Source organism: Astyanax mexicanus, chromosome 14, assembly GCF_023375975.1.
Source record: "Astyanax mexicanus isolate ESR-SI-001 chromosome 14, AstMex3_surface, whole genome shotgun sequence".
Taxonomy (NCBI): domain Eukaryota; kingdom Metazoa; phylum Chordata; class Actinopteri; order Characiformes; family Acestrorhamphidae; genus Astyanax; species Astyanax mexicanus.
The window spans coordinates 41,965,820-42,219,025 of NC_064421.1; the positions used below are offsets into that span (position 1 = coordinate 41,965,820).

The 253,206-nt window shown below is 37.8% G+C and overlaps 6 protein-coding genes across 12 annotated transcripts; 5 read left to right on the plus strand and 1 right to left on the minus strand.

The window, feature by feature from the left end:
- The first annotated feature begins 2,068 nt into the window (after positions 1 to 2,068).
- tdh2 (L-threonine dehydrogenase 2) lies at positions 2,069 to 16,511 on the plus strand. Its single transcript, XM_007257581.4, has 9 exons — positions 2,069 to 2,326; positions 2,673 to 2,832; positions 6,141 to 6,183; positions 6,840 to 6,910; positions 8,083 to 8,232; positions 9,548 to 9,720; positions 10,937 to 11,027; positions 13,140 to 13,409; positions 13,640 to 16,511. Exons 2-9 carry the CDS (start codon positions 2,682 to 2,684, stop codon positions 13,783 to 13,785), a joined length of 1,095 nt encoding a protein of 364 aa, XP_007257643.3. The 5' UTR covers positions 2,069 to 2,326; positions 2,673 to 2,681; the 3' UTR covers positions 13,786 to 16,511.
- Positions 16,512 to 18,765: 2,254 nt separating this feature from the next.
- Positions 18,766 to 31,192, plus strand: srrm1 (serine/arginine repetitive matrix 1). 6 transcript variants are annotated; one of them, XM_007257582.4, is made up of 17 exons: positions 18,766 to 18,865; positions 20,844 to 20,933; positions 21,048 to 21,170; positions 23,190 to 23,360; positions 23,983 to 24,077; positions 24,162 to 24,350; positions 24,509 to 24,700; positions 24,851 to 24,967; positions 25,260 to 25,435; positions 25,683 to 25,763; positions 26,678 to 26,764; positions 26,912 to 27,056; positions 27,309 to 27,395; positions 27,858 to 28,298; positions 28,995 to 29,217; positions 29,349 to 29,525; positions 30,371 to 31,192. In XM_007257582.4, exons 1-17 carry the CDS (start codon positions 18,845 to 18,847, stop codon positions 30,476 to 30,478), a joined length of 2,523 nt encoding a protein of 840 aa, XP_007257644.3. In that variant the 5' UTR covers positions 18,766 to 18,844; the 3' UTR covers positions 30,479 to 31,192. The 6 variants fall into 6 exon arrangements, with proteins under 6 accessions (XP_007257644.3, XP_007257645.3, XP_022528378.2 ...); XM_007257583.4 differs by having other exon boundaries at positions 30,378 to 31,192; XM_022672657.2 differs by lacking the exon at positions 26,678 to 26,764.
- Positions 31,193 to 36,438: 5,246 nt separating this feature from the next.
- clic4 (chloride intracellular channel 4) lies at positions 36,439 to 73,981 on the plus strand. The gene is made up of 6 exons (XM_022672655.2): positions 36,439 to 36,902; positions 58,663 to 58,772; positions 64,516 to 64,641; positions 64,743 to 64,849; positions 68,882 to 69,066; positions 69,976 to 73,981. The coding sequence occupies exons 1-6, from the start codon at positions 36,837 to 36,839 to the stop codon at positions 70,138 to 70,140; spliced, it is 759 nt and encodes a 252-aa protein (XP_022528376.1). The 5' UTR covers positions 36,439 to 36,836; the 3' UTR covers positions 70,141 to 73,981.
- A 2,135-nt stretch (positions 73,982 to 76,116) lies between these two features.
- On the plus strand, positions 76,117 to 186,135 carry crybg1a (crystallin beta-gamma domain containing 1a). Of its 2 annotated transcripts, XM_022672652.2 has the most exons (22): positions 76,117 to 76,476; positions 120,115 to 120,259; positions 140,948 to 142,155; positions 145,332 to 150,768; positions 151,573 to 151,611; positions 152,509 to 152,627; positions 153,446 to 153,620; positions 157,272 to 157,411; positions 160,747 to 160,873; positions 162,020 to 162,055; positions 166,448 to 166,647; positions 167,563 to 167,689; positions 167,791 to 167,936; positions 173,011 to 173,137; positions 173,249 to 173,278; positions 174,407 to 174,519; positions 175,887 to 176,019; positions 177,099 to 177,238; positions 178,271 to 178,394; positions 181,437 to 181,595; positions 182,298 to 182,460; positions 185,230 to 186,135. In XM_022672652.2, exons 1-22 carry the CDS (start codon positions 76,217 to 76,219, stop codon positions 185,316 to 185,318), a joined length of 9,237 nt encoding a protein of 3,078 aa, XP_022528373.2. In that variant the 5' UTR covers positions 76,117 to 76,216; the 3' UTR covers positions 185,319 to 186,135. The 2 variants fall into 2 exon arrangements, with proteins under 2 accessions (XP_022528373.2, XP_022528374.2); XM_022672653.2 differs by lacking the exons at positions 76,117 to 76,476; positions 120,115 to 120,259 and adding an exon at positions 137,893 to 138,268.
- rtn4ip1 (reticulon 4 interacting protein 1) lies at positions 176,962 to 209,350 on the minus strand. Its single transcript, XM_007257587.4, has 10 exons — positions 208,738 to 209,350; positions 206,906 to 207,057; positions 204,111 to 204,179; positions 202,599 to 202,723; positions 199,706 to 199,754; positions 199,362 to 199,498; positions 197,856 to 198,039; positions 191,163 to 191,255; positions 187,583 to 187,731; positions 176,962 to 177,218 (listed from the first exon to the last, which is right to left on the minus strand). Exons 1-9 carry the CDS (start codon positions 209,012 to 209,014, stop codon positions 187,609 to 187,611), a joined length of 1,209 nt encoding a protein of 402 aa, XP_007257649.2. The 5' UTR covers positions 209,015 to 209,350; the 3' UTR covers positions 176,962 to 177,218; positions 187,583 to 187,608.
- A 97-nt stretch (positions 209,351 to 209,447) lies between these two features.
- qrsl1 (glutaminyl-tRNA amidotransferase subunit QRSL1) lies at positions 209,448 to 231,351 on the plus strand. Its single transcript, XM_007257588.4, has 11 exons — positions 209,448 to 209,573; positions 211,979 to 212,138; positions 213,785 to 213,883; positions 213,971 to 214,067; positions 215,235 to 215,399; positions 217,245 to 217,420; positions 219,018 to 219,130; positions 220,048 to 220,240; positions 222,721 to 222,838; positions 224,414 to 224,619; positions 228,681 to 231,351. Exons 1-11 carry the CDS (start codon positions 209,550 to 209,552, stop codon positions 228,893 to 228,895), a joined length of 1,566 nt encoding a protein of 521 aa, XP_007257650.2. The 5' UTR covers positions 209,448 to 209,549; the 3' UTR covers positions 228,896 to 231,351.
- The last annotated feature ends 21,855 nt before the right edge of the window (positions 231,352 to 253,206 follow it).

A 253,206-nucleotide genomic window follows, 5' to 3' on the forward strand; every position in this document is an offset into this window, starting at 1 on the left:
AGGTTTCTATGCTGTTATTATGGTTTATCAAATACATATGGAATTATTTAGTAAACGATAAAAGTGTTGAACAAACTAGAATATGTTTTATGTTTTAGATTCTTAAAAGTAGCACCTCTTGCATAGATGACAGCTTTATATGCTTGCAATATAATATAATATGCTTGCTGTTCAAATTGCCTGTCTCTACTACGCTAGTAGTGATGGTGAATTACCCAGCTAAGGTTAGCAACCTTACTGAAGCTCAGTGAATATCTGTTTAGCAGAAAAATGGAAGCTCGTCTGTTTCCATGGCTGCAGCACAATGTTTGTGTGCTGTTGTCTATACCTGGCAACCCAGGGTGTGTAAACGGGACTGAGGGTTTTGCAGTGGGCAGATTCGTAGGACACAACCCAGAAAGGTTTTTATGACATACTACACATACTATACAATCCTGTCTGTTCAGAGTGAGGTTGCATTGCTGCATAATAAACACAGTTTGGATTCCAGCACCACACATATGAAAGTCAGCAAACTACTGACTAAATTATTAGCAAACATACTGAATATATACTTGTTATTTAAACGCATAAAAAAAAATGTTATTTAAAAGCAAAAAACAAAAAAGCGGCACTGTGGATATAACATAAAAGAAATACTAAATCAAAGAAAACTGTATAGAATGTATTAAATAAACTTCACAGTGGCGGATAACATTCCTGTATATGTGTAATAATGTGTCCATTATTATGGAAACCCCTTCCCTCCTTCCACAATAAAAAAATAAATCCACCACATATTTTACTTTTTATTAGGTAAACTGCTATCTCATTATTTTGAGATAGTAAGTCATTTTTGTGAGATAGTAAGTCATTATTTTGAAATAGTAAGTCGTTATTTTCAGATAGTAATTCTTTTGAGATAGTAAGTCATTATTTCGAGATAGTAGGTCATTATGAGATGCTATCTCATTATTTTGAGATAATAAGGCATTTTTTATATAGTAAGTCATTATTATTTTGAGATAGTAAGTAACTATTTTGGGATATTAAATCTTAATGAGATACTTAATGAGACATCTTATTATTTTGAGAAAATAAGTATTTTTTTTAGATAGCAGGTTGTTATTATGAGATACTATCTCATTATTTAAGATAGTACGTCATTATTATTTTGAGAAAGTAAGTCCTTATTTTGAGATAATAAGTTAATATGAGATACTATCTCATTATTTTGAGATAGTAAGTAATTATTTTGAGATAGTAAGTTATTATTTCGAGATAGTAAGTTGTTATTTTGAGATAGTTAGTCATTATTTTGAGATAGTAAGTCATTATTTTGAGGTAGTAGGTGATTATAAGATGCTATCTCATTATTTTGAGATAATAAGTCATTTTTCATATATACATACATACATTATTACTTGTTATTTTGAGAAAGTAAATTAATGCGATACTATCTCGTTATTTTGAGATAGTAAGTCATTATTTTCAGATAGTAAGTCGTTATTTTTAGATGGTAAGTCATTATGAGATAATATCTCATTATTTTAAGATATTACATAATTATTTTAAGATCGTAAATCGTTATTTTGCAAACGTAAGCTAATATGAGATACTATTTTATTATTTTAAGATATTAAGTCGTTATTTTGAAATAGTAAGTTATTGTGATATACTTTCTCATTATTTTGAGATAGTAAGTTATTGTGATATACTTTCTCATTTTTTGAGATAGTAAGTCCTTCTTTTGAAATAGTAAGTCATTATAATATCTCATTATCTTGTTGTTTTTTAGGTGGCGGGAATGGGCTTTCATACATTATAGCTTATATCGGGTATTGATTATAAATGTGTGGCTATTTACGAGAGATTAAACCACCTAAACTGTAAAAAAGCCCACATCAGCTAAATGACTCCCCCCCCACCCCCCCTATGCACACACACACACACACACAAACTCTCTCTCTCACGCACAATAAACCCCGCGCGAGCAGCTTGTCAGCAAGTTTGCTGTGCTGTGGCGCGCTGCACGCCGGTCAGTGTAGTGCAGAGCTGGATTTGCAGCTCTGTCACGCATAGGGGTCGAAAAACTACAGTTCCCTGCAGCACCCTCGCCAGCCACTTGTTTACCCAATGGTCGTTCGGTGCGCCTGTTTGCTGACCAATCGGAGGGTAATCTCTTAATTCTAACGGTTAAATTCCACGAAAATCCTCTCCTTTATCAGCGCTGTTTACTTTAACACTTCTTACAGACGGAGATGTTTTGATTTCCAAACGCACGTGGTTCTGCAGGCTGGATTTGAGAGGATTGTTTCCAAAGTTTTTTTCCCCCAAAAAGCAACAGGTGAGATGTTCTAGCTACTGTTTTCAGCCTCCTGAACTGTGTGATCCATCAAGCCCTGCTGAAACAACACAGCACGGGCAGCTGGAGCTGGTTAAGTTGGTTACATTGGTTTTAGTTTAAGTTTACTGGGTTACCTGGTCTACCAGTATGACCAACATAACCAAAATCAACCAAATGCAACATTTAAACCATGAACAGTATAGTGTATATATGTTTTTACCTGAATAACCAGCTTTTTTACAAAAACTAGTTTATAGACCATCTACAACCAGCCAGTAAATTCAGGTCTTGGACTGTGTTTTTCAGCAGATATCCTGATTCAAGACGTTTTTTTCTGTGCTCACAGGTGGTGGACATGACTGTGTGTGGTGGTGCCTTGGCTATCCTGAGATCTCTGTGCCTCTCCAGCTGCTCCAGAGTGGCCGGCTGGACCCCTCGCCGGATCGGCCTCAGAAACATCAGCAGCAACCACGAGTGCTTGGACTGTCCTCGAGTCCTCATCACAGGTACACATGTGTGTCAACAAACTTTACATTTACACAAGTGTACCAGTATCATCATATCCCCACCACACACACACACACACACACTTTTTCAGCATTTTTTCCCACCGCTCCATAAGAGACAATCCTATTTACCTGGGAGACAATAGGCCGTGGATCAATAAGCGTTGAGCTGTGTAAAGCTGCCTGGACTGTATTATAGTCTGTATTGTAGTTACACAATGCTGCACAATAGCAGCGAGCGGTACCCAGAAGGACCTGCCAAAAAAAACGAGCCTCCCCATTTACAGCATAACACCACATACCCACAGAGTCATTTCAGTACACTCACTCTAGTGTACATGTGGAACCAGTGTTATGTAAGATATATAACTGTTTTTTAAAGTGAACAAACCTATCTATCTATCTATCTATCTATCTATCTATCTATCTATCTATCTATCTATCTATCTATCTATCTATCTATCTATCTATCTATCTATCTATCTATCATGTTGGCTGGCAGGTCTATCTATCTATCTATCTATCTATCTATCTATCATGTTGGCTGGCAGGTCTTTCTATCTATCTATCTATCTATCTATCTATCTATCTATCTATCTATCTATCTATCTATCTATCTATCATGTTGGCTAGCAGGTTTATCTATCTATCTATCTATAATTTTGGTTAGCAGGTCTATCTATCTATCTATCTATCTATCTATATATCTATTTATCTATAATTTTGGTTAGCAGGTCTATCTATCTATCTATCTATCTATCTATCTATCTATCTATCTATCTATCTATCTGTCTATCTATCTATCATGTTGGCTAGCAGGTTTATCTATCTATCTATCTATCTATCTATCTATCTATCTATATATCTATTTATCTATAATTTTGGTTAGCAGGTCTATCTATCTATCTATCTATCTATCTATCTATCTGTCTATCTATCTATCATGTTGGCTAGCAGGTTTATATATCTATCTATCTATCTATCTATCTATCTATCTATCTGTCTCTCTGTCTGTCTAGCTATCTATTTTGGCTGGCAGGTCTATCTATCTATCTATCTATCTATCTATCTATCTATCTATCTATCTATCATGTTGGCTGGCAGGTCTATCTATCTATCTATCTATCTATCTATCTATCTATCTATCTATCTATCTATCTATCTATCTATCTATCTATCTAGCTAGCTGGCTGGCTGCTATATATGATTATCTATCTATCTGTTTATCTATCTATCAGTCAACCAATATGTCTTTGTGTCTATCTATCCATCATCATTACATTATGATTTACATTGGCATCACAACAAGTGCATTTCTAAAAACAGTTAGTAAAAACAGCAAAACTCAATGAAATACCTGCAAAAGCACGTACCTCAGTCTGAATTCTTTATTTTTGCCTCAGTAAATATTTATGTCAATCAGCTTGTCAGTGCCATCAGAATGTCTAGCCTGTGTGTCATTGCCTATAAACCAGGCAGTCAAAAATACTTAGTCATGTTGTCAGTGCAACTGTAAAGGAGTTCATGGTTTAGCAGGCTGGTGGAGGATTTGTGATATTTACCTGGAATAAAGAGAGGCTGAAGTAAAGTTTAACTGATGTCAGTTTACTGGAACTCAGGTGGAGTACAGGTATGAATGGGACCTTCCAGGTGATGTGTGGTCTATAAGAAAAGGGAACTGTGCCACTAAGATATACAGGCTTAAGTAATAACATAATTAATAAACATATTGATATTACAGTTTTTCTCAGTTGATTTGGTACATTTCTCACTTAATGATTTACATTGGCATCACAACAAGTGCATTTCTCAAAACAGCAAAACTCAATGAAATACCTGCAAAAGCACATACCTCACTCAGAATTCTTTGTTTTTACCTCAGTAAATATTTATGTCATTTACAGTTTTTCTCGGTTGCTTTGATGCATTTCTCAAATCAGAATTAACATTTGCACCACACTGTGAGCATTTCTCAAAACAGTTTGTACAAACAGCACCACATAATGGATGAGCAGCAAATGCTTGTACTGGACTCTAAATCCTTTATCCATTCCCCAAAGGTAGATATTTATATCATTGAATGTGTCAGAGTCATCAGAACAAACAGTTCTTTAGTCATTGATTATGAAGTCAGTCAAAATGATTAGTCATGTGATCATCTTTCAGTTTACTCTATAAGGACGTTTTGATGTCTAAGTGAGAACTATTTAAAATTCTGCACTTTTTCTTGTGAATCATAAATGAGTTTCAGCAGTACAAAATTACACATTACTGTTTATGAGAACCTGACTACAAGAAATTGGACAGAATTCACTTATGATTTTACTGTTTATACAGTAATTTATTGACAGATCATGTCGTGACAGACAAGACTGCTCAGTACATTGTGTTTCATCAGGTTAAAGCTCAGCTTCATCCAGGTGTTTAGTTTCGCTTTATTCCGGTTTCATTATGTTACATTTCAGAATTCACAACATGACTTTTGTGAATTTCCTTCATTATTATTCTGAACACGATACAGTTATGAATACATATCAGATGTTTATTTCTAAAATCACAGCAATGTTCAGATCACAGATCACTTACTGTAATGTATATCATTATACAACGATCAATCATAACATGCTTGTTTCTACATCCATTATAAATTTTTCAACTCCACTGATCATAGGAGCACTTTAGTTACTAATCAATTCAGGAGATATTTACAAAAAAGTTTCTAATAGAAATTTATAAAATCTGCATTACAGGCTCTGATAACTAGTTGAACTAATTCGAATGCAAGAATGAAGTGCAGTGCAGTGAATTGATGGTGAGCTGTTCTAGTGGGTAAGCCAGTTCAGCAGAATAATGTATAATATATTGTGATCTGCATGACAGAAGCAACTGATAATTTGGGAGACAGCAGACAATAGTACAAAATAATTTACTGTTTGTATAAAATAAATGAGAAATTGCTTCTGTGATGAGCACAAATGACTAGATGATGTGTAGACTGAACCCCTGGTTTTGAGAAATTAAATTCTGATGTGAAAAATGCTCTAAAGCAACCGAGAAAAACTGTAAATCAGATTGGTGGTGGTGGGTAACTTCTGTATCCTCAGCTTTACTACAGTGCTGTAAGTTTATTGTTAACACTTTGTTAACCAGAGGATTTTCTCATTTTAGTGAGCTATGGTTTATTAAAGGTTGAACATATGACGGTTTATTCAGCGTTGAAATGCCAGCTGGGTAATGTCTCAATTTAAGATATCTGGTAAATATGTTGTTTTTTTTATTTTGTATATTCTCTTTTTTTCTGTTTGAAGGTGGGCTGGGGCAGCTTGGTGTGGGACTGGCACAGATGCTGAGGTGTGTGATTACTACTAATTACTATATACTAAATACAATACTTAGTATACAGAGTGAAATACTAAAAAGCAGTAAAATCACAACGAATCACTATTTTCAGATACAGGTATACAAATAACTTTATAATTTGGATTTATTTTTTAAATGGGGCATCTTTCAGTCTAAAATGGTATTAGGAAATGGCTGTTCAGGGGAACTGTGGAGGTGATATAGAAAACTGTTCACATATTGTCAAATACAAAAATACCCACGCCTGCCAAGAACATGCATGAAAGTTTAGCTAGGTCAAGAGATTGGTGCACTATTTTACTGTGCATCATTGCTTGCATAAACAGAAGCACTTTGGGATTCTGTATCTGTTTCTCTGCATAGTTTATTATTATCATCCTTTCACCCTGTTTGTCAATGTTCACAAGAGAGACTATCAAAGAGCAGCTAACATGATAAATTTATGTTTAAAAAAGTATAGTGTTAAAGTTTTGTTTTTATTGTTATTATTGCTGCCAGCACTAGTGCAAACACACTTTTACAGCACTGTAGGCCTGTGTTATAAATTGTTACAGAATGTGAAGTGTGAATAGCTCTTATATGACTCTGTAAAATGCTTTAAAAAATGCAACTAAACTTTTCTATTTCTATTCCTTGGTAACCTTAAGAGAGCAGTATGGGAAAGAAAACGTGATCCTGTCTGACATCAAGAGACCACCTACAGAAGTTTTCAACATGGGTATGTCAGTCCCGGGGGGGGATTTGGATAGGGCCCTATGATTTTTCTGAAGTGGGAACATGGCAGGATTAAAATAACTGAGACATTAAAAGTCAATTTCAGATATTAAAACAAAAATGTGAATGTGAATCTTAATGGGGAAAAAAATTAAGACTGAGAGATGAGAGAAAATGAGAGAACATTTCATAGGGTCCTGTTCAGGGGATTTTTTTTGTCTGTGATTACTGTGTACCGATCAATGACTTTTTTATTTTTACTCAGAATATAAATATAATTTGCATAAAGGTAGATAGGCCTGTCGTGATAATTGTAGCATTATTGACTAATTGTACCAGTGCTGGTTTTTAATTTGCATTTAACTTGGATTTTTGTTCACATGCATTTTAATGCATCTAAAACGCAGCTTCCACAAACGCACAATAGAATGAAAAATGGAAAAGAAATATAAGTATACTGCCAAATTAATAATTAAAAGTTAATTGGGCTTTAAAATTGTGTAACTGTATTTTTATTATGATTATTATTATTATTATTATTATTATTATTATTATTATTATTATTATTATTATACTATATTATTCAACATTTTCAACAGTGGAATTTAATACTGTCAGAATGACAAATATTATTTACCACATTAATTTCAGAAAATAAATTGTCCAAAGAATTAGTTTTCTATTTTCTATTTACCACTGCTGATTTGTTGAATTTCTCTATAAGCAGCATGTAATTAATATTGTCTATATAATTAATATTAAATTCACGTTATAACTAATATTCAAATGTCTCCATAATTACTTATTACCCTATTTTTCTACACATAGGGAGTCCATTGACATGAATAAGTAAAACAGAGGTTTTATTTTACTTCTGTTGTAATATTTTTCAATTTTCAAATTTCAAAATATTTGTAATTATTAAAAGTAAAATGCTCTTTAAAAGGCAGTAATTTAATTATTATGCTATTATAATTATATCAGTGTCATAAAATGATCTTAAAATGACAATAATATCATTTATCGCAGTTATTTTAAGGATGAAATATTGTCCAAACAAAATTAGTGTAATGGTCAAGACAGGCCTATCTATAACACTATTTCTAAATTCATTTTAACACTGAATCAGACTACTGATACGCAGAAATTATATTAATGTATCAATGAGCTAAACAGGTCCCTTTGTGTACGCCGACGTGCTGGACTATAAAAACCTGAGGGAGCTGGTGGTGAATAACCGGATCACATGGTTGGTGCATTACAGCGCCCTGCTGAGTGCAGTGGGAGAGGCCAACGTCACGCTCGCCAGAACCATCAACATCACAGGTGGGTTAACACTGCTAAAAAGCTTCAGAACAAAAGGCCCAGTTTGAGCCTTGACAACATTAAAGGAAAGGTTTGCTAAAACAAATAATAAAATAAGCCGGACCCCAAAGTTTAGTCAGATTTATGAAAGAAATGGAGCTAAAAGACTAATGTACAGTGCTGTGAAAAAGGTTTTACTTCTTTACAGAATTCTTTTATTTTTGCTTTTTCATCACAGTTACCTTTTATGAGATTATTGAACACATTTTAATATCAGACAAAGATAACCTGAGTAAATATAAAAAGCTATTTTTAAATGATAATTTTATTTGCAAAGGGAAAAAAGCAATCCAAACCAACCTGGCTCTATGTGAAAAAAAGTAATTGGCCCATAAATTCACTGTGATTAAATATTATAATTTCTCTAGCCACAATAAGGCCTTATTACTGCCAGACCTGGAGAACATTAAACAAGACAATGATCTCGAAAAGCAAAACAGTATGCCCTGATCTGATCTGAAGTCATTTATCAGTTTGGAAAGGCTTACAACGTAATTTCTAAGGCTTTAGGACTCCAGCAGAGCACAGTAAGAGCTATTATTCACAAATGGAGAAAACATGAATCACTGGTGAACCTTTCGAGGAGTGACCGATCTACCGAAATTCCTCCAAAAGGGCATGAACAACTCATCCAGGAGGTCACAAAGAAGCTTGCAGGTTCCTCACTTGCCTCAGTTAAGGTCAGTGTTTAAGGCGAAAAACCACTGCTGACCAAATAGAACATAAATATTCTGTGTACTGAAAAGACATCATACCGAGTCAGACATGGTAATATGATACTCTGGGGCTGCTTCACTGCTTTAGTACCTGGGAAACTTGCTGTAATTAAAAGAAGCATGAATTCTATTTTCTACAAGAAAATCAAAAATACAGAGAAGGTCCAGATATAATTTTGTGACCTTAAGCTCAGGCGTACTTGGGTTCTGCAACAGGACAATGACACAAAGCAAGTTCAACTCTAAAATTGCAACAAAAAAAAAGACTGGGTCAAAATTCCTCAACAGATGTAGGAAGGACTCATTGCTTTTTATTGTAAATGCTTGATTGCAGTTGTTGTTGCCAAGTGTGGCACAAACAAGTTATTAGGTGTGGCAAACACTTTTTCACATAGGGCCGGGTTGTTTTGGATAGCATTTTTCACTTATAAAATTAGTGTTTGTGTTTTGTATTTACTCAGGCTATCTTTGTCTGATATAAAAAAGTAAAAAAAAAAAAAGAAAGAACACGCCACCAATGCTAAAATCATCCAATGCTTTCTTCTGCTCTCTCTTTTTAGGTCTGCATAATGTTTTAGATCTGGCTATGGAGAACTGTTTGCGTCTCTTTGTGCCCAGCACTATTGGGGCATTTGGCCCCTCCTCCCCCAGAGACCCAGCCCCCGATCTCTGCATCCAGAGGCCTCGGACAATCTATGGCGTCTCTAAAGTCCACGGAGAGCTGATGGGCGAGGTCAGGATTTTTACTGTGTCATTCAAAAGTTCACTGGAATCAATAATTTAAAGAAGACTAAACTAGGTCTGTCATTTGTCATTAGTGGTGTTATCGTGTGACATTAAAGCCATGATTAATTTTACATGGGCTATTTCTGCAGCTAAAAGTCTGTGTGTGAGTTAAACAGATTTGGAATGAATGGCATGCTTGAGGTTTTGACAAGCAAGGACCATTGCATGACCCCTTTTAATTCATTCCTTGGTTAATCTATTCAATAATTAATTGCTTTTTTATCCATTTATCCTTTCTGAAGAAAGATTAATTAGTTAAAATAAGAATTTGCCGTAAAGTGACATATATATAAGATTGTAGCTAGATTTTTGACAGAAGTGGCAGAAATAAAACGGATTTTAAAAGAAGTGTTCCAAAACTGATATGTCACTGAATTGTCTCATTTATGAGGTTGTTAACGAGGCAAAATGTGAATTTTGCTACATTCTAAGCTATCACTGCTACATGCTAATACTTAAAGCAAGTTATTGTAATAAGTTACTGTATAGCTGTGTTAATGATTAAGCATGATTGCATTGCCTCAGAGGGTGTTAGTCTGCCTGCTATTAGCATTTATTTAGTAAAAGTAATTTTTGACTCATTAATGACCTTGTAGTTCAGAGGATTTTGATGGCATAGTTTGGTGGCAAAGTAATGTTTACTGAAAATTTGAGTTGCAAGTTAATTTAGTTGACCTTTATTTGTCGTATTAATTGCTTTGCACAATAATTCCTCTTTGAATGTTATTGTCAGTCAATTAAATAAATTGGTTTTAAATCTTTTGATGTATTTATATGTATTTAATTTAAGTGAATATAGGTTTAAAATACTCAAATGAAAATTGGATGGAGAATGAAAATTTTACAAAGTGAATACCAGGAGTTTCCATTGAGGTCTGTTTAAAAAGATCTCTATATATCAGTTCAGTGCAGCTTCACAGCTTTTTAATGCTATTTGTAGCATTAGTCGGTATATTGCATTATTACAGTATTATATCTTCTTATTGTTTCTAAAAACATGATTTTATACCTCAGAATGGACAGCAAATGTATGGCATCCCTTCATTTCTAAACATATTTCTTTTCCAGCATAGCCAAAGTTTTACTTACATTATACACATATTGATTTGTTAGCATATTATCATTGTGACAATGATGTAGTAATATTGAACTGTTGCTGTCAGTATCTCCACCATAAATATGGCCTGGATTTCCGCTGTCTGCGCTACCCTGGAGTTATTTCAGCCACCACAAAACCTGGAGGAGGCACCACAGGTAACTGCAAATGTTGGCTTACGTACAAGCTCATTTAATTCCATTACTTACATCATTTAGCCACCATTTTTGTTCCCTCAGTTATTGGTAGCCTTTCCTCTCAAACCAAATACAGCTTCTCAGACAGGTCATGATTAGTGTCTGAAGTTCACAATAGGGGTGGGCGATATGGCTCTAAAATAATATTGCGATATTTCAGGGTATTTTTGCAATAACAATATACTTGGCGATATAGGAAAACAGAAAAATAAATAATTCATTTCAGGAATATAGTATAAGAGTATAACAGCATAATCATAATGTGGCAAAATAAATAAGCAGTGATGGTATAGTTACTTTGAAAAAGTAATCCGATTTCTGATTACTGATTACTCCTTTAAAAAGTAACTTAGTTACCTTATGGATTACTTGATTCTAAAAGTAACTAAGTTACTTTACAATTTACTTTATTAGTTACTTTAAGCAGCTGCAGACACCCCCTCCCGCCGCCTTAACATAAACATTATAACCAGTTTTGCCAATACTCCCTTTATTGGAAAATGCATTTTTAACAGCAACAATGTATCTCTATTAAGTTGAACTATTTCCTAAAAATATATATTTTTTAATAAAAATAAAAAAATTAACTTAACATTTCAAAATTATAAAATAAAATATGGTCTTTCTTGATTTTACTAAACATAAATACTTGTTTTTATAAAAAATATATAAAATAAAGAAAGTCTTTCTTGACCTGACATATTTAACACTGTAAAACTGAACATTGAACTTGTTCTCTGCAGGGCAGCAAGGAGTGGTTTTATAAAACAGAACCGTGTATATGGTCTAGACCAGGGATCACATATTTGCAGACTGCGGTCCGGGTCCGGACCCAGACGTTGTCCAATACGGACCCATACCGGACCCAACTACTGAGAAGGATTTAATTCTGACAGTGTTCATTTAAAGCACCGGAACTTTTCTTGTCTTTACGCTATGTGCGTTCTGCGCCACAGTGAACTTCCAATCACGTGTGGTGTAAAATCTTCAAACGCTCTCCTCTGCCAATCAAATTTGTGGCAGACCGCTGCCCTGGCTAGTGAATTGGGATGCGGCCGCAAAAAAACGCCTTTAAAAAGAGATAGGGAGCCCGAGAACGAAAACGGGCGGAAACTAAAGACACGCCGAGTGCGAGAGAGAGAGAGACAGGGGAGAAAGCGAGACGCGTGTTACTAAGTAACGCGTTACTGACATCACTGTAAATAATATAGCATGAAATAATATAATGCAGCAAAAAATTAAGAAGAATATTTAGTGCATGCATATAAACTGCAAACAAGCAAACAAGTACACAATAAATACACTCAAAGCTTCAAAGTAAATAATAGACTAATTTTAAGACAGAACATCTCTATTATCACACAATATATTGTATACGATATAATATTGCCCACCCCTAGTTCACAATATAGTTTAGTGCTGGAGGTAGCCCCTTTACTGGTCTGAATATTAGTACATTTTCTGCCTAAATTTTGAAAATAAATGTTACTGAAAAACTGTAATATACGTAAAATACGTATCTAAAATTAGAAAGTGAACAGGTAGCTTCTCTGAGTGTCCTGTAGGAGTCTTTTCCAAAACCCTCGAAGTCTCTATAATGTAAATACCTTATTTTACTGCAGAGAAAAGGGTTTATGTGTCATCTACACTGGTAGCCTTTATACAGGCCAAGGCCTTGTATTCATATCTAACAAGTAATAGAAGCTAATAATAATATAACTAAATAATAAAAATAATAATAACTAAAGGCCTAAATGATCTTACTTCGGACTGAAAAGTAATCTACCTTCTGAACTTAGCAGTAGAAAACAATTTTGTGTTTACGTTGATAAATAAGCCTATAAAAAACATTAATATGTCACTATGCTCTGTAAAACGAGTGAATTACGGGAGAAGGTCAGGTCAAAATTTGGTGACGTAATTAATCTATATTAAAAACATTAACCTTTTGAAGTTTCCAGATTAATAACACACATTACCTTGTTAAGTAAATGTGTAAATATGAGCTTCTAAGAAAGGTTGAAAGGCAGCATAAGTGTTCATTGCTCTCTCACATACTTTTCCTCTTCTCAGACTACGCCGTTCAGATCTTCCACGATGCTGTCAGCACCGGCCACCACGAGTGCTACCTGCGTGCGCAAACGCGCTTACCCATGATGCACATCTCTGATTGCCATCGAGCCACCTTAGAGTTCATGCAGGCTCCCGAGTGCCAGCTCTCTCTGCGCACCTACAACATCGCAGCCATAAGCTTCACGCCTGAGGAGCTGACCGAGGAGATCCGCAAATACGTACCTCACCTGAAGGTCACCTACAAACCGGACCCTGTTCGCCAGAACATCGGTATGAAAGAAAAGCAAAACAAGTGAAAAAGAATGAACTTTTGGATCTTTTAGTTGCTTTATTAGTAACCAAAGTTTATTAATATTCTCAAAGATATGCCAGAAGTGTCATTTTTTTTAATTATAAAAAGACAAATATGATCCAAAGGCACCCATCTCTGTAAATATAATGGGCAATCCAATTTCAACAACATAATTTTGAATGTTTTCTATTTTTATGTGTTTGTGTAGCGGACAGCTGGCCAATGCGATTTGATGACTCCAATGCTCGTCGAGATTGGGGCTGGAAGCCAGCATACAGTCTCCCAGAACTAGTCAAGGATATGTTGGACCGCATCCGGAACAAAAGGACCAACGCAGGCCTGCCTGTTAGCTAGCATTCCAGCTGTACTGACTAAAAGCATTGGTCACCTTGCCCCTTAAAGCCCCCCCACCCACCCACCATGCTCCCAGTAAAGGGGAACTGTGTCTCTTAACCAGGAAATTTCCTATTACTACAGTATTCCAGCCAAGGAGAGTCTTCCACATAAACTACGCTTCTCAGCACTGACAAGCACTACCTGTGGATTACGGACGCTCACAGTTTTGCTCTCTATCTCTGTCTCTCTTTCTCTCTGACACACACATTCATCAGCAGCCTTAGTCTTTTTGCAGGGATTATTTTTCCATTAGTGTTTAACAAGTTGTACTTATAGGAGAAAAGGTAGCAAATCTTTGTTAACACTAACTTTTCTTTTTGCATCGTAATGTTGTTACGACCTCCAGATATCTTCGTGCTTCTACGTCTCTCTCTCATAAAAGTTGTAGCTCATTGCAGTATCCAGCCAATTTGGCTCATTAGCAGCCAGGTTAAGCTAAACTTTTTGCCAATGTTAATGAGTATAGCTAATTAGCAGCCAGGTTAAGATAACCTAATTTGCTGTGTTAATGAACATAGCTCATTAGCAATCAGGTTAAGATAGCTTAACTGGCTGTGTTAATGAGTATAGCTCATTAGCAACCAGGTTAAGCTAGCCTAACTGGCTCTGTTATTGAAAAAAAAAATACCTTATTGGCCGCTAGGTTACGCTAACCTAATTAGCTTTGTTATAAGAAACAAGGGAAATTAACCAAATTTGCTTTGTTAATGCAAATAGCTTATTAGCAGCCAGGTTAAGCTAACCTAATGAGATGGTTCTGTTAATAAATACAGCTCATTGGCATCCAGGAGAACTGACTGTGTTAATGAATATAGCTCATTAGCAGCAAAGTTATGCTAAGCTAACTTGCTCTGGTAATAAATATAGCTCATTGCCAGCCAACTAAACTACCAGAATTGGCTGTGTTAAAGAATACAACTTATTAGCAGCAACGTTATGCTAAGCTTACTTGCTCTGTTAATAAATATAGCTCATTAGCAGCCTAAGAAATGAACCTAACTGGTTCTGTTAATGAATATAGGTCATTAGCAGTCAGGAAAATTAACCTAACTGGTAGTGGCAGTGAATATAGCTTATTAGTAGTGAAGTTATGCTATGCTAACTTTCTATGGTAATAAATTTAGCTCATTAGCATCCAGGTGAACTAACCAAACTTGCTAGCTTAAAGAATATAGCTCATTAGTAGTCAGGTTAAGCTAAACTAATTGGCTCTGTTAATGCTAGTAGCTCATTAGCAGCCAGGGTAAGCTGGCTAAACAAAACATTTATGCAAATGAATATAGCCTGATTGTTTCTTCTAATGAATATATTGTTTATTATCAGCCAGGTTACTGAATATGGTTATTAGCATTTAGTTTGCGTTAAACATTTTACTAGCATCCGTTCATATCTAGTTATCCCCAGTGAAATAAACATTACTATGTATTTAATTATGTCAGTTAAATAAAACTAATAATGCTGTTATACTAGAAATCCTGGGACAAAAAAAAACTTTTTTTTTCTTTTTCCCATCAAATTGTACTTTCAACCTACTAATATTTCTGTTATTCTACATACTATATTTTACTGTCCTAAAATTATCATTTATCATTTTCTTACTCTGCTTTTGTTCAATAGTATTGTAATGAAACTTGGTTGTCTTGGTTTGACTGCTCTGGGACAGATTTTACTCTCAATTCCCTGTAACCTCAGGGAACCATCATCGGCTATCAGGCTTGATGGTTACATAGTCTTAAGGGTGTTGACCAGAGTGCAGTGTTTGGGATTGGCTCTGGGTGCTTCTCTTAAACACAGTTGTTCCTTATGATGGTCTTGTCTGGTTAGGGGCCTTATTTATTTTTTATGGCACTTAGAAGTTTAGCATTTAGTTTGGTGGTGTGGATTTTCTATAACTAGATATTTATTTTTTATTTAACAAATAACATATGAATTCAGACTGCTCTTATGCTCAAAGTAATGATAATATAAACAGGCACCATCTGGTTCAATATTATTGGTCTTGTCCGTAATGTACTCAATCATATCATTCTGAATTACCACTAAATGCTGCCTTGTATTTCCCTGTTTCTCCATTCACAAAACCTAGCCTTTCATGCTGAAGTTCCAATTACGTTCTTCTGTCCCGTCATCCATATAGCTGTTTAACGTCATTGGGATAATACAAGTACTTCTTTTCAATCTTACTCAAGCTCATTCTCGCTCTCCCTCTCTCTTTCTTTGCCTTACTCTTGCAAATAAGTGAGTATGATGTATAGGTCAAAGACCATTTGTTTTCCAGCCAATTCATGCCAATATGACACTGCAAAAACTGGACAACAGCTCTTACACAGGCCTGGGCCCATGGATAAACACTGCAGTTGGGGCCAGTTCAATTTCAGAAAAGTCAATTCAGCAGGTGAACCAAATTCAGGGGACGAACACAATTCACAACGAATCTGCTCAGTATTACAATTTAGCGTTTGAGACAGAGCATCTCCTGAACTATACACAGAAACTCTCTCCTTCTCCATCTATGGGGTGTGATTTTGGGGGGCCCAACTGATATTGTGTAGAGATAAGCCTTTACAATATGTTAACATTTCATATTGAAGGCACATTAGCTTATTGTTTTCATGCCGAAATTGGGGGAATAAATTGCAGTGTAAATTTATATCAGAAAAAAAAATAAAACAAAATTCTCCCAATGGAAAGGTTCTTTTTTTATTTCTTCAAAGACTGTTTTGATTTCTGACATTTTAAAAGGTAAAAGAGCAAAAAAACAGCATGATGATAGAAATCATGCTAGACGTTTAACAAATGGAATCTTGTGGATCTACGATACTCTAGGATAATGCTTGTAGTGATAATCTGGGACATTCTTCTGATTTTCCTGAGGAAACCCTCCCAAATATTTATTTATCTATCTATATATTGGTAGGAATTGCCTTAAAACACTAGTAAAGATTGTTAATTGAGTTGAATCTCCAAAGTCTTTAGCAAACAGTCATTTTTTTCAGATATGTTTTTAAGTAACACACGTCTTTTAATAGTTAAATTAATTAACTATTTCTTTCTTTCTTCCCTTCTAGGGTAAATGGAATGAAGCATATGCATATATTGTTTATTTTTGAGTTTAAGCAGCTTTAACACTTTTATCTATATTTTATACATCATTTAAAAATAACTAGTTTAAAACACTTTACACACAGGGGTTTAGGATAATGGTTTATATCAAGAGTGTGACTTCAAGTCAAAATAAAATGTGCCTTATTAATATTTATGTCAATGTTAATAGCTTGTCAAATTTGGTCTACCTTCACTGAACTAATCTCCATGATTTAGGGCTCGTCTTCAATCGGTAAGTCATGAGATTTTGACTGTAGGATACAGTACGATACTGTACGATACAGTACCTGTCAAAAGTTTGGACACCTTAAATGCAGCGTTTTTTAATTGTTTTAAAACTTTTTGCATTGTACATTAATACTAAAGCCATCTAAACTATTAAAAAACATAGGGAATTGTTTAGTAATAAAAAGTCTTAGACAAACCAGAATGTTTTATAGTTTAGATTCTGCAAAGTAGTACCTCTTGCTTAGATGACAGTTTTGCTCATCTTGGCTGGATTTTCTCACTCAGCTTTATGAGGAAGAGTCACCTGGAATTGCTTTCAGTTAACAGCTGTGCTGATCTTGCCTCTTAATGTGTTTTAGAGCATTTCAAGAACTTTAAAAGTATCCTGAAGTGCCGTCACAAAGACCATCAAAACCATTATGATGATCATCAGAACCGCCCCAGGAAAGGAAGAGCAGGAGTTTCCTCTGTTGCACAGGATAAGATCATCAGAGTTACCATCCTCAGAAACCCAAAGTTAACAGCTCCCCAGATAAGAGCATCTAAATGTTTCAGAGTTTTTTGGTTTATTTAACACTTTTAAGTTTCATCATAATCTGGATGACTTCAGTATTTATTTACAATGTAGGAAAAAAATTAAAACATTAAAAAGGAAAAGATGTGTCCCATGTTTTAAACGGTACTGTAAATTATATACTTTTGAACTATTGCTCATTTTAGAGGAGCCAAAACAACTGTCATTTGTTTTGTTTTTTTGTGTGTTTTCTAAAAAAAAAAAAAACATGTAATATAAAATTATTTATTGGGGATTGTGTTCGAAAGGTGTTGATACCCAGGCCTGGAAGATATACCATGCAACATTTTATATCGTTAGCCTGGAAACTGTGTTTTTCCCACATTTGCTTCTCATAAAGTGCTTTGGAATAATAGTGTTATTACAATTGGAATAAAATCATTGTTTTTCCCTAAACGGTATAATCAAGATAACGTTTTTGTTTTATTTAGCAAGGATGGGAATATCCTTTTTTATTATTTTTAATTGGAAATAATCTATTTCTTATTTCATTTAAAGAATGTAAAATTGTTATTAAAACTATTCCCACTGGTTTAAATCATTTAATGAATACTGAATTAAATTGTATAACATTACCTTTTTTACCTCAAAGACATAATTTGTTATATTAAATAAAATAAAAAATCTCCTGAAACTGGAACTGTATTATATTCATGAAGAACATTTTTTTTGAAGAATACACCCAAATTCACATTTTTTTAACTGAAATTCAATGTATCATGTAAAGCTTTAGAATTGTTAATGACACAAAAAAACACTAAATTTCTAAAAAGCTATGATGGGATTTTTGACATGTAAGTGTATTGGGGGAAATGGAACGTTTGGGTTTTTTATGTTTATGTTCTCATTGATATTATATATATACATTACATTTTGTATTGTATTGTATGTATTATACCGTTTGTATATGTGTGCACAGCATATTGCAAAGTGCAATGAAAAAATATCCTTAATAGTGCGCACTACTTAGTGTGTAAGTGCGCAGGGATCCAGAGCGCCAATCGGGACGGGGCCGGGCTTCTTCTGGTAAATGAGCTCAGCAGCGCGGTGGGTTGTGGGGGACGGCAGCGCGTTTTCCACAGACGGTTTTTGTCGCACCTCTCGGTGGAAATGGACGCGGGATTTTTCCGCGTAAGTTCCCGTTCAAGCTGGATTTACTGCGTTTTGGCGGGACGTTAGGAAATAGGGGGTTACTGTGGATGTATGTAGTTAATAACCTGGCGTTTATTCGCCTTATTTTACTGCAGTATTGGAGCCCTGTACCGCGGCGCTAGCAGTGATTAGCCGGTATGCTAGCTAGCTTAGGTAGCTTAGCTAAGCTAACTTAGCCAAGCTAACTTAGCCTAGCCTGGAGAGCGAGCGTAGTGCGGAATGGCAAGAGAGCGGCTAGGGGATATGTTATTAGTTGAATAGGTTAATTTCGGTATAACAGACTTCTGTAAATGTCTTTAGGTCGCTTGTCTTGATGGTATATATCTACAGCCACGCTTTTAATCTGGTTACATATCTTATTAAAGTGTAGAATAGTCGTAACTCTTAAGCGGCGGTCTGCGCGCGGCCGGGCTGTGTTCCCATTAAACCTGTCGGTTAGCATGCAAGCTAACGTTCCTCTTAGCTTCCACTCGCAGAGCAGAAAACTGCGCTGTTTCTGCTTTTAATACCAGGATTTAACACAGTTTACTGATAATTCTCTTTATCTGTAGATTAAAGAAAACACGTAAGGAGTCAGGGCGCTGTTAAATTAGTCTGGGAATACCGCTGAATAGGTCAGGTAAGATTAGGGTAGCTAGCATTAGCTGTCTCGTGCTTCCATCAGATCGTGTGGAGGAAATGCTGTGGTTAATTAGCTTGTCAGCTAACTTTAACTAACTATAGCTAACTTTATGTAGTAAGAGTCTATAACATAGTTAGTGTTAACTAGTTGACTATGCCATTTAAATTCAGTATATTTAGGGATGTACAGATAAGGGAATTATTTGCTGATATCAAATAACGTTATATATGAAAAGTTGTGTATCTGCCAATATACAGTTTACAACTATATAAAAAGGGTCCATTATTTAATAGTATTTGCTACAGAACGTTTTAACTAATTATTTACTGAAATTTGTTAAGACATTGTTAACCATTACAACATAATTTAACTAACGTCTCAATTTATTACCATTTGTTCATAACATTATGATGCATAATTTAACACTAATTGTATACCTTACATTTTAGATTTTAAGCAATTGTGTCCGAACAATAGAATTAAAGATTTCTTATGAGAATTTTACTTATTTACATTTTTGGTTTCCAAATTTATTTAGGTACAGTTAACTAGTTCTTACATAGACTGGTCAAAACGTTAACCCCTCTTTTTTAACTTAACAGGTTAAATAAAACAAATATATTAAAAGTAATAAATATGAGCATAAATCAATGTGTTTTAAAATGTATTTATTTTTTTATTAAATTAAGGAAATAATTTATTATATTGATAGAATGCAATGTTAAATAAAGGGAATGCTGCTTTTATTAATTTTGTTTCAAATAAGGAAATAATTAATTTAAAGAAACAGATTGTTAAGCTTCAAGTTATGTCTTTGAGGCAATGCTTTATTCAGTTGCTGGATTTAAATATTACATTGATTAAACAATTATATTAAAAGAATGATCTATTCAGTTAAGAGGAATTTTTGTTCAATCGTGGAAACGGAATGACTGACACATGACCACTGCAGGGTTAAATAAAATTGTTATTGGTTCTCTTACACACTCCACAGAATTGTTATGTGCATGCTACTTATGTTAATAGTGTTCTTCTAATGCTCATAATGATTTATCAATTTGCAAGATAACTTGGATGATTTTTGGGGTAAATAGAAGAAAATAAGTTAGTCAACAGGTTAGGCTTCCTACCACACCACAATGTAAATAATTTATAACTTTAGTATCACAAGTAGGAATGTGTAAGGAAGATTTGAAGGCGCTTTAAGAATCCAGGGTTTTGGCTTATCTTAAATCCATGCTTTACACCAACAAGGTTGTTGATGTCAGTTTTTCCTGGGACCTTGAAATTAATCTGCATAACTTTCCAATTCATACACTTAACTCTTTTATGCAGGGAACGAGTGCGGAGCAAGATAATCGCTTCAGCAACAAACACAAGAAGTTGCTGAAGCAGCTGAAGTTTGCAGAATGTCTGGAGAAAAAGGTTTGACAATGTTTTTATTTTGTTTTACAGCATGAACATATGTTCTTGTTTGTCTGTTAGTTTTCAATGTTTTGTTTTTTTGACGTATTTTCTTTCAATTTTTTTGTCTTTAAGGTGGATATGACAAAGGTAAACCTGGAGGTCATCAAGCCCTGGATCACCCAGCGAGTGACGGAGATCCTTGGCTTTGAGGACGATGTCGTCATCGAGTTCATTTTTAACCAGCTGGAGGAGAAGGTAGCCTTCATTGATTCTGTTCCTCTGCTCTTTTTGTGGTTACATGCAGGCAGGATTTGCAGTAGTTGTTCTTTTTACATCATCTGGATGGCAGAGGGGTTGGAGAAAAGGGCATTGCAACAGACATGTGCTTTAGAGTCTAACTTGAACCCATTATTGTAGCAGCACAGTGTCACCTGTCTGGTAGAAATGGGTAAAGAATCATATGGACTTGCTGAAGATGCTGAACTTGCTTTGTGGGGTTTTGACGTCTTTTCTAATGATGATGTGATTTATGATTTAAAAGGCCTGAACCAATATGGATGTAATACCTTGCAACAGAAGTATAGCACCAACACCTAATTAGATCTCACCTGAGCCCAAAGTCTCACTGAACCCAACTCTCCCTTGATGATGAACTTTGTTTTTGGAGGTGAGTTATGATCAGGGATTGTACGTATAGAATCGTGTCAAATTTAATTAGTAGTTTGCTTTTTTCCAGAATTGAAATTGATAATTTCAGTTTAAAATGCTTTTGTGTTTGGGCACTAACTGTGCAGAACCAGATATCCCATGATTTTTTTTAATGTTAATTAGCAAAAAAAGTTGAAGTAAATAGTTAACAATATTTTGTACTTTATATGCAAAAACAGTGTTTTTATATGCTTTATTTGCAAGAACAGGTAAAACTGCTCATTTTTTAGAAATGCATATTTTTTCCTGCATTTAAATGGTTTGTTATAAGTAGTTCTAAGATAACTAGAAACTGGACGTGTTTAACTTTTAGCTGTCTGTCTTGGTAAATTAACTAACTATAAAGTTGGTTTTGAATCTTTGGTGGCTGTGGTGAGGACTCACAAAAGGTATTGCCTCGTCTCAATCAGCCGAATTCAGTGTGAAAAGCTAAATAAAGATAAACAGTAATGTGTAAAAGTTTGGGCACTCTTTACGTGGGCAGTAGGTGTTAGTATACAATGGAATAAATACCAAGGATCTCCCTTGTGCAAGTATTATTGACACAGATCATCAAAAAACTTTAAATTAAATACACACACTGGGGCACTGAGAAATCTGGTATTAAGAATTCTTCAAAATGGGGAAGTCCCTGTTACGTATGTACTCTAAAAACACTTGCTGCTGAGATAAATAGGTGCCTAATGCTTCTGCACAATATTGTACATAATTCTGATTTTCAGTAGAGGAGACTTTATTCCTGAAAGTTATTATACATATTAAAGGCCAGCAGTACTGTATGATTCATATGTAGTAGACCAGTTTGTCGTTATTTATCCTTCTGCTCTTGATTTTAGCTTGATTGAAAAACTAAAACCAATTTTACATGCCTTGTGTACTCATTATTGCTTGTTCGTCTCTTGCAATTTAGATAAATGATATAACATTATACTCAAGGTGGTTGAGTCACAAGCAGTAGGGAGGCGGAAGCAAGCCAAAGGAGCGTCCCTCTCTGTGCAGGAGTGGCGGGTGCTCCAATCCCCCTCCCCGAGCCCGCAGAGCCTGCAGGATGCGCACACTGAAGACACCGGGACTGTACTTGCTCTGTGGGGTTTTGACACACTCTGTATTGTGAATTTATTGTTGTGTCACAACAGTAGGGTAGAAGGGAGTAGAGGGAGAGAGAAGTTATCATAGAGGTGGGGCTGAGTCTTGCAGTGACAAACTTCTGGTCTGATTTATTGTATTTGCTCAAAAAAAAGAGGGTGGTTTCAAGACCAGAAGTAAGTAATGCATGCATATGAGAAAACATTTTAGTCTTAAATTTCTTGGTGGTTCTAAAAGAGTTTTATTCAAAAAACTCACACCATCAGTCAAAATTGAACTGAATCTGAATATTTAAAAAAAAATCAGCAGTGTTTATTTTTTACTTGTACTAAAATAAGTGATTCCTGATGGTTTTTAGGATAGGATAAATTTTGAGATTGGCCATCAGAGCCCACCCTTTTGTACCTTGTTTTTCATCAGTGTTAATCTAGTTTTGTTTTTCTTTTTTCTTTCTCTTCGTCCTTGGTGTGTATGTTGCAGAATCCGGACAGTAAGATGATGCAAATCAACTTAACGGGCTTTCTTAATGGAAAGAATGCTCGCGAGTTCATGAAGGACCTGTGGCCTCTGCTGCTTAGTGCCCAGGAGAACATTGCCGGCATCCCATCTGCCTTCCTGGAGCAGAAGAAGGAGGAGATCAAGCAAAGACAGGTGTGGGGAAAGTAGGGCTGAATCATCTGGCCAAAAGTTATATAGGGATATACTTGATTGATACAGTACTTTCAGTATGAACAGTTAAAAAAAAGCCACTTGTTGTTTACATGTGTTCACACACTGAAAGATAGCTAGCTGATATGGTATGTTATTAGAATATAACAATACCTAAAGATTTTTTTTAAATGCAATAGAATCGGCAGTGGCAGACTTAAAAAAAAAAAAAAGGCTATTTAACTACTGCTTCATGCATGACGAGATTTTTTATTAAGTGTTTGTTGCACCTCATCCAATCTAACGCCTCTTTTTACACTGTACGGAAATGTACAAATGAGTCATTTTTATAGCAATTATTATTCCCTTAATTTGCTTATTATAACATATTGTTAATACGATAAAGATAAGTACTAATTACACTTTCTGGCTGTAGAGGGGGCCTGTAAGCAAGTAATATCAATGTTTGCATACTGCTGCTTTAAAAGCTGCATTTGTAGTTGTCTACATACAGATTTTAGTATTTTATTTTATTTTTTCACATTAGAAGTTTTTTTTATAATCTAACTGATAAATGCCATCTTTTCAATTATTTGAATTTTTAATTTGTGTTTTCTTGTGACAGATTGAACAGGAGAAGCTGGCCTCATTAAAGAAGATGGATGAAGACAGGAGAGAGAAGGAGAGCAAAGAGAGGGCTCAGTCTAGGAGCCCAAAGCGGTGAGTTTGAGATGACCTGCTTAGATGATTCCACAGCCTTAGTGTTAATTTTCCCTTTCTAATTGGTTGACCTTTGGATTCCAGGAGGAAGTCTCGCTCCCCAGCGAAGAGGGAAAGAAAACGCAGTCACTCGCGATCCCCTCGCCGCAAACCCAGTCCTGCTGCCTCACCACCTTCAAGCCCACCACATGTCAAAGATGAACCTCAACCAGAACCTGATCAGTCTGAGAGCTCCAAAGCAGAACCACTGATTCAGGAGGCTTCCTCTACCAGGTAATTTTCATAGTTCAACGTCCAGGACATATTGGATCATCCATGATCAGCTGAAATATAACTATATAATGTGATTATTGGCTGATTATTGGTTGGAGCTCATTAAAACATAAAACTTTAAATACAGTTCTTAGCATATTTCTAATTTCCTTCTGCAGTGATCTTGTAGGGGAAATGAAACCAGATTCCGTGTCAGTGAACGTTAAAGACGTGTCTCCAGAAAAACCCACAAAGACAGAGGAAAAGCCTAAAGCACGAGACCGGGAGAAGGATGGGAGACGTGATCGGCCACGCCATCGTTCCCGATCTCGCTCACCTCGATCCCGACGACGCCACAGGTCCCGCTCCAGGTATGTTAACAAAGTATCAATACGGTGATATTGTGTTTCTCTTTGCCATATGGTATTGCCATATCAACACCCACATTGTTATTTTTGCAACTATACGAGTCCAGGATTATGAGCAGTGTAAATCTTGTTCTTAACGTTTTTCCTGTTCAGGTCCTACTCCCCTCGACGCAAACCAAGCCCACGGAGGCGCATGTCTCCAAGACGCAGGAGCCCTCCCAGAAGACCCCCTCCTCCCAGACACAGACGTAGTCGCTCACCTGTTCGCAGGTATGTGCATGGCTCATAATAGGATTTTCACTGATTTGGTTATTAATAAAGCAGATCTGAGCTCATTGCATGTCAGTTGGAACCATGATCTAAATGATCTTTGTTCTTCTGATGAATACTTCTGAAATATAATCCTTGAGAGAACCAGCCTTTGTATCTTGGTCTTATGGACATCAGTTACTTATTGAATTTGCTGACAGTGTGCCCTGACTCTTGAACCATGATGGGGTTTGTTTGCCCTAAAAACTGTGAGCCTCTTTGTAAGACTGACTGTACCTGTTCTGTTCTCCAGGCGTCGCTCTCGATCCCGGTCTTCTACAGGCAGCTCCTCCTCACGATCACCTCATAAGAGACCGGTAAAGCAAAGGTCACTCACACCACCCAGAAAACAGCCGAGACATGCAGAGCCATCGTCCAGCCCATCCAGGAGACGGCGCAGCCCTGCTGGCCCTGACGCCAGCCCCTCAGGTAGCTTCAGCTTGAGCAGTCTACCAGATTTCTTAGTGGAGTTACTATGGACATTTACAAGCTTGTAAAATGCCAGTGCATTCATCTCCTATATGGAATACGTAAATTGTTTTATTTTTGTTATTGCATACGTAATCGTGTGAGTGATATTGAGATTAATAGCTGTATCAGTTAATTTGTGTATTAAGAGAGCATACTAGAAAAATGTTTTTCACTTTTGTGATCATTGATTGTTATACATTTTCAGGTTCGAAGCGGCGAGCTGGTGGACGAAATGAGTCGCCATCTCCTGCTCCTAAACCCCGACGATCAGACATATCAGAATCAGGTGAGTGTGCACAGCAACACACTTTGTCGTAGTTAAAATATGTTTGCTTGTTCAGATTGATGCACAAGGCAATATACGTATACAATGTAGTAGTAGTAGTAATAATAATAATACTTTATCTATATAGGACCTTTCCTACGTCAGGTTCATAATGGACGATTTCCCCAGATTGATTTTGTGGGACGTTTTGTAGATTTAGGAGGCTAGCAGAAAAAGAAGAGCTCGTAAAGGGACATGCATTACTTAGCCTCAGTCAATTTAAGATGATCTTTTTAAATAAATCAAAAAAATACATGGAGCCATTGCAGTGTAGGTAGAACTGGAATGATGTGCTCTCTCTTTCCGGTTGTGGTTAATGTGGACAAGTATTGAAACACAAACCAAAACCATTGAATACAGGTATTTCGTTTAGTCCCATTGCCACAGTTGTATACATACATTCACCAAGCCATGCAGGCTAAGCTTTTACAAATATTAGTGGAAAAATAGCCAAAGAGCCAAAAAGCTCACTGCACTTTAGTCTTGTATTGTGTTTGTCTGTATTTCATGTATATCACTGAAATTGGAATGGCCTTCAAATGACTAAGGGTTATTGCGATAGTTTGTAGGACATATCAAAATGGTCTTACTCCTAGATATTCAACCATCACATCACAAATGGAACTGTTTAGGAACCTCAGCAACTCAGCCAGTGTCTGACCATGTACAGTTACAGAGCCAGGGGTCAAAGTGCTGAGGAGTGAGCAGTGTTTTTTTATATGAACTTATAAACCTGTATGTTCTGGCACTAAGAGTGTGGTGGCACTGTGGCTGTTAATTATGTTTCTGTATACACATAAGAGGGGCGAGTGTGTGTGAAATTCCTTTGCTGTTTCTTGGGCACTAAAAAAGACCCCTCACTGCTTTGCTTTCAGAGGAGGATAAGGTGGGGAAGGGGGCTGCGGCCGATTCTGTCCAGCAGCGACGACAGTATCGCAGGCAGAATCAGCAGTCGTCTTCAGGTTGTCACTGCTTTCCTCCAACCTCACCTTCTTTCATACTCTCTCCACTTGTGTGTCTGCCTGTTCTTTATTTATCCCGTGCTGTTTATTTTTGGGTATCTTTATATGATAAACAGATGGAAACTTTCTGGTTTTGTCTGTCTTCAGAAACCGGATCATCCTCGTCATCCTCAGAAGATGAGGGAGCCAAGAGGCAGGGTAGAGGCCCAGCAGCCAGGAACGGTGAGATCAGGAGGAGGCGGACTCACTCACCTGCGTCACCTAGGAGGCGGCACAGGGATCCCTCCCCAAGGTATTGCATGTGATCAGTTATCTCACCTATTCTCAAAATGATTCTCTGCTCTAAACTTGCCATATGATTAGTCTGTGTATGTATTCTGATGTTACTTCTACCTTCAACTGCTAAGTGAACGTTTTTGAGGAGAGACTGTCTTGCTTTAAGATAAATATGTAAACCTTTTGTGTTATTGGTTAAAGACAAGTCTTAGTGTTTAGTCCGCTTAATGAGGCTTAAATTATATTTGTCTTACTCTTTTTAAAACAGAAAAAGAAGATCTCAGTCACCGCGGCGCCATCGCTCTCCTTCTCCTGCCAGGCGGCGCAGATCTCCAACTCCTCCACCCAGACGCAGGTATGTTCTCCTGTGTTTATTAGTTAAGCGGCTTAGAGCATTTCGCCTCAGCAGAAGCTAGCACATCAAGTTACGGCTAAATACATCTTGGGCCCGTTTATTTATTTCCATTTACAGCAGGAATCACGCTTTTAATCCCAGAACACTTATATTTAAAAGGCAATTTAAATGCTTAGTTTATTGTTGTTTTGCTGTTTTCCTCTGGTTTTAAGTGCTTGACTGACTGGAAAGCTCTGACTCAGCTCTTGGTCGGTCCGGACATCTGTCATGAGACAGCACGCGGGTGGGGGCGGGGCTGATGCTGTCACGGGTCCTGCACTGTGTAATATCGTGATGTATTTAGCAGAAAACAAAAACAATGTCAAAATATTCTAATAACGTGCAGTCCTCGTCTGTATCGTTAACATGTTATTTGTTCCAACATGACAGTTAAAGACCTTGTCGTCTTTTCTTTTTTTTTAGGTCCCCCTCTCCACTTCCACCTCGCCGACGCTCCCAATCCCAAAGGCGCTACTCGCCTCCAATTCAGCGACGCTACAGCCCCTCTCCTCTCCCGCCCCAGAAGAGACGGCCCTCCGCTTCGCCCCCTACCAAACGGCGGGTTTCTCGCTCGCCTAAGCGTATCCGTGGTGGTGGTGGTAGTCCAGTGAAGAGACGCAGCCCGCCGTCCTCTGCCTCCCCTCCTCCTCGCCATAGGAGGAGCCCTCTGCTGCCCCCTGCAGCTCGGCAGGGAAGAGACTCTCGCTCTTCTCCGCCTCCAGGTCACACAGCTCGGGGTTCAATGAGCCCACAGGCCAGGTACCCACCCTCTAGCTCTTCACCACCGAGGCGACAGCAGTCTCCCACTCGTAACAGACCCATCCGCAGGGTGTCCCGCACGCCGGAGCCACGCAAGACACAGAGGTGCGCAGCAGTCACTGGATGATTTAATCAATACTCATATAAACGTATTAATAAGACTTGTTACAATCACACGCACTTTATCTACATCCTAGACTTTGAATTATTTACAATGTTAATCTTATTCTAAATGGAATATAGTTTAGAAAGCACCAAAATGACTTAGAATAAACTTGTTCTACTCTAGAGGTTGCTTAAAAGTCTGCTAGTCAACTAGTCACAAGTAGTAAAAACTAGCATGTATAGCAGTCAGATGAAAGAGAAAGTAGCTTCTGTGTGCAAATCAAATTTTGATAGTCTGGACATAGTTCAGGAGGAGATTACTCCATTTCATCTGCACAGTATTTTAAATCACATTGAAGAGAATCCAAATCAAGTCTCTGGTGCTAACCACTAACACCTGAACAAGATATAAAGTAAACCCTTGTGCAAAAGCTGTATTGCGGGTGTATTACAAATGCATATATTCCTCTTCTAGAGCGTAGTTTAAGCAGTAAAATGTGGACTTTTAATTTAGCTGTTAGTCCTGTGTAGCATCGATTGTGAGACAAAAAGAAAAACACTTGACATAGCATCCTATTGAATTTTAAGATCTAGAATAGGTGTAAATCAGTGTTAATGTGTTACCATTATATGCACACTTCTATTGAATTTCTTATTTTGGTAATTTTATTTTAAACATTTTTCTTCTCTCTGCAGAACGTCTCAGAGCCCGCGGCCAGTGAGGAGACCTGCATCTCGCTCACACTCTCCCTCTCCACCACCTTTCCCAGCTGCCTCAGCAGCTGCTTCTGGGGCCCAGAAACGGCCTGCTCCTGCCTCAGCTTCCGCCTCTCCCTCTCCCACACGCTCTGCGAGCGGCTCCCCACCTCCTCCAGCAAAGAAGGCCAGCAGTGCGTCTCCAAGCGCCTCCCCCAACAAGGTATGCTGTACCTGAGATACTGTCAGATTTCTGATTGTTCTGTTTATTGCTGTTAAAATGATATACATGTTATGTTTGGTTAAACAAGTGGATTAAATGCATTCTATGCTTACACTTCCAAATGCATTCAGACCTCGGATGCAGATGGAGGAAAGAAAAAGAAGAAGAAGAAGGAGAAGAAACACAAGAAAGAGAAAAAACACAAAAAGCACAAGAAGCATAAGAAGGAGAAGGGTGGAGCAGGGCCAACAGGCGACGTGCAGGAAAATGCCCACATTGAGGCCGATCCTGAATCTGATCAGAAAAAGGTGAAGTAGACGGAAATTGTTCTTAATAAAGAGCAAAAATGACAAACCTTTAGATGTAGTGTTTTTTTTTTTGTTTGTTTGTTTTTTTGTTTTTTTAGGTTTTACTTATGTAGTTTTTAGACAACAAAATTTGAATATATCTTTGATAACAATGATTACATTAGAGTAGGTAAATCTTCTGTGAAGGATTTTTTTTTTTTCTTTTCTTCAAATGGTCAATAAAAATGGACGTTTTGTCTGTTTTGGTATGATGACAAATGGATCATTGTCCACTGCAATCCTGCTCTATACACTATTGAGTAGGGATGCACTTTAGGGTTGGATGATGTTATAAACAAGATTATTCTCTATTCTTGACATGTGGTGTTCTCAGTTAAAATTAGTATATTTGCATAATGTATTTCTTCTTCTTCTTTTTTTTTATGAAAAATACAAGCACAATCTTGATTGTCCCTTTTTGAAAATCACATTAACATTAAGCAAATTAATTTGATTAACTTCCCAGCTCTAATTTATTTACTTATTTCTTTATTTTTTAGGGAGGCAAGTAACATCTATCACTTTGTTCCTTTCACCATTGTAGGCATTAAATGGCTTATATTTTTAAGTTGTGCAATTATAATCATACAAATATTACAAAATACAATTTAAATATTTAAATGTATTAATTTTTTTTAAATCAAAGCATGATCATTTAAAATGAATCAGTTGTTTAGGATATATTAAGTGTTATTCAATGTATTTGCTTGTTTTGAGGATTTAAACAGAATATAAACTCTATTATATTTAACACTTACGTCTTTCTGTGCTGAAGCAGACTTTGATTAATGCTACCTTTCTTGAAGGAATCAGAGAGTGAAGTAGAGGACAGTCTGGATGACCTTGAGAAGCACCTGCGAGAGAAAGCCCTGCGCTCCATGAGGAAAGCCCAGATGTCCCCCTCCCAGTCCTGAGCCCACTGCCTTCACCCTGATCCTCATTTTAAACTGTTGATGTTGGTTCTGCTTTAGAATGTACAAATTGTTCAGATTTCTCTTAGGATTGTTTTTCTTGTTTTCAATTTTTTTTTTTGTTTTTTTCTCAGATTTGTGTTAAAATGAGTTTTAACTTTTTTGCCCCTTCCTGCAGCAGCATGATCTGTTTTCTTTTCAACCACTGGAGTAATGACCTGCATATACAAACACATTTATCAGTGTCCCGCCCGTAATGTCTCAGATATTTTCAGTTGAATCAGTTTTAAGGGGGAAATGGTTGCCCGGATTTTTGAGTTTGGCAGTTGGGTGTCGACCTGTAGATTTCCTCCTGACTTCACCATTTGAAGATGTTGGGTTTTATAATATATATTTTTTTCTGGAATTGGTTGTTTTGGGTGGAGTGGTCAGATCGCATGAGCAGCAGCCGACATCCGTGTGTTTGTCCTCCTGTGTGCATGAACTGTACAATAAAACCAACGGGCTGTCACTCCAACACTTACTGTCAGAGAGCTTTGTGCAGCTCTCTGTGTCCGTTCTGGAAAATGGAGAACGAATGAAAATGTTCTGTTGGCATCCTTTCTTTGTTTTTCTCTATCCCAATTTTTTGTAACTAAGTTGTTTCAAGTTGTATAACCTTAAAGAAATTTCTGGCTTTGAAAAAGTCGCATTAAAAGGAAGGATATGCTTTCATAATGTGTGGAAGTCCTTTTTCTTAATGTCATTTGTATAACTTTGACAATCTTAATAATGTAGTTTAGAAACAGTCCTTTAGACGTTGTACAGACTTTTTTTATATACAGCTCTGGAAACTAAATAAGAAACCACTATAAAAGATCAGTATCTCTAATTGTATAATTTATAGGTATATATTTGAGTGAAATGAACATTATATTAAATAAACTACTGACATTTCTCCCAAGTTACAAATGCAATGTCATTTATAGCGTCAGAAAGGTCTGCATCTTTTTTTTTTTTAATTGACCATTTCCCATTTTCTACAAATAAAGTGTCTTATTTTTTTTGTGCTTATGCTTTATCCAACTTTTGTATATCTGTTATTTTGTTCTGCCTTTCTTAACTGAACATTACACAGGTATGCATCGGTCATTTAAACATTTTGCTCCATTAGCATATATTTAAAAAATTACAGGTATTATACATATGTGCCGTAAAACCAGATTAAATCCAGTGCAGGCATCAGCACTGATCATTCTGGAGAATTTTTAAAGAAATCTGTTCTGAGGAAGACTGCGATGGATTGGCGGCATACCTGTCAAGTCTCCCGTTTTGGCCGGGAAACTACCGTATTTTACTCCTCTTTCCCGCCGTCCTCCCGTATTAGTATTTTCCCGTAAATTTCCCGTATTATACTAAATAAAAAAATATATAGGCCACAGGCGACAATGCACTGACCGCTGTGTGTCTCTTAACCAATCGTGGTGCCAGTTCAAGGAGAAAGTCCCGCCTTTCAGGAGAAACAGCCAATCAGCTTGCTGGTTTTGCGGAGAGCTGTTTAGTGTGGGGGAAGCCCCGCCCCTCGCTGTGAGTTCAGGCAGCTAGTCGGAGCAGCTGTCGTTAAAACTAATCTGGACATACGGAGATTTTTCTAAAAGAAAGGTAACTAACCATGTAAACTGTGATGAGATTGTTTCTGATAGCTGGTTAAGAAGACTCTTCTGTGAATCAAAACATAAATTAAACCCATTGTGTGTTTAATAAAATCCAGCTTGTGACTCAGTTAGCTTAACTTTAGAATTAGCTAGATAGATATTCAGGGTTTGAGAAAAATCTACATATATATATATATATATATATATATATATATATATATATATATATATATATATATATATATATATATATATATATATATATATAATGCCCTGCCCTTATGTGCCTGATCAGCCAATAACTATAATTTCCAAACTCTATTTGTTCAGGGCTAGTTTTAGGGTTTGTTAGAATTTGTTTAAATCTCAAGTATTGTGGTGTAATGTATTATTTAGAAGGGGTAGAAGAGATGGTTGAGCTGGAGAGAGAGAAAAAGCACAAGCCCTCGGTTGGGCTGTTGGGGCGGCGGAAAAAAATCCCTTATTTTTAAGTCCAAAACCTGACAGGTATGATTGGCGGCCTGTCCAGGGTGTATCCTGCCTTTCGCCTGATGCCGGATGAGACAGGCTCCAGCCCCGGATAAAGCATTTGACAGTGAGTGAGTGCTCTGAGGAAGCTGCAGTGGGGTGAACTTCCACAATTCACACGCCAGATGGCGCTAACATACCGATAATCCAGCGGGATTGGTGCACGTGCAATATTTACCCCCAACCCCTTCCTCATGTAACATTAAAACCCTGGGCTGAGATAAGATTTAGAGTCCTAAAATAGTTATCACTCGCATTCCTGACTGGAGGAGAAGATAATAAAACCTGTGTGTGTGTGTGTGTGTGTGTGTGTGTGTGTGTGTGTGTGTGTGTGTGTGTGTGTGTGTGTGTTGCTTTGGTGACACTTTGGAAACAGTCTGCCCTGTATGTTAGAATCAAATTAACGTGAAATATTATACAGGGCAATTCTTGAATTTGAATTTTAACAAAGTGTTTTTGTGATTTTTACATTTTAAAAATCAGAACCATAAATTCAGATCTATCTTTATAACTTAATTGAAATATGAATTTAGGCCAACATGTGAAAGATCCAGAAATCTGAGAATTTATGGAAGTGATGATTTTTTAAATTGTTTTGAAATTTATTTTTTAACAGAAACTTTTGCCACTAAACAAGTTCAAACACAATAAAGCCATTGTTAAATTACTAATTTATGAATTACCCTATTCAAGTTTATTGAAAGTCAAAACAGGAAAAAATCTACACAGGGCCCAGTAAATGTGTGGGTACGTTTTTTTTTTTTTCATTTTAAAGCAGCAGTCCATAAGATTTACATTGAACGCAAAAGCAGTAGTATCCTTGAGGGAGGAGGGGACAAATATTCTACTAAAAGTTGGCAGCGTGCTTTTGCTACCATTCCTCCAAAGCCAAATATATTCATTCTGCTAATGACGCTGATTCAAGAGCTTTTCTCCACAGAGTGCCTTTAAAAAGTCATACTGCTTGAACACTTTCCCTTTTTTCATGTTACACCCACAAACCTAACACTCCAAAACAAAAGTACCATGTAATTGTAAAATGAAAAGAAAGTAGTACATATTTTTCGGAAAGTATGTATGTATATATGTTTGTTTAATTACAAATATAGCCAGTTCACTAAGGTAATATTATCAATTATAAGTTATTAATATCCCTTAAGCATGTATTTATGGGTAGCATCCTGTTCTGAGGGTTTTAAAATGTGTATGAATAATGAGAGAACTTTTGTATTCTTTACTTGGACTTAACTGGGTGTTGAGTGAGCCCAGATACACATCAATAGTGGTTATGGAAAGCCCTTTCCAAAGTCCTAAGGTCTGTGCTTAAAGATGCAGCCTGTAAGTAATTGGTGAGAATGTGTAATTGCACAGAGCATGCTAAAATTACTTTTAAAACATGCATTGTGGTGCAATCTCTTCAGAGTGGATTAATCTGGTGATTTTAGTGAGGCCAGAGACCTTAATTAATGAATTAATGAGGAAAGGCCACTGACTGAGGTATAAATGGGATTTTTCGTAACTCTAATCATGGCGCACGTTCCATAACAAAGTCCCACCGTTCAGCGAAGCAGCCAATAAGCTTGCGGCTTGAGCTGAGAGTGGAGAAGAGTCAGTGTGCTAGTGGGTAAGCCCTCTTTTTCTGGTGATCTGCACAGGTGCACGAGCCATAACAGGCTGAAAGATTATTAATTATAGCATTATTCGAATGCTATAAAGTGTTCATGATGTTTTATTAGATTTTAGAAATGCTAATCTAACATCTGGTTTCCAGTATTATGGTCTCTTCCCATTTGAACAGATTGAAGTCTGGTCTTGCATGACAGGAAATAAGCGCCTGGTCGAGTCGCAAAGATGATTTCAGAGTGAGCTGACTTGCCCTTAAATTATATCTTTTATCTTGCAAGCTCTCTTTAGTGCTAATTCTGCATTTCTTTGGTTTAATGATAAGTGAATGAACAGATGAAGACGGAGATTGCTCTTCTGGTATCCCCATGTTCGCAGTATCTCTTTTATCAGCATCATTAGCAGCACCATGGTTGCGCATTCAATGATCAAAAACTGTTATAGCCAGAAAAAGGTCTTAGGACCTACCAGACACGCATTTTTTAAATAAATATATGTGGCTTTGCAGGAATGATAGCAGAAGCACAGCCCCCACTGTTTCAATGTAAAAGAAAAATCTTAAGGACTGCTGCTTTAACATTTAAATCCATTATACTCCATCTGCAAGCTCACAACTGTCTGGTAGTGTGAGTCCCTTCTGCATTTTCTTCAGGAAATGCACTTTTCTGTGGGGTTACAGGGACCTCAGAAAATATTTGAGCCCAAGACCATGATCAGTCCCTGAACAGAGGCCCTGAGATGCTTTATCTTTGGGCCTAGCATTGTAAAACATGAAAAGCCACAGTATTGGATATAATGGTCAGAAAAGAGCTGCTTTAGGCTTACAATGTCCTAGCTTTTAGTAATCTGATCCAGATCTGAAAGCACATTTCAATGAGACAAATCTGTTCATAGAACAACAAACAGAACCTACTTATTTTTGTCCCTCAATGGGTCTAATCCTGTAGCTGGCAAACTGTCTGGACAAAATGCAGTTGAATTGAATTTTGATTTCTAATCATTTATGGAGATCATATGGTGGGATATTTACAGATTAATCAGCACCAAGTTCTGTTGGATGTCAAATTTAGATATGTACCCATAGATCTTGGAAAACACCTTAGCCTTCATATGGGTTTAAATTCCAGTTGATAAAACTGAAGCAGCCGTCTGAGATACCATATAAACTTGGGATAGCAATAATCTCCACAAAGCAACACCACAGAAATCCCCTGAAACGACAGAACAACCTCCAAGCAAAACTATAGAATCCACATACAAACCACTACACAACACAGTTGTTACCAGCTTGGATACCAAAGAAACCACCTAGCCACATCATAGTAACCACCTAGCAACATCAACATATGGAAATACCAGAGTAACTCTAACCCTAATCCTAACCCTAGCAACATTAGGTTCATCTCCAGCCATGTAGCAACACCAGAGTAACCCTTCCATTGCCACCATCCAGCAGTATTATTGTAACTACTTAGCAACACCATATCAACCACCTAGAAAAATAAGTTTCACCTTCGTGTAGCAACAACTAGCAGTGGGAACCACTTAAACTGCACAACCTTTCTAAATTTCCTTGAAGAAAAAAACTTTTTTTCATGAAGATACTGATATTAAAATACCAAGACTGTGCAGATCTGTCCTCAAAAATAAATGTGCTACTGAGAAGAATCTAAACTATACAACATATTATTTTTTGTTTACTACTGTGTTCCTGTATAGCTTTTTATATAGTCTTTAATATTTTTATATATTTATATATTTTATATATTATATGTTATACATTTATAATGTAAAAAAAAAGGAATAAAACGCACTGGAAATTTGAACTAATCAACAAATCAAGCCATTCAGCTCAACTGTATTCTTCTATTCTCTGTATCTCTAGTGCGAAAAACGCTATTATAGAAACACGCCCATTTTTACCCCACCTACTCTCCGACAGGTCCCTCTCGGCCACCTGCCCTACGATTCGTTAAAAACTCATACTCACAACAGCGATTATTGGCTGGCTGGTGCGAGTACAAATTATTAACCAATCCCTGTGTAGAAAGGCGGGGTCATTGAGAAAACGGGTGGGAAAAAAACACAATACGACACCGCTCGCTGCTCCTTCTTGGACACGCCCACCGCTCGTGATGTCAGTTATTTAAATATTCCCGATTTTTTCTCTGTGGTCTGCTTCAGCTCCACTTCTACTGGCTCACCATCCCGAGTCCGAGTCCGACTTAAACACTGAGAGAAGGCGCTGGAGACTGTCTGTCTCACTGCAGAGATGCCTAACTGACCCGCAGGAGCCTGTGGAATTAAATTATACATTCAGCTTCATATAAAACAGAGTCAGAGTTTGTGTCCAGAAAGGCGTTTCTGCTCCAACAAAGGAGGCCAGTGTGAGAGAACCGCGGGGCCGCGTAGCGTTCACTCGTTTCGGGGGAGAGGGAGGAGGAGGAGCACGCCTGTTTCAGGACTGTGTGGAAAGAAAAAGGAGGGAGCTGGGAAAAAAACTTTTGGAGGGCGAGGACTTCAGGCCCCGTTTTATAAAGAATATCCAGCAGCTTTAAACGGAGAAAACTTCAGCCATGTCCCTGTCGGTGCCACAGAACGGCCGAGGAGAAAACGAGCCCGTTATTGAGCTTTTCGTGAAGGTGAGTTAATTTTTTTTACGGTAACTGTTAGCTCCTGATTTTTTGGCACGTTTTGAAGCCAAAACCTGAAATTTCTGCGCCTTTTATCGTCTTAGAGCTTTTTAAAAAATATAGCTAGGTCATAGTTGACTAAATTTGTCGATTAAATGGGTAAAAATGAAAACATGCAGTTTTGTAACTGTGTATTATGACTGTGTAACGTTAAGTTTTTTTGGTAACCCAGGCTATAGCTAACCTAACGGTCTCTGCTTTTATAGCTAGCACTAGAGCGACAGGCAGCAGTCCGTTAGCTGGGTTAGCTAACATTAACTAAACTAGCTTTAGTTTAGCTATTGTATAAAAAAACACTTTCACATGTTATTTTTAAAGCGTATTATGTATTCAAACAGACGCCTGCTTCTAATCTGAGAGTAATTGAGTCCTCAGTAAGCCATGTGGGTTGTAGTTAGTTAGATGCTGCCCGGCTGAGGAGGAGGAGGGCGGCAGGGCGGGTACTGCTATAATGTTACTGTGTGCTTCACTAGCTGCTAGTAGGGCTGGACAATGATTCAATACCAATTAAAGGTGTACGATATTGAAGAAAACTGACATTGTGGTATTTAGTGATTTCACTTATTATTTTTTTTACATAAAATTTATTTTGAACACAATAACAAACATGCAAAATTATTTTGCAAACAAAAAGTGTTAAACAAGCCACAATATGTTTTATAATTTAGATTCTTCTAAGTAGCCACGTTTTAGTAGCTTTAGCCTTATCCGGAAAACAATACTTCACACTTCTACTCAGTAGTTAAAACTCTTGTATCCAGACTGCAATTAAAAAAAACAGGAGTATCAGTGAGTTTTTTGGCTTTCTTGGCCACATGACATTGTGTTCAGTAGCTCTTCCATTTCCACTTGCTGTTGTGTTGTGATTGTTAAACAGCTTGATCTTATTTGCATATAATATTTGATATGGTTTATTTACAGGTTATTGTGTTTTTTTTTCTTCGTTTGTTTTGTTTTTGTTTTTTTGATACCAATAACAAACCAATATGGGTATATTAACATCAGCTGTTAAGCATGGTGGTGGGAGCATTGTGCTCTGGTGCAGTTTTACTGCCAGGAAAACACAAGCTAAATAGGTTTTATTTGTCACACTGATTTATAAGTATACTATAGTTTTTAAATGTTTCATAATAGGCCAAAGTAAGAATATTTAAATTGGATGTTTCAGTGGATTGATGGGTTGGGGAAGGTTGACTTGTAATAATATCGACATATCAGTTTAAACAATGAGTATTGGGTTTCTGGGTGAGAACTGGGTGACCCCATGGTTTTCTAATATATAACTTAGAGAGTGCAGTTCTTGCACAAACTATGAGCAAAGTTCAGCAGTGTTGTGTTGCTAGGTGGTTGCTCAGATGTTTTAACCAAGCTTTTGCTTAAGCTTTTGACTAAAATGTTGGGTGACAAAGCATTTGCTTAAAAGATGGTAGGTGATGATTTTCTGAAAACTTGGTTCATATATTAGTTCATAAACATTTAAAACTAAGCTGTTATTTCTAAAATTGTGCTGAATTCTGTTTGTAGCTTGAAAACTGTGACCTTGTTTTGGCTATTTGGACAAAAATCTGTGTAATAATTATGAGAATAAGAATATTAGTAACAATAATAAGAAATTCTGCATAAAGAAGAAAAAAAAGGTTTATAGTTGTGTTAAAGTATGAATGTTAAATAGTTTTTTGGGCTGAACTTGATGGGTTTGGGAAGGCTTTATCAGTATAATATGGACTATAAAGTCTCACCCATTTATCCACTGGGCCTGGAATAGTATGTTTAGTCCTAATATATAAAGATATGTAGGTTCTCTCCCTCAGCTGTGTGTATCTCCACCCAGACCAAGCCCAAAATGGGTCCGACCATGGATGACACTCTTTCTCAGCTGCTGTTCTGTTCTGGGAGATTTTTAAGCTAGACTTTTCACTGGGAGATGCTGATTTTTTTACAGGTCAGACTGGATCATGAGTTATAAATACGGATACAGAGTGGTTTGAAGGTTGGTGTTTGAAAAGTTGCCCCATTTACACTTGATATTTTTGGGAGCTTTAGGTCTTTAACATTGAACACCACAATTTTGAACTATTCTGTCCTGATGTTTATCAAGTAAACTCTGAATTAAAACTTCTACAATTCAGTTATTCAGAAATCTTGAGGAATTGTTGTAACTCTCCTTTAACATGTGAAGTCAAGACCCCCATGCTTGGTAACTGCAAATGCCCCTCTCTTGCTGTGAGGCTGTGGTCCAGCTTTGTTTTGTTTTCCAGAGGCGCGAGCTTGGAGGAGCGGGAAATCAAGTGAATAGAGAAGCGGTGAGAAAGGCAGGGGGCCATTTGGAATGGGAGGGAGGGAGAGAAGGAAGAACAGGAGGGAGTAAAGAAGAGAGGGGGAGGGAAGTGGTGTGGAGGAGAGTCTGAATTCAATTAAGGAAGTACAACACATGTTCACGATGAGCTGAGTTGTCTTATGAGGTGATGTAATCTCAAGTATAAGTTTGTGGATTCTTTGTCTAATTAACATTTAACTGGATTTAATTGGAAAGCTCAGCTGTATTAAGTTGATTACTCTGTGGTAAGGCAGGGCAATTTAACAGAATGTTGTGGGTTAATTACTGATAATGTTTAAAAAATTGCCTGTTTTAAAGGCACCTATAGAGAAAGCTCAAACCTGTGGCATACACCTGATCAAGGTCTGGTCCCAAGCTTAGCACGAACAAACTTCCTCAGTGTTTTAATTATCTGAATTGAAATGTGCAAAATCATCAAAAAACATAAGACAATACATATTGCGATACAAGGGTTTACGATACAATGTTTTTAATCTAGTGATAATAGACCAGGGGATTAAAACACAACACTAAGGGTGTACTCACACTAGGCCCGGTTTGGTTGAATCGTGCCGGAGCACGGTTCGGCCCCCTCCCCACTCCCCCGCAGGCCTGCACTCACACTGCGCTAAACGATCCGTGCCCGAGCACGCTTTCGTCATCAACAGGTGACTTTTGTTTTGAAGAACAGTATGCGCGTTCAAAACAATGGAGTTCAGGATTGTACTGTTGTTTTTGTTTCTCTGGAGTCGTTTTGGGCGTGCAAATACGCAACTGAACCAGAGATTCATTGATTGTGCAACACAGCGATTTACTGCTAATCGTGCTGCACGTGTAAGAAGGTTTTTACACAAGCAGCAGACGTCCAGGGAGAAATTTGCAGCTTTACTCGCGGACTACAATTCACGTTCATCAGTAAGGTAAGAGACGTACTTGCTATATACATAAATAGTGACCAAAGGAGCGAAACATAAAACTCAAGTAATAATAAAATGTGTTTGTTGTTTAGGACTTGTAGATAGTAGTCCTAATTTATTATGGGTAACACTAACCATTATGGTGCTCTTTAGAACCCTTTTCAAAAATATTATATGCAGAATTGTGTATAAAACGTCCTCCGTTTACAGTAGCGTCGCATCACTGACGTCATCTTGATCCGGGTCCAAGTGAACCGTGCTCGGGCCCACCTCTCCGGTTCAGCGTCACACTAGCCAAACGAACTGTGCTTTGGGAGGTAACCGTGCCCGGGCACGGTTCGGATTGCCTAGTGTGAGTACACCCTAAGAGAACCACTGTCTGCTCTCATTAGTTACATGTGAACTAATAATTGAAAACTTTTACAGTGTTTTTGAATATCGATACAGTATTGCAAAACAAAATATAGCAATACTTTGATATACAGCTCTGGAAAAAAATTGAGAATTGAGTTTCTAAATTAGTTTCTTTGATTTTGCTATTCATAGGTATATTGCATAGCAAAAATTGGTTTGATGGCTTCCATCTTTTTCTTGATTTATATTCTAGAGGTTTTATTTTTAGAGCTGTATTGATATTTTCTGATCTCTTTAGTGTTTACACCAGTGCACCATTTACAGCATTTCCTGCTGCCACACAGCCAGCAATTTACAATTTGGTTAGCTATCAAGTTGGATTAGGAGAAACCTGGTTAAACTAGAAGAACATTTTTGAGATCAACAGATTTAATGCTGATTCATTGCTGGCTGTTTTTGAGTTCTGCAGGCAGAGCAGACTCATGCTGAAGGTATTTGAGATTTAATGCAGTTCTCTTGCAGCTTTTCTTGGCTTGATTGCAATTGGCTGACATAAGAAGCATTAGGTCATCACATTTCAGCGTCCGCTGTATTCAGAGAGGAAGGAGCTCGGTGCTATATATAGAAGATTTGATCACTTCCAGTGTGATCATGACTTTCATGACTATATAAAGACGGTGTTTCATAGAACAGGAAGCTCATGTTGTATTGGGAGAGTTGCAGAACATCTGCAGTACACTACAGCATGCCCTCCCTTTGTGTCTTTGTCTTCATGCTACTTGGTGCACAGATAATACCGGTTCTTTGTTTACACTTGTGCTGCAATAGGACGCTATCTGTGATCACAGCTCTGCTCCTGGCCCTGCCTCTGGTACACGTGTGCATTATTCATTATGAAGGACTGCCGGCAAGTGTCTTTGTTCCTGCTGCAGTTCAGTCTCAGCAGAAGACCACGCCGCTGTCCAGACCGCAGGGCTGGCCTCCTTGTTGCCGGGGAAACCACACAAACCTTGCCCCTGGAAACAGCTGATAATGCAGGATGGGAAGGCATGGTGGGAAGGCTGGGCTCAGCTGCCCCTTCTTCAGATTGTCACAATAGACACCCAGCATGGCTCCAAATGGTGCATTCTTTTTGCACAGATCAGCCATAACATCATGACCTTGTTTCTACTCTTTTTATTTTAGCTTCACTGATCATATAAAAGTGCATCTTAGTTCTATAATTACAGACTTCAGTCTTTCTCGCATTTTATTTTCCTCCTTTCAGTGTTTGTATTTTTTTGTGTAGCATTTGTTTCAAATAACTATTAATACCCATAAAAACCAAGATGCTTCAGATGTTTTAGTACAACTGAAAGAAAAATGATGTAAAATAAATATTTTTCTCTGATCCTATATAGCTGCTGCTGTATTGGAGATGGCATGCTGGCGTGTTGGTGTGGACAAGGGCAAAGAGCAGCTTCAGTGGGTGCTGACTCACCCAGTCATGAGGACACTCCTGACAATGCAGTCCTCATCCCAGTGTTTGCCTCGTCTCCAGTCATGTTGCTATACCAACCACAGTGTTTATTTTGGGGACAGTATGAAAGACTGAAGTCTGGTTTTGGCCGTTTATTGATCTATGCTCTTACTCTGCGATGGGCAGGGCGGTAACCCTTGCTCCCTTTGGATTGGACCTTTTGGTTTAATTATTGTTTGAGTCATCAGACCAGCTTGTGCTGAGTGATTTTAAAATCTCTAATAGAGGAAGGTTATTGAACATGAGTACCATGCTTAAATCGAATGCTAAGGCAAATGTATGTGGTACCTGAAGGTTTGAAATTTTCCTTTAGTTTGTTATAATAATTTTGTACCATAATACAAAAAATGATTATGCACGGACAGCACTCTAATAATATCTAGTATATGTATTTTATAAATATACTGGACATTATACGAGTACAGTCTGACCCTCTTCAGTTTTTGAATTGTCTATTGTCGATTCAGCCTGTGGGAAGTTTTTGGGAGGGCAGCCTGTTTGTTGACTTAATATAACATAATAACCATGTTGTCAGAATATTGCAATATAGATTTGTCCCAGTCTGAAATGCAGAATGAATCTGTACCAATATAATGGCACTCTGTAGCTTTCCTCCAGAAGTGTCTGGTGCGTGCCTGGAGACTTGATTTGCATACATGAATAAACATGAAGCTACAGCACCTCAGAGACAAAATAGCAAACTTGCAGTAGTCTCAGGGATACTTGCTTGGTTGGAGTGTTGGGTTGCGAATCGCAGGATTGTGGGTACAATATCTGCATCCGCTAATCTACCCCTGTTGGGCCTTTGGGCGGCACTTAGCCTATCGGACTCAGGGGTGCTGAGTTATAGCTGATGCTACAATCTGTACCTCTAGGTTGTACCCTAATTTCAGCAAAGTCATTAGACAGATGAACACGCTTAGAGGAGAACACTAACTTGTAGTTTGATTATATATCTATAAATTTCACTTCTACATTGAGTCATCAAGGAGGCTGTGGCATGGTCTGCGTGAGTGGCCTACGCCATTGTGTGTGTTTTATACTTGTGCGTTTGTGGCTTTCTGCAGTTTAACGTTTAACATGAAGGTACAAATGTGTAGGCGGGAACACAAGGCTCGGCGGACCAATCACAGTCTGCTGCACAGACTTTGGGTGCAAATTTGACAAGATGCTGGACTTTTTCTATAGAAGAAAAAGAAAATATAACAAAATGCACTTGCTACGGTCCTTGGTTTGAACCTACAAATCCATCAAAATTGCTTGCGTTTTATTGTAAAATAGTAAAAATTATCACCAAATCAGATGGCTGGGCTGTATTGTTACTGAATTGCTCTTTTCTGACCTCCCTTTCCACCCTGATAACGGCTGTGTTCTTCTGGAAAACGCTGAACTAAAGTCTTGTCCCTTTGTAAGGCCTGTTATCTCCTTCATTAGGATGTACAAGTTAAAGCGAGATTTCTCATTAGTGCTTCTGTGGCACGTTATTTCCAGTGATGCATTGGCTATAAATGAACCAGTATTTCACAAGCAGTCAAGAGGGATCTTTGTGTAATAATAATTAACAGTTCTTCAACAAGTTATGAGCATGTTCTTTATAGCATGTGATAGAGATGTGGTGGATCAGCAGATGAGCAGCTGAAGAGGCAGCTTTTGTCAGTGCTGTTGTCAGCTGCATGGGACATTAGGACTGTCTGTTAATTATTGTCTTGCAGTGGTGGTATTATGGGAGGGGGTTTTGTCTGTGAGTGAGGAAGAGAGAGAGTGTGTGTAATATTGTGTGTGCAAGGGGAAGAAAGTAAAAGGGGCATATGTACACATAAAGGCAGTTTAGGGAGCTCTGTGTGTTGTCATTCACTGCAGGGAGTCTGTCCTTACATTTCTTCTTGAAGGACATTTCTCCTCACCTCCCTTCTCCACCCTCTCGTTTGTCACTTTGCCCTTTTTATCTTTTGCCAAGTGGGTTAAACTTGGGTGGGTTTAGAAAAATGTGGACATCAGGATATTGTCCATGTAGATAATACAAGATAAAGCATTCTTATCTTTTATAATATATTCTTATCTGTCAACTTATAGACATTTGAGAGAAATGGGTGTATCCAGGAAAGATTTATCATCAATCATTTTTAAGTATGATTAGTGGATAACTGGGATTCTGATTTGAGGTGTTCTGCCACACAATCTGTATCGAACCCTGAAGAGGGATTGCCAGTTAAATACAGAACCCTCATTGGGGGAGAAGTAATGGGGTTTATGGTGAAACCAGCTGCAGTACTTGCATACTGGTCTGTATTTTGCTGCACATGATAAATTATTCATAATTTATAATCAGAGTAGAAATTTGAGATATTTAGAAATTCATCTGCAGTTTTGTATTTGAGAGTTTCAGTCAAATATTTTTTTAAATTATTTGAATTGTTTTTAAAACTAAACAATAAATATTGTATCTTGTCTTGTTCTCGTGAACCCAATGTCATATCTTGTTAGATGAGTGTCCTATCACACCCCTATTTCTTACATCTGATCAGTCAGGTTGTCTCTGACAGCTCTATTTACAGTCTCGTGCTCCCTTACATACATCTCCATTCTTATCAAACTGGTTAAGCTCTTCTGTGCTTTTGTTTAACAGAAATGTTTATTGCCCACATGACACTGTGTTTAATATTGACTTTCTGTTGAGTAAGTTACCTTACCTCAACCAATATGTCATATCATAACTGATTTAGGTTTTCTATCACCTCTTAAAGCTGTCTCTGGTTGGCCATGTTTTCCCAGCTCCTACAGTTGTGCTTTATTTATATATATACAAAAAAAATTATATATATATATATATATATATATATATATATATATATATATATATATATATATATATATATATATATATATATATAATTTTTTTTTTTTTTGTCAGCAAATGTTCTGCAGTTATCCTAAATTTTCTGCTGCGTATGAGTAGAGATTCTTATTCATTTTTCATCATGGTTACTGTAAATGAGCTTTTTTTTTCTTAATTCTGCTGAGGAAACTCTGCTCTAATGAGGCATTTTTTGTAGAGCCAATGACAGGAAATGAGTCAAACTTGGGTCAGGAATGAGAGAAGGAATGAGGGAGGGGGAGAGAGCGAATGAGTAGAACAGGGAGAGGAAAGGTGGGGGATAGAACAAAGGTAGAATAACTTAGAACTTAAAGCTAGAATGCTTTAGGAAAGAGCCAATCTCTGAGGGGCATTGATAATTATGCTATCAATTTTTATTCAAATTTTTATATCTTAAAAATATTAGCTTACGTCATTATTACCCATTGTTTTTACGTGTTTTCTTAATATAGGAATCAATGTTACAAAAATATTGAATTTTTATTTATTTTTTATTTTTTTGAGATGTTTTTGGGGCCGATTGCTGAAAATAGTGTTTCGTCCATCACTAAACTTGTGCTTCTATTAAAATGGAATAATGTTAGCGGGAAATCTAACATTTTAATGATTTTTAATAATCTAAAGTGTTTTAGCTTGAGAACAGAATGCTTTCCAGCTTTTTTAATGTTCCTTAAGCATTATGAAAACTGTACAGCCTAAACAGTCTGCTAGACCACTCAGTGTACCTTTATTTTAGGACTATCACTAGAAGTAAGGACCGCCGGGTTGATTTCCCGGATTGTGCTCTTTTGCCATCAGCAGCCAGAGCAAGGGAGAGCACAAGAGGCCATGCTCTCTGGGTGGGTAGATGGATGCTGTTCTCTCCCCTCATCAGTTCTAGTGTAATTTGCACACATATAATTTACAGAGGCACTTCACTTTTAAAATTGATACAGCACGGTGTTGGTAATATTTGATTTGACCTCAGTATGTCTCAGTGTGTGCTTTTGCCTTGCAGGACTCCTCTGAGTTGGTTGTTGCTTGTATTTATTTATTTTTTTGTCTATTTCAACAACAGAACTGGTGTTTGCTCAGCTGGTGGAGCACTGCAGCAAATGCTCTAAGTCAGGCAAGGTCATGTGGGTGTGCTGGACACGAGTAAGGAATGCAGTGTGTGCTGATGACCCGTCAGTCTGGGATGTGCTATTGTGTCAGGCCATGTGAAGGAACATTTATGGGACTTTTTCCTCAGTGATGAGTTTTTTTGGAACAGTAGGAGTCTATACTGACTGGGGCCTGTGTGCCTCCTTGTCTGAGTTTATAGACGTGACCTATAACTGTCCCTGCTTCAGTGACTGGGTGGATTGTCTCCACCTCTTCACTCCCTCCTTTGTCAGTGTCTATTTATGTACGGCTCCCTGGGCCCAGTTTGATGGTCCAAGTTTTAAGGATCTTAAACTCTAACTGTGCAAATGTTTGATGATATTATTTTTGGATGTTAAATTCAGCAGGTTTTAGTTTTAAAACTCGCCATAACATGATCATGTGTCGATCCTTTGATCTGAAAATGTTTTGGGGTCAGCAAACCTTCTCAGGTATGCATCAACCTGCAATATTTAAACAGTCACACTTTGAATTAGTTGTGGGCCACTTAGAAACAAAACTCCAGAAAAATGTAAATACAGTTGTTCCTAAATGTTGGTCAATTTTTTCATAAATATAACCTAATACCGCATTAGATTTTCACAACTCCTAAATGTAGATATGGCAAAACAAATGCGACGCAATCATTAATTTGTTAAGTAAATTATTGCAGTATTTTGCAGAGTGGCGAAAATATGTTAAGGGTATTAAAACAGCTCACCCTGCTTTTGTTAATTTAACTACTTCTACTGTCCAAGAAAGGCTTTGTAGATTCTCAGATCAATAATATTGTTTGGATAATATTTTAAACACATTATATTATTGTTATTTTAAGGCCTAATGTGCCCTCTGATAACCCTTTTAGGTAGCAAATTATTTATTTTTGGTGTTTAAAATAGGGATGTTCCTGATCTAATCATGTGATCAGAATTTTTTTTTTTTTTCCCTCTCTCTCAAATGATTAGTATTGGGTGGAAAAAATTTACCTAGTCTAAATAATCTTAATAGTTATGTTATATCCTGTAATATGCTGCATATCAGACATAAAAAAATCAGTCAATATGTCAACTTATTAACTTTAATGAACTCTTTGCACGTAGATATGTAGATATAATGGCAAGGTCAGCAAAAACTTGAGGTTGTGTCTATGTGTTGTACGATAAGTCGAAATAGTAAATATCCTGAGAGGCCTGGCCAAGCTGCTGACTGTGTTGCTCACAGTAGAGTGATTGCAGGCCCTTGTCATGGTTGTGTAACGGACACGGTGCTCTCATAGACTAAACACTGGACTTGTTAGGCCTGAAAGTTGAAGTTCTGCCTTTCCTGCTCTACTGATACAGTGAGGTACAGTCTGCTTGCCTGGGTTAGCCCACATTAAGATCAGAGGCATTATGTCAAACCCTCTGGGACCCTACTGAGCTGAATTCCCCTAAATTTAGCTGGAGATTGGATGTGAAAGGCCAGAGTTATAAAGTGAAGGGCAGATCACATCCCCTACAGTAGCAGTGTAGCAGTCCTCTGTGGCTTAACCCTTTAACTTCTCAGCTGTTTGATAGACATTTAAGTCAAGCTGAAGCTGTTTTCGATTTTGACCACAGAACTTCACATTTTAACTATTAGTGTTTGGGCTTGTTTAGCGAGTGAAACTTATTTTTGGGAGAATTTGGTTTAAGATTTCTTTTTTAAATATAGCCTATATTAAACAATTTATCAAAGTATTTTACTTCACAACTTTATTTTGTATTAAAGTGTATGTTTTACAACATTAAACATAAGCTGCATTTCAAACTAGAATAAATAGTGTGTATAAAGTACCAGTCAAATGTTTAGACACTCCTTAAACACAGCTGTGCCGAACTTGTCAAGAGTTAATTACTTAAACTAAAGTTGAAGAGCATCAGTTGTGTTGTGAGGAGTTGGTATACAGTGAAAAGCCCTATCTGAGTTATGTTCTAATCCATATTATGGCAAGAACTACTCAATGTAGTAAAGAAAAAATAATTTAAGAAATGAAGGTCAGTCCATCCGAAAAATTTCAAGAACTTTAAAAAAGTATTCTCAACTGTAGTCGCAAAGATCAATAACATAATGATGAAACCGTCTCTCATCAGGACCGCTTCAGGAAAGAAAGAGCAGGAGCAAAAGTTAAACGGTTCTAAGTTACCAGCCTTAGAAACCGCCAGTTAACAGGACCCCAGATAAGAGTCAACCTTCACAGAGTATTTTGGTTTAACACTTTTTTTTAAGTTACTACATGATTCTTTGTGTTCATAGTCTGGACTTTTGACTGGTACTGTACTTTTACAGTTTACATTTCACTGCTTAATGCTGTACAGGCTGTACTAACTACCTCAGGGGGTAATAAATAGCACTGAATGGAGCATTCTGTAAATAGCACAAGTTCTATAAGTAGCTTCCAGTTCAAAATAAATTAACCTAAATCAATAAATAAATCAACCTCCCAGGTTGGACTAAAATCATACTGAACCATAAATTTTACAAACCGTTACACCTCAAACACTTCATAAAGGTGTGCATTTCAGAATCTGTAGAAGATAAAAATGACGATCCCTGTTGTAAAAGAGGGCAGTTAGCTTTAGCTGACTTGGATTGTCTCCATTACTCCTCTCTGTTGTTTATTCACAGCCGATCGTATTTCACACACAAACACTAATAGGGTGTGTGTGTGTGTGTGTGTGTGTGTGTGTGTGTGTGTGTGTGTGTGTGTGTGTGTGTGTGTTGTGTGTGTGTGTGTGTGTGTGTGTGTGTGTGTGTGTGTGTGTGTGTGTGTGTGTGTGTGTGTGTGTGTGTGTGTGTGTGTGTGTGTGTGTGTGTGTGTTGAATCACAGACAACAGTCTCTGAGACACCCACACACACACTTAGACTTTTGAGAGCAACAGTGACACACTGTTTCTGTTCTCTTTGACACATATGTTGGAAAAAGAGTCTCCAAGGACATTCCTTTAATGTCACACTGCAAACAATCACTCTCACACTCTGTGTCTGTCTCTCTCAATCACTTTCTTTCTCTCTCATGCCTCTGTCTAGCACTTACTTCATTGAGTGAATGAATGAGAGTGGAAAGAGGAATGAAAAAGAAAAAAGGAGGAGATGAAGACAGCAAGAAAGTGTATGTGTGGGAGAAAAGGAGAAAGAGACTGGCTTGCTGTGTTTCTGTCTTTCTTCTGTCTTCATGCTCTTTCCTCACTCTCCCTTACCCGTCTGTCTCTCTCTCTCGCTCTGTTCTCTGCTGTGTTTCTCTCTCTCTCTCTCTCTCTCATCTGTCTGTGTGTCTCTATCTCTTTTCTTTCTTTTCTGTGCTTTATTCTCTCTCGTTTCTCTCTGTTTATTAGGGCGGTGTATTGGCAAGAACAATACAATATGCAGGGTTACACAGTTTACCATTCAATTTTAAGATTAAATCAGATTTTAGGTAAACTCTTAAACTATTAATAAAACACATTGTCATATATTCCTAAAATCTAAGAAAAAGAAAACATAGTTTTGTAATGATAGACACTGACAAACACTACAACACTGCTGTGTAGTAGACAGGAGTTAAACTTAACACAATAAATAATTAAGTATAAATGCTATGTTTCTGAAAATTAATACAGTTGCTAAACAAAATATTGTGATACCTCGATACATACTTTTTGTATTTCATTTTCGCTCTTCCCATTTCTTGTCTGTCTGTGTGTCTAGCACACTATTTTTCTCTCCCCTTTTCTGGTCTCCCTCTCTCTCTCTCTCTCTCTCTTGCTCTCGCTCTCTCTCTCCTTATTGGGTAATGGTGTGGTCTGAAACTCCCCCTCATTAGTATTGAGAGCTGGTGAGAGTTGATGTGCTAATTTTAGCACTGCACTTCAGAACGCTGGACTCTCCCCAAACACCCAAAACCACACAGGTTTGTGCTGCGGGAGGCGATGTGATCAAACTTTAAAGATTCACACCTAAACTTTAATCTGACTAATAATTGAATTAAAATAATCACACTAAATACTGTGACACCGCCCTGTACAGTCAGCGCTGCTGCTGAGAAAGATGATGATTTAAAGGGGGGGGGGGGGGGGGGTTGTCTGTCTGTCTGTGGGGTCCTGTCGAGAACACAGTGTGTCAGAAACAGATGGAACTCCTCCGTTCCCCGTTCATGTCTGTTAGAGCCGCAGTGACGTGGATTGTATGAGCTCACTCTCGCGCTCAGACTCCAGCAGCTGTGAGAGCAGCATGACTCACTGTCTCCACTGTACAACTAGGCACCCGTGCTACTGTGGCGCTACTGTGCCCACAAGTCTGAGACAAAAGTTTGATGCTCTACTTTTGACTGAACAGTGAAATCTGAGAAAACTTCGGAGACATAAGCAAGTAATTATTTTTTTTTGTTTTGTACATATTGAATAATCAATTTTAGCTTTTTGGCTATTTGTAGAATCCTTATTATATTGTTTAAACAGAAGTGGGCAAAGTTACTTATTATGGGTGGTTGATATGGCCTTAAAATAATTTTTTTTTTTTTTAGGTAGGGCTGCAATGATTATTTAAATTTGTCGACTACAAATTTCATTGTCTACTGATCGCTACTAAGTGCTGGGGACAGAAACGCAATAGGAGATGGGTAAATGGCTCAACCACACAGTTTACACTCAACTTAGTTTGTGTCTCCAAAAGTGCTCAAACACATCATATTACATATTTAATCACTAAATATTAGTACTTTCCGCGTTTAAACAATGTTCAGATATTCAAATGCCATTTAAATGTCATGTTTTGCTGTTTCTATTTTTAGTGATGGAAGACAGGGCAGAAATAGTTGTTGATTAATCGGAAAAATAATTTTAAATTAGTTGACTACCAAAATAATCATTAGTTGCAGCCCTAATATCAGAGTATTTTTTGTGATAACAATTGTCTTTGCAATACGACAAAGTACATACTGCTCATTAAAAATAATGTTCAATTCTATATAGTATAAGTAACACAGCATCACATATTCAGAAGAAACACTTATTTGTTTTTCAATTTATTATACAAAGAAAACAAGTTCATATTCATAAAGTTGGCTTGTGACATCCATCTTCCTCCTGATTCCAAAGATTTTTAATTTGAAACTCATCATTTTTAAGTGGTCTGTATATCCTTTTTTTAACTAATTCAGGTGGAACAGTGACAGTACATGAGACATTAGACAGTATACAACAGGAGATAGTATTATGTTCCATGACATTTACCACAGCCTATGGAAGCTAAAGAACTGCTCTGGGACCAGTGGGAAAGCATAGGGGCCTCCTGCACTGAATATAGATATAATTTTACTTTTCAATCCATCGTCACTATCAAGAACAGAACATAAAGGACCTTTTTGGGAAAAACCCACCAGGGAAGATTTTAAAGATTTTTAAGATCTTAATCTTAAACATCAAATTTGACACACATGTAGAGGCTTATGTAAAATATTAAAATCAACTGTACTATATCTACGCATTTAAAACCAAGTGTATGCCACAAATAGCCAAATTTGTGCTGGAGTGGCAATAAAACCCCAACAACCAACCAATCCATCGTCTGTTTAAGAAAGACATTTCTAGCCAGATGCTGACGATCACCATCATTACCACCTACTGTCATATTACCTGTCCACATATCGATTGATGTTGTTATATGCCCAAACATCTTCAGAATTGGAATGTCCCACCCACTATCACAGGCCTCCTTCCAACTTAACTGTTTTCAGCCAAGATAACAGCTTACAACTCATAGAGGTGTGGGCATTCTCAAACAGTCCCCTACATACTGCCCCTACATTTACATACTGCTGTTCCCTAAAGCCTGAGATTTGGTGAACTTCTGATTTACGTTGAACAGCTGTTTTTTTTTTTTCTAGATTATTTTTCGTAAAACTTTTATTTTTGGAATTTCATTTATTTCTAGGTCCAGAGAAGTCTCCTTCTGTCTGTGTCAGACATGTTTTCTTTGGACTGTGAGTAAACTTTCCGTTGTTGCCAGAGTTTTTGCTGTGACCATAAAAGGTGTGTGCTCTCGCGCTCCATTTTTTGAGCGAATGACGTGTTTTTCAGGGGTGTTGAACAAAAGGGTTATGTTTGTGTGTGTGTGTGTGTGTGTGTGTGTGTGTGTGTGTGTGTGTGTGTGTGTGTATGTTGAGAATGCACTTCCAGATGGCTCTGAGTGTGTGTTTGTGTGTGTGTGTGTGTGTGTGTGAGAGAGGCTTGTCCAAAAAGTGTGAATGTGGCAGCTCTTTCTCTCTTTCTCTGTAAGAGGCTATTGAGTGAGCAGATGCTGCCGCAGTGTCTGAGGCGCAGGCCCAGTCTGTTGGCGTACGACCAGCCTGCCTCTCCACTCCTGGCTGCCGTTATAAAAAAAAATCTACACATTTACCCCCTTGTTTTGTTGTTAGTCCTTAAACCTTCCTGGTATTTAAATCAAACTTGCATTCACCATATTTTTTTTGCATTATAAGGCCCAACAGATTATAAGGCGCCCCATTAATAAATGACAGGTTGGAAATTCACTATGTCACTATGTGAAAAGGCGGAAAACATCAAAAATGCAGTGTGACAGCAGTGATGTAGATGCATACCTGCATACATGCATACATACATACACATTAACTAAGGGGCTGTTTAAATGATAAATGGTTGACCCCGATGGCCCTGTAGTGGAGTAATTTTACCGTAACTCTTGTGCGTTTAAAGTTCGACCCCTAGGAATAGTATAAAATACAGTTCTTATTTATGTATTTATTATTTATTTATTTCAATGTGACCCTATACTGATATTGGCTATTCCTCTTATTGGGCTACCAGGTGTATAAACTGCAATAAATGGACAGAGTTAGCAGCAGTAAAGCCTCAGAACTCGAGTCAGATAGCCACTCCTGCTGGGTGTTTACTGTAAATACAGTAAACAAAATTAAACTAATATATTTTCCATATTTCCCAACAACATATTAAAGGAAACAGGCATAAAAGAAAATAGGTCTGTTTCTATGACAGAATTTTTTTCCATGTGTCACACAAGTTGAGCTGAGTGTCACAATGGAGTGATTCTTGATTTGATGGCTTGAATTATAAACCAAATAGATGGAAACTCATGTTCTTTTTTTGAGGATTTACATATTCATTCAGCTTTAAATTAATTTGACAAATGCAATTAAATGCCTTTTTATTTACCGATTTATTTTTTTGCTTGGGGTGATAACAGAATCAATTAGTATATTTTTTTATTTTTAAAGACTCAACCTCTGGAACTATATAATATACTAAATTCTACCAAAAACAGTCAGCATGTGTAGAGTGATTCAGGGCTGAGAAGTGACAAGGTGCACTATTGAAAGATACCTATAGTAAACTATAGTGAATTTATAGGCTAACATAACTTTGCAGGCTAGCAGAGTAGGCATACTCAGGTTTATTTTAATACAGCACCTCCTTTGATTAGATATGGTGACGCCAATGTGCTCACCAAACATTTGAGCAGAGGTTAAAAGGTCAAACAAGTCAGCAAAGTGTGAATTGGGACACTTCAGCAGGCATTTAGCACCTAAGGCAGTGAACACTGAGGCCTTGGCTTGTGTGTGTGTGTGTGTGATTTAATGCAGCCAGCTGTCACACAGGAAATGCTTGGTCTTGGTCATCTTGACCAGACCTAAACAATCTCATCCCATAATGCTGGAACAGACATTTGTGGAATGCTTTCTCATCTCATCTCTCCTCCGAGGGGCGAGGGAGAGGAAGAGTTTGGCTGACTGAGAGACAGAATAAAGGAGAATGAAAATGAATAAGGATTGAAGCTGGCAGGAGAGAGGAAGAAGAATGAGAAAATTAAATGAGGGAGAGCAGGAGTGTGGGGGTAATGGTAAAAGAAAGTGGAAGTGCAAAAAGGGAGGGAGATAAATTACAAGAACCAGTGATTTGAATCATTAGGCGTTTGCAGGAAATATGTGAGAATTGGAAGGACTAAGGGACCATTTCAGGGATCTGTTGGGTGAGCTGTCAATTAGGGTTGTGCCATATCGTATGGTACATGATAATATCGCCAAAAATTTGAATATCGTGAATGCGTGAACGATATTTTACCCTGAAATCTTTTGCCCACTTCTAAATATCACATCAGGGTATTACTTTTTTGCTGTTTTTAGCGAAAGAAAAATTCACACTGTTCTCATTTCCCATTATATATCTATTAGAAACATATTATATCTGTCCAGTATCATTTATTTTACTATAATCCTGGATATATGGAGAAATTTGGAGTGCGTTATTGGTATCATGACATTCTGAATCATTGACTTCTGTTACAAATCTGATATATTTTTTTTTATTTATATCTCAGTTAGCCATATCATTTGCATACAATAATAAAATTCTAAATATTTTTTCTAATTCAGTGTTTTGTCATATCGCCAAAAGTATCGTTATTGTGAAAAAAACATAAAATATTGTAATATTATTTTAGAGCCATATCGCCCACCCCTACTGTCAATTGTGCACTTTGCAGCTCGATTTAGGGCGTGTCATCCTGTCTTTGCTGTCGTAATGATGTGTAAAGTATGCTTTGCAGTTTGCACAGCTCAAAGTAAGCAAAAGGCCTGTACTTATTTTCTTTTTATACTTATTTATTTAACCATGGGTGTGTTTTGGCCTAACATGAAAATAATGCAATATCGTGCAGCCCTATGTTCGAACCACAATAGCATGCGTGATTGGGCTGCAAACTGTGGTCTGGACCATAGGACCAAAATTTGGATCAACTGAAAAAAGCTAACTGAAAGCACTTTTACTAAGTTTGATATTCCGGCCCAATTACTGGAATTTGAGACAGGCTGTCCTCAGCCCTAAAACAAACCTGAAAAAAAACAACCAGTGTTGAGATGAAACCCAAATCCTCTTAGTGTGCAGATGTGTCATGCAACTGTATGGATTCAAAACCTTATGCTTGATTTACTGTATGTACTGTAACTGTAGATTATCTCTTTCTAAAAATATAATGAATTCAATTCTTATCTGTTGCGCTCATTCTGTTGCGCTAATTTAATTCTGGCAGTGGTAGAATTTGACAGAGCACATGGAAAAGCAACGCTCTGAAATGACCGCAGTTTACAAACCAATTAATGTGAAGTATAGAGAGATGCAGCCCATATAAGTGATGATGGCAGGATGTAGTAAAGTTCTTTAGTCTTCTTAGTCATTAAACTGCAGTGTAAAGTTAAAACTAACCGGACTAAGTATGTACAATTTAACTAATGCACAAACTTTGGTGCAGACATTGGTCTGGACACTTTTTAGGTGAGAATGCCCTAAGAAACTATGATTACACAGAAAGATACCTTTTCAGCACCAGTCTTTTTATGCACATTTTAAATAGCCTCTCTTTAAGCCGTTCTTCTTCTTTGGCTTTTAAGCTCCTCTGGATCTTTCAGGGCTTCCAGTGCTGCTATGGACATTTTGGACACAGCGTGGCTTGGTTTTCAATTTCGTCTGCTTTGATGGTCTTAACACTCCTGGACTCATGTCACTATGGTGACGGTTACCTTGGATCTGCTGGACAGGTTGTTCTGATTCCCAGCATTGACGCGGGACTCTGGGCAGGAGCAGTGAGAGAGGAGCTCTCTGATTCCTCTCAGTGTGATATATATAGTTATATTTATACATAGGAAAACAAGATGACACCCTTGCTATGTGTAATAAATGTAATGTCCTGTGGTCTACATAACCTCATTGATCTAAAACCAAAGCGTAGGGCAGTAAAGGTTAATCAGATGTTCAGTAGTTAAGGGGAAGTTAAACAGAAAGTTTAAGCCATGTGTTTGCTGCAATAATTAGGAATTGCATTTAGAAACTGCAAATGCTGAATCTGACTGTGCCTAAGGGGTTGGTAAAATCAAATATCGTATTTTTTTTTGCACTATAAGACGCACCAGATTATAATGCACACTATGATCAAAACATTTCTGGTCTATTTTTATGCATAAGGTGCATCGGATTATAAAACGCATTATGCAACACTAGTAAGGAATAAGGGTGTCGTGACTGGTAAAATTCATACATAAGGCACACTGGATTATAAGACAAACTGACGATTTTTGGGATAATTAAAGGATTTTAAGTTAGATTAGATCAACAGTGACTGTAGAAAATAAGGTGGTCATTTTTCAATACCTGAGGTACTTGGGGAAATTTTGTTCATTTTATTATTGTCTGGTTGTTTTTTATTATTTAGCCTGTTCTTAAGGGCACAATTCTATTTTTAGTGTCCTAAAACAATAAAAACACCTCACAGGTAGCCCATTTTTGTTGTGGTTTGCACACCAAATTTAAATCCTTTGGGCACATTTCCACCAACAAAAATAGGTTTTAGAACCCAAAAAGTTTGTTCCCAGCTGGAACCAAAGAATTGATGAATGTGAGATATCCTTGGTTCCACTAAAAGTGGTGCCAACATGTTCTTGTTTGCTGAAAAGAAAGCAAATTAGCCAAAAAATTGAAGCAAATTAGGCAATCTAAAGCCTCCTAGGATTAATTTTATTTATCTTTTATATCTTAATTCTAAGCAGTAATTCTTTTTAGTCTTCTGAACAATACTATCTATACTATGCTTTCTTATCTTTTGTTATTAGCATAGCTGCAGCTTTTGAAAGGTGTTTTATGAAGAACGGAATGTAGGAATGTGGAATGTGCAATCTTCAGTGTGTGTGTGAGATTGAGACAGACTGTATTCTATCTCTGCTTACATGCCAACGGGTCACAGCAGTTCAAACATGCCACACCGAGTTAGCCACCTCTGGGGTGAAGGAGCATATTTGTGTGTGTGTCTGTATAAAAAAGCTGGAGATTGGGAGGGTGCTTTGGAGAGATAGAGGGAGCCAGAGTGAGAGGGAACCTTCTAGAACAAAGTCTTCTATTCACGAGAGGGGCATTGAGCCACTGCTGCCTGTCTCTATTGTACATGCAGGGCAGGAACTGACAGAAAGCACAATAACTAACTATAGAGACCCGCAGCAGCTCTTTGATATTAGTGCTGCATTTAAAAGCCTTTTTGATATTAATGCAGCTTTTAAGCATGGGCTGAACTCTGAAAAAGCCCTGAGAATTCCATTTAATCAGCACAATGTCTGTCTCGGATGATCTGCTCACAGGTTTACAGAGATCTCCTTTTTTTCTTTTCTGAAAAAAAAAGCATAGACTGATCTACTGTTACACAATTTAAATTCTTTTAAAATAATTAAATGATGCACTGTTGTGATCAGTGTGTAGTCCCTACAATACCTGGGCTCAAAACCGATTACATGCAGTTATTGAGTATTATTTAGATATACATGGAAATTAAAATATTTATGAAAAACCAAACAAAATGAAACATTTGGCTAAAGGCTGAACAGCAAACATTTTTTCACAGGTACTCATTGAATTTGCCACTTTGATAATACATTTTATAGCCTAGTTTTTGTGTTGCTTTTAAGAAAAGGCAGTGCTATTCTATTAATCTAGCTACCTCAGCAGTGCTATTCTAATCATAAATCGTCTTAAGCAGTGCTGTTTCATTCATAAATTACCCCAGCATTCCCACTCAAGTCACATGTGACATTTACACAGAGAAAGAAGAAATGGTACAGTATTACAAAACATATGATTCTATGATGTATTGAGAGTTGTAAAGTTTTGTCACAACTGAACTATCATTATTAATATTAGTGGTCAATCCGATATTTGGCCTGTTTTTCTGCGCTAGAAATGCGCACCCTCTCAGCCTTTAGACTCTTTGGCCCATTTTTCTGATCTAGATCTAGAGGCTCTAGACCTCTTTTTGTTAGACAAAAAAGTCCAGATCAAACAAGGCCAGTGTAAAAGCACACTTAACTAACTGCCCTTATAAAGCTTTACCCACATCTGATACAGCTTCCTTTCAGTAGGATTGCTGGCCAAAGTTTAACTAGACCCTGGTCTTCATGGTGTCAGGTGCCCAATCAGGCCTGCTTCTTCAGTGTTAATGAGCTTTACTGTTGCTGAAGCATCACTTTCATCCATTACTGTTTAGCACAGTTTAACCTGCTGTCTCTAGCACAATTTGTTACATGTCTTGAAATCCACCCCACTACCATGTTTTCCACATCGCTCTTATTTTTGCTTCTTATAATATAATATTTGGCGTTTCATCCTTTCCATTCCTCCTATTTAGCTTATTTTTACACCTATCTAGACAAGTATTTTCCAACTGTACATTCTATAAAAGTATTTTGTGATATGAGTCAAGTATTGCAGGCTACAGGTTTTAACAGGTGCTACAGGGTCTGCAAAACTCAAGCAGGCCAGTCGTACTGAGGTGTGACGCTTTTAAAGGCTAGACGCAATCTATATGTTTTAAAGGGCTCTTTCTGGGTGTAGAGAAAATTTAAATTTATTTTTATTTACGTTTTTGTTACAACAGAGAAAAATGTGATGTTAGAATTTTTCTTTCTACCCAAAACAAAACAATATTTTATTGAACGTTGTTATTGTTTTGGCTAAAATCAATTCTGGCTTCTTGGTATGTTTTTTCCACAGCACTAAACATGTTGGCTAATTTATTTATTCCTTTGTTTGTGTTGCAGGCGGGCAGCGATGGAGAGAGCATAGGAAACTGCCCATTCTCTCAGCGTCTTTTCATGATCCTGTGGTTAAAGGGTGTGGTCTTCAATGTCACCACTGTCGACCTGAAGAGGTAGGTGCCTGCGCCTTAGAGCTGTGTATGTAGGGCTACATATATACAGTGGGTACGGAAAGTATTCAGACCCTTTTAAATTTTTCATTGTATTTCATTGGAGTTAGTCCAGATTCCCAAGTCTGATGAGATGACGATTTAACTTTATATTCATTCTAAGTGGTATATGTGGAGAAACCCAGGCAATGCTCATCACATGCCCAATACAATCCCAACAGTGAAACATGGTGTTGGCAGCTTTATGCTATGGGACTGTTTTTCAGCTGCAGTGACAGGACAACGTACAAAGAAAAAACCTCTTCCAGAGTGCTCTGGACCTCAGACTTGGCCAAAGGTTCACCTTCCAACAAGACAATGACCCTAAACACACAGCAAATACAACAAAGTAGTGACTTCAGAACAACTCTGTGACCATTCTTTACTCGCCCAGCCAAAGCCCTGACCTAAACCCAATTAAGCATCTCTGGAGAGACTTGAAAAAGGTTGTCCACCAACGTTTACCATCCAAACTCACGGAACCGGAGGGGATCTGCAAGAAGGAATGGCTGAGGATCCCCAAATCCAGATGTGAAAAACTTGTTGCATCATTTACAAGAAGATTCATGGGTGTACTAGTTTAAAAGGGTGCTTTGGCTCAATACTAAGCAAAGGGTTTGAATACTTATGGCCATGTGATATTTCAGTTTTAATAAATTTGCAAAAATGTCTACATTTCCGTTTTTTCTGTCAAGATGGGGGTGCTATGTGTACATTAATGAGAAAATAAAATAAATGTTTTTGATTTTTAGCAAATGGATGCAATGAAACATAGTGGAAAAATAAAAAGGTCTTAATACTTTAAATACCCACTGTACATATTGGCTCCTCCCCCAGGCAGGAATTGATTAAAACAAATGGTCTGTTTAGCAGGATTTTCTTTGTGAAGATGCTCTTTTTCATAAGATTTTTTTAATAAGAGCTTGACTTTTTCTAATTAGCAGTTGACACCCATGTGAAAACCCCGTAGCAGTCCAAGCCAGGTCATTTGTTTTGTGTTTTTGTTTGTGTACCTATGAAATTGACCAGCAGTTGACCCCTTTTGTTAATAGTAGCTGTGAAATGAATGGATAAGTGGAATTATCAATAAATGGGAATGAATGGAAATTATGCCTGATGTTTGGCAGGTTAGCCAGGCGCAGTTGAGGAAACCCAGATTAGTCAGATTGCCTCTGTTGGCTCCAGTGCTGTTCAGCAGGCTTTGTCTAGATGCATGTTTTATTTTTCCCTTTACTATATCTAAACTGGTTAGCTTCTCTGGAAATGTGAAACGCACTTGGCTTTATTGTTTGTGAACAAAGCTTGAGAGCACTAATATATGTAAACATATTCATAGATATGCAAATGCACCTTCTTTAGAGCAAAGCTCAGTTGCCTGAGCCTGTAGACTCTGTACTGCTACTAAATAACACACAAGGGCTGTGTCCAGAATCCCTGTATAGCCTTATAGTGAAAAAAATACGATACTTCTATAATTCACTCTGTATAGAGCCTGGCTATGTATTAGCTGTTTTATTTAGCAATCAATAAATCAATACATTTTATTTATGCTGAAGTATGAATAAAATCTCATAATTAACTCTTACTCTTTCTCATTCCTCCTTACTTTTTCTCTGTCACTCGCACATAGACATGCACACGCACACACGTAAAGAGCTACCAATCTAAACCTTAAAGTTAACAATCTGAACCTTAAAGAAGAATCTTTCCTTGTTTTTTAATCATATTTTGCATTCATTATGCATTCATTACTTTTAAAATAGTTGGCACTACAAAAGAAAAACAGTGGTATAAACTGCCATTGCAACATATACTGGCTGTACAGTCAGATTATATTGGCCACTGTAACTCTGCTGGAGTTTACAGTCACAATTAAAGCAGTTAAAAGGTCTGAATTGCTGAATGTGTGCAGCAGGTGTGACTGGCTCAACAGTATAAGGGGTGTGCTGAAAGCGAGCATTGTCATTGGCTTAGTTCAGAAGCAGTCAGTATTACAGTATATTTAAAAAGAATCATCTGTCGTATCTTTCCCATTACTGCTTCTTCTCCTCTCTTCCATTTCTCCACATTTCTCCGGGAGATGAGAGAGAGAACAGTATAAAGTTTTTGCATGCAGCCTAGGAAGAGGTGTGGGAGTGTCTGGGTGTGTTTATAACACACTTATCTGTGTTTAAGCTGCAGTATTCCACTTTAACTCTCTCACTCACTCGCTCTCTTTTAGAGTGAGAGTTTCCACATGCGATCCTCCTCCTCATTAGTCATTATATTAAAGGCTTAATGGCACTGTGGAATACAGAAGAGACATTGTTCGATTGTCCATATTTATTGCTGCTGAAATGAACTAAAATAGTCTCACTCGCAGCTTAGATGACAGAACCAGCTTCAGCTTCTGTTTAGGATTCAGTGGTTTCTACTAAAGGCTGCTAAAGTGGAGTTTTTCTGATTCAGAAAGGGAGGGATGGGTGGTATTTAAACATTTTCAACAGTATATTCAAACAAGGATGGTATTTCATAAATGTGGCATGTCTTACATTCCAGATTTCAGATTTCTCTGTGTCTGGTTATAACAGGCCAAGTTAGCTCATTCAATAATTGTGCATTTCGAGATGGCCACAGGATTGGTTTTACATTAAAAATAACCCTAAATTTGATTGTATTGTAGCCACGTAAACACAGGACTGCTCAGCTTATGCAAATCCCTGCCCCCGGAAATAATTTATACCATTGTAATATTTTAACAGGGTATAATGCTATGTAAAAAGTGGTTACTGCCCAATCCTAATTCAGACTCTACCATAAGTATCTGCATTCTTTTTCAGATGCATGATTTTCTGATTTTTCTGACCATTATCTTCACTTTAAAAACGCACACATACTGTTGAAGGAGTGAATGCAGTTCCTCTACTCATGCCAGAGACATGAGGTCACTTCCTGTTGTTGTGCCCAGTGGCAGGCTGGTAAGATCAGAGTGTTCCAGAGTCCAGGGCCTTCTGGGAGATTCCAGCTCTCAGGGGGCCCCAACATTTCAGACTCAGCTGAAGTTTCCTTGCTTTTCTATCACACTCAGTTAGCCAGGCGAGCATAATGAGCTAACTTACAGTGTGTGATCTGCTATTGCACTTTGCTGTAATCAGTTTTCTGACTGGTTGTTCCAAAAGGTGCGACCATAAGTTGTGCAGTATTGCAAGAATAAATTATAAGTTGTAATTGCAGAACTGTCAAACACTGTGTTGAGTGACTTTGGCTCATCTTTGTGCTTATCAGTTTCCTGACTGAGCTAGATAGTTCAGACCTCGCTAATTAAGCTTTGTTGGTTGGCACTGTATTGCGTTTTTTTTATGCTGACTCAGAAATGTCTACCTCAGCACTGTGAAGTGCAACACATATACTGCAGTATTGAGAAGAATACCAAGATATTATGATCTATACCGCAGGATATATGGCAGTAGGGGTGGGAATCTCACGATTCGATCTCACGATTCGATTCGTTTCTGATTTTGGGGGCCACGATTCGATTCAAAACTATTTTCGATTCTAACTAATTTTGACTCAAAACGATTTGATTTATAAAAAATTCTGGTTCAGTCTATAGACTCTGCATGATCTACTACATTCTGCTTTGCAAGACAGAATGACAAATACAGACAATAAAGTGTTTTCACATTTAAAAGGTTTTGAACATTAATCAATGCTTAAGTGTATTTTTTCAACCAGTGCATAAAGGCAATATTACATTATTGCTTAAGTAACAAAAGTACTTGAGTAAGCCTTGCTTGAGTTAGCCACACAATTCATGTCCGCTAGTTCCGTTTCACTAACAAAATCCAGACTCAACCTGTTCCCACTAATTTAAGCCAGGCTTTTGTAATTGATGCTCACGCACATGCATTTGGTATTTAAACAGCCTCAGTAATCGAGCCCTGAAAAGCCGAGAAAAATGTTGAAATAGGTAAAGTAACGCGCTGCTTTTTTCTCTCCTGATGATCAGGAGTCACTTATACGTCTATTTGTTGAATATAAAGACACAATTACAAGGAAATTAAACATTTATTGTATTAACAAAGCAGAGCTGAGAAGCTGCCTGGCAGAAAATTTGAGACCGATTGAATGCGTAAGCATATTATTTAATCCATTCATTGGCATTCCAAAATCAACTGGATTGTCTTTAAATGGGGCCATTGTCAATCACTGCCTACAGCTTCAATGTTGGCTGTACAGGGGGCACAGGGGGGAACCGCTGGATTTAAGCATGTTCCTGCTGGTCTGGAGAGCACTGGTTGTTACATAATGATCTAGCAGTCTGCTCTTTCATCTGAGTTTCATTATATGTGCTGAATGCTGCCCACTCTGCAGAGACATCTGGAACATTTTACTTTATACACACACACACACACACACACAATTTACATGATGGACTTGACTGGTGGGCTCTGTGCAAGGCTTCTGGAAATGGCCACTTCAGTGAAGAGGGCCGTGTGTGTTGTCGAGGGGCAGTCCTCCTCTAAATCCTGACCCGTGAGCACTTGGGCCAGACAATCCACCTATTTGTTCAAAACCTTTTGGCTGTAATTGCTCTTTGGAGCAGACCTGCTGTTCTCTGCACAACTGGGTTAATAATGTGACTATATCATGGATCAGTATTACATAACCATGTATGAATACATTTTGATTACAACAAATGTATATATGTATGTACTATTGCAATATTTATGAAAATTATGCTTGTTTGGTAATTACTATTGTGATATAAGCACAAATCTAATTTTGTCCTGTTTTCGCTCCAATTTGGATGGCCAATTACCCCACAATATGACTGTTAAAATGCTGACAACACTAGGAAAGCTTTTCAGACTGCCACTGATGCGGCATCAATGTAGCCATATCTCTCAGAGGAAAGCGCAGTGACTCAGCTCTGATACACCAGCTAACAGAGACCTGTGTTGACCAACATTACACTAGGAGTGATGAGGAGAGAGAGCGCCACCTACCCTCCCAGAGAGAGCAAGGCCAATTTGTGATCTCTTCTGACTGCCCTCAGCTGCTGTTTAATGCAATACTTAGTGTGGTAGTGTGTGGTTTGGGAAACATCCTCATCCCTAAATAGGGGTGTGCCATATCATATCGTACACGATAATATCGCCAAAAAATGTTAATATTGTGAACAATATTATACCCTGAAATATCGTGCCATATCACCCACCCCTAATTATCATGTCAGGGTACTACTTTTTTGTTTGTTTTTTTGTTTTTTTACTGTTTTTAGCAAAAGAAAAATTCACACTGTTCTCATTTCCCATTATGTGTCTACTAGAGACTAGAGATTATATCTGTCCAGTATCACTTATTTTTTTATTTAATAATGGATATATGGAGATATGTAGAGCGCATTTTAGTGCCATGACATTCTGGATCATTGACTTCTGTTACAAATTTTTTTATATCTTAGTTAGGGGTGTGCCATATTATATCATATGCAATCAGAAAATTTTATATTCATTTTGGTGCAGTACTGTATTCTTGAAACTTTTTTTTAAAATTCAGTATTTCGTCATATCGTCATCACAATAATACCATGAAATATCGTGATATTATTTTAGGGCCATATCGCCCACTCCTATCCCTCAATAAATGCAAAGTGTTAATTACTGTGGATAACAGCTGTTTCTGTGTTATGGATTTATTTTAATAGTTGTTTGTTTGTTGACAGGAAACCAGCAGATCTTCAGAATTTAGCTCCTGGAACCCATCCTCCTTTCATCACATTTAATGGCGAGGTGAAGACCGACGTCAACAAGATCGAAGAGTTTCTAGAGGATGTTCTTAGCCCTCCCAAGTAAGTGTGTGCGCGCTCTATATGCATGCCACAGATTCTTTGTGTGAGTAGTTGTTTAAGTATTAAAGTGCTTGCTGCTTGCTTATTCTGTTTGTGTTCAGGTATTCCAAACTCGGAGCCAGGCATCCGGAGTCCAACACGGCTGGAATGGATATATTTGCCAAATTCTCTGCTTACATCAAGAACTCCAGACCTGATACCAATGAGGGTTAGTGTGTCCACTACTAGAACCTACGTATACACACAAACACATGTTTTTCATTGTCATTTAGACTACACAGCTGAGTGAGACTGAGTTTCTCCAGGCTCCAATGTGCCAATATAACACAAGATAACACGTTAGCCAACAATAGTGCTGCAACTAATGATTATTTTAGGAGTCAACTTTATTTAGCTGATTTAGTTGATTGGTCACAATTATTTTTGTCAGTCCCCCATTTGCTCTTCCTATTGCTGAGGGTTATAATTCAATGTATGTTTCACGCACCTTGACTGCTTAACATTTGGATCCTAGACCAATTTTAAACCTAAAAAAGTATAAAGCAAATTACATGAGACATTCACATAGGCCTTCTAGAAAGTTTTAAGACACTTAAATATGTCTTCAATGTAAATATTAGCAGAACTTGTATATTACTTTTGAATTTGACCATTTTTGATCAAAATGTTACCATATTTGTTGCAGTATAAAGCGCACCGGATTATAAGGCACACTATTAATAAACGCCTATTTTCTGGCCTATTTTAAGACTCATTATGCGACACTAGTAGGGAACAGGGCTGTCTAAGCAAAGTAAACAAAACTGTAATTCTAAAAAAAAAAAAAAAAAAATTCTCTCCTGAAAACATTTTTTTTGTCTGAAAAGCACTTTCATTTATTTACAGTAAGCTTGGATTTCCAGATTTCCACTAATGCCGTCTGACAACGTTACACTGAGGAACCCTAAGTGTTCTGGTTAGCCAAGGCGATATTAGCTAGCATTTTTTCCCCACGTAGCTTGTTTTAACACGGTAAACACACAGTGAAAGAGCTAGCAGTTAGCAGCTAATGCTGATGCTGCTCCTGCAGTCCTACCCAGGGTTAGCAGCAGCATGTGTAGCGGCTAATGCTAATACTGCTCCAGTCTCGGTGCTGGAGAACTAAACTGAAACTCCTGTATAATGCTGTAATTCAGCGGAGTGGCTTTACTGCTCCTTACAACCTTAAAAAAACAAAGATTTATACATAGGGCTTAAAGGATTTTAAGTGTGCCTTATAGTGTGAAAAATATGGTAATCTTCTATTGTGAGAACATTTTTGGAATAAAATAAATAAAATAAACTTGGTCTACTTATATCTAGCATTTGTGAATTTTCATTAAAATGCTGTGTCCAGTTTAGTACTGACCTTAACTCCAGCCTGGAAGTCTGACTCCACAGGCTTGGTTTTATATTTGAATACAGTTTGTATACAAATATAGCTATTTGAATAGCAAAAAAAGTACAAGCTCAGATAGCTACACTCTAACCTAAAAACCTAATGAATGATTTCCCATATTTTTATGCAAAGTACGTGCACAACTCTCTTTTTAAAAACATGGATATGCCACTTTCTTTCTCCTGGAAGTGACAAAAGCCTCTGTAAAGCACTAACACCACCACCAGGGATAGATATCCTATTTGCCTTCTCTGGCCTCACCCCTGCTCCCCTCATCCATAGTTTACATACCAAACAGCCAGGACACACCTCATGGTTTACATGATGCACTATAAAAAGAAACAAACCTCACCATCATGAAGTCTGTGTTCTAGCTTCAGGAAAATGAGCTAGTAGGTCTGGGATCTTTTGTTACGATAAGCTTTTGTGGAAAGTACCTGGAGTGTGGGAGTTACTTTAGTATTATCTATGTATGAGCCTTTGTGCACTAATAGTATTTGTGTTCTTTTGATTTTAGTTGAGTATTGCACTTCATTGATTCAGTGGTTTTGGCCTGAAATGAACAAAATAAAACATTTGTCAAAAGGCCAAATACCAAACACATTTTGACAGGTCATGATAGATATTGCAATTTTTTTTGTAATTTAATAAATTAAATAGCATACATGTTAATTTGACTTGCTTTATAAAGAAACTGCTATTTAAAATATTTCTTAAACACTAAATGTTTCAAATATTCCAGCAGACAAACCAATAAAGTACAATACATTTGCCTCAGCAGTGCTATTCTAATAATAAATTTACCTCAGCAGTGCTACTCTACCCTTTGGTAAACAATGATGCTAAGGTTTAGTTAGTGCCACCTGTGTTGCTATCCTGACTCTTTACAGCTTGTATCTTTTAGCTGAAAAACGGACAGTATCTAAAGTCGAAGTAAACTGTAAGCATGATAAGTGATGCTGAATGCTTAATTTTTTTTTATTTGCGTGAATATAGAGAAAAAAAGTCCTTAAAATGAAACCTGCCACTTGTCAGAAATTCCTGCCAGCTCTCTCCCTCACTTCCTACATTCCTACATTGTTTATAGTAGCAGTTTGATGCACAGAGCTGCTGGGTGGAGGATTTATAAAATCCTAATGTTAGAGGAAACTCTGAAATATGACTTAAAATAATTTTTAAGCATAATGCTTTTGGTTGCCAAATATTTGGTGCATTCCTAGTTTATACAGATATCTTCAGTCCTGGGATGCCATATTTCTGCACAGTTGTTTTGTGTTTCCTACTTCAGTACACCTGATTCAGCTCACCTGTTAATTGAAGAGTTAGTAGGTCAGCAGTGCAAGGGGGCTAGGTACGGCCTGTCACCAGGGAAGCCAGTGTGGCGTTACATTACTGTAGTGTGTGTGTGTATTGTGTTACGCAGTTGTGCATAGAGTGCACATGGAAATTGTGCACTGAGCATGCGTTCACGGTGCTTTAGTCAGGAGGAGACCAGTTTGTTCTGCAGGTATGAATTTAGGGAAGGCATAGGAGGTGTTGTTGGCTTATTTCAGTAAAACAATTACAAGAGAAGGTGCCTATCAGACGACCTCTGGGAAGAGCTTGCAATATAGTGGGTGATAAGAGTACAGATGAGGGGAAATGGCTGCACCACCCAGCCTATCATGATCATTATCAACTTATAGCACAATGTATGGACATAACCTAGGACTAGGAATGATTTCAGTTAATTAAACTACTACTTTAATGTGATTTTTTTTTTTTTTTTTTTAAGTTGGGGTAATGGGAATTGTACAGCTGTACATATTAAAGCTTTCGGAGGGAATGTCAGTAGACTGTCAGAAACTTGTAAAGATTCTTGTGTGTCAGTGGTTGTTATATTTTACATTTCTTCCTTACCTGAAATATAAGCAGGTTATGTTGCAGTGTATTAAATATAAAAGCATAATTCTAAGGTTAAAAGAAATACTTGCTGTTTCTAAAAGGAAATACTAACAGTTTTTTATTAGATACATGCCTCAAGTTTCATTGTACTGACAGGTTTTTACACTATTTTTTTTGTTTTATGAAACAGTAGCTCCAAATTGTGTTATTGCTATTTTGGCATATTTACATAAAAGAACTGAATAAAACTTTTTTAGAACTAAAAATCTGAATCATAACAAAGTGCTAACATAACCTCAATAAGATTTGATAACCTCATTATTGTTATTATGAATAACCAAAAAAATGGTGTCTTTAAATTTGGTGTAACTGCAGTATTCTGCTATTATACTACCATATCTGGCATAAAATGATCAATATATCGTCAAAACAAAACTGGATATCTCGATGGGCCTACCCACCACTGATCTTGACATTTTTTAAATATATATAAGCAAGTCAGTGTTCATTAGATGAAAAATATATTTAAAAAAAAAAAGAAAATTATTTTGATTGTAGCATGACAATACAGCTTAAGAATGGGGCATTCCCCTGTTGCAAAATTCTTTTACTCCCTCTTGAGGTCACAATAAGAAATGCAGAGAAAGAGAGAGAACCAAACCTGAGGACCATTTCTTATTTCATTAGAATTAATTCAGACCTACATGATGAGAAGACTAGATTATGTATGGTTATGCAGGAGACATCCCACTCAGAATCTTATTCTCCAAAGCAAATAATATTTAACAAAATCTCCATCAATATGTGAGCAACATACAGCATATGGTGAACTAAATGTCTGGTGCAACATTCTATATTGAGTCTTAACTCAAACGGTCAGAGATGAACATTCCTGTTGATTTATTAATGTATTAAAATCTGTGTTTTGTTTGTGTGTAGGTCTGGAGCGAGGCCTGCTGAAGACCCTCCAGAAGCTTGATGAGTACCTGCGCTCGCCGCTGCCTGATGAGATCGACCACAACAGCATGGACGACGACATCAAGGTCTCCGCCCGCAAGTTCCTGGATGGAGATGATATGACCCTGGCTGACTGCAACCTGCTGCCCAAGCTGCACATCGTTAAGGTGGGAAATGTTCTAATGATCATGCCACTCCAGTTATTTGTAGTTAATTCTGGTTTGACAGATGATCTCGAAACAAATTAAAGTCAATTTTCAGTATAAATTCAAAATGATATTTTCTTCTTCTTTTATTTTATGAAAGGCTAAATGAGACCTCGCATTTTACACCCATAAGAAAATGACTAAGGCCAGAGGTGTCATCTAGTATTAAAATTCGCACCTAGGAAAAGCCCTCACTCTGCTACATTCACATCCACGGATGTACAAAATGCACATTTTTTATTAACTGATACACATTCACCTAGTAGAATTACTAGAATTTTTTTTTTATCACAATAAATCACTGGCTCCAGAGAGTCAATCAGCTCAGACATGTTTGATATATGAGGGCTTCTGTTTTTTAGTTTATATCAAGAGATGCTTGGCTAACGTTGTTAACAAAGACTGGGTAAATATACAAGTTTCTTGCTTTTTGTAAGAACGTTTCAGTTAATATTTTCTAATGTGGAGTCAGTGAACAATCATGTTCATTTAATTTTTCATCAAACTTTTTGCTGATTCCCAAGTCTCTTCTCTTTACCTTTAACTAATTAGCTAATTAACTAATTTCTTTACCAATGGGAAGTCATGCAAATTACCATTAATGTCCTAAGCCATGGGCATCAGATTTTCAGAATCAGTCATACCTATCAGTTCATCTTAATTCCTGTACTTCTTTGTAGTTAATTCTGGTTTGACAGATGATCTAGAAACAGCTGCTATTTCAGTGCACTAGTTGGTCATGTAGGCTTTTTATTTACCTGGCAAGGAGGCAACAGATGTCTCTTTTCTTCTTGTAGCCTAGGCCATCTTTGTGGAGACAAGAATTCTATTTCTCACTAAAATCCCCCTCTATTTCCTGCTTTCTGACAGGTGGTGGCTAAGAAGTACCGAGGCTTCGAGATCCCTAAAGACATGCTCGGTATCTGGGGCTACCTGAACAACGCATACACACGAGAGGAGTTCACCAACACCTGCCCCAGTGACAAGGAGATCGAGATCGCGTATGCCGATGTTGCCAAGAGGCTGGTCAAATAATGCCTTGCAAAGAAATTCCAGCCATCCCCAAATTCCCTCACTGGGACTGAATTCTTCTTTTGTTTGTTTCACACAAGAGAGAAAAATAACTATGGACTTCTTTTTTCCTTCTCTTCTTCTTCTTTTTTATCTCTCTAGAGTAAACCCCACTGCATGATTATTTTTCTCCTCTAGCCCCTATATATCTATACACTTCTTTAAGATACTGCATTTATTGTCAGTGTAATCCAAAACGGTTCTTGACGAACTTCTGTATCTCATGCATTTCTTTCTTTACAGTTATTTTTATTTTTTTATTTTTGTTCCAAGAGACATTTAAGCGTAAATGCAGGAAATGCCACGTACTGGAAACGTATGGGGTTGTGAGCATGTCTGAGCTTTGTTGGTTTTAGCCAGGATTGTTCAAACATTCTCACACACACACACACACACACACACACACAACTCTCGCTCCTCTCCCCCAACCCAGCGTAGCAGCGGAGAAGCAACGCCACCAGCTGTTTCTTCTCACAAAGATTTGTGATATTGCAAGTGTCTTTTACAGGCTTGCAGAGTGAGCATTTCAGAGCTGTTGTTTTGTTTTATTTTTGTTTTGTTCTGTTTTCTGATCGAGCGTATTTGAACAGTGTTGGAAGCTCCAGTGTTTATTTCTTGAGAGCGCTTCATCGAGCACTGACTGCTAACTTTATCAGACTCCGACAGCACGTGAAGTTAAACATTTTAAAAAAGGCGATTTTGGCTTGCTATTGGAGCAGTGGCCTTCTTGCTAACCTTTTTATTTAAACTCCGCCCACTTGGCATGTTATTCAGTAAGCTTGCTAAGGCCTGATGTAAGCTAATCAAAAAAGGACACGGTTGAAGAGGATGCTCAGGTGGTCTGGCAGTGAGTCAGTGCTTAGAGTGACTAATTAACCATGCAGAAAATGTATTGTGCCCATGAAGGGTCAGATTATGAAGGGAATATACTTTGTGGGGTATTGTAGAATCTGAAGTGGATTTTTTTTTTTTAATATACAGTTTAATTCCTACCTTAATAGAACTGTTGATAGCAAGTGTATACAGATATGCTTTAATCCCACTCAAAATGGGGCCAGCATTTAATTTCTTATTAATAGAAGTACAGGAATTAAGGTGAACTGGTAGTTATGACTGATTCTGAAAATCTGATGCCCATGTTTTAGGACAGTAATGGTAATTTGCATGAAACTTTACAGCTAATTAGTTAAAGGTAAAGAGAAGAGACCCGGGAATCAGCAAATAGTTTGACGAAAAATTAAATGAACACGATTGTTCACTGACTCCACATTAGAAAATATTAACTGAAACGTTCTTACAAAAAGCAAGAAACTTGTGTATTTACATTATTTTACTTGCTCTTGTTGAAACAAATTAGTGTTTGAGATTAGTAACAGTTAAACCCAGTCTTTGTTAAAAACGTTAGCCAAGCATCTCTTGATATAAACTAAAAAACAGAAGACCTCAGATATCATACATGTCTGAGCTGATTGACTCTCTGGAGCCAGTGATTAATTGTGATAATTAGATTTTTCTACCAAAAATCCTAATAGGTGAATGTGTATCAGTTAAAAGAAAATACTTTTTTAATTTAGATAAACATGTCAAAAAAAAAAGAGAACAGTTTTTGTTTGGAATCATTTTAAGGCTGTTTTAAGACACACTTGTTAGCTGATTTATGTGACTTTTTCTTTTCAAGCTTTCAGAGACTGACGTGTGCATTTTGTACATCCGTGGATGTGAATGTAGCAGAGTGAGGGCTTTTCCTAGGTGCGAATTTTAATACTAGATGACACCTCACCTCAGGCCTCATTTTCTTATGGGTGTAAAATGCGATGTCTCATTTAGCCTTTCATTTAAAGTCAACGGTAAAAGGAAAAAATAAAAGAAGAAGAAAATATAATTTAGAATTTATATTGAACATTTACTTTGGTGGATATAGCAGGGTGCTGCAATCTAAAATAAAGAATAAACTTCTTTAAATAAATGAAGGCTTGTCTAAAAGTGCTGCAAGAAGTATAAGAAGTTCTTTCTGTTCTTGTTCCACTCCAGGGTAGGTTAGAAAGCAAGAGGCAGAGCTGGAGGCAATGGCTGCAAGTGCTTATGCCAACTCTACACAGCATCAGCTAAACTTACCAACCTGCTTTCTTACTGATTGAAGAACGATGCAGGTTTATGTTGAGCTGAAGCTGCTGCTGTATTCAGATAAGTTCCCACAGTGAAGGTCAAGGGGATTTCTCATGTAGTAAGATGATGTCTGATCTGTGTTCTCTGGTCAGCAGTACACTGTCTATATTACTGAGAAACAGTAAAAAAAACAGATTTTACAGTTTTTGGTTTTATTTTCTGAACATATGCTGCTTTTGTGAGCTCAACAGAGGTTTGTCCATCCCAGATGGTTAACTACTAAGTAATTATGACTTTACTCTGTACTGTGTCCAGGCACTTTGTCAGTAGATCAGCCCACTTAACACAAATAAGTGTTTGAGTGTAATGACCTGAACATTTGATAAAAAAAAAAAAAAGCTTAGTTTGAACACATGCAGATAAGGTACAAGATTGTGGTATTCATCACATCTCGATACACAAAATCCACTCCATAAATTGTACAGTCAGTGAAGTGGTACAAATGGTATTTCCCAGTTCCTTCACCACTTGAATGCAGCAACAGTTTACTGCTTAATTACAATAAAGGTTAAAAATTAGAAGTCTGTACTGTATATTTGAAAATTAGTACTGTATTGCAAAACAGTACAGTGGTTTAGTAGATACAATGTTCTTCTTCCAGTGGGTTCAAGTCTCTGTTGATGTGGAAGGACTTTGCATTATCTCCACGTGTTTGTGGAGATTTCCCCCAGTAACTGCTTTTATCCCACAGTCCAAAAAGAAACAAGATGATCAGATAAATTGGATGTTCAAAAATTGCCCAGAAAAAATGGACACACTTGAGCATATGTGTATTTGTATGGGTGTTCGCATATATGACTGTATGCCCAGATATGGATTAGCACTCTGTCCTGGCTCTGTCAATGGCTTAGTCTCTTATACAGTTCTCCAGGTGGACAGTCATTTCCAGTTAAGAGTATGCTGTATGTGATTGGCTGCTGCTTTCAGGTCTGCATTTGTAGTTAAGTGCTGATGTGTGTTGGTTAGTTGAGTGTGGAATGTGATTGTAATGCGTCCCTTGATGTCGAGAAAGGCATTATATAACTGTGATTCAATCATCACAACAAAATATAGTGATTTAGAGTTTAATATATCAGTATTTTCCAGTACCCCTTTTGAACAATGTCCTCTAACTAAGAAATCTGACTTTTGAGAAATCTCCTGTTACATAACTGTGGAGAAGATTTTGGTAACATCACAAAATCCAGTATGCAAAGAGTTTTTGGTTTATCAAAGTCCAAGATAAAGAGAACCACTGATAAGATGCCTGGCTAAACTAACCTGCAGTTACAGTACATATGAAGGAGTGGAATATGACATATTCAGCACACTTAGACAAACGATTCGTTTGCTTGTATCCGTCGTGAATCCTGGTCCTCTGAACTAAATCAGGTGCCTTCTGAGGATCAGTGTTATATGGTGTTGTATTGTGGTTTCGTTCAGTTTAACGTGTTCCCATTTGGAGGAAGAGATGTGTTCCCTTCTTCCACTGATGTCTGAGATAATGAATGTTCTGAAGTTTTGTGCCTTTTTTTGTTTCTTTTTGTAGCCTCCATCAGCCTGAGTTTGCCTAAAGCACAGGGTACACACTGATCATGTAAACGCTGCATGTTTGCCATATGCCATCCTGCTCTCATCAATAAACTGCTGGCAGCTATGACTCATGTATGTGGACTTTATTTGCCTTGTGATTAACTTTTACATAAACATGTCCAGCCTTTTAAATATTATCTCAGGATGTCTGTAACTGGTTAGAGGAGATTATCTGAATGTTGGCCTAAGATAAGTCATTTGTTTGCTTCTGTACAAGTTTACAAACAGGATCTGGATCAGATGAAGTTGGGCCTACTAAAGATGTTCTGCTCTGTTTTGTCCACAAGGTGGTGCTATAGTGGTGATTTTTACTCAGTTTCTTTTTTATTTCAGTGTCTCTCATTGGTCTATCTTGAACTTGTGATGTGAAGTAACCAGCTGTTCAAATACTCGTATCTATTTAAATCACCACACGTTGAGTTGGGGTAAAAGTGCAAATACAAATAATGTCCAGAACAACACAAAAAATAATTAAACGAGAAAAAACAAACTTATATAATATAAATTATATGTAGAAACAAATACAAACTTATATAATGTTATTTAATGGGGCTGAAATTAACTTGGTGCCTAGCTAAGCTGTTATACACTTCATCGTTCACAAGGTGGTGATATGTTGGTAGAGTAAAAATTACCTCCACTATAACAGTGACACTGGAGATAAATTTATTTAAGCATTTGATAGTTTTGTTTAGTGTTTTCCCCACACTTTTACCTATAATAAGCTGTGATATACCTTTGTTAGCTGTTTAAATACAGTTCAGTACAGTACAGGCTAATATATAAATAAAGTTTTAGTCTAAAATCTTTACTTTATTGAATCATTTTGGTCTAAATATAACCAGTTGCCAGGTTCTGGACTGCATTACAATTGCTTTTTGCATTGCAATTGATTTTAAAAATACCATTATGTTTTCATACCATAACAGATAAATGTGGAGCAATAAATTAGAAAAAATCTCAACATAAAAAAAAAAAAATCCAAAAAGTAAGTATAAATAAAAGCATTTAAATATACAAGTACAACCAACCTTTAAAGTGGTATGAATAGCGTTTTTTACACATTTTATAAAATTGAATTTAATATGGCTTGGAACAAACTTGGTGCTTTAAAAAGTGTATTAGTTTTACCTTTCTTACATCCTTGTTGTAAGCTCAGTAAAACTAAAAATTCACTTTTGTTAGGACCATCAGAATAAATTCAGGTGATTCAAATGATTAGCTACTTATCAAATTAATAATAAACAAAATGGTCTGAAAAAAGTTCCCAAATTGTGGTATGATATACAGCTCTGAAAAAAAAATAACAGACCAAAGTAAGTACAAAAGTATTAGTTTTCTTTGATTTTACCTAATTGAAAATCTCTGAAATATAATCAAAAGGAAGATGGATGATCACAACCATCGAACCAAACTGAACTGCTTGAACCAGGAGTAAAGCAGCATAAAGTTATCCAAAAGCAGTGTGTAAGACTGGTGGAGGAGAACATGCCAAGATGCATGAAAATGTGATGCATGTGATTAAAAACCAGGGTTATTCCACCAATTATTAATTTCTGAACTCAAAACTTAAAACTTTATAATATAAACTTGTTTATAAACTAGTTTTGTTTGGAAGAAATGTCTGTAGTTTATAGAATAAAATAAGTGTTAATTTTACTTAAACATATACCTATAAATAGCTAAATCCGATAAACTGATTCAGAAACTTAACTTAACTATGATTAAATGCATAGAGGAAATGAGCTGAAATGAACTTGCAATGTTTTCTTACACCAATTTGGCCACAAAGTGGCGCTAGAGTGGTGGCAATTTTCACTCTGCCAACGTGACTGTGTTTATTCAAATTTTATCAGTTGTATGTAAGCAGTATTACTTTTCAAATTTTAGTATTCATATTTATTTTACATTATCTTGGTCTAAATATAAAATACTTACAGGTTTTACCTGCAGAACTCCAATAATAAACATGTTAAACATGGAAAATGGAATTTAAAACAACAAAAAGCTAAAATAATTTTTATAATCACAGAAAAACTGAAAAGAAGTGAAAATATCAGCATCTGAATGTAGAAATCCAACAAAACAGTCCTCTAGTGTAATAAAGTGAGTGGAAGTTCCCTCCTCAGCATGACTGTGAGCTACAGCATCACTCACACTCACTGAAGAGCGCTTACCTGTACATTACACTCTCTCTCTCACACACACACACACACACACACACACACACGCACACTTCAAGCTGTAGCTTCGTAAGGCGCTCAAACTTTCTTCCAGCAGCGCTGAGTCTGTATCTGTAAAAATGAGCGTGTCTAAAGCGTCCAAACTGAGGAATCTCTTCACGAAGTCGAAGTCCCAGGAGAAGGAGAGCCGAGACCGGGACCTGCGCGACGGCACGCCGAGCCCGGAGCCCCTCAGCCCGGACGGGCTGCCTGCGAGCCCCGCGGACAAGAAGAAGCGACGGTTCGGGACATGGAGGAGCAAGAAGAAATCCCCCAGAGAAGTCAGAGACCCGCTGTTCTTCAGCAACACGGACGAGTTCGACACTATTTCGAGTCAAATGTAAGTGAAGAGTTTTTAATCTTAACTTATTCGAGTTTGGGGGTTTAATTTTAAGTCTCTCTTCCACCTTGAATGGTGCAGCAATTGCTTTCTGGCGTCTATTTAAACAAGTAAGTTAGGTAGCTGGTTTTGGCTTGATATACTAGATACAGCTCTGGATAAAATAAGAGATCACTTAAAAACAATCAATTTGTCAGATTTTACTATTTATAGGAATAAGTTTGAGGAAAATGAACGTTGTTGTTTTATTCTATAAACTACAGACAACATTTCTCCCAAATTCCAAATACAAATACTGTCATTTAGAGCATTTATTTGCATAAAATAAGAAATAGCTGAACTAACAAAAAAGATGCAGAGCTTTCAGAACCTTAAATAATGCAAAGAAAACAAGTTCATATTCATTAAGATTGAAGTGGAATAACCCTGGTTTATAATCACAGTTTTCATGCATCTTGGCATGTTCTCCTCCACCAGTCTTACACACTGCTTTTGGATAACTTTATGCCTTTACTCCTGGTGGAAAAATTCAAGCAGTTCAGCTTGGTTTGATGGCTTGTAATCATCCAATTTTCTCTTGATTATATTCCAGAGGTTTTCAATTTGGTAAAATCAAAGAAACTCATAATTTTTAAGTGGTCTCTTATTTTTTCCAGATCTTTATAGTACCAGTCAAATGTTTGGACTGCCATCCAAAATATGAATAAAACATTGGGAATTATTTAGTAAACAAAAAGTATTAAACAAACCTGAATATGTTTTATAATTTGTATTCTTCAAAGTAGCACCTCTTGTTTAGATGACACTTTTGCACATCTTGGCTGGATTTTCTCAATCAGCTTTATAAGGTAGATTCACTTGGAATTCAGGCTTTCAGTTAACAGCTGTACTGAACTTGTAAAGAGGTAATTACCTAAATTTCTTGCCTCTTAATGTGTTTGAGAGCATCAGTTGTAAAGTTGTGAAGAGGCAGAGTTGGTACACAGTAAATAGACCTACTTGAGTAATGTTCTAGTTCCAGTACTCAACTTAGAAACAGAAAAAAAATACTTTAACAAAGTTCACTGGGTGAAGCAGTCTGTGTGGGCCTACAGTCACAAAGGGCAATTTGTTTAATTGCCCTCAACACCTTCATTTGAAACCTGACAGGAATACTTTGCTTTAGGTGATCATTATCGTGATTAAACTCATAAGGTCGCCTGCCAAACTGCCTGAAATGACTCCTGTCAGATTTACTCGGTCAGTGTGGCGGCGCACACCTGACTGAACACAATCTGGGCCTTCTTGCACCTGAAGCGACCAGTGAGCCAGATCGGGTGTGTCAGATGAGGGAAAGTAGTGTATAGGGGTAATACGATGCTGTGTTATGGTGGTAAATTACGTCATGCTCTTTGGTAAAATCAGCACTTTTATAGCTATGAACTTTTTCACACCTGAAAGTCCGGACCAGAGTCCGCAATAAGATTTGTCTCTTGAGCCCTGCTTGAACGGGGTATTAGTTTCTCAGGGGGACGTCACTTTTACTCAGTGATAAAACTCTTGCATCCAGACTGCAATTGAAAAAACAGGACGTCCAGTGAGTTTTTGGCTTTCTCGGTCACATGACATCGTGTTCAGTAGCTCCTCCATTTCCACTCGCTGTTGTGTTTTTACGTGGATCTCCATGGAAACACGTGCCCAAAGTGTTATTAGGTGCGCTATTACAAATAGCTATTTTGTTAAACGTGAGGAGTCAAAACTCAGAGATGTGGATCCGGACAGGACTAAAATTACCGTACGACCACGAAGTTCAGCGAAAAACAGTAGGTAATTCTGACAGTAATTTTCTCAGAGGACATCTGAGAAAAACACATACATGGTCATTCAAGGCGGGAATAAAATTACAGAGGACCCCCCCATACAAGAGAAAATTACCTCAGGACCCCCTGAGAAACTAATCCTGTCCGAATGGAGCTTTTTTGTCAGTTGTGTATATTTGTTCTGGTTAGCTTTCACACTGCAGTTTAGTGAGCAGACTAATGAACTTTACTACAACCTGTCGGCATCAGCTCTGTGGGTGAAGTGTCTCTATACTTCATATTATTTTACATTATCTTACATCGTTTACATTATTGCAGGTTTGTGGAATATTAGCTATACGTTTGATGAGTTGCTTTGCCAGGTGAATGATTAAGGAATTAAAACAGACTGTTTAATGAATGATTAAGGAATATTTAGGTTAATCTACTGTTACAGGAGGCCAAGGGTGGTCAGATTTTGGTACAACACCATTTTTTTGTCTGGTTTGTTTAAAAACTGACTCAATTTACTGTTATTGGTCCGCAAGTCTGACCCATCTAGAAAGTGCTTTCACACTGCAAAAGAACTGGGCCATGGTTCAGCAGATCCAGACTGACCCCACCTTTTTTGGTCCGGACCGTGGTTTACTTGTCTCTTTCAGAACCCATGGTCTTTGTCGAGAGCTGCTTTACCACTGCAGGACCAAATCGTTACTCGGGCCATGCAGTATTGTTCTGTGGTCCAGAACCCTTAGCCTGGTTACAATTTTTTATATGTAAAATGGAAACCCGTGTTTTACTACAAGAATTATCCAACATCACAATCACCGTATTAGCATGCTGGTAACTGGGCTCTTTTATTGTTTCTAATGCAGCGTTAGCACTTTCCAAGTTCACTTCTCTACAGTGATTGCTCAGCTCAGCTCAGCTAGCCAATACGGCAGATCCTTCAGTTTTTAAGCCCTCCCACTGAACGGTTCTGTGGCCCCAAGTACAGTTCGCTAATCTTGCTGAGTCATGTCTGTGTGGAACAGCCACCAAAACGGTTACCCACTGTGCTTAGAATTGTTTAGCCCTGCAGTGGAAATGCAACTTAGGTAGGTGTTCTCTGGCAAATCTGGACCAGAATTCGAGAAGAGGTTCGTGTTACACTGTATATATTTGGTCTGGTTATCATGAAGGGATGATTTAGGCAAAAAAAAAAAAAAAAATTACTTTAGCGATTATTTTTGAAAGGTGAAGAAATTAAACTCTACTAAATTAAATGTTTATAGACTTTAAGGTGACATGGAATAAAATCGTACCATGACTTGCCTTGGAAGTAAGGAATGTTTTTTCTTCTCCAGTAAAGTTTGAAATATTTGGAATTATTTTATTTTATTTATTTCCCCTCTGAAGTTCGATGAGTGGAATCATCAGTCGGAGATCCGTCGGTTGGCCGAGATTCTTTAACATTCAAGCAGTTTTGACTTTTTGGGTGACATGCAAATAAATAATTATAAATAATGGGACATTATTTAAATTATAGCAGTGTGTGGTGGGAGGAAGGTGGAGGGCCTGAATTCACCCTGTAATTCCGGCTGAGTAGCGATTTTCCCATAATCACAGACAGGTGCAGAGCTGATCACAGAAGCACAGCCAGCTTTACTATAGCACAGCTCTCACTGGCCATAGAAAGACTGAGACAGTGCGAAAGGAACTTTGAGAGAAGGAGCTGTGAGAGAGGGAGCTGTGTGAGAGAGGGAGCTGTGTGAGAGAGGGAGCTGTGTGAGAGAGGGAGCTGTGAGAGAGAGGGAGCTGTGAGAGAGAGGGAGCTGTGTGAGAGAGGGAGCTGTGAGAGAGGCAGTGAGAGAAGGAGCTGTGAAAGAGGGAGCTGTGTGTGAGAGAGAGGCAGTTTGAGAGAGGCAGTGAGAGAGAGAAGGAGCTGTGTGAGAGAGAAAGGCAGTTAGAGAGAGGAAGCTGTGAGAGGGAGCTGTGTGAGAGAGAGAGAGAGAGAGAGAGAGAGAGAGAGAGAGAGAGAGAGAGGCAGTGAGAGAGAGAAGGAGCTGTGAGAGAGAGAAAGGCAGTTAGAGAGAGGAAGCTGTGAGAGGGAGCTGTGAGAGAGAGAAAGGCAGTGAGAGAGAGGAAGCTGTGAGAGGGAGCTGTGTGAGAGAGAGAGAGAGAGAGAGAGAGAGAGAGAGAGAGAGAGGCAGTGAGAGAGAGGGAGCTGTGAGAGAGAGAAGGAGCTGTGTGAGAGAGAAAGGCAGTTAGAGAGAGGAAGCTGTGAGAGGGAGCTGTGAGAGAGAGAAAGGCAGTGAGAGAGAGGAAGCTGTGAGAGGGAGCTGTGTGAGAGAGAGAGGCAGTTTGAGAGAGGCAGTGAGAGAGAGGGAGCTGTGAGAGAGAGAGAGAGAGAGAGAGAGAGGGAGAGAGGGAGCTGTGAGAGAGAGAGAGAGAGAGAGGGAGCTGTGTGAGAGAGAAGGAGCTGTGTGAGAAAGAGAGGCAGTTTGAGAGAGGCAGTGAGAGAGAGGGAGCTGTGAGAGAGAGAGAGAGGGAGCTGTGAGAGAGAGAGAGAGGGAGCTGTGAGAGAGAGAAAGGCAGTTAGAGAGAGGAAGCTGTGAGAGGGAGCTGTGTGTGAGAGAGAGAGAGAGAGAGAGAGAGAGAGGCAGTGAGAGAGAGGGAGCTGTGAGAGAGAGAAGGAGCTGTGTGAGAGGGAGCTGTGTGAGAAAGAGAGGCAGTGAGAGAGAGGGAGCTGTGAGGGAGAGAAGGAGCTGTGTGAGAAAGAGAGGCAGTTATCCCAAAGTGGGATAAAATCTGCTAAAATGCTCAGAAAAGCACTTTTGTGATGTCTAGATAAATTATATAAGCGAGAAAAAACACAAACAAATTTTCTACAATTCTTATTAAATGGTCAGATCAGTTTTTTGCCTCTGTTGTAAGTTTTCTAAGCCCCTTATTCTGGGGGTCGTGAGTGTGTAACCCTGTGAGGTCGATCTATGGAGACTGATCAGTTCAGCTCTTTGTAGTGTGTGAATTTGCAGCCTGTCAGAACCTGCAGCTTACTGTCTTATCCTGATACCCAGCGGCAGAATCAAGACTGCTGGATCTGCTGTTGAACGCTGAGGTCTCCAGCCGGCTGAGGAATGGATTAGAGAAGCTCTATCTGAAGAGTCTATTTGCTTTACTAGATTACACGATATCAGAAGCATATGGATCCACATACTCCTGATTTCTATCTGGGGTTATGTATTAGCAGCTCACACAACCGCATTTTATTGCCTGTTCTGTTCGTTTTATAGAAGGCGTGTTATGAAATGGTGTTCACACTGCCAGACCACTACTGATGATTTCCATTGGAGAGATCTGGCTTCAGTAACAATGCCTGTATTCATATGCACAAAGAAAAAAACATGTGGCATGAAATGGCATGCATTCTTTGTTCAGTTTTTTTTTTCCATTTTCCAACAGAAAGAGTTGATGTAATTAAAGTTGTGCATTAGCAAGCACTTGGCAGTACGATACATATCACCATACAGGGGTTACAATTCAATATAGTGAAATATACTGCAATATAGGGCTGGGCGATATGGCCCTAAAATAATATCACGATATTTAATGGTATTTTCGCGATAATGATACTCTTGGTGATATGACGACATACTGAATTAAAAAAAAATATTTAAAAACAACACTGCACCAAAATGAATATAACATTTTCTTTTTGCATACTGTATGATATGGCACACCCCTAACTGAGATTTTAAAAAAAATAAGCAGTAACATTAATTTGTAACAGAAGTCAAAGATCCAGAATGTCATGGTACTAATAATGCGCTCTACGTATCTCCATATTTCCAGGATTACAGTAAAATAAATGATACTGGACAGATATAATCTGTCTCTAGTAGATATGAAATGGGAAATGAGAATAGTGTGAATTTTTCTTTTGCTAAAAACAGCAAAAAAGTAGTACAGTAGTAGAGATAATTAGTGATAATTAGGGGTGGCACGATATTTCAGGGTATAATATCGTATACGGTATTGAAAAATTTGGGCGATATTATCGCAAACGATACGATATGGCACACCCCTACTGCAATTTTTTTTTCTGTGGACAATATTTTGTCTCAGTTGTGCACTTTTAGTCATGTATTTACCTCAGTAGTACGTTTCTAATCTTAAATTTACTTACCCAAGTCACATGTGAGTCAAATTCACACAGAAAATGTCAGCCAGACATTTGGTAAACAAACATGCTAAGGCTAAGTTAGCTCTTCTAGCTAAATGTTACTGCTCTGATTGTAAAGAGCATTGAAAGAAGGTTTTTTTTGTTGTTGGTTGAATTAGATCTTTTAACAACCAATAAAACAAGCTCTTCTACAACCACAATGCTGTTAGGCAAAAGGTGCTCCCCACAAATAATTATAAATATAGTAATATTATGATTAAATGTCCCTTTGTACACAGCAAGAACACTGTACAAGCTATAAGAATTGATGATAAACAAGTGAAGCTTAAAATGAAGAATAACTTATTTTTCGCACCTTAAATCTTTGGTGTCGTTCTTTTAATCCGGTGCACCTTATGTATAAATGTTACCTGTCAGATTGTAATAAACACTGATTCTATCTGTGTTTCTCTATTTTGCTATCTGGTTATTCTAGCCCTGTACAGCTTGTTTTTTTTTTCAGCAGTAAAACAGACATGTTTGCAAAGAGGTTGTAAACTCATACAGATTTATTTTAAACAAATACAGTTTAACCCTTGTGTGGTGTTCGGGTCTGTGGGACCCGTTTTCATTTTTCATCAAATGATACTAAAAAAATGTTTTTCTAACTCAAACTCATTGGCATTGGCTCATTTTTTGTGAAAAACATATATCAAAACACATTTTCGATAAACACACACTGTACACCCCCCCCCCAACCATTTATATTACATACAGTATGTTTGGCCAAGGCCTAATAAACATTGCTTCATTTGTAAATTTGAAACTAAACAATTTTTTTTACTCATATCTTGAGCTTAATTAATTTTCTTTTACAATTTACTAAAAAAACATATAAAAAAAAGAGTAGCACTTTTTGAAAGAAATGTAACATAAGAAAGATAAAGGGCAAATTTTAACCATGTAAGCTGTTTATATTGCTTGCAATTTAGGTGAAGCGAGCATGTGTAAAGCATTTTAATGTAGAATTGCTTAATTTAGCTGAATTTAATACAAGTAACAAAGTAAACGAGTAACAAAAATATGAACACCACACAAGGGTTAAAAATGAACTTAAACATGCCATTTGTCCCTGCTCCAGTAGGCAGTGCTGCTAAAGGCTGTGAATTAGTCATAGTTTGGTATAAATTATTAATGTGTTTTTTTATTCAGCTGCCAAACATTTAGTTAATTCTTACTTTATATAGGTATTCTTCTAAAACATGGAACTCGTTCCTCCACAGGTTAATGTCTTCATCCTTGACTGAAATACCGATCTGTCTCACACAGTGTAGAGCAGTCAGGCCTACAGAAGCATCAGGATGTGGTGTGGAGAACTCGAGTGGAATGGGGAGTGTCACAGGTCTGCTTCTGGGTCCGCTTCTGACAAAAAACATTAGCAGCAAATATTGTGCGTCTGTCTGCTGGCCACGTGTGTCTAGTGTCTCACTAAACCAGTTACTGCACCACCCGGTTGGTTTGTGTGTGTGGAGGCTGGTCGAATATTCAATGGTGTTCTCTTTTACAAAAGTACACAAAAGAGGAAGCATCGTTAAAGCGTCCAGCATTAAGTCTTAACGCATTTCTCTTCTTTCCTTTGTATTAGCAGTATTAGAAGGAGCCACTCTGTCTGAGAATGGTCTGATCTTGGCGTGTTGAAATATGCAGGTTAATGCCTGACTGATAAATTGGCATATCGACAACCCCTGGCTTTGTCACTGTCTGAGAAAGTATTGCTGCTGATAATGTTCCAAAAATATGTCGGCCTTGCTGTATTTTGATGATGTCTAGGAAGTTCCAGTTCAGTTGTTAAAGGAGAACTCCAGTGTAAAATGGACTTTTGGTGTAGTAAATTTTTTAAAAACTTTTTTAGATGAATAGCACACCTATTTGTGGCTACAAAATATTGTCCTACTCAATAATACACAATGTGGGTTACTTAAAGGAGAACTCCAGTGTAAAATTGACTTTTTGGTGTAGTAAAACATGATATAAAGTACTTATCTTTAATGAATAGCACACCTCCACTTTCCCACAGCATTCAGAGATCCAGAAATTTTAACAATTTGTCCAAACACCCTTTAGACTGGGTGATACAGGGCATAATTTGCCCCGGAAATCGCCTTTTCCACCATTATCCAGTAGCTCAAAGTAGCTCCACACCTCTGTTCTAGAATCTGGAGAGCCCTGACATTTAAAACGAGGCATTAATAACTTAAAAAGTGCACAAGAAGCTTATTAAAAAGCACTGTTATCATCCCATAATGCTAGCTTTATTTTTGAGCGCTGCTATTACTGAACTGAAAATGACAGACATATATATACATAGAATCCGCATAGCTCGCTTCCTGGAGCCGGCCACTACGCTATGTGGAGTCTATGTATATATATGTCTGTTATTTTCAGTTCAGTTTTAATAAGCTTCTTGTGCACTTTTTAAGTTATAAATGCCTCGTTTTAAATGTCAGGGCTCTTCGGATTCTAGCAAGGAGGTGTGGAGCTACTTTGAGCTACTGGATAACGTTGGAAAAAGCAATTTATCATGGTAAATTATGCCCCATGTCACCCAGTCTGAAGGGTATTTGGACAAACTGTTCAAATTTATGGATCTCTGAATGCTGTTGGAGAATGGAGGTGTGCTATTAATTAAAGGTAAGTACTTTTTATCATGTTTTACTACACCAAACGTCCATTTTACACCGGAGTTCTTATTTAAGTAGTAGACAATCTTTTGTAGCCACAACAGATCTGAGCCATCAAATCATGGACTACATTAGATATCTGCTGTGGTATGCTGCGATTTCTCCCACCAAATAATTAGCAGCAGATTCCTAAAGTCCTGTAAGATGAAAGTTGCACCTCCATATGGGACTTGGATGCTCGATTTGACTGAGATATAGAGAATTTGGAAGCCATGTCAAAACATCAAACTCATTGTTGTTCACCTAAAATCATATAATGATAACATAATAGCAAAATACTACAATTGCACCCTTTGAACTTTTGATAATTAATTCAATACATTTCAGACACTGCAGTTGACATATACAGCTCTGAAACACATTAAAAGACCACTTCAGTTTCCGAATCACTTTCTCTGATTTTGCTATTTATAGGTTTATATTTGTGTAAAATGAATTTTTGTTTTCCCAAATTCCAAATAAAAATATTGTCATTTAGAGCATTTATTTGCAGAAAATGCGAAATGGCTGGTAAAATGTTGGTCCTTAGTTGGCATTTGAAGACATTTGAAGCATTGCGAAGGACACCACCTGGTAAAGGGAAAAAACATAGCGAAGGATGGTGACAACAGAGCTGCAGGACATAAACCTAACCTGTGGTGAAGCACAACATTAAGCCAGTGACAGAAACGAGTGGAGGCAGATTATAATGTCCTTATCTCCCAGAAGGGAAGAAGAGGACTAAGGAAGGACAGAGGAAGGAAGTAACTGAGCTGTCCAGACAATCAAGGGAAGTTTGTTCCACAACCAGGGTGCTAGGAAAAAGTCTTGGAACTTCTATACCCCCTCCATGGGCCCTACTTTAGCAATCTATAGATGAGCCGGCAACCGTGTACCGAGCAGCTTGATTTTGGGGCATCGGTGTGTCTTTGCTGTTGTAACGACTGAAAAAGTACAGCTTGCCCAGCTGGAAATGTGCAAAAGGCATGTAATCATTGGGTATTTTTTGGGCTCAATGTGCAATAAACCAATCGCTATGTACCTTGCCATTTCCCTTCAATAAGTAGGTGAGCTTTGACTTTGGTGGATCGCTATTTTAATGGCGCAGCGCTTCTGCACCTCTCAGCAGAGGAAACTGACCTTGGGTACACAAGCATGTCATTTATGGGAACAGCAATGTTATTTTTATTTAGTATTCTGTTCATTATTGATGTAAATGTTGGGTTTGAGCAGTGCTGCGTGTCCTTGTGTGCGTGTTGAGTGTGTTGCCACTGTAGCAGTGAAGGTGGCGCACCTTTGTTTTCTGTTGCAAAGATAGTAATACGCCAGAAATGTACCTCAAAAAACACCTAATTTTAAGACTACCACACCCATCTGGGAAGACATATTTACATATGCATATACGTTTCTATTTAAATGACGCAAACAAAAGTTAAAAAAAAAGACCGGGAATGAAAGGTAGCAGCGAGCATGGTGTGATGCGCCTTGTGCAGGGTGTACATTTTTTTCCGTGGTAGTGAACAAATCAACACTTAAACAAAAAGGTATTTTAATACTAATATCTAGACAAGACAAAATGATTTATACTTTTCTGTCAAATTAATGTGCAGCCTGTGCGAGCTTACACTTTTGCGTTAGTGTGTTTGCTTTGTTCTGCAGTTTAAACCGTAAAGGTTGGAATATATGGGCAGCTCAGCAGACAAATCACAGCTGTAGCTATCCGTGTTGTGTACTTACATTTCTGTATATAAGTATCAGGAAAGAAACACAGAAGACAGACAGTGATGCTGACGAGACTCATGTGAGATTATACAGAAGAAAAGCAGAATAATTAGAGTAAAACTTGATTGACCTCCATTACAAGATGATTACTTACAATGTATTTCAAAATTTACCTGCAGTGTCGCATTTTGTAAGTTTCAAGCACATATTTAAACTTTTTGTTCTATTGAACCCAATGTTGTGTCTCGTTTCCTCTCATGAAATGAGTGTCTTGGAACAAAAGGCACTTGCACTGTTGCTGGCGTTTCACTGACTCAGCAAACTGCGCTGGATTTTGTTATTTGAGATGGCGAAATAAGATCAGAATGCCGCTCCTTTAATTTCAACAACATAGTAGGTTGCGTAAGACTCTCCAAAAACCAAACCAATTTCACACAATGGCCCAACCACTTTCTTTTTTTGAGAAGGTAACCTGAGTAGCAGGTGTGATAATATTATGTGGTGTTTTTTATAGCTTGTATAAGATCTAGTTTCAGATGTTTTGATATTTGTGGCATGTTGCACAGTTCTAGCTCAAAAAGCAGATCAGGCTTTGAACTCTGCTGTCAGGTAGGGAGGAACTGGTCCACTTTTGGCTTTTAGTTCAAGTTCAGATGTTTGAATCTTCTGCAGGCAGCTGCTATAACCCAGTAAAGAGAGCGCGGTAGAGAAGTGACATAGCAGAACTTGTTACGGTTGAGGACGAGTCTTTCCACTGCGTTCCTCGATCAGTCAGAGTGCCCGAGGGAACGCAGGGGAAAACCAGCTAGGAGAGAGTTGCAGTAGTCAAGCCTTGTGTTGACAAGGAAGTGAACAAGCACCTGGATGCTTCCGCAGAAAGAAAAAGTTGACTTCTCAAGATGTTATAGAGGAGAAATCAGGTGTGTCAGAGCAAGTGAAAGTATTAAGTTCTCCAGAGCTTGGGTGGAGACTCTGATGTGGAACATACTGTATCTTGATGGTTTTTCAGGTAATCTGACTCTAAACAGATAGATGTCAGACAGATCCTATATCGATATGATGTTACAGAAGACCTGGTGACACTCCGGTATGGCTGTAGATTAGTAGAGTTGCTAGGAACTGTTGAAGCAGAGCTACTGGAGTGTAGGTTTCCTGTTAGTATTACAACCAGAGAGCATGGAGAGTGTAAAATGTAAATTACTGGCTGAAACCAAACAGATTAAAACATTTGTCCATCAGCTGAACACTAAATACTAAATACAGATTTTTCACCAATGTTTTTTTTTATTTAATAAAGCAGTGCTGAGTAACTAGATGCCAATGCGATTTTAGTCATAAACTTACTTCAGTAGTGCTATTTTTATTTTTTTTTATCCCATTTTCTCCCAAATTTACAAGGCCAATTACCCAACCCACTTATTATGACTCTCCCCATCAGTAGTAATGCCCAGGAGGGTACTAGCACATGCCTCATCTGATACATGTAAAGTCAGCCACCCCCTCTTTTCAAATTGCTGCTGATGCAGCATTGCAGAGCACATGGTGCTCTCTCAGGGCTGCGGCAGCTGATGGCAAGCTGCATAATCGGGATTCGAACCAACGATCTTCCGAACATAGTGGCAGTGCCTTAGTCCGCTGGACCACTCAGAGCCCCCTCAGTAGTGCTATTCTAATTACAAATATAAATGTAGCAGTTTGTCACAAATTTACATCAGCAGTGCTATTCTAATAATACATTTATCTCAGCAGTCCTATTCTAATCATACATTTTCCCCAGTAGTTCCATTTTAATCATACATTTAACTGAGAAATTCTATTATTTTAGCGAGAAAGTGAGAGAGACAGAGACACAGTACGAGCACCTAACCCTGCGTTCACACTGGAAAGCTACAGGCAACCATTAATTTCCTATTTATATATTGAATTATTGAATCTGAAATATTCCTTAATAAATCAATATTGAATCAAATCGGAAATTGAATCAAATTGGGACCATGTGAAACACAATCGAATATGCAGCCCTCTTGTATTGACTGTGTGATTTCTGCCAGAGTCGCATATCTATTTCCAGCCAGACGGCATCAGTCACAATCATTATCACATTATCACATTATTACTGTCCACTGTGGGTGGTAATGCCTCCTATGACATATTCCTGGTCCACACGTGACACTGTGGATCAAGGAATGTTAAAGGTCTGCACAACTTGTACAGATGTGGGTATTTCCAAGGCGTCCTAAAACTGAGGTCTAGAGCAGAGGTGGGAAACTCCAAACCCAGAGTCTTGTGCTTTTCCTGCTTAAGCACACCTCTGGCCCTGATACCCATCCTTGGTCTAGAAGAAGGCTTTTACAAACTGTGCATTGTGATCTACATTCAACTAAACACCAACAAGCTGCAGCCTAAAAGCAGGGGTTTCTATTTAACCCTTGTGTGGTGTTCATATTTTTGTTACTTGTTTACTTTGTTGCTTGTATTTAATTCAGCAAAATTAAGCTATTTTACATTAAAATGCTTTACACATGCTTGCTTCACCTAAATTGCAAGCAATATAAACAGCTTACATGGTTAATATTTGCCCTTTACCTTTCTTATGTTACATTTCTTTCAAAAAGTGCTACTCTTTTTTTTTATTAGTTTTTTAATAAAATGTAAAAGAAAATTAATTTAACTCAAGATATGAGTAGAAAATTTGTTTAGTTTCAAATTTACAAATGAAGCAATGTTTATTAGCCCTTGGCCAAACATACTGTATGTAATATTAATGTGTAGGGGGGGGGGGGGTGTACAGTGTGTGTTTATCGAAAATGTGTTTTGATATATGTTTTTCACAAAAAATGAGCCAATGCCAATGAGTTTGAGTTACAAAAACATATTTTTTTAGTATCATTTGATGAAAAATGAAAACGGGTCCCACAGACCTGAACACCACACCACACAATAACCACTCCTCGTAAAAAATTGAAAAGCAGAGCGTTGACTGTTACTGAACTTGAATTTTACATGACCGGTTAATGAGATGACCTTTTTTTTGTATACTCAGAGATTTACTCCCCAAACATGAACTGCAACAGGTCTCAAAACAGCTCTGGGCTAAAATGCATGTGTCAAAGTTGTACTGTTGCAATCTGTGTGATGCATTGACTTAGCAAATTTCCCAACGGCTAACGCTTACATCACCAGATCATAGGAATAGCTATATGTGACATGCAGTGAGAGTATTTGCATAAAATTCAAATCTAAAGGCTTGATTTACTGGGTTGGTTTTTGTAGCGCAGGACGAGTTATCTGAGTATGTGGACTTATCACTGTGATTTAATATAAAAGGGGTTTGAGCAAACAACGATATCAGAAATGGCTAGAGGGTTTTCACACAGTGAGTTTAGAACTGGACGGTATTGGTAAAGTCCATTTACAGTAGGGCTGCAACAATTAGTCGATAAAATCGCAATGTCTATTATTTAAATTTGTCGACTACACATTTCTTTTGTCGACTAATCGTTAATTTGTAACAGAACTGCATTAGGAGATGGGTAACAGGCTCACTCACACAGTTTACACTCAACTTGGACTGTGTCTCCAAAAGTGCCAGATTACATTACAAAATTACTCACTAAATATCAGTACTCTCCAAGTTTAAACAGCATCTGGATATTTAAATGCATTTTAAATCTCATGTTCAGCTGTTTTTCCTGTTGTTTATAGAGATGGAGGACATGGCAGAAATAATCGCTGGCTAATCGACTAATCGAAAACATTATTATCAGATTAGTTGTCTACCAAAATAATCATTAGTTTCAAGCAGCTCTAATTTACTGAGTTATTATGGATAGACACTATTTCACAACATTTAAATGTGCCATAGAATATATTGTATTGGGAATATAGATTTGTTTCCTGATATATAAACTGTAAGTACTGTAAATTGTAAGTAAATATATATATTGGGGTTATAATTGTGGTTTTGTGTTTTGCGCCTCCAGGATAGCAACAAACCAGAATTTTACTTGAACACACCTCACGTCCAGACCATCACTGCCATCAATGTAGATATATTCCTAAACTCTCCTAAACTTTCCTATTTTAAGCTCCACTAAGTAGGCTTGAGATTTTGTGCTCGTGGGCTCCCCCTACAGTTGTAGAGTGTAATAAATGTTTCAGGCGGATTAGTTTCTCTTTCTCGTTTTCTGGCTTTCACAGACATATTCGGTCTCTTTCCAGCTTCTGCCAAAATGTCTGTATGTTAGTTTGTAAAGAATGAACCAGTAGTCCTTGTAGAACTGTTAGAACTAAAGGTCGGAAAGCAGGTCGCAGTTCTCACGAGTGTTGGTCGCAGTCTGGTTTGAGCTCAGAGGAGCTCCGGCACAGACACGAGAGCACCGCTATTCCTCTTATTACACCTCAATGCAGCGCTGCAGTGAGTTTCAAGCTGTAATTTTACTTCTTTAAAAAGACCAAAAATGAAGGAAATCTTACCTAGTGGGGCTTTAAATGATGCAGGCGCAAGGTATAAAAATAGACTTATGGCGGGGTGTAAGATAGCAATGGGAATCGTGATGCACTTCACACAGGGTGTAAGGTAGCGCCCATGGTGTAGTTTTAACCAAATATGTGGCAGAGAGTGATATGATTTGTGTATAATTGTGTAGCCATATGAAAGTGCACAAGTAATTGGCTAATTGACCACAGCTGTATCTACAGGGCTTTGAGACTGATCATTAATTATAAGTTTAGGGCTCCTTTAGGGAGCCTGTATCAGTGATGATCTCCATCAGGTTTGTTGATGGGACTAGGAGGGGTTAAACATGGACCCTATCTGGGTTGAACACTGTAAATGGGGTCTAGTTGGGAATCACATGAAGGACAACATTACACACTCACTTTAAAAAACTCACTTAAAGCCCATTAGTGCCCAACTGTAATCCATCTAGCCCACAGTCCTCCCATGTGAACCCCATATGAGCGTGTTATCTGGGAAAGTTGCTCAAGTAATTTCCAACTGTTTTGCAGTATACACACTTTCACTTGTTAGTTTTGCAATCTTGGTAAAAGTTTTGTGCATTTAATGAAACATCTGACAGAAATATAGCTCTGCATGACTAAAGCAGGACGGTTGAATTTGCCTGGGGTAAGGGTGTGTGTGTGTGTGTGTGTGTGTGTGTGAGAGAGAGAGTGAGGTGGGGGTGGTGGTGGTGAGGAACTAAAATGCAGACTAGCGTCTTTGTGATAACATCTCTGGTAGCTTGCCAGTGAGATAGCTCAGTGGTGTATAGCATGCTATATTGCTAATTGAAGCTGATTGTTCTTTTTTGTGGATAGGTTTGAAGAAATCAGTAAAAATAAAGTAGCTTAACTGCTAAAATAAATTGTACACAGTTCCCCCTCTTAACCTAAATTCTGGACATCTACTAAAATGTGTTAAATATCTGAAATTTGCTTAATTCTTTCAGTCCTTCTCTCTTTAATTCAGAAAAGCTTAGTCAAAGCTAACTAGCAAACTAAACCTAACCCAGCTGCTCACCAAACCAAGCGAACAAGTTAGCCTAACTGTCAGTAATTTAATAATTAATCAAAAAATCCTTTCCTTTTTACTTTTATGGTCTTTTTCCTTTAAAATCCAACTGAAAACAGTTGTTTGTAGCTGGGCTGGATATATATCATATATATATATATATATATATCATTTGAGCATTGTTATCGCAGTGTGCACATAAGCAGTAATCACATTGCAGGACATGTACGTCCTTTTTTTCGGCAAATTATATTAATTATTATTATTATTATTTTTTTTTTTAGTTTTTAGAGACTTTTCCTCATATTTCAGATTTTTACATTTTTAATACTGATGTCAGGCCATTACAAAAATAATCCAATTAATTAAATTAATCTAAATTATACAATTTTAAACTGTATAATTAAAAATTATTTTATCTTAGAAGCGAATGAAGGAGTAAATAACTGGTATAAATCTTAAAAGCTATTATAAAGCTAAGCAAAACTATTATAAAAGACAGTCACACATGTCAGAGATTATTTATTATCATTATCAGGACTACTCTAAATTATTCAAATATGTCTTAAAGAATTAAAAAAACCACAGTCTAATACATGTTGTATATTAATAGTTGAAGTATGTTGCTCTGTAATAATACAATATACCAGCCCTGTTTAAAATGTTTACAAATGAGATGCAAGTATTTTTAGTTATTTGACGATGTTTTGATCAAAAGTTCTAAATAATAAAATACAGAATGTTCTTTATTATTTTAGTCAATAGCATGCCATGTAGGGCCCTGTAGATTTTTGCAATGAAGAGAACATGTACAAATCACATAGAGACAAAAATCCCTACAAAAAACTGTTTGTAGGCTGTTCTTTTAATCTATCTATCAGTTTCTTTTTTGCTGTTAGTCTGTGTGCTATAAAACAGTAAAACATACAACTGTGCAGGTAAACAGACCTGCATAGACAAGTAAATAGAACTGCTGTTGATGAGACTTTAATTATAGTAGATATATATATTTTAACTACTCAAATCAGTCTTAACATTAAAACCACATGAAGTTGTGCAAATAATGTAGATGATCTGGTTACAGTGGCAACTCATCTAACAGAGAACATTGCAAAAACGTTTAGCAACATTTTGAAAAGACTCTAGGAAGGTAGGAATGATGTTTAAGGAATATTCTAAAAATATGTTATAATAGTAATAATAGTTTGCATCACAATGTTATTAGAATGATTCTCACACAACGTTCCCAGCTAAACAAATGCTAACATTATGGAAATGTTAAAAGTAACATTTCCAAAACTAAAAATTAAAACCCTGAGACAAAAATGTGATGTTGCAGTGACGTTACTTTAAAAACATTAAATAAAAATGTTCTAAAGACATCCAGAACACTTGACTGAACGTAGAAAGAACGTTAACTATAACATTCAGAAAACGTTCTACTGTTAGCTGGGAAGTTTCAAGGAATGGGATATACACAGAAACCCAGATATACTAGTATGCAGTTTTAGAAACATAAAGCACCCCACTGTATTTTTTTACCTTTCCATTTGGCCAAAGTGAATCCAAAATTTGTGACATTTAAGCTGTGAACACAAACTGTGCAGTAACATATTTAGAGCTTCTGTCTCTGTGTTTGCTTTATCTACAAGGTTGTGCAGCTGTAGGTAGGAGTGTGTAACAGAGTGGAGGACTGTGATTGATTAAACACAGTGTTTAAAAACTCCAGCAGCACTGGGTCAGGATATCTCCAGAACACCCTTGCAGGTCTTGTTGGGTTTTTGTCTGGTATACAGTGGTCAGTGCCTACCAGAACAAGTGCTTCAGCAAAGGAGAACTGGTGAACTAGTGAGAAAATCATGGAAAGCCAAGGCTTATTGATTAATGTAATCTTTGTACTTGTACTTGTTCCCACAACTTATAAAACTTTCATTTAAGTGCCTTGGTTTCAGACACCACAGAACACTTTCAAAGGTCTTGTGGAGTCTATGCCCTAATGTGTCAAGACTATTGTGGCAATAAAAAAATTAATTAATTGGCGATGGTAGAATTGGCAATGTAAAGCACAACTATGAAACACAAAAAACAAAAAAATGTTCCTAAAAAAATGGGCTCAGTAGTTTAATTTAACAAGATATAAAAAGCACATTGTGTATCTGTTTATTCACCGGAGTCTATTACGTTACAGAGCTTGCAGTTGCTTCACCGCATCTGGTACGACGGTTATGCCACACAAGGCAAATTCACCACTGCCTTTCTTTGCTTTGTTTTGCACTGGATTTGCCAAGGTAACAGAGGAAAATAAGCAGCTGCCGTTCTGATGCCAAGCCTGTTGGTTGGTTTTGCACGCCTCTCGTGTGTACTCACTCTGTTGCCTAAGGGGAGATTGAAGCTGACGCCAGCCTGCAGTTCAGAGCATGTTTTACTCGTAGGCCTGAATGAGATTTTTACACTAGATTTACCAGAAATCTGCACCTAATGAAAGTTATATACTTTGAATTACACCATATGACCTGCGTATGTGTGCCAATGTCTTTGGATATTGTTGGGCATGGACTAAATTCCCCAGTGGTGTGCAGTGAGGCCCTTCTAACCCTTCGGAGAAGGGGTGACAATAAATGCATGTAAATAATTACCTAATTTTTAATCAGGAAATATATATCATAGCTATTGTAAGTATAACAATTTCTTTTATAAATTAACTAGTCTGTTTTTTAAGTTGCTACAGGACTCTTATCTGACTGACAGCGGTTTTAACCAATCAAAACTTTTTAAAATGGCTTCTGCCCCCACGTGACTGCGTGACCCTCCTCCTGATTTTGAAGAGGGTGTAGTAATGAATCTATTAGCAAAGTCAAAGCAAGTCTAACCAATCAGATTCTTGATTTTCACTCCGGGGGCGGGGCCATGGCTGTGTAACCCCTTCTCAGCGCTGTGTTGAAGGTGTTACGCGTCGCTTATGCTGGATTAGTTCAATAGTTAGCTAACTATCATGGAATTGCGGCTGCAAATGAGAAGGGGTACCCACTATATTCACTGCACGCCACTGAAATTTACAGTATACAAATTTTACGCTACAGTTTAGAAGAATTATATGACACACAGTACTGTGCTGATGTTTTAACTGTTTGTATGGTTAGTTACTGTTAGCAGTTTGATTCCCACCATGGTTTGGACATTATGGTTAGGTATAAGTTTGATAGAATGGAAGAAAAGCAACAACAATAAAAGAAAATAGATCTTTATTTAGATTGAACGGACAGTCAAAAGTAGAAACAACAATTGTACCCCTTTAAGCAATTTTACTAATTTAAAGTGTATTTACTGTTCATTTAAACTTCTGGTCTCGGTACCAAAACATCAGCTCTCTGACCACTTGTGCTGCGGATATCACCCTTTGGAGTGACGTGGGGAGAGAGCGCCATCTGCCCACCCAGAGAGAGCCAGGCCGATTGTGCTCTTTCAGGGCTCTGGTAGCCGATGGCAAGCTGCATGAACAGGATTCCAACCGGCAAACTGCTGACCATAGTGGCAGTGCTTAGCCTGCTGGACCACTACAAGGAGCCCTAGTACATGCCTTTTGTGTGTTTCGAGCTGTGTAAGTGTACTTTTCCCATAGTTACAGTAGCAAAGGCACCAATCCAGCTGTGTGGTGCACCGCTGAGTTGATGGCACGCCTATATAGATCACTAAAATAGGCTTCGTTCACATCTGTATCATATTAAGCAGTGATTCATACAATTCTGGCAACTGCAAACGCATTGATCATTTTACCCATTTTGGCTCCAATCTCCTGCCATAATTAACTTTTTTTTTTGACAGAGCCTGGTAATGCATTGATGTATTCGAGGTTTTCAGCAATGTTTTGTGATGAAAACATGACGTCGCGAGTTCAGAAGGTAGATTACTTTTTTTTTAATTTTATTTTGAAATTAAGATTAAACCATAGAAACTAACTGTCACTCTCTCTCTGCTTCCTTTCTTTCTCTCTCTCCCCCCCCCTATGCGAATAATCACAGCAAAATGTGCGATTATTAACCCTTGTATGGTGTTCATATTTTTGTTACTCGTTTACTTTGTTACTTGTATTTAATTCAGCAAAATTAAGCAATTTTTACATTAAAATGCTTTACACATGCTCGCTTCACCTAAATTGCAAGCAATATAAACAGCTTACATGGTTAATATTTGCCCTTTACCTTTCTTATGTTACATTTCTTTCAAAAAGTGCTACTCTTTTTTTTATAAGTTTTTTAATAAAATGTGAAAGAAAATGAATTAAACTCAAGATATGAGTAGAAAATTTGTTTAGTTTCAAATTTACAAATGAAGCAATGTTTATTAGCCCTTGGCCAAACATACTGTATGTAATATAAATGTGTAGGGGGGGGGGGGTGTACAGTGTGTGTTTATCGGAAATGTGTTTGATATATGTTTTTCACAAAAAATGAGCCAATGCCAATGAGTTTGAGTTAGAAAAAATATTTTTTTGTATCATTTGATGAAAAATGAAAACCACACAAGGGTTCATTAGTTTATATTTTAATCAGCTCTAATTGTGTAAGTGTGCGCAAGCACCAGCAGCATGAGGTGTTATCACACTGTTGCTGTTACGAAGCCTTGATGTGAAGGCAGTTGTGAAGTAGCTCTTTGTCTTTCATCAGTCTTTCTGTTCTCTGCATGTTCCCATATGCAGTAAGCATGTCATGCTAATGGAATGCACATTCTGTTCATTTGAGAAATGGCTTTCTGCACACCACTTACCAGACTCTGTTTTTGAACAAAAGCTGAGAGCTCAGAAATGGCTGTGGGGTGGTTTTATTTTATATCTGGTTTGGGTAGTTCTGGTCCAGTGTTCTGGTCTTGCATTCAGTTACAGTTGTGAGATTCAACTTCAATTTTCTGGTTTTAGTCCGGGGACTGTAGACCACTGTCTCCTGCCAAGTGTCTGGAAAACTCACCCATTGTTGCTTTCCTCTGCTTTGAAGGGGAATGGTTTCTATCGGGCCGCTGAGGGTAAAACGTGGTTATGTAATTGGATGAAACTGCTGCAGCTGTAGGAGCAGACAGGGAGCTGAGGAGCTCTGTAGAGCAGACCTGAGGGCTAGAATTGAAGAGCTTATGTTCTGAGACGCTGTGCACAAGCACAGCTAAGAGGTAGGGCTGGACTCTGTGCTGTGCCTAAATTGGTTGTGATTATGGTGTTCCTGCTGAGAGTTTTCATTGTTCTTCAGTTTACGCCTTTTCTGTTCCATCACTTTCTGTAAAGCATGTTTAGCTACAATTATAGGGCAGAAAGGTGCTACAAAATGATGATGACTGTTATTATTTTTATTATTATTATTGTTGTTATTATTATAGCCAAGGAAAAATGTCCAACCCCAGTTATAAAACTGTTGGGATGCTGTGCAAAATGAAATGAACGTAAAAATGAAAGCAGAATGCAAAAAGAGAATGCAGTGATTTGTAAATCTCATAGGCTACGTTCACATTACAAGCCACATTGCCTAAATCTGATTTTTTTGCTTAGATCGGATTTGGAGGATTCACATTCACAAATGTAAGTGACCTGTATCTGTGTGTAATGTAAACAAATCAGTCCCTGAAATGCCTCACATGCACACATTGTACATACATGTATAAATGTCGCCTTTTTCACCAACAACAAAAAACTCATATTAGAGAGACGACTCGTAGCTTTATAAAGGGAAATGGATGAGTTTGTTAGCAGCTCATATGTGGAGCATCTTTTGCTGGAGTGGAGAAACAGCAAACAGCTGGTCTGAAGTTCATGCTCAGGTCGAGGAGGTGAAAAAAGGCCAGGCTGTTTGCTTTTGCTGTTTTTGCAGCTATAGCTGCACAGCTGCACCAAGAGATGTATGGGGACGAGAGAAAAGCATGTAGCGCATGTGTAAAAGCAAAAAGACACATTCATTCCGTATTCGATTTCGGACCTAATATGAAAGTGACTTGAATCTGATTTGAAAAGAAAAACTGAAAAAAATTATAAATTATAAATAAATGGAATACAAAATAAAATAACATTATTCTACGTCTACAATACCATTGTTTTTTTTTTACTTTTTTATTTTATTATAACCTGCACATACATTTTCACAGTGTGAGCAAAAGCAGTTCAGTTTCCTTTGCTTAGAAGAGTTGGACGTTGGTCCATTTAAGGTATTTAGCAGGTGCCAGAGATCCAGAGCGACTTATAACAGCGCTTCGATGTTACTTCAAATATCCAAAGCTAGTTTGTAGACTAGGATCAAGAGATACACAGAGCTTGATCATGTTTAGAACCATAGGAACCTTTTTTATATATTTTTTGGATTAGTTTAGGAACTCTTTGAAAAGATGTGTCTTCAGTCGACGTTTGAAGACCGCGAGTGACTCTGCTGTTCTGACAACCAGTGGAAGTTCATTCCACCACCTTGGTCCTCCAGCACAAAGAAGAGTCATTTGCGGCCTGTTTCCTTTTTGGAGCGGTCCGCGAGGTATTTTAGAAATAGAATGAAAGTTGGCCCGCTGTTAAGCAGGTTTTTATAATGTGAGATTCAAAGTTTGAACGCTAGGTGTCAGAAACGGGCCAAAGAGTCTAAAAGCGGAGAGAATGCGCATTTCTAGCATAGAAAAACGGGCCAAAGAGTCTAAAAGCAGAGAGAGTGCGCATTTCTAGCGCACAAAAAAGGGGCCAAAGAGTCTAAAAGCGGAGAGAGTGCGCATTTCTAGCTCAGAAAAACGGGGCAAAGAGTCTAAAAGCGGAGAGAGTTCGCATTTCTAGCGCAAAAAACGGTAATTAAGGAGTTTAATATTAAAAGACATCATGAAATCATCACATCAAACATCAATTTAAAAAATCTTAGTTTTCACAACACTGTCAAAGATAAAGATAAAATGGTGTGTAAATGAAATAATCAGGAAAAAAATGATTATTTAAAGTGGTATATTTCATTATTTGTTTTATTACAGAGTCTGTGGCCCGTGACTTCAAATATATTTCTCCTTCTGGCCCCCAACAAAAAAAGTTTGGACACTCCTGCTCTAAGAGCTCTTGGTTCAAAGTAGCTGCACCATTAAAATACCAATCTGCCGAAGTAGGAGCGCACCTGGCTCTTAAAGGAAATGGCAAGTGCTGATTTTTTTGTTGCATGTTACACTCAAAACCCACCCATGATTTATTAGGAGAATTAGTACATGCCTTTAGTCTCTGTTTTTGATGTAAATCTTTGGCAGTACTTCTTGACATTGTGTCTACAACATTTACTACATTGACCACAAGATGAGAAGTTATTTTCCGTCTGCTGTAAAGTGGCTGTTTCAGAGAAACAGAGTTGAGGAAGTGGCAGCAGTGTTAAAGATTAGGAGGAATTCTTATAATTGGTGAACCCATGAGTCACTGCTGTGTCACTGCCAGTTTTTTTTTTTTTTTTCAAAACAGCAATAACTCATGTAATCCTCTCCTGTCATCATAATTTCCTCGTCTTATCAGTGCATATTTAGCTCCTTTATCTCTATGGCAATATAATATTATTGAGGAGTGAGGTGGAACACACAGGAATACCTCGACCTGTTCTTTCTGACTGATTGAGTGGAGTGTATTATCTCTTGATGATTAATTGTATAATTAGCCACTAGTTGTTCTTGTACTTTACTGTTGCCTTATATGCCTTATATGAATTAAATTTAAAAGTTCATATGCCACTTTTATCATCATTATGATGCTAGTACTTTAGCAATTACCTGGGATAGCATGGAAGCCACCGACCAACATTACATCAGCATCCCCCTTCAAATCTTGATTAATATTGAAATTAATCTATAGAAATTTAATGATTTGTCATGTTGCCAAGAATATTGCTATCACAAAAATACCATGAAATATTGTGATATTATATTAGGGACACAGAGGTGCCGGTAACCAAGGTAGAACAGATAAATACTTCAGAAATGAGGAGCGTTTTTAGATATTTTTATTTAGTTTTATTTCAGATTTTTCCCCATCTTCTCCCAATTTTGGATATCCAATTGTCCCACCCCTTTGTGCGTCCCCATCACCGGTGACGCCCGTGACCCTCGGAGGATGCGGACGAGCACACGCCTCCTCCGACACGTGAGAAGTCAATCACCCCTTTTTTCGAGCTGCCACTGATAAATCATTGCCTGAGCAGCTAGCGCGCTCGGAGGAAAGCACAGCGGCCAGGTTTCGATTCATCCACTCACAGACGCCTCGTGCCGCCCGGCGCCACCTTTAAGTGTGATGGGGAGAGAGCGCCATCTACCCACCCGGAGGGAGCAGAGCCAATTTTGCTCCCTCTGAGCGCCGGCAGCTGATGGCAAAGCTGCATGAGCGGGGGTTCGAACCTGTGACTTCCCGCTTATAGTGGCAGCGCATTAGACCGCTGGACCACTCGGCGCCCCGTTTTTAGATATTTAAGATAAAAAATACACGTCTATATGTAATTATTAGTAATTTGAATTGACTAAATTAATCTTGAAAAATTTCCAATAATGCTGTTTTCTAATAATTGCTGGGGGCTGTATAATCCTCTGGCCTAGACCTGACATTAGGTATGGTGCCTAGGATGAAGAACTGATGTTCTATGTTAAAGTATAAAGATAAATGAGGCTAACAGGGCAGGTCAGCTGTGGCAGAGGCGTCCTGCCTGCATGGTTCTTCTTGTTTACAGTAGATATTTGAGCAAATCCTGGGAGTCTTCTCCCTCCTGCACTAGTTGAGCCCTCAGCTCTCACTTCAGCCACACCTGCTGTTAAGAGGAAGTGTGTTTATCCTGCTGAGGAGGAGGAGGAGGAGGAGGAGGAGTGAGGAGGAGTGATGTTACACAATAAGGGGCCGGTGTTGTTCCTGGCTCACACTGTCAGCCTTCATGGAAAAATTTTCCCCCTGATGACCCAAATTCAGAAGTTCCAACATGGCACCAAAGTTTGCTGTAATAAGATTAAATTTATCACCATATTTATTACCTGCAATAACATAAGCATCTGTTATTTATATTATTAAATACTTTTCATTTATAGCTCATTAAAGTTTGCAATTCTAAACCTATAATCAACACACACTTATTTTTGAATGATGTATCCTAATTTGTTGTGAGACCTTCTCCTGACTGTTATTGGTTTTCATCACCCTAACTGTGATTGGTCATCACCACCACCATGTTTGTTCTATCACCTCCCCTGACAGTGATTGGTCATCATTAATATTATGTTCCTCACAGTGGAAACTGACAGGTTAAATCTCTGAGACAACTTTTTGTATCCTTCCCCTGAACAACTATGTTGATCAATCTTTGTTTTTAGATCATTTGAGAGTTGTTTTGATGAGCCCATGATGCCACTCTTCAGAGGAGATGCAAATAGGAGAACATCTTGTAATTGGCCACCTTAAATACCTTTTCTCATGATTGGATACACCTGGCTATGAAGTTCAAAGCTCAATGAGGTTACCAAACCAATTTTGTGCTTCAGTAAGTCAGTAAAAAGTAGTTAGGAGTATTCAAATCAATAAAATGATAAGGGTGCCCATACTTTTGGACCGGTCAAATTTTGGTTTAATGCATATTGCACATTTTCTGTTAGTACAATAAACCTCATTTCAATCCTGAAATATTACTGTGTCCATCAGTCATTAGATATATCAAACTATACTATACACCCCTACTTATATATATATAATATAAAGCACAACACACAGTTGAATCACACAGAGATTTACTTACCGTAAGCTTGAATCTGTCACTCTAAATCCCAAGCCAATTCAACAGCTTTCAGCCTCTTTTGTTACATCTAATTTAAATAAATCTCCAAGCAATTCACCTGATGAGTGAGTAACTGGATTACAGTCTTAGTCTGCTGAAGTGTCAGAGAAGTACTCAAACTCCTGAGTGAAAAGTTGTGTCTGTGGGGAGGGGGGGGGGGGGGGGGGGGCGGTTGTTTTCTTAAATCTACAGCAGTCATGGAGCATATGTGTAACTGGGTCCTGGGCTCCACAAGACCTCTGAAGGTGTCTTGTGGTATTTGCTTAAAAACTGTAGCAGCAGATCCTGTAAGCCCTGTAAGTTGGGTTGTGAAGTGGGGCTACATGAGGATCCATGAACCTTGGGTATTTCCGACCTTGGGCTTAAAGATTTACACTTTCAGTAGTTTCTGACCAATGAAAACCAGGATCACCCTAAAAGCCCTGTCTAATTTGTTGGTTAGTTAATTATGTTGTGCTAGCTTTTGGACTCCCGGCAGTGAGCCTTAGCCAAAGCGTCAGACTGGAAATACTTAACCCTTGTGTGGTGTTCATATTTTTGTTACTCGTTTGCTTTGTTACTTGTATTTAATTCAGCAAAATGAAGCAATTTTACATTAAAATGCTTTACACATGCTTGCTTCACCTAAATTGCAAGCAATATAAACAGCTTACATGGTTAATATTTGCCCTTTACCTTTCTTATGTTACATTTCTTTCAAAAAGTGCTACTCTTTTTTTTAATTAGTTTTTTAATAAAATGTAAAAGACAATGAATTAAACTCAAGATATGAGTAGAAAATTTGTTTAGTTTCAAATCTAAAAATGAAACAATGTTTATTAACCCTTGGCCAAACATACTGTATGTAATATAAATGTGTAGGGGGGGGGGGGGATTACAGTGTGTGTCTATGGAAAATGTGTTTTGATATATGTTTTTCACAAAAAATGAGCCAATGCCAATGAGTTTGAGTTAGAAAAAATATTTTTTTAGTATCATTTGATGAAAAATGAAAACGGGTCCCACAGACCCGAACACCACACAAGGGTTAATAACGCTGGGTATCTAGGTTACAACTATCAGCTCAGTCGTTTATGATTTTTGAGTATATTTTACAAAAAGCAGCCAGTAACAAACAGTGAGTTCACTGATGTCTGCCTGTAAGATGGCAAAATAGATGCAAGGGGCGCTCTAACAGACAGAATGATGGAGCTGCCCACAGCATTGCCTGTGTGCATTGTGTAAATATCGGCCTTTTACACTCAAATATCAACCAATGCCAAATATCTAAAATTGTCAGAAATTGTTCTGATTAATCGGCCAGCCCATATATTGGGCGATCACTATTCAAATTACTTCATTTTTTTTTCGAACCATGCTTTATCCGAGACTCAGCACAACTGAGATTTTTGAACAGTGCTGTGAATGACAGCATAAATCCTCCAATAAACATTAGGCCTGTGTAAGTGGGTCAAGACAAACCGGTGAGTTCGGTTTAAAAAATAGTGTTTAGAGCAGGGGACAGACTGAGGACTGCGTTTGTCAACATGAGAGCAGTTTGTCAACTGAAAGGATAGTTAAAGTACTCAGCAAACAGTATTATTGAAACTCTACACAGTGGCTGACTTCATAATAGTGCTTTGGTTAGTTTATCCAATACACTTCTGATGGCAGCCCAGTATTGCTTGTAGTTATCGTTCGTAAGTACAGTATATACAGTAAGTACACCCATCACATTTGTAAACTTTTTTATGGGTCAACATTGAAGACATGACACTTTGATACAATGTAAAGTAATCAGTGTACAGCTTGTACAATGCATTCACTGTGCCCTCAAAATAACAAAAAAAATTCACACAGCCAAAAATGCCAAAAAAAGTGAAAATGGCCAAATTCTGACCCAAGCATCAATATTTTGTGTGGCCACTATTATTTTCCAGCACTGCCTTAACTCTCTTGGGCATGGAGTTCACTAGAGCTTTACAGGCTACCACTGGAATCCTCTTCCACTCCTCCATGATGACAACAGGAAGCTGGTAATTGTTAGAGTCCATGGGCTCCTCCACCTTCTGTTTGAGGATGCCCCACAGATGCTCAACAGAGTTTAACATTCATTTAAAAGCTGCCTGACCAGTGGTAGGATGGTCAACCCCCCCTTATATGTGAGCCCTGGTCCTCCCAAGGTTTGTTCTTCCTCCAGCTCTGATTGATTTGGAGTTTAGCTGGACCAGTCCAGTCTTTATCCTCAGGTTGTGGCATATGCTGTCTTGGAGGTTGGTTTGGGTCATTATCATGTTAAAATACTGCCTTGTGACACAGTTTCCAAAGGGAGGGGAATATGCTTTGCCTCAGAATGTCACAGTACTTCAGCTTCCCAGTGGCAAAAGCACTTATACAGCCTCAGACCATGATGCTACCACCACCATGCTTGACAGTAGGAAAGGGACAGTTGTCTTGGTACTCCTCACCAAGGCACCGCCACACATGCTGGACACTACCAACAGGTTCATCTTGCATCCAGTGATCCATGCTCTTGGGCTGCTTGTTTTCATCAAACTTTTTGCTAGCTCATTGTGCTAGTAGTACTGCCAATAGAATAGGACCCTCTGAAGCAGATGAACATGAACCTATTGTCACCATGTATAATGCCAGGTGTGATCTAGAGGAGAATAAAGCCCCAAGTATTGAGCTTTGGAGCAATATAAGTGGTAATGTGTTTTCTAGAATGATGGAGCTCCATCCAATACTTTGTGGATTTGTTAAGGGTTTTGGTGATAACACTCTTGTTGCTGAGTGCAATCACATCCTCACAGCAGTGATTCAAAATTAGGAAGAAAACCTTTTCTGGACAGTAAAGACAGTGGCTCCTACAAAAGCAGGATAAACTCAGTTCAATACACTGGTCTGCTGTCCCAGTACTTTGGTCAATGAAGTAAAGTTACTATATATACATAAAATACCACTTATATCAGGGGTGTCCAAACTACGGCCTGCGGGCCATTTGCGGCCCGTTTCCTTTTTTGGAGCGGCCCGCGAGGTATTTTAGAATTTTTTTTTTAGAAAGGAAAGTTGGCCCGCTGTTAAGCAGGTTTTTATAAAGTGAGATTCAAAGTTTGAATGCTAGGTGTCAGAAACGGGCCAAAGAGTCTAAAAGCGGAGAGGATGCGCATTTCTAGCGAAAAAAAAAAACTGGCCAAATAGTCTAAACGCGGAGAGAGTGTGCATTTCTAGCGCCATAAAAACTGGCCAAGGAGTCTAAACGCAGAGAGAGTGCGCATTTTTAGCGCAAAAAACGGGCCAAAGAGTCTAAAAGCGGAGAGGGTGCGCAGTTCTAGCGCAGAAAAACGGGCCAAAGAGTCTAAAAGCGGAGAGGGTGCCGTTTCTAGCTCAAAAAATACTGCCAAAAAGTCTAAAAGCGGAGAGAGTGCGTGTTTCTAGCGCAGAAAACGGGCCAAAAAGTCTAAAAGCGAAGAGAGTGCACAGTTTTAGTGCAGAAAAAGGGCAAATGAGTCTAAAAGTTGCCGTAGTTAAGGAGTTTAATATTAAGAGACATCATGAAATGAAACATCAATTTGAAAAATCTTAGTTTACACAACACTGTCAAAGATAAAGATAGTAAGTCAAGTAAAATGGTGTGTAAATTAAAGTAAACAGAAAAGTTTATTATTTAAAGTGGTATATTTCATTATTTGTTTTATTACAGAGTGTGGCCCGTGACTTCGAATATATTTCTCCTTCTGGCCCCCAACAAAAAAAGTTTGGACACCCCTGACTTATATACTTTTCATTCTGCATGAAGTAATAGAAGCTACCTGTTGGAAAGTTCAAGGTTCACCAGGTTCATGAGGTTCAGTTCTGCTGCTCTGAGACTGAAATATTCTCTGTTCATGTTTACCAAACAGTCCCTCAGAGGCCAGGATGTAGGTCAGTACGCTCCTCAGTAAGCTGATGTTCCTGTTGCGTCTGACTGACTTGTGTAACGTGTGTCAGGTCCTGTCAGCTCATATAAGCTCCCAGTTAGACGAGCTGTACCGAGACTCTCGTCAGAGGAATATTCAACAAATTGCTCATTCAATCAAACCACAGCTGTTTTACTGCATTTCTAACCTTTAAGGAGTGAAATGAATTGCTGTACATAAATGGGTGTGACTGATCTTTAGCGTCTGCGTGGTTGGACTTAATTAGAAATGTTAATTAATAGAGGAATTAAGTATAAGAACTATATGTAGAACCTGGCGTGCCCCCAACTAGAGCAGGGCAGTAATCCAATTTTATTTCTTTTCCATTTTCTCCCAATTTAGCTAGGCCAATTATCCCACCCATTTAGCTGCTAGTCAGCTGCTCTATATCCCTTATTACTAGTGATGCCACAGCCCAAGGAGGGTGAAGACTAGCACATGCCTCCTCCGACACATGTGAAGTCAGCACACTCGGAGGAAAGCGCAGCCACTCGGTTCCAATACATCAGCTCACAGACGCCTTGTGCTGATCGACATCACCCTAGGAGTGATGAGGGGAGAGAGTGCCATCCACCCACCCAGAGAGAGCAAAGACAGTTGTGCTCTCTCAGGGGTCCAGCAGCTGACGGCAAGCTACATGACAGGGATTTAAACCAGCGATCTCCCGATCATAGTGGCAGATCTTTAGACAGCTGGACCACTTGGAGCCCAGCATGCCCAGCCTCTTTATTTTTTTTCACCAACCGTACCGAAAACTTACCAAACCGTGGGGTTTATACCAAGCTGTGAATCAAACCGTGGATTTTCTGTACCGTTACTCCTCTCATTATTGGGTATCGTGATAAATAACATTTTTACTTAACTCATCACCCAGTGAAGAGACCTGCTGAATTATAAGGAAAACATGGTGACACCCCTGTTCCTTACTAGTGTCCAATAATGTGCCTTTTAATCCAGTGCGCCTTATAGTGCGAAAAATATGATAACTGTGTGATAAAAACACATGTTGAGTACACTGTGGTATCTTCTGAACTCTGATATAGCATTTCCTTTTCCTGCACACAGACCTTACACACACACACACACACACACTAAACAACACACACACACACACACACACACACTAAACAACACACACACACACACACACACACACACACACACTAAACAACACACTCATGCAGACACACAGATCTGATGTGTAGAACCTCAAAAACACTGATAAACCGTCACTTATTCGTCGCTCACACGCCTCCCTGCCACTCAAACACTGCATATCTCTCTTAATCAGAGAGTCATTCGGCTCTGAAATCATATCCAGACAAGCAGCTCCTTAAGCTACTCTTCCTGAGACAGTCTGAGCAGGTCAGGACACACTCCCCGAGAGGCCTGACGAGGCCCTGTGGAATAAAGCTGCTTTTGTTTCACGTGCACTCACTCAAGCATTGTTTATTAGCTTGGAATGAAAGGTAAAGACTTAATTGAACTGTTTGTGAGCTTTTTTATGATGGTAATCATCTCAAAAGTGTAATAAATATGATTACACATGACTGATGAAATGAAATGTTGGTAGATGTTCATCTCGGCTTAGGGCTGTAGGGAATTCTGGACTGTGATAGATGGTGGGGGATCACAGGTGTTCACAGAGTAGGAATTTCTACCAAAATTGGCTGAGCAGTGGACATATGAGCAATATCCTACTTATAGCACATTTTAACTTTTAAATGTTTGGAATCACCTTAAATTTAGTTTTTTTCTGCATTAAGTACACAAAAAGTGTTAATCAAACCAGATTATGTTTTATATTTAGATTATTCAAAGTAGCACCTCTTGCTTAGATGACAGTTTTGCTATCTAAAACATTTCGAAAACTTTAAAAGTACCTTCAAGTGCAGTCAATGCAAAGACCATTGAAAACAATATGATCGAACTGGCACTCATCAGGAGCACTACAGGAATGGAAGACCAATAGTTTACCTCTGTTACACAGGATAAGTTTTTTTTCCAAATAAGAGCCACACAAATGCTTCACATTTGGTATTTTGGTTTGTTTAACAATTTTAAGTTACTACATAATTTCTTATTTGTTTCTTAATAGTCTGGATGATTTCAGTATTCATTTTCAATGTAGGGAAATTAATAATAAAAAAATAAATAAAAACAGTCAATAACAAGTTGTGTCCAATCATTTTGACTTGTACTGTACATATATTTCCTCACTAAAACTTTTCAGTTGAGTTCTGAGTTTATTCCCAGATGTAATATTACCTGCCTCCTGACCTGCCAGATGTTTGGCTGTAAAATGTGAGAGTGTTAGGTTGCGCAATCGCTCTGCAGCTGCAGCAGAGTCAGGACAGTCGTTTTGTGTGTGTGTGTGTGTGTGTGTGTGTGTGTGTTTATGTATAAATAAGGTTTAGTAGCTTTCAAGTATTTGTAGTCAATAATTGTTCATCTGTTATTTATATCTAAGTGAGATTTTTTAAATAAGTAAAGTCAGTATTTGGACCAAATCAACAGGTTTTATTCTATATCGAATAAATACAGTGGCTAGCTAATCTTCTCCTCTGAATTTTAAATGTATAAGATAATTTATGGCAATGAAAAATATAGTGTTTTTTTGTATTATAATTTCCCAAATTTCATTTCATTATCATTTGCCTTTTTTCATATTTAGATTCTTCATTTTTCAGTTCTTTTGTATGCTTCGTCAGTTACAGTAATGTAATCAATAGCAAAATTGCTTTGTATTGATTGAAATGAAATTTGTATTGATTACTAAATTGATTACTAAATAATGAAAGACAAATACACTCCTGTAGAAAATGCACTTCCATACATATATACAGTTCTAGGTTTATTTAGTAGCAAGCTAAACTGCGGGAATTTTTGCAACCAGGAATAATGGCATAAAGTTATCCAAAAGCAGTGTGTAAGACTGGTGGAGAACATGATGCCAAGATACATGAAAACTGTGATTAAAAACCAGGGTTATTCCACCAAATATTGATTTCTAAACCCGTAAAACTTTATGAAAATGAACTTGTTTTCTCTGCATTATTTGAGGTCTGAAAGCGCTGCAACTTTTTTGTTATTTCAGCCATTTCTCATTTTCTGCAAATAAATGCTCTAAATGACAATATTTTAATTTAAAATTTGGGAGAAATGTTGTCCGTAGTTTATAGAATAAAACAACAATGTTCATTTTACTCAAACATAAACCTATAAATCAAGTCAGAGAAACTGATTCAGAAACTGAATTGGTCTGTAAATATTCAAGTTTCCTCACTCTGGGATTAAAAAGGGTTCTATCCTCTCATATTTTATCTTACAACATAATTGAAAAATGACAAGTGCAATGATATACCTTTAAAGAGCAATTAGATTTGATAGCTTATAAAATTCAAAATTGGAGTTGGAATTAGGGGTGTGCCATATTGTATTGTATGTGATAATATCGCCAAAAATTTGGAATATCGTAAACGATATTACACCCTGAAATATCGTGCTATATCACATTACATTATCACATCACAGTACTACTTTTTTTTGCTGTTTTTAGCAAATTAAAAATTCACACTTTTTTAATTTCCCATTATATATCTACTAGAGACAGATTATATCTGTCTAGTATCATTTATTTCACTTTAATCCTGAATATATGCAGATATTTGCAGTGCATTATTAGTATCATGACATTATGGATCATTGACTTCTGTTAAAAATCTGATAAAATTATTATTTTTTTAATATCTCAGCTATCCGTATCATATTGCATGCAATAATACAATTCTAAATAATTTTTCAAATGCAGTGTTTTGTCATATCGCCAAAAGTATTGTTATCGTGAAAATACCGTGAAATATTGCGATATTATTTTGGAGCCATATCGCCCACAACTTTAAATTCAAAGTCAATTAAGTCAACATACCGGTTCAATTATGTTCATAGGATCTCCTTGGAAACTGGAAACTGTGTTCAGAAAGGATTCTGATTTTGAAATCACGAAGCTGATCATTTTTACCATATACAGATATACTGTTGTGTCGTTTGCTGGAGTTATAGACTCTTAGTGTGTATGAGGTTTGTGTTGATGAGTCAGAGTCAGACATGGCGAGCATAAAGATCTGGAACTTTCCTGGGCCATTTTTCCCCCTGCAGCCCACACGGGAAAACAAAAGCATTTTGTATTAAGTTAAAGAGAAGGTACAGATGTCTAAAATACACTCAAGTCAACATAATGGGCAATATCGAGGCCAGCTAAATTTATCGCCATCGTGTTCCTTTATTGTGTGATAGGTTAATAATATAAGTATTGTGACAGGGCTTACAAACAGGCTGACCTGAGATGCTCTTGAGTAACCTGACGGGCTCTGCTGAACTCAACACTCCACAATAGTGGTAAATTGCATGGAAGTCAACAGCTTAGTTAAATAAACAGGAGCATTGTGTGTACTGAGGCTTTAGACCAGCCAGGCTTTCTGTGGAGTCTGTGTGAGTTGGCTCTGGCCTCCAGGCTTTCTGGAGTGACTCATTCGCTGGAGAGCTTTTTATTCACGGCCTGGTCTCTTGCCAGCTTATGTTTTAGTGTGTGTAATTCTGCTTACCATGTATTGAACCACTGAGTTTGACGAAATGGACGGTTGAGGTTTTATATTGCAGACTCACGTCCCATGTTGTCATCTTCAGGGAGAGTTTAGAAAAATGCAGATGTGGAATATAAACTTAATAAAAAACCGGGCAGTACAAAGAGTAGTCAGTCAAAGCAGGGTCAAAACTGCTAAACTGGAACATACAGAGAAACACATACCAGGGTGGAGTAAGAAGTCCAGAGATCAGTACACAGGAATGGCAGTGTAACAAGGAAGGCAAAAATCAGAGTCGAGGTACACGGAAAAAGGGTAATACACGGACATCAAACACAGTAGCAAGGAAACCCGTTGTAATGCAGAACGAACCAAAACAATATTCAGCAATGAGGCTGGGTTCTGGGCAGTCTTATATACTCGGCTTACCAGGTGTTAGTACTCAGGCGAACAACTTCCTGAAGGCATCACATGATCATGAGAGTCACTGAGTGGTGTGTTCTGGGTAGTGTAGTCTTGTGGCTGGAAATCGCAGGTAGAGCTGAGTGTGGAGGAGACACACATTAACACACGTACGATTACCTTATTAGTAATACATCACCATACATACAACCAATACAGAATGTTCCAGTTGTGTGATTCAATATTTGAAATAAATTTTGTTTAAAAGTAGGTTTGTCAAGTCTTCTTAAGTCTAAGTCATGTGATTCGAGTCCACACATCTGGTGGCTCCTGGAGGTGATGAGCTGCTCTCCAGTATCAACAACAACATATTCTTCTGAAGTCACTGTCATGATCTACTGTTTCACCAGCTTTGACTGGAACTGTTGCTAGTGTGGGTTCCATGTAAATGAATGTTGGGGGTGTAAATCTAACCAAGACTGTTCCAAATCTCCAAGACTTTGGAGATTTGGAATTAGCCCATTTTACTACTTTTACAACTGTTTTGTTTTTCTATTCATAGTGTTGGATGTTCATATACAGTAGCAAAAGTCAAAAGTCTGGATATAATTTCTTATTCAATGTTTTTTTCTACATTGTAAATTAATCATCCAGACTATTAAGGAACACATAAGAAATCATGTAGTAACTTAAGAAGTGTTAAACAAACCAGAATACTGGAAAGCATTTATTTGGGGTTCTGTTCACTTAATCAGAGTTATCTGGTAACTCTGATGATCTTACCCTGTACAACAGAGGAAACTCTTGCTCTTCTTTTCCTGTGGCGGTCCTGATGAGAGCCAGTTTCATTATAACTTTTTTGTTGGTATTTACGACAGTATTTCACACTTATGGATACTTTAAAAGTTCTTTTAAATTTTTCAGATTGACTGACATTTCTTATTCATTTCTCAAAGATGTGTTTTTCCTTACTTAGTTGAGTAGTTCTTGCCATATGATGAGAGCCAGTTGCGACTGTACTTCAGGATACTTTTAAAGTTCTTGAAATGTTTCTGATTGAATGAACTTCATTTTTTAAAGTATTTCTGACTTAGTTGAGTAATTCTTGCCATAATATGGATTAAAACATTACTCAAGTAGAGCTAATCACTGTTTTTCAACTCTACCTCTTCACAACTTTACAACTGATGCTCTCAAACACATTAAGAGGCAAGAAATCAATGTAATTAACTCTTGATAAGTTCAGCACAGCTGTTAACTAAAAGCCTGAATTTCAGGTGACTCTACTTCATAAAGCTGACTGAAAAAAACAGTCAAGATGTGCAAAGCTGTCAATCTAAGCAGGAGGTGCTACTTTGAAAAATCTAAAATATAAAACATACTCTAAACTTTTTTGTTTATTATATAGTTTCATTCTTCTTCATAGTTTGAATGACTGGAGGAATATTTTAAATAGTGAAAAACACATTTTTAAGGTGTGTTTAATCTTTTGTGTGGTACTGTAAGTCACTTGCATGCACCAGCTCTCATTTGATACTGAACCCTGGCTGTGTGGTTCGGCTTCATTGTGAAGCTTATTTGACTGGTTGAGATGAGGTGTGGGTGAGGGAGATAAGTAAAGCAGGTCGAGTGTTTGTAGTAATTGCTTTCTTATTTAACGCTTATGATTTTTACGGTAGTTTAGGTTACACCCAAATAATTATCTAACCTATTATCCGAGTTCAAAGGCGTCAAAGGCGTCCTACCTGTTTGATTCCTGATTTAGATTTTATTTCTGGTTTGTTTGGGTGTTAAATAAATAGACGGTGACATCAGAAGAATGTTCTGCACCAGACCTCATGTAGAAGAACTATGAGTAGGAATCAGATTGCGTATGTACAGTAATTGTGAACAATAAACCAAGGTGGTGTCTGTAATATTGCTGTGGGATGGTCCTGCATAGATAAGGCCATGAAGCAGATGATGTAAATAAAACAAATAAAGAACCTCCAACAAGCTGTATTTTTTTATTTCAAATTTTTCCCATTTTCTCCCTAATTTACACGGCCAATTACCCAACCCACTTACTAGGACTCCCCCTATCACTAGTGACGCCCCAACACACCAGGAGGGTGAAGACTAACACATGCATCCTCCAATACATGTGAAGTCAGCCACCGCTTCTTTTCAAGCTGCTGCTGATGCAGCATTGCCGAGCAGCCAGCGTGCTTGGAGGAAAGCATAGCGACTCGGTTCCAGTACATCAGCTCACAGATGCCCTGTCCTGCAGACATCATCCTGTGAGTGATGTGGGGAGAGAGCGCCATCTACCCACCCGGAGGGAGCAGGGCCAATTTTGCTCCCTCTGACGCCGGCAGCTTGATGGCAAAGCTGCATGAGCGGGGGTTCGAACCTGCGACCTCCTGCTCAAAGTGGCAGCGCTTTAGACTGCTGGACCAAAAAAATCCATATTGTGATAAAATTTTTGATTGCATTTGTTTAGCTATTTACTGTATTTAGTTTGAATTGTTTGTTTGCAGTTTATATGCACTAAATATTCTGTATTTTAAGTTTATTATGAAGTTCTGTTGATATTTTACTTGTGTTACACTTATTTTATACAAAATAAGAGTATAAAAGTTTGGGCACCCCTGATTATTTTCATGATTTTCCTTTATAAATAATTGGTTGTTCAGATCAACAATTTCAATTAAATATATCATATAGCAGACGAACACAGTGATATTTGAGAAGTGAAATAAAGTTTATAGGATTTAACCAAAATCCTTTAAAACCAAATCAGGCAATTGTATGAATTTGGACCCCAACAGAAAAATTCCATCAATATTTAGTATATCCTCCTTTTGCAGAAATAACAGCCTCTAAATGCTTCCTATAGCTTCCAACAGCTTACTGTGGAAAACAGTAAAGTGTTAATTTTGGAATGCTGTGTTCTTTTTCCTCTATGTATAAATAACCTCCCTCAAAATAACTCAATTTTAATTTCATCAGTCCACAAACAGCACCTTATTCCAACATGAAGCTGACTTCTCCAAATACTGCTTTAGCTTTAGCATACCTCAAGCGACTCTGTTTGTGGCGTGTGCTCAGAAAAGGCTTCTTCTACATTATTTACTCTCCCATACAGCCTCTCCTTGTGTAAAGTGCTCTGAATAGTGAATAGTTAAATGATGCACAGTGACGCCATCTGCAGTAAGATGATGTTGTTGTAGGTCTTTGGAGCTGGTCTGGAGGTCTGTGAGTTGACTATGACTGTTCTCACCACCCCTCTCCTCTGCTTATCTGATATTTTTCTTGTTCTGCAACTTCAGGCCTTAACTAAAAAATGTGCCTTTGGATTTTCATTTCCTCACTCTGTTCCTCACAGTGGAAACTAACAGCTGAAATCTTTGAGACAGCGTTTTGTATTCTTCCTCTAAACCATGATGTTGAACAATCTTTGTTTTCAGGTCATTTGAGAGTTGTTTTGAGGATCCCATGTTGCCACTCTTCACCTTAACCTGTGTATGTAGTTTTCTGCTATTATTAAAAAATAGTCTGTATTTTCTGTAACAAAATATACCATGCCATCAATAGTTATAAATGCTCAAAGTTAAAATCAGATCACATATGTTTATTATACAACAAAAAATAAGTAACTGACCCTCCCATTACAGTATTTTCAGTAGAGACTATGCATATCCCTTATTAACTTTTGACCTTTAACTGGGTCTGTGGTTATATCTTTGCTATTATTTACATGAGTTATGAAATCCTGAGCAGCTGCTCTAGTGCAGAATAGCAATTCCTTTCCTACCCAAACTTTGTGTATGATGTGTATGAACAACTGTACAAAACTGTACATGGAACAGTTTTAGCGTAGACCTTGTCTTTTAGACAGAAAGAAAATATGACTCTAAGACTAGGTCAGTGGCTGAACTGCACCTAGCAGGGCATTACACATGTTGTGAAGTAACATATGACATTACAAAGACTGTTATTAGTGTAAAAATGTCTTTATTTTAATACATTTCTAACTCTTATCCGTCTCGCTGCCTCGCAGTGCTGTTAGTCAATCAGAGGTGATATGTTTGCATGTATGAATATTCATCAGCAAGAGCTGAAATTCTATCGTACAAAATCCCTGATAAAATAAAGAATGCTTTAAAATGTTCATGTTTTTTGTGTTGGCACGTTAATGTTGACAGGACTAGAAAGAAGATACATTTCTGAATATTTAGTATACATAAGTGGAGCAGTTGCATTTTTTATTTCCTTAGATATATCAGGGTGTTTTCTTGATGTCTTTATTGCACAGAAGATAAAACGACTGTTAGTCAAATGAATGGGTTTGAAGTGCAGTACTCACAGCAGTGGAAAACCTGAGTGCTTTATTTGCATTGAGTGTTTGTTCTTTGGGCATGATATCCACGGCCCTCAGGTTACTGTTTGGTGCACAGCTGTGCTGCACCACCAACAATACACCTCAAACACTCGTTCTCACCTCGTTACCATGTTCAGATACTGTCCATGCCTCCTCATGTTCAACACTGTTAAACTGAGCTGCAGTTCAGTATGCTGTTTCTTAACGCAGCACTTCAAAACAACCTTCTTACATTCCAGTTGTGGAACAGCGCTTGCCCTTGGGGGAATCCTGGCTGTAGGTTTGAAGGATTTTCTGATTCTGAGGAGCGTAGACATTCCTGCCAGCTTCTCAAACTCTCAGACTTCAGGCATTTCAATGTTATTGAGATTAAACCATATTTTTTTTCTTTTCCAACCTTGAAGCTTTAACCACAAAACTAGGGTTGGGCGATATGGTTCTAATGTCACAATACTACGTTTTGTGTAATATTTTGCGATAGCAATATTTCTGGCGAAATGGAAAAACACAAAATAATAGTTTGATTCATGGGGCGCCGAGTAGTCCAGCAAACTAAAGTGCTGCCACTATAAACGTGAGATCGCTGGTTCGAATCCCGGTCATGCAGCTTGCCATCAGCTGCCGGAGCCATGAGAGAGCACAGTTGGCCTTGCTCTCTCTTGGTGGGTAGATGGCACTCTTTTCCCTCATCACTCCTAGGGTGATGTTGATCAGCACAAGGCTGCGTCTGATGTATCGGAACCGAGTCGCTGCACTTTCCTCCGAGTGCGCTGTGATGCTACTCAGCAATGCTGCATCAGCAGCAGTTTGAAAAGAGGCGATAGCTGACTTCACATGTATCGGAGGAGGCATGTGCTAGTCTTCAGTAGCCTTCACTAGTGATGGGGGATATACAGATGAGCAGCAGTTAAACGCCTAGCTAAATTGGGAGAAAATGAGACAAAATTTGACTACTTATAACCTGGTTCCCTGGAAATGGAATCACAAGACAGAATGTCCATTGTTGTGGAGGAAGTCCCTGGAGGGACAGTCTTCAGTTCTGATGAAGACGCCAGTATTCCAAAGGCTTGCCATGGCCTGTCTGACTGGAGGCAGAGTTTAAGATTCAGGAGTCATCCTTTTAGAAACTCCCTTGTGAAAAAAATCAGATATTTTTATTATAATAATAGTCTGGTTAGCAGACAGTACCAGTGTTTTTTTATTTTATTTTTCCCATTTTCTCCCAATTTACTTGGCCAATTGTCCCACCAATTCACCTGCTACTCAGCTGTATATCCCCAATACTAAAAACTACCATGTGAAGTCAGCCACCGCCTCTTTTCTAACTGCTGCTGATGCTACATTGCTGAGTAGCATCACAGCGCGCTCGGAGTAAAAGCACAGCAATGCGATTCCAATACATCAGCTCACAGACGCCTTGTGCTGATCGACATCACCCTTTGGAGGGGAAAGAGCGCCATCTACCCACCCAGAGAGAGCAAGGCTCAGGGCTCCTGCAGTTTATGGCAAGCTGCATAACCGTGATTCAAATCAATGCCTTTGCAATCATAGTGGAAGGGCTTTAGACCACTGGACCACTTTTTTTTTTTTTTAATGTTCTGTATTGTATATTTAGAATATTTTATTTCTTCAAAGTAGCATCTCTTGTGTAGATGACAGCTTTGCACCACTTTAAATAGCCCTATTTCAGTAAATGTTCTAATCCATTTTACGGTAAAAACTACTCAACTAAGTAAATAAATATTTTTTTTTAGTTCAGTTGCAAAGACTGTCAAAAATGTTATGATAAAACTGTTATAAATAAAAGCCATTAAACCAAGCTGAACTGCTTGGATTTTTGCACCAAGTTATCTATCCAAAAGCAGTGTGTAAGACTGGTGGAGGAGAACATGGCAAGATTCATGAAAACAGATTAAAAACCAGGGTTATTCCACCAAATATTGATTTCTGAACTCTTTAAACTTTATGAGTATAAACTTATTTTCTCTGAATTATTTGAGGTCTGAAAGCTATGCATCTTTTTTGTTGCCATTTTCTGCAAATAAATGCTCTAAATGACAATATTTTTATTTGGAATTTGGTAAAAATGTGGTTTATAGATTGTACAATAAAACAATTTCATTTTACTCAAACATAAACCTATAAATAGCAAAATCAGAGAAACTGATTCAGAAACTGAAGTGGTCTCTTAACTTTTTTCAGAGCTGTACTTTTAGTGTGTGAGCTTTTATTGCCCTCTGTTGGTGGAACTTCCAGTTAACATCTGGTACTGACACCTCCTTTCCGGAGATGACAATTAGAGAGAATGCAGTCAACAATACAGGACTAAACCTGTGTTACTAAACAGTAGAAAGTACAATACAGTTCTGAAGTGTTTTGTTTATGCTTTATTACCTTTGTAAAAGCCGTGTGCTGACTCATTACAGCTAAAGCATTCTTTGGAAAAGGGCAAAAAAGCCGAAGACACGCCTTAAAAGATGGAATGTTGTGCGTGTGGTGTAAAGGTCATATCGATCACAGGCTAAAATAAAGCAGGGTACGATGCGTTTACTTCAAGAAGTCCAGATTATGCTGCTCTGATGTAGTAAACAATTTTGTGGCATACAGTATATGGATAAAAGTATTGGGACATTTACTCTTTTAGCAAAAAATCAAAGAGTTTATCTTGCACAAATTATATCAGCACAGTACCCATTATTTTAACTTTGTGCTACTAGTTGGATTATTGACTGCTGATGAAATCCAGTAAAAATGGATTTTTGTCTTATTGCAAAGTCATTTTGTTCCAATATTGTGCAGCTCTAGCACCAACCATTATTGCAGAGAACAGGCTTCCCCTGAAAGTGTTGAGCACTGCTCCACAGCCCACTGCTGGGGAGTTTATACCCCTCCTGTCAACATCTGGCACTGGGCATCGTACCAATGATTACCATTTTTTTAATCTGATTTATCTGTGGTCCTGTTCTATTGGCAGTACTCTACATTTTGTTACTGGGACTGTTGGTTGGTTTTCCCAAATATGCCCCTTCATTACAGCCACCTTAATCTTACATGGGTCCGATATAGACCATGTATGCAGTGTACAAAATAGATGAGGCCAATCTACATAAATATGTAGGACCAACATGAAACCTGTGGGCACAGCTTACTGGGTACCAGTTGGGATTCCTATACAGACTCCTCATGGGTATGTTATATGGGAGGGTACGTTAACTAAGTTGCGCTTTCTTTTAAAATGGTTCGTATGGTCATGGATAAGTTTTGGAAAAATAAAAATACCCAGAACGTTTTGGAAAAGTCATGCATGTTTGGTCTACAAACCTTTGTGTTTCAGTTGATCAAAAAACCTATTTGGAGCTAACAAATACGTCAGCTCAGAGTTAATTCAGTAATTTAGCCCTACACAATGGAGCCCTCAGGATCTGACACGCATTTTATCATTAAAGATTGTGTTAACATTTTATCTGATTCATTTTAGACCTACTATAAGCAATTATAATTATAGATTTCTTTGATTTTTGGTTTTATTGTCCATGTCTGCAATGATGTTTTAAAAATTGTATAATAAAGAAATTTTGCCTTAAAGGCATGGAAAAGTCATGAAAAAATCATGGAAATGTATTGGTTAAAACATGTATGAACCCTGTCAAACAAGCACTGGATGTTAATCTTCACAAATTTCTCTGTAAGAGAAGAGAGAAATTGTCCTGAAAACGGTTTATTTGTGTGAGTAAAGCACTGCTGTTTTTTTACAGTAAGCTTAACTTTCCAAATTTCATCAGCACAAACGCTGGAGCATTAGCATTTGCTGCAAACCGACGGTGCTACACTGAGTAACCCTGAGTTCCGGTAAGCTCAGGCAATAATAAGTAATGGTTTGTCCCACGTAGCTTGTTTTCACACAGTAAACGTGCAGACTACAGTCCAATATACTCACCTCTGAACTCCAAAAGAGCTAGCACCTGGCGGGGTTAGCAGGTAGTGCCAATGCTGCTCCAGCAGTGCTAGCCGGGGTTAGCAGCAGGCTACAGGGCGATAATAATCGTCTCTGAGCAGCAAAAAAGCTAGCGCTTAGCGTGGTTCGAGGCTAATGCTAAAACTTCTCCAGTCTTGAGTCTGAGTGCTGGAGAACTAAACTGAAACTCCTGTATAACTCTGTACTTCAGCAGAGTGGCTTTACTGCTTCTTACAACCTGACTGGTAAAATTCATACATAAGGTGCACCAGATTATAAGGCGTACTGAGAAAATGAAAGGATTTTAAGTGCACCTTATAGTCCAAAAAATACAATACATGCATTAGTTGTATCTGTATTTTGTTCAGTTCTATACAGGAATATCTACAGAGCAATTTGTACAAAAATGTTTTTTGCATTTTGTTTAGATGATAAACCTTGTCATGCCAGCATATTTCATTAATGTAAATTCAGCTCTCACTTAAAGCCATATTTTCTTTGCAGGACACAAAATGAAAAATAGTCCAAGTCACAACCAGGAACCAAAGACCAAAAGAAAAAGCTCCCTAGCAATATATATAGAAGAAATATATGTTTGTGTGGTACAAGTTGTTATTCATGCAGGAGTGGGCCATCTTAACCATATAAATAGTGCATTTATTAAAATACCTTACCTCAGTATCAGATTAAGCTGAACCAGTATCTGTTATCACTGATGACCTGCATCCTCTCTCACCTACAGGAGCTTCGACCAGCTGAGCATCCGCACAGAGGACAACATGATGATGTCTGACACCTGGTCCACCCTGCCCTCAGAGGCAACATCAATGATGAGCCTGGACCTGTACTCCTCCACCCCGTCCTCTCCCACTCGACGCCACCGCAAGGTACGTCCAGCTTTCACTCCTAATCAAGTAAAAGTTGTTTAATAGCTGAACATTACATCTTGAGTTCTGGTTTTTATTCATTAACAAAGTGTATGTATGAGCTAACAGTACCAGAAACCATATAGCTAAGACTGATTCATATCACATGAAGTAGTCTATTTTGTTCAGTAATAGTAGAAATTACTGAAAAAAACTCTGAGATGTGGCTGATGATACTAGAAAAAAGGACATTGCAATATTTTTTTTATTCTACAATTCTGTATATTGCAATATTGAAAAATGCAGTGAATAATCACCAGATATTCCAGGCTTTTGTTGAAGACTGAGCAGATATACTGGGCAGATATAATTGTCCTCTGGTAGATACAGTTCTAGTCAAAAGTTTGGACATATCTTCTTATTATGTGTTTTTTTCCTACATTATAAACTATGAAGGACCACATAAGGAATCATGTAGTAACTTAAATTGTTAAACAAACCAAAATACTCTGTGAACCATTTAGATGCTCTTATCTGGGGTTTTGTTAACTTGCAGATTCAGAGGCTGGTAGGGGTGTGAAAAGACGCTAATATCACAAGACGAGATGAGACACGATTCTGGGTTCACGAGAATGAGACGAGACGAGATTTAAAAATAAAAATGAAAAACTTGAAAACTAGAGTTTTATTTGACAAAATCATATAACACAAATTTAACAGACTGGTTTCTCTCACACACTGATTCTATAAGAAATAGAAATAAGATCTTGGGCCACGAGATCTTGTCACACCCCTAGAAGCTGGTAGCTCTGATGAACTTATCCTGTGTAACAGAGATAACTTTTGCTCTTCCTTTCCTGTGGTCGGTCCTGATGAGAGCCAGTTTCATCATAAGGTTTTTGACCGTCTTTGCAACTACACTTGAGGATACTTTCAAAGTTCCTGAACTGTTGTGGATTGATTTCTTATCAAGTATTTTGTTCTGCCCTTAGTTGAGCAGTTCTTCTCATAATACGTATTAAAACATTACTCAAATAGGGCTATTCACTGTATAACAACTCTACCTCTACACAACTTTACAACTGATAACTGATAACAGCTGTTAACTAAAAGCTATTCCAGTTGACTTTACCTTATAAAACTGATGGAGAAAAGAATCTAAAATATAAATAAAACATATTCTGGTTTGTTTAACACTTAACACTTTTTGTACACTTTGTGTACTAAACAATTCAATGTTTTTTCTTCATAGTTCTGATATTAATCTAATTTGCAGAAAATGGTAAAATAAAGGAAGAAAAACACTGAATTTAAGGAGTATCTAACGTTTTGACTAGTACAGTAAATTATGGAAAATGAGACCAATAGGATTTTTTCTTTTCAATGAAGAAATTAAATGCATGGTTTATGTACTTTATTTGACTATTGCACATGCACACAGTGTAATGATGATGATGATAATGATGATGATATATTGTGCAGTCCTTGTTTGAGAATAGTGTTTGGTGATTTGTCCTGTCCAATTGGTGGATTTTAGCTTTTCTTGCTTCTTAGCTGCATTAGCCTTCTAGCTCAAATAGAAAACAAAATAATTGCATTGTTGAACCCAAACATGCCTTCTAATGACAAAATGTAGTCATTTAGGTGTATGAATAAATGTGGGGCTTTCCAAGACCTATCCTGGGGACCCTGCAGAGTTTTGATCGAGCACATCTGCCTTTAATATTCTGCAACTCCTTCAGCACAGTAGATCAGCATGAGCAGGGTTGGGCATTGTGGTTATTATCAAATCCTGTGTTGGAATATTTTAGAGCAATTATTTATAATATTTTTGTTTGTTAGAGACTTTCACCTCAGAAAGCAAGACATTTAGAAAAAAAAGGATTTTTTTTTTAATGCTAGAATATAGCCACTGTATTTTAGTCTAGTAAAATGTTTATTATTATGTAATAATGTTCTGCATTGTAGATTAATACTGAAGTCTAATGCTATAAATATAAATATAAAATGTCTGGAATTATTTAGTAAACAAAAAAGTGTTAAACAAACCAGAATATGTTTTATATTTCAGATTCTTCAAAGTAGCACTTTTTGTTTAGATTAAAGTTTTGCACATCTTGGCTGGATTTTCTCAGTCAGCTTAATAAAGTAGAATCACCTGAAATATATTTCAGCTATATATATAACAGCTGTGCTGAACTTATCAAAATTTAAGTTAAGCTATATTATATAGCTGAAGCCCTGATGGCTTTCTGATAGCGCTAACAGCATATGCTTAGCAAAAGTATATTTTCGATATATTGAGAAAATTCATCAAAATTCAGAAAATATTAACTAACTCTATATCACTTCATGTTTTCCAAATAATATTTATTTTCTGTCCAATATGAAAATTGTGCGTTATAGAGACATATAGACAGTGTCCACAAAAGGGCGCTGTTGCCTTTTATGGATCAATTGTCTGTGTGATATTTCCTGTTAAACCAAACTTCAAAGGCTACATTAAGCTACATCAAATAATTGCGGCATCATTATCTCCATGCCCCTGGTTGCTGGTTGTATGAGGAAGTTTGGCGAGTGTGTTTCTCTGTGGAAAAGGGCAGACTGGTTTGAAATAGCTCAAGGCCAGGGCAGTGCTTCATTCTTTGGGCAGCTGACTGAACACAGGCTCATGTTACAGAGTAAGCGCTGTGCTCTTCTTGGTACCAGGAAAAGCTGTTATAGCATAGCATTCTGTCTGCAGTCAGTAAATCACATGAGCATCTTCTCTGTCACGCTTTCTTCAGGAATAGTTTGTTAAGTTTGCGTAAGTGTTCCCTTTTTAACGAAAGAGGTAGTCAAACTGATTTGATGTCTAAAGTTTGTTTCTTTAGAAATGTGGCTTAAAATGGACACTTGCACTATATTTAGAGAAATATTGTCAGTTCAGACGCGCAATATATTGTATCAATTTTGTCTGTAATGTCAAAAATTGACATTCTTATTAAACATAGGCAGGATAAATTCTTTTTTTATTCAAATTATCTGCAATTTTCTTTTAGTGCTCTCATGCTGTCTCTTGCTAACTCACGAGTTGCATTGCAGTGTAGCATCACAGCGCACTCGGTGGAAAGCACAGCGACTCAGATTCGATGCATCAGCTCACAGACGCCTTGTTCACTAGGAGTGATGTGGGAGAAAGCGTCATCTACCCACTCAGAGAGAGCAAGGCAAATTGTGCTCTCCCAGGCATCTGGTAGCTGATGACAAGCTACATAAACTGGATTCGAACCAGCGATGTACTGGTAGGACAAAAGAAAGCACAACATTAAAAAGAAGTCAATTAAAATAAACATTAATAAAATATAATACTCAAAAACAAATAAATTAAAGTTATGATAGAATAAAAATACAATCAAAATTAGACAGATAAAAATAAGATCTAGTTAAAAGCTAGAAAAAGTAAAAATAAGATAATAGGGTAATAGTAAAATCAGAACCAAATAATAAAACAGTTATAATAAATAAATAAGAAGAAGGATCTAATTGAAAGCTAGAAAAATAAGAATACTGTCTAATTAAAAGCTAAGGTAAAAAAATATGTTTTTAGCTTTTTCTTAAAAATAGAAATATGCTGCTTGATATTGTTTGACGAATATTTATCGTGTTTTCCAGATTTTTGGCGCATAAAAACAGAAAGCCGCTTCTCCACTCTTTTTGAGTTTCATACGGGGGATCAGTTGATGAGGACTGTTACAGTTACAGCCAGACATATTACTGGATGAGTAAACATAAGGATGATTATGTATATCATTAAGAGTCCTCCCCTGTTTACCTAGCCAAAGTCCTACCACATACACACTGATAGTAGTGACTCATTGTAAGCTTCCAGACGGAGGAAACAAATACCCAGCTGTATCTAGGCACACTGGTTAAGACGGTCTTGGTTTTATATCTATCTTATCACAAGTGTACGTGAACCAGGACCAAGGTAAGATGCTTTATAAAGCATGTTTTTTTTTTTGTACCTGCAGGTTTTAGATGAGTACTATTTTCCTTTGTAGCTGAAGTTATGAGTACATTTGCAGGTGACCTGCTCGTGAGATGTGAGTTTATTCTGGTGGTGTATAAAGCAGGACGGATAAAACGTGGAGCTGTGTTTACAGTTGCTTGACTGACTTTTAGAATTTGTTGGTATTGAATGATGATATTGAATGGTTGAAAGTTGAATCTAGGGCTACATAATATTAAAAAATGAGAAAATTTTCATCAAAAGTATCCAGAAATTGATTATTCAATGTCATTAAAAAAATAACATTGCTGGCTTACATGCAGCTCTTGCATTTCACATAACATCCTAAAATATATAAAATATTTTGAGGACTGAATCAGGGACTGGCTAGCTAGCTAGTTAGCACCAATGTGTGCAGAATTATGAATGGAAATCATAAATCCCCTTGGGTTTCAGGGATGTAGATCCCATCTAGACTGTAAGTTTAGTGCATCTTTGCCACCCATGTAACAAATTTGTGTCCGTTCCACTATAATAACATTCCAGCTTCAGCATAATTGCAGCTGTTTTGAGGTAGTGTGTTTTGTGCCACTTGGTTGGTTGGTAGGTAAGAAGGTAGGTAGGTGTGTAGATTGGTTGGTAAGTAGATTACTTTGTAGATGGGTATCCCTCGCATAATGAAAGAAACCCAACCTGGACATGGCTGCAGAAGGAAAATTGATGACATATCAAAAAGACGGATAATAGGAATGGTAATAAAAGAGATTAAAGGTGATCAAGCTTAAGGAACATCAGTGTCAGATCGCACCATCCGTTGTTGTTTGAGCCAAAGTGAACTTAATCGGAGACGACCAAGGAGGACACCATTGTTGGAAAAAAACCCCATAAAAAAGCCAGAATGGAATTTGCCAAACTACATGATCACAAGCCACAAATCCTCTGGGAGGATGTCCCTACTGTGAAACGTGGAGGAGGTTCTGTTATGTTCTGGGGCTGCTTTGCTGCATCTGGCAAAAGGTGTCTTGAATCTGTTTTGGGCACAATGAAATCTCAAGACTATCAAGAGATTCCAGAGAGAAATGTTCTGGCCGGTGTCAGAAAGCTTGGTCTCAGTCGCATGTCATGGGTCTTGCAACAGGATAATGACCCAAAACAAACTGCTAAAAATACCAAGAAAGGCTAAGAGGAAAACATTGGACTATTCTGAAGTGGTCTTCTATGAGCCTTGACCTTAATCCTATTGAGTATCTTTGCAAAAAGCTGAAACATATCGTCTGGAAAAGACATCCTTCAAACCTGAGACAACTGAACAGTTTGCTCATGAGGAGTGGACCAAAAAAAACTTGCTGAGAGGTGCAGAAGTCTCATTGACCGTTACAGGAATCGTTTGATTGCAGTGATTGCCTCAAAAGATTGTGCAACAAAATATTAAGTTAAGTGTACCATCATTTCTGTCCAGACCTGTTTCATGAGTTTATTTTTTTAATTATGTTGAAATGTGGTTCAAAATCAGTGGCTGATTTTCATTTGTTCATTTTTATAGCATTTTTATTCATTATTATTTTGTCAGATTCAAGTTATTTCTGAGACCATTGTGGGTTTTATTTCATTACCTGGGGGTTACAACAATTTTGCACATGTGTGTAGATTTGTTTGGTAGGTTGGTAGATTTAAACTGTTTTTAATCTCCTAATTTCAGAAAAAGAAGTGTATCTTTCCCTGTTTTGTATGCTTCAGTTTAGAAACCTAATTTTACTATTCTTACCCAGCTATTCAGAGAAGCAGTTTATTAGATTCTGATACATTCATTATTATGCATTACTGTGGCTTTAATGAAGATCAGGTTCAGATCTGTTAAAAGCTGTTTAGGCAGAAATCCAAATCATTCCAGATTAAAAGCCTAATCATTTTCTCATCATTTATAACGTGCTGGGATTGTCTGATCATGCATTCTTCACACCTGTACACAGCGGTTATAGATCTCCCGTCACATGATGACAGATCACACAACTGACATGTTTGACAGGAAACTAGGAAGCCTGTTCAACAGAAATGCCACAGACATTTGTTCTGATTAAAAATGTATGAAGGTAAACAGCAGGCCTGCAAACAAGCTGGAACAGATGGAACTCTCCAGAAATTCGGCAGACAGTAGCTGATTGGGCTGTGTATTGGCCTGAGGATATTATTCATATCACAATATAGGGGTTATGATACAATATATACCACAAGCAAGGTGATATATTGAGAAAAATAGAAACAAACTGTCATAGTATAAAAAACGGTGAAAGCCATTTTAGCTGTGCAACCATCCTGTGTTTTAGTTTATTATTATTTACAACATTCTTCCACATTAAATTTTAGTATTGCTTAAAGAGCTACTAAACCCTAAACCATATTTTTCCATTAGTAGCTTAAATGTGTACCTTTGAAGCCCTTTATAATCTGGTGCATCTTATGTATAAATGATACCAGTCAGTGAAGCATTATATAGGAGTTTCAGTTTAGTTCTCCAGCAGTGTTAGCATAAGCCACTAACCGTGCTAAGCATTAGCCTCATTCGCCATTCAAAGGTGAGTATTATCAGCCTGTACCCTGCTGCTAACCCCGGCTAGCACTGCTGGAGCAGTATTAGCATTAGCCGCCAACCACAGCGCTAGCTCTTTTGCTGTTCAGAGGGGAGTATATCAGATTCTAAAGTCATTTTTTTATTTTATAACAAGGATTTTTAAGTTGGTTTTAATTTGCTACAGGGCAATATTATTCAGTTATATGGCCTGATTTTTTTCTCAGCAGTTATAAATATCCTGCTTCAGAAAGTTAATAATTAGTTAAAACATTACTTAACAATTTAACAGTGTTCATTAATGTTATAAGTGCTGTGAATTGTTCCTAGAGGGCAGATCCACACGATCTGCTGGGAGAAATCAGGTCATACTCGGGGAAGAACAGACCTGCTATTATGCTAACTGGATCAGGGAGTGTGGGCTGGAGGCTCAGAAGAAAATGTCATCCAGATGTAGAGAAAGTAGAGAAAAGGGAAGAAGATGACTCACCAGTGTATAACATTTCCTACCACTGATTTAACTTCTGCACGTCAGCTGCTCGTGCCTCACCATGCAGGGTTAGGGTTTAAGATTTGCTTTGGTTACAAGAAGATTCTAATTTCAGCTGTATCGTAAACTGAGGTAAGGGACAGGTCTGAGTCAGTCAGTAAGCCTTAGAAACTGCAGATATATATATATAACAGTACGTAAATATAAACACAGTCCAGTAAGAAAAAAAAATATATATATACAGTGAGTCCAAGAAGTATTTGATCCCTTGCTGATTTTCTTTGTTTGCCCACTAATAAAGACACTATCCTTCTGCACTTTTAATGGTAGATATATTCTAACATGGAGAGACAGAATATCAAGACAAAAATCCAGAATATAATTTTAAAGAATATATTTTAATTAATTTGTATTTCAATGAGGAAAATAAGTATTTGATCCCTCTTGCCAAACACACTCAATACTTAGTGGCAAAGCCTTTGTTTGCAAGCACAGCGGTGAGACGTTTGTTGTAGTTAACCACAAGTTTAGCACACACACCAGGGGGAATTTTGGCCCACTCTTCTTTGCAGATCCTCTCTAAATCATGAAGGTTGGTGGGCTGTCGCTTGGCAACTCTGACCTTCAGCTCCCTCCATAGATTTTCGATCGGATTGAGGTCTGGCAACTGGCTGGGCCACTCCATGACCTTAATGTGATTTTTCTTGAGCCAATCCTTTGTTGCCTTTGCTGTATGTTTAGGGTCGTTATCATGTTGGAAGACCCAACCACGGCCCATTTTCAGATCCCTGGCAGAGGGGAGGAGGTTGTCCCTCAGGATTGTGCGGTACATGGCTCCATCCATCTTCCCAGTGATGCGGTGAAGTAGCCCTGTACCCTTGGCAGAGAAACACCCCCAAAACATTATGCTTCCACCTCCATGCTTGACGGTGGGCACAGTGTTCTTGGGGTCATAGGCAGCATTTTTCTTCCTCCACACATGGCGGGTGGAGTTGAGGCCAAAAAGTTCAATTTTGGTCTCGTCTGACCACAAAACCTTCTCCCAATAACTTGGTTCATCTTTCAAATGATCATTGGCATACTTGAGGCGCGCCTCCACATGTGCTCTCTTCAGCAGGGGTACCTTTCGGGCACTGCAGGATGTGAATCCATTGTTGCGCAAAGTGTTGCCAATTGTTTCCTTGCAAACTGTGGTCCCAGCTGCCTTCAGGTCATTTGCTAACTCCTGCCGAGTGGTTGCAGGACGATTTCTGACCGTTCTCAGCATCATTGCCACCCCACGAGGCGAAATCTTCTTTGGAGCACCGGGCCGAGGTCTGTTGATTGTCATGTTATACTCTTTAAACTTTCTGATAATTGCACCAATAGTTGTTACTTTCACATCCAAAACCTTACTAATCTTTTTGTAGCCCATTCCAGCTTTGTGAAGGTCAACAATTCTGACTCTGAGGTCCTGTGACAGCTCTTTGGTTTTACCCATGTTGGAGACTTGAAATCTGTGTGATCTGTCTGATTCTGTGGACAGGTGTTTTTCACACAAGTGATTAGTGAGGTGGCTTCAGGTCAGGTAACAAGTTGATTGGGAGTGTCTAACTGGTCTGTAAAAGCCAGAACTGCTAATGAATACTAAGGGATCAAATACTTATTTCACTCCATGAAATACAAATCAATTAATATATATTCCTTAGATTTATTTTCTGGATTTTGTTTTTAATATTCTGTCTCTCCATGTAAGAATACATCTACCATTAAAAGTATAGAATGATCATGTCTTTATTAGTGGGCCAACGAAGAAAATCAGCAAGGGATCAAATACTTCTTGGACTCACTGTATATATATATAATTTATATATATATATATATATATATATATATATATATATATATATATATATATATATATATATATATATATATATATATAATACTTTGGCCGATGGATTGTAAGTTTAAATCTTGGGTCATGCTGCCTGGGTGTCTGATATGAAGAGGGTGGGCTAATAGAGAGAAAATTGAGTCTTTTTTTATATATATATATATATTGTTTTTTAATAGCTAATTTTCCCCTAATTTTAGACTTATCCTTTATTTTTACTCAGTGGTACATTAAGTATGATCTTTATTTTCAGTATAGTAGAGTATTTACAACAGACAGGGACTGCATGTTAAATAAAAGTAAAAATAATGTTTGATCACCTTAGACAAAGAAAACAGAGAAATAATAATCTCAAACAAGAATTAAGATCGGTCAGAAGACTAAAATTAAGATGAAACTAACAATTTTAAAAGTGAATAAATGAAACATAATAAAAGTATTAATAAATTACATAACCAAACAAAATTGGACACTTTATATTCTTTATAATTCTTTTTTTTCTACATTGTAGGTTAATACTGATGAACATCAATACTATGAAGGAACACATGCACATTAACACATGAACACTGGGTTAGGTTTGTATGTCATGTGTTGTCAGCTGAAAAACCCTTTTTTAATCTTGTACTTAACTGCATATGTGTTCCTTCAAAAGTCTTTACTTTTAATCTACAATGTAGTAATCATGTCTGATAATCAATATTATTTATAAACATAAGAGAAGTAATATTCTGGCATATGCAGATTGAAACAAATTGAAACACAGCATGTTTCATGTAATGATAAAGTTTCATTGTGCAGTTTAAAAAAGCATATTTTTAAAATGATAATAAGATCTGTTTGTGCTGTTTGTAACTGTGCTCTGTGTTTAGATTTTCCATTTACCTTATTTTAAACCCACACCTTGAATAACCTTGTAAAAGAAAAGTGCATTAAAGTATATTTTTTAAAGTATACTTAACCCAAAAAACTACATACTTTTAACATTAAAATTAATACGTACCTAAATACACATGCATATTAAATATTTAATATTTAATATGCATGTGTATTATACTATTTTGAAACAACTTATGGCAACTTGAGTATATTTCAATTTAAATATATTTAAATACAACAAAAAAGCATTACGTTGCTTTTAAGTGCTTTTTTGGTATAACTCCTTTAAACATAAGTAGATTTAAGTATGTGTTTTTAAATATAATTTGTAATACTCTTAAGGTATATTGTAAATGTACCACTTTATATATTGATGCATATATTTTGTACACCGTAATGCTACTGGAACAAAAAATACACTACACTACACTTAATGACAAGACATACAACATTTTTATCAACACAATGTTTAATTTAAAGCATAATTGCCTAAAAATCCATTTTATGGAAATACTGAAAAAATATTTAATGTGTATTTTCATAAAGTATAAAGGGTTCACTTTCCTTGAATTGTCAGATGAGGGCACCACAGACTGTTTCTTAACCTGTTTGGCTGCGCTAGTGCTGCAGTAAATGCACTGTTGTCTGATGACTGGTGTCGCTGACAGTAAATGAGTGGTGTTGAATGTCCTGTGATGGTGAAAGACACAGGAAACTGGATCTCAGCTTAGACTTTAAGCCTGACCTACTTCAGGCTGACCTGCTGACTATTGTGTACCTGATCTCGAACACAATGACAGAATTGTAGCAGTGCTGCCGGCCCAGTGCTCACCCTGCTACCTGTGGGCAGCCTGCTGTAATCCATGCATTCCCCTGTTGATCACTGAACTGAGAGGTTTGGAAACAAACATATTGAAGTGCTTGATCCAGTGTGTAACACTATGGCTGTGTCCCAGTTGTGTAGTATAAACTGGTATACTATAAGGTGCTATAGTCTATAGCAGGGGTGTCCAAACTTTTTTGTTGGGGGCCAGAAGGAGAAATATATTTGAAGTCACGGGCCACACTCTGTAATAAAACAAATAATGAAATATATCACTTTAAATAATACTTTTTTCCTGATTATTTCATTTACACACCATTTTACTTGACTTACTATCTTTATCTTTGACAGTGTTGTGTAAACTAAGATTTTTCAAATTGATGTTTAATTTCATGATGTCTTTTAATATAAAACTCCTTAATTTCGGCAACTTTTAGACTCTTTGGCCCGTTTTCTGCGCTAGAAATGCGCACTCTCTCCGCTTTTAGACTTTTTGGCCCGTTTCTGACACCTAGCGTTCAAACTTTGAATCTCACATTATAAAAACCTGCTTAACAGCGGGCCAACTTTCATTCTATTTCTAAAATACCTCGCGGGCCGTAGTTTGGACACCCCTGGTCTATAGGCAGTATGCACAACTTTCACCCTTTTAGGAAAATACTAAACTTTCACACACTTTTAGGAGTATGCCCCACTTTCACCCTTTTAGGAGTATACTTGTAGGTGACCTTACAGTTATACTTTTAGTAGCATACTCAGTTTTTTACACTTTTAGAGGTTTACTCAACTTTCACATACTTTAAGGAGTATGCTCAACTTTTAGACTTTTAGGAGCATACATGTGGGTGATCCTTACATTTACACTTTTATAAGTATATACAGATTTCACACTTTTTTAATATAATTTTATTTCAATTTTTTCCCATTTTCTCCCCAATTTAGCACAGCCAACTACCCAACCGACTCACTAGGACTCCCCCTATCACTAGTAATGCCCCAACACACCAGGAGGGTGAAGACTAACAAATCCGATACATCAGCTCACAGACGCCCTGTGCTGCAGACATTACCCTTTAGTGATGTGGGGAGAGAGCGCCATCTACCCACCCGGAGGGAGCAAGGCCATTTTTGCTCCCTCTGAGCGCCGGCAGCTTGATGGCAAAGCTGCATGAGCTGGGGGTTTGAACCTGCGACCTCCTGCTCATAGTGGCAGCGATTTTACACTTTTATAAATATGCTCAACTTCCACATACTTTTAAGAGTATACTTAATTTTCACATTTTTATGGATATACTTAACTTTTACACTTTTAGTAGTATACTTAATTTCCACATACATTTAGGAGTATATTCAGTTTTCTCACTTTTAGTACTATACTCAGGTTTCACACTTTTATTTATAGTACATGCTTCATACCTAAAAATAAAATAACTTTTAAACTAACTGTATGCAGTTTATGAAAGCAAAACCTGACCATTGGTCCATAGGCATAACATAAGACATGCCCACTCTCCCATCACTACTTCACTGTGATAGGCTGTTCACAGGTGTTTTTTGTTTTGAACCAGTGGTCTTTAACCTTGCTTTATGGAGCACCATGTTTTTACAGACTTTAGATCCAAGCCTAATTTCCCCCAGTTAATTACTGTCTTGAGACGTCACTGATTGGCTGATTGGAATTGGAATTCCCAGATAACACGCCCATGTTGGGCCTGTATGGTTGCATGTTGGCTCATATATGGATGTCAGAAATGACTGAGCTGAGATAGTCTTCTAAGCTTCTAATATTTAACCAGTTACACTTTACTGTAGGGCAAGGTTTTACAGTAGGCTATAAGGTACCTTCATAAGGCTTTCCTAACAACTGATATACACAGGTAACAGGTGTGTTACTGTCATTTTAAATCTTTTCAGCAGATAAGAAGCTAAAAAAACTCACAATACACAAACACATTTTTATGTGTCTCATAACTTTTAATAATTAAGAAAATTCAGACAGTGGAATTGTTTAAAAAATGTCTAAAACAGAAATAAAATAAAAAATACTGTTTTTACACAAAGTCAACATAGTGGCTCGTTCACCTCATTGGGGAAAGTAAAAATGACGATATAGTACCAGTCAAAAGTTTGGACACATTTTCCATTCAATGTTTTATTTTGTTCTTTTTTCCTAGATTGTAAAATTAACACTGAAGTCATCCAGACTATGAAGGAACATTTAAAGTGTTTAACAAACCAAAATTCTCTGTGAAGCATTTAGGTGTGCTGTAAGCTTGCAGTTTCTTTCCTGGACGATCCTGATGAGAGCCAGTTTCATCATAAAAATTTTGATGGTCTGTGCGACTGCACTTGAAAATACTTTCAAAGTTTCAGATTGACTGACCTTCATTCCTTTAAGTATTGTTTTTATTTTTTTTACTTAGTTGAGTAGTTTTTGTCATAATCTGGATTAGAACATTACTCAAATAGAGCTATTTACTGTATACCTGTAACTCTACCTCTTCACAACTTTACAACTGATGCTCTCAAACACATTAAGAGGCAAGAAATTCAAGTATTAACTCTTGCTGAGGCACAGCTGTTATTCCTACCTTGTAAAGCTGACTGAGAAAATCCAGCCAAGGTGTGCAAATCTGTCATCTAAGCAAGATGTGCTACTTTGAATAATCTTATATATAAAATAATATATTCTGTTTTGTTTAACTTTTTTTTGTTTACTAAATAATTTCTAAATAATGTGTTTTTCTCTGTGACTTTAGTATTAATCTACTTAAAATTTTTAATAATGAAAAAACACTGAATTTAAGGTGTGTTCAAACTCCATATATATGAAAATATAGTAATTATTGTGTGACAGGCCTACCTAAAAGGCGTATTTAGACATTACGTGGCCTTGAGAAAACTGCCCTGCCTTTTTTAACCTTATGAAAGACATGCCTAGAACTCTTAACCACGTGCATTTGATCCTCAGGCCTGTCCAAAAATGCTGAGTATGAGTCCTCCTGCTAAGGTGTGTTAAGATGACAGGTAATATCTAATGAGTCAGTAAAAGGTTTGATTCTGTATGAACATAAGTCCTCCCTTGTTTACCTACGCGAGTGTAGTGCTCAGCTCTCGTGCCTCTCGGTCCTTATCTATCTTATGTACACTTGTAGTACAGACCAACTGTAAGCCACAGGGCAGAAGACGGAACAACTGAGCCTCTGAGCACAACTAACCGGCGCTGTGTGGATATACGCTGTTAACTCTTTACTTTGAGCCGGTCTGAGTCAGTGAAGAGGTTCAGCAGCTACAGTGTCTAGAAGGAAGAGGAAGGTGAGTGTAAAAGGCATGTTCTCCTTTCATTCAGTCTTAGAATGCGAAAAGGTGAGAGAGGTCATCTGAGAAATTCTGGATTTGACTCTTGACTCCTGCACAAGCAAGGTGGCAAGTAATGAAGTACAAATACGTCACTGCCTTAAGTAGAAATGTTGGTTATCTGTACTTTACTGTAAGAATTATTATTTTTATAAAAATAAAAAAACAACTACCAGATAAATCTTTCCATCCAGATCCAGAGTGAATCTGATTGTGGTTGGATTTCGACATCCTGTTGGTTTACAGTTGTGGTCAAAAGTTTACATACACTTGTAAAAAAACATAATGTTATGGCTGTCTTGAGTTTTCAATAAGTTCTACAACTCTTATTTTTCTGTGATAGAGTGATCGGAACACATACATGTTTGTCACAAAAAACAGTCATAAAATTTGGTTCTTTCATAAATTTATTATGGGTCTGCTGAAAATGTCACCAAATCTGCTGGGTCAAAAATATACATACAGCAACAAAATTTGTCAATTTTGGTTATGTAGCGAGTTGTGTCAATCAAATTAGCTTCATGTCATGGCCTCTTCACTTCTTGTAAGTGATTCTGATTGACTACAGCTGTTGACTTCTCATGAGCCCATTTAAATAGGGCTCATTTGACCCAGTGATTAGACTCAGCTACAAAAGCTACAATGGGAAAGTCAAAGGAACTCAGTGTGGATCTGAAAAAGCGAATTATTGACTTGAACAAGTCAGGGAAGTCACTTGGAGCCATTTCAAAGCAGCTACAGGTCCCAAGAGCAACTGTGCAGACAATTATACGCAAGTATAAAGTGCATGGAACAGTTGTGTCACTGCCACGATCAGGAAGAAAACGCAAGCTATCACATGCTGCCGAGAGGAGATTGGTCAGGATGGTCAAGAGTCAACCAAGAATCACCAAGAAGCAGGTCTGCAAGGATTTGGAAGCTGATGGAACACAGGTGTCAGTCTCCACAGTCAAGCGTGTTTTACATCGCCATGGACTGAGAGGCTGCCGTGCAAGAAAGAAGCCTGTTGAAATTGTCTGCACACTCCAAGCAAGAACATAGCAAACGTATGTAGTCTAGTATGAAGATGATTCGTGCAGAAACTCCAGACAAATGTCCAACTAAGCTAAAAACAAGGGTAATTCCACCAAATATTGATTTCTGAAATCCTAAAACTTTAAGAATATAAATTTGTTTTCTTTGCATTATTTGAGGTCTAAAAGCTCTGCGTCTTTTTAGTTATTTCAGCCATTTCTCATTTTCTGCAAATAAATGCTCTTAATGACAATATTTTTATTAGGAATTTGGGAGAAATGTTGTCAATAGTTTATAGAATATATATATATATATATATATATATATATATATTTATTTTACTCAAACATATACCTATACCTATAATTTACAGCTCTGGGAAAAAAAAATAAGAGACCACTTCAGTTTCTGAATCTGATTTTGCTATTTATATGTTTGAGTGCACTTTTCATGCATCTTGGCATGTTCTCCTCCACCAGTCTTACACACTTCTTTTGGATAACTTTATGCCTTTACTCCTGGTGCAAACATTTAAGCAGTTCAGTTTGGTTTGATGGCTAATGATCATCCGTCTTCCTCTTGATTATATTTAAGTGTGCACTATAGGATCCTGTGGCGTGGGTTCTGGTGTGACATTGTTCTACTTCTTTTAGTGTTTTCCTGCTCATCCCGGCAAAGGCAGTTGGTTTATTAGTTGGATCAGGTGTGCGGTAATTAGTAAAAACAATTAAACCTGCGGGCTTCCCCATTTGCATTATGTAAGTAGGAAGCTGATTGGCAATTTTATTTTTTTTTGAAGGGAGGGACTGTATTCTTAAACAAATAAATGCTGGGATGGAACCTTAGAAGAACTCCGAGTCGTATTTTAACCAGTGCTGAAAGAAACCTCCCACTATACACCTCTGCATAGAGATTGTTAATTAATAAAGTTTGCAGAAATAAGGCGGAATGAGGCACTGTTAGAGGGGGGGCTATGTGTGTAGCCCATGTAATGTTATTTTGTTATTTCAAAAATATATAGAATTGTGACATTTAAAACAAGAGCCTGTATCTGCAGGTTTCAGTTTCTTAATTTTTCGTCTCTAAGGAGAGGAGATCCACCTGCAGGTGAGCTGTTAGGTAGATGATGTCTGTTCCATCTGGTGATTTATGAAGCAGGGTGGAGAAAAGCCAAGCCGTATTTGAACAGGATGTATGAAACAATAGTGCCCTGTCAGCCTGGTCTGCCGTAGGATCTATTGTGATATTATGAAAAGTTAATGTTGCTGTAAAAAAAATCTGAGCCCTTCTCTTTGGGTCAGTGAAATCAGTCTTATGAAATATGCATAAGAGAAAGCTTGCGTAATTCAGTCTAATACAATAGGTCTGTCATAATGTTTATTTTTGTATTGGATGACATATTGTTCCAAATAATTGCAATATTTGCTATTGTAATTTTAATACCAGTTTTATATAAATAAATAACAAAACATAGAAAAAACGTATAAAACATTTTTAAACATGTCAGCTTATTCCCGTTAATGAGCTCTCTTTGCTAAGCAAAACATAATGGGCATTATTATGGTCAGCAAAAATGATTGAGGTCATGGCCAAATATTATACGATAAATTAATAATGTAATCATTGACCAAAGACCATTTATTGATTATTGAATAATTCTTACTAAATGCCTTTCTATCTCACACACACACACACAAACACACAGTTCACATTAGCATGGTACATAGCATGGTCAGCATAGTCCAGATCACTTTAGCTAACCTAGCTAGCATTAGCTATCTCAATTACACATCATACTCCGCCTTGTTATTCCAGCTGCACACAGCCCAATGATATGAATGCTAAAGCTCCATGTTTAAATTAATTAATATGCCCATTCCACTTACACAAAATAATTGAAAATGCAACTGAATGGAGAATTTTGAGTAAAATCCACAAAGCTACCTAATTTTCAGCAGTAGAACATACAGTATCAGTCAGTTTTGTGTCAGTATTGGTTTGTGGCGTTTGGTGTGAGGGTTTTGAGATCCACTTCGCCACACGTAAGTTCGGGTGATAAAAGAGCCGCTCATTAATAACATTTCTTTCAGCCACAGGGGTGCTCGCCTCTCAGCCGAGTCACTCTGAGAGTCTGACGATAAGAGAAGTTTGAGGGTTAACATTACCTAGCACTCAGTGCTATATCTTTATAAATAAGGCTGTATCTCTGAAAACATTTTATCCTTTGAGTTTTAAAGCTGCAAAAATTGACTGTGAGGGAAGGCAGGTAGCGTTCTCTGCCGCAGTGCTGATAGCCAATCAGAAGCGATATATTTGCATGTATGAATATTCATAAGCAAGAGCCGAAATCCTGTCTTTCTATAGAGACCAGTAATATATATATATATTTAGTCTGAGCTAGGTAAAAGGTGTATTAGTTTTAATTTCATTTAGTGTGTGTGTGAGTGAGTGTGTGTGTGTGTGTGTGTGTGTGTGTGTGAGAGAGAGAGAGAGAGAGAGAGAGAGAGTGAGTGTGTGTGTGTGTGTGTGTGTGTGTGTGTGTGTGTGTGTGTGTGTGTGTGTGTGTGAGTGTGAGTGTGAGTGTGAGTGAGAGAGAGAGAGGCAGCAGGGTGTGGTTTGGCTCAGGGTCGGGTCTATAGGCTAAATAACCTTTGTGAATGTGTGATTCACCGCTGCTGGTGTTTGACTTTGTCCTGGTTGTGCAATAGCTGCAGGTATTCAGTATGAAAACTACCTGAGCGACATATTTGGGCTTCTGCCATCAGACACACACACAGCAGTGAGACAGAGAGAGAGATGTTAGCCTAGCCTGCTTTACTTTTACTTTATCAGGAGTTTATCAGCGGCTCGGTGTTAATCACCGGGGCTGAGTGGAGGCTGAGTTTAATCGGTCAGTCAGCATGTGAGCGGAGAGCTGAGACTGTGTTTATTTTGAATTCGGATTATTTGGGAAGTTTGTAGTGCAGTTTTTTCCGGCTTCCTGACTGGATTTGAACCGGTTTTCTTCAGCCGCGGAAATCTCAAAATAAAAATGGTGAGTTTAAAACAGTCAGTGGGGGATTGTTTCACACTCCTGTCTCTAATGTAACGCGCTATTTTAGTGTGTAGGTCATTATATTATTATTATTATTATTATTATTATAAGGACGCGCTCATTGTTTTAACATGAAGATGAGACTTTCGTGGGACTTTTTCCAACGAGAGTGCCATGTCCAAGGGTTGCCATGTCCATCAAAAATCCCCGAACTCAAACACTACCACTTCCAGTAGCTGAAACTAACCCAAAATGTGTTCAGGTTGGAAAAGTATTGACATTCATTACTTCAGGTAGAAGTATGGATGCTAGTGTTCAACATATGAAAACATTAACTTAAGCTTTAATCAATTAAATGTGTAAAATACTTGTTTTAGTATAAAAGTTGAAGTAATTTAAGAGGAAAAATCCAATAAGTACAAAAGCCTTTAGTGCACTACTTCCCCTCCCCAAAACACATTTTTCTAAAAGATATAATGACTATAATTTTATATTAAAATGATAATGACATTGCAGGTATGATGCATCGCATATAAACCAATACGGTTTTGGAATGGTATATGTTTATACTTCTCATCCAACCACAATCTGGTTCACTTTATCTGGATGGAGAGATTTATCTGGATAGGGGTTTTATTGAACTGTGACAAGCTGGAATGAAAACAAGCTGAAATTTAATAAAAAGTTCAGATTGAAAAGTGCAGATAATTGTGTGAAAATGTAAGGAGTAGAAGTTAAAAGTCGTCTAAAAGATTAAAGTACAGATAACCAACATTTTATTTAAATTAGGTATACTAAAGTATTTGTCCTTCATTACTCAACACCTCTGGCTATATTTAACTATTACATAATGTATTTTTGTAAAAGAAATATACACTTGTATTCATTTTGGTAGTTGGTTTTAGATGATTTAAGCTGATCTTTTATGAACTAGTTGAAAAACCTGCGGCTAATCCATGTGAAATCATACCCTGATATAAAAGGAACATTAAATAAACATTTGTTTTTGTTGCATGACATTGGACAATAGGAAAATCGTAAAAATGACGTGCACAGATATGTCAATTCGTTTTACTTGCTGGAGTTTAATGTCATTTAAATCGATAAGCCGTGGAAATAAACACTGATTCCTTTGTCTATCTGGGTAGTCTGTAATGAATTTGAATTTTGAATCTAAATTATATGCACATAAAAAAAAACAAAATCACAACAAGCAACCAAGATAATGCTATACAATGTGAGTAAGGAAAGGCAAAAAATACATGTGTGTGATGTAAAAGAATATAAAAAACTGTTACAATACTTAAGACATATTGGTGAACAATATTTTTATTTTCATTTTTATTTTTATTGAATCATACTCAACTCTCTACTATATACTCACTACATGTACATAGACTGTATAACATCTGTTATCTGCGTCATTGTATCTTAATTATGTTGCCAGCTATTCAACACATTCATAACATTCATGCGTAAGTCAAGAACATTTTTAAACTGGTTTAGTTTGGCGGGAAAGCAGCTCATTTGGCAACCCTACCCAGTACTTTTTCCCCGCCAGTTTTCAGGCAAGCCCCACCTCCTGAGCTGCAGTTGGCATGGTTATATATTTAAGCAGCCAGCCAATAACAGCAATACCAGAGGTGCTTGTAGCCAATCATAGTGCAGAAAAATCTTGAAACTGGAATGGGTTGCCACTCCTTCACTGTAGTGGCATAAAGCGGGATACTTCCAGCCAATCCTAGTGAAGGAGGCGGGTCAATAGTAGCCAGTCTTGAGTCAGAAGAAGGTGGGCTGGTTCCAGCCAATCACGGCATAGCAGAAGGCGGGCCTGTACTGCCCCCTTACAGGACAGTGTCTGAATACGGGTGGGGGTAAAAAAAAAAAAAAATCCAACAGGCTTAATGTGATAGGAGTAGAGCAGTAGAAAGAAGGAGAGAGAGAGGGAGGGAGAGAGAGAGAGAGTGTGAATTATTGAAGTGAGCAGATCAGGTAGGCCGGTGTACAGTGCAGGTCTTTCCTCCCTCATATCTCTGAACACTTTGGACCTTTTTTCTCGTTTTTCTAAACTGGCTGGAGTTTGTACGCCCGCAGACGTGGCATTTAGAGGTAACGCTTTTTCTGGTTTCTGGTCCTGAAAGGTTCTGTTTTTGATTATACTGCCATCTGTGATGATGTAGCTTCTAAGTGCATGCTGGTGAAGTTTATTGTAAAGATAGAACTGCTTGGATTACATGTAAAAACTGATTGTAGACTTGTAAGGTAGATACGTTTGGGAATGTTTTACTGTAGTTATCAGTCGTTAACTGGCGCAGATGGCAAGTTGTCAAGTTTCCAGCTGTGTGCGGGAAACGGGAAACTGTTTTATGCTGGAGAGCCGTCTTCTGAGTTTGCTTACGTTAGCTTGGGGCTCCCTGCAAGAGACACGTGGGTCAATTTAATGACTCACAGATATTTCTTGAATTCTTGAAATTAGAAACTTGCAGATCTCTTTGTTAGACTTGAAAATGATTGTGCCGGTGTTGACATTTTGTGGTTGAGTTGGCATTGGAATGCACATACGTTGGAAAAATACTTGCGATTCCACGGCTTGGATGGTTTTCAGGTATGACACCTGCTTGGTACGAATGGTGCATCTCTAACAGTGTTTGCTTTTCTCTCTTTTTTTTTTCACGGCAGAGTTCAGAAGAAAAGGGAGGTGTGCTGAACCGAGTCGCGACATTCTTCTCAATAAAACGAAAGAACAAACCGACATCCAAAGATCATGAGGAAAGTGGGTCACCAGCGACCAGTCCGGACAATCCTGAGGTGTTCACAGACCTGAGGCAGTCCTCAGGTAGTTCGGACGGTGAGCAGGTGTTTGTCTCAGAGGTCAGACTTAAAGGTAGCCCCAGTGTCCACAGTGTTGCCTCCCTCATCACAGATGGAGGTGACCTGCCATTCGCTGACAGCGAAAGCAGCAGCCGGGGGAGCGTGAGAGAGGTGACCCGGCCAGAGAAAGGAGAAGACGTGAAAACCCAGCGTCTGGTAGCAGAAGCCACAAGGAAATTGCAGGTGTACCTGGAAGAGACCAGCGTGACCAACGGAGACGAGCGCCAGATCACACAAACGACCTTTAAGAAATGTGTTGAGGTTCCTGTGAAGAGTCCCTCTGAATCTCAGTCTTCTGAACCTCAAGCTTCTGAACCAGAACTCAAAAGGACAGTTCTAAAAACCTACTTGGCAGGTAAAGGGAATTACACCGCTCTAACTGGGGTCACCCTTGGCTTAAGGTCTAGAAACGAGTCGAGCTCTGAAAGTTCTTCAGAGCAAGCTGACGGTGATAGCAACATGGGGAAGAAAAACTCAGGTCGGAGGAGGTCACGGAAGCTGAGCGATGGTTCCCGGGAGGTGCTCAGTCCTACCAAAGCTTCCTCGCCTGAGGCGGAGGAGGGGTCCTCCCTGGCCTCGCCCTCGCCCGTGCAGGTACACAAAGCTGTGTGGGTGGAAACGCACCTGGAGGAGGAAGAGAGCGACTCGCCTACTCTGGCCACACCTGTAGCCGATAGCCCAGGTGAGAGCTCACCTGTGCTGGGGACGGACAGCAGCAGTGCCCCCTTCTCTCCGCTGGAAGAAGGTTCTGAACTCGCGTCATCCGTTTCCTCCACTCAGGCCTCAGTGAGGATTAAGACTGCCACCCGAGGATCTGCAGAACCTCCCAGCAGCGTGGAGGAGGTCAAATCTGAAAAACGCAGGAGCGTTAAGCTGTCCAAAAGTGAGAAGTTCTTTGCAAAGAAAATCTTGGTCTCCTCGCAGACGAGTTTGGACAGGGAGGAAGAAGAATCTACTCTAGATGCAACTTCGGATGTAACCTCGTCTCAAGTCCAGCAGAAATCTGAAGTGCGAATGTGAGTCAACATGTGATATGAATGACTGCTTGCTTGTTCTGCTCTGTATTTTGTTGTGAGTGTGTGCAATAATGCTTTTGTTCCTCTGGCTCATTTGAGATCTGAGTGTGCAATATGATCTCCAGTTTCCCATGATTTTTGTATGAGGAGAGAACAATGGGTCTTCAGGCTTTTCATAGGTTCAGAACAGTGGCTATGTGCAATAAATAGACTAAAAACAAAAGATAAAAAGCTAACAGCACTCTTATTAGCACATATTGTGCACATAGCACTTATTAAAACATTTGGGTTTTACACTAAAAGAAGATAAAAGATCCACATTTCAGTTTTTATTTCCAGGTATTTACATCTGGATCTGATACACAGTTCAGAAGATATCCTATTAACCTTCTGTCTAAATCCACAATTTTTTTGGTGAGCAAAAGTGTTGGAACAGATCAATTTAAAAATAGATTACAGTAAAAAAGACTTTATATTTAGTTAGCCTGGCCTTCCAATTCTTCTTGCTAATTAGTGTTTTTCATATTTTGGGGAAGCATCTGTACTTTTGTTCATGAAGTCTTCTGTGAACAGTAGATTGTGATATCTTCACTCCTGCTCTCTGGAGGTTGTTGCTGATGTCATTAACAGTTGTTTTATGGTTCCATCTTTACAGCACTCACAATGTTTCAGTCATCAACTGCTGTTGTTTTGCTTGGACTACCTGTTTAATTCCTGTTACTTAGTACACCAGTGACTACTTTCTTCTTTAGCCCCTTCCAAACGATTGTACTGGTTATGGCCAATATTTCTACAATGGCTCTGATTGATTTGATATCTTCTCTCAGCTTCATAGTTGGTTGTTTTTTACCCATAGTCAGCCCTTAGGTTTTTTTGTTGGCTAATCCTCTAAACATAAATGCTCAGTCTGCACAGATAAAACCCAAATCTAAGTTTGAATAATCAATCAATCAATCAGGACACACCTGGGCATTAAAACACACCTAATATTTATAATTTCATATGATCCAATACTTTTGCTCATAAGAAAAATCTCTGACACAAGGTGCTATCTTCTGAACAGAGTATCAGATCCAGACATAAATACCTGGAAACAAAAGCTGAAATGTTGACTGGTTTATCTTTTAGAGTCAAACCCAAATATTTTAAGTATATATAGAAATAAAGAAAAAAGTAATTGACCTTACAGTTCCAATACTTTGGCGGGGACAGCATATGAAAAGGAGTTCAGATGTTACTGCTTTGTGCTATTACCCTGTAAATATATTTATCTTCAACTGTGATAGTTGTAGTATTGGCATGTGATGTTTATAAGGCCAAAGTTTAATATAAGATAAATATATCATAAGGAGATACATTCAAATCTGTTTAATACTAGATTTTGCAAATGACAATATCGTAATATATTGTCATTTTATATATCTGTGTCTGATTTAATTTGGTTTCTTCAGTAAAGAGTACATTCTTGTTCAAATTGTAATGCAAATTTCACCTTCTCAAACAACATAATCCAGTTCAGTCTGCTGAGTCAGTCAAATACCATGAAGAGTGCAATCATGTTTTTTTTTATATATATATTGCACTGTTATGTTTTCAGTGTTACCAATTATTAATGAATCCCAGCCAACATTCTCATGTGGGACTTACATTGGTGGAATGTAGGGCTGTGCGATATGGAAAGAGATAAAAAAAAAAAAGATCAGTTTTCTATGTATTGGTATCGACTAACTGGGGACTGGAGACAATAAAGGCAAACTGTTGGAGCACATTGAAATGCAATATAGTCTATATTAATATAAACATTCTAGTTTAATCTTGTATGAAAATATACCAAATACAATACAATATACCATAATTCTTAAAAAAACGGGTATATCGCCCAGTCCTAGTGCAATGTGTGGCTAGATGGGCATAGGCTCTGTAGGTCGGACAGGAATTAAGCCTAGTCCTAGCCTAATTTTCCCTTTCATTGGGGAAATCTCCATTGAAATTACAGTGTGGTTTAAGACTAGTCTTAATCCCTGTCCCCTAAAAGTGTAAGCCTCGGTGTTTAACCCTGATGGGGCTCATGTTTATTCTATTCTAGTCCCATCACATACGTCCATATGTGGCACCAACATGGAATCTATGGACAAAACCCATACAGGCCCACACGCACCTGTTGTCTGAGATATTGTAATACCTTTCTTTAAGGTTTATCATAATGTGTTGCATGTAGCCATTCTTCTTAAGCATACCGAGATAAGTATTGAGATTGAGTCCATTAAATTCACCTCTCATGTTGTGCAATATTATTATGCTTTTACAATCAGAAGGAACATTAAGGTAAGTCTGTTTCGTTTAATGGTTTTCCACAGGCCTGGTTTTTGGTGTATGACTCATCAGCCATTGTATGTAGGCATGTTTAAACAGGCTTAATTCTGATCCGCAGTTTATCATTTGTATTCTGTTTTGGTTATTGTCTTTACATGTATATGTTTCTGGAGTTAGTGGGTCAACTTTTGAGGATAACTTTAGGCATACTATGGGACTGAATCAGAAAAAAGGAACAAAGATGATTTCGTTTGCAATTCAGTTACTTTCAGGCTAATATGTAATGTTTTATGCATGGTTGTAGTTATGCTGACTGCTTCAGTGACTCAGGCTAGAATGTGTCACTCACTGGTCACCACAGTTACTCTGTTGTGTGTTGAGAAAATAGTGTGGATTGTTGTTGAAGGCCATAATCAGCAAGGCAGAACTGTGTCGTTAAAAGAGTTGGGGGGAATGTCCCTCCCTATGTAGGCTTCCTAAACAAAAGACTTTGTCATAAAAAGAAATGTTTGATTCTCATTTATATTTAAGTTATTTATAGGACTCTAAAGCGTTAAGGGTATTTGTATGAATTAGCATTTATCCAAACGTAACACTGTAGTTGTGTAGTTGCACACAGTATTACTGTTTACTGTTGTTTTGGATATATTAAGGCAATGTGGCCTTAAGTGCTAAGAAGACTTGTGTTGGTCAATATGGAAAAATTCCTTAAAACTTTGCTTTCCAAGGTTTTGCAAATCCCTGGTTGAGGCTTTAAGCACATGACAGTTTGGATAGAACTACATTCTTCTTTCTTAATTACATCCATACCTGTTTCTCAGCATAAATGTGGCTTTATGTTTTTTGTTATTTTTTTCGCACAGCCTGCCAAGCCACAAGAACGTTAATGTGGAAATCAAGCAGCTTAACCGGCAGTCATATGACTCTTTAGAAGAAAGCAAAGAGGAGGCTGATGCAGAGTGTCGACTTGTTGAGGATGAAGAGAGATCCGCAGAACTAGATGCTGAAGAAGAATCTCAGTCAACAGATATGTCTGGATTCAAAGGACAGGTCAAAATTGTGGCAAGAAGTCAGCAAACCTCAACAGGAGCGTCTAGACGTGTGGAGAAAGCAGGCAGTGGATCAAATGTTGGGAGTAGTGGAAAAAACTCTGCTCCACCAGTAGCAGCTAAAACGAAGGCTGCTGTGGCTCAGGTTACAAGTTACACAGAGTCACAGAAGGAAGAAAATGCACGAAAGACTGCTCAAAATGGCAGAGAGAAAAAAGAAAGTAGATCACCCACAACAAAGGAGCAGCCTGCTGCCTTCGGTAAGTTTTCTGACAAGTCAAAAATTCCTAAGAAGGCTCCTGAGGTACCACCAAAACCAAAGAGAACTCGAGAGAAGATCTCGTCACCTGATTCACCTTCTATGCTTCAGACACATGAGATGGCACAGGCAGGTAAAACTGTTACCAAACCCCAACCACCCCTCCCATCAAGCAAAAGTGAAACCAAGTCACCTGTTGAGGATGAGGTTACTATAGGTTTAGAGGCTAACCAAGCGTCAAGGACTTCTTACACCAAAGAGCAAGAGCCAAAGAAAGAGAACATATTAAAATCATTAAGCACCAATGACAAAACTGACTCTTCACCTACTTCTCCTAGCTTAGAAGAACCTACATCTAATGACTCTAAGGGAGCTGTAAGGTCCAAAATACTGTCACAACCACAAACTGCAATTGAAAAACCTCAGGCATCCAGGAGTAAGTTGCCGCCTTCACCCACAGTCAGAAAGATTACGGACTCAAAACGCAAATCGACAGATTCTGGTAATAAGAGTCCTAAATCTTTCAGCAAAGCAGAAAACATGCCGCTGTCTCCAACAGAGCAGAGCAGCATAAAGGTAACAAATGAAACTCCCCTCACCAGGACAAAAAGTCCAAAAAAACACAAAGCTGATGCATCACCTACAGGAAGTAAGCTGCCTCGCCTGACCTCGCCCAACGCTCCAAAACAGCCCTCGGAGGAAGAAGTTGACCACGGAGAAGATGACTCACCCAGGCATCCCTCACGCTCTGATGCCAGGCTGGAGCATGATGATGATTCATCCACAGTTAACGGTCCTCTAAGCAGAGGCCAGTCGACTGAACGTGACCAAACTGCTGGGAATGTTGTGGTGAAAGCCTTACCAGAGGCTAAACTCAACAGACCCGTAAAGGAGCTGAGCGATTTTCCGACGGCAGGCAGCAGTATACCAGCGCCACGTCAGAAAAGCCCCACAAAACCTAAACATAGAACAGAAGTGGAAAAAGTGAAAGTACAAGACAGTGTGGACTCACAAACTCCAGCTCAAGCAGCTGAACAGAATGTGGACAAAGAAGTGGAGGCAAAGAGTGTGAGTGCGGACTCACAGACTCCAGCTCAAGCATCTGAACAGGATGTTTCAGAAAAGGAGCTACAGAACTTGAGTGTTACCACTGTAAAACCCACTACAGAAGAGGAAACATCAACTCGGACAAGGGAACAGAAAATAGAGAACAGAGAGAAGGACATGGGATCGAATACAAGCGTGACAACCACTGAATGCACTGAAGACTTGAAAACTCCACCTCAAGTCTCTGAAGAAAAAGTGAATAAAGACAAAGAGAAGCAGAGCGTGACTTTAAAGACTGTTGAATGTCCTGCAGCTGAACAGAAGCCACCTCAAGCATCAAAACTGAAGGCTGCCCAAGTTAAAGAAGAACAGGATGAAACCGTGGAGCCTGTAGCAAATCTGAAAACTCCAACTCAAATCCCTGAGCAAAAAACGGATAAACCAAAAGGGACTGCAGTTATGAAGAACACAGAGGACAAAAAAGAGAAGCAGAAAGTGACAGTAAAGACCACTGAGCCTACTGCTGCCTTAAAGACTCCAGCTCAAACATCAAAGCAGGAGATTGCTTCAAACCAAACATCTGAACAGATGATGGATAAACCAGAAGAGCTGCAGAACACAACTATGAAGATCACAGAGGAAAAGAAAGGAAAGCAAACAGTAACTTTGAAGACGACTGAACATACTGAAACTGTAGAGAATTTACCTCAAGCATCTAAGCAGGAGGTTGCTCAAGTTGGAGAAGCGCAGAATGTAACTGTAAAACATGCAGCAAATCTGAACTCTTCAACCAAAACGTCTGAACAGCCGACGGATAAACCAGCTCAAGCATCAAAGCAGGATGTTGTCCAAGAGCAGAAAGTAACAAATGAACCTGTAGCAAATCTGAAGGCTTCAAACCAAACATCTGAACAGATGATGGATAAACCAAAAGAGATTCAGAGCATGAAGAACACAGAAGAAAAGAAAGAGAAGAAAAACATAACTGCAAAGACCGCGGAAAAGAATCCACCTCAAGCATCTAATCAGAAGATCAACCAAGTTGAAGAAGTGCAGCATGGAATAGCAAATCTGAAAACTTTAACTGAAGGGTCTGAGCAAAAAATGGATAAACCAAAAGACCTGCAGAGCACAACTACAAAGGATAAGGACAAAGACACAAAGACTCAGTTGCAAACATCTGAACAGAAATTGAGTGAAAGTGAAACTGGCCCTACGCCCTTAGAGTGTCCTGCAGCTCTGAAGGCTCCACTTCAAATATCTGAACTAAAATCTGACAAAATTGAGGACATGCACAGTGTGAGTATGAACACTACTGCAGATTGGCAAACTTCAGCTAAAGTTAATGAACCCACAGTGGATAAACCCAAAGATGAGGAGAGTAGGAATCTGACAGCTTCTCAGCATACATCAGACTCAAAAGCTCCAACTCAAGTATCTAATCAAGAAATGGTTAAAACTGAACAGATGCTCAACACTAATATTGAGACTGCAGAGAATGCAGCATACTTGGAGACTCAATCTCAGATTTCTGTACAGAAAGTAAAAACAACCAAGGACAAGACTGAACTGCTCACTGGACAAACTGCAAAGTCAAAAACTCTACCATCTAAACAGGAGGCGAAGCAAACTGAGGAGGTGAAGAATACAAGTGCTAAGGTTGTAGAGAATACTGCAGACTTAAAGGATGCACCTCAAGTATCTGAGCAGAAAGTAGAAAAAGCTAAAGAAGAAGTGCAGAGCATGATTGTGAAGGCAAAGGATGGTACTAAAGACTTGCATACTCGCACTCTAGTATCGGAAAGGAAACTTGACCAAGTCACCCAGAGTTTGAGTACAAAGACCGATGAACCTACTGAGAAATCTAAAGCTAAAGAAGTCCAGGCTGAGGAAGTTAAACCGGAAGACCATACTGCAGACACTAAAAGCCCTAAACCCCAACAGAAATTGAACAAGACAGAAGAGACAAAAGAGGCAGTTTTGACCACATCTTCAACACAGAATCAGGACAGTGGAAGTGTACTATCTGGTAATTCAACACAAGCCCTCGCTGCTGTGATCAGTGGGGAAAAATCTGGCCAGATTGAAACCAAACCAGCACCAGAAACCAGTGTGTCCCAGGAGAAAAAACTAAATGGAAATTTCTCAGCAGACACGGCTATCCAATCAGATAAGCCAAGCCAAACAAAACCAGGACTTTTCAAAGAAAAGACTCCCTCAGGGCCATCTATCGCAGATAAGGACAGAAACGCTGCTGCCAAGATTGATAAAATAGCACAGAAACCAGCAGCCAGTGGCCACAAAAAAGCCAAAGAACTTGAAACTGAAAGCTCTGAGCAGTCTGTCAGACCACTGAAGGGTGCATCAGAGACCTCTAAGCAAGCTGATTGCAAAGAACAAAACATTGTGGTAAATGGTTTTGCAGTGAATGCAGAAACCCTATTAAAAACCACGACTGCTGCTCAAATAGAGGAAGCCGGCCACAAGAAACCAAACACTGATGCTTCACCTCAAGCCAGTAAAGATGAAGCAGAAGCATTACAAAAGCCATCAGATAAAACAGCAGTGCTAGATGCTCTTAAATCGGCCACCACTGAACAATTTCCGGAGAAAGATAAACCAATCGACAAACCAATTTCTCACCAAGCAGGCCAATCCAAAACATCAGCGCAGGTGGCCACCCATATGGATAAAAAGAGTGAGGTTAAGAAATCCAGGACCACAGATGATCTGAAAACCATCCAAAAACAAAAACCTGACATCACCAAATCGCCGACTAAGATTACTGAGACTGCAAAGGATGCACCATTTAAGAAACTGCCGCCACCACCTAACAAATCCCAACAGATCTCATCCCAGGACCTTCCGTTGTCCTCTAAAAAACTCCTAAAAAGCAAGGAGGCTCCATCCAGCTGGCTGGATGTGGACCAAGGATTTGAGAAGAAACAAAACAAGATGGAGCGAAGAATGGATTGCTCTGCAAGCGACGATGGCCTCTTAGACACTTCTGACAATTCAGAGGACTTCATACGCAACATCAAGGAACTCTGCTCGCCGTTCTCTTTACCTCCAAAAAAGCATGGCCAGACCAGGATGATGACACCTGCTTTTGCAATGCCTGCCATCAAAGAAGATCGTTTTGAGAAGACCTTTGATCCTGAGGAGTTCACGTTTGGGATGCGGAAGACCACCGGCCCAAAAGATCCATCTCCGGCCATGCTTATCAAGAAGAAAAATGCGGAAGCAAGAAGTAAACAGCTCCCCAAGCGAGTAGGGACTGAAGATAGCTTGCTCTTCAAAACCCTCTCCTCACGACGGGGACAAGACAAAACTGAAGAAGAGAATGCTGCAGAGGAGAAGCAGAATGGTGAAGATCAGGGTACTACAGATGGTTCTGCAAAGATCTCTTCACGTTTGGAAAGAATGTCCATTCTGTCAAACCTCATGAGCTCTTCAAGGAACCAAAGGAAGTCATCTCAAACGGAGCCTGAGGCAGATGCCATTGGAATTGTATCTCCCACCTTGCCATCACAACAAGTTCCAACACCAAGTGAGAGGAGCCCAGTGACGCCATCTGAAACTGTCCTCCCGCCAAGGGGGGAAGAAGAGAACTTGTCAGATCGAGGTGCGCTTGTTATAGGTGGGTCTGGTGAGTCACTGAAAAGCCCATCCACCCCTCCTCCTGTTCCAAGCTTCTCTGAAGTCAAACTTCCTGACTATCTTGAGAAATACTTGAAGAAAGAAAAGGAAGCCACTGCTGCAAGTTCTAAAAGCTCAGAAGCTCATTCTCTGTTACTAGCAATGGAAGTGGGTGGAAGTATCTCTGTTGCATCAGGAGGCATATCTTCCAGTTTGGGCCAGAAGATTTTGCCCGAGCTTCCTCAGCCAGTTTCTCAGCAAAAGCCACCAACACAGACCAAACTACCTTCTCCAACACGCACTCAGGTAAGCCCTTTTTCTTTTATGTATATATATATATATATATATATATATATATATATATATATATATATATATATATATATATATATATATATATATATATATGTATGTATATATAGAAATGTTAAATATGTATTATGCTTTACTGCTGTATGAAAGAAAGGAAAGGTTTATACACTGGCATGCCAAATGTCTACTATTGTGTCCCATGACTTGTGTGCCATGTCTCATTGAAGCTAAAGAATGCTGTCTGGACATGTTGGACATGTGTGTGTGTGGTCTCTTACACTGAAAGAGGGTGTAATCTGTCCCTTACAAGTAAATTGCTTTTTTTTTATATGGACAATTTTAGCCAGATGCCACACTGAGATTCTTCTATGACATATTTACCAATTGCCAACAGCACAATGGCCAGTGTTCAGCCTTATTCACAAGATAACACCTAACAACTTATACAGGTGTGGGCTTTCACAAGCCGGCCCCTGAGGTAACACCTTGTGAAAGCTTCATTATTAATTTACATATTGCTATTCCATGACTTTTGGCATGTCAGTATACTTGAGCATTACTGTCTGCCTTGTTCTCCAAGCATCTGTACTTTCATACATCAGTTGTCCTACCTCAGAACAGAAGAATGTAGCCCCTCTGGGCTTCACTTCATTGTTCAGACGAAGGATCTTCACTCAGCAGGCAGTAAAGAAACTTTCAGAACTTACAGAACATGCACAATGCTAGGAAAACCATTCTAGTGTGGTTATAATTGTGATCTTTTTAATGCACTAACAATTCTGACATTTCCTTTTGCAGATAACAACAGTAAGGAGCTTTCACAAACGCCCTGGAAAGGTATGGATAATTTTGTGTACTGGAAAGTAGGCCTGTCATCAAAATGTTTGTTTTGATGACGTATTGTCCCAAAAATAATTGCTCTAAACAGTTTAATTGTCATTTTAAGAACATTCTATGCCACTGATGCATAATGATAAAGTACAATAATGCAATCACTCCCATTTAAGGAGCAATTAACTGTTTTTAACAAAGCTGACATTCCGGCTTGTTCATGTTTATGGGCTCTCCTTTCCTAAGAGAAACATGTTGACCGATACTGTATCTTTTCATGGGATAACACTGAAGATAAGACACTTTAATACAATGAAAAATAGTCACTGTACAACATCTACACCTGTATAACAGTGCAAATCTGTGCCCTCAAAATAACTTAATACACAGCCATTATTGTCTAAACCGCTGGCAAAAAAGTATCCTTGGTTTCAAGTGATATGTTAGTGTCCAGGGGTCTGATGAGACCAAGTTAAACTTATCTGGTTCAGATGGCATCAAGCATGTGTGGCGGCAACCAGGTAAAGAGTACATGTGTCTTGCCTGCTGTTAAGCATGGTGGTGGGGGGTTAACCATGAATAACAACATGTATTGTGACGTACTGAAGCAAAGGAGGGTCCCCTCCCTTCAGAAACTGAGCTGTAGGGCAATATGCCAACATGATATTGACCCCAAACACACCTTCAAGACTACCTTGAAATAGGTGTTTGTTTTACTACTTGGAACTAAGAAATACCAACATACGAGTTAAAAGGGAATGCAGCTTATTGTTCTGCATAGTATTCATTTTAATAACATTGCTAGTTTGTGTGCCGTAAGCACATCTTTGTATAATGTGGCAAACCAGGAGCTTCTCAATTACAGTAAAAAACAGAATGTGCATTTCTTTTTGCTCTCAATAGCTGGTAATCTTCCAGCAAGTCCAGTTTGGAGGTGAGGCGTATGAGGTGTTCAGAGACGTAGAGGATGCCACCTCATTACAGCTGTCCCCCATCATCTCCCTCAAGGTCGTCAGAGGATGGTAAGAGGGTTGTTTGTGTGTACTGATGCAAAGAGTGGCAAATAATAGCTGTGAAGTAATGAGGGAATGTTTTTCTGTCTACTCCAGCATTATTAATAAGGCTTTTGCCCATTCTAAAGAATAAGAATTTGTAAACTGAACTGTTGTAAAATTTTAGGTTTTTCAAAAAACACAAAAATCATATGACAGTTTTTTATGGCTATTTAATAATACGCAATGGTTTAAGAGGATAGTTGATCATACAGTCGAGCTGAACTACCAACTACAAACAATCCTAACTCAAAGTTTTATCAATATTGATTGAAAAAACTGTTTTTACAACATCGTTTTAACACTCACAAATTGTAGAGCATTTTTAGCCAGCTTTATAGGCTTAGCTGTTTACCTTACTAAATTCAGACTTAAAAATGAAAGTAAGACTAAACAGCTGTTCAATGTTTATAGCCTATAGCCTTTATTCATAAGAAATAAACTTCATATTATACTAAACATCTCATTACTACTGATTGGAGACGAGCCCTGAATCATGGATATTAGTAAACCGAGACTAGTGAAGGTAGCCTAGCCTTGGAAAGCTATTAAAATTAAATAAATAACATTTTATTTTGACTTAATTAATGATCTTCGCTCTCATTCTCCACATAGATTATTATCGTAAAGGGGTAGAATCAAATGATCTGATCAGCTGAGGATGTAGCCATTTTACCACAGGTGGATGAGGATGAGGAGATGATTAGGGCAAAAAGGAAATGTATTATTATTTTAGAAAGGTGACAACATGTTAATAACCTAATTTTTGACCACCCTCATCTTTCTAGCTGGCTGCTTTATGAGAAGCCAGGTTTCCAGGGCCGTAGCATCGCTCTAGAAGAGGGGCCATCGGAAGTGGTAAACGAGTGGGCGGAGACAGACCCTGGCCAGGAGGTTGGGCCAAATGGAGTGCCGCTCCCAAACAAGCCAATAGTGATTGGTTCCATTCGATTGGCTGTGAGGGTAAGAATGTCAGGAACATAATGGAACTTAATGGAAAACATTGTTATTGATTACGCATTATCTGTTGGGTTCAAGAGAGTGGGAAACACCCAAGACCTTCTAGATTTGAAAATTTAAATGAATGTTGTTAATATTTATTGTTGGATATTTTTATTTTTTAGATTCAGCATACTATACTGTAGTTAAACACTTTTCGATTTCTAGGTATATGTTTGAGTAAAATTAACGTTGTTTTATTCTATAAACTACATAACTTTATGCCACTCCCAAAAGTTTAAGCAGTTCAGTTTGGTAAAATCAACGAAACTCATAATTTTAATTGGTCTTTTATTTTTTTCCATGGGCTGTGTATTGTAAAATTCAATCCATATATAATATAATTAAGTCGTTTGTGCGGAAATGGTTTGGTTTCTAGAGAGATGTCACTTAACCCACTATGGTCTTGTAAAATACTACTAAGTCAGTAAAATACTACCAAAACTGCAGCTGTTTTCTGTGATCTTGCGGTAGCTGCAGTCAGGAAAGCGAGATCTCATTGGTTAGGCCTTTAGTTACTTGGCTGTGCCACAAGTGACCTCAGACAACTAATGAAATTTTGATTCACACTAGATGAGATCAGTATTATAAGGGTAAATTATCACTGGGCCTCTACATTCTAGTTATGTTACTGACTGTGAACATCTGCAGTAGTCTACCCCTGTTTGAACCTGTTCGTAAAATAAGATATGGTTCTCTGCTGAAAGAATCACTGTAAAACTGCAGTGTGTGTGTATATAATATATATATATTATATACAATACTGTGTCAAATATTTAGGCAACTGTAAAAATTAGAATGGAAAGGCTCAGTATTAAATTATCCACACCAAACAGTGCTATCCTGATTCATGGAGTTAGTGTGATTGATATGGTATGTTGACTTTATTTAAAAACAAAAAACATTTTTAAATTCCAATTACAAATTTTGAATTTTCCTAACTATTAAATGTTAATTAACTTTTGAAAGTTTGTTATTGCCTTATTTTACTATTATATTTTAAGATAAAAGAAAATAATCCTTTATTAATCACAGAATTAATCACAGGCAAAAATATATTTAAAATTTACCAGTCGTTAAGCAAAATAAATCCTGTAACAATTTTTCCATTTAAAACAATTATTGTGTCATGGCTAGATGCAAATAAACATAAATATAACAAAAAGTAAAAGTAATGTCTCATTTTAAACAAAGTAGTTGAGATCTTGTGAGCTAGTCACAAGAATAAAGCTCACCTTCAGATTCTCCTGGACGCCTCCAGCCAGCGCCACCCCCCCCCCCCCCCCCCCCCCAGTGGATGTGCTCCATTCCATTAGCAGCTCACCTAATTTAATTGACATATTAAGCTCTGATTTACCAAACCAGGTGTTATTATATACCAGTGCTAGCTGCGGTTAGCGGCTAATGCTGGCCAACAGTGCTACACTGAGGAACCCTGAAAATTCTAAGCCAGGAAGATATTTACTAGAGGTTCTTTTTATTTAGCTTGTTTTAATATGTAAATGTGCAGACTACAGTCTGATATACTCACCTCTGAATGGCAAAAGAGCTAGTGTTTAGCGCAGTTAGCGGGTAATGCTAAAGCTGCTCCAGCAGTGCCAGCCGAGGTTAGCAGCAGTGTTACAGGCTGAGAATACTCACCTCTGAACAACAAAAGAGCTAGCGCTTAGCGCTGTTAGTGGCTCATGCTAATACTGATGGAGAACTAAAATGAAACTCCTGTGTAAAACTGTACATCAGTGGAGTGACTTTACTGCTTCTTACACCCTGACTGGAAAACAAATGAAAAGGATTTTAAGTGCGCCTTATAGTGAAAATAAATGTTTAAATGTTTATGGTTAAAACAGGAGACACAACTCCAACAGTCCCTGTTTGTTTGCTACTGAGGATAGATATTTTTGGAGTGTGAGACTTGGCTAGCTGCTACTGCTGCTATTGCTAGCTGGCATGTTTACTTTTTGGGGGGAGACTCCAGTCCCATTCCTTCATAATCTCTGCTTTCTGAGAAGGAGGTGAGAGTTTCGCTCTGCTGTGAAAGAGGCTGTAGTGACTGACGGCCTGAAGACCAGCAGTTAAATTGGAGAGCTGACTTTCTGCTCTGCTTTATCCTGCCTGACAATTACATTTACAGTTCAGTGTTTTCTGACACCTCTGAAACATGTGAAGAGTGTGTGGGGTGCTCAGTGCTCTGTGTGCTAGATGGGGTAATGAGTGGCACAGGTTGTGGTTTAATGAGTCACTGGGATTCCATTATGATGGTCCTCCTGGTTTGGGATGTTAGTGAAGAGGCTTCAGCTTAAGGCTGAGACTAAAAAGGGAGTTTTAGTGCAGAATCATAACAGTATAATTAAATCCAGCAAAGCATTCCTCGCAGCAACAGGGTACCAAGGGAACGCTATTATGGGTAGTTGCTGCACGCAAACATTGAGTGTAGTGGACATGTTTATGGAGTTTTGGTGGATTTTGTGAAATAATTGGCAGCAATAATGTGCAAGTGTATTATGTTTTATATTATTCCTCATAAATTGTTCCAATTGTTTTTTTTTTGTTGTTTTTTTTCTGATAATGTTTATGATTCATTTTTGTTGGCTAACTTGTACTGTGGTTTCCTACTTTGGACTGTTTTGTCTGATTGTATGGCTCAGGCTTACAAAGCAACAGATTTTTGCATGTTTTTACATAGAAAAGCAGCGACATTGTAACAAACCTACTAACTGCAACAACCTAAAGGGGCCCAGAAATGGGATTTGGCATTCATCTGCACAACCACCTCCTTTTTCCGTAGAATATCTAGTACAGGGGTGTCCAAACTACGGCCCGCGGGCCATTTGCGGCCCGTTTCTTTTTTTTGGAGCGGCCCGCGAGGTATTTTAGAAATAGAATGAAAGTTGGCCCGCTGTTAAGCAGGTTTTTATAATGTGAGATTCAAAGTTTGAACGCTAGGTGTCAGAAACGGGCCAAAGAGTCGGAGAGGGTGCGCATTTCTAGCGCAGAAAATCGGGGGAAAAGAAGCTAAAAGCGGAGAGAGTGCGCATTTCTAGCGCAGAAAATCGGGGCAAAAGAGTCTAAAAGCGGAGAGGGTGCGCATTTCTAGCGCAGAAAATCGGGGCAAAAGAGTCTAAAAGCGGAGAGGGTGCGCATTTCTAGCTCAGAAAATCGGGGCAAAAGAGTCTAAAAGCGGAGAGGGTGCGCATTTCTAGCTCAGAAAAACGGGGCAAAAGAGTCTAAAAACGGAGAGGGTGCGCATTTCTAGCGCAGAAAAACGGGCCAAAGAGTCTAAAAGCGGAGAGAGTGCGCATTTCTAGAGCAGTAAAACGGGCCAAAGAGTCTAAAAGCGGAGAGGGTGCGCATTTCTAGCGCAGTTTACACAACACTGTCAAAGATAAAGATAGTTAGTCAAGTAAAATGGTGTGTAAATGAAATAATCAGGAAAAATGTATTATTTAAAGTGGTATATTTCATTATTTGTTTTATTACAGAGTCTGTGGCCCGTGACTTCAAATATATTTATCCTTCTGGCCCCCAACAAAAATAGTTTGGACACCCCTGATCTAGTAGTTTTCCATATATTTAAGTAATATTTATGTTTTCTTTCTCCCATGCTCTGTGTTCCAGGACTACAGCCTGCCTAAGATCGAGCTGTTCACTGAGCCCAACGGAATGGGCAGAGTCTCGCCCTTCTGCGACGACACGGTGGAGGTCTGCTCGTATGGACTTCCACAAAGCACTGGATCCATAAAGGTCTACTCTGGAGTGTGAGTCATCCTCAGCCCTCTCAAACAGACCTCATTCCCTTCAGCAGAACATCAGGCTTTATTCAGCACTCTGTGTGTAGGCTGGGAGTTTGTTTGTAGCTGCAGGAGAACACACAGAGCCCCTTGTTTTGGGTGGGGTTGGCCGTGCCAGTCCTGTAATAGAAGCTTACATGTGACTGTTGCTCATGTTTTATAAGCATTAACATTCACATTTACTTTTTAAATGACCTTTTTAAGTTGTTACTGGCAATAACAAACTCACATCAAATAATAGATACTAAGGTCTGTACCTGACCAGAATTTTAACAGGTAAATCAGATTTGACCGTTTAGTATGAATAATTGGAGTATTTGTTCAAGGTTTTTCTAGCGATTAGAAAATCCCTGTGCTTGAGTTCCAGTGCTGATTTCACCACCACAATAAGAAATAAATAAAGAAATTAAAGTAACATTTTCAAGCATTTTAAAAATCAGTTAAAGAGAGATGCTGCATACAAGGCCTATATAATTCAGCTCTCCCGTTTACAGGGGTTTGACATGAATTAGAGTTAAAGTTCCTCACAGCACTCTGTATTTTAACTCATTAAGTTCCTTAATGACTTATATTGAACATCCTAAGAGCATCACAGGACAAGGTGTGAATGTGTGTTTGTTCATCTGACCCTATTAACAGAAAGTAGAAGTGCTGGGTTATTGCTCAAGATAAAACTTGCTCCTCTTAAAATGTACTTTTAGCCTATACAGCCCTGTTGCAACCATTTACGCAATTAAAAGTTTTAATTAATAGTTTTATATTCTTTTTATAACCTGATTTCTGAAACAAAATGTAAAAATACATATTATAAAATCGTTGTTGTGTTCTTCACATCAGGATTCTTGACAGAATTTTGTGCCCACAATTGTTCTTATTAAATTAATTAAACCCAATATTCAGAAATGGGTCTGGACTTTTATGGGTTCAGACGTAAGCATTTAATAGTAGCTGTTTAAATATGAATAAAATAATGAATGTAAAATTGCTAAAATACATTTTTAATGTATTCAATTCATATTTACGTTAGTGGTGTCAGTTGCTTAAAAAAAAAAAATTCCCTGAATTTTGCGAGGAAGACAGAATTAATAGTGTAGTGTTTTGACTGGAAAACGGACTAGATCATTTTTTACTTTATATATTTTAAATATTTTTTTGTCTTCTGAACACTGAAAGTAGTGATGCTCTGTTTCCAGATTAACCACGTCAGTTGACTGACTGGTCTCAGCCCTAATAATATTTAATAAGTATATTAATTTCTCATTGGTAAAGGTTTAAATAAATGAATTAATGAATGAAAACACAAATAACAAGTCATCAGTAATACCTCAGCACTTCTCAGCAATGAATGTTTGGAGGTTTTAGAAGTAAAAGGTTGCAGGTGCAGGTTCTCTGAGCTTCAGTATAGAACTCTGTGGGCACTGTTGGCTGAACCTCAGTGTACACAAGCACGAGAGAAAGAGAGCAATGTTGTTTTCTCTGCAACGCTGGAATGTTGCAGGCCTGCTAGTGCGTGTCTGAGACGAAGAGCTCGCTGTCTGGAGACGTTATTGTACAGCTCTAAAGTGGTTCCTGAGGCCCTGGAGTTTAAAACTGCAAAACTTTTTTTTATGATAAACCACACCACACTTTTTAGTCCACAGAGCTGCTGAATTGCAGTCTTCAGATAAATACAAAAGCTTTTCTTTACTGTCTCATAGATTCCTCGTAGATTTTTCGTATTGTGTTCTTGTTTGCAATACATTATCAATACATGGTGTAAAAATATTAATATTTTTTATTGAAACATAAGCGCTCTAAAATCCCTAAAACTCTCCACCAATCTGGCTAGCTAAATTAAACATGAGGTAACTGCATGGTCTCCATCCACATGGTTGAGCATGTGCTTGTGTCAAAAGCTGTGCACCTCAGTCCAGCACAGTTTTGTGCAGATATTTCCAGTTACAGCTGAATTTACGCTTTTAATCCCAGAAAAACGCAATTATTCACCTTTAAAAAAAACATTTAAATGCCTGATTAAAGGGTCGATTACTGTTGTTTTGCTGTTTTCCTTGAGTTTTGAGTGCTCGGCACTGACTCAGCTCTTGATTGGTCTGGATGCGAGTCAGCGCATGGGTGGGGGCGGGGCTGGTGACGTTATGGACCCTGCATTGTTTAATATCCAATATATTTAGTCAAAAAAAAGACATTTGCAATGTAAAAAATGTCCAATACTGTGCAGCCCTAATTCCTTGTATCTTTTTATTTTGGAGTATTTTATCCTCTTCAGCAACACATGTTGCTCCGTGAAGCATCGTAGCTGCATCGTAGAACTGTCTTGTGATAAATCGAGTATCATAGAATCACAATATTGTGATATTATCATCACTGTGGGCAACAAAATGTAATAATATTGTATTGTGAGATACCCTGTTTCCTACCCATATTAATAACAAGAGAGTTTACTTAATACAGACTGAAATCACTAAATTATAGATCTGAGAAATACTAAGTAACTATCTAAAGATGAAATGTGTTGTTCCCTAAGGACTTGGTGTGGTGCAGTGGTGTGTTCTTGCCTGGGCAGAGAATTGAACCCTAATCTGTAGCTACAGAGAGAAAGTTAATGATTAGACAGAACCTTTTTTTTTTTTTTAAGTTTTTGTGGCGTGGTTGGGCGTGCATAGACTAATTGTCTAGTTGATCAGGACATTGAAAGGGTTTTAAACTATTACATAAATGAAGTAGCTATAGATAGAGGTCTAATACAAAAGAATTACATGAAATCCTTTCCTCATGTTTCTGTGTTTTTCTAATAGACTAGCTGGTATTCATCCAAGAATTGATTTCAAGCTTTTTCCCCTAGATTTAAAAGTTAATAATTAGACAGAACTTGTTTTTGTGTTGTAGTTAGGAGTGCATAGACTTATTGACAAGTCAACCAGAACATCCATAAGGTTTTAAACTCTTAGATAAAGGAAGTAGCTAAAGATTGAAGCCTAACACAAAAATAATTTATAACCAAGCTGTTCTGCAATATGCATGAAATGCTTTCCTCATGTCTCCCTGTGGGTTTTTTCATTTTTATAGAATAGCTGGTATTCATCCAGAAATTGATTTCAAGCATTTTCCCCCAGATTTAAACCACAATGGGGGGTGTCAGAACAGTAATGTGGAGGCACTAATGCTATGTCCTCTATGCAGCTGTAACATTGCAAATGTCTCCACTGTGGAATCATTAAGGGATTATCTAACTAAATAAATAAAATATATTTATTTTGTGTTTGTGTGTGTGTGTGTGTGTGTGTGTGTGTGTGTGTGTGTAGTTGGATTGTCTTCAGTGACCCAGGTTTCCAGGGATTGCTGTCTGTGTTGGAGCCGGGAGAGTATCCCTGCCCCGAGTCCTGGGGCTTTCCCGCCCCTTTCATTGGATCACTTAGACCACTCAAAATGGTAAATATGGACTGCATTTATTGAAAATTAATTGTATGTATTGCATTGTATGTGTTTTACACATTTTAGTGGATAATTGGCAGATTTCTCACTTATACCGTTTCCTCTAATTCCATTTTCATTTTTTTTAAGTGTAGTCATTGGGATCTGTCTTGTTTAAATATTACTCTTACTTAGTTTTTGCCCTGTAGCTGCTAGGCTAATGTAACTTACAAGTAATTCTCATCCAGTGGTAAATGGTGCTGTTGAAGCTTTCATTACTTGGTAGTATTTCTATTAATCATTAGTACTGTTAGTACTTCCCTTATTTGTTAACACTTTTTGATCTGTTAGTACTGTTAGTACATTCAGTACTTATATTACTTGTTAGTATTTCTATTAGGTTTTAGTATTTTAGTACAGTTGGTTCCGGTACGCCGTATGTCTGAATTTTACCAGTCAGGTTGTAAGAAGCAGTAAAGACACTCCGCTGACGTACAGCGTTATCCAGAAGTTTAGTTCTCCAGTATCGAGACTGAAGCAGCATTAGCATTAGCTGATAACCACGCTAAGCCCCAACTCTTTCGCCGTTTAGCGGTGAGTATAATGGACTGTAGCCTGCGAGTTTACAGTGTTTAAACAAGCTATGTTGGACAAACTGTTAACTAATATCGCCCTGGCTTAACAGAACACTTAGGGTTTCTCATTGTAGCGCTGATGGGCAGCATTAGCTGCTGCATCCCAACCTTAGTCGAAATCTGAAAATCTAAGCTTACTGTAAATAAACAAAAGCTCTTTACTCACCCAAATAAACAGTTTATGGAGAATCGGTATAGATTAACATCCATCGCTTGTTTAACTTTAAAAGAAAATTTAAATTTGAAAGTTTTTTTTATGTGTTTTTTTAAATAGAAACTACAGTTTTGTTTACTTAACCTAGCTTAGCTTAACAGGTTTCACCACTCAGTGACCTAAACAAAAAAATTGGAGGCTGAAAAACAAATGAATAAACTTTGAATACCACACAACAGATTTAACATATGTGGGTTAAGGGTGAAAACTGTAAATATTTTACCAAACTATTAGTTATTATTTTAATTAACAATTTAAATAAAAAACTAACTTGAAATTTTTTATATCCAAATAATATTTTATTCTCTGTTTCAGGGTGGTATAAAAGTGGAAAATCCAAAAGAAGTCAAGGTAATTTGGACCATTTACTTTTTCTTTTTAGTTCCTCTGACATGTTCAACAAGCCACAAGCTGCCTTTATGTTGCAACTCTTATCGATGTTCCTGATGAAATTGCTCAATAATGAATTTTAGTGCAGCAGCTCATATGAATCGCTGTCATTAGAGTGTGGTTTAATTTATGTATCTTCAAAGGCTTTTTGCCGTGTATTGACAAAGACTGAGGTGCCATGGCAGGTCTGAACTGGGCATGCTCAGACAGCCTTTCTCACTGTTCAGGCCTCTTGGTTTGTGTCAGCAGTCTCTTTGTTCTTACTCCATGAAGTCTCTCACACTCGCGCTCTCAGGACGTCCCATAAAACCTTTCAGAGCTGAAGAAGGTTCTTTAGAATTGGTAAAAGCTGAAAGGAGAGTGCTCATTTAAATATTTCACGGTTTACTTGAAGCTGATTGAAGTAGCTCTTATATGTGAAGAGCTGCTTTTTCTTAAAAAAAAACAGTGACCCAAGCAGAAGTCAGAGTTTGTAAGTCACCTATAAGTCACTAGTCACATATGCACCTCAGTAAAGCCATTTAAATCGGGAATTTACCTCAGCAGCCCTACTGTAATCATGAATTTACTTTAGCAGTGCTACTCCAATCGTTAATTTACTCCAGCAGTGATATTGTAATTATTCATTTACCTCAGCAGTATTACTTTAATCATCAATTCACTTCATGAATTCACTTTAGCAGTGCTTTTCTAGTTAAACATTCACCCCTGTAAAGCTACTCTAATGATTCATTTACTCAGGCAGTGCTATTTCAACAGTGTTTCTCTAATCGTGAATTTACTTCAGCAGGGTTATACTAATCATGAATTTACCTCAGCAATGCTTATTCAGTCTTACATTTATTTTAGCAGTTCTATTCTCATCATGAATTATCTTCAGCAGTTCTATTCTCATCATGAATTTACTTCAGCAGTGCTATTACCAAGCATTATAAGTGACACTGAATGGTTTATAAAACAGTGGTTGCATTTATAGATTTAAAGATAATCTAAGCTAGCGAACCAGGTGAAGCATTGCCTGGAGAAGAGCCAAATATAGGAAATGTTGCTACAAGCATCTGAAGTCTGAGGGAAGTAAATTCAGGATTAGAATAGTGCTGCTGATGTAAATGTATGATTGAAGCAGCACTGCTGAGGTAACTCACTTCCTATACATGCACCAAACGCCATCTTGTTATTGAAGTTTATACAGAAGTAGTTTTATTGGGCATCTCCTGAGGTATCTGGGATGACAGGGGGAGGGCAGGTTTGAGGCGCTGGGTCAGACAGAGCTTTACAGACTGAGTTGATAAACTGCTGGAGTAACCACAACAACGCTGCACCCTCTCTAGGCCCTCAGTTTCAGGCTGGATGTGAGAGACTGATTTACATGTCAGAAACAGAACATTGTTTCTCCCATTGTGCTGAATTTGAACAAAATTTTTCAAACACCTGCTGTTCTCTTTATTGTGTTAATATTTCACAGTGAAAGAACCAACAGAAATTGTGCAAAATTAATTACAAAATTACTTATAAAAATGATTAAAATATATTTGCATTAACTTGCATTAAAAGTTAAGAAAGCTTCATCACAGAACTCCTGGATTAACACCTTGAACCTCTGGATTATTTTGAGTTTTAATTCAGTAACTATTATAAATGATTAAGTAACTACTATTATTTCATAATTCATATATATTTTTTTAATGCTGCAATTTATTTAGGAATTCATATAATTTATGCAGTAACCACTATGTAATTGTTTAAGTACTTTAAATAATTCAGTAACTATTATAAATGTTTCAGTAACTGCTATATATATATGTCTAAGTAACTATTATAAACAATTTAGTAACTACAATGAATAATTCACTATCACTAATAAATGATTTTGTAATTGCTATAAATGATTCAGTATCACCTATAAATAAAGCATAAATATAATATAATAATAAATATAAATAATTCAGTATCCATTATCACATAAATTACACTCTAAACATGTAAAATAATTTAGAAACTACAATAAATATTTTAATATTAGTTATAAATAATTAGTATCAGTATCAACTATAAATGATTCTGTAACTTTTGTGAAGCTAATCTTTGAACTGGAGGTGTTGGAGTATGAACTGCATCTTAATAGGATGAAAACTAGAAACAACATGCTAATTTTAACATTTTATCATATGATAAATATTCTTATGTTATTTCGACATTGTGCTTTTTTAATCAAGGATATTTTTAAGGCTTAAAGAACACTAATCTAACTGTACATTTATTGTTAAAGTGTGTCATAAGTCCTGTTTAATTGGATGCTGTTCAACAAAAAATTAACAAATGTCATTGTGCTGTGCATGAGTTTTTAAATAGCAATCTTACACTGCTGATACATTTCATCAGCATTTTAATACATTGCATTAAATATTGTGTTTTGCATCAGTGACTTAAACAAAAAAATACAACATTTTTTCTTCCTAACATGTTCAGAAATATCCAGAGATACAGTGGTATGAAAAGGCTTTTGGCACCCCTGATAATGTTCATGATTTTCCTTTATAAATCATTGGTTGTTCGGATCAGTCATTTCAGTTAAATATATCATATAGCATAGGAACACAGTGATATTTAAGAAGTGAAATGAAGTTTATAGGATTTACATAAAGTGTGCAATCATTCTTTAAACAAAATTAGGCAGGTGCATGTCGCTTTTTTAATTTGAATACCTTTAGCACTAATATTTGGAACATAAAATTATTTTTGATAAGCTCATTGACCTTAGACTTACATACACAGGTGAATACAAGTATGAGAAAGAGTTAAGTTAAATAAAAAAAAAAGTTATGGAAAATCATTAAAAATTATCAGGAGTGCTCTAAATTTTTCCATACCACTGTGTGTGTGAATGGGGCTAAATCTGTTTAGTCTTTTAAAATAACAAAAGACATTACTAAACCCTTTATTGCTGTCTATCTACAGTAGTCTGTTTCTGTAAGCTGGCACATTTGTGACACTTCTGAGCTGGAGCTGAAGTGTGTTTAGAAAGAGAAGCCTGAGCTGTGGAAGCCTCGTGTTTAAGACGGTGACCTCAGAGTCTTAAATTACCGCTGCCTGACAAAGCAGCCCTGATTTCTGAGCTGCAGTTTGACTCCTGTTTGAGCTTTACTGAGGGGTTTCTGCTCTACTGCTGTGCCTCAGGGAGTTGCAGTGGGGGTGGAATTTCCAGCATTCAGAGTATTTTTTGGACAGGCACGGACTGGACTGAACTGGTGTCCATTGTAAACACTGTCAATGAGAGGATCTTAAGAAAAGGTGGCTACTGACACAGATTCGTAAATGTAGGGGTGTGCCATATCGTGTTGTATGCAATATATCGTGCAACAGTAATATTCTGCTGAGGGGTAATATGGCCCTAAAATAATATTACAGTATTTTAGGGTATTTTTGCGATAATGATATTCTTGGCAATATGACCAAACATTTAATTTTGTTTCATATATTCAGTAGAAACAAAAAAAAAAATCTTAATATGTTTGTCTATTTAATTGAACAGTAATTAAAATGATACAATTTAACAAAATTTATACTGTAACAAAAATCTACCACGAAAATAAATGACAGCATATTTAGTGCATGCAGGTAAACTGCAAACATACAATCAAACAATTAAAATTATATACCATAAAGAATTAAATAAATACAAATTAAATTAATAGACTACAGAATGTCACTGTTATCATGATAAGGAGTTTGTTAATAGTGTGAAATATCATTTTTGTGATATTATTATTATTGCATACGACACTACATGGCATGCTATAATCATAGCAGTTATAAAGCAGTTTTTTGTGTAGTTATTTATGTTTGCACTTCATATGCATGTGTTAAATATTTTGCGCTTTGTGATTTTGGTAGATTTTGTTTTACTAAATTATTTTTATGTTACATAAGTTTTTATTAGATTATTATTTGCAATTATCTTGGTAACTAAGTAAATGCTCTTATATAATGTTACATTTAAAGCTAAATGTTTAAAACTGCTATATGTACATTAACATTTGTTGCAGTAGTATTTTCTTAATTTTAACAAAATATTTAATTTTAATGTCCTTTTTATATTTCCAAGAGTTTTGTTATCAAAAAATATTATGATATTATTTTAGAGCCTTATCAGTTGTTTTCCAGTTCCCTTTTTTTCATGTACAAAAAGGAGTAATCTTGAGTACCTTTATCTATGTAACGTATTTAAATCTGAGATTTCTCTTTATTTTGGATTTATATTCATTAATCAGTAAAACTTAAACTGAATCATTGGATTCAGATTTCAGATCATGTAGTTGGTAAATCATTTGACTTTGCTCTCTCTGTTAACAGGCTGTGCTGTATGAGGCACCTCTGTTTGAAGGAGCCTGCATGGAGATTGAGGAGGACGTTTTTGAGATTGGTGAGGTGGAGGAAGAGCAGATACAGAAGGAGAATGGTACTGAAGATGCCGGTGAGAATGGAGAACTGTCCTTAGCTATCCAGGAGAAGAGACTGACCTCTGTTGGCTCCATGAAGATTCTCAGTGGCCTGTGAGTAAATCTCGTGTTCTATATATTACGATATACTGTAGAGATAATAGAGGTGTAAGAAAATATAATATATTGAATAAATGCAATTTTTAGTTTTCTAATAATGTATCAATTTTCAAAAACACAGTATTGTATAGTATTTAATTAGTAAATTACTTCATATATGTATATATAACTCTGGAAAAAAATAAAGAGAACTCTTTTAGTTTCTGAAACAGTTTCTCTGATTTTGCTATTTATAGGCATATATTTGAGTAAAATGAACAACATTGACACTGACAACATTTCTCTCCAAATACAAATATTGTCATTTAGAGCTTTTATTTGCAGAAAATGAGAAATAACTGAAATAACAAAAATATGCAGAGCTTTCAGACCTCAAATAATGCAAAGAAAACAAGTTTATGTTCATAAAGTTTTAAGTGAAATAACCCTGGTATTTAATCACAGTTTTCATGACATGTTCTCCTCCACCAGTCTTACACACTGCTTTTGGATAACTTTATGCCTTTACTCCTGGTGCACAAATTCAATCAGTTCAGCTTGGTTGATTGGCTCCACTTTAGTAACAGAGATTCTATGAAGTATCGTATCATAGAGAGCCCTGAGAGAGCACAATTGTTCTTGCTTTCTCTGGGTGGGTTGATGATGCTCTCTCCCCACATCACTCCAAAGGGTGATGTCGATCAGCACAAGGCGTCTGTGAGCTGATGTATCAGAACAGAGTCACTGTGCTTTCCTCCGAGCACACTGTGATGCTACTCAGCAATGCTACATCCATCAGCAGCAGTTCGAAAAGAGGTGGTGGCTGACTTCACATGTATCAGAGCTAGTCTCTACCCTCCTGTTGTTGGGGCAACCTTTTGAAATCCTTTGTTGCTGATTTGTTTTGCTTTTTTTCTCTCTGTGTGTTAGGTGGGTGGGCTACACAGAGCCCGGGTTCGAGGGCCGTCAGTATGTACTGGAGGAGGGTGAATACATCGACTGCTCTGAATGGGGAGGGCTGGACAGCCCACTGCAATCCCTCCGGCCTGTACACGCTGTAAGTACCACCACAGCTCCAACAACCACACTTAACATGAAGCCTGGATGATAATATGAAGTTTAACTGTCTCTCTTCCTCTATAAACCCGGGTCCTGCAGGAGTTCGTATCTCCTCAACTAAAGCTGTTCAGTGAGAGAGACTTTGCAGAGAGGAGCCTGAATGTGGACCTGCTGGGGCCGGTCATGGCCATGGAGGACACCGGCTACGGCACCAAGACCCAGTCAGTAGAGGTCCTGTCTGGAGTGTAAGTGTCTGTTATGCTTTACATTACATTACAATACATTTAACGGACGCTTTTATCCAAAGAGACTACAAATAATAATGTACATTAGCAATGGAGGACATAGAAGTTCAAGTTAGAATGAATGAGGTTAGAAGTAGTTAGTTAGTTAGAGGTGTTAGGAGAGTAAGTGCTCTTTGAAGAGCTCTGTCTTCAGGAGTTTATTAAAGATAGTGAGAGATTATCCTGATCTGGTAGTGGAAGGTAGTTAGTTAGAGGTGTTAGGAGAGTAAGTGCTCTTTGAAGAGCTCTGTCTTCAGGAGTTTATTAAAGATAGTGAGAGATTCTCCTGATCTGGTAGTAGAAGGTAGTTAGTTAGAGGTGTTAGGAGAGTAGGTGCTCTTTTGAAGAGCTCTGTCTTCAGGAGTTTCTTAAAGGTAGTGAAGAACGTTCCTGATCTGGTAGTGGAAGGTAGTTTGTTCAATCATTAGTGAACTATTTTTACCATTTATCTTTACATTTACGGCAATTGTCTGTGTTTTATTCATATGTTTATGGAATTTCTTTGAAACTTAACTTTGTCTGTAAGCTGTGAGTTGTCTTAGAGGAGCTCTCCTCCTAACAAGAAAATCTCTGAAAATATTTATTTAAAAAAAGGTCAGTGATGTCATCAACCCCACCCGCACAGTTGCGTTCCATGTGGAACTTCATAGAGGGAAGAAAGATAAGAACCAGAGTCATAGTTCAGAGATTTGATTCCTTCAATCACCGAAAAGCAGAAGAAAACTGGCGTTTAAAAGCTGGGAGACATTAACATTTTTTAAATCTGCTGATTTCCTTAATTATCGTGTGATCTGTGTGATTGGATGCTTTGAGGAACTTACACGATGGGTTGAGTGTAGAATCGACTCATTGAGTGAATCGGTTTAGGAATCGAATGCAAATTCAAATCAATGATTCAGAACTCTGTTTACAAGACCATGTGTTGATATCAGGCTCTGAACTGGTGTAAACACAGCCACTGGGGGAAACTCAGAGACGACACAGAGCTCTCATCAGACACTAGAATATGCATCAGGACTAAAAATTAAGAAAAAAAGCAGTAAACCAGTCACAGAAATTTTCTTTGACAGAAACTTTGAAGGAGTGTTTATTTAAAGGTTACGGAGATGGGCTTGGGACAGGAAGATTGCTTGTTTAATTCCTGTATGAGCTGATATTATATAACTAATATTTTAAAGGTTAAATGTGGCCCAAGGGCTGGTGTATAGTGTAAATGTAGCTGTAGCTGTAGCGCTGGACTGGCCACATTGCTTGAAGTTCACACATTTGCACCACAAGCCCTGCCAACCACATACTTTGAGATCTCTAAGGGTTCTGCGCTCTAGAGTCAGTGTGTATAAAGTACAGGAATTTGGAGTTTGCATATATCATTAACCCCATATATAGGACAAGGTGAATGTGAAGTTAGTAAAAATAAAAAAATTATTAAAATTATTATGTAGTGTAGTATTATGATATGTCTATTGATGTCTGGCGGACTCGTTTTTTTAACTTTATTAAAGTAAAGTAAACGTTTAACAAAGATTCTGTTCTCAGTTTGCCATTCAGTGATTTGACCTGCTGAATTAGAAGGAAAACATGGCAACACCACTGTTCCTTACTAGTGTCGTACTAGTGCGACTTATAATCCACTGCGCCTTATGTATGAAAATAGACCAGAAAATAGACAGTTATTAATAGCGAGCCTTATAATCCGGTGTTCCTTATAGTGTGAAAAATATGATAATCCTGTACTCTCTCATGTTGGCCTTTTTCTCTCCTCTCCCTCTCCTCAGTTAGGCTCTCCTGTACCTCGAGAAGAGCATTAAATCTCTCTCTCTCTCACGTGTGTCGCCGTTGACGTGTACAGCTGTCCACAAGCGATAAGATCATTCCAGAATTCCTCCATTTCTTTTTCATACCGACAGCTGTGTGCACAACAGGATGAGCTTCATAAAAGTTCAGGAAATCTTTCTGTACCGGGATGTTTTTTTTTTTTTTTAAGCACAGCTCACCTCTACAGCTACAGTTCAGATCATCAGCTCTTCTCGTTATTTCCAGGATGTGCTTCTCTATAAGACAGTCTGACGTTAACGAGTTGTTTAATGTTGTTTTCAGTGTTATTAGTTGTTGTTGAGGACTGTAGACGAGTTGGCTGGAGGCGAGGGTGGAGCTTAAAGGTGTGGTATTTCTTCAGTACAGGCTGAAAGAAGCGGCACATATCCTGCAGCAAATACAGCTCGTTTCCTCAGTCTGACTAACAGTTAACCCTTCAGGACCTTTAGCATTCTGCTATTGACTATTTGTTCAGACTAAAAGAACTTAATAGACTGTTTAACAAAAATGTTTACATTCTACGTTAAATTATAAGACTTTCTCCATGATTTTACCAGCCAGTCATATATAACCCTTTCCACCCTGTCAGTGCCAAGGTACGTATTTGTAGGTGGCTGTGTTTACATCTTTATTGTTTAAGCTTTTATAACCTGATGAATCATATGAAGTTTTCTTGATTACTGTATTTTTTGGACTATAAATCACACCAGATTATAAGGCGCACTATCAATAAACATCTATTTTCTGGTCTATTTTCATACATAAGGTGCCGGATTATAAGGCACATTTTAGGCGACAATAGTAAGGAACAATGGTGTCACCATGTTTTCCTTCTAATTGGGTAAGCGCTTAAGTAAAAAAAAACTGTAATTCTTAAAAATATGTATTTTAAAGTCAGATGAGCACTGGATGTTAATCTACACAGATTTCTCTTCTGAAAAATCACTTCTGTTTATTTACAGTAAGCTTAGATTTAAGCAACGCTAGCCGCAGTTAGCAGTGCTTAGCGCTAGTAAATTCCGCCGACAGTGCTACACTGAGGAATGCTTCATCCCACATAGCTTGTTTAAACACGGTAAACACTCGGACTACAAACCGATAATACTCATCTCTGAACGGCAAAAGAGCTAGCACTTAGCGTGGTTAGCGCTAATGCTAATACTGCTTAATACTCTCTCAGTGCTGGAGAGCTAAACGAAACTCCTCTATAACGCTAGTAAAATTCATAGATAAGGCTCATCGGATTATAAGGCACACTGATGATTTTTGGGAAAATTAAAGCATTTAAGTGCTCCTTATAGTGCAAAACGTATGGTTGCTTTTAATCAGTCAGGAATGAAATCTTCTATAATTGAAAGTTAACCCTTGTGTGGTGTTCGGGTCTGTGGGACCCGTTTTAATTTTTCATCAAATGATACTAAAATTCCAACTCAAAAACTGTATTACATACAGTATGTTTGGCCAAGGGTTAATAAACATTGCTTCATTTGTAAATTTGAAACTAAACAAATTTTCTACTCATATCTTGAGTTTAATTCATTTTCTTTTACATTTTGTTAAAAAACTAATAAAAAAAGAGTAGCACTTTTTGAAGGAAATGTAACATAAGAAAGGTAAAGGGCAAATATTAACCATGTAAGCTGTTTATATTGCTTGCAATTTAGGTGAAGCAAGCATGTGTAAAGCATTTTAATGTAAAATTGCTTAATTTTGCTGAATTAAATACAAGTAACAAAGTAAACGAGTAACAAAAATATGAACACCACACAAGGGTTAAAAAGGTTACAATACTTCAGTAAAGTTGGCATTTTTGAGATATATATTGTATAGTTAAATCAGTATATAGCTATTTTGACAATGCACAGTCTAACTAGTCGGTAAAGCACTTTTATGTTTTAAATGCATTGTACAATTTAATGGTTTTGCTCAAATTATTACAAATATATAACTTTAGCAGTGAGGAAATTATACAACTGGTTTCTGGGTCCTATCAGGGTACCACACTGGAGTTTACTGAACTCCTGAGAGCGTCTCATTCTTTCTCTAATGGTTGTAGAATCAGTCTGCGTGACTTACTACTGATTTTATACACCTGTGGCTATGGAAGTTAATGGAACCTGAGTTTAATAATTGGGATGGGTGAGCAAATACTTTTGGCGGCAATATACTGCACCAATACTCAGATACTAGTCAGTGTTAGTAATTAGTATGCTATTGAGATATCCCCTGCCTTTATTAGCTACAACAGTTTCTTCAGAAAGGTGGGAGGGGCTCCTGTGAGCTAGTATCCAGTCACAGGTGGCCTTATTCTCAGAGCTGGTGTCTGATTGGTTGTCGCTAATGTGAAAGGCAGGTATTTGTTTATGAAGGTGAAGAGGGAGAATGTTTGCCAGAGGCGTGTGTGTGTGGAACTGAAGGAAGTGGAGCTCTGAACGGAAGTTGAGCACTTCCCCGCTGAAGAGCTTTACAGCCTGTCTGTGGAGAGAGCTTTATGACTTAATTACAGTTACAGTGATTTAAACTGAGTGTTTATAAAGCAGCATGGAGAAAACAACCATAAACAAGACACACAGTTTCCTCAAATATGGACGATCAGTCCAGGCATGTTTGGTCTAGACTTTTTTAGTTTTGTAAAGCTGTAAAGCTAATATAGCTAACAAATACTGAAAGTTTATTTCCCAAGCGGAGCACTGTATAAAACAGCTCAGCCAAAGTAGCACACTGGCCGAGCTCACAACACAACACTAGCCAGTTAGCATAAAATACTAAAACACTGGATGCTCAGCTTTGTGGGTCTTGCCTGGATAGAAATGGGAACAGCACTTTATCTCAGGAGCTCTTGCTGCTGTTCCTCAACGTATGAGTGTTTTTAACAAAGTAAAATAGAAAAAAAAACCAGCAAACAGCAATTAATTAAGTTATAGGGATGTTACATAATCAGCACCCCAAATCATCCCAAAGGTTTTGGATGGAGCACCATCATTCCAGAGAACACAGTTCCACTGCAGGGCAGACCATGACTGGGGCTCTATACCTCTCTATAGGTTTATATTTAGAGATACATATGTTTGTACTTATGTATGAACATAGACCAGAAAATAGACGTTTATTGCTATTGCGCTTTATAATACGGAATGCTTCCCATCACCAGATTCTTGCCAATATACAGCCTTAGATTATACTGATCCCTCTCTTTCTCTCTGTCATTTATTATGAGCAGATGGGTAGCTTTTGAGAACGCTGCGTTTTCTGGTGAGATGTACGTCCTGGAGAAAGGTCTGTACGGAAGCCCAGAAGACTGGGGAGCTCTAAACCACAAAATCTCCTCCCTCCAGCCTGTATTTCTGGTACGCAGACCTGATCATTATTTCTATATACTTTTATATTTAACTTATGGCTGAATATGTTTCAAAATTACAATGAGTATGTGATTTATGTTTTTATGAATTTGTCTGCAGGATCAGTCTGGAGGACAGCCCAGATTTAAGGTGAGCTTGTTTTGATGTTTCCTGTCGTGCTAACATGTCTAATTTACAGGTGCTATAATAATTTTTAGTCATCAGGATTACCTACTTTATAGCTTCAGTGTACATTTAGAGATTGTAGGTCATCTGCTGAGTCTTTTTTTTATGTATATTCTTTAAAGTAGTTATTGCTGGATGTCCTTTGTAAGTTTAGTCCTGTCTGAATGTGCCATGTCAGTATTACTTACTGTTTACTACATAATGTGCTTGCGCACCATTAAAAATTCTGCAGAAAATGAGCTGTAAAATTAGCTTATGTTATGTTAATTCCGTGCAAATGCAAGCTTTGATAGTAAATATTCTGTCAAATTCTATGGAAAATTAATATTTGATGCTTTTCTGGAACACTGAGGAGTTTGAACAGTTGTTTAGTTTTCACTCAGTGATTAATTCAGCTTTGGAAACAGTTAGCTTATTATATACTGTTCATATAAATATCACAATTATATCATATTAGTGCTCTAAGTGATCCAGCGGGCTCAGCGCTGCCACTATGGTCGGGAGATCACTGGTTCAAATCCAGTTCATGCTGCTTGCAATCAGCCCAATCGCCTTAAAGGGTGATGTCGATCAGCACAAGGCATCTGTGAGCTGATGTATCGGAACCAAGTTGCTGCGCTTTCCACGGAGTGCTCTGTGATGCTACTCGGAAATGCTGCATTAGCAGCAGTTTGAAAAGAGGTGGAGGTCTGACTTCACATGTGTTGGAGGAGGCATGTGCTAGTCTTTACCCTTCTGGTGTTGGAGCATCACTTGTAATGGGGGGGAGTCCTAATGAGTTAAATTAAATAAAGTTATGAATTAAATAAAAATAGATATCATATTGACCAAAATTTAATTTATTATTATAAACATTTTTGCCACATCATCTATTAGTAGCTTTAGTTAAGTCATTGCCTACATGCATGTTATGAACATTTTCATATCAATTACCACCAAAGTGGGATATGGCATTGGTTATAATCACACTTTTGGAGAAGACACCAGTGTGTAAATCAAGTAACCACTCCCATTTTAGTCATTTCTGCCAAGATGTCTTATCCCGTTCAAATAGGGCTGTACAAATTAATTTTGTTTGTTTTGTGGTTTCAGATCCAGATGTTCTCTGAGCCTGACTTCCAGGGAGAAGTTGTGGTTCTAGAGGAGAGTTTGGCGTTCCTGCCGGATGGGTTCTGCCCCCGTTCCTGTAAGGTTTTAGCTGGAAGGTGAGTAAAGGGTCTTGATTCTTCTGGCCTTTACCGCTCCTCTGCATCACGACAGACTGACAGTTGCCTACAGAGCACCGCTATTAGCTGCTATTGACACAGTGTTCTATTTATGTATTTATTCATTTTGATGCTGTATCAAGTAATTTAAGGATTGTCCCATTTCTTAAGGCAAAGATATAAATTTTGGTACTCAAACACAAGGCTCAGGAGTTACTGTATTAACAGCTAAATATTGAGACTGGATTCTTTCTATATTCTCACGTTCTGGAGATTCATGTTGCTGGAGAACAGCTGTCGGTGGCAGTGTTGTTGATAAAAACATACAGTGAATTTCGTTACAATACACAGCAGTTTCATTTGTTTTAGCAACAAGCGATCTGTTGCCTGATGGAGCAAAGATATGCTGAATTGAATCGGAGAGTTTGTTTGACATCATCATGAGATCATTCGGGTCTTCTGAACGGATGCTGAATGTTTATATTACAGAAATTTGCTAGAGAGTCGCCAAGTTTTTGCACAAACTGTATCAACCAAGACATTGTTGCTTCTTTAGATCTGTACTGGAACTATTACTATTACTACTAAGACTGAATAAATAAATATCACCCAAGAAACGGAAGGATAGCACGACTTTACGGCGTTTTCACACCTGTAGTTTGTTTTTCTAAACACTTCAGTTGATAAGTTTGTTTACTTAGAGCGTTCACACCTCGGTTTGGTTTGTTTTTACACAGACAATAACCTACACACACCAAAATGTGCCCCAGCAAACCATGCAAGTGCATCGTTTCCTCTGATTGGTAAACACATCAAGAAGGTCCTGTGTGTCAGATCAGTGCGTACTGTATATTTGTGCAGTGGAAATCTGCTTTTACTATGAATGCAGAAAACGTCCATGCGGTAATGTCAGTAAACAGAGTTGTGCGGGACATAGTGGCGAGGGCTGCACATATGGCATTAAAACAGTCAAAACAGATTAGCGAGGAGCAGCAGCAGAGATGGTATTAGTTTATGGCTGCAATAATTATCTGGATAATAAATCAGTTTAAACTGCACCTGAACAGCCATTCAGAGTATATTTGATAGTTGCGATGGTCTTAACCAGTTAGTCTTGACCAGAATAAATAGTGCTGGTGTGAAAACACACCCTTAAACAAATGTAGCAAATAGATTTAGGCTGAGAGTTTGAGGATTTAGGCGTGAGGTCTGCAGTGCAGCTGCTGTTTGTTATTTAGTGTAAACTGAAACACATGTAAACATGTCATGGATGATGGATGCGTCTGGAGGATGTACATGCTGGTATTATTGCTTTGATTAACTGTGTGTGTGTGTGTGTGTGTGTGTGTGTGTGTGTGTGTGTGTAGCTGGGTGGCGTTTGAAGGGCCTCAGTTCACAGAGAACATGTACGTGCTGGAGGAAGGAGAATACAGAGACACTGAGGCCATGGGCTGCCTGAGACCTGACTGTACCATCCAGTCTCTACACACTGTAGGACATGTGAGTACAGTAAACTACTCTCCAGTGAACTACAGAAAGAGTGAGAGAGAGAAAGGGTGGAAGGAGGGATGGGGTGAGAAAATTGAGGGAGTTAAAGGAAATAGTAAAGGAGTAAAGGGGACAAAAATAAATAAGGGACACAAAGGGAACAAAAAGAAACAGAATGAGAAGTAGAGAAAGGTAAGGAAAGGAAAAGAGAGTGAGGAGAGGGAGCGAGAGAGCAAGAGGAACAAAAGAATGAGAGTCAAGGAGAGGAAAGCGGGAAAAAGAAAAGGTGAAAAAAGGAAAAGTGAGAGGGAAAGGAGGCAAGAAAAGGAAAATGGCAAGATGAAGAAGGAGTGACCTAAGGGGGGTGGATTAAGGGAATTAAAGAATAAGAGACAGAGGAAAGAAAAATGAGAGGTAAAGAAGACAAGGAGGCAAGAATAGGGAGTAAGTGAGAGGAAGGGAATAAAAAGTGAGAGATGGAGAAAGGGGGAAGAGAAATAAAGAGGGGAGAAAGGGAACAGAATGAGATGTAGAGAGAGGCAGGGGAGGAGAGGGATACAGAGAAAGTGAGAGAATGGAAAGAGAAGAGAACAGAGGGACAGAAATAGTAAAAAAAAGAGAGAGAAATACATGGTATAGAGGAGGCAAGGGTTGATAAAGGGAAGAATAGAAATCAAAAGAAGAAGGGAAAGAAGTAAAGGATGGCAAGAGCAGGAGAAGATAAAGTAAGGAGAGCAAAGGTAAAGAAGAATGACAGAATGAGAGATAGAATATGGAGAGTGAGGGGAATGAGTGAGATAGAAGGAGTGAGTGAGACAGTTTTAAATGCCCCAATATCAGGGTTGGGTTGGGGGATAGAAAGTAGAGAGAAAAAAGAAAGGGAGAATCAGAAATAAAAATAATTAAGTGAAGAAAAACAGACAGAAAAGAAATAAAAAAAAGCAGAAGAGTGAATAAAGAAAGAGAATCTTGTATTTTTGTCATCCATCTGCACGGCAGTTTTATTGTTCTGCAGAAGAAGCATGTGATGTTCAGTTCTAATCGTGAGCATCTGTTCTCCTGCTTTTCTTCTCTCTTCTTCTGTGGAGCAGGAGTTCTCTCTTCCCTCCATCACTCTCTTCTGTAAGCTGAGCTTCAGGGGGCGGAAGTTCGTTCTGACGGATGGAGCGATCAGCCTGTCGTCGGCCGGGATCGATGGGCGGGTCCAGTCCCTGTTGGTGAACGGAGGAATGTGAGTGGCTCCTAATATCCAAACACAGGCTGGAAAATTCCACACACTCTCACACACACACACACACACACACACACACACACAAATGTGGCTAAACCTTGTGCTGTCAGTAATTACAGAGCCTGGCTCTATAAGCTGCTTATGAATGTATAAAAGTGTCTCAAAGGGGAACTCCAGCTAATTTTTAGAATTCCTGCGTAATTCAATCACAGAGATTCAGAATCAGATTCAGAGCTGCTTTAGTGTGAAATGCATTATTCTGGATATCTGTGGCAGGATTATTATTATAGGGTTATTATTATTATAAAAAAAAAAAGAAAGGAAATAACCTGTAATAATAATTTATGTTTTATTACGCAACAGCAGTACTAACAAGTAGCCCGCATGCAATGATTCAGTTAGTTGACAATCAAGTTTTTTTTTAATGATCAGCCAATTATGTAAGATGTAAGAGTACAGTAGAAGCATGTTATGAGCTGGAATTGAACCCACGTTCTCAGGCCGCTGAGCTGCAGCTGTACTAAATGCCTGGCGTCAGTGTGAATATCACACTTGGATGTTATCCTCTCAGTGTGCAATGAGGAGATGTGGCTGACTGTGACCCCAGTATAAATAGAGCTGTCATGATAACTCAAATTTATGATTTTATATATTCATTAAGTCAATTAATACAAGACATATATATCATTACTTGTGTTTAGGGGTGGTACAAAACTTTTTTTTATGATAAATTGATACATGGTGTGAAAAAATTATATATTTATATATTGAAACTGGCTAAAACCCAAGCAAAAGCATGATCCAACCTCTCTTATCCTTTTCTCCAAATATACCTTTTGCTTATTGTGGACAAAATGTTACAAATTGTAACTTCATTAGTTCACAGGGCTCGCCAGCTTTTTAAGTTTCTATAAAACTTGTGTCTCTGTATTTTGAGGAAACAGGAAACTCCATTACCATGTCCTCCATGTTTCTGCATGCTAGAATATATACAGCATGAAGTAACTTTGTGTGAATGTTGTGTGCTTGCAGGTGGGTGTTATATGAAGGGAAGAACTTTCATGGCCGTCAGATTTTACTCCAGCCCAGTGAAATTGGTGACTGGAGGAAATTCAGTGGCTGGCAACAAATCGGATCCCTGCGACCACTACTACAGGTTTGATGGGTTTAATATACTTTCATTTTACATGTTTTTTCTGCCATAAACAACATAAAACAGTGTTTTTTCTACATGCATTGAGTAATCTGATAACTGCAGAAAATCAGATTCTGTCTGTTCACTACACTTTCACAGCTTGCTTGGGAAATCAGATAATGGGAAACTCTAGGTTTACAAAAGGCAGGCAATACTCAGGACTTAATAAAGGGCTTCTCCTTTGCAACTAGGCAATAATCTCACGTAAACTTCCTTCTGTGGCTTTTGTGAACATAACCATTCTCTATACTGCTGCAGAGATTGAGACAAGCTTTTTTTTTTTTGAGTGTGTTCTATCCGGTTGCATTTGCATGCATGCAGACTGAAAAAAAAAAAAAAAAGAAATACACAGTATGCTGTTCACATGCCCACACAAGTAACCAGATAACTACAGAAATGTGGTGATCATAGAAATTGTAGTTCGATTATTGTGTGTCAGTTTTATATAATTAAAAATATATATCCTAGTAGAATCAAAGACTTTAATTAATACAAAGCAGCTGTTTTGATTTCTGTTGTTCTGTGTCACCAATATGAAATTGAAGATGCTGCCTTGTGTCTCCAATTATCTCCTGAATTCTGAAACTGATGAGGGTGTCATTAGCTGTGTGAATAGTATAAATGTTTAATATTCCAGTCTGAAGAAATCTTCATGTTTGAGATGCCATCAGTTCTGATTGCTTATTCAGGTTGATCACCAGAGTTTGGAATAATATGACGTGTGTGTGTGTGTTTGTGTGTGTTCTAGCTCAGTCTCTGCTGAGACTGATGGGCCTGACTGATGTTTGTGTACTGAGGTGTGAAGCGTGGGAACTGGAGGCGGTAGTGCAGGACAGATTCAGTAGGTGCATGTGCAGTTAAAGTGCATGTTTTGTCTGGGACAGGAATGCATATCATTATCTCCACTCCAGTGGTTGCCCATTCTGTAGAAACGTACTCCCTGGAACGGTATGGTCACGCTTTATTCGAGTCATCAGATGGGTGGGTCACATCGTGACAAACAATAAACTAGGGCTGCACGATACTGGAAAAATTTTACCAATCAAGAGCTGAGTCAGCCGCTTTTCAGGCAGCAGCAGCCTGTCACTTACATAGACACAGAGACAACGCTGTGTATCTACTTCTTGTGTCAAGAAACAAATCATTGCAACATGACGTGTTTGATTTAATTGCCTTATGTGACATTGCACGTCCTGCAATGTGACTATTGCGTATGCACACATCGTGATGACGATGCTTAAATGATATATTATTATACATACAGCCCTACATTAAATCAAGTAAAACCAATTAAACCAATGCCATACTGGCACCATGTCCGCTACTGGCTTTGTCTAACATCACTATTGCAGTGTTGGTACTGGCTACAGGACTTGTACAATTCTACCAGCCAAATCCAATATCACTACTGTGCTGCAATAACATACTACTAGGCTCCTGGACTCAATCAACATTGTTACTGTGGTTTTTGCAAACTGGCTACAGCCATATCGCGCATTACTTCTGGCCTTCTTAACATTGCTACTGTGACATTAGCATGCCAGTGACTGGCCTCAACCAACATCGCTACTGTGGCATTGACAGGACAAAAAACTAGGCCAATCCCATATGGCTACTGTACAGGCTTCGTCCCTCATCACTACAGTAGGGTAAGCTCCATGGCTTGTCCGACATTGCATTAGCACACTGTAATGAAATGTAGAATACCGGGAACGTGCTTATCCAACATTGCTACTGCTAAGCTAACAAAGCTACTCCCACAAACATGCATGCTAGAGGCCTTGTCCAAAATCACTACTGGGGAGTTAGCACACTAGCTACAAGACTCATTACGCTGCTACCGAGGCATTAACATGTCTTCAACCAAGCATATCCAACATTGCTACCATGGTACTAGCATGCCAAAAATTGGCATATCCCACGTTGCTAACGTAGCAATAGCATGCCAGCTACAAACCTTGTCATACATTACTACTACATACTGTTGTGTTAGCACTATGGCTAAAGGCTTCTTCTGAAATTGCTACCGTGGCATTAGTACTAGGACGAGACGATATATCAGTTAAGCATCGTCATCAAGATGTGCGCATGCGCAATAGTCACATCACAGGACGTGCAATGTCACTTAAAGCAATTAAATCAAACACGTCATGTTGCAATGTTTTGATTCTTGACACAAGAAGTAGATACACAGCGTTGTCTCTGTGTCTGTGTGAGTGACACACTGCTGCTGCCTGAGAAGCCCGAGTGGGAGGGGGAGAGCGAGGTGGGGGCAGGAGTAAACACGAGGTAACCGCATGGCCTCCATCCACATGGTTGGGTACGTGCTTGTAAATGCACGTATCGAAAGCTGTGCATCTCAGTCCAGCACAGTTTTTCACAGATATTTCAAGTTACAGCTGAAATCATGCTTTTAATCCCAGAAAAACACTCTTATACACCTTTTAAAAATCCATTTAAATGCCTGATTAAAAAAATTAAAAAAAGCTCTTGATCGGTCCGGACGTGAGACAGCGCATGGGTGGAGGCGGGAATGGTGACGTCATAGGCCCTGCCTTGTTTAATATTGCGATATATATTATCGAAAAAAGAACATTTGCAATGTAAAATTTTTCCAATATCGTGCAGCCCCAGTTAGTACCCTGGTTACTGGGCACTACCAAAATCGCTACCATGCCAACTAGCAGCCAAAGAAGTCCAGCACGCACATGGACTGTCTGGGTAAGTGTGAGGACCGGTTTGAGAATCACAGGTTAAATGTTTTTCAAGTGATGAGTGAGGAGGTAAGTGAAGCATGAAAAGACCGTTCCACAGAGTACATCTCTATAGACAGGGCACTGATGAAGTGGAGATAATGATGTACAAACCTGTCCTGGAATTATGCACAAAAACATGCACTTTAACTGGATATGTACTCGTTCAGTGACTGGGACTGGGGACTGGAAACTTCTGCTACTATAGCTTTTAAAACTGTTGTTTAATTGTATGTATTTTTCGATGCAGAAGCCTACGTATTTCCGCCTGCGTAGTGCAGAGACCGGCTGCGTGATGTCCCTGTCTGGACCCCTGGATGACATTAAGCTGGTGCGGGTGCAGGTAGTGGAAGAGACCGGAGGTGATGAACAAGTCTGGCTCTACCAGAACGGACTGCTGCGCTGCAAGGTACACTTTCTATATGTGCACTACTGAACCAGATAAAATCAGATATAATAAAATGTACTATACATGCTGTCCAGGGTGCAACTCTAAATTTTTAAATACAGATTAGCCTTGTCTGTTTTTTACCCTCCTCCCCTGAGAAATCTACAGGCTGAAATAGCTTTTGTGTTTCACCATACTCAGCAGTGCTCTCACCCATATAACACATCACTGTGATTTAGGCATCTAGGCATTTTTCAAGTATTTTGACTGCAAAAATTCACAGACTCTTAAGTACTTTTATCTATATTTCAATTTAGAGCATGACACGACACGCAAGTTTTACTGACAGTTTCCTTTCAAACATGAAATATCGAAATCGGTTCAACTTAAAGCACAGACTTGAACTTGTGCCAAATGCTGTTATTAGCTCCAAACAGGTTGTAATGGCAGCCTGTCTACTTCCACAGACGAGCTGCCAGTACTTACAAGCTCATGTTTCAGAGGCAGTTAATGAGTCAGGTCTCTATAAGCGTTCCAGGGAACAGTTTTATGAAGGTAAAGGCAGGTTTACAGACAGTGAAGGGGAATTAGGGTGAGGCCTTCGAGATCTGACTTCCTCCATCTTTAAAATTTGGAGGGAGGGGTAGATTTTTTAGGTTAGTGTGAGGCTATAGTGTGAAGCTATACATCACTAACTAGCCTCTCTCTTCTCTTTTTGAGCAGCTTGTGGAGGATTGCTGTCTGGAGACATCAGGCAGTGTGATGATGGCAGGTGGACGTCTGAACATCTCTCCAGAACACGGCAAAGAAAACCAATTCTGGAACGTCACAGCGGACGGCCTGGTCCGATCAAATCTCAAGCCTGACCTGGTGCTGGAGGTTAAAGGTGAGTTAAAGTGTTAAATGTTAAAGTCTCTAATTCCACTTATACAGCTCTCGAAAAAAATTAAGAGACCACATAAAACTTGAGTTTCTTTAGTTTTACCAAATTGAAAACCTCTGGAATATAACCAAGAGGAAGATGTATGATCACAATCCATCAAACCAAACTGAATGAACTGCTTAAATTGTTGCACCAGGAGTAAAGGCATAAAGTTATCCAAAAGCAGTGTGTAAGACTGGTGGAGGAGAACATGATGCCAAGATGCATGAAAACTTTGATTAAAAAACAGGGTTGTTCCAACAAATATAGATTTTGAACTCTTAAATCTTTATGAATATGAACTTGCTTTCTTTGCATTATTTGAGATCTGAAAGCTCTACATTGTTTTATTTCAGCAATTTCTCATTTCCTGCAAATAATTGCTCTAAATTACAATATTTTTATTTGGAATTTGGGAGAAATGTTTGTAGTTTATAAAATAAAACAAGAATGTTAATTTTACTCAAAGTGTTCTTTTAATTTTTCCAGAGCTGTATTTAAAAAGTTCTTATTAGTGTTAAAGAGGGAAAAAGCGATTTATTTATTTATTTTTGCTAATATTTTTTATTTTATTGGGTATAATATTTATTTATAGACTTTTTAAATCATTATCTGGCATTCTTGGTACAAATATATGCTGTTAAATGTTGAATTTAAAATTTTGTTGTGTACTCCTTTAAAATATCTAACATCATGCAACATTTACTTTAAGCCTAAATAGAGTAAAGTAATGTTTTCAATTAATTTCTAATTGTAAGGAGTCCCAGTTTAATCACAACAAATTCAAACACTAAAACAATTCTGTTCTAAATCAATTTACAAACAGCAATTTATATTAAAATTATTACAGCATAGAACAAACTATGTTTAATTATTTGTGCTAATTTAATTTAAGTAGTTCCTTTCGATTTAAAATCAGCATAGAATTTATATTGACTTAATTGAGCTTGTACCAATTCAAACCACATATAATTATAGTGATCAGTTTGTCCTCATGTCAGCCTACAAATAGCACAGAATTAGGCTAAATTACTTGTCCTTCTACAAATTTACTAAACTATTATCAGCTGTAACAGCTAGCCTATCTATCTGTCTCAGTTAAACCTGATCATTCCCTGCACATAATTAGCTTTGAAAATTCTTACTTGTCCTGATATTAAAAGTAAAAGTTGTGTGTAGGTTCTAATTAGAAACTGAAAGGATCATCAGGTTTTAACACACCTAAAGATCACATGCAGTGTGTGTGAGATCCAGAGACAGACAGACAGACAGACGGGCTGTGGAAGAGAAACAAAAGGAGGATGAGCTAGCACGCGTACTGGGCATGCCCGTTGTTGTATGTTTTTCTTGTGATCACTCCCTGGTCTGAAGGCAGCCCTGGTATGATGATAATGAGGCTGATGACAGAGTTCAGGACACACCCTGAGACTTTTACTGCCGCCACACCTTACAGACCCTACCTATCTTACTGCTTTTTTACTGTTAGCACAGGGGCCGCAGTTAATGTTTATTAAACCCTTATCAAACACCCCATCTTGTGGCCACAGGTGGTATTGCATTTGAATTAGCATCATACACCACCAACAGGTGGCGTTTGAAGTTCATTAAATATTAGACTTTTTGACATCTCCCATACTTTCTTCCTTCAGCTCTAAATAAGTTGTTCTTGCCATACAAGCTTTTTGTTTGCGCCTAATTTTGTTGTATTATTGGATTTCTGTAAAGCTAAATCTAAATTTAATATTGAAAACCATATTAAAGCTATACGGAATTATTTTAATCTCAGTGTCTTCATGAGGGAGAGTCACCTGGAATAGTTTTCTCAGCGTCTTAAAGTGTTTTTTGAACAATAGTTGGGCCATTCCACCGAACTCTTCCAAATTAAACTTTTTTTTTTCCTCTGAATCTAATAACACGTGTATTTAACTATTCAAAACATGTACTGGTCAAACTCAGGCAGCTTTACTTAATTTTTTTACAAAGTTCCTAAACCGAAGATGGTTACAAAACTTGTGACATTTAAAAAGCATGTTTAAAAGCAAGTCCACTAATTCATTTCATTTTCTCTCAAAAAAAAGTCTTTATTTTAAAGACATGGTTGACTGCTCGTTCTAATAATTACATAAGACTACCAAAATAATAATTAGTTAAAGCCCTACTCTGAAGGATTTTAATAATAACATTTGTGGTAAAGTTTATAATTAGAGTATGGACAGCTAACAAATGCAATTTTGTCAGTGTTCTAAGTAGTTTTTTTTTTATGTTTTTAACTGCATATCTTACTTTTGCAGTTAGGACAATGTACAATAAACTATGCCTAATAATAAAATGTATTTTAAAGTTAATTTGGATGCACATTTAAACATATAATTTCCTGGGTATTTTTCCTGATTTGGCAGAATATGCCAGCTGCTGCTTTTCCTTTCCTTTTTTTAATGTTTACTACATAATTCCATTTGTATCCCTTAATTGTTTTCATGTCTTAAATATTAATTCCCAATGTAGAAAATAAATACATTAAATAAGAAAAACATAAAATGAGAAGGCGTCTCCAAACTTTTGACTGGTTCTGTATAGAAAAAAAGTGGCCTACAAAGTGAGCTTTAAAGGTGTCTCAGCCAATCAGATTCTTTACCTGGAACTCATCAGTTTTAGACAGCATTTTAGCGTAACATTTTAGCATTAAATGAAATACCTTTTGTTCTGTTACACTAATTAGTCTTCTTTTTCTAGGTGGTCAACAGTACGACAAAACCCAGGTGATTCTGAACACTTTTGACGAGAGGAAGTCCAACCAGAGGTGGACGGTGGAAATCCTGTGATGGTGGATCCACACAACTGACTGGCCTCTACAACTTACGAGGTCGGGCTGAGGGAGCACAGTGCAATAACTTCAGCTGTGGGCCCTGTGGTGCAGCTCCATGAGGGGGACTATAGAGCAACTTCAACCATTCCAGAAGGCCCCACAGCAGAGCTCTTTGTAACAAAGGGCTTAAAGACTGTGTAACTTTGTGTGGGACACTACATGCCAGACAGCATGTCTACGAGTGCAGCACTTCACAGACTTCACTAAAGTCCAAGGACTGCAGCAAGGTTGTTGAAGGCCTGCTAATGTAAGTTGTAAAGACTTTGCTGGTTACAGCCAGAGTCTGTCCTATTTCCACACTCATGAGTTCCCCTAGGAATATTCTTTTTTTGAAACGCTCAGAGTCCAGTTCTCCCCACGGACTAATAAATGAATGTCATATGTGTAGTACCTCAACACAGCCACGGGTGGCGCTCAAACACCACTGAATACATGCCCAGCTGAATGGGAGACTGGAGCTTTTCTACAATACATGCACTTGCTAATGAATATGTCTGCTGCCATTGACTAGAAGCAGTCTGTTATTTAGCCCGTACTCCAGAATAAACGAGGTCTGTAAAAGAGGTCTGTAACGAAAGGAATCACGGCTGGTGACATTGTATTTTTCTCTTCCTGTTTCTCTTCATAAAGTGCCTTACTTTATTTTCCTATTGTTCTTAAACTCCACTGGTTCAGTATATAAAAATGAAACTTGTTTGTTGTATATTTTCTGAAGCTGTAAAGATATCTGTTACATTTGTATTAGCAATAAAATGTATTTCCCTCATTGTTAAGCCGTAGTCATTCATGGGATAATCTAAATACAGCCACTAAAAAAGCTATATAAAAGATATAAAATCCCTGCACACAAACACAAACAAACCCGATAGTAAAAAGATATTGCAATTATTTACAGTCCATCGTTCTATAAAGACCTGTAACGTTAAGACCATAAACAACAAATTGGTGCTAAACATTTGTATAGCATTTAAAGAAAAACAGATAAACCCTTATTTGAAAAAAAAGGGAAAAAAAGAAACACAATTTAATTTGCATGAGATTTTCTTATGTCCTGTATTTTTAAGCCACATATTAAAATCATGCTTAGGGCAGCCTATTTCTAGACTAATAGATTTGCATAAAGAACTTTGTGTGAAAAAGAGTGTATTTGGAAAAAGTACTTTAGATAATTAAATAATAAAGGTATAGAGGATAATAGATGCGTCATAGTGACCGTGGGTTGGGCAACAGGGGGCCGGAGTTCAGCACAGTTTACAGATTTCCTTGCTCTTACCCTGCGTTCACACTAGCACACAAGTTTCTGACGTAATCCCAAGTTTGTCTATCTCCTGTGAGTCGGTGTGATGTGCATTAGCATGCTGGCTAATTAAGCAACTACCAATCGAGTGTCCGACTCCCCAGACACCAACAATATCTGCTTTTTTTCCATGCTTGTAAATGTGCAAAAAACAAAAATCAACCAAAAATATTATCGAAATCGATTAAAGTATGCCTAAAATGAGTCTGACAATATTTAATAATAAAATGTTAAATTACTAAATTAAATTACTGAATTAACTCTGACGTATTTGTAAGCTCAAAACTTATTTTCTCTATCAATAAACTGAAACAAAGATTTGTAGACCAAATTTCCATATTTTTCCAAGACTTTGGCATTTTTATTTGTCCACACTTATCCAGGCCTGGAAATTGCTATTTTCAAATTCTATGTTTTTTTTTCCCTGTTTTTTCATGACCGTACACTTATTTTTTTTACTTTATGTATTTAAACTATGAATGAGCACATACAATCATGTAGTAAACAAAAAGGCCTCCCTCTATAATCACCCAATCAATAGTTTGGACCACAAAGTAAAGTAGAAAGCATCACTTGTGGGAACTCCTTTATAGCTATTCCAGATTCTACTTCTAAGCCAAGTGCCCTGCGTGAGCAAAGCTGCGAAAATATTCTGGTTTATTTAACATAGTTTTTATTTACTGCATAATTTTATCATGTGTATATATATGTGTATATATATATATATATATATATATATATATATATATATATATATATATATATATATATATATATAGTAACTGTCAGTGTAAATCCATGTAAACAGGTATCAGAATTTTTTTTCATAATTAATTGAATTTTGGAGATACTGTGGCTAAATCTGCGTTTTGAAAGCTGTATGTAGTTCTCTGTTTCCAGGGTGACATAACTGATGCCATTACCATTTCTCCCATTCCTGTTTCCATGGTCACTCCTTCTGTTCCCTGGTAACGGTAACTACAGTTTTTCCACGGGCGTGGCCCTTCTCCAGTTTCTCAAAGGCTTGAGGCACCTGAGCAAACGAGAACGTCTCCTCCACCACAGCACGGATCTGCAGAGAGAGAGAGAGAGAGAGAGAGGAGAACAGTGAGAGTAACAATGAGAGAGTGAAGGAACTCTGGGGGTCAGGCAGTAAGAAGAAGTGAGGGAGGGAACTCATTTACCCATTTACTCAATAAATACATTCTTTCACCTCACTGTAACGCACAGCAGTGCTTCTCAAACTGTTTCTGTAGTGCCCTAAAATTTTTCAGTTTTCATGCACAGCAGTTTAGACCAGTACTGGAGTGCAGACCAAAACACAAGCCCATTGCAACAAGGCAAGCATACCAACCAACGACCTTGGGCCCCAAGATGGCCTGGGGTCCCCAGACATCGACCCCTTTAATTCTGTGACTGTCAATGCAGGAAATTACAACAAAACTGTTACCAGAATCCCTCTCTTAAGGGGCTCGTCCCACTAGTTGCAGACAGCCAACCGGGTCGTTATTCCCACAGCCGACAAAATATGTAACTTCAGCCATCGTCCAAATGCCTTAAAACTGCCCTGCCAAAACAACCACAATGATACCTGCGAGAGTAGGGGGTCTCAGTCCAGTCTAGGGGTATTTTTATGATAATATTTAATATAAAATTACAAAACACAGAAAAATATTGTATTCATTTCAAAAACAAAATACTGCAACAAAATCAAAGTTCAAAGTTTTAAACATCCAGTAGGAACAATTTTTTATGATTTTATTATTTGGGTTTTTCTTTTTCCTTATGCAAAAACAAACTAAACTAAACGATCAAACTTATTTAAATTAAAGAGTTATAGATGTGAAAATGGACTAATGGAAAAAATGTGATCCAGCCAGACGATTGCTTACACTTTCAGCTGAATTGCTCCCTGTGTAATACAGCAGACCAGCCACGCAAAAGGCATAAAGACACAGGGGGCCAGAGGTCAATGACTGTCCTGTACTCTAAAACAACAACTGCACCAGCAGACAACGATGAGGCCGTGGTGTTGTTATCAGCCTGAGCCATCGCCTTCACCTCATGGAGAACGCAGCCATGATGTCATGGCGGAACTGGAGCTGGAACGGCCTGACGCAGGCAACATTCCACTGGCGTTCATGCAAACGGGGCGAACGAGACACGCCGGAACAAAAGAGCCCGATTAGCAGGACTAGCGCCGGGATTACGCTGGCATTCCAACTGAGCCATCCTATACTCTCAGTCACATAACCCCCCCTCCCTTCATCTAACCCCCCCTCTCTCTCAGTCCACTGCCATTTCTATCCATATACACACAGACATGCAACATATCAAGGGACAGGAACTCGTATAGTGTCCCATGACTTCTGCCATGACCCATGAAAGCTGATGAATGCAGTGGGATGTGTTTATAATGGTTTTACGGTATATTGCTGAAATTGGAATATTATTTTCTTCTTTCTAATATAGTTTTGTGACTTATATAATATAAATATAAAATATAAAACACTAAGGCTTTAAATTAGTGTTGGGTTTACTTTGCCCACAAAATTACACAATATATGTAGAAATCAGACTTCATTAGCAGAAAAACAGACTAGACATATGCGTAGAGATACGTCAACAAATTTAAAACAATTTCCTTTACAAAACTAAATAGTTTAAATACTATAAATTGACCTATATAATACTCCATATTTAAGTATTCAAAAGAGATATTTCTCAAAAGCTCCATTGCACAAGTAAGACTAGTTTAGTATAAATTAAGTACAAATTACAATATGTTATTTTTGAAGCCATAAAGGCATTACAGTCTTAAAATCAGGCACAATTGCCTTCTTTTTGCAGTTAAAAAATACATTCAATTCAGTGTGCATTAAAATAATCATTCAATCAACAGTGTTAATATATTTAAACAGAGCTATAAGTTACTGCGTTTAAAGCTTTTTTGCACTTCGTATCCAGTGTTTTATGAAGTTTTATCACTTGTGCTGAATAAATGATTCTGTACTCAGAACCATTTCTCTGAGCTGTGGATCAACTGCACAATTCTATTCGTCCTTTTTTGAATGAATAATTGCTGTTTGCTGCTGTTTTTGATCTATTTTACTTGGATAAAAAAAACTCTCATATTGCAAGGAACAGCAACAGGAGCTTCTCAGATAAAGTGCGGTTCTCATTTTTCTCCAGGTAGTACAGAGTGTGACTCCACAGAGCTGAGCTACCATCAATCCAGTGTATTAGCTTGTTACGCTAACTGGCTAGCATTAGTTAGCGAGCTGTAGCAGTAAGCTTCTTTGGTGGTGCTGTTTTACACAGTGCTCCGCTGCTCCTCTAGCAGTATGGCGGTATGTGAAAAAAAAATGCATAGCGGTTTTAATCCCCTCTCCAGTGTACTGGATGAACCAGCACTAGCTTTGCTATAATCAATGTTTTCTTACACCCCTAAGTGCCTTGATCTTAGTAAAAAAGTAAGAAAAAAATAGTAAGAAAGTAAAAAAATGCCATAAATCAAACCTGATAAAAAAAAAAGTTGGATCGGGCTAGAATCACAAAGAAACTTTACAAATGTAAAATTAGACCCCTTGATAAAATGATCCTGTTAAAATAGGGTACATGCAAAACTATTTAACTTCACCCCAGTAATGAAATAATTCCAACCATAAAAAAACATTTGAGGTCTAGCATTTTCTATGACATTAAGAAAGATCAAAAATATGAAAAATTTGATATTTTTGATGCAATGGAACATCCTAAAGTGAATAAAAAAAATGTGTTTATATATATGAAGCTTTTTTTATTATTTGATTAAATAGTTTTAATTACAAGTACACACAAGAATAATAAATAAAAAAAAAACAAACTTGTTAAATATTTTTTTTAGGTGCAGCTGTAAAAATGAAGTAGTAGCACAATATTTTGCTTTATGACACAGTATACATTTTATAAAAACACAGTACAGATTTTAATGATTGTGTTGTGTTCATTTTTAGCCCACTAGAGGGCAGTGGTGTACTCTGCTGTTAGATCTTACTGTTTTAATTGGATAAAATGTAAATATTTCATTTACTCAGATTTTATAAATATGTGTTTTTTTTATACTGCTAAAATGTCCTGTTAAAGGTTTGTAATATATCTCCTTGCTTACAGATGCTTCCTTGCAATATAATTTGATATACTAAATGACAACCCCAGTGTTATGATATGGATAGCATCGCTTGGTTCTTGCACGCAACCCTGACAAAAATAGTGTAAGAAAATCAGCAGATCACTGTCTGCCTAATGTTTACATAACCCTAAAATAGGTTAGTCAAATTTGTCCCATTGGACAAAAACCTCCCTGTGCAGCTCCACACCACAGTGATATAGTTTCACACTTTTTAAATAACTCTGTAACCTGAACTGCTTCCTCTTTTAGTCGCATCACTGAAATGAGGAAACGTCCATTTTTCCAATAATGACTCACAACTTTCTCTCTCACGCAAACACACGTAGCTTTACCTTTCCTGCATCCACCATTTCACTGATGTCGTCCAGCGCGGGGCCACTGGGAGCAAAGAATCCCCATCGATAGTGGACACCTTTTGTTAAGTGCTGTAACAGAGAAGAGAGAAAAAGACATTGAAAAGGGCATTTTTATAAACCAATCATTTACAACGCAACCCACCCATTTAATAATTGTATTTATATTTTTATCGATATATACTGTTTACAATAACCACACCAAGAGAGATGTGATAGGTGTTTGATAAACAGCTAAATCTAACAATATTAACCACGTGCGGCAACAGAAGAAGCTCTTTACACTGATGGGATGAACTGGGATATATATGGCTGCAACAACACAAATACATATTTTTTGCATTACAAGGCGTCTTTAGAATCCTTTAATTTTCCCCAAAATAATCAGTGCACCTTATAATCCAGTGCACCTAACGTATGAATTTTACCAGTCAGGTATTAAGGAGCAGTAAAGCCACTCCACTGAAGTACAGCATTATACAGGAGTTCCAGCTTAGTTTCAGGAAAGACTCGTTTGACTTACAGGTCTCACCACCCAGCAGTGAGACCTGCTGAATTAGAAGGAAAACATGGAGACAGCCCTGTTCCTTACTAGTGTTGCATGCCTTATAAGCCGTTGCACCTTGTGTATAAAATAGACCAGAAAATAGACATTTATTGATAGTGCGCCTTATAATCCAGTGCGCCTTATAATCCAGTGTGCCTTATAGAGCGAAAAATACAGTAATGTCTAATCTGAGGATTATTTTTTTCATTAGTTTATTTGTCAACAGTCATTTCTATCCATCGCTTTAAAATAACAAAAAATAGCTGAATGTGGGATTTAATTGACCCCTAAATGCTCAGATGGTGTTTAAATTGGAAAATTCTAATATTTAGTGAGTAAAAATCATAATCTGTTGTGTTTGGGCACATTTCTCTCCCCAGCACTTTGTGTAGTAAGGCTCTGTTACTAATTTAACACTGAAATTGACACTGAAGTCAACATTAAGTTGACACTGAAAATTGGAGTCAACAAATTTGTATCATGACATTGAAATTGTCCATTATATTTACTAATTATTGCAGACCTAGTGGTGACATGTCAAAATCAGGTCGAAGGCAGAGCAAAATAGAGCAAGGTGGAGATTCACAGTAAATAAAATTAATTTTTGATCTTAATACTTTGGGTGTTTCACATTTAAATTGGAATATCCATCAACTCTATGGCATATCACAACACTTCATATTGAGCACCCTAGGACTGTGCAATATTTAAAAAAAAAAAAAACAGTCTCAATATTCCTTATGTTGGCTGGGTCCCTTACAGGGCTCGTGGCAAAGAAAACATAAAAGAAAAAAATTAAAAAACATTAAAAAAACTGGAATGAGTTATAACCCCAGTTATAGAGATTTATACATACAGTGTTACACTTTTCTTTTTTTGAGCCCCAATAAAACTGGCCTCTGAAAGTGTATCAGCCTGCAGCTGATTATAACCGTTCTAACAGTATTGTTACTATATACAACACTACAACACAGGTACGGTCTGTAAGTCGCATGCATATTTCTGTAGTAGGAAGAAAGCAGAAGATAAGTGTCAGGATTTCCTGCCTACATACCACAAACATCCTTCACGCCTTAATTTTTTAACCCAATGCATCACTTCTACAACTAAAACATTTCCAAAGAAATGTTTGAATATTCAAGCACAAAGCTACAGTTTCCGTCACTAATTGTGGTTATTTGACTTGCAATTTCAAATGGATTACTCAACACACTGAGCACATCTTCAGCAAAGTGGAATTCAATATATACTGCCTGGACAAAATGAAGTCACTAACAGGTAGGGGTGTGCCATGTCATATCGTACACAAAAACATCGCCTATATTTCTGAATATCATGAACAATATTACACCCTAAAATATAGTGCCACCCAAAATATGTCACCCACCCCTATTTATTACATCTTGTTGAGACTTGCTGTTGTTCTCATTTCCCATTATATATCTACTAGAGACAAATTATATCTGTCCAGTATCATTTATTTTACTTTAATTCTGGATATATGGAGATATTTTGAGTGTATTATTGGAATGGCATTCTGAATCATTGACCTTTCTTACAATCTGATAAAATTCTGGTATTTTTTTAATACTCGGTTATGAGAGTGCCATATCATATCGTATGCAATAATAAAATGTAATTCTTCTTTTGTTGCAGTAGTGTTTTGTCATTTTGTTAAGAGTATTGTTATGGTGAAAATACCATTAATTATTTTGATATTATTTTAGGGCCATAGCACCCACCCCTACCACCTGGCAGTAATAAGTAAGATTTGGAGGGAAAAAACTAACAAACAAAGGGAATGCTCGTATATGCCTTTGACTCATAGCATGACGTAAACTTTACACTCATATGTTTGGACACAGCACTCGGTGAACAGGCCACAGTCAGCTGTCTTCCCCATGATTGTGTAATAAATGTCTAGTGAACAAGACAGAGGAACCATTTAAGGACTTAGGAAACCTTTGCATGTGTTTTATGTTGAACAGCTGATTAGACTGAGTGACCATGAGCCTACAATTCTGACTTTTTTTTTTTTTTTTTTTTTTTTTTTTTACAATATCCTAATTTTCTAAGATACTAATTTTTGGGTTGTTAATAGCTGTAAGCCATAATCATCAACATTTCAATAAACAACTGAAACAGAACCCTCTTTGTCTAATAATTCAACATAATATAGACGTTTCACTTATCTATTTGTTAATTTATTATAAAAATAAATTAACTTTTGGATTTGTGACAAACTTGTATAATGGCAAAAAATGAAAATACATGCTGATTATCAGCATTATTTCTGGGAAAAGAGACGTCCATCAAGTCAGCGTGCACACGGAAGCCCTGTAGATAATTTTAGACGTGTTCCCCGCTCTCACTTTCCACCTACAACACCTCCACCCGACTGACTCACTCCAGATTTGGAAAACAACACACGTATCAGACATTCATTAGAACTGAACATCTGAGAAACTTTAACGACACTGGCGATGGGACGGGGCAATCCCTTCCTCAGAATCATCTCCCCCACCATCACGCAAATGCCAGTGATTTCTGGAAAAGTTGAGATATGAGAAATAGAAAACACCAGTTAATGTTACGGTGTATGAGTAAGCACATACTGTATATGTTGTGACTGTCTTGCTATTGTTTTTTTTTCTCTGTGAATAGCTAATCTAAATTAACTGGATTTATCACTTTTTGCTAAGTAATGAATGCATGAATAACTGTCACAGACTTAAAAGCTCCCTGAAATGAATATCAGTCAATAACAGATGCTGTAAATCAAGGGTCAGCAACAGGTGGCCAAAAGCAATTGCCATCACTGTCTAGGAGAAATACTTAATTTTCTGGGAAAAATTCAGGGGTTTCAATGCTTTCAGCCATGATTGTATATGCAAACTTTCATATTTATCAATTTATCAATACTATGATGTTTCTATTTGTAAGCTACCAGTTGTTTCTACTTATATTGTGTTATTGTATGTTTCTCCTTTTTATAAATGTTTGGATGTTTATTTACATGAACTAGCTTGAGCCCTGTAATTGCTTTGTTACCTTTATGTTTCTCTGTTACGCCACAAAAAATGGCCAACTAAAAATGACCAATTCCAATTTACACAGCCAATAACCCAACCCTCTCATTAGGACTCCATCTATCACTAGTGATGCCCCAACACAACCGGAGGGTGAAGACTAGCACATGCCTCCTCTGATACATGTGAAGTCAGACATCTCCTCTTTTGCATCACAGCGCACTCGGAGGTTTTGAAACATCAGCTCACAGACGCCTTGTTCTGATTGACATCACCCTTTAGATTGATGTGCAGAGAGAGCGTTATTTACCCACCCAGAGAGAGAAAGGCCAATTGTGCTCTTTCAGGGCTCCAGCAGCTGATTGCAAGCTACATGAACAAGATTTAAACCAGCGATCTCCTGATCATAGTGCCAGTACCCAGGACACACAGTATTATATATTTGCTAGCATTTTACTGTTATTATCAGTACGGTCATAAAATCACTAACTCCAAATCAACAATTTTACAAGAGAAGTAATTTTTTTTCGATATAATCAATGAATATTTTAGAGCATTTATATTGTTCCATATACATGATATATAGAATTATTGTCACATTCATATTTTTACTTTAGACTTTAGCTAACTACATTTGTTTATCTGTTTGTTCATTTTGTATGTACACATATGCACATTACACATTTCTTATTTTATTCTATTTTTTCTTATACTATTTTAATTATATTTGAGCTGGAACACTACTTTCCCATAAGAGATTAATAAAGTGTTCAGTTATTGTGTCAAAAAGTTAAAATCAGCCATAACTAAGGTACTAGATTTCTGTATGACAGTCCTTCCTGACAACTGTCTGATTCATTCACACAAGCATACCAGTTTATTTTAGTAGAATTTAGCTGAATTTAAGAGTACTCTCATATTTAGAGCACACACTAATGAGCCAGAGCTCTTCTGAATCACAAAAACACACTCTTGATACAAAAAACAGGAAAGAAAAAAAAAGGTCCCTGTTTTCTCAGAAAGAACATTTGTGGATTTTGTGGTCAGGTGGTGGGTGGTGGGGAACATGGCAGTTAGAGACGATGGGGTATAAAGTCTGCTTTTTATGAGAGAAAAAGGTTGGTTTATCCCACCAGTTTCTCACTTTGCACCACAATCAAGTGCATGCAACTTAAACACGAAGGCGTCACCCCCATCCACTCATACAGTATAGGCATGCATCAATACCACTTTTTCCTTTTCAATACTAATACTGAAAAAAGATATGCTGATAAAGTGTACTGATACCAATAGCGACTCTGATTTAAATACTGGATATCTTACTATAAATCCTGAGATTTGAGTATTCATTTTTTTTTTTTTTTTTGGTAAATTAGTGGTGATTTGTCCTTAAAATACATAGCCTGGCCAACAAAAACAAATCGCCACCAAAAAAAAGGTCACAATATTTCATTGGAGTGTCTCTAGCTTTAACTGATGATGGTAGAGTCTGACCGCTGCACAAAGCAGCTCTTCTCCGGCACATCCCAAAGATTCTTAATGAGGTTAAGATCTGGACTCTGTGGTGAACTCTCTCTCAATCCATGTGTGAAAATGATGATCTCATGCTCCCTGAACCCTGAACTCTTTCACAATTCCAATGACATTGTCATCTTGGAATATGGCCGTGCCATCAGGGAAGAAATATAAAATCCATTGATGGAATAACCTGGTCTATATTCAGTATATTCAGGTAGTCAGCTGACCACACTCTTTCAGCACATACTGTTGCTGAACCTAAACCTGCAGACCAACTGCAGCATCAACCGCACATCACTTACTTCCTTAAATCCAGGTGGCAATTTGTTTTGGCCAAACAGTTTATTTTTGTGATAATATTCTTGGTAAGTCACAATTTTCTATTTTGTAAACAACTGTAATTTATCAAGTCTGATTTTGTTTTTGTGAATGTTTGTATAAACTGCCAAACTCAATTATTACACAAAAATACCCTTAGTGCTTCACAGTAAATAATAAAGTGTTTTTTTAAGGCAGAATTCTGATTTAAATCTGATTAACATCACAATATTACCGTTGCAATACACTGTGTATTGACTAAAAGGCAATATTCTGTATCGCAAATAAATATCATTCCATATAATACTTCTAGTATTTTTATCCATTTAGTGTTCATGATTTTTTAAGTGTATGCAGTGTTTACGCCTACTGAGTGGCAGAAAGACAGACTGTGTGGCAGCGTTCAGTGTAAATGCTGTGAAAACACGAAATTGGAAAGAGCTGTTGTGCGAACAGATTCAGAAACAAAAAAACATTTTTTTTTCTTTTACAGACTGCTGAAAGCAAGAGAAGTGAGAAGCAAATAGATTATTTCCCTAGTGTTAAAACCATACACAGCTCTGGAAGAAAATAAGAGACCACTTAAAAATTATGAATTTCTTTGATTTTACCAAATTAAAAACCTCTGGAATATAATCAAGAGGAAGATGGAAGATCACAAGCCATCAAACCAAGCTGAACTCCTAGACTTTTTGCATCAGGGGTGACAAAGTCATTCAAAAGCAGTGTGTAAGACTGGTGGAGGAGAACATGCCTAGATGCATAAAAACTGTGATTAAAACCAGGGTTAGTACACCAAATAATGATTTCTGAACTCTTAAAACTTTATGAATATGAAATTGTTTTTTTTCTGCACTATTTGATATTTTTATTTGGAATTTGGGACAAATGTCTGTAGTTTATAGAATAAAACAACAATGTTCATTTTACTCAAACATATACCTATAAATAGCAAAATCAGAGAGCTGCATCATATCAACCTGGAAAGTTTTGGCACTCAATAGGGTGTGTTCTGGTATCAATGTGGGATGAATGCACAGCCTCTACACTTTAGACATCAGTCTTGTTTTTTTATTTTGAGTGAGAGATGATGCTTTATTTTGAGCGTGTGACCTCAGCCCAGACCTTCAGCCCAGACCTTTAGCCCAGACCTTCAGCCCAGTGGAAATGTTTTAAGTGGACCTCAAAGACCCACATCTGAGTCCCCCTGCTGTAGAGTCCCACTGGGAGACAATTTCTGCACTGTAAGAAAGATTTTACCTTTATTGCCTTGGTTGCTATGGTGACTCCGGTCTGCATCATCCCGTCTGCGATGCCCAGTTGGTCGGTGTTACGCAGGAAAGGGGTTACCAAGGTAACATACTTAGCGCCACACCAGGGCTTGAGCAAGCCAAGGGCCCAGCTTTCAGTCTCTCCACCAATATTATCCAGAATCAAATCAAACCTGGGGGAAACAGGGACAGACAGGAGAAAAGGGGATTTCTATTCATAACTGATAACAAGCTGTATACAAGCCAAATAAATCTGTTGGGCCACAAAAATGCAGAAAAATATAAATAAACCAAAATAATAATAATGTGTCAGGTTTAGTCTGGTTAACTTCATCTATCTATCTATCTATCTATCTATCTATCTATCTATCTATCTATCTATCTATCTATCTATCTATCTATCTATGCAAACATATCATCTCTGATTGGCTAACGGCAGTGAGACAAACAACAGTTAGTAACATTTTAAAAAAGACATTTTTACACTAATACCAATATTTCCAATGACATACATTACATTTTCAACATGTGTAATGCCCTGTTAAGTGCAGTTTAGCCACTAACCTAGTCTTAGGGTCTCTGTAAACCGTGAAATCCACCGGAGATCCTATTTAAACCCATATAAAACACACAAAGGTGGGCAGTCCAGGTCTAGATAGTAAAAATCCATGCAGAAGTTTTGCTAGCTAGCAAAGCCATCCAGGCAGTTGGATCAAAACTGGGGTGTTTTTTTTACTTTTAACTAGTGTAAACAGAACTGTTCTTAAAAGACACATCTACTTATCTCATTTGTACTTTGCTGGTGGTGTTTCTATTCTAACAATTTGTTCCTTAGCTCTAAATTACTGGGCAAAGCACAGGAACAAACTGCCTTGCTGTTTCTAGCGCTGTTAGCTCCAATCTGACAAGATTGCGTCGCTTCCCGGCTTTAGCGCTGCCTGTAGGCGGTCATGAGCAAAGCTGGGCGAGGCCATGAATACTAACTCACAAGTTGACGTAGACACGGGTGGTTTTCCTGATCGACTTTTCTTTTACAAGCTATTATAAACGTGAATTTTAGCGGAAGGAGACCTTTAATGCAGAAAATTCCAGAGATCTTACTTCAACATATGCTGTCCTTACAACAACATCTTTTACAAGATTACACATGCATTTTTCAACAAAAGAAAGCACATATTAACAAGGCATGGCTGTGAAAGAAGAGGGTACAAGTTACTAGACTGACCTGCCTGCAGTCCTGCCTGTCCCCAACAGAAAATGTTGTTGACTTTTGAAACATAAAATGCAACACTGAAAACACAGTACTGCCTTTAGGCTTTAAGACGTGTTTACAGGAAGAATAAGGAGTCCTGAAACACTTAACTGCTTGGTATCATCAGTGCTAAAATGAAATTAGGGTTCATATTGTCTGCTATCAAATAAATGCATACAGGCTCAACATTTTCTGAATCAAGGTTGTTCAAAGAGTCGTGTTTTGTGTTTGAGCTCAACATACTTTTCCAAAGCTTGTAACTTGGTCTCTACGGGCCCTGAAGTGTAGTCCACAACATCATCAGCTCCAACACTCCTAACGAGCTGCTCGGCATTCTGGGAACACGTGACTGTTACATGGCCACCCCATGACTTAATCATCTGTTAAAAAGACACAGTAAAGAGACTGTAAACAGCAATTCAACAAAGCAGCAGTGGTGCAGTGTATTGCTTCTGTTCTACTGTGAATAAATGAAGTAATGTAATGTTTTTAAAGCCAAGTGAATATTCTGAAGGGACGAGAAATCTCAAGGAGCAGAAAAGTTTACAATAAGACACTTATAATAAACCAAACCAGTCATCTTTTACCTGTGTGGCAAAGGTTCCAACTCCCCCTGAGCCCCCGAGAATGAGAATACTGCATTCAGGGGAAAAAAAAGAGAATCAGTTCAGCAGCAAAACAGTTAATATCAATTCACTAATTATATGTAATTACATGATCTGTTAATACATTATATTTATGAGCCACTCTTACAAAATGTTTTAAAGTTTTAGTATTTTTATTAATAATGGAAACAATATGATTTTGCCTAAATAGTCGTTAACCCTTTAACTTCTGCTCAGTTCTTTAATAGAGCACATTTTGCTGATTGTGCAATCTCTGCTAATCAGCAGAGGTAAATTCAGCTCATAAAATCCACTATAGATCACTGTGGCTTTCAACAGAATGACTTTTCACTTTCTATCTTCATGATTTCCTTTTTTTTTGCATAAATGTCATTCTTAAATGTTTCAGATCATTAAACAAGCTTAAATAGTAGTCAAAGAAAACACATATTAACACAAAATGCAGTTTTTATATAAAGGTGTTTATGATTAAAAGAGAAAAAAAATCCCAAACTACATGTTAGTGTGTAAAAAAAGTTTTTTTTTAAAAACACTTAAATGGGACCTGCCTGACATAGCGAAGCAGACGAAAAGAACCTCAAAAACTAGACATCATGCTAATATACAAAGAAATTCAGGAAAAAATGAGAAAGAAAATAACTGAGATCTATCAGTCTGGAAAAGTTTATGAAGCCATTTTTTTAAGTGTTGAGGCTCCAGCAAACCACAGTGAGAGCCATTTTCCACAAATGGTGAAAATATAGAACAGTGGTAAACCTTCCCAGGAGTAGCCAGCGGACCAAAATTACCACAAGAGCGCAGTGATGACTCATCCAAGAGGTCACAAAAGACCCCACAACAACGTCCAAAGAACTACAAGGACTCACTTGCCTCATTTAAGGTCAGTGTTCATGACTACACCACACCAAGAAAAAGACTTGGCAAAAATGGCCTGCCTGGCAGAGTGTCAAAACGAAAACCACTGCTGAGCTAGTCACAAATTTGGAAGAAAACATTTTAATGATCCCCAAGACCTTTGGGAAAATACTCTGTGAACTGACAAGACAAATTTTAAACCTTTTGGGAAGTGTGTATTCCATTACATCTGGTGTCAATGTAACAGCGCATTTCAGAAAAAGAACAAACTTGGGTTCTGCAGCAGGACAACGACCCAAAACACACCAGCAAGTTCATCTCTAAATGGCTGAAATAAAATTGGCCTTGTCAAATCCTGATCTGAATCCTAAAAAAAGTAGTTTCATGCTGGAAAATGCCCCAATATGGTGGAATTACCACAATTCTGCAAAGCTTCTCCACAGAGCTGTGAAAGACTCATTTCAAGTTACTGAAAAATGGTTGACTGCTAAGGGTGGCTCAACCAGTTATTAGTGTATGAGCAACTGCTTTTAACACAGGGCCATGCAGGTTTGGATATTTTCTCCCTTAATAATAAAACCTTTATTTACAAAATTTATTTTGGGTTGTCTTTGATTAATATTTTAATTTGTTAAATGATCTGAAACATTTAAGAGTGAAAACGTGAAAAAAAATCATGAAGAGGGACAAACATTTTCTCACACCACTGTATAAATGTATTAATTTAGGTCAATACGAAGTTTCAGTATAATATAAAAGCCACTACTGTAGATAATCACTCACTGGTAGAGATGGGTGATATGGTAAAAACATTGAATCACAATATTTAAAGACAATTTCACAATATACAGCATGTATTTTATTTTGATACACAGATATGTTTTTTGGTGCACATAATTCAATTAAACAGGATTTTCTACCCTCTTGGAAATGAAATGTACAGTTGGGTCTGTGTCCTTTAATAAAGATAATGAAGATATTCTTGATATGCTTATTGTTAATAGGTTAAGAAATGTTTCACGATACAATAAAATATTTATATACTGTCCATCTCTTAAAAGAAATTTATTATTTTTTAAATATATATATATTTGAGTTTCTCTGATTTTGCTATTTATAGGTATATGTTTGAATAAAATGAACATTGTTGTTTTATTCTATAAACTACAGACAACATTTCTCCCAAATTCCAAATAAAAATATTGCAATTTAGAGCATTTATTTGCAGAAAATGAGAAAATGGCTGAAATGACAAAAAAAGGATGCAGAGCTTTCAGACCTCAAATAATGCAAAGAAAACAAGATCATATTCATAAAGTTTTAAAAGTTCAGAAATCAATATTTGGTGGAATAACTCTGGTTTTTAGTCACAGTTTTCATGCATCGTGGCATCATGTTCTCCTCCAGCAGTCTTACACACTGCTTTTGGGTAACTTTATACCTTTACTCCTGGTGCAAAAAATTCAAGCAGTTCAGCTTGGTTTGATGGCTTGTGATCTCCCATCTTCGTATTGATTATATTCCATGGGTTTTCAATTTGGTAAAATCAAAGAAACTCACCATTTTTAAGTAGTCTCTTATTTTTTTCCAGAGCTGTATTTTCATTCAACATTTTCATTCATTGCAGGTGGAGGATGTTTAAGGGTTAATTTACCCCCCGCTTCACAGCATCCTCAGAGCCAGACTAATTGTTTGGCTGGTCAGAGAAACACTGGAGGTGGATGCCTCTGTGTTAGGTCATCCCGTCTCTCAAGACTCTTACACTTCAGGGAGCTGTCAGGCGCTCTCTGGTCTTTCATTACCCACAGATCCTTCTGATCCTACGCTTTGAGACATAATGAGCTGGATGAAATCACGGAAATCTATGACTGGGTTTTGGTACAACTCAGGGGGCGGCTGGACACAACAGGAAAACCTGGGGTAGCAGGATCAACTGAGGACATGTAGAGGACAATGAAGTAGTGAAAATTACAGTGGGGGGGTGTTTTTGGGTACTTGCCGTTTCTTGGCACAGTTGTCTTTGTTGAGACCACCCGTGTTGACGAGGGCAGACCAGGCCGTCGCCGCTACGTATGGGATGGACGCTGCATCTACGTGACTCAGTGATTTAGGCTTGTGTGACACCTGAGCCATGCAAACAGATTGAAAAACACACATACATACATAGACAGATAAATGATTCATTCACTGGTCATGCTTCATTAAAGAGGAGGACACAATGCCCAGTGACTCATTATAGAAGTTGCACGGGAAAACACCACCCTCACACTGGAGCCTTTGTTTGTGTGCAGTAATTGGCTCTAATTTAGAGGAGCAGCACACAAAAGGAAAGTTCATTATGAGAAAAACTGCATCACAAAAGGCTACGCAACTAAAGGTTATCCTTAAAAACTGGTGGAATTAATATCATTAAACTAATAAGCCAAAACAAGTGGTTAAATGCGGCAACACATGGATTGTTGTTTAATAAATACATATAATATGATAATATAATATAATCATAAATACACAAACATCCAATGAATAATTTGCTTAAACTAAGTTTATTGACAGTAGAACAAGACTACTTAGTAACAAAATGATTACAGACCATTTATTTCTATCTATTTATTTACAAAAAGAAAAAAAGTTTATTCTCACAAATCATTGTAATACTGAATATAAAATGCTGCCTGTTGAAATAAGTGATCAAATTCATTTTAAATTACATTAACTTCTCTTGTTCTTCACTTAGCCCTAAGCCGTATTCACATTTAGTTAAATGTGGCCAAACTAAGCACTGTAACATTAAAACTAATTATTAATATATACAGTATCAGTTGTAAATAAATACTAAAGTCTTTGAAACTATGAAGGAACACACAGTGAATCTTGTAGTAACTTAAAACTGTTAACCTAACTAAAATACTCTATATAGATTTAGATGCCCTTATCTTGGGTGCTGTTAACTTGTGGTTTTTGAGGCTGGTAACTGATGAACTTATTCTGTGCAACAGAGGTAACTTTTGGTCTTCATTTTCTGGGGTGGGTCTGATGAGAGCCAGGTTCATCATTTCATTTTTTTTATGGTCTTTGGGTGTAGCAAAACATGATTAAGAGTGTCAAGTGACTCATTCCAAGTTAATCGACCTCATAAAACTGACAAAAAAAATGCCAAGTTGTGCAAAACTGAAATCTAAGCAAGAGCTGCTACTTTAAAGAATCTAAAATATAAATCATACTTTTTGTTTATTGAATAAATACCATGTTTTTCATCATAGTTTGGATGACTATAAATCATCCTAAATAATTCATAAATCATCCTAAACAAAACTAAATAATTTAAATATATTGATTAATTATTGTGAATGCCACTTGTACTGATTCTAAGATTAGTGTTTTACTTTCCACATAAAAAGCTTTTTGTGCTTGCACAGTATTTTATATACACAAGTGCATTTGGACATACAATTGGACCGCTCGGTAGGTACATATACTGCTGGAGCATATTGTTAGGTTTAATTGACATTACCTCATTAGCACTGACCACCACAAACTCAGCCAGACTGCCCTGCTTCCAGGGAGGAACAGCAGCCCACACCTGACAAACAAAACAAACACAAACACACGAGTCCATCAGCTCTATAACAGCAAATATGCATAGTTAGGCTGCATCATAATACTAAATCATCAGAAGACTAAGACTGAGAAAACAGAGAATTACGTTATTGCTCAAATTTAATTTTAAATGCCCACAGTGCTGCATGCTTAGTGGACCTGATATAATGCGGTTTAATTAGTGTTTACAGTGCTGAAGCCATTTATAATCTGCAGTGAATGACTGTGTGAAGTCTGGAACCCACGGACATCATTAAAAGCTGTGTTGTTTCCAAGGAGATGTCCTGCCAGGCCTCTCCTGCAGCTGCCTTTAGTTGAGGCCTGTTTGTGCATCTTTCTTTATTCAGTTTTGTCATCAGTGTATCAGGGAATCAGGTGATTAGCTGAGCCATGTAAGAATATTCTAGTTCTTTGCCTTAAAGTGCAACACCCGTGAAATAAATAATAAGAATAAAGAGTAAATAATAATATTGATGAGAACACTGGCTGTGTTCTTTCCAATAGTGCTTTCACAACTGGCACTAGGCTAACCCTAAAAAAATGTCCACTGTGTCCTTACTCTCACCAAATGCCTATTTTCATGTCTTGCACCTGTGTCATTTAAATAGTGACAGTGCTTGTGAATACAGAGTTAGGTCCTGAAATATTTGGACAGTGACATAATCTTTATGATTTGGGTTCTGCATAGCAACACACTGGATTTGAAATAAAGAACTGAGGTGTGATTTGAAGCTGTAGATTTGATTTATGGGGTTTAAACAACAATATCATCTAAAATATTTAAGAACAGCAGACAATTTTCCCCAAAAACTTGTTATTTCAGGGGCTAAAAAGAAAAAGGGGCTAAAAAAAAAAAGAAGAAACAAACATACCTGAAAATAGCTTCCCTCAGAGCCATTAATATTTCTGAAACCTCTGTTTACCTCAGTCTGCCGTTAAATCAGTAACCTAACTTTTATTTTAAATTTGGGAACTGTAAAATGCAATGCAAAGAAATGAAAACAAATTTAAATTTTGTGTAAATATCCTTTTGGGAGACAAAATAATGTTTACGCTTTTAAAATACATGAAATTAAGACTTTTTATAACATTTAAGGATCTGCAGACACCCTGATCTGGATATCCACCATTCTGGTCCTCGTTTCTAGAAATCAGACGCTGAACCCTACTGTGCTAATGTGTCTGCTGAAAACGAGAGCTGTTGCTCTTATTCTGTCATTGTACATTCCTTAAAATCAGGTCACCCTCCACTGTGACACTGAGAATACACAGCCTGCTCAGACGAAAGACGCCTGGAGACGCCTTTGTGCAGTGCCTCACGCTGACCTGCTCCACATTCACCTGGCTGCAGGATTAGCTGAACAAAGAGGCGCTAGACCTTCACTAATACAGCACCCCCAACTCCAAACGTTGCCATGACTTCCTGTGTTCATCTGCAATGTGAATAAACAGCAGAGGCACAAACTGTTTTGCATTATTATTATTGGGATTTGTATTATTAGCCTTGAAATTTGAGCTAGCTTGTATAATAAGTCATAGGGCAAATACATTTTAATCATGTCTGTACAGTTGTCTCCATTTAACCTTTGTTGAGGTCTTTTATGCTGCCTGGTTTGTGTGTGTGTTTGGGCGCACATGTATATTACTTCTTTACCTATTCAGAGTTTGAGAGCTGGAAGATCTGATTACATTACAGATTACAACGAGCATCTGGCAACTGATTAAAATAATATTCATACCAAAAATAAGTGAAAGGACTAAAATATTTATATTGAACAATAACTTATTTTTTATTTAAGGAAGTAATAAAGGCCCACACAACACAACCCAACCCCGCCCACACTCCCAACTCCTTCCTCAGCCACCTGCAGTGCAGCAGGCAGGGTTGAGAGAGCCAGTAGGCAGCAGACCAATGACAGGTTTAAGTACTTTTCGCACTATAACGTGCCCTTAAAATCCTTTAATTTTCCCAGAAATAGTCAGTGCGCCTTACAATCCAGTGTGCCTTATGTATGAATTTTACCAGTCAGGATGTAAGGAGCAATAAAGGCAATATCATATGCGCTGGCTCTTTTGCAGTTGAAAGAAGATTATCATCTGCCTGTAGCCTGCTGCCAACTCTGGATGCCATTTCTAGAGCAGCATTAGCATTACACGCTAATCACATTAAGCGCTAGCTCTTTCATCGTTCAGAGGTGAGTATTATCGGCCTGTAGCCTGCTGCTAACCCCGGCTAGCACTGCTGAAGCAGCATTAGCATTAGCCGCTAACCGTGCACAGCGCTAACTATTACCCCGTTTAGAGGTGAGTATTATCGGCCTGTTAAAACAAGCGACATGAGAAAGAACTGCTAGCTGATATCGCTCTGGCTTACCGGAACACTCAGCGCTCTTCAGTGTTAGCTCTTCCGCTAACCTCGGCTATACTGTAAATAAACATGGTGACACCCCTGTTCCTTACAAGTGTTGCATAATGCGCGTAATAATCTAGTGCGCCTTATGTATGAAAATAGACCAGAAAATAGACGTTTATTGATAGTGTGACTAATAATCCGGTGTGCCTTCTAGTGCGCAAAATACAGTATTAACATATAATTTGACCAGTGGTGGGGGGAAAAAAACTTTTACTTTGTTTGGTCTAAAAAAACATAAAATAACATGCAACAAAATGCAAGGAGCATCGAAGCAGGACGCTAATGAAGTGCTTTACCTCGTCTCCTGGTTTGAAGTAGGACACGTCCAGCCCGCATTCCATGATCTCCCCTGACAAGTCACGACCCAAAATCAGGGGGAACTCGCTGCCAGCCTTTTTGATGCTCAGAGGATCACGCTTCATAGCCAAGGTTGCAGCCCCATAGCCACCTGTCAGAGGAAAGAGACAGGAAATGAATGGAAGGATGGAGGAAAGTGATGATGGTGGACAAAGAGTCTGAATCCAGATGAATGGAAACGTAGCCCATCCTGTCTGTTCAGCATTTTTACATCCCAACTTTGCCTAGGATCAACAACACACATCCCACCTCTCTCAGCCCAGCACTAAAACGTCCTGCAAACACTGTGGTGTAGCTGGACTTTAAGCACCAGTCCCTAGAATATGTTGATTAAGATTTACTGAACATTCAGTGTGGTAAAACATCACACTGTCTATTAATGTACCCAATGGGGATCCACAGAATATTTGGTAAATTAACATTTTAATAGGGGAAAAGACCAAATCATTTATGGCAACCCAATAACTGTTTTAATGTCCTAGATAGGGACTGACAAAAGGCCAGTTTAAATATTTGACTTATCAAAACAAACTGACAGATTAGTTATCTACCAAAATAATAACTAGTTGAAGCTCTAATATAGTACACAGTACCAGTACAAAAACGTTTGGACAACCCAATAATACAATGTGTATTGCAATGTAACTGTAACAATAACAAAACACATAATGACTATAATTTTATACTAAAATGTTAATGTTGCATGCACTAGGCTCTCTGTTTTAGCTGCATATATGCCCATTGAAAATAAACGCATTTTAGTACAATACAAATATATTGAAGAAGCTTAGTTGAGACATTTGTCTGGAGTTCTCGAGTCTCTGCACAGATCATCTTCGTACTAGACTATATATGTTTGCTATGTTCTTGCTGGAGTGTGACGGATCGAATATAAACCTGTAGGGTGCTGGAATGGCATATGTTTATACTTTTTTTTTTACATCCAATCACAATCAGATTCACTCTACCTGAATGGAGAGATTTATCTGCAATAGCATTTTATTTTTGAACTATGAGAAGCCTTAATGAAAGCAATCTGAAATAAAACAGAATAACACGGTAAGGAGTAAAAGATACAAGATAATTGTGTTAAGACACAAGGAGTAGTAGCGCAGCGATTCATCAGGTTCTGATACATCAGCTCACAGATGCCTTGTGCTGAGCAACATCACCCTTTAGAGTGATGTGGAAAAAAGAGCATCATCTACCCATCCAGAGAGAGCAAGGCCAATTGTGCTCCCTCAGGGCTCCAGTAGCCTATGGCAAGCTACATTAACAGGATTCGAACTGGCAATCTCCTGATTATAGTGGCAGCACCTTAGTCCGCTGAACCACTCGGAGCCCTCTTTTGCTGTTTTTAGCCAAAGAATAATTTACACTGTTCTTGTTTCCGATGATACAGGTTATCTACTAGAGACCAGTATCATTCATTTTACTTCAGTCCTGGACATATGGAGATATTTGGAGTGCATTATTCGTATTATGAAATTCTGGGTCTTTTCCTTCTGCTACAATCTGATTAAAAATTCTTGTATATTTTAATATAATCAGTTAGGGGAGTTACGTATCATATCATATGCAATGATACAATTTAATTTCCTTTTTTTTGCAGTAGTGCATTTTTAATTCAGTGTTCAGTCATATCGCCAAGAGAAATGTTATCGTGAAAATAGCATTAAAAAATTGCGATATTATTTTAGGGCCATATCGCCCACCCATAGATGACAACACTAGCTAGTAAAATCACAGCATGCAGAATTCTCCCACTTACCCCTCATGTTTATGTCAATGGGGTTGAGACCAGCTGCATGGACCTTGACAATGACCTCGTTGGGATAGTGTATGATGGGGAATGAGGCGTTTTGGGTGAATCTAAACACGCTGTTATCAGAGCCATATTTATCAATCACCCATGCGGGCATCACTGTGCTCCTCCTGGCTGAGGTGCTGAGTGTCCTTCCAGAGTCTGCAGCCCTCCAGCCGCTCCAGGACAGCTCACAGAGGCTCAGCCAGCGGCTGCACGCCACCCTCCTTACCGCAGTGTGCATTTTTAATAGTGGTATTAGTACGTTTATTCCAGGTTACCTGGAGGAAACTGGCATTTTATTGCTGCCACTACTTTAAGTAGTTGCTAACTTTAACTAAGCTAAGCTAACCTAGGTTATACCTATAGCTATAACCTAGCTGTTAGCTTCTGAGCTAAACCCTGACTGTTGCTGCTTATTCACTCAGCTAAACGCGCTTTTATTAAACTATTCCACTACTAAACATTACAAACTGTCGATTCAAACTCGTTTTTAATGTTTTAACCCTAAAACAATGAAGAATAAACGAAGCCAGCTAAGCTAAGCTAACCGGCAGCGACTTTCCCCACACGCCAAAGTCAACTCGACCGACCCGCCCAGCGTCTCCGTCGCTTCCGCAGCCAATCAGAAAGCGACTACGCGCTTCACCGACCAACCAGTGGTCAGAAACACTGCGCGTCACTCGGGTCAGCATGGAGCAAACATGTCAGCGCCCTGTAGAGAAGTGATAGTGTAAATTTGGGAGAATAAAAGAGAATAAAAGCCGTTTTCTGCAGTAATGCTGGGCACCACCATAAGAGAGGTAATTTAACTTGATAGACACGCCCTCAGGCATGTGTGTGTCTGCTGGTGTACACGGTTTATTGGCGGGTTAGACAGTTTAAAGCGTGGAATGGTTCAGTACACTGGTATTCATGTAACTTAATATCGTGTGTTGTCTTTAGCTTATTTTATGACTGCAGCATATTAGCTATGCTTAAATATTAGTGAATACGTTGTTTTTCTATTTAGAGATTACAGCATGAACTCTAATGTTACTCATTGTCCCTTGCAAAGTAATTAGTCAGTCTTTGAAAAAAAAAAAAAAAAAAAAAAAAAAAAAATATATATATATATATATATATATATATATATATATATATATATTTACAACAGAATTCTGTGACTAATCACGATTAATAACAGCTTTATTTCTTATGTTTGTATTATTTGTGCCAATTTTTATTCACAACAGTGTTCTGTGACTAAATTATGTACTCATGATTTCATTTTTTTAAATGCTGGTACTGTATTTGTTCTGTATTTTTTAGAAAGGGGACAGTAATATCTCAGGATAAAACACCCTTTAGCTTTTTAAACTAGACTATTGTAATACGTTGAGTTACTGAGTTCAACTGAGAGTTTTAATAGAGAAAATAATCGCTAGTGCAACTCCATAGTCTAGAGCTCCAAAGCTCCATAGAGAGCTTTAATGGGAATGGGTTTCCATGGGCGAGCAGCTTCATCCAGACCCACATATTAACCCCAATTTAGCTAAATGTTAATTTTATCTCTTTAAAAAAGGCAGTAATTATGTTCTCGATAAGCTATTACCGGTAAAAGTAGATGTTAAAATACTTATTCCATCGTTTTTTCATTAATTTTAAAATGTCTACTTGTTGTCTCTAGTACAAATTAATGGCATGTTTTTATGTATATCCCTGCTTTATTTCACTGAATTAGTGGTCTCTAAAAAAAGACAGGATTTTGGCTCTTGCTCATGAATATTCATACATGCAAACATATCACCTCTGATTGGCTAACAGCACTGCAGCAGAGAATGCCTACCTGTCTTGGCCTCACATTCAATTTTACAGCTCTAAAACTTAAAGGCAAACTGTTTTCAGAGATACAGCCTTACTGCTAGTGCTAGGTAAAGTTAACCCTTAAACTTAACGCCAGACTCTCGACATCACTCTTTAAAATTAAATAATTAAAAGAATTTTTAAAAAGTAAAATATATAATTATATATATTTTTTTTGTATAGTTTTTATGGTTTTACCACTGATTTGCTTTCTTTCAAATCTTGTTTTGTTTTATTGTACAGCACTTTGGTCGACACTTGATGTCTTTTAAATGTGCTTTATAAATAAATTGACTTGACTTGACTTGACTTGACTTGACTCTTTAAAATTAGGTAACAAAATGTGAAGCAGGCACGTAATACAAAGTACTATGGGTTTTTGGTCTGTAGTCTAATTACCTCATTTGCTGTTTTTCAGTACTTTTTTTTCTTTAGTGAGAGAAAACTAGTCTGTTTTGGGCTTAAACAAGTGCAATGAAGTTCGTTTCAAATCTGAGGTAGTATGGAAAGGCAAAAAGCTGTAAAATAGCCAGGTCTGTGTTAGATGGTGACCAGCATTATCCAGCATATATTGTGTTTCTGAGTGCTGGTGAGAAGTACATCCTCATGCCACATGTCATGGGACAGGAACTAGTATGTATTGAACATTTAATGTGATCTGTATCAGACTGACTGTCTGTTTGCACAGACAATTCTAGCCAGATGCAGCTGGTTTCAATTATTACCATTCACTGTGCTCACTGGGTCCACTGTGGATGGTGATGTCTTTAGTAATGTATTCCCAGTACACACATGACACTGTGTCTTCTTGAGGAATGTTAATTGCTTGCAAAACTTCTGAAATGTCCAATATGCATCCATTTGCTCCCGCTATCAGAGTCACTCCAACTACAGTAAATCATGTCACCTTGTCATCATGAGCACACAGGTCAATTTTTTTAACCTTACTCACAAGATAACACCTTATCACAACTTAGACAAGTATGATTGTTCCCAAGCCATTCTCCGTTTAACCAGTTTATGATCGATTTACTTACGGATGTCCCATGACTCATGGCATAATAGTAAATAAACAAGCAATTTGGTTTTTAAGCTTCGTCTAAACAATCATTGTTATTTTACAACAAAACCAGGTAAGCATTGCACAAATATATTATACAGTCAATATGAAAATTCTGGCTTTTCCCATTACATATATGTAGGTGTTGATATTTCCTTTTAGCATGACATTTACATGATGCATTGCCATATTACAAACAACCTTTTCATTAGAAATTAAGCCTGGATTTAGTTCTATTATATACTTGGTTTAGCTAGATAACAGTATTGAGGACGTGATTGTGATTGTGTTTGTGTTTGCCAGGTTTCGCTGGCCTTGAGAGAAGGGAGGTTGTCGGCCACAGAGCTGTGTAAAAAATGCCTGAAGCGCATCAAGAAGACACACTACCTCAACTCTTTCATCACAGTCACAGAGGAGCTGGCCATGAAACAGGCACAAGAGGCCGAGCACAGGCTGCTGCGAGGTGTGTGTATCTGTAGCCTATAGGAAATTACATTAACATTTATGCCATTTAGCTTGCAAATAGCAAATAGCTTGCAAAGCAACTTAGAGTTAAATCAACAATAAAACAACTACAGTCTTCACATCCGGTGATGACGCGAGTGGCTGCCTGTTCCAGTAGCTTCGTCTCCTTAGTGTGTTTTTTCAAGTTTTTTACGTTTATTTCTAGAATTTCCCCTCGGGGATCAATAAAGTATCTGTCCGTCCGTCCGTCCGTCCGTCTTCAATTTGAAGCTGTGAAGGAACCCCCTTATGGTGCTTTGAGGAACCTCTGGGAAACATTTTCTACTAAAAAATGAAAAATTGATATTGCAATATATCGTATAATTTTTGTTTGCAATACATCATCGATACATGCCATCAAATATCTATACTATTATTAAAACTCCATGTGGTGGCACTAATCAAACGAATAGTGTCAACCAACAATAAATCCATAATTTTTGATATATGCTTATGCTATTTAGGACTATTTGATAACACAGATATCATAAAGTATCTTAGAAAAAAATGTCTTTTGATAATAACGTGTAAAAACTAAAACAGTGAGCCACTGAAAAATATCCCGGGCTATAGAGCAGCCATTCCTAACCCTTATATTTAAAGCACCCTGCACAGGCCACAGCATCTCAATTGGGTTGAGGTCAGGACTCTCCAGAAGGCATATTTCCTTCTGTTGAAGCCATTCAGTTGTTGATTTACTTCTATGTTTTGGGTCGTTGTTCTGTTGCATCATCCATCCTCTGTTGAGCTTCAGTTGCCGGACAGATGGTCTTAAGTTTTCTGCAAAATGTCTTGGTTAACTTTTTTCCACACATACCATTGGAAGAGTAGCAACAGTGCTGAACTTTCTCCATTTGTAGACGTCTGTCTTACCGTGGACACATGAACATCAAGACTTTTAGAGATTCTTTTTTAACCTTTCCAACTTCATGCAAGTCAACAATTCCTAAACGTAGATCTTCTGAGAGCTCTTTTGTGTAAGGCATGATTCACATCAACAACAAGCTTCTTAAGAACAGCAAACTCAAAACTGGTGTGTGTATTTTTTTATAGGGCAGGGCAGCTTTAACCAACACATCTAATCTCATCTTATCACATCCTGGCTCCAATTAGCTCTTAGAAAAGTCATTAGCCTACTTTTTCCACCCTGCACTGTGAATGTTAACATGTTGTGTTCAATAAAACCATGCAAGCATATAATGTTTTGTGTTGTATTAGTTTAAGCAGACTGTGTTTGTCTGAACACATTTAATGACCATGCAGAAATCCAAGTAATCCCAAAGGGTTAACATACATACTTTTTTTGCAACTGTATATCTGTAATAGGGTGGGTCGACATCATAATAAACCCGGTGTGTTAAAAATGGGATGTCTCTCAAGTTCATATGCATGTGAAAGTGAGTGAAATGAGTTAATATTTTAAGCAATATAGTGTATGTTTTTACCTTTATCCTTTTTATTTATAAGTCATGCAGTTGGTGCCCTTTTTATTTTTTTTTCCTCGGTTATTAAACATTATAAACATGCATTCATGCAACAGTCACAGAGACAAATGTCTGCTGTCATATGATACGATCATACTTTGTGTCTGTCTGCGGTCAATAGGTAAGCCTCATGGCCCACTGGATGGTGTTCCCTTCTCTGTTAAAGACAATTTTTGCACGGAAAACATCGAGACCACCTGTGCCTCCCATATGCTTAAAGGTAAACAAATAAAGAGACAAAGATAACCCGTCACTGAACGTCAGCTTTACTCAGCTCTCACTGCTCATCTGACTTTGTTGTTTGCAGGTTATTGTCCTCCATTCAACGCCACAGTCGTGCAGAAGTTATTGGATCAGGGTGCTGTGCTCGTAGGGAAGACCAATTTAGATGAGTTTGCCATGGGGTAACATCACTGTTTATCATGTCTGTTTGTAGCTGTCTGTCTGTCTGTCTGTCTGTCTGTCTGCTTGTACAAACAGTTTATTAAGCCAGCAGAAGTGTAAATCACTGACCTCACCGTTTGATTATGTTTCTTTACTAATAGGATGCTTTCCCAACCAATTGAATTAGCACTGTAAGGCGCAATGGATTATAAGATACAATATCAAAAAAACATATATTTTCTGGTCTCTTTTCATACATAAGGCACACCGGAATTGTATGGTGCAATTTATGCAACACTATTAAGAAACAAGGGTGTTGCCATGTTTTCTGTCTAAGTCAGCAGTGGTGAGACCTTTTAAGCTTTAAGTTTTAAGTTAAGTAAATAAAACTGTAATTCTTAAAAACATTTCAGACAAGTAAAACAAGCACTGAAATTTAATCTACACAGATTTCTCTCCTCAAAACTGAAAAAAAAAACTTTATATGAGTGAGTAAAGCGCTTTTGTTTGTTTACAGTAAGATTTCCAGATTTCCACTAAAGCTGGAGCATTAGCATTAGCGGCTAACCGCTAGCTGTTAGCAGCTAATGTCGCCCAACAGCGCAACAGTGAGGAAGCCCTGAGTGTTCCAGTAAGCCAGGGCGATATTAGCTGGCAGTTCTTCCTACGTAGCTTGTTTTAATACTGAAAAACATGCAGACTACAGTACTATATGGTCACCTCTGAACAGCTAAGAAGTAAGACTGCTAGCGGCTAATGCTAATACTGCTGGAGAACTAAAGTGAAACCTGACTGGTACAATTCATACATTAGGCGCAACATATTATAAGGCGCACTGACGATTTATGAGAAAATTAAAGGATTATAATGAATAATTAATAACTATTTTAGCCCCTATTTTATTTTTTACTTATGAATTTTATGCTCATGTTGTACACTGGAGAGTTAATGCATACGTGTACTGTAATGATTGCAGCTTCTTGCTTCTTCAGTTTCCAAGATGGTTGTTTTTACAGAGATCAATACTGTGTTTTTGAGAATTGATACAGTATTGCAAACTGTAATGTCGTTTTTCTGCATTCAGATTTCAGATTTTGAATTTTTCTGCTGCCCCATTATTGGCTGATTAGATAAGTGGCTGAATTAAAAGGTAAGTGTCTAATAAAGTGTCTCTCTTGCTCTGTCAGGTCGGGCAGTACAGATAGTGTGTTCGGTCCAGCCCGGAACCCCTGGAGTTACACTAGCTCGTACCGTGAGCAGAGCCCGGAGCAGGATCCTGACTCTGATTGGGTGATCACCGGCGGGAGTTCTGGAGGAAGTGCGGCTGCTGTGGCATCTCTCAGCAGCTTCATGTGAGTAAAGAAGGGGTGTAAATAATTAATAACTTGTGTATTGTACACAAAATACACAAAAATAATTTGTGTATTGTACACAAAAACAAAGGCTGTAATATGTTACGATAAGGATATAGATTTTACAATGGGGATAGATTAACAGTATTTACAACAATAATAAACATTGTTAAATGGTTAAGCAATGTATCATCTAATTATTAATTGACACTAATTAAGACATTAAACATTACTAAATGGTAATGCTTAAGAATGTTGTTAATCCTTTAAATAAAAAATGAATTAAGACATTAGTTAAAAATATTTACTGTTAATAATGTACCCTTATTGTAAAGTGTTCCAAAATCCATATCATGATAATTGCAGTTTTCCGTTTTGACATCAGTCTGTTATGTAAAGTGAATTTTATGAATGTCTTGCGTTATTCATATATAATATAATATAATATAATATAATACAACATATTTGCAGTTGATATGCATGCACTAAATATTCTGCTCTTTAGTATTTTGGTAGATTTGTTTGCTACATCAGCGTTTCTCAACCTTTTTTCTATCACGACACCCTTTAAATATATGCGAGATGTCAAGGCACCCCAGTTTACGAGGGGGGGGGGGGGGTGGCGCAGTACTTCAGGTGAGAACGAGGGGTGTTGCTGGCGGAATATGAAATAAAATAGCGCGTCACAATTAGCGCGATTAGTGCTGCCTGTGAATTGGGACACACCCCGACACGAGCTGACTCTGGAAAGGAAATATGCACGTGAGGCGCAATATTTTGACGGCACCCCCGATGAAGCCAGACGGTTGAGAAACACTGTGCTACATTATATTATGGTTATGTTCCAGCATTTATTTTGTTACATTATTATTTTACACATATTATTTTACACAGTATTGGCTAAGTTTTTGCTGTTCACAAAATGTTTTAATATTTATTTTGTTGCAGTAATTTATCTTTGCAATAAAAAAAAAAAATGTTTTTTATATCAGCAAGATTATTATTATCACAGAAATACCCTGAAATATTGTAGTATTATCTTAAGGCCATATTGCCCAGAACTGGAGGGTAATAAAGGGTCTTCTGTTGTTACCACAGCACTAACAAAAACCTACATCAGCCTGATGGCTAGCATCATGCTAAGTCATGAAGAAAGAAGAGAAAGGGTGAGGCAAGTTGTGCACAAAGAGCTAATTAAGGTTTTCAGGTTCAGATTAGTGATTTTAACCGGCTAAATAAAAAAATCAAACAATTTGCTTAGATTAGTCACGAGAATTGGATTTTCCTTCTTAACACTGAAACTTTTAGTAATGCATATTTAAATGTAAAATAAAAATAATTAATTTAAGATCATCACTATATACTTTAATTTATATCTATATCTATCTATGATTTAATATATTTGTTTAATTGTAGCTTATTGATGGTTCTTTGTTAACTATGTTAAAGTACCAGTTTATTTAAAATTACAAAAATGAAGAAAAGTTTCTCCTTAAAGTTTTATCTTATTCTCTTTGTAGTTCAGTTAATAACTCACATCAGTTTATGCTACTGGTAGAAGCTTTGTGTACAGCCAGTTACTTGTGTGCGTTTGTGTGTGTGTGAGACAGAAAGAGAGAGACAGAGAGTGAGAGACAGAGAGAAGGATGGAGGGGTAACAGAGTGAGTTAGTTATGAGGTTTAATCCATATTTAAACATGATGCCATGTTAACATAGTGTTAAATAAGAACACTAAAACCACACCAGGCTCTGTAAAAAGAGGAAATTACAGGAAAAATTTGGGGTTAAACTTGATTGATCATGTGCAGAAGATGTTTTACCTGAGTGTGTTTTTGCTTGTACAGGGCATTGGGGTCCGACACAGGAGGCTCCACCCGTAACCCTGGCTCGCTGTGTGGGGTGGTGGCCCTGAAGCCCACCTATGGCCTGCTCTCCCGCCACGGCCTCATCCCTCTGGTCAACTCCATGGACGTCCCGGGTATTATCACCAGGAGTGTACAAGATGCAGCCACTGTGCTGGGTATGTAGGTTCACAGTTATATTCTAAAGTCTAGCGAACTAAGGTGCTGCCGCTATGATCAGGAGATTGCTCGAATCCCAGTCATGCAGCTTGCCATCAGCTGCTGGAGCCCTGAGAGAGGACAATTGACGTTGCTCTCTGGGTGGGTAGATGGTGCTCTTCCCCCTCATCACTCGTAAAGTGATGTTGATCAGCCCTAGGCGTATGTGAGTGGATCTATCAGAGCCAAGTTGCTGCGCTAAACTGAGTGAAAAAAAAGTGAAAAAAAACAACCTTCAGTTTGTTTACATACTAAGGGAACACTGCACAAAAATTGCAAATTTTCCATGTTGTTGGGTTCTGTAGATGACTTTCTAAGCTAGCCTCTGATACAGATACACAGAGTATCAGACAGGTCAGTACAGCTGTTTTTAACTAACTAACTGACCTGAGTACTGAGAAAAACTGTTTCTGAGAGAGTAAAGTCTTAGTTAGTTATCTAGATAACTAGATAACGTTAGCTAACATTCTAGCCGCTAACAGGCTTACTGATGAACCACCATCTGTGTGATCTTGTTTCAGCTAAATGTGGCTTTGCCTGTCACATGAACAGAGAACCATGCCATTATCAGACAACTGTGGTGGTCCTGTGTTTTTTTTACCCACCCATTTTTAGAGAGTGTCTCAAATTTATTGACTAGCCCAATACTGTGGCCATCTTAAATGTGCATGAATGAATGGCCTATATATATACTTTGGCCTATATTAGAGAGACACCAAGCAGAAATTTGAAACCTCAGCCACGTCCTATTAATAAAAATACCCTCCTCTTCGGATATATTTTTAAAATGGTTTAATACAGCAGTATACGTCATACCGCCCAATACTAGCTGTGAGCTTCTTAACCCTAGCTAAGTCCAGAGCCCTGTCATCAACTATCAGTGAGTAATCCAGCACAGAGACACCCTCACATCTGCTGAGGCTGATTGCATAATGGCTAACCTGATATTCTGGGATTCATAACTCAGGTTCTCTTCCGACCAATAGCATCTAACTAACCCTTGACCTGTCATCTAGTATCACGTTGATACTAGATACTTCCAATAATAGGAAGTATTGGAGAAGATTTTTTTCCACAATATATATTGCAATATTTAACAATGCAGGGGCCGTGACATCACAAGCTTCGCCCCACCCGCACGCTACCTCGTGTCAGAGATCCAGACCAAAGGAGGGCTGAGTCAGTGCTTTAGCGTCGGCCCACCCCTTAAAACCTGAGGAAAGCAAAAAAAACAGTACCGGGCCTATAATCGGCTATTTAAATGGTCTTTTAAAAGCTAAAAAAGAGCATTTTTCTGGGATTAAAAGCATGATTTCGGCTGTAATGGGAAATATCTGTGCAAAACTGTGACAGGCTGTAAGTGCTGCGTTTACATGCATGTGCCCAGCCACGTGGAGGCCATGCGGTTACCCCGTGCAGCCCTAATCCGTAATTCAGAAAACAGATAAAATCCGCTTGTTTCCAATAAAATTAAGTCGTTTCATTCTGTAGCAACCATCTGGTATGTGTACTAGTTGATGCACACTCTTAAGTGTACTAAGTCTTCTTTCTCTGCAGGTGTCCTCCAGGGTCGTGATGAAAAAGACTCAACTACAGTTCAGTTTCCCAACTTAGCCACCAGCCTTCCTGAGGATTTTGACATCAGAGATATTTGTGTCGGCATTCCAAAGGTAGTGTCACGTTTATTATTTGCTTTTACTATATGGAACTGTAGATAATGGAAAGTGTAAATTTGACAAAAACTTGTTGAATAACCACAGTTTGGTACTGGACCATGTTTGTAATTCTATCTTTCAGTTCAGTTTAGCTTTTTTGAAAATATAGTAATCACAAGATTACTGTAAATATTGGTGTTCTTGTCATTTTTTTGCCATTTTGCTATTATGTTGGCGGTAAATTTAATTTTCCCATACTTACAGATACCCTGTTGTAAGAGGCTTTTGTATTTCTATTTGAGTATTTGCTACCCCTATAAACACTCCCAAGCACAAAAAAATCCATTTATCTGTTTTCTGTGAATCAGTTGAAAGAGTCTGGTGTCAGGAATCATATGTTTCTATGAGCCCTTTGGATGCTCCCTTATTGTGATGTCACAATATGTAAATGTACATAGAACCACTCTGGAACCACCCCTCACCAGTCAACCCTCACCAGAACCCCACCCACTACTCTCTCAGCAGACTTTTTCTGAGGGAGGGATCTGTACCTGGTGTCCGTGGCAAGTCAGCAGATGAAATGTACTTTGGAATAAAGAGTTTTGTGCCTCTATTGCAGTTAAGCAAAGCTTACCTAGCTTGTTCGTGTTTTGCCCTTGAGCACAAGCTAACACTAAGGTGTTGTAAACACTCAGCACAAACATGGCATGGCCAGCAAGAGCATTAAAAGCATTATTTGCATAAAAGTGACAGAGCTCTCAAAGAAGAAGAATATTATACTATCATTTTTTATAGACCATAGACCTATTCTAACTTGTGTATAAAGAGGTGTAATATTTTCTTTTTAATGGTATAGAAATTAAAAAAAAGTTCTCGTTCTGATATGATGATGATTTTAATTGTCTGTACTCCTCCTGTGTGTTGTGCTGCAGGAATACCACGCCCCGGGTCTGTCAGCCGAGACTCTGACGCAGTGGGGGCGCGTGGCGTCCATGTTTGAGCGTGCCGGGGCAAAAGTCAGAGAGGTATCGCTTCCACATACCCAGCACTCCATCGTCTGCTACCACGTGCTCTGCTGCGCCGAGGTGGCGTCCAATATGGCTCGCTTCGATGGCCTTGAGTACGGTACGAATATTCAGTCGTAAAAAAATAGAAAAAGAGCACAATGCAAGAGTTGGGGCACCCCAAAAGATTTTACTCTGCACACGCTGTCCCAACAAGCAGCAGCAGTGGGTTCCTCTAAGCAGCTGCCCAACATTCTGACCATTAAAATAACTGATGCCCAAAATATAGTAGCTGGGTGTAAAAGCATGCATAGCTGCTACAAAACACGTGTTTACAAACTGATACTTGCTAAAGGGATGTTAAAGGTCTCATTCCATCATTTTTTCATTCATTTTTAAAAATGTCTACTTGTGGTCTCTAGACATTTTCCACCGGAGATCCTATTTAAACCTATGTAAACACACTGAGGTGGTTAGTCCGGGTCCAGAAAGTAAAAAAAAAAAACTCCCCGGGGTTTGGTTCCAACTTGCTCATGTACAGCATACATATACAACTCAGAGAGACCTACTGCACTTCACAACAAAGAACAAGAAAAAGTGAATTTTAGCGGAAGGAGACCTTTAAGTGTACACCATTCAGGATACCTAAATATCTGCTTCAGGCCCTTTTGCTTACTTTTATTATTATGTTAAAATTTTGGACACACCTTAAATTTAGTGGTTATAATAATAATATTGTTCTGCATTATAAATAAATACTAAAGTCAGCGAAACAATGAAGGAATGTGTTAAACAACCTGAATATGTTTTAGATTTTTATAGATTTTTCAAAGGTTCTTGTCCTTCACAAACAGTAGACATAAAAACCCAACCCAGGTGCTTTGGGATGAGCTGGAGCAGAGCATAGTGAAGGAAAAGCATTGAACAAGAGCTCGGCACCTCTAAAACTCATTTAATACAGCTGGAGAACCATTCCAGCCAAGAATGGGCAAAGTTTAGAGCGAAAGGTGCTACTTTGAAGAATCTAAAGTATAATTTAACATTTATTTCATATGTGTTTCTTCATAGTTTTTATGTCTTCATTATTAATCTACAATGTAGAAAATGATATAAAAAAAAATAAAGAAAAAATAACATTAACTGAGAAGTGGTGTGTCCAAACTTTTGACTGGTTTTGTATATGCTCCCAGGGGCTTTTTATGTGTAATTTTATGGCTTTACAAAGAGATTTTTTGTATTAAATTCAGCAAAATTAAGCAATTTTACATTAAAATGCTTTACACATGCTTGCTTCACCTAAGGGTGTATTCACACTAGGCCCGGTTTGGTTGAATCGTGCCGGAGCACGGTTCGGCCCCCTCCCCACTCCCCACTCCCCCGCAGGCCTGCACTCACACTGCGCTAAACGATCCGTGCCCGAGCACGCTTTCGTCATCAACAGGTGACTTTTGTTTTGAAGAACAGTATGCGCGTTCAAAACAATGGAGTTCAGGATTGTACTGTTGTTTTTGTTTCTCTGGAGTCGTTTTGGGCGTGCAAATACGCAACTGAACCAGAGATTCATTGATTGTGCAACACAGCGATTTACTGCTAATCGTGCTGCACGTGTAAGAAGGTTTTTGCACAAGCAGCAGACGTCCAGGGAGAAATTTGCAGCTTTACTCGCGGACTACAATTCACGTTCATCAGTAAGGTAAAAGACGTACTTGCTATATACATAAATAGTGACCAAAGGAGTGAAACATAAAACTCAAGTAATAATAAAATGTGTTTGTTGTTTAGGACTTGTAGATAGTAGTCCTAATGTATTATGGGTAACACTAACCATTATGGTGCTCTTTAGAACCCTTTTCAAAAATATTATATGCAGAATTGTGTATAAAACGTCCTCCGTTTACAGTAGCGTCGCATCACTGACGTCATCTTGATCCGTGCCCGGGCACGGTTTGCGCTCACACTGCATCTGTACCGTGCCCGGGTCCAAGTGAACCAAGTGAACTCTACCGTGCCACCTCTCCAAGCGGGGCCGGGCACGGTTCAGCGTACCGTGCCCGGGCACGGTTCAGAGCGATCACACTAGCCAAACGAACCGTGCTTTGCACGGTTCGGATTGCCTAGTGTGAGTACACCCTAAATTGCAAGCAATATAAACAGCTTACATGGTTAATATTTCCCCTTTACCTTTCTTATGTTACATTTCTTTCAAAAAGTGCTACACTTTTTTTTTTATTAGTTTTTTTAATAAAATGTAAAATAAAATGAATTAAACTCAAGATATGAGTAGAAAATTTGTTTAGTTTCAAATTTACAAATGAAGCAATGTTTATTAGCCTTTGGCCAAACATACTGTATGTAATGTAAATGTGTAAGGAGTGGGGGGGGGGGGGGGTGTACAGTGTGTGTTTTTATCGAAAATGTGTTTTGATTTATGTTTTTCACTAAAAATGAGCCAATGCCAATGAGTTTGAGTTAGAAAAAAATATTTTTTTAGTATCATTTGATGAAAAATGAAAACGCCACACGAGGGTTAAGGCTAAAGGAAGTTTCCTTGTGAAATGATGGCATTTTGTGGACTGTCCTCATTTGCATGCTGTTCCTCAGGTCACCGGAGTGCAGTGGAGAGTTCGACTGAAGCGCTGTACGCCACCACACGCCATGAGGGCTTCAACCACGTGGTCCGCACACGAATCCTCTCAGGAAACTACTTCCTGTTAAAACAGTGAGAGACTTTCTCCCTTTCATCACCAGCCACAACAGTGAAACAGCCATCCTGTAGAAAACATGCGCTGTGACTGAGTGTCCTTATCTCAAAATAGAATTGAAACGGTTTTTTTTTTGGCATTAAATTTACATTTACATTACATTTAAGGCCTTACAATTAGGCCTTCACCTTTAACCCATCTGTGCATTGCCGCAAACTCTTGTATCAAACTCTATCAAACAATCTTGCCAGGTACGCTAACCACTGAAATACAACTGCCCCCAATGTCACACTGTGGTCACAATTATCACTAAAGCCTCTCAGGAAGTATGCTGAAGCCTTAAAATGATCAACACCATATGCTCCCCAAGTAGCAATTGTGTAAAAAAAAAGATTTTTTTTCAACGGGTGGAGTTTATGTGAAGACTGTGATGTAACACTTTGTGGGTTAAGAATTTGGCCTGTTTTCCAGCTCGGTTTTTGGTTCTGCTGGATGTTCTTTTGAAGATAAAACAACAGTGTTTGGGGTTCATTGTTTATCGCTGTAATGTGCTGAACTCTCGTTATTGAACTATACCAAAATAAACAAAGGTAAACATTTTAGAGCCCTTTTAAATGAGAACTCAGGTGTGAAATGGACTTTGGGTCTATTGAAACGTGATAAAAACTTCCATTCTCCCACAGCTTTCTGAGATCCAGTATTTTGTGCATTTTGCCCAAACCAGCTTTTGAAATGAGCGAGACAGGGCATGTTTTGCCCCTGCAGATAAATTGCTTTTTCTACCGTTATTTAGGCTCAAAGTAGCTCCACACTTTATTGGTAGAATCTGGAGAGCCCTGACATTTAAACAAGGTATTTAGAACTCAAAAACTGCATGAGAAGTTTATTAAAAGCCACTGTTTACATGCAATAGTGTAGGTAAATCACCAGGCGCCGGCATATTAAATTTAAGTCACAATAAATCAACCGTTGAGCATAAACGAATAGGAAGGATAGTTGAGCAGATTGCAATATTAATTCTTTGAAAATGCATGAATTCTAGTTGTTTCTGACAATATCTGATTACTGTTTATATTAGAATGGAAATAGCCAACAACAAATTCATACTCAACGATTGATTTATTGCAACTTAAATTAAAGATGGCCGTGCACTGAGATAAACCATAAACTATGGGATGTAAACAGTGGCGCTAAATAAACTTCTTGTACAGTTTTAAAGTTCTAAATGCCTCATTTTAAATGTCAGGGCTCTCCGGATTTTACCAATAAAGTGTGGAGCTACTTTGAGCCTTTTGATAACGGTGGATAAAGAAATTAATCTGCAGGCGCAAGACATGCCCCATCTCACTGATTCTAAAGGCTGTTTGTGCAAATTGCAGAAGATATTGGATCTCAGAAAGCTGTGGGAGAACGGAGGAGGGATATTTAACAAAGGGAAGTACTTTTTAATCACATTTTAATACACCAAAAGTCCATTTCACACCAGAGTTCTCCTTTAACACTGAAGACTGATCTGAACTGAAGAGATGTTTCTGTACGTTATCTGATTAAACCTCTTAAATCTTGTGGTAATTTTTGTTTCCCATGTGCAGAAACTACGACCGTTACTTTGTAAAGGCCCAGCAGATCAGGCGTCTGATTGCAGAAGATTTTCGCCGCGTTTTCCAGTCAGGCGTTGATGTGCTTCTCACGCCCACGACGCTGAGCGACGCAGCGCGCTATTCCGACTTCATCCAGGAAGACAATCGCACACGCAGCGCCCAGGAAGACATCTTCACTCAGCCAGTCAACATGGCAGGTACGCGCCACCCACACAGAAGCGAGATCCCGACTTACAGTACTGTGCAGAATTTAGAGACCGCCCACATTTATTTCACTTCCTGCCAGAGGTGGAAAAATTTAAATACATGTTCTCTGTGCTTCAGAAGATGTTTCCATTCGCTATCTACTGTTTTTTTGGCTAAGCAAAGGCTGTGACAAACTGACCAGATTTAGCACCAAATACAGCGTCCATCTGATGTCTGGTGCTTGGTGTTACTGCTAAATATATTGCAAAATGTGTCCATCTTGAGCATGATTTAGACAATTCTGGGCGTAATTTGGCCCAAATGAGGACTGAAAACGGGCTAATTTTAAGGTCCAATCCCATTTCACCCCTTGCCCTTACCACTTACCCTTACCCCTTCTTTTCCAGTCTAACCCTTCCCCTTGAAACAGAGTTATAAGGGGAAAGGGTGAAATCCTCTCCATAAGAATTGGGACAACACTTCAAGAACCCGATACGTCATCAGGAGCGCTAAAGTTCAGTAACCTAGCTGCTGCTGCTGGTTAACTAGTGAACTTTACGGCTTTATTTTATGTCTTCAGAAAGAAGTGAGATGTGCAGAAATTAATTATTATTGTGCTTTTCGTAATCCCTCTGTAAAGGGGAGCTGAAATTAGCTTTAAGTTTTTTTTTATTTTTCCATTCTGCCTTAAATGCTGCAGCCCCTGCCCTCTGTTGCACCATTTAAGGTGGAACAAGAAAGTTAGCTTGAAAGATACTAGGGATCTTTCTTAAGCTTGTTATGACAAAATTGACCATAAAACATTGAAATTACACATTAAACTATGGTAATATAGTTCAAATCGTCACTTTTAACAAAGAAAATACTTATATTTGTGAGTTTCTTTCCAGTGATTCTCATACCCTTCTGTTTGAAGTCTGCATCTGAAAAATCTTAGTGTAAAGGGCTAACAAGACCTGTTCCTCCCCCTACCCCTCCAGCCCAACAAGAATCGGTACACCCCTAAGGGGTAGGGCCTAGGGGTAAAATGGGATTGGGCATAAATGTGTTAAGAATTAATGTACAAAAAGAAAATCTGGTCTACCTTAATTTAGCCCAAAAGTTTACATTAAAAATTGGATTGTGTTTGGTGCTTCTGATTTGGCAATAATTTGGTCCAGGATGGACGTTTCCAGACAACACTCAACAACACTCAGAATGAAAGTCTCTTCCTCTTCCTGCCAGTAGAATGAGTCATGCTGAGAAGATCAGTGACTTTAAACATTGCACCCTAATTCCTTTATTTTTCTCCTCTTAAGAGCGTTTAATAATAGATATTTGAATGTAAATGAAAGAATGAATTATCATTAGAAAAATGAAATGAATATTATGGTATTGATATACTTTATATATAGATATATTGTAATATCTTGGGATAGCTTAAGTGCTTGCTGATTTAAAACAGGAGCAAAAGCTGTGTTCAGGCTTGTTGCTTCATCATTATCAACTTATCGTATGATAAATGAACATGATGTAGATAATTATTGCCACCCTTGATATTTACTTTTTTTTTCTTTTCCTGTTTATGATTTGTTTTACAGGGAACCATAGATCTATTGCAGACTGTGTTCTCATCCTTACTGATAAGGATATGTTAGTAATGTACAACAACTCAAACATAAAATACCTATTTTATTTCCCTTTAAAAGTCTCATTCCATCATTTTTTTATTCATTTTAAAATGTCCAGTTGTGGTCTCTAGTATGAATGAATGCCATGTGAGCTGATTTTTGAGTGGAGGAGGGATGTTGACTTTTAACTAGTATTAACAGAACTGTTCTAAAAATACACCTACATATCTCAATTATACTTTGCTGGTGGTGTTCCGTAGACAAATTCTAACCATTTGTTTTTTGGCTCTGAATGACTGGACAAAGCATATCACACTGATGTGTTATTTGCACAAATAGCACAAGAACAAACTGCCATATTGTTCCTAGCGCTGTTAGTTAGCTCCTGTCTGACCTGACGGAGTCGCTGCCCAGCTTCGGCTCTGCCTATGGGCGGTCACGAGCCAAGGTGGGGGAGGCCATATATAATAATTCACAGGTTGATGTAGACACATTTTCTTTTACTAGCTACTGCAGACAATGGAGGTTGAGGATAAGCTTCATGTGCAGCATCATATAAAAACTCAGAACGAGTTGAATGAGCACAGAGCTAACAGCAGGAAGGAAACGGTGTAATGAGTAACTGTAATCAATAACCTGGGGTGAGCAGGAGGGATGTGAGGAATGTGATCTCAGTGATTAGCCTGCATTGTTCTGCCCTGACCTTTCTGACCTCTCTGCTGATAATCACACACTTTAATCCTCCACTCTGACCACTGGCCCAACAAACAGCATTGTTCTGAAGCTGCCAATTACCTTTAAATAACTCATCAGGAAGAGAGATAAGGACTGTGAGAATTCATCACCCGAAAGAGAAACAGTTATCCTGCTGTTTCACATGACAGTAGTTAATATTGGTATTAGGCTGGCTGTGTTTATAGAGTCCAGACTGGTGCTGCCCACTCAACTACACAGTTAAATATTTATTATATAAAATTGCTTATGCTTAGTCATATTCAACTCTTGTAAATTCATATTCGCTTAGGCTGGAAAATATAAATCGTATTAATCTTTAAATATCTGAGCAATTCTCAGTACAAAATAGTAATTTATTTATTTTAATTTTTCAGTACAAACCAACTGAAAAAGACAATCTTGATCATAGTTTTTTGTTTGTACCTGTTCCAATATAGAAACAACCAGCAACAACCATTTAGATCAAACTACACTGCCTGCCTGGCCCCCCAAAAAAGTCGCTACCTGTACTAAATGATGTGGGGTTGATGCTGCAGTTGGTCTGCAGGTCTAGATTCAGCAACAGTATGTGCTGAAAGAGTGTGGTCAGCTGACTACCTGAATATACTGAATATAGACCAGGTTATTCCATCAATGGATGATTTTTTTTCTCCCCTGATGACACGACGGGCATATTCCAAGATAATAATGTCAGGATTCATGGGGCTGGAATTGTGAAAGAGTGATTCAGGGAGCATGAGCTCATCATTTTCACACATGGATTGAGAGAGAGTTCACCACAGAGTCCAGATCTTAACCTCATTGAGAATCTTTGGGATGTGCTGGATGGAGAAGAGAGGCTTTGTGCAGCGGTCAGACTCTACCATCATCAATGAAAAATTAATGCAACACTGGATTGAAATAAAGCTTGTGACATTTGAAACAATGCCACAGCAAAGGCGTGCTGCAATCTAAGCTAAAGGTTAAAGCTAAAAATTAGTGTGTGAACTTTTAAAAAAAGAATTTGGTGATTTTTTTTTTGGCCAGGCACTGGTTTTGTTCTTTTACATTTATTTTGAAGGAAGTCTAAACCAGGGGTTCTCAACTGGTCTCAGCCCGGGACCCACATTTTCTCATGGTCTTTTAAGTCACGAATACAAACAACAGATTCATAAAACAGATTCATAAAAAAAATAATTTAAACATACATATGCATGCAAAGTGAATTTAAGAGCGTTGTTTTAAAAAAAAGAGAAGCAAGTTTTATACAACTACATGTATAAAAGTTACTACAATAAAATTAAATATCAAAACTGCACAAAATACAAAATTAGGTATTTCACATCTCTACATTCAGAGTACATTTGTAAGAAACTCTCTCTGTCTCTTTTTACCCAGTATAAAAGACAAGTACAAAATCAGATTAATTATTTGTAATTTTTTTTTTTTTTTTTTTACAACGAGAGAGAGAAGAGAGACTCCGAGCGCCTAACCCTGCATTCACAGTGGAAAACAACAGGCAACCATTCATTTTCTAAGGCAGCACAGATACGGTGTGCGGACAGTTTGAACATCTGCGTTTCTGCACACGCTCTCTGTTTGTGTGCGCCAGCCTATGTACCCTTTATTCTGTGTGCGTTTATGCAAATCAATCCGTGATCCCAGTACCATAACGGTTCGTAAAGAATATGTGTATCGTGACACCCCTACAATATGGATTTTTCAAATCTTCTCTGTTTTTCCACCAGGTCTTCCTGCTGTTTCTGTACCAACAGCCCTCTCAAGTAGAGGCCTTCCCCTCGGGCTGCAGCTGATTGGACAGTCCTTCCAGGACATGAAGATGCTGACGGTGGCCTATTGGATGGAGCAGCAGCTCGGCTTCCCCATCATCCGTTTCCATGATGCGGCGGAGCGGAACACGGATGAACGGGACCAGGGGGAAGAATGCAAATTGAGGTCTTGAGTGATAACAGAGAGAGAGAGCTGTATTGCTTTAATACAGATGCAAACTGAGCTCATATGTTTTTAGAGCTAATTTGCATTTGGTTTTTCACATCCTGTACAGTGTATGTCTGATATTCAGTCTGTTTGACATCATGGCTGATTTCTGAAGATTAGAGTGCATACTGCTGCACACTCCCAACAATGGGAGTCAATGCCAATGAAATGCTAAAAGGCCCAATGACACGGATTGCACACAGATTGCAATGGTTTGCAAATCTCATTGACCTGTATTTTTTATTAACATTGGAAACAAAAACACATATCTGATGTTTAAAGTGATTTATTACAATTGGGTGGCATCCAAAAAAATGTGTATATTTAAAAATAAAAGCAGTTTGCATATAAATGACTGTGTTTAAAAAGAGCATTTTAAAGAGGCAAAGTCTTTAAACAATCTGTGAAACACATAGTGGAACATTTGCAGAAAAATGACTTTGGATTTCCCACCATCTACAACCCATAATATCATTGAATGCTGGTGATCTTCGGATCAGTTCTAAATGAGTACTTTGTTGCAGGGCTGTGTTTACTTTTGTGTATATAAAATTGAATAAATATTTGATCCCAAAAAAAGAAGTGGTAAAATGTATCACTTTAAAATCTATTTTCTATTTTGAATAAAACATGGGTCTATAAGGTGTACATATCATTGCATATATAAGTGAACAAATAAAAAAAAAAAAATGTCTTTTAAACCATATGTAAAATGTTATTTATGTACATGGCACAGAAAGAGTCTCTCAAATTACTATATCCCAACATTTACAATACATAAAATCATAATAAAAAGGTAGGTCAGGTGTGGAGAATTGTAAAGCAGAGTTTGGTTATAAAAACACACTAGGTCAGGCCATCCTAGCAAGTTTAGCCCACAATCAGACTACAAAATGAGTAAAAAAAGTCTTTAACAACCATAAAATCTTATCTAAGGCATATAGGTAGATTTTATATGACACAGCTTATGCTAACATACAGCATCTACCATCAGAAAGAGACCAAACAAGCCTCATTTTTATTGAGAGTGTTTAAGGAGCAAATATATGTAATATATAAGCAAATCTCACTGAGCACATACAGCTCAGAAAAAAAAAAAACTTTTTATAGGTATATGTTTGAGTATAATGAACAGTGTAGTTTTATTCTATAAACTACAGACAACATTTCTCCCAAATTACAAATAAAAATATTGTAATTTGGAGCATTTATTTCTAGAAAATAATTGAAAAAGACGTTTCAGACCTCAAATAATGTGACAAAAACAAGTTCATATTCATTTACAAACAACAGTACTAATGTTTTAAGAGTTTAGAAATCAATAGTTGTTGGAATAACCCTGATTTTAATTCACAGCTTTCATGCGTGTTGGCAAGCTCTCCACCAGTCTTACACACTGCTTTTGGTTAATTTATGACACTCCTGGAGGAAAAATTCAAGCTGTTCAGCTTTGTCTGATGGCTTGTGGCATCCATCTTCCTCTTGATTATATTCCAGATGCTTTCAGAGAGGGGTACAGAGGTCAAAGTATAGAAGAAATGTGTAGTTTTATAATTTAAAACTGTAGTTCTGTATCTGGTTCTCTGCACACTTTATTATTATCATCCTTTCACCCTGTTTTTTTAATGCGCAGGATGCCAAAAGAGACCACCACAAAGCAGCAAATATTTGGGTGGTGGGTGGGGGTGGATCGGATACAGCAGTGCTGCTAGAGTTTTTAAACACCTTAGTGTACCAACAGCGTCCTGTAGGCAGCATCCTGTAGGCAACTTGAGTTTGACCTCTGGAGCACACTTTCACCAGAAACACAGAACAGAAAACCATCACTTCCTGTCCAGCATTGCTGATAACATTATCTGTTAGCATTACAGGACCGTAATTGAGTCAGATCCGCTCAGCTGTTGGCAATCAAGTGCAAGCAATGACGGCTTGTTTTGCTGCTGAAACTGGGTTGAGTCTGGAGATCAGAATAAGGTCGGTTTGCTGTAAAAATGGATATAAAAAAACAGTGCTGGGAATGACCCACCGCCAAAATAGTACCTGCTCTGTGGTGGTTGAGAAAGCAGTTATCGTCACAGCCTGATGTCACTGGGCCAGTTCCCCGGTCAGCTGTTCCTCACACAGTAAACAGGTGTTTTCCGTGGAAAAAGATTAGATGATGGTGCTAGAAAAACATCATCGTATTGTCCATACATCAAGACATTTTAAATTACTACAGCTATTACACATGCTCACAAACGTACAACCTCCCTTAACCCCACACGTCTGCTTGCGCGAAGTAACACTTTACTTTGGATTGGGGATGCACTAAATATTTGGCAACCAAAATTATAGTTCTAAAAGAAAGTGAACACTGAATAATTTATACCAAACAATACCAAACAATGCCTATTATAAGTATTATTTATTGTATGTGTGTGGTGTTGGTTTGTCTGTTGGGGTATTAAAAATGTTCAAATTAAATATTTTTAAATTGTGGTTTTGTGAGTATTATTTTGTAAGCAAAACAAAATATAGTTAACTTGTTCATTGGTGAAAGTGTTCAGTGCACTGCATTTGTCTTTTTTTTTATTCAGTTATGCCAAAAATGTTAACATTTTTGGTGCATCTCTACCATGGACTTCTGTAGTAGATAAAGTATCAACTCAAGCTTTTTACTTAAGTAAAAGTCTAAAAGTACTGATTTCAAAACTACTTAAAGTATAAAAGTAAAAGTAATGTAAGGAGAAAAAAATGCCATTGAGAACAAAAGCTTAGGCCACGTCACAGGATCCTATAGTGTACAGTATATGAGAGTGAGGTAGAGTGAGGTAGAGTGAGGCAGAATGAGGTAGAGTGAGGTAGAGTGAGGCAGAATGAGGTAGAGTGAGTTAGAGTGAGAGAGTGAGGTACAGTCATGTAGAATGTGAGAGTGAAGTAGAGTGAGAAAGTGAAGTGGAATGAAAGAGTGATGCAGAATGAGTTAGAGTGAGAGAGTAAAGTAGAGAGAGTGAGGTAGAGTGATGCAGAATGAGTTGGAGTAAGAGAGTGAAATAGAGAGAATGAGGTGGAATGAGAGAGTGAGGTAGAGTGATGCAGAATGGGTTAGAGTGAGAGAATAAAGTAGAGAGAGTGAGGTAGAGTGAGAAAGTCAGGTGGAATGAGAGAGTGAGTTAGAGTGAGAGAGTAAAGTAGAGAAAGTGAGGTGGATTAAGAGAGTGAGGTAGAGTGATGCAGAGTGAGTTAGAGTGAGAGAGTGAGGTAGAGTGAGAAAGTCAGGAGGAGTGAGAGAGTGAAATAGAGAGAATGAGGTGGAATAAGAGAGTGAGGTAGAGTGATGCAGAATGAGGTAGAGTGAGAGAGCAAGGTACAGTCATGTAGAATGAGAGAGTGAAGTGGAAAGAGTGAGGTAGGTGAAGTAGAGAGAATGAAGTGGAATAAGAGAGTGAGGTAGAGTGATGCAGAAGAGTTAGAGTGAGAGAGTGAAGTAGAGAGAGTGAGTTAGAGTGAGAAAGTCAGGTGGTATGAGAGAGTGAGGTAGATTGATGCAGAGTGATTTAGAGTGAGAGAGTGAAGTAGAGAGAGTGAGGTAGAGTGAGAAAGTCAGGTGGAATGAGAGAGTTAGGTAAAGTGATGCAGAATGAGTAAGAATGATAGATAGATAGATAGATAGATAGATAGATAGATAGATAGATAGATAGATAGATAGATAGATAGATAGATAGATAGATAGATAGATAGATAGATAGATAGATAGATAGATAGATAGATAGATAGATAGATAGATAGATAGATAGATAGATAGATACTTTATTGATAGATAGATAGATACTTTATTGATCCCCGGGGGGAAATTCTTGGCATCCAGCAGCAGGTTACACAATACACAAAGTTAAAAAAGATAAAATATAAAATATAAAGATACATATAAATACAATCAAATAAGAAATAGAATATACAGTGTAAATGTACAGTCTTTGTGTGTGTGTGTAATGGAGATGGAGAATGGAGGTAGTGCAGTTGAACACAATAGACAGTGAACACCAGTTGATGTGCATAATGTGAGAGAGTGAGAGTGAAGTAGAGAGAGTGAGGTGGAATGAGAGGATGAGGTAGAGTGGGTTAGAGTATGAGAGTGAGGTACAGTCATGTAGAATGAGAGTATGAAAGTAGAGTATGAGAGAGAGGTAGAGTGAGAGAGTGAGGTAAAGAGAGTTAGGAATTGTGTGTGCCTTTTTAAAATTGCACTTCAACAGCCAATGAGGTTATATTTACAAAAGGAAACTCTCTTTGATGAACTGGCTGTCATCAGAACGGCCCCTGGAAAGAAAAAGCAAGAGTTTCCTCTGTTGCACAGGATAGGTTCATCAGAGTTTTTGTTTGTTTGTTTGTTATGAACACTTTTAAGTTACTACTTCATCCCTTATGTCTTCCTTCATAGTCTGAAAGAGTTCATATTAATTTACTAAGTAGACAATATATTACTGTATATATGTGTGTCCACAGTATTCAACATACTGGTCTTAGTTACATTGCAGTATAACCTAAATTTTGATCTATTCGTGGCCAGTGTTTCGGAATTGCATCACATTGACCCAAATTCTCGGAACTAGGTCTTGGCTGGGATGGTTTCTAGGTATTTTATAGCATTAGCAGCTAAAACCAGACACATACCCCAAAAACATACATACCCAGGTTTCTGAGAAGCCCAAAAGTTTATAATGTCCAGAAACATCACTGTTTAGATGTTCAAAATCTCTTGACGATCTGAATCCATTTTCAAGGGCACCCAATCTGGTACAACTCATATAGTAAGCACCATTGTGGCCAATAAGTGGCCTTTAGCACTGATCCGTTTACCCTGCTCCAGGATATCAACACGTATAAAATCACAGCTTCTCCAGACAAGCAAAGAAGAAGAAAAGCCACGTAATTGAGGGAGTAGTTCTGCTTTTATTCCATGTTTACGTCCAAACCTTTAGATCATTAGTTCAGTCTGAGGTCAAATGTTTTAAAACTGGATCAGCTGCATCTGTAACGGGTGGCATGGCTCAACTCAGACGTCAGTGTCTAGATTCAGCTGGGGAACGAACCGGTGTCGGTGGCTGTTTACCAGGCGTCAGCGCTGGGGAACAAACTGATCTCCAGGGCTGTTTGCCCGGCATCAGCGCTGGGGAACAAACCGATCTCCAGGGCTGTTTGCCAGGCGTCAGCGCTGGGGAACGAACCGATCTCGGTGGCTGTTTGCCAGGCGTCAGCGCTGAGGAACGAACCGATCTCGGTGGCTGTTTGCCAGGCATCAGCACTGGGGAACGAACCGATCTCACCCCCAAATTTGACATACATTAATTGCTTAATCAAATAAATAGGTTAACATGTGGTGAAGAACATTGGTATTTAAACTGTATGAAACTGACTCCAATAAATCCATAATTCCTGCTATTTACTTACTTAGAAGTATTTTGTTTCTCAGCAGCATAGTCGCTGAGAAGTATGGAGAACAGTTTTGCGATATATTGATTATCGCTCAATCGCAGTTTTGAGATATCACTGTTATCATTAATTTACCACAGCTGAAAGGTGCTGGAAAAAATAATTAAAAATAGGTCTTGAAAGTGCTTGAAAAGTGCTTGAATTTTACATTGTAAACATTGGTGTATGAACCCTGAATATTGCATTTTGCTATAAAAAAGAAAACATTTGATCAGGGCCCCCGGAAAAAACATTGCTTACTGACCCAGAACTTCCAAATCCGCCCCTGACTTTAGCCACATGAGGTCTAGCATTGTCCTGCATTAGGAGGAACCCAGGGCCCACTGCACGAGCATATGGTCTCACAATGGGTCTGAGGATCTCATCCCGGTACCTAATGGTAGTCAGGGTACCTCTGGCGAGCACATGGAGGTCTGTACGGCCCTCCAAAGAAATGCCAAACCGGTGATGCTGGAGGATGTTGCAGCAGCAGGTCGTTCTCCACGGCGTCTCCGGACTCTGTTACGTCTGTCACATGTGCTTAGTGTAAACCTGCTTTCATCTGTGAAGATCACTGGGCATCAATGGCGAATCTGCCAATCCTGGTGTTCTCTGGCAAATGCCAATCACCCTGTTGGGCTGTAGGCACACAACTCACTTATGGATTTCGGGCCTTCATACCACCCTCATGGAGTCTGTTTCTGACAGTTTGAGCAGAAACATGGATATTAGTGCGGACAGACATATCTTACACCCCAAGTCTGGACTTCCAGGTGTAAAAATACTTTGGAAGTTTAGCAGGGCTTTTCCAGCTTTTTTCCAACAGACAATGTTATATTTTAGTATTAAAATCGTTTTTTAGGAGGTTAGCTTGTAATGTTTTAGAAATATTGTTTCTGGAATGTTCTTAAAACATGTGAAATAATAATGGTCAAATATAAAAATGTCTGTTTTTTACCAACCTAGTTTTCTCAACAGTTTCACAGTGAATGCACACACCATACTATTCTGAGAAAAAACGAGTGTAGCCACATCAATATCAAGATATCCAACAGCGTTATCTCAGGTCTCATTTCTTGTCCATATGGCACATCCCTACCACCATCCCTGACCCACAGAATGAGCCAGACTGGAAGACCCACACCACTGTCTGCTACAGCATAACGTCCCACTCAGGGGCCACTTGTTGATGCGTAAATGTCACCAGCTGTGAGGGGAGACAGAGACGTGCTAATGAAATCACATCTACACGAGGAGTCTGAGCCCTGGGCCAAAACACCCCTCAGCGCCACACTCTATCACTAACACACACACACACACACACACACACACACACACACACACACAGAGACATGCTGAAAATTCTCAATCATTGCCCCCAACTCTAAATGACTCATTTATTCCATATTGGTACGTAAATTTCTGTCACACTCCTGGGAGACCCCTTCTCTACCGCACCTGATTCAACTCATCAAATTTTTCCGTTTATGCTACGGAAAAGCCCATTAAGATTTAAATATTGTTATAAAGAGTGCAGTGAAACATGTTTTGTGTTACAGCATAATTGTGTAGATTTTATAAAAGTACTGTGAAACTATTTTTTGTTGTTATTTACTCATTACAAACATATGTTGTTATAAACACATTATTACAAATATAAAGGAATGTTAATTTTATACAGTTTTCTTTCATGTGGAGGCTGTTTTTTGATCATTTACACATTTCCATTATTCATTATATCCTTTAATTTTTTCAGACTATTTAAAACATGTGTCCTTTTAAGAAACTTTAACATCATTTAATCTAACATCAGTTATTCTGACATTACAGCCTTCACACTGTTTTGTTTTTAAGGGACTAAAGATAATAAAAAAAATAGGTCCACCCTGTCGTGGAAAAAATATCATGGTAATTAAAATAATTTTGAAAATTTTAATTTTACCTTTGAAAAAGAATAAGGTCATCATGAACATATTTGCAACTCCCACATTGAGCCATGTTTTAAAGCAGCTCATCATGACTGTGTGGATAAAAGCATAAAACATAAAATGTGATGAAAATACGAAAATATTTTTTCTGTGTAGTCTAAAGTCTTATAAATAAGAACACTAAATCAAAATTAGAATAACAGTTAAAATCTTCTTTTTTTAAGTTTTAGTGCCTTGAGGCACAATGAGGAAGAAATAGTATAATTTAGATTCAAACAGCTGAAGGCACATTTTTACATATTATCAAACACTCAATCACACACTGTTTTATCTTATACACATAAATTCAGCACAATAACGGTTTGAAGAGTGCGGTATGATGGTGAGAGTGATAGAAAAGTTCATCAGACCAGGGAAGACGGCTGTTTATTCGTTTTTAAATTAAAACGAAAACATTTTTAAGCTCATCAAAGACTTGTTTTAGGGGTGCTGGGACTGATTTTAGGAGTGCTGGGACTGATTTTAGGAGTGCTGGGACTCATTTTAGGTGTGCTGGGACTAATTTTTGGGGTGCTGGGACTGACTTAATGGATGCTGGGACTCGTTTTAGGGGTGTTGGGACTTACTTTAGGGGTGCTAGGACTGATTTTAGTGCTGGGACTTTTATGGGGGCTGGGACTCGTTTTAGGGATGCTGGGACTGATTTTAGGGGTGCTGGGACTTGTTTTAGAGGTCCTGGGACTCGTTTTAGTGGTCCTGGGATTGTTTTACTGGTCCTGGGACTTATTTTAGGGGTACTAGAACAGGTCCTAGGACTTGTTTTAGTGGTGCTGGAACTCATTTTAGTGGTCCTTGGACTTGTTGTAGGGGTGCTAGGACTCATTTTAGTGGTCCTGGGACTCATTTTAGAGGTGCTGGGACTCATTTTAGAGGTACTGGGAGTCGTTTTAGTGGTCCTGGGATTGTTTTACTGGTCCTGGGACTTATTTTAGGGGTACTAGAACAGGTCCTAGGACTTGTTTTAGTGGTGCTGGAACTCATTTTAGTGGTCCTTGGACTTGTTGTAGGGGTGCTAGGACTCATTTTAGTGGTCCTGGGACTCATTTTAGAGGTGCTGGGACTCATTTTAGAGGTACTGGGAGTCGTTTTAGTGGTCCTGGGACTCGTTTTTGGTGGTCGTTAAGCCACTGGTACCGAGTGAATCCATACACCTCTTCCCAATTTGTATATGTATCCCGTAATCTCCAGATTCCACGTGAATGTAAATCACACAAGCACAAAAACAAAAGTTTGTTGACGTATATCTCACTTGCATCTCTCATGCAAAAGAGCCTTAAATATACTCAGTGTTCCTGTTTATACACGGAAGAATAACTGATCCAGGAAGCACAGGTGGAAGTGTGTGGGTGCGGGTGTGTGTTCACTGATGATCCTGATAAAAGAGAATAGGGGCTAGGGGCTATATAAATTTGAGATAAAGAAGTATACCTTGGCTGAAATGGAATGATGAATACTAACATTCACTTTAAATAACTTTTTCTTTGATGTATGGCTGGGGATTGTTTTTTTTCCATGTCTGCAGTGCTGCCTGGTTAAAGTAAAATAAGTATTTTAAGATATTTTAAAGTAATACATTTTGTTTTGTAATAATTGTGTCATTTTAATGATTGCTTAAACTACTGTGATAAAAATATCCAGTGACATCACAACCTTTACACTTGCTGCTTAATGTTCAACGATTAATATCATTGATTTAATTTAATATTTTTCATTTTGTCTCCATCCTTAGCTTAAAAAAAGCTTAAGCTTAAAGCTCTCCACCAACAAAATTATCTTTGTACTAATGTTGTAATTGTATAGGGAGCACACAAACCTACCATTATTAAAAATATTAGTGTTTACATGAAGAATTAACACGACAGTTTCATACATTTTTATTATTAACAGTGCATGTGATTCTCAAATGCTTTCACACAACGTCAGAGTCAGAAAAGACCATGAAAAGGTCTTTAAATTTATTATAAAATTAATTTTACTCTTTTACTCTGAACGTAACTGTCTCCAAATGTAATGTGAGAGAGATATACATTAACTAAAAAATAGGCTAATCTTGTTTAACTACTCTAGCAGGCTCTAGCAACACAGAGTGAAAGTAAAAATAGAACTTGTTGCTAATGTTAGCTTAACAAAAACTCCAACGTGTTTTGGAACTGCTGGTTGAGCTGCAACATTTGAGGTGGAATTTAAGGTGGAAAGCCTGAAAAATGCTAATGCTAACTTTTTGTCTAAATGTGAGTGAGATGTAAATTCACTAAGAATTAGACTTGTTTAGTAAAAAATGGGCTCATCTTGTTGAACTACTCTAGGAAAATAAACATGCTTTCAGCTTAATGTGCTTGATCCCAACAAATCCATTATTAAATTAGTTGCCAACCATTTTAATAATCAATTTTAATAATCAGAATTCATTTTTTCAGGCCTCTGGTCCACCTTGTAATTATTCCCCCTGTCATGCAGCTTGCCATCACCATGTGGACTCATGCTTAATACGAAAAAAAATTAAGTCTGAAGTCTTATAAATATGATATCTTTATTTTATGTCAAGTATTGAGGGCCAAAGGGCACAGAATTTTAATAATGACCCACAACATTTACTCTTCAGTAGCTATGAAATGTTCCTCTGTCGCATCGTATGTGTGCATATTTTGAATGTATTTTAATAATGAGGATTTTATGACATGTTTTGACGTCTTTATGGAGCGGATCATTTGAACTTCCTGCAGCTTATAGGCAGTAATAAAACACAGTTGCTCTGCCTACAAATAACACTGCTTATAATGACTAATCCTAACCTGACACTAACAGTGGCTTCTTTTTAAAGTACCTACTGTGCTTTTTGTAAATTGCCCTAATAAATGAAGTTAAATTCCGGATCTCTGTCTTTTCATACAAGATTTTCGCTTAAGGTAATGGCCTGGGTCAAACCTCTCATACTTTTAAATCAACCGGACTTCCTGGAATTAAACTGCAATAAAATAAACTCTTCAGTGTCACAATTAGTCATACAAAGTTAAAAGGTAAACTAACTTCCAGCCAGTCTCTTAATCCAAAAGGATTTAACCTCTAATATCTATTAGAAATAGTTTTATTACAATCTAAACCCTTTTGTCTGATAACTGAGACAACAACACAACCAAGACTAAATGTTAGTTGGCATGTAAGCTAGTTGCAGTTTGTGTTGTGTCACCTTCTGAAGAAAAAAAACTTCCCCTTTTTAAGGCTTAGTTCCTCTGCTTGTTTCTTTCTCACACTCTTAAAGAGAATTTCTTTTAAGAGCTACATATGTGTATGTGATTTCAAGCAGGTGATGCCAACAGGTGATTGTAACAGGGTTCTTGCACCATTTTAAAAGTCAAATTGAATGTTTTTAAGACATTCTTAAGACCTAAATAAATATAATTTAAGACCTAAAAATGTAGACATAATTTCTAATGTTAGCTAGCTCTCCATTTAACTTAGTTCTCTCATCATAATGTTAGCTAGCTCGCCGCTAATGTTAGCTAGCTCTCCACTTAATTTAGTTCTCTTCCCGCTAATGTTAGCTAGCTTACTGCTAATCATTTTTAGTTCTAAATATTTGGGTGTTTGCAACAGCCATTTCAGTTTGATATATCTAATAACTGATGGACACAGTAATATTTCAGGATTGAAATGAGGTTTATTGTACTGACAGAAAATGTGCAATATGCATTAAACCAAAATTTGCAAAAGTATGGGCACCCTTATCATTATATTGATTTGAATACTCCTAACTACTTTTTACTGACTTACTGAAGCACAAAATTGGTTTGGTAACCTCATTGAGCTTTGAACTTCATAGTCAGGTGTATCCAATCATGAGAAAAGGTGTTTAAGGTGGCCCATTGCAAGTTGTTCTCCTATTTGAATCTCCTCTAAAGAGTGGAATCATGGGCTCATCAAAACAACTCTCAAATGATCTAAAAACAAAGATTGTTCAACATAGTTGTTCAGGGGAAGGATACAAAAAGTTGTCTCAGAGATTTAACCTGTCAGTTTCCACTGTGAGGAACATAGTAAGGAAATGGAAGACCACAGGGACAGTTCTTGTTAAGCCCAGAAGTGGCAGGCCAAGAAAAATATCAGAAAGGCAGAGAAGAAGAATGGTGAGATCCATGGTTCACATGGATTTTTTTGTGTGTAAAAACAAACCAAACGAGCCCAGAATCAGTCTTCTGTGTACTCAGGACAATACATCATAAGATTTTACAAGGATTCACTGAGTGGCAAACAATAAGATTCTATCAGGGAGGCCATGCAAAGCAGAAAGAGCTGGGTGATGCTCTGCAGATGGATGTTGAATGTCACAGCAGAGTGATACGCACCAGATTGGCAATCAGATGGCCCACAGCCAACACATTACTTCCACATTCAAACCACGTAAAGGAAAAGTGCTACTTCCCTTTCTCTAAATCAGCGGTGCTTGACAGTGCGCACTCCTTCATGACCTGTTCCAAATGTGCAGGTTGGCAGTACTTTTGTTAATTAATAACTGGGTCAATATTAATAACACATGCCTTTAGTGTCACAGCATAGTTGTTTCAATTTCGTGCTAACAGTGTTTGAGATTGATTTAAGGCGTGTCAGTGAGTCTTTGATATCATAACAACAGGAAGTACACCTTGCATTGCTTGAAATGCACAAAAGGCATTCACTAATTCTCTTAAATAATCATGAGTGTGTTTTGGGCGTAGTGTGAAATAAAACAATCACTGTGTCATTTGCCATTTGGTGCGCTTAATTTTGGCGCATTGCTATTTTAGGTGTGCAGCTACCTGGACATGGTCAGGAAACTGACCTGCTGGTTCATGCTCATTAATTCTGTTTATAATTGATGAAAAAGTCTGCATAGTTGCCAACAGGCACATGCAACGTGTTTCTGCTGCCAAGATAGCAATGTGCCAGAAACTTCATGACCACGCCCATCGGTGTAAATAACTTCAACTTCAAATATTTATATACAAGAGTTGTTGTTATTTAAATGACGCAGGTGTAAGACATGAAAACAGACTGTTGGTGGGGTGTAAGATGGGCATGAGCAATGAGCATTGCGAAGCACATTACACAGTGTGTAAATTAGGGCCTATTATTGCAAATTTACAGGGATTTGGGGATTTTTGGCAATCCTTTAAAAAAAGATCAGATGACATTAGTGACAATACACTGTTTTATTTTCAAGGGACTGAAGATGCGTACTGCATGATCTATCTATCTATCTATCTATCTATCTATCTATCTATCTGTCTGTCTGTCTGTCTGTCTGTCTGTCTGTCTGTCTGTCTGTCTGTCTGTCTGTCTCATATTGTCTCTATATTTAATGTAAAGCCTAAGCTGTTCACCCTGTCTGCGCAAAATATATATTAATTTAATTCAAATAATCTTTGAAAAATTGTCAGGTGCGGGTGCAGGGAGGACGCGGAGGCGGACGCAAATGCAAACAAAAAGGGATTTATTAACGAAAACAAATACAAAATACACATGGATTTACTGAAAACAGGACTGAGGAAACTGGGGAAAACATGGAGCACTGACAGACGATAAACGTACAAGGATCGACACCGGGGAAATGGAACACGGACCTTAAATAGAGGTGCACACACACAGGGAACAGGAAACACCTGGGACGAAGGGGCGGAGCTACAAATGAACACAGGTGAGTGGAAAAACACTGGGAATGAAACACAGACCTGAGAATAACACAGACATAAGAAGCAGACAGACTAAAGACCTGACAAAAATATAATGTATTGTCGAAACAGACATTATAATCATGATCAATGAAAAATAAAAAGTGATTAAGCTGTGACTTGAAGGGTCAAAAATTTTTAATTGTAATAATAACCCTTAAAAAGTAATATTTTGTTTAGGGGGTTTGCTGGTGCACCCTGTACTCCTCTCCTCTCTTAAACAGATGGTATTTGTTCTGGGAACCTCTCAGATTCACAGCGGAAAAGGATTCCGAACTCTCCGGCAGCTGCGCTTGTCAGGTCACCATGGCGACTTGAGAGGTTGCCGGGAGCAACAGAGCCCTCAGGAAAGAAGAAACAGGCCCAGCCGTCCAGAACAAGATGGACACAAAACACATCCTGATGGAGTCAAATGTCTGGATACATTTCATTATTTTGTCTTGTAGTCAGTGGATGATAAGCTTCAGGTTTTGGACATACAAAATACAAAATACCGGTTCATAAATACAGTATCGATCTGCACTAATTGTCAAAAAATATAATGAACTAAGAAGGTAATTGCTTTTGGAATGGAATGAAGCTTTATATGTGTGAATGTAATGATGGTATATGAGTGGTTATGTTAAGAATAATAAAGTAAAAATATACATTTATGGAGAAAAACTGTAGCGATAACTGAAGAGCAATGTTAGATGCCTCTAGCCTGGAGCACATTTACCCACTGATGTTGCAGCTGGGCCTGTAGATCCTGCACTACACTCTTGTAGGTTGCCAAAGTTGGCCCCATTAATACTTAACTGGCAAAAAATGTGAAAACTGTGCAGGAAAAGGAGGTATTGGAATCTGGCAAATACTTTCCTGGGAAATCTTTGCTGTGTGTGGGTGAACATTATCCTGCTAAAAATTCCAGAATGTCAGTTGTAAACCATGTCATGAGAGAGACAACACATGTGGCAGTGTAACTCTTATCTTTACTAGGGATTACTCACTGTTATAAGCGATGGTTGCCCAAATTATGACACCAGAAGTTGGGCCAATGTGCAACCGCAAATGCTGGAGTGAAATGCTCACTCACTCGCCCTTATACTCAAACCCAATTCCAATCATTGAATTCAATTTGTTAAAGCAACCATTCTGCTTTTCTCCATCCAATGATGCAACCACTCTAAAAGTCTTTCAACATGAGAAAAGGTAAGTGTGTTATAGAGGCATCTCTAGCAGTCAACAGTCATGCTCGTTGCTATCTTACACCCCGTTAACAGTCTATTTTCATGCCTTGCGCCCATGCTGTTAAACTAGTGTTGGAGTTTAGGAATGAATCTACACTGATGGGCGTGGTGTTTGGAAATGAGGTGTGTTTAGGTCAATATCTGGCATGTTGCTATTTTGGTGCTGAAAAACTTTTGTTGATGACAGCATAATGGAGTTGAAACTATTTTATTTTTATTTTAACTCCAAAATGCTCAAATATAATTGATAGAACATCACTTATTTCTATAATGTCTATATTTTGTTGGACTGGACTTTTTTTATTTTACCCTGTTTATTTTAAGCAGCTATATGTAGAGGTAGATCCACCCAAAAAAATACTTCTGAATTTTCTGCAAGTTCTGTATCACTTACGGTATGGTGACATATGTGTTAAATGCTGTCTGTAGTTAAAGTGAAACCATCATGAGCTATTTCCATAAATAGGAGGGAAGTGTGCATGTGTGTTTGTGGTATGTGTGTGTATTTATTGCTATGTGAAAACAAAATGTTCCTAGAATGATTAAACCATGAAACGTCACAAGACTGAAGGTACATTTAGGGGTTATTTTGTTATTTTCAGTGCTGTAAAAAAGTATTTGCTTCCTACAGATTTTTTTATCATTTATTTTAATATTTTTTAGATGAACAAAAACATTTAATATCAGACTAAGGTAATATAAGTACATAACAAAGCAGTTTTTAAATAATAATTTCACTTATAAAAGAAAATTTTATATCCAAACCAACCTGACGCTATATGAAAAAGTACTGTGTATTTGTATGTTATTTGTATTGTACTTATTTTATTGTGTATTGTGTAAACCTAATATCGTAATAAATAAGTTGTGACACCCTTGGCGGCATCAACTGCATTCAGCATTTACAATAACAGGCAATGAGACTTTTACTTTTCTGTGAAGAAATTTGGAGGGTTTTTGAGCATGAACATCCTGTTTAAGATCATGCCACATCATCTCAAACAGTCTATGACTAGGCCACTCCAAAAAAACTTTTTTTTTTTTGCCATGACAATGTGGAATTGCTTTTGTGTTTCAGGTCGTTGTCCTGTGGCATAACCCAAGAACATCTGAGCTTCAGGTAACAAACTCAAGGCCAGTATTTTTCCTTCTGGATTTTCTGGTAGAGAGCAGAATTCATTGTTCCATCTATTACAGTTGTCTAAAGCAGCAAAGCAGCCCAGACTATAATACTACCACCACCATGTTTTAGTCTTTGGGATCATCTAAATGTTTTTTGGTCAGCAGTGTTTTTTTGTTGTTGTTGTTTTTTTTTACCATGGATACAAAGGATTCTCTCATTGAGCTTTCAGACCTCAAATAATGCAGAGAAAACAAGTTCATAATCATAAAGTTTTAAGAGTTCAGAAATCAATATTTGGTGTAATAACCCTGGTTTTTAATCACAGGTTTTATGCATCTTGGCATCATGTTCTCCTCCACCAGTCTTACACACTGCTTTTGGATAACTTTAGGCCTTTACTCCTGGTGCATAAATTCAAGCAGTTCAGCTTGGTTTGATGGCTTGTGATCATCCGTCTTCCTCTTGATTATATTCCAGAGGTTTTTCAATTGGGTAAAATCAAAGAAACTCATCATTTTTAAGTGGTCTCTTATTTTTTTCAGAGCTGTAGATTACATTTACACAGGAGGAAATTATGGCCCATACATTGAATCTGACATTTTAAGAATAAATCCTTTTATTTATGTAGCACCTTTCATGCACAGAATACAATGTTTTACTAAATAAAAAATACAAAATCTGCATTTTATTCTGCAGCCCCTTAGTCTAGTATAAAGTCTGGGTAACGTCAGAATGAGCAAATGTGTGAAAAAAGCAAATAATTTGCCAGAGAATTCACTATAAATATGACTATTGTTCTATATGATCTGTGGAGCTGAAAAGACAGATAATGACTGTAGAAATAAGGAGTTAATGGTGTTATTGTTAATGTTGGTAATCAGGTTATACATCATTCATACAATTCCACCCTCTAATATGGTATAAACTGTACTTGTATGTGTGTGTTTATGTGTGTGTGTGTTTATGTGTGTGTCTTTTGACAGGAAGCTCATCTTCCAGTAAGAGCATTAAGGTAGTTCTTCACCAATGCCCTACTGTACTGTGGCGTTGTTTGAATGGTGTTTGCATGAGCGTGCAGCAGCAGAGGAAAAAAAATAAAAAATAAAAAGGGGATCAGCTTGTAATGCTTCACACCTCTGTATACCAGTCACACCATTCTGCTTCCTTGTGCTCACTCCCTCTCTTTATTCACCAGCAATTTGGTTGTGTTTTTAAAAAGGTGCCACTTCTGTTAAATGCTGTTATCTGATTGAATTCAGTTATCAGATGTAAATGCATTTAATGTGTGTTTCTTTTAACCGCATCATTATACAGGAAGGACTATAATACACAAATTAAATGGGTACACTGATGTACACAAGTTTCTGACTGACTGCACTAGATTTTTTAGTTTTTAGGCCAAATTAAACGTTTAAGTTTGTTCTATATGATCCACAGATCATTTAAGTTTTTAAGTTTTAAGCCAAATTAAACATTACATTACATTACATTTGGCAGACGCTTTTGTCCAAAGCGACTTACAATAGTCAAGTACAAAAATAAAAGAAGTTAAAGGTAAAACATTTTTAGACAGGGCTTAAAGGAGGTCGAAGGGAAATAATGGGATAGAGAAGTGAAGGAGGGGAAGAAGGAAATGAGGTTAGAAGTAGTTAGTGTGTTAGAGGTGTTAGGAGAGTAAGTGCTCTTTGAAGAGTTCTGTCTTCAGGAGTTTATTAAAGATAGTGAGAGATTCTCCTGATCTGGTAGTAGAAGGTAGTTTGTTCCACCATTGGGGAACTTTGTATGAGAACACGTTTAAGTTTGTTCTATATGTTACACAGATCATTTAAGTTTTTACGTTTTTAGGCCAAATTAACTTTTAAATTTTGAAGAAAACCATCAATGGATGTGCCAAATAGAAATCTTTAATTCATATAAGTAATTTTCAAATAAAATAATTCGCCAACTTAAAAATCTACTTGTTGTTTTTATTATTTGTTTTTAATATTTGTATTTATCACGCCCACTATGCAAATCGATGTTGTCACGAGCCAATTGGACAAGGTGTAAGTTTTTCTCAAAATGCAAGTATTGCACCCAAAACAAATTGCGTGACCAAAATCAATTGAAAACCTCTGCAGAAATGCTCTGTAGACCTTGTTCAATGAACGAGTGTGTGTATGCACAAAGTAGTTATAATTATAGTAGGCTATAATTACTTCAACTGGTGGTTGGTGTGGTGTGGTGTAGTGGATAACACCTCCGCATGCCATCGAGGTACCATGTGAGAAACTGGGGTTCAATTCCTGGTCTGGGTGACTATGCTTCGCTACACCAATAAGTCCTTGGGCAAGACTCTTAACATTACATTGACCCCCTCTGTAACTAAAACAACCTTGTTATGACCTTGCTCTGGATAAGAGCATCAGTTAAATATGTGATGTAAAAAAATTTAAATGTAACGTAAATGTAACTACAATTTGCAGTTTTGCCACTTTTAACACTTTTAACACTTTTTTTTTTACAGTGTACCATTTTAAAACAATGTTTTTTTGTGTAGTGTTTATAAATAGTTTATAAAGTAGTTTGTTAATGGTTATTAATTAGGCTCCCACATTAATTTATTCTGTTAATCCTCAAATCTTTCTGGATACTTATCCTACTTTGTGTTTTCCATCATTCGTCCGTAACATATATAATAAAATAATATAGAACGTTTATTCATGTGTATTGTTAGTATATATTATTATATTATGATTATAGGATCAATAGCTTATCTGGGTTGTTAAATGAATACAGTTATTAACAGATCTTAATATATTTATGCTTAATATATTTATGCTATGAGAAAAGACAAAGTTAATCAGCATCCAATCAGTATAAATGAATGTGGAATCACTATTTGGTAAACATATTTTAGGGCAGATGTTATTTACACTGTGTAAGTTTCATAGCTTTACAATGTACATTTATTGTACATTAGATCTGCAAGTACTATCAGCACTATGGGCCCTGTCTTACACCCTGTGCAAGGTGTATTGGGATGCTCATTGCTATCCTAAACGCCACCAACAGTGTATTTTGATGCCTTCTGTCTGCATTGTTTAAATTGCTACAAAGCTTGTGAATATATCTATAGCAACAGCCGCAGTGGTCTGGAAGTAAGGTGTGTTCAGGAGTGTCTTGCAGATACATACTTGAATATTTTAAAGTTTAATTATAAAAAAGAGAGAGTAAAAGTACATGTAAATGGTAACAAATGGTAAAAAAAACTGCATTATATGGACATTAAATGGAAAAACCTGCATTATAGATATCTTAAATTATGTGACAGCAACCAAAACTGACTGCACAAGAGGTGGCATGATAGTTACACTGCAATATGCCACGGCTTGCAGCAACACTACCCCTTTCACAATCACCACTAACCTCAAATAGACAGCTGGTTAACCAGAACTTATTTGCTTCTTTATTTATTCAGCTGAAAATGGAAGCTTATTCATGCCAGTTGTATTGGTTTTAGCTTGTCCTTTTTTTCTTCATGAGGTATTAAGAAGAAAAAAGTAAATGTCAATTTTTTTTTTATATTGAGCCATTCTAAATTCCAATGTAATATTTTTTAGTAATTTAGTCATTTTTACACCTGCACTAACAAACACTATCGCACTCAGGAGCGAATCAAAATAACACCACCAAGACCTGTGAAAGGATTTGTTCTTGGTCTTAACTTAGCTTAGCTTAGCACTAACTTGGCTTAGCTTAGCTTAGCCTAGCCTAGCCTGGCTGGTTACCATTCTGTCTTGTGTGTATATGCTGTTACTCGGCAACGTGTCCGCGGGGTGATACAGATTTAGTGTGAGAATGCTGTGCTGTTATTACAGCATTAAACAAGCTTTAACAAACTTGGGAGTTGTTAATTTATAATGGGAATGCAATCTGACCTCGATCCAACCTGATTATCAAATATAGTTGCAGGTGCAGTTTAACTTGATTTATTGCTCACATAACTACTACAGCTATGAACAAAAGCTGTCTCTTCTGCTGCTTCATGCTAAGCTGTTTTCACACTGAATGCCGCATGTGCAGCACTCGCCACTCATGCCCGCGTGACTACGTACTCCGACAAAACGAGTGGATGCAGCGTTATCCATTGAAAACACTGTTTTCAAACACAGTGTTTTCAATGGATAACGCTGCATCCAAACACAGTGGCAAATTTACTGTGTTCAGTATTAAAGCAGCTAAACAAGCTGGTCTAAAACACAGGATCCTTGGGATATATTTGCTTTCTTGCTCCTGTACCAGACAGCTCTGACCAATTAAAGAAAAGATCCAAGGCCTCTAGAGCCGAGTCTGAGTCAATACCATGACTTTTTAGTAGTCCAGTCTAAGTCAAGACCGAGACACGATTAAGATTTAAAAATAAAAATTCTAATTTAAATTATATGAATTTTTATTATAAAATGGGAAAAAAAATCTAAATTTTCCCTCAAACAGATCCTCGCTAAGGTTAGCTAGCTCATTGCTAAGGTTAACTAGCTCGTTGTAAGGTTAGCTAGCGCATTGCTAACTATAATTCTCTTACCGGTAACATTAGCACATTAGCTAGATTGTTGTTAAGGTTTGCTAGCTCGTTTCTAAGGTTAGCTAGCTCATTGCTAAGGTTAGCTAGCTTGTTGTAAGTTAGCTAGCTTATCGCTAACGGTAAATAAATTGCTTGTTTGCACTAATCACCAAAGAGTATAACTGTGTGCAGGTATGATGGATCGTGTATAAACCAATAGGGTGTCGGAATGTTATATGTTTACACTACTCATCCAGTCAAAATCAGATACAGATCAGATCTATTCAAAAATGAGAAGACGGAAAGAAAACAAGCTGAAATGAAATAAATAATGAGGCTATTTTTCAAAATGTATGGAGTAGAAAGTTCAGATAATTGTAAATAAATGTAAAAATAAATGTAAATAGTAAAAATAAAAAGAGTTACTCCAGTAAAGTATAGATAATTAAAACCGCCAGTCACCTGGCAAATTTGTTTCTATGGTATATTCTATATAAAGTTTTTTGCATTGTGCAGGCTACATTTCTCACGATGCTGTAGGCTTATCTTATCTTGTGGCATCATAAATAACATTTTGCTTAATCTCTGAAAGGCTGTCACGTCAAGAAGCTGCTGAAAAAACTTGTGGTAGAATCTGCCCACGATGGCATGTTTAAAGTTTTTTCAAATTTGTTCTGTCAGAACGTGGCTTGTGAAGCACATTTCCCCCACAGTTATATATTCTGACACAATAGATCATGCAATTGTGCTTGAAAGACTTGAACATTTATTGGAATGATAAAATCTGCCTTTACCTGAGTCCTTTACTCTTTTTTAAAACATTTATTTCTATTTTTTTCCTCCTAATTTAGCTTGGCCAATTGTCCCACCCATTCAGCTGTATATCCCCCATCACTTAATTTGCTATGATTAAAATTTTTGCACTGTAGGAAATTTGATCACATTAATCCCATTCTTTCATCTCTACACTCATAGTCAGTTAAGTTCTGCATTAATTATAATTAATTATACTTGTAGGTTGGCACTGCATTATCTTGAGCAACTTTTTAAGCCTTACAACCTTCCATGTACACTCTGCTCACCAGATCCTAACCTACTGTGGGTTTCTTTGCATTTATAGTTCTTGTCATTTTGTCATTTTGTTCAGCCTTTCTAAGCCTACGGCTTGCGTATGCTATCATCCACCTTTTACCATCCTGTTGCTGACATAAGACAGCTCCTAAACCGTGGCTACTCGCATCTGTCTCTACAGGGCAAGTGAAGTCTGCAAACCCAAGCACCGGAGCACTAACCAGCTTCTCCTTTAAAACATCAAAAGAGGTCTGACACTCAGTACTCCATAAGCTCAACAACCACTCATTTACTCTAGAGGGAGGTCCAACCATTAGACAGTTATTTACCAGATCATGCAGTGGACCAGCTATCTTTGAAAACCCCTGCACGAATCTTCGGTAATAGCTACAGAACCCTAAGAATGAGCGTAAAGCTTTCAGAGTGGTAGGTACTGGCCACTGCTTCACAGCTTCTACCTTATAAGGGTCGGTCGCTATACCTTCTGCGGAGACCTGATATCCTAGGAATTTTACCTTTTCCTGAAGGAAATGACATTTCTCTATTTTGATTTGATCAGGGATTTTAATACCCATGGTATCCACCTCTAACTCTAAATAGCCTAGGTAAGGAATATCTAATCCATTGGCGGCGGTTAATTTAAGCCAGCCAGAGGTTGAAAGCATATCTCCCTCTTCTCCCCCTAACTGCTTGCGGAAGAACTCTTCTGTAATAGTGCTTACTTGGCTGCCTGTATCCAGCAAACATGAAACAGGAACATTCCCAATGTTAACATCTATTGTAGGGCAAGTTCCTACCGCACGCTCCAACACCTGACCTTGGCTAAACTTGGCTTTAGGTGAGTCTGTAGTCTGCCCCTGAATTGCCCGACTCACAGCAACCGGGGCCTTTCGTTTCCCTGTGCATCAGTAAAGGCTGGATTTTTAGTATGCCGCGTTTTTGGGGACAATTTTTATGGCAACAAAGTCATACTGCTCAGGAGGAGACTGACTGCGTGCACGTAAGACGCGTTCAGTTTCCTCAATGAAATCATCTACCAGTCTTCCATCTTTTTCAAAATCACCAGTAAACGGAGCAATGTGACGCTCTCGTGGCACATAGACATATGTTCTATCAGGCATCCTATTCAAGGAATCAATGGTTGCCATTGCTACAGCATGTTTTCTGTTCAGTTCACCAATTTGTTTCTGAATGTCCGATTCTTCTGGCTCAACCCCATCATCAGAGTCCCTCTCCTCCTCTGAATGGTCAGACATTTTAGGAAAAATAGTCTTTGCCAGATAAAGGATAAGGTTTCTGGATCAGTCCAGGGAGATGAACAGCAGCAGCCAGCAGCGATGAGTCCTCCACTCCACCGTCTCTGCAACTCCGTCTGCAGTCCGACGTCTGGTCACTAGGTCCTCTATCACCACCACCAGGTCCTGGTTCCACTCTCTCCCTCTCGAACCTGCGACACTTCACCACTACCAAACAATTGTACTGTGTTCTAATGTGTATCACTCAAAGAACCTAACCAAACTATCAGAAACCCCACTCCTGGTACCAATTTTTGTCACCGGGGAAAGGACGCACACCAAATGACAAAATATGTTTTTTTCCGGGTATTTTATTCTGATAGATTTTATTCAGAGCTTGTACTCAATTGTACTCAAAATAACAAAAATAAAATGAATACACTGTAAAACCCTAGCTTAGAACACAGTACAGTATTTGGTAGTGGAACTAATTACAGAAAAAAGATAAATAACATTAATACCACCTTAATACCATTAACAGAGCTCTTTTTATATTTGTTTTTAAGCTCACCTCGATTTACTCAGCTTTACTCAACAAGATTTGAGCATTTCATCAAGAGAACTTGGACAATCAGCTTCTGTAACCCAGAAAAATACAAGGCTTGAACACGAGGAGCACACTACCCCACAGAAACAATGCCATCTGCCCGCATCTGGTTATGATTCGTCCAAAATACATGTTTAGAAAGGCAATATAGGCATCTACTACGGTTATAGGCCAACTAAACCTTATATTGTTCAGTATTTCCTGATTTTTACCTCTTATTTCATTAGGGTGGCTCTGGATGGATCCTAAAATGGAGCACCACCATTCACTGCAGCTTGAGCCTCCTTCTCTACCATGCTCTTAGCTCCTCCCTTTCCTCTCTCAGGGTGACAACACTTCTGATTGTGTTTCTTAAAGTTACAGACACACATTTTAAAGGTGTATTCTCAATTCACCACCTGGCTACATTTATAAAAAAAATAATTCTGATAAAGCCCCCAACTTTTGAACAACCTCACTGTTTATATATGGAACTTGCAATAACACTTAGTATATGTTCAATACCCACTTACATTCTTATAATACATATCCTGTTATCATATTAGCTGTAGCTGTCTGGTGTCGACCAAAGGAGGATGGGTTCCTCTTTTGAGACTTGGTTCCTTTGAAGGTTTCTTCCTTTCAGTCTAAGTTTTTTTTTTCTTTCTACTATCGTTCGTTTCTTTGTACTATGTTTACTCAAAAGCACCTGAGAGCCTCAAAAGTCTGTAAAGCTGCTTTGTGACAACATGTGTGTGGAAAGTGCTATATGAATTAATTTGAGTTTAACTGAATTGAATTTTACTCTGAAACAAGGGGGTTCTGCACTTGTCTCTGCTTTTGTCTTCAAAATTTTTGCATTATTGCCCCACATATCAAACCAGTCGAGACCCAGATTTGGACCACAGTTGCTTCTTTCATCTGGCCCACATACGCAAGTACCACCAGGGTGATGGTGATGCATTTGTCCAAATCTGGGTGAGAGAACACAACCACTTGCACAGTTGAGCCAGTTTAAATGATGGCTCACCTACATGGCCCTGTCAGGTGTTCCTGTATGCCCTAATCTCTATAACAGTACACTGGCCATTGCTATAATTGCCCCAGGCTATCTGCAATGTTGACAAGTAGCAAATAAAGCATTTTAATCCTCCTGTTATGTTCATTTTTTTAGGAACAGCAATGGTGTTCCTGGGTTAGTTTGACCCGGTGCATGTTTAATTATCCAAAATATGTCTGAAACCAAAAAAAATCCTAAAAAGCAGTGTAAATATTTAATTACTAACTACATTACTAATTATTCTATCAATATTTAGTGCAATGGTATTTCTTACCTCTAGTAATA

Coding starts and splice junctions, on each gene's coding strand:
- srrm1 (XM_007257582.4), top strand. CDS start 18,845: ATGGACGCGGGATTTTTCCGC. Junction 24,701..24,850: donor CGCCACAGGTCCCGCTCCAG/GTATGTTAACAA, acceptor TTTCCTGTTCAG/GTCCTACTCCCCTCGACGCA. Junction 25,436..25,682: donor CCCTGACGCCAGCCCCTCAG/GTAGCTTCAGCT, acceptor ATACATTTTCAG/GTTCGAAGCGGCGAGCTGGT.
- tdh2 (XM_007257581.4), top strand. CDS start 2,682: ATGACTGTGTGTGGTGGTGCCTTGGCTATCCTGAGATCTCTGTGCCTC. Junction 2,833..6,140: donor TCCTCGAGTCCTCATCACAG/GTACACATGTGT, acceptor TTCTGTTTGAAG/GTGGGCTGGGGCAGCTTGGT. Junction 13,410..13,639: donor CCCTGTTCGCCAGAACATCG/GTATGAAAGAAA, acceptor GTGTTTGTGTAG/CGGACAGCTGGCCAATGCGA.
- clic4 (XM_022672655.2), top strand. CDS start 36,837: ATGTCCCTGTCGGTGCCACAGAACGGCCGAGGAGAAAACGAGCCCGTT. Junction 64,850..68,881: donor CAGACCTGATACCAATGAGG/GTTAGTGTGTCC, acceptor GTTTGTGTGTAG/GTCTGGAGCGAGGCCTGCTG. Junction 69,067..69,975: donor CCAAGCTGCACATCGTTAAG/GTGGGAAATGTT, acceptor GCTTTCTGACAG/GTGGTGGCTAAGAAGTACCG.
- crybg1a (XM_022672652.2), top strand. CDS start 76,217: ATGAGCGTGTCTAAAGCGTCCAAACTGAGGAATCTCTTCACGAAGTCG. Junction 150,769..151,572: donor CTTCTCCAACACGCACTCAG/GTAAGCCCTTTT, acceptor TTCCTTTTGCAG/ATAACAACAGTAAGGAGCTT. Junction 152,628..153,445: donor CTCAAGGTCGTCAGAGGATG/GTAAGAGGGTTG, acceptor TCATCTTTCTAG/CTGGCTGCTTTATGAGAAGC.
- qrsl1 (XM_007257588.4), top strand. CDS start 209,550: ATGCTGGGCACCACCATAAGAGAG. Junction 213,884..213,970: donor TGCCTCCCATATGCTTAAAG/GTAAACAAATAA, acceptor TGTTGTTTGCAG/GTTATTGTCCTCCATTCAAC. Junction 220,241..222,720: donor CTTCGATGGCCTTGAGTACG/GTACGAATATTC, acceptor GCTGTTCCTCAG/GTCACCGGAGTGCAGTGGAG.
- rtn4ip1 (XM_007257587.4), bottom strand. CDS start 209,014: ATGCACACTGCGGTAAGGAGGGTGGCGTGCAGCCGCTGGCTGAGCCTC. Junction 207,058..208,737: donor CATTGACATAAACATGAGGG/GTAAGTGGGAGA, acceptor TTCCTCTGACAG/GTGGCTATGGGGCTGCAACC. Junction 198,040..199,361: donor AAGTTACAAGCTTTGGAAAA/GTATGTTGAGCT, acceptor TGTTTCCCCCAG/GTTTGATTTGATTCTGGATA.